Raw genomic sequence first — 217,969 nt, forward strand, 5'->3', positions numbered from 1 at the left:
GAGGAGCCCCTTCCTCCGTCAGGGCTGGGTCTGGCGTGGGAGCGCTCCCCCCTTCTGGGCCACGGGCAGTTGCCCCAGGGGGGTCCCTCCCTCTGGCCATTTTTTCCCTGACAGGGTGGCCGGGTCCCTCTTCACCACCGGCCGGAGGTTTTTGGGGTGGGGCCTGAGGAGGGCGGGGTTTGGGGAGGGGAGGGACTTCAATGCCTTGGAGTCCAGTTGCCAAAGCGGCCTTTTCTCCAGGGCAGTGGTTCCCAACCTTTTTTTGACCAGGGACCACTAGTACTTTTTTGTTCGGTGCAGGGACCCCAAGGTTCAAAATAAAAATTCCGAGAATTTGAAAATAAACTTTAATCATAACTGAAGAAGTGAGCTGTGGCTCACGAAAGCTCATACCCTACCAGAAAATATTTTTGTTAGTCTTTAAGGTGCTACTGGACTCTTGCCCTTTTTGACTACTTTAATCATAACTGTTAAACAATAAACAGAATAATATTTGAATATCTATTTTTATAATAGAGAACTTTTAATTGAAAATATTAATTTATTATGGGTTTATGTTTCGCGGACCTTAATTTAGTTCTCGCGGACCCCTGGGGGTCCATGGACCCCCAGTTGGGAACCAGTGCTCCAGGGGAACGGATCTCTATCGGCTGGAGATCAGTTGTAATAGCGGGAGATCTCCGGCTAGTACTTGGAGGTTGGGAACTCTAGGGTGGGTCCTCGAGGTGCCACTATTCTCCACCCCACCATCACTGTATGTCCCCCTTATGCTAAGGTGGCACCCGTAACTCTCCTCTTGGCCCTTCAAAGCTTGTGTGACAAGCCACACCCTTTCCACCCAGCCACAAGGACCAGTCTGGGCAAAGTACTGAGATGTACATGTATTTTTTTGGGGGGGGGGGTGTTTTTTGCTGTCAAGTCGCAGCTGATTTATGGCAACCCCCCTAGGGTTTTCAAGGCAAGAGATGTTCAGAGGTGCTTTACGGTTGCCTGCCTCCACATCACAACCCTGGTATTCCTTGGAGGTCTCCCATCCAAATAGTAGCCAGGGCTGCCCCTGCTTCGCTTCTGAGATCTGATGAGATCAGGCTAGCCTGGGGCGATCCAGGTCAGGGCTACATGCTGTAGGGGTGACCAGTCTTTTAAAATTAATCTCAGATTTGGAAGGTACCACCAAGGTCATCTAGCCCAGCCCCCCCCCCCAAAAAAAAACACAGGAACTACACCTATATTATCCCAAACAAATAGATATCTAATCAATACTTTAAAACCTCAAAAAATAAAGAATCCACCACCTCATGAAGGGGACTGTTCCAATACTGAAGACACTTCACCGCCAGGAAGTTCTTACTCAAATTTAGATGAAACCTCCTTTGCTGTAGTTTATATCAATTAGTCTGAGCCCTGTCACCCAACATGATTGAATTGAAAACATATCTGCCTCATCCTCCACATGGCATCTCTTTGGGTATCAGAAGGTGGTAATCATGTCACCTCACAAGTGTCTTTTGTCCAACATAGAGATTCCCAACCCCTTCTTCTATACCATGTTCTCCAAACCCCTCACCAGCTTCATTGCCCTACACTGGATTCCTTCCATCTTAATGACATATTTTCTAAACTGTGATGCTCAAAACTGAACAGAGTACTTCAGGTGAGGTCTAACCAAGACAGTGTAAAGCAGCACCAATATATCTCATGGCCAAGCAGAAGGAGTCTCTGGAGAAGTGGGCTGTAAACCATGAAAGTTATGCTGGAATAAAGTGGTAGTCTTTGAAGTGCCACAAGACTCTTGTTTATTTTTGCCACAACAGAGTAACACAACTAACCCTCTGAAACTATTACTGTGGTGTAAAAGTATTGTGAGAGCCAAACTGATTGGGATGGGAAGTGAAAGTGAGGGAAAGGGAAGAATCTTTCTACTAAACTGCAAAAAAGCATAAATACACACCACACATTCCATCACCACTGAATGTCTATGGATTCCTTTGCCTTGACTGCAAAGTGATCCCTTCTTCTTTCACTGAATTTCTGAACTGGGCTAAGGGTGAGTACATCCATCATAAGTAGGGGGAAATGATGCACATTTTCACCAGAGATATTAAAAGGACCTTTTCAGCATCTCACATGATACCCACATGCACATATGAATGTTTTCGCATGACAGCAAATGAGAAGAAGGCCAACCTTAAATCAAGTGCCTTTTCTAGCCTTTTCCAGAGTAACAGTCATGTATCTTGCAGTAAAACCAACAACCAAGTCTTGAGCTCCTCAAATGCTAACAAATGTCTTGTGGACTGGAACCTACATCATCAGATGCATACAGATGTGGGGACTGCAAAAAAATAAAGTATTAATATGTTAATATATTAATTTGTGGGATCATTACTCTTCGGATGCATCCTCACTCTAACACAATTCAGGTGGGGAAAAACAGATGCACTTGAAGTAGGATAGCTCACTAGGTAATAGCTCACATGAGCCAGTCATGGTTTCTCAGGGTTGTTAGGAGGAGCCCTGGCTCGGTGATAGATAATCTGCTTGGCCAACATAAGGTCCCAGATTCAATCCCACCATCTCCAGTTAAAAAGACCAGGTAGTAGGTGATGTGAAAGCCCTTATCCTTAGCCTGGAGATCCACTGCCAGTCTGCATAGACACTACTGACCTTGATGGATCAATCACGGTCTGATTCAGTTTAAATAAGTTTCATATGTGAATAAAATGGGAGAGCAGGACCATCAAATCAATTCCTTGGAGGGAGGGAGGAATGATAAAATGCAATAAATAATAAATGTTTATAAGCTCATCATAAAAAGAACTCTCCACACATAGAAAAGTAGTATGTCAGGAATGGCCCTAGGCTTAAAGCACTTCTCACTTACCTCCTAGTTTCTAATTGCAGGACAATAAATGCCCCCAAGGGATGTGGAATGGCATAGTTTAGGCCGATCTCAAAAGCTAAGCTGGGTCGGTACTTGGAAGGGAAACCTCCAAGGAAGACTGCAGAGGAAGGCACTGGCAAACCACCTCTGCTTAATCACTTGCTTTGGAAACCCCACCAGGGGTAGGCTATCAGTCAGCTGCAACTTGACAACACTTTACACAGACACATATGCCCCCAAACAGGTGCATATAGCCTACAATGCATAAAGATGTAGGCTTGGTCTTCAAGTTTCCCTCACCTGAAATTTGAAGTCATACATGCCAGCAAGAATTGTGCCAAATGATCATTAATAACTGATGGCAGAACTTGCCTCTAAAAAAGATAATTGAGAATCATTTAGTCTTCTCAGTGGTCTTACCATTTCAAGCCCAGAGACAGTTTGCGTAGGGTGCTGCAGTAAAGCAAGTATAATTTGCAGAACAGACAAGGAACCCAAGATATAACAGAATCCTTCACAGAAACTTGCCTAGCCAACTTAGCCAAGGCAATCAGTTAAACCTGTGCTGGAGCTGCTCCAGACTTTGGTGCCCTGGAACATAAAACATGAAACAGACTTCTGAATATTACAGTTCTCACCCCTTTTTGTCTGCTATAGTCCCAAACTAGGAGTGCAAGGAAGCTAGATGTGCTATAAGTGCATGACAGATCACAAATGACTGGGAGACCTATTCTTGATCAATGTGCATGCAATTATGGTTTATCTGTGAGGGTGGTTTTAATCCCATTAAGCAACACTTTCAAGCCACTTAAATTGCCCTTTAAGGAACTTGACTAGTAAACATGCTCTAGATGCACAACAGACCCCCATCATGTACCATGTAGTCAGTTTCCTTATGCTTCTACTGAGGCTGCACCTCTCGGATCTCTTGAGTTTGTTGGGATCAATTCTTAAGAGATCTCTTAAGCACATTACATTTCCCAACAAGATTGACTTAGTGGTGGAGAAAGTACGTATAAATAAGTGCATCTAGGCCTCCATCTTCCAGTAAAATAGCCTAAACGTTTTCCATTTGTGTCACTGCTTTGGAGTAAATTGTTTTAGGAATGTAGCCATAATTTGGATGTAGGCTTTGGCTTCTGTACTACTCACTGTTGAAAGCATCTGCACAGCTCCATAATTTGTAGTAGAGCCTCTAGCTAGAAAGGGCACCACTACATATTTATATGACCTTATTCCCTTCCGTTAGAGCCTGGAAAATTTCATACATAAAACACCATTCTTCTTTTCTTTTTTCCTTTCCCCTCTGAAAAGTTTGTTACCAATGGCCCTGTATAAACACTGCCTGTTCCTCCCATGAGAGTAAAATGATTCTTTTCTTACAGCTCCTTTTTACAGTTATATGGAAAAAGTAGCATGAAGCAGTCCTCAGTCCAGGAGATCCTGGTAAGACATAATAACTATCACAGCCTCACTGTTTAAACAGGCTACATAAGCAATAAAGATGGTGTTCATGTTTCCGAGAAGGACCAACCTAAGCTGTCACATGCATTCAAGGAAACACATATAAAGATTAGGCTTAAGGAACCATATGGTTAAGGAAACATTTTTGGCAAGCGAGAAATACCACCTCAAGTGAACAACACTAAGAACATTAGATAAATGCAGGATCCGTCAATATTTAAACATTATCTTTATGCCATGTTCAGCCACAAAAATATTAATGCTAGATAGAAGGTGTGTTTGCTATTTACATATTAATATACTAGGTGTAGAAGCAATCCTTAAGTTTCTACAGCACATTATACTGTACATTCTTTTTTTTAAGTCATTTTAATCACAACCACAATGTTGCTGGAAATGTTTATCAGAAGTGAAAAATTGTGGCTTGCCTGTCTATGGTGAGCCCTTGGCTCTATATACCAGATAATATAATTTTCAAGTCATTAACAGCCTGGGAGGGCACAAGGTCTTAGGAAGTGTGGAAGGGCCCACACCGGTGTCTGCGCCACTTGCACCGGCACCTGGGTCATTTGCGCCGCCATGACCGACATGGATGCTGGCATTGGGGCGCGGTCACCAGCCTCCCAGAGCTGCCGTGGCAGCATGGCCCCTGGATGCCAGCACAGCCTTGTGCTGGTGTTCTGATGGTGCACTTCTGTGTGGCGTACCCAGGTCATTCCATGGGAGGAGCCACCTTTAGGTGGGCTCCTAAGCCCTGTCAGGCTGAGAACACCCCCTCCCTTAACTCGAGATACACCATCCTTTTAGGTGGCGTATCCCCGTGGAACCTAATGGAGCGGTTCCATGGGCCTCCAAGGTAAGGGCAGGATTTTGGCTTCATTTGGGGGGGGGAGCTGAATCCTCCTTTGGAGGCAGCGTGGTGGCACTGCCTCCAGCCACCAGTGCAGCCCCTTCCCTCAAGAACGGGCTGCTCTTCTCTCTGTGTTACAAAACGGAAAAAAACGTTATTGTGGCAATATTGGCTTCAAAGCTGGCTGTACCTGATCTTTGTTTGTTTGTTTCAGTTTGGCTAAAAAGTAGGCAATAGCAGGAAATGTTTATCTTCATTTAACTAGTAAGTGAAACAGAACCTGTATTACCTAGAGCTTCAATGGAGTAGAGTAGAGGAAGAAGGAGGACATAGGGCTGTTGGAAAAAAAAATTCGGTATGGTTCAGATTCAGCTGAATTCGGCCCGTCTGGATTCGGGATATGCCGAAGTCTGAACTCCCCCGCTTCGGGTCCGTGCAATTCGGCGCGAATTCAAAGTTCGGGGAAAAAATTCAGCCAAATAAAGCCATTAAAAACACAACCGCGCCTTTCCGCGGCTCCAGGGGGGGCATTTTTGGAGATAGAGGTCCCAAACTTTCAGCGAAGCTTCAAAGGATCCTTCTTGCAAGACCCCCCCCCCCAAGTTTTGTAAAGATTGGGTCAGGGGGGGCTGAGATATGGGCCCCGAAAGGGGTCCCCCACCCTTAATGTTCATCTCTGAGCAGAGCTTTCCGCCCACGCACAAAGCTCCCAGCCCTGACAAACAGCTGAGAGCAAGGGCGGGGCAGGTGCTAAGAAGTTTGCAAAGCAACAGAACTGCAAAGCAACACTGCAAAGCAACTCAACTGCAAAGCAACACCCACAACTGCAAAGCAACACCTTTGCAATCATGCAAAGCAACACCTGACACCTGGGAGTTTGCAAACCATGGAAAGAGACAGAGGCAGCTAGCTATGCATAATGAGCAGGAGGGGGTGGAATTTCCCCTTTTGCATTGGACCCGGGACCAGGAAAATGCATTCTTTAAGTCACCATTTGAAAACCAGTTTTGAGCAAGCATCAAAATAGACCTAACCGATCTTATGAATGAGGGAAAACCTGAGGACACACAACTGAAGCCCCCCCTCAAACCAGGGAGAGAGAGACTCAAGGGGGCACACACACACCAGGCAGAACAGGCGAAAGCCCCCTTTGGCTTCCCCCCACCCACCCACAGAAACTGCTCCCTCCCCACACACACACAGACTCTACTTCCCCCCCACTCACACACAGGAGAAAAATTATAGATTAAAGCCCCCAAAGGGGTCTTACTGTGGCTGTCTTCTGTTCCATCAGGAGGGGCTGGGAGGACTGGGTAATCCAATATGATTCCATTTAAGCACAGAAGGTTTTGCTGCTCTGGAGATGCATACAGTATCGGGTGATCCATTCATCCCAATAGGGAAAAGGGGAAAGCCATATCTCGGGACCCCCTGACCCAATGTTTACAAAACTTGGGGGGTCTCTTACGAAGGCTCATCTGAAGCTATGCTGAATGTTTGGGGGCTGCACCCCCAAAAATGCACCCCCTGCAGCCACGGAAAGGAGCGAATGTGCACAAGCACCCCCCCATGAGGATTTCTCTCACTCTCTCTCTCTCCCCGGCCCAGCCGTGCAGCAGCTGATTCCTCCCATACTCAATCCTGATTGATTGGCCAGAAGAAGACCCTGCTTGGCCACCAATTGGCCGGGGGAGGAGAATGCTGCTTACTGACGGTTATGTTGCTTACTGACGCCCTGAATTTGCTGAATTTATTCATGAACTCCTGAACTCGCTGAATTCGGCTCCCCCGGTTTCCCGCCATTTTTGAGTTCGGTTCGTCCCGAACTAAAAACTGCCGAATCAGGGGAAATTTGGCTGTTTTTCAGTTTGGGCCGAACCGAATCGACAGCCCTAGGAGGACACAAGTTTTATGTTCCACATTGTTCCTTTAGCAGCTTATTATGACTTCTAACCTTCGAGTTCAAATAGTAAGGCGTAGGTAGTTGTTCTGCAGCCACATCCACTAGTAAAAATTGTGTTGACTCATCTGACAATGGTGACAGCATAACAACTTGACAACATTTGTTTAAATGTTTGTACTCCGCAATGAGTCTCTGAGAGAAAGGCTGACTACAAATTAACTAAACACTAAATGAACAAAAGACATGTTTTAGAAGATTTGAGTAGCTCAGTAGTTATTCTGTATCCTACTTATGACTGATTGCTTGATTAAATTTATATCCCATTCCGCCACAGGATTGTCAAGAGTGGCTTACAGTATAAAAATAGAAAATAATATTAAAACAATAAGATTAGACAACCAACAATATTATTAATAAAAGTACCAAGTAAAGCAGCAGAAAAAGAAACAACAACCAGAAACTTTAAAACCCAGCAGAACCTTAAAGCAACAGCAACAATAATAATACCCTTCTGTTCTTAAAGATTTAAATACAAATAGAAACCAGAAACCACCTTCCCCTGGAAAATAATAGTATTTGCAGATCTCTGGAAGTTCATCAGTGAGGGGGCCAGTTCAGGTTTTGCGGGCAAGGGAGTCCCAGAGCTAGGGGACTACTGTGGAGAGTGCCTTCTCCCACATCCTCACCAACCTTATTATATTGGCACACAAGCGAAGACTGGCCAGAAAAGATCTGAGGACACAGGCAAGGAAGCATGGTGTCCTTGTGATAACCGCTCATTCTTCTCATTGTTTATACAAACGATGGTTGGAGTGTTTATTTCAGCTATTTTCAGGATAACTATTCTGCCATTTTGCATGTTCCTTTAACTGTGATTTAATTTAGAATGAAGCTAAAATAGATTGGTGGGCATCTAGATGTCTGAAAGATGACTTTTAATCTATCTTCAGAATATGAAACAGCTGCAATGAAAAGTGTGAAGTAATTTAGGTATCATCATGCCCATGGTAAACAGGTGTGGTGGCATATTACCCATTCTTTGGGCCAAACGGATGCTGCATCTGTACTTCTGAAACACTTCTGAAATATTTCTGTGAGGCACAAAAAGATGAGTCATACCAAAGCAGTTAATGCCTAGTTAAGGGATGACCATCAACAGACTGGAAGAAAGCAGGCTTTAACTTCTACATTAGGACAATGCTTATTCATAGGGCACAGCTATGAACAAACTATCAAAACTGGTCAGAGACCGTTAGGGGAACATCATTTTCACTTTTAAAATATTAAATGTTGTGGTTTTATCCATTAAAATGTGTGGTTTATGTATTAAAAGAATGTCACACATAGTAGTTTAGCTGTAACTTTTGAGCCAACCATAAAATGACTTGTCCTTTGCTACATAAGACCTTGGATATGTTCAGTTGAAAATAATAGTGTGCTAAAGAATGTGCAGGTTATTGGCATAGACTGAAGCCTTGCTAAACTTGCTATTGCTAGATTAAGTTTGTCTGTCAATGTCGGGTGCCATGCCGCCAAACCACGAACTTGGATCAGAAGCTCTAGGACCTTGTTCAGTTAACTGAAAGAATAGCCTTCATAAAGAGAGAGCTGCAGGTCCAATATCTTCCACTCCAATGCCCCATCCTCAACATGGCCAGCAGAAGAACTGTGTGCTGACTGGAGGTCCCAATGAGATCTGCCCTGGAAGTATAAAGCTGTTACCTCCAGGCTTGACCCTTCTATCTGATAAACTTGTTGGTAGTGTGAGGACAGTGCTATCTCTGATAGACTGTAGTATTTGACTGCAGCCTATGTTCAACTTTGGCTTTACCCTTACCTTGGACTCCCCCATGAATTTTTACTACTTGCTCAACCAAGACAACTCTTCTGTTACATCTTGGAGTACCTCTTACAGATCCTGGTCCTGATGTTGAATCTGCTGAATCCTGCTGACCAGTTTTCTGTCTCTGATCTTCTGTCTACCTGACCTTTTCCTTGACGTGGACTGCTCTATTCTGTCTGACCAACCATGCACTTCAGCACCTGATGATCAGTAGTTACATGTCTAGATTAGCATTTATCTAGTAATAGTTCTTTTTTATGGTTGTTATTTTAAAATGTATTCATCAATAAATCTTAATATTTTAGTTCATTTCATTTGTAATCAGTCGTTGCAAGGGGTGAACTATTGTAATATGCCATTTTAGAAACAATAAAGTGTTGCATGCTTTCTTCTTTGAGAGGGCTGCAGGAATAACAGACATCTTGTGACATGGGGGCACACTTAGAATTTAGAGGATGAGTATTCAGTTATAGTTCATGGGCACATTACTTCTGACACTATTCAGTGAAGTTAAAGGTAACTTTTCTTTTTTAAAAAAAGGTAAAGGTCCCCTGTGCAAGCACCAGGTCATTCCTGACCCATGGGGTGATGTCACATCCCAACATTTACTAGGCAGACTTTGTTTTTATGGGGTGGTTTGCCAGTGCCTTTCCCAGTCATCTTCCCTTTGGAAAACTGGAATAGGAAAAACAATAGGGAAAACCCAGCAAGCTGGGTACTCATTTTACTGACCTCGGAAGGATGGAAGGCTGAGTCAACCTTGAGCCGGCTACCTGAAACCAACTTCCTTTGGGATCAAACTCAGGTCGTGAGCAGAGCTTGGACTGCAGTACTGCAGCTTACCACTCTGCACCATGGGGCGCCTAAAGGTAACTTTAGTCACAGTAAAATAGCAATATTCACATATAACTGCACTTAATTACAGATATCTGGGTCTGCTTGGCAATGGATCACAGCAAGAATACTCTATGCCCCAGATCAGCAAAATTGCTCACGACTGAAAAAATGTTCCATATAAAAGGTAATTTCTAGTTTATTTCTAACAGTATTTACAGTTGAGACACTGGATACCACTGATGATTTCTCATCTGACACTTTGCCCAACATGCCAGTCTCTTAAGAGACAAACAACATCTTCTTGATGTCTGAAAAATTGCCATGCTCTGTTTTCTTTGTGTCTCTTCCACAAAGACTAACCCTCTACTTTTTAAACTCTCACTATGTGTGATTATTTTGCCCTCCAGTTTGGAGGTGACTTCTGAATATTAAATAGTCCAGCTTTGTCTGGGTTTCATCAGAGCATAGGAGTTAAGCAGCCTCAGCCATGGTCAGTACTTAAAAGGGAGAGCGCCAAGGAAAATGGGGTTGCTTTGTGTAGGAGCCAATGGCAAACCATCTTCTTTACTCCTGTGAGGAACAGCCCATGGATGGGAATGCCATGAGTCAACTGCAACTTGATAGCACTTCTTCTTTGAATAGTTTGAAGTATGAGCGGTACATTGGTCCTGAACTTTATTAAGCAAACAACTGCAATCATTGACAAAACATACCACAGACAAACATAGACAGGATCAAGTTAGAGCTGAAGTTACAATTGTTTTTTTCCTATTCCAGTTTTCCAAACAAACTCTCTGCTACCGATGTCACTAGTGCATAACATGGGGAAAATGAAGAGGCAAACATAACTGTGGTAGTATACTACCAAGAATCACAGGTTCTTCTGTTCTTGTAGGTTATCCGGGCTGTGTGACCGTGGTCTTGGTGTTTTCTTTCCTGACATTTCGCCAGAAGCTGTGGCAGGCATCTTCAGAGGAGTAACACTGAAGGATAGTGTCTCTCAGTGTCAAAGTGTCTCTCAGTGTCTCTCAGTGTTCTTCCAACACACATGAAGTCAATGGGTGTAAGTGTTCTTAAGACTGCACTGTTAGACTTTTTCAGTCTGATTTTATCACACAGCACCATAGCACTGAAACTCTACCGCACTTGCTATCAAAACCCCCTAAAAGTCTCATTTTGAAATCCAGAGTCAACGATGTGTCTGCACAAAAGATCAGCATCTGTTCCATTGGGCCTGACCATCGCAAGGAGTGATTGGACTAAAACACCTTGTTCATGTACCTCTGTTCATTCAGAGCTTAGGATCCCTTGCTGTGGTAAACCCAACTCTGTGGTGTGTAGCTCTTACTCACAACCTGAGAATCATTACTAATACCAGGAGCTAAGCCGTACTGGGGACTGGCTGAACTGGCATCTCTCCATGATGTTGATTCTATGAGTCAGTGGTTAAAACTTTGTCTGTGACCCTGCTACTAAGCCAACCTGATGAGAAATCAAAGGAAGAATTTGGGTTGCAATTAATAAACTATTGTAATATTCTGAGGTTGAGGTGAGAGAGATGGAGGCAATGTGGGTTTAGGAGCCAGTGTGGAACGAGCTGAACTAACAATCCTAAGCAAGTCTTATCAGTATCTTATTCTGTTTAATGGGTCCCCACTCCTATACATGAAGCCTGCTGAGTGACCTTGGGCTTGTAACAGTTTTGTCAGAACTGTCTCAGCCCCACCTACTCACAATATGTTTGTTGTTAGGAGGGGAAGGGAAGGTGATTGTAAGCTGCTTTGAGACTCATTAAAGGTAGAGAAAAGCAGGGTATAAAAACCCCCAATTCTTCTTTTTTTTCTGGCCTGGGGCCACTGATTGTGGGGGCAATATCTGGGTCCCTACTGGTCACCTGTAATATTTAGGATCAGCCATGAAGCCAGAAAACAGCATGTGTATCAGTGTTTCTCTGCAGTCAATAAATGTTGTAGTGATATCAATAGCCTGGCTCTCCAATTTTCTGTCAGATTTCATTCTTATGAGAAACAGTCATAAACAGAGGTGTTTACAGTAGCAATCGGTGTTGAAAGGGGGGGGGGAATCCTAAGTAATCTTCTATGAACAAATGTCAAAAATGTTTACACTTTTACCTAGTCATGAAATTTTCCTGTGGATAAATATTGCTTGGATGCAAAAGAAAAAGTCATAGGTGTCATTAAATAAAATCTCAATCAAAGTAATTATCACACCCACTTGTATATCTTGATCACAGCATGGTAAATTGTCTGCTAAGCAGCTATGCAATGGTTCTTTCACACAGCACCAATTTATAAGCCAAACATTTTCACATGTGCTCATCTATTTTCATACTAATCAGTTGTCACTCTTAATTGGACTGTAATTTTTTTCCCAGCTCTCATAATTGTCTGATTTATTCATGTCCAGTGAGTGGGAAGTTGTTTTAGAATTCAAAGAGTATTTGTTGTCATCATTAATATTGCCAAGGCATATTTTTCTTTACTTGTTTGCAAGACTGCTTAGAGGCATCCTATTTGCCAGCATCATGTTTCTAGCTCTAAGAGCATTTGTCTGGATGAATTGTTTACAGGTATTCACAGACTGATAATAAGTTCTTTAGTTTACTGAATTTACTTGAACTGATTCTGGATTAGTTGGAAACAAGTAGGAGACCTGCAAGGACTTGAAGGGGGCATCTCCCCCTTTCCATTTCATCTTCCACTTTTCTGACCTGGCCCCAGCCTGGTGGAACTCACCTTCTAATGAGACCAGGGCCCTGCGGGATCTTAAAGAATTGTGCAGGCCCTGTAAGATGGAGATATTCTGCCAGGTATTTTATATTTTATGCTGGCCTTTGGTTGTAATAAGGATGATAATGATATTCTGCCCGGGCCTATAGTTGAGGGCAGCAAGGGTGTAGCATCAGAGCTGACCTCCCTACCACTCCCTTCCTCCATGCTGCTTACATTTGTGGGCCTTGACTGCTTCATCAGGCCGCCATAGCCCTATGCTCCCACAAGGAGAGCCACCTGTTTTAATTATTCAATTGAGTAGAATTTGGAATTGGTTTTAATGTTTTTAAGTAAAATATGGTTTTATTATATTGTATTTATTCATGTTGTTAGCTGACCTGTTCGTAGACTTGGCCAGGGATTGAGGGTGGGGTGTAAATTGAAATATAAATACATAAATAATCTGCCTTGAGTTCCTGTGAGAAAGGTGGACTATTATCACAATCTGTGCGTACCGAGTGAGAGAGAGACTGCTTTCCAAAATGTTTGATTGGAATTTTAATTTTTCTCCTTAGTCCCTTTACTTATTTTGCCTCAGTAGAAATGAGACACCAGAGGCTTTTTCAAGTTAACAACCAAGTAACTAAGATTTATTAAACACTGTAGAAGGGATGGACTTGGAGGGAAAATTGTATGTAGGGAAGGCATAGAACCAGAGCTAGTTTATAAGTTTTACTACAGAAAAGGCATAGATCTTAGATGGCTTAGTTAGTACAGAATTACAATTCTTAAATTAAGTTCCCAAATTCAGTTCACAGAACTTCCTATAGATGCTCCTATTCAGACTCTGTTGCCTAGCTAACAGGAAAGTATAGAGATTATACAATCTCTCTCCCCCAGAAAACAAAGAAGTATGGAGATTGTTCCTCAAATCTCTCTTCCAGTTCTCTCTATAGATCTACCCCACTTTTGTGGCAGTAATCCCTTAACAAAACCACGTATCTGGAATATCTCCTTCCCAGAGCCTATTCCCTTTCAGTGACCTGAGAAAGAGACCCTTTCCTCCCTATCTCTGCCTGTCACTCCAGAGGAGTTGTTTCACAGCCATTTAGGCAAATCTGAACCCTCAGGTTTCCAGAGTCAAAAACAGCTACTGAACACACAGGTTACCAAAAACAGACTCCCCCTTTTTTTCAGCTCCACCCCCTGCCAGTTTTTTCCTCTCTGAGCTTCTCTTAAAGATTAACTCTTTATTTGTCACAACTATAAAAAATGTAAGTTAAATAAACAAACAAATAAATAAATACTATTTCTGGGATCAAACAGGATTTTTTAGAGTTTCCCAACTTTCTGTTGGGGAACTTTTTTTTTTTTTTTTTTTTTTTGCAATGTTTTGCAGTGTCACAAGAAAGGCAGTGTTCAGATTAAATAGGCCTGGTCTTTGACCAGTTAGGCCATAACTATTTGTGGCAGGAATAGTACAGGTTGCTTGTGATAGGTAGGGATGAGGTATTGGGCATGATGGAGGGTATGTCTGGAACAGCCCATCAGAGTCTGGGTTTGGGAAGGAGCACCCTTGTTGCTGAGCAATGTCTTTGAAAAACTGGTAGAGCATTACTCGAACATGATCAATATCTCCATTTGTCTGTTGGTTTGTCTATTTGTCTCTGAATAAGTTTGAGTATAGTTGACTAGAAGGACCATAAAGTAGATTATATGGAAACTTGGATTTTTATTTTTTATTTTTTGTTATGTAATTCAACAAGAAAATAGCAAAAATAGAGACAACACAGATATTATGAAACAGATATCAAGGAAAAGGTAAAATACCCAGAGCTATTTCGATTAAGTTTCAAGAGATAAGGGTCTGAAGAAATTGATTTTTTACTGTCTGGAAAAAAATCTGGAATAGTGATAAATAATTCACAAATTATGGTATACTTCTTAGAAGAAACTTTAAGAATTCAACTAAAAAGTTTTAATACCAATTTTACTGCAGGAGAAAATTAGATTCTATATGTATTTATCTTTAAATTGATAAATATATTTTGGATCAATCCAACAAATAAAATACTATGAAGAACATTGGAACCACAACAGTTACCTGTTTGACAGGGAAGATAAAGATATCATTCAGCCCTGACTTCCTCCCTAAACTGAACAGCTGATTCTTTCAACTCCTGTCTGTCTAGTGCAGAGTATTTCACTGCAGGACCCACTTAAAACCACCCGTGGTAGCAGCATGGGACTCAATGAATTTTAAATATGTGAAGAAAGTAAAGTGATATTAATTACATGACAGGAAGAGTCCTACCGTTCCTAAAAAGGAATCCTTTCCCACAGCCTCATTTCACTATGGGCAGGAAGCATGGTGTCCTTGTTTTCTACGGATGCACACAAGCTGCAAATCTTTCTAAAAAGCAATTACCAAATGCAGTGACTTGGGGGGGGGGGTATTCTGCAACAAACTTGTGGGTCCTGACAAACAGGATGAACAGCACTGATCTAGCCCATTTTCATCACACCTTCCTTCCAAGGAACTCAACGTGGAGTACATTGTTCTCCCTTTCCCCATTTTATCTTGACAAATCACTTCAAGAAGGTAGCCATGTTGGTCTGCAGTAGAACAGCTAGATTCGAGTCCAGTAGCACCTTGGATACCACAAGATTTTCGGGGTATAAGCTGTTGAGAGTCAAAGCTCCCTTTGTCAGATTCCAAAGATCCCTCTGACTCTCAAAAGCTTATACCCCCAAATCTTGTTGGTCTCTAAGGTGCTCTGTGAGGTCAGTTTGGCTTAAAGAAAGTGATGGGCCCATGGTCACCCTGTGCGCTTCATGGTAGATAAAATATTTTAACTTGAATTTCCCTGATCCTAGGTTTTTCAAAGCAAATTTTCTCTAACAGCTCTCTTACCATGCACTCATTGTGATAGACAAAATATAGACTATCCTCAGTGGCTGGACCATAATGCATGAACAAGTTCAGTAAGATAAAAGGTGAAGTCCTGCCAAAGTTGCACTCTAGGGATTTTTAAAAAGTCAGAAACCCTTTTTCTTAAACTCTGTTACCCCTGTCAATTTCTCCTTCAGGGATATTATCATGTAAAAATTGCAGATACTGATTGAACATTGACACTTATGCACAATGAAGATGTCTTGATTAAAGCCTATCAGCAGGCAAACACCACAAAGCGTACTTGTTGCACTTTGATAAAAACCCAACTCAAATTTTTTAATGGCTGGTTAAACTTCAGTTATGTTGAGCAGTATTATCCTAAACAGAGCTATTCAGAATTCTACTCTGGTTTATTCAGTGGGCCATACTTCTAGCTAGGGCTGTTGAATTAAACAAAATTCGGTATAGTTCGGATTCGGCTGAATTCGGCCTGTTTAGATTCGGGATATGCCGAAGTCCGAACTCCCTCACCTCGGGTCCATGCAATTCGGCGGGAATTCAAAGTTCGGGGGAAAAATTCGGCCGAATAAAGCCTTTAAAAACACAACAGCGCCTTTCCGTGGCTCTGGGGGGGGGCATTTTTAGGGGTAGAGGTCCCAAACTTTCAGCAGAGCTTCAAAGGACGTTTCTTGAAAGACCCCCCAAGTTTTGTAAAGATTTGGACGGGGGGGCTGAGATATGGGCCCCGAAAGGGGTCCCCCCACCCTTAATGAGCATGTCTGAGCAGAGCTTGCCGCCCACGCACAAAGCTCCCAGCCCCGACAAACAGCTGAGAGTTTTGCAAAGCATTGCAACAGTAATGCAAAGCAACTCGACTGCACAGCAACACAACCTTGTAAGCAACACCTTTGCAACTGTGCAAAGCAACACCTGATACCTGGGAGTTTGTAAACCATGGAAAAGGACAGAGGCAGCTAGCTATGCATAATGAGCAGGAGGGGTGGAATTTCCCCTTTTGCATCGGACCGGGGACCAGGCAAATGCATTCTTTAAGTCACCATTTGAAAACCAGTTTTGAGCAAGCATCCAAATAGACCTAACCGCTCTTATGAATGAGGGAAAACCTGAAGACACACAACTGAAACCCCCCCTCAAACCAGGGAGAGAGAGACTCGAGGGGGAACACACACCCCAGGCAGAACCGGCAAAAGCCCCCTTTGGCTTCCACCCACCCACCCACAGAAACTGCTCCCTCCCCCCACACACACAGACTCTGCTTCCCCCCCACACACACACACAGGAGAAAAAGTATAGATTAAAGCCCCCAAAGGGGTCTTACTGTGGCTGTCTTCTGTTCCATCAGGAGGAGTGGGAGGAGGACTGGGTAATCCAAGAAGATTCCATTTAAGCAAGGGACGTTTTGCTCTGGAGATGCATATAAGATCAGCTGATCCATTCATCCCAATAGGGGAAAGGGGAAAGCCCATATCTCGGGACCCCCTGACCCAATGTTTACAAAACTTGGGTGGTCTCTTAAGAAGGCTTGTCTGAAGCTCCGCTCAAAGTTTGGGATCTGCACCCCCAAAATGCGCCCCCTGCAGCCACGGAAAGAGAAAAGGGGGGAGCCGATATTTCTGCCCCCACTGAACCCATCTTTACAAAACTTGGGTGGTATCTTAAGAAGGATTGTCTGAAGCTATGCTGAAAGTTTGGGGGCTGTATCCCCAAAAAAGCGCCCCCTGCAGCCATGTAAATGGAAAAAGGGGGGAGGGAAAAGGGGTGGAGCCCATATCTTGAGACCCCCTGACCCAATGTTTAAAAAACTTGGGGGGTATCTTAAGAAGGTTCATCTGAAGTTCCACTGAAAGTTTGGGGTCTGTACCCCCAAAAATGGCCTCCTGCAGCCATGGAAAGAAAAAAGGGGGGAGCCCATATCTCGGGACCCCCTGACCCAATGTTTACAAAACTTGGGTGGTCTCTTACGAAGGTTTGTCTGAATCTCTGCTGAAAATTTTGTGTCCCTACCCCAAAAAATACGCCCCCTGCAGCCACAGAAAGGAGCAAATGTGCACAAGCACCCACACACACACACACACGAGGATTTCCCTCTCTCTCTCTCTCTCTCTCGGGCCGGGCCGCACATCAGCTGATTCCTCCAGTACTCAATCCTGACTGATTGGCCAGAAGAAGACCCAGCTTGGCCACCGATTGGCCGGGGGAGGAGAATGCTGGTTACTGACGGTTATGCTGCTTACTGACGGCCCCGAATTGGCCGGATTTATTCGTGAACTCCCGAACTCGCTGAATTCGGCTCCCCGGTTTCCTGCCATTTTTGAGTTCGGTTCGTCCCGAACTAAAAACCACCGAATCAGGGGGAATTCGGCTGTTTTTCAGTTTGGGCCGAACCGAATCAATAGCCCTACTTTTAGCAAAGTGTTCTTAGGATTGCATGGTAAATTATCTTAGAGAAATTAATGGCTGTGATTCGATCTATACTTCAAGACAGAAGACAGAAATAAATCAAATACAGAATGATGCCAGTATAAATTATCATGTACTGACTTCTTTTATCAAATATTTCTAGCATCCTTCACTGTACAACATAAAAATTATCTTAGATTTTAAACTAACAACTGTTCTGTGCAGAGTTACATCCTTCTAAGCCTACTAAATTTAAAGGGTGTAACTCTGCTTAGGAGAGAGGGTGGCATGGTATAGCCCGATCTCGTCAGATCTTGGAAACGAAGATGGGTCAGTACTTGGATGGGAGACCACCAAGGAAGACTCTGCAAAGGAAGGCAATGGCAAACAACCTCTGCTTCTCACTTGCCTTGAAAGCCCCTTGCTGAGGTCGCCATAAGTTGGCTGTGACTTGACAGCACTTCCCACACACACACACACACAACTCTGCTTAGGATGGCACTTGTAAGGCAAAGAAATATTTTATGTTTTGATGAAAGCTACTGAAATTTTGAGATGACAGAATATATTTTTTTAAAAGATAGGACATTCCTGTGTGAATTGGGTTAAATAGATGGTATAATACACTATGAGTATATAAAAATATCTTATGCATGAGAAAAACATCCCATCTGAAGAGCAACTAGTTTGACAATGAAGGAAAGGTAAACATGGTCACCTTGATCCATCTAAACATTAAGTGTTCTAGGGGGGCAATGGGACAACTGGAGTTTCTAATTGAAAATCAGTACAATGAGTTAGTTGCAATTAACTTGCACTTCATTAAAGTCAATGAGTGTGACTAATTTTAGTTGGATTAGTCCATTGTCTGCAAAAGAAAATTTGAACTGGTAGACATATTTGTTGTAAATGCTCAATGAAAAAGAAAAAAATTAATTACATAAATTTAGTATATTATTACTCAAAATGGTTTTGGCGGACTAAACTACCTCACTGAAGACATCATTTGTAGGTTGGCCCAAGGAAATGGCAAACATGCATGGGTTTGGGCAGTAACGGCCTAAGTAGAGGTCTTGTAGGTCCATTGACTTCAAAGGGTGCAACAATGTTTGGATGGCACTATAATTTTCTTCAATCTTGAAGAGTTACTACAAAAGCAGATTATATATAAGTATATCATATCTTAGATTGCAAACTATTTGAACACGTTAAAGACTGCATATTAACATAAGGATTGTTGATCTTTCATACATTCCCCTTCCACCCACAGTCTTTTCTGACCCCAGGAAAGTTTATCCCCAGGGTTGTGAAACCTATGTGGACTAATATCCATGTAGGTCAGGAGGCTACCATGTGAAGGGAGAAAGAGGTGAAATTGCCCTTTCCTCCATATTCTGTCAGTGAAGCTGCACTGACAGACAAGGCAAAAAGGATTATTTGCTTCCCTTCTCCTTACCCTACCCACTACAGCCTCCAGACCTATATGGTTATTAACCCCTTCAGGTCCTGTGACCCCAGAAATAAACTTTCCTGGGATTAGAAACTACTGCCCTGGGGAAAGGAGAGTGGGGAAGATCCACACCTTCTGTGGGATCTAACCTATGCATTCTCAGTTTGGGCTAAATTAAAAACTGTTTTTAAATACAGACACAGAAGTAGTTATAAATTTACTAACAGTCACGTTATGCCCATCCTGAAACAGCTTCACTGGTTGCACAGTTTCTCTCACGTCCCTTTAAGGTGCTGGTATTGACCTTGAAAGGTTTATATGACTTGGGACCTGTTTATATGACTTTGAAGACTGCCTGTCCCAAAATGAACGTGGGCCTCTACTTTGGCTCAATTCTGCATGTAGTGTAAGGCTACTCTTTTTGGGTGAGCCTTTTGTGAGCATGTCAGGCTTCAGCAACACGTTGCGTTCCTGGTAAGGGACTTTACTCCAGATGATGCAGTGAGTTAAAAGTTTTATTCAGAAAGTCAGCGAGTTCAGCAAGTCAGAAACTTAAGGCTAGAATACAGGCATGGGGAAATATCGGTACATGTATAGGGTAAATACAATGGGGTTGATTAGGTTTTAGAAACAAAGAAACATTACAGAAGTTAACTACCGGTAAAGACTTAAGACAAAGCATCCAGGAAATAAACGCATGCATTAACTGGCTGATCTTCCCGAGCTCCCGGCTTTGTTTTGCGGGACCTGGTATCAGATCAGCGATTACTTGGGCGGGTCTCCATTGAGGTGCAGATCTCGGACAGGAGACCTGGTGCAAACGGGGGGGGGGAGACGGAGTGCACAAAAACTCCATTTTGTCCGTGGGGGAAACCATCTTGTTTGTATCTGGGGTCGACAGAGAGCCTAGCTGACCGAGCATTTGGTTGGGATTATCTGAGGATGTGGGAGGTGGATATTGACGTTAATTTTAAAACTTTTGATTTTAATGCCCTATTAGCTTTGTAAGCTACCTCGAGGTCCCATCGATCGAATGAATAGCAGGACAAATTGTTTTAATCAACAACACACTCTTGGTTCATGGTTCATTGCATTATTTTCAATGGGACTTGGTTTCATATGTCTTCTGCTGGGTAATGTTTTGTTTCCCTGTTGTATTAAAATAAAATATGTTTGAGTTTGAAAAGATATACTTAATTGTTCTCACTACTAAGTTACTTTTTGAGAGTTCAGAAGAGTTAGCCATGACCCTTTTTTATACCACTGTCCTTAAGAGAGGAGTGTGAATTAATGGATCTTGCCTTTATTATGGATTAGTTGTATGGCAGAAAAATCTCATTACTGATTTGAATTAATATTATCTCCTTGAAAGAAAGCTAATGGTGTATGGGCTTGATCCCAAAAAAGTATTGCTAATGTTCTTTTGTAATCAACGTTTGTGTTTCTTCTTTCAGTGTTTCTTTGACGTGGCCTGAGTTTAGAGCATAAGGCTGACAGCCAAGATACTAACAATTTCCTTCCATTCTGCTCTCACTTTTTACAGTGCCTCTTAAAAGTCTGGTAGAAGAGCTGTATATTTTCACGTATATACTTTGATACAGTATTTTTTGTTGTCATTAAAGCACTACATTAAGGCTTTCTTTCGATGCTAAGTTTTGTTATTGTGAGGACAAGAGAAAGGAAGCTGTAAGTCTAGATTTTTTTAGAGAGTTATATGTGGATTGACTGATTTCATGGACAAATCTGCACTCCTGCTGTTTGATTGCACAAGATCATCAGCTCCTGCCATGCAAGACCAAAAGAGAAATTTTACTTGATGCAGTTTCATTTGTGCAAAACATTGCACAAGAGCTACTATAAGATAAAGTGCTTTTAAAATTCCCCATCAGTGTTGCTGAGTACAAAAATCTAAAGGTTAATTGATGGCATCATTACAGTTCAGATTGGAAGTATGATATGATTTGACTGAAGAAGGTCATTGTCAGGGGGATTTACCTTCCATTCTGTCTTGTTAAAGGGAAATGCAAGATGGAACACAGTCAAGTTGACTTAACACAAGGGCGGCTTGTGAGACTTCCTTGTATTTCAACTTCTGCAAGAGCCCTTGCACAAGTTGTAGTGCTCCATGGAACCCACCTATTGTCTGTACGTATGGCAGATTAAACATGCATATGATATATTATGGGGTCAGTTCAGGCTACCCAAACTGAACATCTGATGGGGGTTACTATTTAGTGTCCCAGATTATTTCTGTATATCAGACTTCTGGTAAGAATAAAGGAGGAAGTTAGGCCAAGTTTCTTCTGGCTAGTTGGGTAACAACATGTCTATCATCATAACACTGTTCCAGTCAATAAGCATACCGGGAAAAGATAGGATTTTCTCCCATCCCTTTAACCCAAAATCCATATTAATATTGTGTCTATAGATATTTTGCCTGTCACTCTGCAAATCGTTGTGTATAATAGAAGAAGAAGAAGAGTTGGTTTATATGCCGGTTTTCTCTACCTTTTAAACAGATTCAAACCGACTTACAATCTCCTTCCCTTCTTCTCCCCACAACAGACACCTTGTGAAATAGGTGAGGCTGAGAGAGCTCTAAGAGAGCTGTGACTAGCTCAAGGTCACCCAGCTGGCTTCATGTGCAGGAGTGGGGAAACCAACCCAGTTCACCAGATGAGAGCCCGCCGCTCATGTGGAGGAGTGGGGAATCAAACCCAATTCTCCAGATTAGAGTCCACCACTCCTAACCACTACACCACTACAACTAGATTCGAGTCCAGTAGCACCTTAGAGACCAACAAGATTTTAGGATATAAGCTTTCAAGAATCAAAGCTCCCTTTGTCAGACTCTTGAAAGCTTATGCCCCCAAAATTCTTGTTGGTCTCTAAAGTGCTACTGGACTTGAATCTAGCTGGTCTACTGCAGACCCACATGGCTACCCTCTGAAACTACTTTACGCCTAAAACCCTCAGGGACAATAAAGAATTGTTGTCTGATAATTCTTGCTATTTATGTTTTCCTAAATGCTTTAATGGGATCTTCACAGCTTAACAGACAGCTTTTTAAAGGAAGCCTGAGGCTAAGCATTTATACCACATTCATGGAAAATTGATACATAATCTATATCTGAGCAGTGTGAGAGAGGCATGATGATTATTGTTCAGAAAGGTTTTAAAAGATCAACTTGGATGACATAGAATATGTGCACTCTTCATAGCCATTGATCTTTTGGCTAACCTTTCAGAAGTTCCATGAAATTGTGCATTAGTATGTAATATATAATTGAATTTGAGCACTGAAGTTGAATTTGTGTAATTTTAAAACCAATGCAGTGGGTTTGTATATGTGAAATGGTTATGTGGCATATTTTAATTATTATAAATGTGTGTCTCAACTGTTTATTAAAATGGCCAAAGCAAATACAACAATTATTACATTCTATAAACGCTTATGTGGAGCATCAGCAACCATGTCAAAAATAAAATCTAATTAAAGCATAATTAAAACAGTACCAACACTAAAAGATGACAATAAAACACAGCAAACATAATAAAAGACAATTACCACTGATGTCTATGTACATAACTGGTTTACATTCAACTGTTTGGTTTAATTTGGCTAGAGACAGAGATGTTCCATTCCTTCATCTTGTATACCAGACTGTTATACATTTACTGTATTATCAGTGCTTTGTCAGCCAATGTGTTTGGTCTTGGCATGACTACACGAAAACATTAGTTTAGACTCCATGTGATATTGGCACAGCTGCAGGCTGTGATGTTGAGTTGTCATATCAACTAGTTGCTTACAGTACAATCCTAAACAGAGTTACACTTTTCAAAGCCTGCTAAAGTCAGAAGGGTGCAACTCTGCTTAGGACTGCAGTTTCAACAGCATAACCATCTGATGGAATGGCAGTAACTTAGATTTCCTGTGTAGTTATAAGTTGGGTTGAATTGTGTCCTCCTCTGTATATAAATAACAAAATGTCAACTGCAAGGCAATCTACTAGGTGCCCAATCATGAATAATTCATTCATTAGTGAATGAAAAAATAATTTGCCCTTGCGAATTTTATTGTTGCCTAATCATATTTGAGTAGAAATTGCCTGAAGGTGGGCATAAACTAAATCGGAAAGCTATAGCTCAAGTCAAACCATGGTTTGTCAATCAGGAATGTTCCCACACATAATCATCCTCCTCTCTGTGTAACCCTGAGTTCCCTCTTCCTCCTCTTTGTTTTTTCATAATCACCATTTTCTCTGGCTTCTGGATTTTCAAGCTGAGAATAGTATCTTGCTGCCACACCTTAACCTGAAACCACTGTTTGGTTTGCCAGCCATGTTCTGAAGTTAGCACTAACCATAGTTTGGCATGTCCAACTATAAGTGCACAGATCTGAATTGTAAAGAGAAGGTTATTGGCATTTCCCTTTTTATCAGAGAGAGTCACCGTGGTTTAGTGGTTAAGAGCTGTGGTTTGGAGTAGTGGACTCTAATCTGAAGAACCGGGTTTGATTCCCCACTCCACCACATGAGCGGCAGTCTCTAATCTGGTGAACTGGATTGATTTCCCCTCTCCTACACATGAAGCCAGCTGGGTGACCTTGGGCTAGTCACAGATCTCTCAGAGCTCTCTCAGCCCCACCTACCTCACAGGGTGTCTGTTGTGGGAAGGGAAGGAGATTGTAAGTCGGTTTGAATCTTTTTAAAAGGTAGAGAAAACCGGCATATAAACCAACTCTTCTTCTTCTTCTATTATACACAAAGATTTGCAGAGTGACAGGCAAAATATCTATAGACACAATATTAATATGGATCTTGGGTTAAAGGGATGGGAGAAAATCCTATCTTTTCCCAGTATGCTTATTGACTGGAACAGTGTTATGATGATAGACATGTTGTTACCCAACTAGCCAGAAGAAACTTGGCCTAGCTTCCTCCTTTATTCTTACCAGAAGTCTGATATACAGAAATAATCTGGGACACTAAATAGTAACCCCCGTCAGATGTTCAGTATGGGGCCTGAACAGACCCCATAATATATCATATGCATGTTCAATCTGCCATACGTACAGACAATAGGTGGGTTCCATGGAGCACTACAACTTGTGCAAGGGCTCTTGCAGAAGTTGAAATACAAGCCGCCCTTGTGTTAAGTCAACTTGACTGTGTTCCATCTTGCATTTCCCTTTAACTAATATCATGGCAAAGAGTATTGGGTACGTACAATGGACCTAGAGGTAAAAGACCATGTTGGAACAAGACCACATATGTAAAGTGGGTGAATTTGCTGAAAGGGAGTCTGTTTCTTCCAGTGCCTCTTTTCCTTCCAGACAACTACAAATGGGATCTATAAATGCAAACCCCCACCCAGCTTCATTTGAGATCTGGCTCAACTCTAGGACCTCTAGAATACTCAAGCTCAGTATTTTGCACACTAGATAAAAACTGAGCAAGTGGGAATGGTAGTGTCTCCCATGTATCTTCACACTATTGTTTCTCCTTTGGAAATACCCATGAATTAATACAAACTGACAGGGTTCTATAACTTTTTTTGGCTGACATTCTCCCTAATGAAATTACCAACATTATTTTCTTTGCATATAAAGAGACAAATTGACAGGGTTCTGCAACTTGCAGAAAATTCATGCTAACCTACTTCAAACATGGTAATTAAAAGGATGAATCAATTTCATCTACATAAGATCAAAGAAAGTTCCCATCAGCTGAGTTGTTAAAATTATTCCGGGTGGGGGGAGCCATTTAATCTATATTGATAAGTAGTCTCTTGATTTCTACAATGTTAGACATATTTTTAACTTGTGTGCCAAAAATCTCTATTTCCCCTATTGAAATAGTTGATCTGTAAGTTATGTGTGAAACATCATATTTTAGATATGAATGTGAGAATGGCGACTCAAGTGATTCCTTGATATGATCAGTGTGGAAATAGATCATATAAAATTGGCTGCCTAGATAAAATGTCAATTGCATTACTTGTCATGTAATGAGTACATGTAACTCTGAAATGTGGATCTATCATACACTTCAGTACTTCGAACAGTTTATTGCTTTAAATTGACATGCATACTTAATGCATAAATATTAAATTCAGAATGTTGAAAATGGTGAATTAGCATACACTATCAGTGGCATCACTAAACATCCATCTCACAACTGCACATACATAAAGAATCACATCTAGCAGTAGTATTCCAAGCATATCCACCACAGTCTCGAAAAGGAACAAATAAACTCTTGGTTCTTCATGAGTCATCCATTTTCAATCCCAGGATCTTTGCGCTGCTCTTTACCTGGTGACGTGTCAGTAACTGCACCTTGTCTCAAATCCTGGTAACCAGTTTCATAGGCAGTACTAAGGAACTTGGGAAGGCCAAACTGTTGTGTATATATTTTGTATCTTATTCAGTGCACTTTTCATACATCCACAAAGTTTATTTTGCTGGTGGTGGTTTTTGAACTTTGGAGTTGGCATAATTTACCAGACCCCAATGAAAAATGGTCTCTAATGCTGTGAACTTTTAACAGTTTGCAGGTCAAACCACAAATTTTCCCCACCACTACTCATAAACAGGCATAGAGCCATACTGATTTTGTGGGAGAGGAAAAAATTGTATTAGCATTACATTATCAGAACCTTAACAGACCACCTGTTACAGCATGATATTAAAGAATTTGTGTTTTATGAGCTTGTAAGAATTTTTATTTATAAAGATATACTAAATATATAAATATTTATACAGCAAGTTTCACCTCCATCTCATCATCAATTTTCTGTAAGTAAGAAAACTTCATTGGTTATAACTGCAGAGCACCAGAGATCACCTAATAAAAACACTGGCAGCCCCGTTCCAGAGCCTTTGGCGGACGGGGGATGGCGTGGCAAAGGCGCAACCGCAGCACCTCCAAAGCCATTCCCAAGCCACCAAAAGATTTTAAAAAGCCTTTTAAAAGGTTTTTATTTTTTAAATGGGGCATTTTGCCCCATTGAAAACAGCAAGGCTGTGCCAGCAAAAAGCTGGTGCAGCAACACTGTTGTTGCTGTTGGTGTTCCAGGGTGAAAGGGAACAGGAAGCTGCCTACTGACAGCTCTGCCCCCTGACACACTCCAGGTACACCTCCAGGATGCCAGTGCGGGGCTTTGCGCCAGTGGGACACCGGTGGAAGGCCCAGCTGGCATCCCTGGGTGGCGTCCAGGTCCTGCCCGCTGGTGTCCATGCCACCCTGAACAGCGTAAGTGGCATGAATGCCGGTGTAGCCCCTTCCTGGAGACTCAGGAATGGGTTGTTAGTATCAAACATGGTAGGTTAAGATTGTACTATAGCATTAAGTAAAGGGAAAACACTTCTACAAACTTCCTATGATAGCTGAATAGTATCTTTTCAGCATGGAACCATCCATACTCTGACATGCATTAAGTAGGAAGTAGTGGAAAGCAAATTTGTGACGAAGGAAGAACTGAGTGTTAGTAAAAATGGAGCAAAGTGGAACAAACTTTATGGAAAGTCTTTAAGAACTGTCTATTTTCTGCCCAACTTATGCCACAAATTAGATAGTTCATTTATTGGTTCATTTAAAATAATTATATCCTACCTTTTCAGATAGCACTCTTAAGATGGCTTGTAAATAAGCTGATAAAACACTAAACTATCAGTAAATAAAAACTATTATTAAACACCCATATAAAACTCAATGAATTTTGATAGAAGCTGAAATAAGATAAAACAATCTTAATTTTCATTAAAAGCACAAGAGAACAACTTTGCCTGACATCTAAATGTTAATAATGTTGGTGCTAGGAAACCTTGCCCTGACCTGGATGGCCCAGGATAGCCTGATCTTGTCAGATCTCAGAAGCTAAGCAGGGTCAGCCCTGGTTAGTATTTGGATGGGAGACCACCAAGGAATACCAGGGTTGCTGTGCAGAGGAAGGCACTTTACCTCTGTTAGTCTCTTGCCATGAAAACCCCAAAAGGGGTTGCCATAAGTCGGCTGTGACTTGATGGCCCTTTACACACACACCGGGAACCTTGCCTAGGGAGAGAATTCCAGAGCATGGGTGACTGGAAGATAAAAAGGCTTTCTTTTTGTAGATACCTGCTTTATGTCAAAGTACATAGAGGTCTCAGATGAATATCTTCAGTGACTGATGGGCAGGTTCAATCCTTCAAATACCTAGGTTCCAGGCCACTCATGGTTTGGATTGATAAAACCAGTATTTTGTATTTATCCCAGAAATAACAAGGAAGGTTTTTAAACATTAGAGTAATGTATTGTGACTGGCCAGGTACATAGTTTTTCAACCTGACAAGTGTTTTGAACTTAGCTCTGGATTAATAAAGGTTGTTACAAATGAAAAAAAACCTTGACATTAATAAGTAGTGCATAAAAATAGGGATAATCTTACCCATGAACATAACGGACCCTTTTGTTGAATTGTATATATGAATTAGTTAATTGAAGACATGATGGTGAAGAGTTTCTAAAGTGTACTAATGGTACTTATAAGAACTATCTAACTGTAATCTTGTCAGGGCAAAAGGCATGATATTTTGCGTAATCCATCCTTTTGCATCTGAATTTTAAATGCTGCAGAGCTTGCAGAGTTAAGGGAAGACAGTTGTACAGGCAATAGTAGAAAGAAATACCAAATAAATTCTCTTCTCAGTTGCCATCTGTTGCTGTAACAGCCATTTATTGCAATGACATTGCAACAATGTAGTGGGTTTGCTCCATTAACTTTTGTGATTTAACCTTCATAATTCTGCTTTGGTTTAGTAGCTGATAATAAGAGACAAAATTAAGTTGTCTGGTAAGGAATTCTAGGAAAAACCAGGCTGATACAGCAAATACATTAAATGTCTTTGCCTTGCAAAGACATAAATCAATTAGCTTATTTACAGGCTAGCAACTTCCTATCCCATGAATAACAAATACTAACAGGACATACAAGATTATTAAATTATAAAGCAATTCATCAAGACAAATAATTTGCTAGAGAGCCAATTTGCTAAACTGTTCAATATATTATATTTTAATACCTGTATATTTTTATATTATAGTAATTATCTGAAAAACTCAGAAACACCAGTGAACGTTGACAGACACCCAGATCTGATTATCAGCATTTACTTGTATATATCTGAAAAGTGAAAATATGCATGTCTGTTTCCAGACATTCACTAAAGGCATTTCGGTAGGATTATTAGTTTTACACAAGAGTGTCAACATTCACCTTTTGCATGTTTTCTTTATGTATACATTGTTAGGTATGACAGCTCTGTGTATGAGTTGGAAAGAAAGCTCAGGTAAGCCCTAAGGCCTGTGCATCTACCAGGTCTTCTGAGTCACCTGGCTGTGGCTTTATGGTGTGAAGGAAATTCTTGTAGTTTTATTGCTTTGGCTAGGCACACCCTCATTGCATATAATATTATCATAACGATTTCTGGGTCTCATCTCTGGATATATACTGTCCAAAGTCTACTGACTGTATAGTGACCTAATGACCTCAGTGGAGCAACCTTAAAGGGATTTAGCTTCGAGTAATCCACTTATCCTATGTAACAGACAGCCAATGTTTGATGTAAAGATGCTGACTCTAAGGGCGAAAACGCACGGTCGCTTTATCCTCCTTTAATCCCTGTTTTAGCCAGGCTCAAACGCACATTAGGCGAAAAGCATGCGCTCGATCCTGGCTGAAACAGGGATTAAAGGAGGACAAAGCGACCGTGCGTTTTCGCCCTAAGATAGAATGTGCATTGTCTTTTCCATTCCTTGATCTTGTTAATTATTAATCGTGGTATGCATTGCCTAAAGTCCATTGTCTAAAAGTATTGATCAACCTCGCTATTCATTATGTGTTTTCCTTAATAAAACCCTGGGAGCTCCACTCAGATGGTAGAGCTGGTTCTCTCACGGATCAAGATACATTTGTGTGTGTTTTCCCTTCAATGGTGGCTGAAACAATAAAAGATAACAAGACCACTCCTCCTGTCTTTTCATCTGGTAGTATAAATTGCTACCCTTCAGTACTACCTATATGCTGGTGAGATTCCAAAATTCTGCATTTTGAGCTTTTGGTTTTAAGTTTCTGCTCAGATTTTGATTCACCATCTAAAGTTCAACCTGATTACTGAGGAATTCCTCAGTAGTTGTACTGAGGTTTAGATGGTGATTAAATACTTAAAGGTTGATGATGCAAAAATTGAAATTGTTAAAGATTTTCTATTCCTTGGTTTAGGGTTGCCAACCTCCAGGTACTAGCTGGAGATCTCCTGCTATTACAACTAATCTCTAGCCATTAGAGATCAGTTCACCTGGAGATAATGGCCACTTTGGCCATTGGACTCTATGGCATTGAAGACCACCAAAAAGACAAATAAGTAGGTTCTAGATCAAATCAAGCCTGAACTCTCCCTAAAAGCTAAAATGACTTAATTGAGGCTATCCTACTTTGGTCACATTATAAAAAGACAAGAGTCACTGGAAAAGACAATAATGCAAGGAAAAGTTGAAGGCAGCAGGAAAAGAGGAAGACCCAGTTTAAGATGGATTGACTCAATAAAGGAAGCCGTGGCTCTCAGGTTGCAAGACCTGAAAAAGGCTGTTGACAATAGGACATTTTGGAAATCATTAATTCATAGTTGGAAGCAACTTGTCAGCACTTGACATACAAATCTCAACATCTTCAAAACTGAATTACTCATCTTTACACCAAAGCCCTTTCCATATTGTTATCCAAAATGTTAAAAAGGCACACAGCTCACAGATTAGATTCCCTTCTCTTTCATCTTTCCTGTTTCCCATTTCAGTGCATTTCCATGTCATGTTGTTTCTCTCTTTATAATATAGCAACTCTTCCACTCTGCTTTTTCAGATAAAACTCTGGTCATTTCTCACCTTGACTATCATAACCCTTTCCTCTCTCGTCTTCCATTGTAGCACTGCGGCTCATACAGAACTCTGCTGACAAAATCATTCTTCTCCCATCACTCTAACTACATGATTACCCTCCTAAAATTCATACAATGGCTTCCTGCTCAATCTTAACTTTAAATTTCTCTATATAACTGTTTCCACTGTCAAATCCCAAGACCTGACCTCTGACCTTCATTCTCAGCCATGGATCTTAGGTCCTTCAAGCAACCCCATCCTTTTTCCTTTCTTCCCTGTTATAACTGAAACTCCCAGAACACCTGCATGGTTCCACCTTCCTCACATCCTTCAAATTCCCCCTCAAATCCCATTTTTTGCATGAAGCCTTTGGCAAATTCCCGAGTTCATATTCTGTACTGAAGTTAAGCCTGTTAACTAATGCACATTCTTCCCAAACTTTGTCCCACCTCCGTCTCACTCCCCTCCCTCTGTTGCCTTCCTGGTGTCAAATGTTTAGATTGCAAGATCCTTGAGCCAGAGACCCCGAGTGTATTGTAAAGCACCCTGCACACCAATGACATCAGCAGCATCCTTTTATTTCATCACCCAACAGCTTGTATGCAAAAATACAGATACAAGGATTTGTTGCAAGTTAATTATTTGCTGCACAGAATTACATCATTGGAATTAGTGCTGCATATCCAGATTGTTATGCCAGGAGCACATTAACTTACCTTGGGCTGTTTTGTGATTTTAACACCCATACCTCCAGTATGGCAATGGCAAGGGGTGGCCCAAGGATGTGGATAGTTTAAGCTTTCCATTAAGCTGAAATTGCCGGACACTGCTTCTTTTTATAAGTAACAAACGGCAACGTTTGTGTTCAAACATACCATGCAGCGCGCATAGTTTATCAAGGCTCTTTGCAAAATGTAAGATTTGTTTGCTTGCTTGCTTTTCACACTGTGATACATACTCATAGGTGAAAATAGAACAAGAAGACCTGATTTCTCTTGCAAGCCTATGAGAATTAAGGGCCCGGTTGTTTATCCAACTGTCAAACTGTTTTGCCCCATCCACTGTGAAGAGTTTTATACCATTGAAAGTCATTAAATATCAGACTGTAACTGACCTTTCTGCCTTGGGAAATCTTCCCAGTTGTGTTCAAAAACAGCATTAACACTGAACAGATAGAGTTTTCCAATTGGGAAAAAATGAAGGTGACAGATACTTAGGACAACTGTGTAATCTAATCTAATGGTTAGAACCTGGCTGCATGGAATGAAGAATGGGAATATGAATTAGGAAGAACAAGTGAGGGCCCATGAAACTCATGGGGGGGAATCCCTTTCCCCCAGTCCTGATCTCAGCTGGTAGCCCACAACCCTGCCTCATTGGCAGTTGCCAATGGTAGGTGTGTTCTTTGTGCATATGCAGAGAACTCTTTCTTTAGTTTTGGGCGAATTTAAACCTCCTGGTTTTTTTTAAGTTTCAGATTTTTCTGTTGGGGTCAGTCTGCCTCCTATCTGTGGATTTAAGTATCCACAGGCAGGGGGCAGACTTGGGAATTAGATATCTCTAGATAATGCTTCTGTGATGACCTATGCCTTTTCTTAAAACTATGGTATTCTGTGTTGCCTGATTTTCTTCAATTGTTTTGATTCAGCTGTTTCTCTCATTGCACAATTTCCCTTGTTGTCCATAGTTATGTTTTCACATCTTCTTTAAAATGGGCATGTTAGGTAGAAATATTGTGGTAGGCAACAATTACATGAGGAATAAGATCATTAATGTGTCCTACTTCAAAATTTCAAGAATGCGTTTCCATAATATAAACAAAAACTGAACATTCTTCTTTCTCTCTCCATTCCTCTTTTGTACTTACCCTATCTCTTGATGCATATGAAAATGCACATTGTCATTTTTAGTCTGGCTTTCCCCCATATGTTAACAGTTTTGCGCAACGTCTTGAGATGGTCTGTTGATGTGGACCCATATTTTTGCTAATTCTTTATATAATATATTTATGGCTAAATGTGTTGACAACTATTAATTTGCAAGCAATGAGGTAACAATCTAGAAGCAAAGGGTATATTAATATGAAGCCATCAGATCACTAATAAAGCTTTTATTTGTTCATCCTCAGGTATGGTTCAAGATGTATGATATGGTAACCTTGATGGAGCTAAACAAGTCTGGGTCTGCTCAGTTCCTGGGACCTGCTGAACTTCACCTTGAAGTACATGATGGCCAGGAGTGCCTTCCACCAGATTCAGCTGGTGAGCCTGCTGAGGACTTCTCTGAGTAAAAAAAAAAAAAAATCTGGCCACTGTAATGGATGCCCTGGTGACATCTAGAATAGAATACTGCAATGTGCTTACATGGGGCTGTCTCTGAAGAGTGTCTAGATACTATAATTGGTACAGAATGATGCAGCCAGAACATTGACTGAAGCGGACCATGGGGACCATTTCACTCTAGGCTTGTTCCATCTGCCAAGGCTCCTAATTTTGGGCCAAATTTGAATTGCTGGAATTAACTTTTAAAGCCCGGTACAGCTTGGGACCTGCATATCTGTGTATTCCCATATGAAACTGCCCAACTATAACGGTCATCTCTGAGTGCCCTGCTTTAGGTGCCCCCATCTTCTGAGACAAGACTAGTGGCAACCCAAGAAATTACCTTTTTAGTCACGGTTCCAAAAATGTGGAATTTTCTCCCTAGGGCGATTTATCCCCCTGATCTGTGCATGCAAGTGGGTGAAGACGTTTTTCTTTAGTCTGGCATTCCCTTACTGACCTTCCTTCCTGTTTATGTTTTGATTGCTGTTTTATATGTACATGTTTTTAAAGTTGATTTCTAATGTATTTTTATTTGTATGATGCCTTCAGGACCCAAATTGGGTGGAAAGGTGGGATAAAAAAATGTTTTACATGAATAAATAATAAATTAAAATGGGATTTAAGGTAAAGGATTCAATAACGCAGGATAATATAAAGAAACATAGATTTAGGAATGATTCATTGTGTTAATAAGAAATAGAGTCCAGGACTTCCGGTGGTGCCGCTGGGGTGAGTGCCACGTTTCCCCAGGCTGTCCTGGGGGAAATCCATGTTTGCGTTAATCCTGGGATGCTATATGCACCCCAACCCGATCCTTGCAAGTGGGTCGGATAGCAGGAACTCCCTGCAGCCCGCAAAAGCAGTTTGACCTCCCAAATACTCCGAGGGAGCTTCCATAAGTCCCTCGGAGTTTTGGACGCCGGTCCTGCGAGGGCACCAAGGGAAAGGAATCGCCAAAACGCAACTTCGGCATAAGGCTCTACCCTCCACCACCTTATAACCACCATAAGGACTACTTTAAGATAAGAACCTCACCTCTAGACGCTCAAGTGAGTACACAAGATCCCTTCGTCTTTTACTGATGTTACCGAATAACCGGGGGGTAGATGAAGACATTCCCAGCATCCTTGTTCCTCTTTTAATTGAATTGGATAAGTTTGACCTATAAAATCCATCAGGATTAGAGGCAGGAGCCTTATCAAGTTGATCAGCTTAAACTAAAACAAAGAGCTAGAAAGACGCTTACAAGATGGACTAAAATCTCCACCAATGAGAAGTATTCTTGAGGGAAGGGGAGGGTGAATTTCTTTCTTCCGGTGCAAAGAAGAAAAGGAAAAAAGGGGGTCCTCCAGCCACGTTTGCAGCAAGGAACTCCTTACTCCGGAAGACCCTCTATACCACCCTCTCTATCATCTGGCTTACAACAACAGGAAGCAAGTCGTAGGACCGGATACACGTCGCACTCGAGCAACATAGAAATAGTTCCTGAAGGAAACAACCATCGAGAAGAGGCGGTAGAAGGTCCACGGCAAAATCAACTTCCGGAATACTTCCTGATTGACCCGACCTAGAGCGGCCGGCAAAACTCGCTGGTATTTCAAAACTTTAAAAAGTTGTTTTAAAGTGAAATAGGGATCTTTTCAAAGCGGAAAAATTATTAAGCTGATCATTGAAACACTTTCTATCAACAACTAACCAGAGGGTCCTGATTGAGGACATGTATTTTACCAGCCTTACTTCAATGTAAATGTCTGCATCCCAACCCCGTTCTGGCTCATTACATAGCCCTGCCTATACAAAACTGAAAGAAGCGACACAAACCTTAACCATGGAAAAGAAATTGCAAGACATGTTAGCCAAGCAGACAGAGGCAACAACTAAACAGTTTGAACAGATGTCTACACAGATGACACAGCTGACTGCTATGATGACAAATCTTAGCCAAGCATCTCATGCTATTAACCAAAAACTAGATGTGGTTACAGAAGACCTTAAAGATGTAAAGACCCAAATGAATACTATGAAGACGGACATGCAAGCAATGGATTCATCAGTTAAGAAAGTGATGGAAGAACACAAGGATACAAAGAAAAAATTAGCAAGCCAAGAAAAACAGATTGAAACAATACAAACTAACCAGACAGCTGTTAAAGATCAGATAGCAATGATGGAGATGAGAGTTAGAGAAACCAATCTTCGTCTGCGCAATTTTCCAGATATGATGGGAGATAACAAAGAAACTGTAGTCCCTAATCTGGCTTATTTATTTCAAATAGAGGAACAAGACTTAAACCAAGCCATCAACAGAGTTTATAGAATACCATTACCTGCTAGAATGAAAAGAACTAAACCAAGAGATCTCATGATTGTTTTTTATGACACTAGGATCAAGGACAGGATTATGAAGATTCACTATGATAACCCGGTTTCAGCAGGAGATATTCCTCTAATATTATTAAAGGACATACCAAGACATCTACTTACACAGAGGAATAATTACAAAGAATTTGTGTCTGTTCTGAAAGCTAATGGTATCAAATATCGTTGGATCATGCCACAAGGCTTGGCTTTTACCTACAAAGAAATGAAAACGACAATCTTATCTCCATCAGATGTGGGAAAATTTTTGAGGAAATATAAAAAAGAACTTAAAGGACTAACCCTGGAACAAAAGGAAGAGGAAGAAGAAGAAGAACCACAGGGAGCAGAAGGAGGCACTGCATTATAGACTGAATATTTTGATTCAATAATCACCACATTATGGCAAAAGTAATTTCTTGGAACGTGAACGGTTTGAATGAAAAAACCAAACGGGCTAGAATTTTCAAATATCTGCAGAAATATAAATACTCCCTAATATGCTTACAAGAGACTCATATAGCAACAAAACACAAAAAATATCTAGATAGACAAATGCTTGGACAAGCATTTGTTGCATCGGCTAAAACAAAAACAAAGGGAGTAGTGATATATGCTCACTCTAGCCTTAGTCCTGAACTACTGTACAAAGATAATGAAGGGAGAATTGTAATTATCAAGACTAAAATATTGGGGCAAAAGACAATTGTAGTAGGAATATATGCACCTAACGAAGGAAAAGCTAAATTCTATGGACAACTACATGAACTGATTTCTCAGTATGCAAATGACCAGATTCTTTTGATGGGTGACTTTAATGGTGTTATTCTCCCAATTTTGGATAAAAAATCAAACACAAAAGACGAAAATGAAGGATGTTTACCTAAAACCTTCTTCACCATGGCTTCAGAATTGGAAATACAAGACATCTGGAGAACAATGAATACAATGGCTAAAGAATATACTTTTTATTCAGCGAGACACGACTCACACTCCAGAATAGATATGATATGGGCTAGTAAATCTATTTTTACGCAACTACGTAAAATTCAAATCATACCAAGAACTTTTTCTGACCATAACCCTGTTACATTTGAATGGAACAATAAACAAGCATTCAGATGGCGGTTAAATGATAAACTTTTAAAGGATAATAAGATTCAAAAAGAACTACAGGATTTAATTAAAGATTTTTTTGAAATTAATCTTAATGGGGAAACTTCGTTGAACATAGTTTGGGATGCATTTAAAGCTGTTCTAAGAGGATTTATGATACAGAAACATACGGCCTGGAAGAAAACCCAACTACAACTTACCAATAATATACTTTGGGATCTACAAAATTTGGAACAAAAACTTGTTACGGCATCACAGGAAGCAGAGAAAAATGAAATACAAATGAAGATTTCTGTATCCAAACACCAACTAAATTTGGTAATAATGGAGGAAATGAATAAAAACTTAAAATTTGCCAAACAAAAATACTTTGAACATGCTAATAAACCTGGAAATTTTTTAGCAACACAATTGAAAGATTCATTTCAAAAGAAGATTATAACAAAAATAACAAAAATCCAGTCTGCCAAAGGACCAGTCTATTCAACTTTGGAAATACAAAAGGAATTTGTTTCTATACTAAACTATATCAGAAAGAAAATACTTCAAAACAGAAAATGGACAGCTTTTTAAATTCAATACAGATGAACATCCTTTCAACAACCCAATGAGAATGGATAGATGCTCCAATTACAAGGGAAGAATTACAAGAAGCAATAACGAAACAAAAACCGGATAAGACACCTGGACCAGATGGAATTACTGCACTATTTTATAGAACATTTAGTGATAATTTAGTAGACTTTTTTGTATTACTTTGTAACACAATTTTGGATAAGGGAGTATCCCCAGAGACTTGGTCACATGCATTTATATCGTTGATACCTAAGGAAGGAAGAGATCCAGAAAAAACATCAAACTATAGACCTATTTCGCTGTTAAATGTGGACTATAAGATTTATGCTTCGGTCTTATCGAATAGGATGAAACACTTTATTAAGAACCTTGTACACGAAGACCAAGCAGGCTTTGTTCCAGGAAGGCAAATTAAAGACAATATAAGAATTTTATTAGATTCAATGGAATATTATGACCAGAATATCCAACAAACGGCGGCCTTTGTATTCTTGGACGCAGAGAAAGCTTTTGATATGGTCTCCTGGGATTTTATGAAAAAGATACTGGAAAAATTAAATTTTGGAGACCGTTTTTTGAGAGGTATATCGGCCATATACACATCCCAACAGGCAAAAATTTTGGTGAATGAATCAATGTCAGATAATTGCTCAATCAAGAAAGGAACTAGACAAGGTTGCCCTCTATCTCCGTTATTATTTTTGTTGGTGTTGGAATCACTATGTTGTAAGCTAAGGAGTATGGAGGACATTCGCGGACTAAAAATTAAAAAACATGAATTTAAATTGAGAGCATTCGCGGATGACCTCTTGTTAATTTTAGAAAACCCAACACAATCAATGAAGATATTATTGGAGACTCTGGACGACTTTGGAAAAATATCGGGATTTAAAGTCAATCAAGAAAAGACGAAGACAATATTTAAGAATCTACCAGAAACACAGCAAAAGGAATTTACTTCATATACAGGTTGGGAGAAAGTTAACAAAGTCAAATACTTGGGTATCTGGATCTCTGTGAAGAATAAAGAATTGATAAACAACAACTATCTTAAACTATGGAGTAAAATAAAAACTGATATGATCATTTGGTCAAGTAAAAAGTTGTCATTACTGGGACGTATATCAACAGTCCAAATGAACATTTTACCAAGGATACTCTTCTTATTCCAAAATTTATCTATAATATCACATGTTAAATACTTTGATACCTGGAGAAAAGACATATTAAATTACATCTGGCAAGGGAAAAAAACGAGGATTGCTTATAAATATTTGGTGGATCTTAAAGTTAGAGGAGGTTTAGCACTACCTAATTTTCAACTCTACGCTGAAGCGGCAGCTTTAACATGGCTAAAAGACTGGATGGACTTATCTAACGTGCGTTTGTTAGATCTTGAAGGTTTCAACAACATAAGTGGATGGCATGGCTATTTATGGTACGATAAAATCAAGATACATGCATCATTTCGTAACCATATAATCAGATCCGCCTTACTTCGCACTTGGATGAGATATAAACATATTTTTGAACCAGCAACACCGATGTGGATATCACCCCAAGAAATGTTGACATTACGCCCACTTAGACCGGACAAATTTATTACTTACCAGGAATTAATTAACTGGGAAGGGAAAAAATGTTCACTAAAAGACTTTCAGTTACTTAAAGATGATTTACAATGGCTTCAATACTGTCAGATTAAATCAGTCTTTGCACAAGATATGAAAAATGGATTTTCTAAAGAAAAATTGCTCTTTCATAAGATGTTACTAGATAACGACACTCAACTGATTTCTAAAATGTATAATCTTCTTTTAACAATATATTGTGAACAGGAGACAATTAAACCAACAATGATTGATTGGGCTCAAAATGTGGGGCATGATATTGTTTTAAACAAATGGGAACAATTATGGTCGAAAGACCTGAAAGGAATAAATGCGCAGTCAGTTCGAGAAAATATTTATAAAATGATGTATCGATGGCATTTAACACCTAAGAAGATTGCAAGGATTTACAAAATGACGTCCCCTAAATGTTGGAAATGTAACAAGGAAGTTGGTTCCTTTTACCATATGTGGTGGTCCTGTGACAAAGCCAAGGATTTTTGGGATATGATTTATAACGAATTAAGATTGATACTACAAAAAAATATACCCAAAATACCAGAAATGATGCTACTAAGTATGATACCTGATGACTTGTCAACACAAAGAAACTTTTTAATTTACCCTACAACAGCTGCAAGATTGCTCTATGCAGCAAAATGGAAAGGGGCAGATACTCCTGGGAAAAAAGACTGGATTATGAAAATGTTTGACCTGGTGGAAATGGCAAAACTTACAGCTACTATAAATCAAAAAGACAATGTTCGATTTATGGGGGAATGGGAGGCTTTGATGAAATATTGTGAATATGAATTAAAACTGGGAAAAATGCAAGAATACCTTTTAATCTGATCTAAATGACACTATTAATATTAAGAATTATAATCATTTATATCAATAGAGTATGTTATATGAAATTTACATGAAATTTAAATGAATTTAAGAATAATCAAGATCAGACTATATCACGTTGGGATAAAATACTTTATTAAGAGGCGGACAGAGGTGATGGGGAAGTCAAAGAAATTTCCTTTATCTTTTCTCTTTTTCTGTAATGTTTATATGTTCTTAGTTATTATGGAAAATTTCTATTATAAAAATCAATAAAAAAAAATTTTTTTTTAAAGAAAAGAAATAGAGTCCAGTGTACCCATAACTATAATATTCTTCATTACAAAAAAAAAAAAAAAATACACTGCAACGAAAATTCACTTTTCTCGGGTCACATTCCATGATTTCTCTTTTCAGTTATATGAATGCAGCTATTTGTAAGAGATGTGACCTTTCTTTTTGGTCCTTTCAATTATCTAACTCTACATTTTTAGACAATGATACATTCCTGGTTTGTAATTCAATGAAAATGAGACAAAGCAACAAAACAACAGGCATTTCTCAACTGTAGAAAGGGCAAAGAGGCTGGAGACTCCAAATCAGGGTTATTATAACTCTAAATTTTTACATGAACAGTTCACTAAACAAGTTTTCATATTGGAAAATAATTTTTCTTAGTTTGTTGAGTAAGATTATAATTTGCTGTTGATTAGATGTTCTACTTTTGGTCAAAGGACCATAAAATAAAGATTGAATTGAACTGAATTGAGTAAGATTATAATAGTAAACAGGCTGCCACTTCTCTATCTGTGTTGTGCCATCAAGTCGCTTCCAACATGGCGACGCAATGAATCAATGACCTCCAAGAAGTCCTATTGTTAACAGCCTTGCTCAGGTCTTGAAAACTGAGGGCCTTGGTTTCCTTTATGGAGTCAATTCATCTCATGTTGGGTCTTCCTCTTTTCCTACTGCCTTCAGATTTTCCTAGCATTATTATCTTTTCCAGTGACTCTCGTCTTCTCATAATATGACCAAAGTACAATAGCCTCACTTTAGTCATGTTAGCTTGTAGGGAGAGTTCAGGCTTGATTTTATCTAGAACCCACTTATTTGTCTTTTTGGCAGGCCACAGTATCTGCAACAAGGCTCAGTAAAATGAGGCAACAGAAACTCATATTTTCTGCAGGGCCTGCAAGACTGAGATATTCCTCCAGGCATATGGTTGAGGACAGTGACAATTTTCCATCTTGCTGGCCTCCCTTCCTCTTCCCTTCCTGTTCCCTTCTCCATGTTGGAAATTATTCTGTTTATTATATGGTCCCTCCCTCTGTGTGGTTTTTCCTAATATCATTTTATGCTGCTTATAGTTAGGGGTACCTGGTTTTAAATTTATTATACCAGTTTTAATTCTGTAAATTATGGATTTTAAATTTGTGTTGAAATGGTTGTGAGCCGCTCAGATCCTGACCTGTCAGGAATGAGTGGCATAGAATTCTAACAAATAAAATAAAATAAAATTTAAAAATGAGCTGCAAATATTAGTACAGTGAATTTGGGGGGAATTTAAAGAGATACTGAATCTTCACCTGGTCCTGAACAAACAACCTATACATATACATATTCAATTTTATCTTTTTCCCTAACAGTTTTTTTTTTAAAATACAGAATAATTAAACTGAAAATTGTGGGGAAGACATTAGGAATATTCCCATGACTTTCTCCTTCCCAGTCATAAAGTGGGCTTATGTCACCAAGTATATTTTTGGATACATCCCATCACGATTCCATTTTACCAAATCTCCAAAAACCTGAAATCTGTCTAGCTGAAGGATAATTCACAACTCCCTCTATTGATTTGAACAAATGGATCAAAATGATTCTTATGGAAACCAGGGAAACAGCAAAGCTGTCATCTGATTACATCACCACCCCTGTTCAACTCCACTTGGACTTACGAGATGGCAGGTGGCAGCGATCTGAATGCCCCAGCATGGACTTCCGAGGTGGCAGGCAGCGGCAATCTGATTGCTGGGATCTGTGGAGCCCAGCATTCAGCTCAGTGTCACATATTTTTCGGGGTTGGGTTAATAAACCCGAAAATTTTCAATATTTTGAAAAAGCCGAATCTTTTATATTTGGCTTTTTCTAAAAATTTCCAAGTATATTAAACCCAAAACCAAAAAATACCCCCCCAAATGGTGTACAGCCTGAGTGTCCACATCAAGGCTAACCACGGTGGCATACCAAAGCACTCAGGCAGCCTCTTCACTGCTAACTAGAAGCAAATATCTTAGGGCCTTGCACATGCCTTTATCAGGAGTTGCTAGAGTCACTCGGAGCTGCAAATTGAAAGTTTCCCAAGACTGTAATATTTTCCCAGGTTCCAGCATGATTTCACCCACCAAGGCAGACCATCGATTTCCCTTGGCCCAGTAAGGCTATAAAAGCTTCCAGACCAAGCTGGAATTTTGCTGGCAGTATTTGGCTCCTGTTCCAGTTTGCTGGATTCCCCTCACATTCTGATCCCAGCAACACTTTCTTTCTGTTCTATATTCACAGGCTCTTCAGGCTCTCTGACCAAAAGGTATTTTATAACAGATATTGTTTGAGATCCTTTAAACTCAGGGATGCCAGTGATTTAGCATGGGGCCTTATATATGCAAAGCACATGCACAACCACTTGGTGTCCCATCCCAAAACATACAGACACTTGCAAGAGGCTGGCAAGTGGGAAGCCGTCTTAGAGGAAAATTCCAGCTATAAAACTCTCTCCCCCCCCCCCCCCAGACAGTTACTTGTCAAGGTCATTTCAAGAGCCTGTTAATTAGTTTGCACAGTTCAACTGTGAATCTGCCATGGGAGGGGGGAGCCCACTCTTACCCCAGACCATTCTATGGAGACAGCCCTGTGATTGGTTGGGAAGGTCAGAGGGTTTTAGCTGGCAACGTCCATATACTATAGACCATGATAGAGAGAACATTCCTTTTCTTATCCCCTTTCCTCCATCTACCCACCTTTGCTGCCTGAAGATACTCTTTGTATGCTCTGGAACATCATACTTCAGCTATAATAACCAGTACTGCTGATGCCAGGAATAAGTAAGTGGGACAGCCAGTTAGTTTTGTTACTTTATGTGCATTACAACTCCACTGAACTATATACCTTGCTTTTAATCATTTTTCTTGAATTTCTTCAATACAGCTTTTTTGCTTCATTTTGTGAGAGTTACTGGGGAGTGAACTGAACCTACCCAGGCCCAAGTTTGGTAATGCTACTGCACCAAAGCAGGGTCAGCCTTGACAAAGGCCCCCAGTAAGAAGTCACACAAACTAGAAGACCACTGTCAATCCTAAGGAGCCAATTATGTTTGTTTTAACCTAAGTTAATTAGATCTCATTTTTAAAAAGAGCTTTGGACTGAGGTTAGTTCACACAATTTCTGGCTGAAAATTCTGTGTGCTCAGAGTTTGAGACACTAATAGGTTCATCCATGACTGCCCCTTAGCATAGATTTTTTAATTGAGGGCTATGGGTTGGGAAATATCTGGAGATTTTGTGGGTGGAGCCTGGGGAGGGAAAGGGTTTGGGAGGGAAGGAGCCTCAGTAGGGTATAATGCCATAGACTCCATCCTCCAAAGCACCCATTTTCTCCATGGGAACTGATCTTGGTCGTCTAGAGATCAATTGCGGGAGATCTTCAGGTGCCACCAGGAGGTTAGCAACCCTAGAGGGCTCCCATGACTACTTTTTTTAAAGTTTTTTTTTACTTAAAAAAAAACTGTTCCAAAAATTTCATTGGAGAAGTTATCATGGATCCTCTGGTATCTTGTCTACCTTGGTCTTCTGTTTGTGCATGCATGTATGCTTGCTTCTTGATACTCCATTGTACATTCTAAATTGCAAACTGAGCATTATTTCAATTGATCCTACATTATTCGAAGGATCATTTCTCATTAAGATCCTAAAAGAGAGGTCTAACAATCTAATGATTAACTTCTGTTTTCTCCTTGGGCACCTAGGAATACATGAAATGGTTTCAATCATCTGTCACAAGGCCTCCTCCAGGGAATCCTGTTTTTTATTTCGCACTATATTTTCAGAGACATGTGGTCATTTCGTTCTGTAAGGAAACTGGTGGTGATATGAGGAATGAATAACACTAGCTGTCAAAAAGGCTCTGTTAAACATAGGCTAAATAAGATTTAGCAAGATTTAGAACTGTTGCTTCCAACAATAAGTGCTTTAGGTAAAAAAAAAGAACCAACATGCCCGCCTCATTTTGGACTGCAGATTCTGAGGAAGATGGGACTTCAAGCATAGTGTTAACACAGAGAAATCTAGAAGGGGGAAGGAAGAGTGCTATATTTCCCAAGGAAGTGTGTTTACATGTGAATTCACTGTAAAAAAAAAGATGCATTACTGTGTTTCTGCCCTTCTTCGTGTTCCCCTAAGGATAGGCATTACTGAGTTATATTATTGTACACAGCCTTATGTCCTTCCTGAGCCAGATGAACATCAATATTGTATATTTCAAAAAAGATAACTCAGCGCCCTCAGCAAGCTACAATTCCCTGGCCTTCTCTTGGGGAGAATTCTTGGTAGTTAAAGTGTTGTAAAATCCAGTGTCCAGAAAGGTCAATGTTGTTACCTCCCAGTTCATCATTCACAGGGAAATGAAAGAATGCTGGCATTGGACAAAAGCAGTCCCAGATTCCCTCACCAAAGGGAACAACTGAACCACTCCCTAGGGGGCTGCTAGTGGCCAAGAGAAAACAGAGCCAAGCCCCAACCGCTCTGGAAACACCTCTGGAACCACTTTGCTCAGAGCCTTCATTAGCAATGCCCTATGGTGCCAGCTCACTCAATTATCTCCTCTCGCACTGCTACCAGTTTGGGGGAGGATGCAGTTGGTGAGCTAATGCCCACTGTCAGCCCTACTGAGCTGAGTGGACCTGAAATGGTAGCTTGTAGCACCACAGAGGCTACTCAGGTTGTCTTGCTCCAGGGCCATTTTCACATCTCAGTCCACTCCTACCAAAGGACCAAGGCAACATATTACATTTTTTTTTTAACATACAGTTCCAAAGTTAAGCAAAGAACTCTCCATCAGGGCTATTTCAGTATCGGAAAATGAGTACTACAATTATGAAGTCCCTCCTCCACCTACTCCACAGTCACAAGCTGAATCAGCCCCCCTGTAGCTGGTGTGGCTAGGTGGCACCTGGAGATCTCCCGCTATTAGTTGATTTCCAGCCAACCAAGATCAGTTATTTCCCCGGGAGAAAATGGCTGCTTTGGTGGATGGACTCTATGGCATTATACCCTGCTAAGGTCCCTGTCCTCCCCAAACCCTGCCCTCCCCAGGCTCCAACCCCAAAATTTCCAGGTATTTCCCAAGTTGGAGTTGGCAACCCTAGGTGTGGCTGGTCAAGTCCAGGGAACCTGGACCCAACTCATTAAAAACATAACCTGTAATTTGGCCCAAAGTAATCGGTTTATAATCGTTTTTCAAAAAACAAGTAATTTAAACACAGCAGGTTTTTTACATTTTCCCTTCCTTCCCATCTCCATACTGTCTGTATTCAGCCCACTCTGAGGCAGGCCAGTGGATACATTTCTCTCTCTGGTTCTCTGGCCATTTTAATGGCAGATTGATCCATGTCTGCCCTGGGAAGGAAAAGTAAGAAGGCCCAAAGACCATCATGCTGGTGTGTTTGCAAATATCCCTCCTTCCCTCCCCCATTCTCAACTCAGGTCAGAAGCTTCCACTTCCGATCACACAGTAAATGAGGCAACTCAGTTCACTTTTCACAATGGTCCCCTTGATGAAAACTGAAGAGCTGGAGAAAGGCTCCCCAACTCTCCCCCTTGCCCCATAGCCTTTCCCTGAAGCTACTGCCACCTCTCAGAGATGCAGCCTTTCATAAGCCTGCCTCTGCCTTCATACCCTGGTAGCTCTGGTAGCCCATACCCTACCAGAAAATATTTTTGTTAGTCTTTAAGGTGCTACTGGACTCTTGCCCTTTTCTACTTCTGCCTTCATGTATAGAAGTCAGTAGCTGCTTCAGTTAAAGACGTTAGAATAGGAAGCTGACCCTCCTTTTCTACCTCATAATTGGGGATTCCAGCATCCAGGTGGGACCAGGGGATCCCCCGCAAATTACAGCTCATCTCCATACTACAGAGACCAGTTCCCCTGGAGAAAATAGATCCTTCGGAGGATAGACTCTATGGCATTGTATTCCCCTGAGGTCCCTGTCCTTCCCAGGCTCTATCCCCAAATCTCCAGGAGTTTCCCAACCTGAATCTGGCAACCCTACCACCCATCCTCCACCGGTGGCCAGGAAGGACCTGGCAACCCTACTCATAAGCCTCAAACACTCTGCCATTGTGCAGAAAAGATTTTAGACTACTTCACACAGTACATCAATAACATACATTTTCCTTGAAAAATTCCAGAACAGTGATTTTCATATAATAGTAGTTCAAATACTTTATGTACTAGATATTCTGTTTAAATACACTATGCTTCTAAGAATGGGTCAGGTTTATGTTTATCAGGTATCAGTTAGGTAGCATTTGCCAAATAATCAAGGAATACATGTTTCTTGTAGTGAAAAGATGCCAGAAGGGAACTTTGCTTTCCTATTGCTCTGTACATATCCATATTATGTTTTAATATTTAACTCTGTATTTTAGGAATCATATAACTGGCTATAAGGATGATTTGGTTTTCATCTTTTCAATCAGACACTCATATGAAGCAACTGACTTTCAGTTACTTCTGACCTGCTCCACTGTATGCCATAACTTCAACCACATGTTATATACAAACAAACAAAACCCCCTGATAAATATAATATATAAGGAAAATGCTTGTATGACCTGGCCTTTGCAAACTGATATAATAGACACAAAATTCATTTATATAATCATTTTTCTGACAGAAAAGCTGAAGGATCACCAGTTCTGCAATTCTGCACATATTTAGACTTCTCAAATCCCATTGGGATCTAAATAACCTATATGCATAAGGCTGATACCTGAATAATGAATTACCCATTAGTTTATAACTAATTAATTATTGAAATATTGAATTCTATACATCATGCTCTGAAAATCGACAAATTCATTTCCCACACATTTAATACATTGTGGCGTTTAGCATCATTTTAATGTAGCATTTTGCATTCAAAAACACAATAGAAATGTTAAAAAAGTAAAATAGTTGGTTAAGGATTGACTCTCAACATTCTACAGCTCCAGAATAATTTTTTTTCTCATTTCAAATCTGAGCTCTGGAGTCCAAGTATGTTGAATCAGTAGCATGCTACAATGGGCTTTGATAATCATATTTTGATTTGCAGAAGGATACTTACAATGGAAGTGATACCGGGCTTGTAGGTTCATCATTTGGTGATATAATTAGAAATCAGCATTTTTCTTCCTTCCTTGGATATAGTGTTTCTTTCCCACTCCTCCTAAAAGTGATTCACTTTGCACCATTTCATCCAAACAGCATATTTCATTCTCAACTGCATCACAATTTTTTGTACTTGTATTTCCGTCCTCAACAATCAAGCAATAGCACACAAGTCAATAAGTCCTCTGTGGCACTAAATCTATCACATTTGCATGATAATTTACATCTCCAATGTATTCTACAAGTGATGGCTGATTCCACTGCAAAATATTCTTCACCTAGGAGCCTGTTTCAAGTATCCCTTATAAGATTTTTTTAAAAAAAAACTTGTAAGAAGTAGTCCAGAGATGAAAAGACAAAAACTTGAATGAATCAATCAGAATAAATAATCTTATTTATTTCGTCTTCTTACCCAACCATTATTCATGCATAATGTGTGCCTTTCCTGAATGCAATGCCATCTCCACTGTAACAGTATCCCAAGAATTTTTAGAGACTCAGCAGGGTTTGAAGTAGATAATATTTTCCATTCTTTAAAGGACAAAGAGATCCACAGAGCCAAAGTTTATTTTTAAGGCCCCATGGTCACTAAATAGAATCATGATACGGTTTTTGTTAATGTGTCTCTCCGTGTGTGGGGGGAGAGGGGGTGCTAAACAGCTGTTCATATATTATATTATTTCAGATAAAGAAAGGCTTTCAATGTGTCAAAATATTTTTTTAATATGAATTCCTTGCTAAATTTAAATCAATAACAAAATGTCTAATTTTACATGTTTTAACTAATTGTTAAGAAAACTCTGGATTTTCGCATAATAGAACATCAATTTGACACAAGTAGAATAAATGAATGATATTTTGCAATTATTTTTAACGTAGAAAATGTTTAACATTATACCACAAATGACCAAATACTTTTTGCTGTATATAACTGAGTTTATTTTTCAATACTGAATTGTTTTTATAAACATAACGTTTTACCCTTCCCTTTTTTCTTTCCTGTACCCTTCCAACTTTATAAATAAAAATCTTAAAAATAATAATAATAATAATGTGTTGCAAACACCTATAAATCATCGAAAGGGTAGCATTTCTCTCATGATTTTCACTTATCAGGCACTGATGTGAAAAATGTTTTGCAAAAGATTGATAAACTTTTTTTTATTATTTTTAGTTTACTCAGAGGACCTCCACATAAGGAATATAAAAAGAACAGGCCTGCAAAAGGTGCATCTAATACAGCATCCTGTTTCCTAGAGTAGCCAGTTATGTGCTTCAGGGAAGCCTCCAAGCAGTATATGAATGTAATAGTATTTCCATGTTGTTTGTTAAGATCTGGTATTCTGAGGTATACTGGCTCATGAATAATGGCTATTGATAAACCTATCTCTGAGGGGGTGCCGCTTCAGTCTACCCCTCTGCTGTCCTTCCAGCCCAGTGCCCTCATTGGCGGGGCCAGGAGCAGCATCCTCCTTGGCTCTTCTTTGGCAGCTTTGAGAGATGCCAGAAGACCCCTTATCAGCCCACTCTTGGGCCCTATTAAAGACTGCATGCTGCCAAGTTCCCACAAGGGCTGCTGTCTTCATGAGAGAGGAGCTACTCTGGCCATCTTGGTTACTCCAGCCCTGCCTGCCCGAGAGTTAGGATTGCCTTTGGAAAGTAAACCCCCACTCTCAGACCTAATCCCGTCTTTTAACAAATTGAGAAGCAGGAGAGAAAAACAGCCAGAAAATGGTCTCTATAGTGATGCCCTAGGAACTTCAACATGTTTCTATGTACTTTACCACAGAGATCAGGGGAAAGTCCTAGACAAGAGCATCACCTGAAAATGATATCACATCCTCCCCAAATTCCACCTTGAAAAAATCAGTTTTCAGGTGCCACTATGCCTCCAGTCTCTGAGTTCATGGCCTGGAACATATACCCCACATTGAAATTTTTAATTTTGCTAAATTAGAATAGGGATGCTCGAACACCTTCCAGCTGGTTGCAAACAAGGAGCCTATTTTTTTGTTGAGCACTTCAGCTGTTTGCCCTGTTCACACATTCAAACAGTACAATAGGCAGTGTTTCACACATGCTCATTCTCCACCCAATGGGATTCCTACTTGTCCCCTCCCCCGCAGACCCGTTATCCCTGCCCACTGCTCAGCAGCCAGTCATGTAAACAAACAGTGAGCAATCAATCTGTCAGTGATTATAAAAGAAGCGTGATTTTAAGCCCTACTGTTTGCTTTCGTTTAAATCCATTCTATCAATGTTATTTTTTTTGCAAGCTCATTTTTGCACAGTCTTATGGGAGGCAGAGTTAAGCCCTCCAATCGTTTAATTGCCTGACCTGTCCATCCATGGCCTTGGGAAGAATCATTTCTCCTACTGCACAGATGCAAAAGCTCCTGGCAGCAAGGACCATCACTACAAGGAAATGAAACTCTTTCGGTATAGCTATTGCTAGAGTTGCCAGCTCTGCCTTGGGAAATTCCTGGAGGTTTAGAGGTGGTGCCTGGGGAGGGTGGAGTCTGGGGAGGGAAACTAGCTCAGCAGGGATGTGGTGTGACTGTGCTGCCCCCAGGCAGAGTTAGATTGACTCGAGTACATGCTTGAATTAGGGTTGCCAAGCTCCAGGTACTAGCTGGGATCTCTTGCTATTACAACTGCTCTCCAGCTGACAGAGATCAGTTCCCCTGGAGAAAATGGCTGCTTTGGCAATTGGACTCTATGGCATTGAAGTCCCTCCCCTCCCCAAACCCCGCCCTCCTCAGGATCCACCCCCAAAATCTCCAGGTATTTTCCAACCTGAAGCTGGCAACCCTATATATTCAACAGCTACAATCACCTATGATCTGACCATCCAGTCTGCTCACCTATTCACCCTCTACCTCAAACAGATATCAAACAGCTTTGTAGCTGAACATTATGTAGGGTCCTGGAGTTCTCCCAGAATTAAAGATGATATCCAGACCACAGAGATCCAGTCCGTTGAATGAAATGGCAGTTCTAGAGTCATATCACAACATAATAACTGCTTAAAACATCTGTTCATATGTTCATTGATTTGGATAAACTTGAAGATGGCAAGCACTAAAGATAGCAAGTTTAACACAGTTAATGTAAGATAATACCCCTGCCAGGAAAGGGCATGGTATAAATCAAATTGCTCAATGATAGAGAGAGAGAGAGAGAGAGAGAGAGAGAGAGACAGACAGACAGACAGACAGACAGACAGAGACAGACAGGCAGGCAGGCAGGCAGGCAGGCAGGCAGACAAGGTGCTTAGTAGAAAAGACATTAGCTGCCAAGCCCAACCTCAACTTGTGGATCCTGGCCAAACCAATATGGTATTGCACTGTCACATTGATTTATAGTGTACTTGGGGCATACCATTGCTCCAAGTGGATGGGATAGTAGGCAGCACTGGCAGCCTGCCTGCCCTACCAGCAGGCCTTCTCTACTCATTCTGTCTACTCATTCATGGAGGAGAGGGGTATTCATGGCTGTTAGTTAGAATGATACTAGTCATGCTGCATAACTATTCTCTCTAGTATCAGAGGAGCATGCCTATTATTTTGGGTGCGGTGGAACACAGGCAGGATGGTGCTGCTGCACTCGTCTTGTTAGTGGCTTCCTAGAGGCACCTGGTTGGCCACTGCGTGAACAGACTGCTGGGCTTGATGGGCCTTGGTCTGATCCAGCAGGGCCTTTCTTATGTTATGTTCTTATGTCAACACCCAGTGTCAAGGCCCATCACGAAAAGGGAAGAAACAGCCTCCCACCAGAAGCAACTCAGGAGAGGCCCAAGGAGGAGAGTGACTGTATGTATGAATGCCTGCATGGCTTTGAGTTCTCTATGCTATGCATTCTTTTGCCTATTGCTTTGGCTGCCTTTCTTGAACAATCAGTTGTTTTGCATGGGTTTTAAATACCGTAGTTGTTGTTCAGCATATCTCACTTTTTTGAGAGATCTGCTATACCTGAATGTTGGGTTCTCTATGATGGATTCACTGATGATCTTTTGAACTAGAGATTCTCAGCCTTATCATTTCTGTTCTTTAGAAAAGATGACCATATTTCCAGAACATGCTCTAAATGCTTAATGCTAAATATTTAACTCTTTAATAACATGCTGCATATATGTGTGTTATAGATGTAAGTATAGATGTGTTTATTATGCTCTCACCTGTTTGAGTTATATACCACTTTAGTTCTTGCTTTTTGCCTATGGCAGAATAGGAATCTGGACTGCAGTGGGATTATCTGTGTTGGCCAGTTATCATGTCTTAGTGTATTGCTTGGTGTGACTTACAAACATGTGGAATAGCTATGCGGTTTATATGAACATTGTTTTCTGTTGGCACTAAGCTTTTATCCCACAACTCTGGCCCTCTACCACTTGACTCCACTTCCACCCCCTAACTCTGGGTAGGGAAATTCCTGGAGATTTAGGGGCGGAGCCTGAGAGCGCAGCATTTGGGGAGGGTAAGGAGCTCAGTAGGGTTGTGATGCCATAGAATCCACACACACACCAAAAAAGCTGCAATTTTCTCTAGGGGAACTGATCTTTGTAGACTGGAGATCAGTTGTAATTCCAGATGAACTCCAGGCCCCACCTGGTTCTGGCCCTGTGTAGTCTCCACCACTTGCAAAATTTGTGTCTTCTGAGAGCTGGCAATCCTGGTCTCTGACAAAGTTGAGCAACTTGGAAGTCTTGAACTTGACACAAGTGATAATAACATCTGCACTTTCTTTGCTCAGTCTCTTTTATCGCTGAGTATTTTCCTCAGTTCAAGCTTCCTTTGTTTCCTTTCAGAACCCTCCTTCCAGTCTGATCTCTTTTTCATCATAACTTTGGATGTCCTCCTTAATCTTCTACCCAGAACAAATAAAGTAAAAAACAAACTATAGTACCACTATGGTGAAAGGTCTCTCATCACTCCTATAATGAAACAAAATCCTACAACGTGAGGTAATGAAGTACAGAATTCCATATGTAACAGTCATGTAAAGGTAAAGGTTTACTGACCCATGGGGTGATGTCACATTCCGACGTTGACTAGGCAGACTATGTTTACGGGGTGGTTTGCCATTGCCTTCCCCAGTCATCTACACTTTACCCCCAGCAAGCTGGTTACTCATTGTACCGACCTCAGAAGGATGGAAGGCTGAGTCAACCTTGATCCGGCTACCTGAAACCGACTTCCATCAGGATCAAACTCAGGTTGTGAGCAGAGCTTTTGACTGCAGTACTGCAGATTACCACTCTGTGACATGGGGCTCCTTAACAGTCATGTAGGCTAGAAGAATTGTGGGCATGATTTCATGAGGAGGATTAAGAGTGTGACACTCTAAATAACTACAGTATTCACAGTATTTACCACACTTCTGACCTTTGCTTTTTCCACTGCAATGAACTTCCATGGTGATAGAAGGAAAATTATGATAAAATCTAATAGTTCCCTATGTTTACTGTACTTTACCAGGTATTTTTTTTGCTGCATTAAATGTTTAGACTAGTCCTCTGTGGTTTTCACTCATACTCTGTGCAAACTGAACTGATGCTTGTATGTTCTCCACATTTTGGAGACACTTGCTTGTGTTTGGTTCGTCAATAATTCCAAATCCCTGTACAGTCTATAAATTATACACATCTTTTCCAGCTTACTAATAAAAATACCTTACAAATAGTTTTCCACCTTGAATTTTTGCTTCAGCCAGCCTCCGAAGAACTATATTGGTTTCAGCTGTTGACTTCAGTGAAACAAAAATCTATTTATGCAGCTGGATCCATTTGTTTTCACTAAAAGAACCGGAAAAAAGAACCACAGGAATTGAGAAGCGTATTTTAGATGGGGAGGGGGAGACCTTATGGTATTGACCGGAAACTCTAATTAAGAGAAGCTGAAGAATATATATAACATTTCAACTCTACTAAAGTCAAAAAGGAAATAAAGTATTAAGGATTTCATTGGATTTAAGACTTGGACCACTGGGAATGTATACTCCTATGTAAGGTAGACACACAAACGTTGTTAAAAAAAAAGTCAGGTTGATATTCCCAAGTATGCATACACAAATAATAATGCTGGCACAGTTACTGGATATTTCATTTCTTAAGGAAGGATTTCTGTGGGGTTATGAGCCCTGGTGGGGGGGGATCATAAATAAGCCTCACCTCTTCCAATTTTGAAGCTCGTCAGCATTCAAGACTATTCCCATTATTCCAGCTGTCCCTGGCACTTTTCAGACATTTAAAAATGCACAGGCAGCGTGGCAGAGGAATGTCCTCTGTCCTTGCCTTCAGCTTCCACATTAGGGTTGCCAGGTCCCTCTTCGCCACTGGTGGGAGGTTTGGGGGGGCGGAGCCTGAAAAGAGAGAGGTTTGGGCAGGGGAGGGACTTCAATGCCATCGAGTCCTGTTGCCAAAGTGGCCATTTTCTCCAGGTGAACTGATCTCTATCATCTGGAGATCAGTTATAATAGCAGGAGTTCACCAGCTAGTACCTGGTGATTGGCAACCCTATTCCACATGGTGATAGAACACTCACAAGTAGGATTACTCCTGTGATCAGGGGTGGTATATGTTTAGACTTCGTGATGTGTGGAGGGTAGGTGGAGCAGGCTAGTGCCTGCTACAAGTAGAAACCTTCTACTTAGTCATGCAGGAGACCTCTAGACCGCCTTTGGCCTGAAATGGAAGATTCCCATCACATGGTATTGCTAGATGTACGTTTCAGCTCATAAGGAGCCCACATCTTGTCCTGATCATATTATGCTTTGTTTTCTGCTGATAGTTTACAACTGCAATCATGCTGAGAAAGTACTAAAAGATTGATGTATTGCTTGGAACTCTAGCAAGTGGAAAATCAAACAAATGAACTTCTCTCCTGGCAGAGATCATTATGATACTAGTCATGAGCAATAAAAGCTAGTGCAGGTCATTACCAATGAAGCTGAGAATGATCGCAGTTTGTAGTCTGTGGCTGCAGGGCTTTGGACAGAATTTCAAGCTGCAACTTGAAGTACTCTGACTTTGTAAAAGTAACTGCATTTTTGAGACCTGAACTACCCCCTAACTTGACATTTATAGGGGTTAAACCAGTGGTTGCAAAACCCAGGCACTCAATCTTACATGCTTCTAACCAGCTTAAGGCTTTCTACCAGTATACTAATAAAGGTAACAGACAGGTAAATCCAAATTCAGTGACACGGGGCAGTTAATTGCATTTTTCAGACACAGGGAATTCCAGGTACAGAGCTTCTGGGAATTCCAGATACAAAGTTCCCAAGCATTTTCCCCATAGTAAATATAACCACGCAGGAGCCCATTGTGGACTGGGGCAGCAGAGACAGTTTTAAGCTTTTCCCCTTGTTCAATTTTTCTGTCCTGAAATGCCTGCTAAGAGATGTCATTTGCACTATTGATGCATATAGACATGCTGAATTAGGGTTGCCACTTGCCAGGTCCCCTTGGACATTAGCGGGGAGAATGGGGGGTAGGGTTGCCAGTTCCTGTTTGGGAAACTCCTGGAGATGTGGGGATAGAGCCTGGGGAGGACAGGGACCGTATTGGGCCACAATGCCATAGACTCTGCCCTCCAAAGCATCCATTTTCTGCAGGGGAAACATTTACCCTTCACTCACCATGGGCCTGCAGTTGAAGAGAGGGCATTGGAGGAGTCCATGGTCAACCCACCCCAGATAATCCTTTATTAGGCCAGCCCAAAGAAGGCCGAATAGGGTTGCCAGGTCTCTTTGCGCCACCAGTGGGAGGTTTTTTGGGGCGGAGCCTGAGGAGAGCAGGATTTGGGGAGGGGAGGGACTTCAATGCTATAGAGTCCAATTGCCAAAGTGGCCATTTTCTCCAGGTGATCTGATCTCTATCGGCTGGAGATCAGTTGTAATAGCAGGAGATCTCCAGCTAGTACCTGGAAGTTGGCAACCATACGGACTGCCTTAATGCCAAAGAGAGAGGGTTCAGGATGCAGCTGAACCCCCCTACTCTCCCTAAACTGAGCCCCAACCCTTGGACACATTAATGAAAGGACTCTGGCCAGCAGGAGGTAGAGTCAGACATTTCACTAAAGGCTTCTTTAGAATTTAGCTTATTGGTGTGTGTGGTTATTTGGTTTTGGATTTTATTGCAAATTTCCAATGGTAGTTAACGCAGAAGAATTTACTCCCATTTCTGTGCACTTGGTTTCCCAGATGGACTTCCTCTGTGGTTTCAAGAAAGAACTCAGTGATTTATATGATAAATGAGATTGATGCTGACTTAGATCCATCTGCTGAACTTAGATCCATAAGACATTCTTAAAATGGCTGCTTGGAATCAATGTGCTGAGAGGGTAATTTGACAGAGGGCAGGTGAGAAATTACCTTTCAATTTGCCTTTCCTCATACCAGCAGTTTCAAAACTGCAGGGTATTCAGGCAAAAGAAACTAACATCTAGGTAATATTGACCGTAGACACACACCTAGTATATTCATATCCTTCCCTCATGCTTACAATGTATAAAAAGAGAGTGGATTTTTAAACACCTTAACTTCTAAATAATTGCATATGCTGCAAATACAGTGCTGTGGTTCTGAACTTAAAGCTCCTGATGATGTGAACAGATTTTGCATGAGTTCAGTTCCTTGCTAAATTCAGATATTGACTAGAAAATGGTATTTCCCTCTGGAAATCAAGGGCAGCAAGAACCAAACATCCATTAAACTCACAGTCTTATACAAAGGGAGGGAAAATAGGGTTGCCAGGTCCCCCCTCTCCTCTGGCAGGAGGTTTTTGGGGCAGAGCTGGGGTGGGGATTGCACTAGGCTGCACCAACGCAATTATGTCACTTCCGGTTTACACCCAGATGTGCCGCATCACGGCTGGCTGCTTTACCACTCAAACCCGGGAGTTTGAGCGGTAAAGCAGACCGTCTCGATGCAGAGCTTCCAGGTGTAAACCAAAAGTGATGTAATTGCATTGGTGCGGCCGAGCACGATCCCCACCCCAGCTCTGCCCCAAAACCTCCTGCCAGAGGAGAGGGGGGGCCTGGCAACCCTATGGCCACATCTTTTCTGCCCAGGAATTGCTGCAACTGGCTAACCAGTGAAAGTTAATAAAAGGCACTCCTGGCCCAGCTGACACGTGTTTGTCCAGCAGTAAGCCTGGATCTGAGAGCATGTCCTGATCCAACAGTTGATAGGCCAATAGCCAAAGATGTGCACGCATCAGAGCATTAGTGATTCTGTTAATCCTTTTTGTGTGGCTAACTGAATCCAGTCCCCTACTTCTCTGTGCTAATGAGACAAATGGCAGTATGATTATTGATCTCATCAGGACTACTTACACACCAGGCCCAGATGTAGGATCAGGCCAAGAATCTCACAGGTAAGTTCCTTATCCTTATCATACAATAGCCTGATTCTGGGTATTTATGCCCTATCTGGATCAGACTATGTATAGTTTAATTATATTACCTATTTCCTGGTTTGGTCTATATAGGTTTGGTAAAATTAGATTTTTAAACATTTATTTTCTGTCATATTATTTTGTCCTTAATAAATATTATTATCTTTTGGATGTACATAAACGTTATAAAAAGTGTGCTCACAATTAAGAATGTTTACTTTAAAGGCTTACTTTACAGTATGGTAAAAATGATATGACCTGCACAGCTATTTAAAACAAAGTAATCCTATATGTGCAAACATTTTAAAAGTTATAGTTATGACACTAATAACTCAAACTGACAACCTAGAATGCAAACCAGTGAATCTCGTGCTGGGTTGGAAAGAGCTTGTTAATTGTGGGTGACTCTCCTTACATTAAACCCTGGGTTTGATAAAGATTGGGTCAGAGGGTCCAATTTTATTTGCCCCCATTTTTTCCTCCATTTGGGGGCCAATAAAATTGGACCCACTGACCCAATCATGACCAAACTTGGGGGTTCTTGTACGGAACATCATCAGCAGCTGTGCTGCAAATTTGGTGCCTTTATCTTTATAAAAAAAAAACAGTCCCCCAGAGGCCTGCAAATATTCCCCATAGGCATTTTGCCTCCATTGAAGACTATGGGGAATCCCAAAAAGACCAAAAAAGTCCCCAAAAAAGCCCCCAAAATCCATTTTTTCAGATTCGGCTTTTTCGGCTCTAGTCAAATTGCACCTTTTTTCAGTTTGGCATATCTGAATGTGCACCCCTACAACAAATGACATAGATCAGATTTCCTGGAGAAAATGACTGCTTTGGAGGGTAAACTGTATGGAATCACATCTCTGCTGAACTCCATCCCCTCCCCAAACCTTGCCCTACCCATTCTCCACCCCCAAATCTCCAGGAATTTCCCAACTAGGAGCTAGCAAACCTAGTGGAGACATTCAACTACAAGTAAAACCTCAGAATTGTTTCAAATTATGGTCTGCTATTAGTCCTAGAAAACAGAGTTGACTTCAAAACACTACATCTGACAGGACCACATCAGGGCTATGCCGAACAACTGACAAGAAACTAGACATCAGAGATCTAGGAATCGAGAAAAACCACCAGGCTTCCAGGGGAACAGTAAGTCCAAGGTTTGTACAGAAAATACAAACTTTGATCAGGAAAGTTTCAAGTAGACCAGTCATTTGAATGTATATGGATTTTGCTAGTCTTAAACAACTTTTGCTTCCCTCAGAATTTGTGGGATGCTTCCGTCAAGGAGGAACCATTGCATTCACAAAACCAAATGGCACCGCTAGGCCTAAATTGCTTACCCATGAAGAATTTCTCCAATAGGTCATCCATGCAGGTAAAAAGGAGAAACCATCTTCAGTGTAGATTGACCTATATTAATATTTTTATGGTTCACTTGTAGGGAGGCCCCAGGAAAATATTTCTAGCCATAATAAAAGTCTTTGCTTCCCTCAAAATTCCTAAGATATTTCAGTAGGAACCTCTGAGCCTTAAAATGTTGCTTTAGGTGAAATTCAGTGACAGCTCCAATTATTCTTATTTGGGTACATGACTTGTTTATTTGTATTCACCATTTAAAAAATGTATATAGTCTGCCTTTCCTCAACAGAGGCCAAGGCAGCTAACAGAGACTCTTTAAAATCAACAAAACCAATCAAACAACAGCTCAGCATTTTATTTATTTATAAGGTCCACTGACTTTTGTCAGTACAAGGAGAAGTTCCATGGGAAACATCCTAAAACATATCAAAACAGCTGAGGAAGTCTGGCCCTGGTATTCCATATCTGGTTTTGTTACACGGAAGTTACTGCTTCATGAAAGAGGTGCTAATTTTCCCAAAATGATCCTTATAATGCTTGGACAAATATCATAAAGACATTATCCTTTTTTGTTGTGCTGCTTGAAATGTTAATGTGCATTTATGGGAGTAGGTTTATTTGTAAGCACGCTCTCCATGCTGCCTTTGCAAAGATCAACTAGATTCTAGAACACCTGCATATGAATTAACTTATTTGTAGGAAGGTGACTTCGGCTAGTCTTGCCAGCTGTTCCTTATTTCAAATAACTGTTCCTTATTTAGTAATAAACTATAATGTTTTCATAGATGAGATGAACTGCAAATCTCATCTCTGCAAATAGCGACTTTAATTGAATCCATGTATTCAAGGAAGGTATGTTCTCATAAAGTGCTAGTCATTTTCTGGCACACAAGACACGGTTTTCTTATGGTCTCATAATGCATTTCTTCCCTTGGCTCTCTTTGAGTGACACAATAAAAAAATGAAATAAAAATTAATGTGGTAAGGAATGCTAAGGTGGGAACACCCTTAGTGATGTTCCAAATAGCTCACCTAGCACTGATGATGGCTGGAGATAATCCCAGCAGAGTTTGCTTCCTTCTGCTCATCCCAGCCAGGAGGTATGTGTAACCAAGTAATGTACTACATATTACACACACACACACCCTATTAGTTTAATACTGCATTACATACCCTACTCCATGAAGTTCATCTTACCTTAAAAAAGCTGTGCAATGAAACAAAACAATGGCCCACAGATTGAAAACGATCCATTTACATTCCAGTTCCCAAGAAAGGAGACATCAAAGATTGTAGCAACTATTGGACCATCGCATTAATTTCTCATGAAAGTAAAGTGATGCTCAAAATCTCACAGCAAAGGCTGTTACCATATATGGAACGAGATATGCCTGATGTTCAAGCTGGTTTCAGAAAAGGAAGAGGCACTAGAGATCATATTGCAAATATACGCTGGTTACTGGAGCATACGAGAGAATTTCATAAGAAATTCAGCTTGTGTTTCATAGATTACAGCAAAGCTTTTGACTGTGTGGATCACGAAAAGCTATGGCTGGTTTTAAAGGAAATGGGTGTGCCACTACATCTGATGGTTTTGATGCGCAACCTGTACTCTGGACAAGAGGCCACAGTTAGAACAGAATATGGAGAAACGGAATGGTTTCCAATTGGCAAAGGTGTCAGACAAGGATGTATTTTATCTCCCTATCTCTTCAATCTATATGCAGAACATATAATTAGGAAAGATGGATTAGATTTAGATGATAGTAGAGTGAAAATTGGAGGGAGGAACATTAATAATTTGCGATATGCTGATGACACTACATTATTGGCAGAAAATAGTGAAGATTTGAAACGACTATTGCTGAAAGTTAAAAGAGAAAGTGCCAAAGCAGGACTACAGCTGAAAATCAAGAAAACAAAAGTAATGACTACAGGAGAATTACACAACTTTAAGGTTGACAATGAGGAAATTGAAATTGTTCAAGACTTTCTATTCCTTGGCTCCACCATCAACCAAAAGAGAGACTGCAGCCAAGAAATCAGAAGGCGATTGAGACTGGGAAGGGCAGCCATGAAGGAGCTAGAAAATATTTTGAAGTGTAAGGATGTGTCACTGGCCACCAAGACTAGATTAATTCATGCCATCGTATTCCCTGTTACTATGTATGGGTGTGAAAGCTGGACAGTGAAGAAAACTGATAGGAATAAAATAGATTCCTTTGAAATGTGGTGTTGGAGGAGAGTGTTACGGATTCCATGGACTGCCAAAAAAACAAATCAGTGGGTTATAGATCAAATCAAGCCTGAACTGACCCTAGAAGCTAAAATGACTAAACTGAGGCTATTGTATTTTGGTCACATCATGAGATGACAAGAGTCACTGGAAAAGACAGTCATGCTAGGAAAAGTTGAGGGCAGCAGGAAAAGAGGAAGACCCAACAAGAGATGGATTGACTCAATAAAGGAAGCCACAGCCTTCAATTTGCAAGATCTGAGCAAGGCTGTCAAAGACAGGACATTTTGGAGGACTTTCATTCATAGGATCGCCATGAGTCGGAAGCGACTTGACGGCACTTAACACACACAATGAAGTCTTTAATTCATATCCAAGAACATTATATACCACATTGACAATGACCGAATGCTAACTATGAATAATTTCATGTACAAGTGGAGGCATAACCTTAACAATAAGATCTGCTTGCAGTTCTCAAGATATTGATGGGTGCATTTTAGAACTATCCTATCTGCTTTATTGGTCGGTATTAAAAGTCAAATGGCTGACATTATACTTTTCTATATCCCTGGCATTTAAGCTGCTGCAGTGTAGTTTGAGTATGGGAATGTGGCATTAACTAAGAAAGGGTAATTAGCTCATTTACTATGTGCAAGCTGCCATCAGTATAGCAGCGACCTACAAGATTAGAATAGAATATTTTACTTAATTCTCCCCCCACCTGACAGTGTTGTTAAAGTATTTAAGGCCTGTTTCTCTCTGAGACAGTAAACCTGGGCTGTGCTGTTTCAAAAAAACAGGTAAAGGCACAAAGTGATTAAATACTTCTCTAAACAAATGAATTCCCTCAAGAAGTCAAGAAAAAGGCTAGGCTAGAAGACCCACATCTCATTTTCTGTGCAGGAAAGCTCTGGATTGAGAAAGGTTCATACCTATGAACTTCTCTGATCTGTAGTCTGATATTGGTTCATGAACATTAAGAATCAGGCTAAAATATGCATGGTAACCAATTAGGAAGAAATTATACCAACTAAATATACAATATTGGACAGCTGGGCAGTTGTACTGTACTAATATGCTTTACCTGGAATAGCTGTGGTCCCTATAGATGTAGCTTGGAATGGACAATTCTTTACTGCCCTTCTGACAAAGAAAAAAATAACCTAGGATAGTTCTCTAAAAATTTCCTCTAGATAGGAAAATTTGGCACTGGACAATGCCCTTTCTCTCAAGCCACTCTTTGTTGCTTCTTTAAACAATTGTCTCCTTTGTTGCCTTTACAGTCTCTACTTAAGTATCTAACTGCTGTATTCTAAAGTGCTTCATGCCCTTTCATCGATTTTTATGAGCTTCAAATGAGGCTCAAAATAGAATTCTTGCGCCAATAACACGTACATTTTACTGTCGTAGGATGGAAACAAGAATTAGCCTGCTAAAATTGATATCAGGTTATTAGTCTCAGATGCCTGTCTTCCAAAGATGCTGTCAGGCTATGGCCACACTAGCAGTAGCAAGCAGAAGAATAAAGTGTTGAATAAAGGTGTTGAATAAATTCTTTATTGTTATTTCCTGATCCCGACGCGTTTTGCCTGAGGCTTCGTCAGGGAATCTATTGTAATCAGGGAAAATACACTCATAGAATAAAAACAGGTCATAAAATTTATATATAATATATTCCCAAATACAGTTCATTTAGAATAATGTTTTTTTAAAAAATTAAGTTAAAAATCTGACAGTGCATTCCTGACCTTTGTTGCTCAAGGGGACATTCCTGGGCTGAAAAGGGTTAGGAAGCTGCATTTTTTGTCATGAAATTGCCACTAGTAGAATTTCCAAGGCAAGAGACGTTGAGAAGTGGTTTGCCATTACCTGGCTTTACGTAGCGACCCTGGTATTCCCATCAAAATACTAGCTAGGGCCAACCCTGCTTAGCAGCTGAGATCTGAAGAGTCCAGGCCAGCCTAGGCAATCCAGGTCAGATCAAATGCATTATGTGGACATAATATGGATTGAAGTACAGTGGGAAATAGCCAAATTATACAAGTTAAAAGGAAAAGGTAAGTGAAATGCAAGCAACATTTCCTGCTACCTTAGGTGCTTAATATGAATACAATGTATATAATCTATACATTGGAGGTATCAAAATACTCAATAACTTCTGAATCGCAAAACATGAATATAATATATGAACAGGAGGCTATAAGAAGTAGCATTTGACTGTAAACCAACTAATTAAAGTTCTTTTTCTACATATAACGTTCCTTAATCCAAACCTCAGATTCCCTGTATGTCTTACACATCATTACACATAATTTAAATGCAAACCATACTAAGGAAATGTAGCTATGAGCTGTCATCTAGCTGTGCAATCTTAGGCAGAGTTATACCTTCCAAGTTCACTGAAGTCAATAGGTTTCAAAGGGTATAGCTCTGTGTAGGACTGCGCTATAAATGGACAATTATGATTAGTTAGCAAACCAGAATAAAGAACCATGGCTTTATGTGGTTTTGCAAGCCATAATTTGTGCTAACTCTGGTTTGGCATGTTGCTTCATTAGACAAACCATAAACAGTACTTATACCTGCTCTTCCAGAGACCCCCGAACCATAGAAAAGGGAATATTGAATTGATGAGAAATGGTAGTTCTAAAGTATAAATCTGGATTGCTTTTGCTTTCCATTTGGAGGTTCAGACTGTTGTTTGGGTTCTAAACTGTTTTTAGTGCAAACCATTGTTTGGAGTAATATTGTAACTGAAACACTGAAACAAATTGGGTGTTATTAGCTCCCCTTTGATTTGAAAATGCCAACTATCCCTCAGAGCACTGAAATAAATAGGTTCCCGTATAAATGAGGGCAGGGAAGGAAGCATGGTATAGCCCAATCTCATCAGATTTTGGAAGCTAAGCAGGGTCGGTACATGGAAGGGAGACCTCCAAAGAAGACTCTGCAAAGGAAGGCAATGACAAACCACCTCTGCCTAATCACTTGCCTTGAAAACCTCACCAGGGGTCGCTCTAAGTTGGGTGCAACTTGATGGCACTTTACACACACACATAAATGAGGATCTAACATTTAATTATGAATTTATACTGCCTAGCTCCTGAAAGTAACCAAGCTGTGGCATTCTTTACCAACTGGAGTTTCTAAATTTACTTCAAGAGCAGACCCGTATATACTCGCGTATAAGCCGTTTTTTTCAGCCCAAAAAAGGGCTGAAAAAGCCGAACTCAGCTTATATGCGGGTCAATACAGTAGAGGGGGGAGGGAGGAGGGAGGGAGGAGGGAGGGAGGAGAGAGGGGGGAACTTGCCGCCGCCGCCGGGCCTGCGCCACTTCCTGCCGCCGAGAGCAACCTGGGGCGGCCTCCTGCAGCTGCAGGGAGGCTGCCCTGGCCCCCGCCGCGCTGCCGCTTCCCGCCACCGGGAGAGGCCTGGGGCGGCCTCCTGCAGCTGCAGGGAGGCTGCCCCGGCCCCTGCCGTGCCGTGCCGCCGCCAGGCCCGCGCCACTTGCTGCCGGGAGCCCTGTCAGGTAAGCCTGTGGGGGGGAGGGGTTATAAGCCGACCCTCGGCTTATACGCAGGTGCCTAGTTTTTCCCCATTTTTGGGGAGAAATTAGGCACCTCGGCTTATACGCGGGTCGGCTTATACACGGGTATATACGGTATATAGAGTGCATTACAATAATCTAGTCTCAGGTCATTTTTTCACGGTTTGCAGCGGTTTCACTTTTGTTTTGCCACGCTGCTAATTTTTGATTTTTCATGACTGCTTCAAATTTGAGGAAAAATCCCACTTCATCCCTACGTCAAGTCAAACCTGTTTTGGTCTGTTCTTTGCTGCGTGGTTTTTGACGCAGATCTCCATGAAAAACTCCCTGTAGTCGGATCTATTCTCCCCGCCCATGCAGGCAAATTTCTCTTCCCTCCCCGTGACTTGCCATGCACGCGAACGGTGATTGGACAAGGGGAGTTTTGTGCTCCGACAAGTATTGCAGGCCGCCATTCCACCTTCGCAGAAGTCTTCCGGCCGGAGATGTGTGCGTTTTCTCTTCATAGGAGTGCCAGGTGGCACATAGCTGCTGCAGATCGTGCTCTTTGTTTTCAGGCAGCGAGTGCAGCGGCTTTGCTAACCTAAGCGAGCCCAGTCATTCATTCTTTCGGGGGGGGGGTCAGAGTCTGTTTAGGGGATCGCGCCTGGGGGACACCCTCCCTCCAAGGCAGGATGGAACGGCATGCTGCGAAGGGAAGGGAGAGTGTTTGGCCATTTATGCCTGGTAGGTTTTGCCTTGGGTTTGCCACTCTTTAGATATATATTTCCCCATTCAAATTCTCGAAACTCTGCTTTGGGGGCTTATTGTTGAGTTTTGAGAATTCGGATGGGGAAAATGTGCATCCTGAGAGTGGCAAATCCAAGGCAAAACTCCCTCCCATCACCCTTCTGAGGAGGGATGGCCAGTCTGCTCTGGGTCTCCCTCCTCTCCCCCCCCCACATGCATCCTGTGCATCCCCAACCTGGTAAAAGAACAGAACAAAGGAACTATGGAAATCTTGGGAAAGTGTGCGGATCGGCATGCTGCAAAGGGAAGGGAAGGGAGAGTGTGCATCCAGAGAGCATCCAGAGAGCGGCAAATCCAAGGCAAAACTCCCCATACGTTCGTTTGCATGAAAGTGGAGTCAAGCAGTTTGGTCTCCTGAGCGCTCGCCACCAAGGCTCACAACTAAGGCTGCCAGCCTTCTGGGATGGAAGTTCCTGGCACTGGACGGCCGGAGCTCTACTGGGGAGGGGGTGCACAACGATGACTGTCTGTCAAAGTCTGGGAAAGGGGGGGAGCATGGCCAAGTATGGGGGTGGGGGAAACGGGGAGCATGGTAAATAGAAAAATTATATAAGGAAACCAGAGGGACTGGTGCTTGTTTTTTTGCGCTGGGGCCGTGTCCACAGAGGTGAACCGCACAAGGTAATCCACTGGGCGGAGTTGGGGCAGGCATAAACAATGAGCTTATCAGAAGGGGAGGTCTCAGCAAAGGGGCAGACCAAACCGTTGTAGAATACTGCCTGCTTTGTTCCCATGAAAAACCAAAACTACTTCCGAATTGACGGGGATGCTCCGTGGCCATGAAAAAAAAATTTAAATCGCTTTTTTTTGTCTGCTCCACGGCAAGAGAGCAGCAAAATCGTCCGTGAAAAGTTGGCCTCAGAGTCACTGTGGCATGAATCTACAGGGCCAAGTCTAGATCAGCCAAGTCAAGATAGGGACCCATCTTCTGGGCTAAATTAAGGTGGAAGAAGGCATTTATTTTGCAGCTGCATTAACTTGCTTGCCATTTTATTCCTTCATCATCTTGCTTCTCAATTTTGGCTTTTCCCCTTGTTTTGTTCAAGATGCTGCAGATATACTACAAAAGTATGTAGTTGTAAATGTAATTTTTTCAAAAAACTGTTCCTGACATTTACTGTATGGTGGACATTGCCTTTCTCCACTAAGAGAGGGGAATAGTGAGCCTGCATTAAAGTTTGCCAGTTGCTTCTTTATAAAACGGACTTACATCTTGAAAGGTTATAGACAGCAGCTAATCCTCAACAGAGGAAAATTATGTAGTCCGTTAAGGAATTGGTGCTTTTAAATTCTGTATCCTGTGTATTGCAAGCTATGAAACAGGATTACAATAAACAGCTGACGTCTTCATTCACTTGCTTTTAAACACGATGAGGAAATTATACAGTCCTGCCACATATTTTGAAGTACACCTGTAAGACCCTAGAATATTAACTCAAAATTATCTAAAGGCAATAGTTCTCCCGTAATTAGACATAAGATAGCTCACAGGCCTTAGTATGCTTGGAATTTCCTCAGCCATCTGCCAGTGAAGAGAGGCCTGAGGAACAGCCTATTTATCTGATTCACAAGCTGTTTTCTTGTCAGGATCTTTCTAGACTCTCAAACATCAAACACCTTTCACTGTCAACCTCTAGCCCCGCCCTGCCCCCACATCTCACTAGTTCTGTCATTCTTCCCATCTCCCACAAGGAAAATTTAAACCAATCGTGGTAGTCACAATGACCTCACCTCTCTTTGCCTCTATTTCTGAGCATTTTTTCCCCCTTTATTTGCCTGGTTAGGTTTTTCTAAGAAGGAAATTATACTGATAATTATTTTCTCTAGAATCTCAGAGCATAATAATTGCATCAAATCATGTCATCTTTTTATGTATTTGTCATTTGCTCCCTGAGGCTATCAAATTCAATATCCTTGGTCTGTTAGTAACCTATAATAATGTACTTAAGTCAGGCATATTGTTTTATTTTTGTACCGAAGGGCTAAAAAAAAAGTAATAATAGGAAGAAATTCATGACAGCTCAATGCATCTTGATGGGGTTGTTTTTAAGTTATTAAGCAACAACTTTGTTATTGCTATATGTTCGATGGCTTAAGGGTGACTCAGAGAAGCAGGCTCAGGATGCAAAGCAATTTACTAATTTATGGTCTTGAGTACACGCCAAATACAGGATGACCAGATGCAAAGGAAGACAGGACGCAAGTCTAACAGCAAAGCAGCAAGACCTTTCAGTAGGTGCAGTGTTTCTTTCTGCCGCGCAACAACCTCCAACTTCCAAGTTTCCTGGGGAGGACAGGGACCTCACCAAGGTACAATGCTATACAGTTCACTCTCCAAAGCATCCATTTTCTCCTTGTGAACTGATCTCTTTAGTCTGGAGAGAAGCTGTAATTCCAGGAGTTCCCCAGGTCCCACTCGGGACCCACTCGGAGGCTGGCATCCCTCTAATCCCTATAATTACTCCAGACAGTTGCTGTCAGGTTGAAAGAAGTTTGCTGACAGGTTGAAAGAGGTTTGGTGAACAGCTACAAGTATCTCAAAGAGCACAGAAGGCAACTAATAGATGAGTAGGCTGAAGAATCAGGAAGCTATAGTCTGCTAGGTGTATGCCCCACTGGGTAGCTGCTGAGGCCCCATGGCCGGAGGTGGGTCTACAGCAGTGCCGCAGCCTCTGGTGGCTGTGGTAGCACGGGGCCATCCTGTCCATCCCTTCTCTCCCCACCCACCCTGGCATGGGTGCCACCACCACAGATCGAGACGATTGCTGTGTTTCTGCTTCTTGATGGTCAGAGGGTAGGCAGCAGTAGCAGCTGCATGCCACTGTTAACTGTTCATTCACCTGCTTGAATGAGAAGTGATGCCTGCTAAAGTAAGCAAGAACTACCACCAATCAGAGTGGAAAGACTGGTGAGTGAGGGTCAGTTGCTTCGCATTTCCTTGGGGGGGGGGATTATAAGCCATGGTAACCAGGAACAGTAGCTGAACTTCTGAACCTGAAAACTGATGGACAGCTCAGCTTGCAAATGCCTGGAGGATGGGGGTGACCCCTTTGCAGGCCCATAAAATTGCCCCTGTCCCAACGTTGACCAAACTTGGGTTTCCATCTAAAGATTCCTTGCAGCTATGCTGCAAATTTGGTGACTCTACCTCCAAAAATGCCCCCACAGGAGCTTTGAAAAAAATCCCCATAGACTATAATGGACCCAATTGTTTTTTTTGTAAACCTGGAAATAAAACCTAAATACCCCTTTACTGTTATTGGTATTTGACTTATTCCAGTTTTACTGAAAAAATCAGGCCCAATAAACCCAAACCTGAAATTAACCGAATTTTTTTTTTTTGCACGACCCTAGTTACAATATAAGGTTATTTTCATTTCTTACAGTGTGAGAAGTAACCACAATCCTTGTTTAGCTCTTGATTGATATGGTCAAATTTGTGAATTCGTTCCCATTTGTCCATATTCCATTCTATATATCTTTGCAAATATAAGATGGCTACTCTGGGGTCTTTCATGGAATGACCAAGCAGGTTTGGTTACAAGCTGAATCCTTCTAATTTTATTTATTTGGTTAATCTAGGTAGAAGATTTGTATCCTACCTTTCTCACATAGAAATGGATTACAAGGCAGTTCACAACACCAAATGAAAACATTATAAATTTATAAAACAATTTTTTAAAAACCCTAAAAGATCCAATAGATCTTTTAGACAGCAATAGAATAAAAGCAATGATAAAAACAGCAATAATAATAATAATAAAACATCAGGTTAAAAAAGATCATACAGGCCATCATTCATAAAATCAGTGGTTGGCAACAGAATTTAAACTTTCAAGTTATAAAAACCTCATCTGGCCTCGACAATAAAATTGTTTCCAAGTTTCTAGAAAATCAAATGGTATGAACCTGACCAACCTCCTGTGGCAAAGGATTCCACTGTCTGGGGGCCACAGCTGAAAAGGTCCTGTCCTGCATACCCATGAATGTCATCTCTGTTAATGCAAACATGTAGAGCAGGGCACTAATAGCTGATCTTGGATCAAAGGCAGGCTCATCTCATACACCCACATACAATGCCAAGTGGTACAGTTGTCCATTCATAAGAGTAACTCTAGAGAGAAAGATTATAACAGAAACAGAAGGAGAAAGGTAGAGAAAGACAAAAATCATGGGAACAACACAGATACATTTGTAACAGCTGAAGCATTTGTCCACAGTTTGAATCACAGTTTGGTCCACTCACTGTGACCTCACCTTTTAGTTGGCAGCTTTATAGACTGGAAGGATTTCATTATGTACATGTCCAAGTTCTTCTATTATTATTATTACTTCACAGAACTGGCCAGTTGGGGATTACAGGAATGAGACCATAATTCTCTTCCTGCAAGGAAGTCAGGCAAAAAACGCAACAACAACAAAACCTGCTTTGAAAAATCACGACACTCGCTGAGCAAACCCTCATATTTCCCATAAAGCTCTTTTGGGTTCTTCAAGGCAGCCAGTTTCATGCTGTTGATTTGATATGTGCTTGCTTTGATCATGCTCACATGCTGGAGAGCCCCTGGCTGTGAGAGCCAGTGCAGCAAAGGAAATGCAGAAAGAGGGAAGATGGACACACTGAACCGAGGCAAGAGCTGGCTGGAGCCAATCAGATTCTAGCTGTTCAGATAAAATGTTTATATCAGGCCCTGCCTTTTAACCAGAGTGTAAGTACCTCTGAACAGAGCGGCTGCACTGGTATGTTACCCAATTTAGATTGTCTTCCCTTTTGGTTGGGGGAATGAGCTGGGAAGACTATATATTTTGCAAGAGGCAGGGGAAACCAGGACCTTTTAGCTTTGTATACAGAGTTCATATCCCAGTGGAAAAATCTTAATAAAGAGGAGATTTGTTTTAACAATTAATTGTTTTTTATTGTAAAAATAACTTTTTAAATGCACACACACAGCAAAACACACATAAAACCTGATACACTCAAGAGCTAGGGAAATAAAAGATAGGCAGGGGTGGACATAAGGATATGAGGTTCCCAAGGGAAGTGTATTTACCTAATCCAGGAGCGAGGTCCAAAATGGCAGCTGCAGGAAGGGAAAAAGAAGAGGACCCGCAAGCAAGCAAGTGGGGGTGCGGGCAGGGTTGAGCAGACACATTGCCATTGTGAGAGTGCAGGTATTTATACCCAAGAGAGGAGTTAGTGGTATGGTCTCACTATGCCTGGCAATGTTTGATAATGGCTTGTCACTGCCAGTGACAAAGGCTTGATCACTCTAGATTGGATGAGGAATAGGAAGGAGAGTAGACCTTGTAGGTGAGGCAGATCAGAAACAATATCTAGGTACTTATGGCTAAATGTCTGAACATTGGTAATTAGAATTGGAAATGAAGGGAGAACTGGAAATGAAGGGAGAATTGGAAATGAATGAATTGGAATTGGAAATTAAGGGAAAAGAAGAAGAGTTGGTTTTTATATGCCAACTTTCTCTGGCACTTAAGGGAGACTCAAACTGGCTTACAATCACCTTCCCTTCCCCTCCCTATAGCAGACACCCTGTGAGGTAGGTGGGGCTGAGAGAGCTCTTAATAGAACTGTAACTTGCCCAAGGTCACCCAGCTGGCTTTGTGTGTAGGAGTGGAGAAACAAAGCCAGTTCACCAGATTAGCCTCTGCTGCTCATGTGGAGGAGTGGGGAGTCAACCCCGGTTCTCCAGATCAGAGTCCGCTGCTCTAAACCACCACTCTTAACCACTATACCACGCTGGCTCTGGAGGTCTGGAAAGATTCTAGCAGATCTGGAAAGGTTCTAGCAGGGTCAGTCAGATGGCTTGGCTAGCAACTTGATGAGATTACTGCCTCCATCTGAATGAAATTGACCTTGTCTCTTTGTCTTCCAAGGAACACCAGGAGTCCTCCCAAGGGAAAATGTGGTAAACCGCATGACCTCTGCCCAGTGGGCTTCTGCAGCATGGCACAAACAAGATGGATGCCAGGAGACCCCTGTTTCTCTCTGGCTATACAGCAGTATTCCATCCTTGCACACTAGCTCCAGTCCTGAACACCTTGCTGGGTGTACCAGGGAAGCCTAGGGCTATTAGCATACCACAACAGGTACTCATGTCAAATAAAAATAAATTAAATATTTCTCATAAGTGTTTTGTGCAATATTAGTTGACTGCTGCTATTGTACATTCTGTTACCCAGTAACTTTTACCAAGAAGAAGGAGATCTCAAAGATTTTGAATCATGTCAGTACATTGGGTTGTTCATTATTTGACTCAGTATGGTGCAGTAGTTAAAGAATGTGTGCTGCAACCATGAGTTGGATGAACCACCTTAGGAAAATCATTGTCTTCTCATTTGCAGCTTTCATGGGGTTGTGAGTCTAAGATTAAGAAAACAAAGTGATAAATTCTAAATAGTAATAGTTACATTTTGTCTAGTGTTAGCTCGTAAGTATCATGTAGTAATATAAAGGGTGTTATCTCCAGAAATTATTGTGGGCACCATCATTGCTCTTCAGAACAAGAACACTTGGAACCCTTGAAACACTCTCTTGGGTAACCTGTTTTATACAGGACAGCCCTATTTTATGTTGGTGTGTCCTACAGCCAATAATAATACAGCACTAGATACCATAATTCTGGCTATATGGGCAGGCAGCAAGCACAAACACAAAGCTTGACCCAACAGATCAAGATGCTGAACTAGGGAGTCAGGAGGGTCAGTGACATGGGGAGTGGCTATCAAGCTGACAGCATAGTATCACTTCCAGGGAAAACCTGGAAATAACGCCACACCTCTTTAGCAATTGCCAAAAACTCTATGATAAAGCCACTGAGTTTGCAGCAATTCCTAGAGAGGAGTGATGTGACTTCTGGGTTTTACCTGGAAGTGACATCACACTATTGGCCCAACAGCCATTTCTTTTAAACCCCAGTTCATCCTTTAATGAGCTGACAATGCTGACACATTGCCTTGATCTTAACATCCTGGTGTCAGTGTTGGCATTTGCTGCTCGGTCTGCATGAAACCAAATCTGTGTCCTGTCCTCTCACTTGGCCCCTAAAATGCAAAGAGGAAATGTGGTCTGTTGGGCATTCTGCTGGAGAATGCCATCTTCTTTCTCAGGTAATTTTTCTACTCCTTCTAGAGTTCAAAGCAATTTAAAAAGATGTTTGACATGATTGATTATTAGAAGTACTTCCTCCCATTCAGCTTTACAAACTCTCTGGCACATCCCAGTTTATTATTACCCCTTCCCTAGCAGCCCCTCATTTACCTTCTCCATTTAATATTCTCATGTGGTCCAGCTCTATCCCTTCAAAGGCTCACTCCCCCCCTTCTTTTTTGCTTTCCCCATGTACATTTGCCCCTTTAACCTCTGGTCATCAAAGTTTCCCCAACAAGCTTTGTCCAGTACTGCCTAAATAGCTTCCTTACCCCATAGACTCCCCCCCCCACACACACACACCTATTAGTTCCATGTCTGAACTCAACGGAGGTGAGAGACAACAAGCATAGGCCAAACACACTCTGGGGGTCAAAGCACAGGTATTCAGAAGTCAAGTGTAAAAAAAAAAAAAAAAAAGGTAGGGAAAATCCAAAGAGCACAAGCCAGGTCATGGCCCAGAAGGTCAAACACACTAAGATCTAGAGCAAGAGAAAGGACCAATGGCAGGCACACAAGGGTTGTGGACAAGTTGCTTCCATGCTAGTTTGCCCTTTCCTGGCTGCTTTTATTAGGAAAACCCTGTGGAATCATTGAGGAACAGGTGCAACTCATCAATGGCTGGACAGCCAATGTTGCTGTCAGTCAGGCTCACAGGCAGAGGTTGATGGGTGCTGAGCTGCCAGCCAAGTCCTGTGCCTCTCTCCAGGCCTGCCTTCTCCAGCATTCCAAGGACTCTGGTGACCTTGAGGGTGAGTCGGGTGGCTGTGGGGCTGCTGTATCTGCTTCACGTCCCAGGCTGCGGGACTTGGGGCCTGGTGTACTGGCCTCTCCCTCTCTACCTGACAAAGTCTCCTCCTTGTCCAGCGGGACTTCTTGCAGCATCTGAAGGCTGGGGCTGGATTCTTCCATCTCCTCATCCGAGGTGGCATTGGCAGGCAGACCCATGACAACTACCAAGAAAACCCCTCCCATTACCACGTCTGCATGCTTTCTGCATAGCCGGACCTGTACTCTTGAGTCTGTTAGTGGCACTCTACTAGTTACATTTTTTCCTCCTTTGACTCATTAAACTGATAATCTGAGTGGGGAAAAAATCATTCTCACCTTTTCAATGCATGTCTATAATTTAAGTGTGGATAATTCACTTCATTTGTTATGATTATAGAACCAAGGATATGAGTTCTTCCTGTTAAGTACTGTGGATTAGGGTGTGCATTCGGCTAAAACTGAACCGAACCCCCACCCAAAAAATACTTTGTCGATATTTTTCAGGGGGGGGTTACTAGTAAAAAAAAATGTTGGCAAATAAAGGAAGCCGAAAAAGCGGATCCCAAGTAATACAATTTTTTTTCAGCATTATTCAGGGCTGCTTTGGCCCCTCCACCATTTTGCCCCTCCCTCCCTCTCCCCCTTGCTTACTTGCTGGCTGAGTCCTCGCCGCTGCCACCTCTGAAGTGTACGTGGACTTTGGAGGCAATGGCAGCAAACTGAATGCCAGGCTTGCCCAGCGTTCAGCTCACGCCACCATCTCCGAAGCCCTGGACTTTGGCAGTGGCGAACTGAATGCTGGGTTTGGCTGAGCCCGGTGCTCAGTTCTGTGCCACCTGCTGCTTCTGAAGTGCACGTGGACTTTAGAAGCAGTAGGCGATGCACAACTAAACGATGGGCTTGGCCGACCTCAGCATTCAGTTCTGCTCCACCTATTTTTCAGGTTTGAATTTAATTAACCCGAAAATATTTGAATATTTAAAAAAGCCGATATAAAGATTTTAATTTTTTAAAAAATTTGCAGGTTTATTAAACCTGAAGCTGAAAAATACCAGAGGTGAAAAGGTGCACAGCCCTACTGTGGATACAAACATATGATCTTGCCTGTATGGTGTACATGGGCTGCCCACTGAGGTGGGTAACAAGTTACAAGTGATGGCTTAAATTGTATGAGAAAAGCATTTCCTTGCAAGGTATTTTCACAAGTGATATGAAAGATCACCTTTTACTCCGGAATGCATCCAATCACAATTAAATTAATCCATGAATGTTGTTAATGTGAGATCAAAAGTGGAAGGTCGCCATTTTTAAATTCAATCCATATTCAAGACAATATAGGTTTTACAGATGATCTGCAGCAACAGTAAATGCAATAACTAATTTAAGTGCCTCTTGCCTCAGCCTCTATTATGCTAGATCTTCCTAATTTAAAACAGCATGAGAATGAAGGTTGTTAGAAACTCTGGAAAATATACACACAGGTGGGGGCTCACAGGGGAGAAATCCTATCCTTTTCTACACCCTGCAATCTTTTGAGGGGCCACCCACTTGACAGGCAGCCAAGCTGCCATTCAGCAGTGTCTCCACTTGCCTGGCTCAAGTGATGTAAAAGCCACCAGGAGCCCTGCAATGAGGGGGTACAATGAAGTTCTAGGAGAAGGGGGTTCCATCATTTAGAGGTGGCTCCGTGAAACCCTTCATATGAGTGCAGGTTCCTGTAGATCCACACACACACACACACACACTGCCATCAGATCATAGATGGGTGGACATATGGAGATGGGTGGACATATGGGTGGAGAAGGCCTTTCCTAACTCCACCTGTCAAAATCTCCCTTTTTAATAGGGTTGCCAGCTCTGGGTTCAGAATAGGTTCCCAGTTCTGGGCTCAGAAATTCCTGGAGAGGGGGCGGACTCTGAAGAGGGCAGAGTTTGGAGAGGGGAGGGACTTCAGTGGGGTCAAATGCTATAGAGCTCACCTTCCAAAGCGGCCACTTTCTCTAGGGGAATTAATCTCTGTCACCTGGAGAACAGTTGAAATCCCAGGAGATCTCCCACCACCACCTGGAGGTTGGCAACCCTAGTTCAGAAATACCTGGAGATTTGAGGGTGGAGCTTGGAAGGTGGGGTTTAAGGAGGGGAGGGACCTTGGTAGAGCATAATGCCATACAGTCCACCTTCCAAAGCAGCCATTTTCTCCAGAAGCGGAATAAGTGTTTTAAATAAATAAATATGTGTAATATGGAGATCAGTAGTAATTCTGGGAGATCTCCAACCCTACTTTTTAATCATACAAACACATCAGTAGCTTCTTCTCACAATCTCTATCACTTGACCTATTATTCTTTCTCTAGGGCAACTGGAGCTGGTCTGCTGAAAAAAGTACATTTATATCCTTGCTCTTCATGAGTTAATGTGGCAATGAGAAGAGCAGCCATAATCTGTGTAAACGATGCTCTGTATGAGGAGTTCATGTCTCTGGAGTCTATTTCACTCAACTCAGAAAGTGAAATATAAAGACACGGTATATGTTTCTCTAAACATCAACTTTATTTTTGGACCATATACATAACTCAGCTGCACTGAGACTGCACTGCAGCTACCATAAATACATTTTAGTGACAAATTCCAGTGGAGTTAGCAGGTCTGTAGCAACAAGAACATTCAAAGAATGTGTTAGTACATATAGGAACCTGAGTATATGCAGGGCTCCTGAGGATTCCCATGATTCCCTTTTAGAAGGGAGCGGCATATGCAGAGAACAGAAAGCATCTGCACCCATGGAGACATTGCAGAGACTCTTTTCCAGTTTTTTACAGTGGTTTATTTAGCTTCATGAGCAGATCATAATCGCTTTCGCAAGGCATTATTTACAAACTCAGAAAATCTAATATAGATAACCATTTGCCTCATGCAGTCTCGTTTTGTTCAAATTTGTTGTAGCTTGCTCTAATGAAGGGAATTAACATACATTAATGGCTGAGGTTTTAGAAAGCAGGGCATGGAGGGATGGCAACCTATTTCAGTTAGGCCTGTAAGACAGCACAATGGCTGGTCATCCTGATGGACTGTCTGCACTGGTCTTCTGACAAGCAGAGTGTCCCTGTTGGTTCTCCTGGACCTCTTAGTGCCGAGTTGGCGAACGTATGGCACGCGTGCCGGAGCTGGCACACCAAGCCCTCTCTGTGGGCACGCGCAGAGCCGTCGTGTCTGCCTAGGGCTGTGCTCTCCGGCTCTGCCCTGCGCTCTCTACCTGGGACAGGGGGAAGGCTGTGGCCGAGCGCCTTGCGGGGGCAGCTCAGCTGTTTGTCAGGGCGCTCGCCTCTCCGGCTCTGCCCTGCACGTCTCTACCTGGGACGGGGGGGGGAGGCTGTGGCCGAGCGCCTTGCCACGCCCCTCCCTCTCTCTCAGCTGAGCTGCGGGGGCAGCTCAGCTGTTTGTCAGGGCGCTCGCCTCTCCTGCCCTGAGCATCTCTACCTGGGACGGGGGGAGGCTGTGGTCAACAGTTTCAAGCACTTCTTGAGGAGGTTCAGGCACAGTATAAGTGTTTACTTATGTACAATAATGTCTGGTGGCTGAGCAGAGGACAAGTCCTGGAGAGATGCATGCTAAATGCAAACCTTTACCTTTCAATAAAAAGTTGTTTGTATCATTGAAAGCTCTATATTGGGTTTTTCTTTTAAGGCAAAACATGTGAATGTATGAGTTGTTTTTTGTAAACTAAAACCTCAGTATTCAGGTTAAATTGCTGTGTTGGCACTTGGCGGTAAATAAGTGGGTTTTGGGTTGCAGTTTGGGCACTCGGTCTCTAAAAGGTTTGCCATCACTGTCTTAGTCCCTTTCGACACCATTAACTACAGTATACTTCTGACTGGGAGACTTCTTCTTTGCTGTTTGGACAATGGCCTGCAGGGTTCTTGAAAGTTCTGTCTTGTCTCCCTTGTTCTTTAACAGTGCATTTATGGAGCTCTGGTTCCATTTGTGTGTGTGTGTGTGTGTGTGTGTGTGTGTGTGTGTGTGTGTGTGTGTGTGTTAAGTGCCATCAAGTCGCCTCCGACTCATGGCGACCCTATGAATGAAAGTCCTCCAAAATGTCCTATCTTCGACAGCCTTGCTCAGATCTTGCAAATTGAAGGCTGTGGCTTCCTTTATTGAGTCAATCCATCTCTTGTTGGGTCTTCCTTTTTTCCATTTATACCCCATTACATTCTATCCTGCTGTCTTTATGTAGAGCCTAGAATCAAATTTCTCCCAGTGATTTTGAGGAGCTTTAACTCTTCCTTGGAAGGAGAGAAGCTTTCTTCTCTTGGATGCTGACTCACTTATATCATAAAGAGTGTTGTTGTTTCCACTGGCAGCTAAGAAAATATGAGCGAAAGCTGTATCTGAAGGGTGAATTGTTTTAATGAGTGTTTTTAGATTCAGTTGTTTTAGTGTTGTTACTTATGACTTATGTTTTATGCTCTATGTAGGGTTGCCAACCTCCAGGTACTAGCTGGCGATCTCCTGCTATTACAACTGATCTCCAGCCGATAGAGAGCAGTTCACCTGGAAAAAATGGCTGCTTTGGCAATTGGACGCTATGGCATTGAAGTCCCTCCCCTCCCAAACCCTGCCCTCTTCAGGCTCCACCCAAAAACCTCCAACCAGTGGTGAAGAGGGACCTGGCAACTCTAGAGAATACTCATATCACATGAACCAGGATTCATCTGCAATTAGAAGAGCTAAATTCATCAGATATCAAAGCTGTGATAAAGAGAACTTTGACGCTCAAAAGCTTATACCCTGAAAAATTTGTTAATCTCTAAGGTGCTACTGGACTCAAATCTAGCTCTTCTACTGCAGACCAACACGGCTACCCTCCTGAAACTAGCTGCAATCAAGAGACTGTGTTAAAAGCGCTCTCCTCTTACCAAAACCTATTTTGAGCTGACATACAACAGGGATGGAAATCTGACCCACACTAAGGGCCAGTTTAAAATCAAATCATGAATGGGAGTGTATGTTTATGATTCAGCTAGGCTGTGTAGTTTAGCTGGATATGATATATGCTGTAGTAATGTATGCTGAATATCCCGTTCATGACCCTGACAGATTCCATAACTATTATATAAATATATATATTTGTAAATTGGAATACTCAAACATGGAATTGATTATCAAGCTATGTAACATATATAGATTCACAAATCATGACAGTTGAAAATTATTGATTTACTCAACTCATTTATAGGCCTCCCTTCTCATTGAAACTCAAGTTGGATTACAGATTTAGAGAGAAATCCTAAACAGGTCTATTCTAACTTAGGTCTGTTTAGTAGAGCTCACACTAGGACTGCTAGATCTCCCACTATGGTGGAGGACCTCCCTCCAGTAGCTGTTGTTGCCTGCTGTAGTTTCAAGTGGTGGTGGGAGAAACATTTTTAAAAGTCAGAAACATCTGCACTGCAACATCAGTTACGTTGGATAGTTCTAGGAATAACCAGAAACTCTGTGGTTTTACCATAGAGTTTCCAATGATTCCTAGAGCTACCTGGTGTGATTTCTGGGTTTTCCCAGAATTGTTATCATGATGCAGATGCTACCACACACACCCATGCCCCTCAAAGCTCCCAGTGGTTGCCAGGCAGAGCCTAGGAACCCTAGCTCACTCATTAAAGTGCTCTTCATATTGCAGAAGAATACAATCTAATAAAACCAGTATGCATATAACAAACAACACTAGGGTTCTTTTCATTTGCCTGATTTCCTTTCATCCTGGCTGATTTGCAGCTTCAGCCTCAGGGTTTGTGGATGAAACTAATGAGATATTGTAGAGCTGTTAACTATTTCCCCACATTCATTATATTCCCTGGTTAAAAGACATGGAAACCAGTGGCACTGGATGCACTGGAAGCCTTATCCTCTTTACCCAATCTGTTGTGACATCCTGACAGCCCTAGGCTACCCTAGTACACCAGGCAAGGTGTTCAGGACTGGAGCAAGTGTGCAGGGATGGAACACAGCTGTATAGCCAGAGACAAAAGGGATCTCCTGGCATCCATCTTGTGTGCCAAGCTAGAGCCAGCTGGGCAAGTTCAGAGTTGTTTGCCTGTTTCCCTTGGGAGGAAATCTGGTGTAACATGGAAACAAAAGGACAAAAGACAAACTTCTTCAGCATTTGTTTAGCTCTCTCTTGCAGCAGATAAGGCACACCTCACTAATCTCATCAGAGACAGAACTCCATTCAGAGAATCGGGATGAACACAAGTAAACTCATCAAGTTGCTAGCAAAGCCCTCTGACTCACTCTGGCACATAGTTTCTCAGACCTCACCTTCACCTAAAACTTTATAGCCAATGCTCAGGAGTACTTAGCCCAAAGTACCTGGGCATTGTTTCTGATCTACCTCACCTCCTATTCTCCCTCCTACTCCTAAACTCATCAAGAGCAATCAGACCTTTTGTCTACTGGCAATGACAGGCTATTACCAGACATTGCCAGGTACAGTGAAACCATACTTCCAACTCCTCTTGAAGGTATAAATATCTCGCCATTCGCTATAGCAAATTGCTAGCGTTTTTCCTTGGATTCAAAAATGTGAACCCTGCGTGTGTATGTGTTAAGTGCCGTCAAGTCGCCTCCGACTCATGGCGACCCTATGAATGAAAGTCCTCCAAAATGTCCTATCCTTGACAGCCTTGCTCAGATCTTGCAAACTGAAGGTTGTGGCTTCCTTTATTGAGTCAATCCATCTCCTGTTGGGTCTTCCCCTAGCAACCCTGTACTTGCGTGTATAGTTCTCCTTTCCTTGAGAGAAGCGCTGGTCGTTACTCGCTGCACGCAGCTTCCTCTATCTGGACCTTACTCCCCAGATTGGTAAATATACTTTCCCCTGGGAACCTCTAATCCTTGTGTCAACCCCCTCCTACCTTTATTTTCCTAGCTCTGAATATATTGGGATTTGTGTGTTCTCCTATAAATGTGTATACAAATTTGACCATTTTCAATAAAACCCTTAAAAATTATAAAAGCTTCTTTATTGGAACCTTTTCCACTGATTGGCATAACAAGTCCACTTTATCAATGGACCATTCTCCCATAGCGCATTGTCCCAGTAGAACTCACGGATTACAGAACCTTCTGCCGTGCATCATTTTTCTACTTATGGCACACTACGATATGACTTTAATAGAATGTAATTTTGGGTCTGGATGTGCTGCTGGAAGGTCCTGCTGCCCACCAAAATACTGGATTACACAGTTTTCCAGCTAGAGACATTAAACCTTCTTGTATTGCCACAGGAAAACAACTATAGTATCTGTGCTGTCTTCCCTGGCATTGTCTGGCTGCAATGCTTATAGTTCAGGGGTTAACATCTCATTTCCATGGAGGAAGGTAGCAAATGGAGCTGTGAAAATGAAGCCAGGAACTATCCCAAGGGATACAGGATCTCACAGTCCAGGACAAACTGTACAATTTCCTGATGGACCTTGTAGCTGAAATTTGCATTAAAAATGCACTCTGACAACAAGTTATTTAAGGCTTTTCTTGTTGTCCACTTCCTTCCTGCTGGTCCAGGCTTCTGGGTCATTACCTTAAATTGGTGATTTAAAATATTAATAAATTAGGTTTCCTGGCTAAAGGGACTCATTTTTAACAATTCATTGCATGAAGGAATTAAAGGATTTCAAGAACCATGTGGTGCTGTTTATGTTTGCTACATCACGGATAGAAGGACAAATGTTTCTGATCAAATGCCAATCAAACTAGTGGCTTTTATTTCCTTCCAAACAGCTGATGTGCCTGAGACAACTAAATAAATGACAGTAAAGTGTGTGGAGCTGGCTAGTCACTCATTTATGGAAGTGGAAATATTCCGTAGTGCTGTAGTGTGGAGATGTGGCTGTCGAAATGCACAGCCACACTGAATGCTATGGCATGTATGTGTCATGGGCCCTGCCTTCGGAGCTGAGGACCCAGAGGACTCTGAAGCTGAAGTGGAGGAACAGGTTGCCTCTGGGCCTTCAGTACCTCCATTGCAGTCAGTAGTACAGGAGCCTGAAACAACTCAGCAGGAACCACAGCTAGGCAGGGAGATGGAACAACGGCAGACAGAAGCTACTCATCCCCCAACTCCTGCAGTGGAAGCTGAGAATGGCAGCCCTCCAAGCTCACCTGAACCTGATAGGCATATCAGGACTCGCCAGCGTATAGTTTTGCAGGGTAGGCGAAGGAGTGCTCGCCTGGAAAGCCTAAGCAGACAGAGAACTGGTGCTGAGTCGTTGCAGGATGAAGCCTAGCTTGGAAGTGCACTGACTGATAAAGGCAGTGCAGGCACACTTTCACTTTGCGGAAGCAACCGTGCAATTTCCCTGTCTTCTTGCTACTGTTATGATTGATCTTTCCGGCCGTTGACTCCTGACTGTTTTGACGACGCCTCTGAATACTAACCTTGAGAGATAACAGAATCTTTGTTGCCTGCTCCGAAAGGGGCTAGATACCCCCCCGCACGTCTGAGGACTGCGGGCACCGCCCAGCCCTTGGCCTACGCCGGCACAGTATGTTAGCCTCAACAGTCTAGAGATTTTAGTCTCAGTAGCCTGAGGATAGTGTACAAGTGCTAGCCTTGTGCATTGTGTGGGTGGGGAATGCGGGGGGCGGATATGGGCCTCAATTTTTTTCCCCTGCAAGTCTGGGATACCCTTGTTATAGTTCACTGAATTATCTGTGCGCATTGGAATGGATTTCGTTTTCACTAATCTGATCAGCCTCTGAAATTAACGGTACGATGTAGCAAACATAATTTGCTTTTATTTAAAACATATTTCCATACTATTTGTATTTTTAATGAAGGGGACAAACAAAAGAGTTGGGGAAAGCATTGCCCACTTCTTGTGAGAATTCTCCTGAATGTGCCATGTCCTCATCGCACAAGATAACAAACACACACACACAAAAACAAAGCTCATGGGTGTAAGCTTCGTTCAAAGCTCTGGCTTGCTGTTCTTCTCAAAAACATTCCTCAGTGTTGATCCAGCGTGTGCTTTTAAAATTAGTGGAAAACAAGGACGAAAACTGATTCATGTTTACTTTGGGGGTTGTTTTTATTTGTGAGTCAACCTGTGAAGAATTCGCACTCGCCAGTGTCCCGCAGTTCAGCCATGTTTGTAGGGTCCTGGCGCTTAGCAGGACGTGCCACAAAGAAGAATTTTTGTGGGGGGCGTTTGATGAAATGCTTAATTCTTAACAGCTGATTTAGAGTCCTCTCTTGTCCGCCGGCTGAAATGGCAAGGGGAATATTCCCTGGGTTAATGGACATGGCTGAATCGTTTGCTGAGAGGTTGGGGTAGGCAGTTGCCTAGGAGTCAGGCCTGTGGGGAGCCTAAAGCAAGGCACTTGCTGGGTCCTTCTGTTGCAGCCCCATGTCTCTCCGTTACTTCCAGGTGAGAGAGTGGGAACAGGTAATCACAGGGTATGCATTTGGGCTGCACCCCTGAATCACTGCTTGGGGAGAGAGCAGGGACTACATGTCCCTGCAGCCAAAGTTCGTTCCTTGGCAATGGTTACAAAACAAGAAGAGCTTAAAGGCTTTTTCCTGACTGAGCTGTACTAGAATGAAGAGTAATATATAATGCCGAATTGCCATTATAATTAGTTAGAAGATCAATGTTTTTATTTATATACTCTTAAAATATTCTCTTTTAAAGAATTGTATATACTCTTTAAAATCAGTTTTTAGAAATATAAAGCGAAAGTCTAATTGATAGGGTTGCCAACTTGGCGTTGGGAAATTCCTGGAGATTTGGGGGCTGGAGTTTGAGGTGAAGAGATACTTCAGTGGGGTATAAAGCCATAGAGCCCACCCTCTATAGCTGCCATTTTCTCCAAGAGAAGTGATCTCCACAGTCTCTAGTTGTAATTTCAGGAGATCTCCAGGCCCCACCTGGATGTAACAGAGCCCTCAAGAGCTAGTGTCTGTTTCCCCACTCAGGTCCTGTAAGGGAGGGGCCTCTCTTAGGTAGGGTTGCCAACCTCCAGGTGGCTAGGAAATGAAAGAACCTATGCTGAAAATAGTGAAAGCTAGATAAGAAAGCAGCACGTGGCTCAATACTCAATTCAAAACAAAACCAAGGGTTAATTTATTCAAAATAAAATCATTCAAAAATTTTTGAAAGGTTGATTTTTGAATAATTTTATTTTGAATAAATTAACCCTTGGTTTTGTTTTGAATTGAGTATTGAGCCACGTGCTGCTTTCTTATCTAACCTCCAGGTGGCAGCTGGTGATCTCCTGCTATTACAACTGATCTCCAGCCGATAGAGATCCGTTCACCTGGAGAAAATGGCGGCTTTGGCAATTGGACTCTATGGCATTAAAGTCCCTCCCCTCTACAAACCCCACTCTCCTCAGTCTCTACCCCCAAAATCTCCGGGGATTTCCCATCCCGGAGCTGGAAACCCTACACTTGGTCTTGTTCTTTGTATGTTGTTTGCAGTTCTCCGTTGTGTGGCTTAGTATTCTCCATCTCTAAGCGTTCTCTCCCAGATGGAAGCAATAGAGACCTGTTATTGAAACCACCAGAGTCTCCTGTGTGCAGGGTGTGGAGAAGTAGTGAAAAGATAGGTAAGCTTACCCGTATCTACCATTCCTTGGGTTGCCAATTCTGGTTTGGGAAATTCCTGGAGATTCAGGAGTGGTGCCTGGGCAAGGCAGAAACCTCAGCGGTGTATACCACCATATAGTCAACCCTCCAAAGCTACCATTTTTCCCAGGAGAACTGATTGCTGTCCTCAGGATATCAGTTGTAATTCTGGGACCACTGGAGGTTGGCAACTTTCATCATGCCTCAGAGAATTCTACAGTTCCAACCTAGAAATGAAATGCAAAGGAACTACAAGAATAATGATGGGATCATTGCAAATAAAGGGAACTTCTCCATTTTATTTTAATTAATTAATTTTTTAGATCCAGTAGTAGTAGTCTCTAGTGCTTTACTCTATTATCACCTCATTTCCAAAAAACAATTCACTTTTTCTCACTGGCTTTTGCACAGGTTCACCTTCTAATAAATCTCAAATTACCTTTATCTCTGGAATTATGGAGGTTGCCAACTGTGTAAGAGTTGTCAATGTGGGATGCATGCTGCTGATAATGAAGGGAACTTGAATGCTTTTCTGGCACCAGTAAGTCTTGGTGGATGGGTTCTGCTTGAGGTTGTCAACCTCTTTAGTAGGGCCTCGAGTTCTCCTGGAATTACATCTACAGATTACAAAGATAAATTCCCTGAGAAGAAATGGCAACTTTAGAGGGTGAACTCTGTCATCAATCCCCTCTGAGCTCCCTCCCTCCCTCAAATTCCACCCCTCCCCCCGGGCAAAACCCCAGCATCTCCAGGAATTTCACAAAAGGAGTTGGCAACTGATAAGAATGATCAGGAGCCTGGAGACCAAGCCCTATGAGAAAAGACAGAGGGACTTGGAGATGTTCAGTCTGGAGAAGAGGAGGTTGAGGGGGGACATGATAGCTCCCTTTAAGTATTTGAAAGGCTGTCACTTAGAGGAGGGCAGGGAGGTAGCTGTCCTGTTGGCAAAAAGAGGACAGGACTTGCAGTAATGGGTATAGATTAAGGGCAGAAAGGTACTGGCTGGATATTAGAGGGGGGAATTAGAGTAAGAGGAGTTCAGCACTGGGATCAGCTGCCAAGGGTGGTGAGCTCCCCCTCACTGGCAGTCTTCAAGCAGCGGCTGGACAAACACTTGTCAGGGATGCTCTTAGGCTGATCCTGTATTGAGCAGGGGGTTGGCCTAGATGGCCTGTATGGCCCCTTCCAACTCTGATTCTAATCCTAGTGCTCAGGGTCCAAAACCTCAATTGTGCTTGTTGTGGAGAATGGTGAAAGCAGGGACATCTGATACACATTAAAAAAATAAGAGTTGGTTTTTATATGCCGACTTTCTCTACCACTTAAGGAAGAATCAAACCGGTGTACAATCACCTTCTCTTCCCCTCCCCACAACAAACACCCTGTGAGGTAGGTGGGGCTGAGAGAGCTCTAAGAGAGCTGTGACTAGCCCAAGGTCACCCAACTGGCTTTATGTGTAGGAGTGGGGAAACCAACCCAGTTCACCAGATTAGCATATGCTGCTCATGTGGAGGAGTGGGGAATCAAACCCACTTCTCCAGGTCAGAGTCCACCGCTCCAAACCACTGCTCTTAACCACTACACCATGCTGGCTGGGTACAGTGTCAGATTTACACACAAGCTAAGGAAACTACAATGTAGGACCTCATAATAAATACCAAAAAAACCCCTACTGATAATTCTAATACTGGTAACGCTATGGGGCATTTTAAACTTGACACAGTTTAGGGCCTCAGCATGTCTTAATCTGGCCATGGGTGGGTGTGGAAGCTGGCTGCAACCTTAGCAAGATAAACCATCAATTTACCAGGAACACTCTGGCAAGCAAGATGCAAGGACTCAAGCATATTAGTTCATATTTGGTAATCCCAGCCTGACAGCTAAAGGTAAAAATGGTGCCATGCCTACATTTCTGTGGTTTTAAAATACTCCCTAATCACAGGAATGTTGAAGGCCCTGCAATTTCCCAGGGCTTCGTAAAGGAGTCCTCTTTAAGGGATCCCATTTTACATGCTTTGGGTACCCTTTTGGGAGAAAAGCAGGGTATAAATAACTAAATATCTAAGCCTGAGTCTGTGCCTGATGTGACCAGTTTCGTCAAGAAAACCCCAGACACAAGTTTCACTGCTTATGAGGAAATCAAAAAAGCCTGTCCCCTCTGCCCACTTCGTTGTGGATTTTCATATTCTCTCCAGGCCTACCTAAGTGCTGACCAAGAAAAACAGCAGGTTGCACACAAAGCCACCAAAAAAACTTATAACCCAGGTTGAATGACTATGGGAGGCAATATGACCAGAAAGAGCAGCCATGTGTATGGCCCCTCCTAAACTCTAGTATTCAATGATTTAAGATTATTTTGAAGACGTGATCAGATTTCTTGCAATATGGTGAAATACAAACATGCTAATGTATTATTATGCATCTTAATGTCATCAATTTCATGGATTACTTGACAGAAAAAGAGAACTATTAAGACTGTATGGCTCCTAATCATGTCAGTTGTCTTCTCTTCCCTTTCTAAATATGTAATGCTCCATCTCGTACTTCCACTAATTTCTTGCACTGCCCTTAGTAATCATATTCTGACTGTGTTGTCTGAGGCAAATTGACGGTCTTGCCTGATGGTAGACCCCCAAAGCTTTCCATAGCATACTGGAACCAAACCAACTCCGTAGCCTGCCCCAAATCCCTCCTACAGATAGGGTTGCCAGCTCTAGGTTGGGAAATACTTGGAGATTTGGGAGAGGGGTAGCCTGAGGAGGATGGAGTTTGTGGAGGGGAGGGACTTCAATGGGGTATAATGCCATTGAGTCTACCCTCCAAAGCAGACATTTTCTCCAGCTGAACTGATCTCCGTCACCCAGAAATCAGCTGTAATCCCAGGAGATCACCAGCCACCACCTGCAGGTTGGTAACACTACCTATAGGCCTAGTAGATATATCTAGCTTCTTACCACATACTACCCATAATATCTGACAGAGACGTTCAGAAGGAGGGTGATTGGATAGGTGAAAGACAAGAGAAGAGGGAAATAATGTTTTCTCTTTCTCTACCCTATACCTTCTATTTAGTGTAAATTACCATCAGTTCTAAACTAGCATTGCCAGTTATGGGTTGGGAAATACCTGGAGATTTGGGAGGTGTGGGCTGAGAAACGTGGGATGTGGGGGAGGGGGGAACCTCAGTAGGGTATAATGCCATAAGTCTGCCTTTCAAAGCAGGAGAACTGATCTCTGTCATTTGAAGACCAGTTGTAATTCCAGATCTCCAGCCACCACCTGGAGATTGGCAAGCCTAGTTCTAATTTGTATTTTCTATTACATTTTAAAGTCCTCATAATGTAGAGTTTTATTCATGAGGAAAGGATATAGTGGCATGGTTTTTAAAAAAAAATCATGCAAGGTTTGCTAATCGCTTATTGAAAGTCCTTTGAGTTTTCTCTCAAATGTGAAGGGCTATATAAAGGAAGATTGATTTCTTCCTAACCTGCTGCAACTGGGCATACTTTCCTAGCCTTTGTTGTAGGAATCTGAGACTGACTAAAAATAAAAAAAAGAGTTTCTATAAATAGAGATAATTAAAGTAGCTTTTAAAACTCCCAGATAAACATGACTACTTTGAAATAAAAATGCATTATTTATGAGGGCCTCAGTAGGATTACAAAATCACTTAGGGAGAAGAAAATGTCTCCTAAACTAGAGCAGATATTGTACAGCTGGGCCTCCTGTAATACAGAAATGATGTCACAGAAGCGCCGCAGAAATTTTATTGACACAACTAACACACACAGCAAGCACTTTTCGGGGACGTTGCAGCACTGCTTTCTTGTCTGACAGCTGTGTTGCAATGAAACTTGTAAATGACAAATACAACTGCAATGGGAGACCTGAAAATAAGCAAGTGCAATTTCAAGCAGCTCTGAAAAAAAATGGAATCCTGGCCATGGATGTGCAGCATAACTCCATAGTGCAGGCATGTCAAATCTATATTTATAAAGTGTTGAGGGAAGGCATTATAAATGTACAAGGGCGGGGGCGCAAAGACTTGCAGGGGCATCTCATCTCCACTCCCCCCCCACACTATATTCTCTTTCCCTTCCCTGAAAGCCCCCATAGCCTTTTCCTGCTTCCTTTTCTTCTTCCCACTCAACAGCCCAACTACCTTTATCTGTTCCGTCTTTAGCTCCCCGCCCCGCCCTGTCTACCTAGGAAAACTATGGCCCAGATGTGTGGCATAGGGTTGCCAACCTGCAGAAAATGGCCGCTTTGGCAATTGGACTGTATGGCATTGAAGTCCCTCCCCTCCTCAGGCTCTGCCCCAAAAACCTCCCACCAGTGGCGAAGGACCTGGCAACCCTAGTGTGGTGCCAGCCACTTACGTGGTAAGGAATCCTCAAGGATCTGTGGGGAAAGGCATATTACTTTCCCATATCCCTCTCCCCACTTTATTTCCCCATTTCCCTCCTTCAGGCAACCGCCATACCCTCTCCCTTTTCCCTACATATTCTCTCCTTCTCAGCCATTCAGTGACCTATCTTTTATCTGCCTCTCATCTTCAGCTATATTCATGATTTATTGACTTCATTTATACCTCACCTTTCTCCACAGTGGGGACCAAAGCAGTTTACGTCATTCTCGTCTTCTCTGTTTTACTCTCACAACAACCCTCTGAGTAGAGTTGCCATCTCCGAGTTGGGAAATACCTGGAGATTTGGGGGGTGGAACCCAAGGAGAGTTTGGTTTAGGGAGGGGAGAGACTTCAGTGGGGTATAAATGCCATGGAGTCCACCTTCCAAACTGGCCATTTTTTCCAGGTGAACTGATCTCTGGAGATCACCTGGAGATCAGTTGTAATCCCAGCAGATCTCCAGCTACCACCTAAAGGTTGGCAACCCTACCTGTGAAGTAGGTTAGGCTGAAAGTGTGTGACATGCACAACATGACCTATTGAACTTCCATGGCAGACTGGTGATTTAAACCCAGGTGTCCCAGACCCTACTCTGAAGCTTTAACTGCTACACCACAGTAGCTTTCACAGCGTGGGTGCTTTTGAACAGTAGCCAGCAGCGAGGTCTAAGTTAGTCATGCAGTCAGGTGGTACCAAGTCACCCAGCAGTTGCTGCCAGGCCTAGGCCTGGCCCTGATGAGTCCTCCTTCAAAGGCCAAACAGCTCTGGGAGGGGCCCTGCCCCTCCCCCTGCCTTTTACTGAAAAAACCAAGTCCAGAATTTTGTGGTTGCCTAGCAACTGCCTGATCTTGTCAGATCTTGCAAGCTAAGCAGGGTCAGCCCTGGTTAGTATTTGGATGGGAGACCACCAAGGAATACCAGGGTTGCTGTGCAGAGGAAGGCACTGGCAAACCACCTCTGTTAGTCTCTTGCCATGAAAACCCCAAAAAGGGGTCGCCATAAGTCAGCTGTGACTTGAAGGCACTTTACACACACATAGCAACTGCCACTGAGGTAGGGTTGCCAGGTCCCTCTTTGCCACTGGCAGGAGGTTTTAGGGGTGGAGCCTGAGGAGGTCAGGGTTTGGGGAGAGGTGGGACCAATACCATACAGTCCAATTGCCAAAGCGGCCATTTTCTACAGGTGAACTGATCTCTGTTGGCTGGAGATCAGTTATAATAGCAGGAGATCTCCAGCTAGTACCTGGAGGTTGGCAACCCTAGCCTGTAGGCACTTTTGGAACTGGCGAGTGCCACCTCAAAATGGTTCACCAATTGAAGCTTATGAAAGGCATCGCTGGCCACTGATGCCACCTATTTATCCAACAGGAGGCCCGTTCCCAGAACACTCCCAAGCGATGAACCTGCTCCTTTATGGGGAGTGAAGCCCTATTGAGAACAGGAGATAACCCATTTACTGGGTCAGATCTTCACTTCTAGGGTTGCTAACCTCCAGGTACTAGCTGGAGATCTCGTGCTAGTACAACTGATCTCCAGTCAATAGAGATCAGTTCACCTGGAGAAAATAGCTGCTTTGGCAATTGGACTCTATGGCATTGAAGTCCTTCCCCTCTCCAAACTCCGCCCTCCTCAGGCTCCACCCCAAAAACCTCCCACCAGTTGTGAAGAGGGACCTGGCAACCCTATTCACTTCACCCTATTCACTTCACCGGTCTAATTTTCAGTTTGTTAGCCCTCATCCATTCCAAAACTGTCTCCAGACACCTGTTCACATTTTCCAGTCTCTCTGGGATCTGCTGGTAGTACAAGACAGAGCTGAGTGTCATCTGGATTTTCGTGGCAGCTCAACCTAAATTCCATTATCATGCTTTGACTATGCAATATCTCATTGTCCCGTTGCCCCTTCCAGAGGTCTACTAAGCCCATCACCCCACATCCTGAATGATATTCACATTGTCACATTGTGCTGTTACTCACAATTAGGGGTTTGGGCTGTCCCCACCCAATATGAGTAATTTTGCAAAATCTCCATTTCTCCCACAACCATGCCCCCCCTCTCCTAAGTCTTTAAAATAAAGCAATTTCACGTGCACTTTACAAAAAGAAAAAAAGATTCGGCTTGAAGTTGACTCCTGGAGGGAAAAGGCAGGGAACCTGGCCCAAGCTGACCCATGCGGTGCAGTTTCCAAGCAGGGTTCTGTTTGCCCTGAACTGTTCATTGCTCCCAGGGTGACAGGTTTGTGGTTCCTGTTGTTATGGGAATAATCACACAGCTCACTAACACCTTCCTATAGCCTTTGCAGACTTCCTGAGAAAACACTGAGAAACCAGCATCTCTTCCCTTGGGGTCTGAGACTGAACCACGTTAGTGATTTCAGCAGAGGCAGAGGGTAAGAAAGAATCTGGATGTGTTTCTCTTTCCTCTCTTGCCCCCTTCCCCAGAAGCCTGTTTGTTCAGGGAACAAGGAAGAAATCTTGTTTTAAGAACTCCGATGTGCCCTCCTCCTTCTCCTCCTCCTCCTCCTTCTTCTGGCTTGGCTTTTAGTCCTCAGCTTTAGCATTGCAGAGGGCTAGAGAGTGACCTAAGGACACAGGGCAACCAGGCAAACCTTTTCTTTATCTCATAAAATCAGAGATTTTACCCTGGTTTTATTTTCCCAGGAATTGCATTTTATTATTAACAGATGCTTTCCTCATATGCTCCAAGTGACCCTGTACTAGAAGCTAAATCTCAGAGGGTGTTAATTAACACATTTTTAAATCAACCGTGCACGCCTGTCAAGGCATGCACATGGGTCCAAATTGTGAGTTCACCTCTTATCTTCTGTTTCCCCCCACACACACACACACACACACTCAAACAGACAACACAACTATTTGGAGAGTCAATATTTCTAAATGAGTTGTGTTGTTCACTCGCAGCTGCAAGTACAGCTGGATGCAGATCAGATTAGATGTTCTATTAAACATTCCTAAATGTAAAAAGGTAAAAAAAAATATGCTACTTAACAGAACATCTTGCTTGTTAAGGCAACGCTGGGCAATCTATGGCAGAGTCAATAACAGCAGCATGCAAAGAGGAAGTTTCAGCAGTGTGTATAACAGGGAAACGGTTATACACTCATTGATAGAATATGGGCATTATACATATACAAGACTGTCCATATTTGAATCTGTAAATTGTCACAAGGATATGCTTACCCTGTAAAGCTCAGAAAATATAACATAATTTTCTCCACTCATTTATTCATTCAGGTATTTATTTCCTATTATTCTCCCCATTTGGGACCCAAAGCAAGTTACAGCATCATTCTCCCTTCTCCATTTTATTCTCATGGCAACAATTCTGTGAGGTAGGTTAGGCTGAGAGAAAGTGACTGGCCCAAGGTCACACAGAGACTTTCCATGTTAGAGTGGGGATTTGAACCTGGACGCTATAACCAGTCATGTCTTTTAAAAAACAACACCCTGTTTAGCCACACTTTGAGACAATAACTCATGTCAGGGTTTCTAACAAATGCCTATCCTATCCCTTACCTAATGGGAACAAGCTGAGCTAAATTTGAAATATACATACAGGAAAGATTGGAATTCTTCAGGAATAAGGGACCACCTGGTATGTTCCCCGTAGGGCTGTCGACTAATTTTTTCCCCCGGTATTGTTTGGGTTCGGGTTTATTGAACCTGAAAATTTTCGGGAAAATCCGAAAACGAGGATTTCCTGAAAATTTTCAGGTTAATAAACCCAAACAATACCGAAAAAATGTGGCACAGATCCACGCAGCCAAGCCTGGTCACGTGGATCTCAGTGAAGCCCCCCCAGGACTCCTGAGAAGGCAAGCGAGGGGGGCTTCAAATAGATCCACACTGCCAGGCTTGGCAGCGTACTTTTGTTCACTGGCAATGACTGTTATTGCCAGGTGAAGTAAACCATACCTCCAACTCCTCTTTGGGGTATAAATATCTCCCCTCTCACAATGGCAAACTGCCATTTCGGACATCGCACCTCTGATAGGTAAATATACTTTCCCCTGGGAACCTCATGTCCATTCCCTCTTACCTTGTATTTCCTAGTTCTTGAGTGTATCAGGTTTTGTGTGCTTTGCTGTGTGTGTGGTTAAAAGTTGTGTTTACAATTAAAAAACCAATTAATTGTTGAAACAAATCTCTTTAGCAAGAGTTTTTCACAGGGATTTGATCTCTTTATAAAAAAAGGAAAAGATTCTGGTTACCCCTGCCTCTTGCAAAATATAGTATCCTTGGTTAATTCCCCAAACAAAAGGGGAGACTATCTAATTTGGGTAACAGTGGTACCTTGTCTACTTATTGAATTATCATCACATGGATGTTATTTGTGTTCTACCTTGCAACTATGTCGTCAAAACTCCCATGTAAACTTCAGCTCCTTCACAATGAGTTCACTATTGCCTTTGTGAGATGTTGCATTCTGCTGCCTACAGTAGGTAGGCCTACCGTCTTAAAGCTCTGGGATTTAAGCATAAGTGGTTGTAGGTGGAGAAAGGAGAACTACAGCCAGTTGCCCCACACCTGCTATGCCAAAGCAAGAGCTATGGTTTAGAATCTTGTTGGTAGTCTGTTTGCATTGGACACTGGAATCCAGTCACTTTATTGAATGCCAGTCCATAGGGCCTTTCCTCGCTACTTAATAAAATGAGAGGTCTTAGTAACTCTTCAATAAACAGTGCTCATGCTGATGCTTATGTGCTCCGATCTCATTGATGCGCTATTGGAATGGCAGTACTGTGATTAAAATTCTCACCTTCATGTGTTTAAATTGAACAAAATAATTAGTGGAAGCCTTAAGTGTTAATAACAGAGCAAACAGTGAAGGGAATACTGCTGATCCACAAACCAAATCTTCACTTGTTTTCTTTTTTCTTTGAGCAGATGTCAGCAGCTAGCACCCCCAAACTCACTGACAGCTACCATCAGCCAATCCATTGCTCACCTGGCCTCTATTCTGAAATGGCTAAGACTACTGCACCCTCCAAAAAGAAGGGGAGCAGGTCCTCAATACAGGCTATATGAAAGAAAAAGGACCAAAGGAAAAATATAAACCTGTATTGCAAGTGACATACAATATCCACTGGGCAAGAACCTTGTACAAAAAATACAACATCTGGTCAAAGAGTATCAAAAAATCCTTGGGAAGAAAAGGTAGGGCCTATGATTAGAAAATTCTACTTGCTGAAAAGTAATGAGATGCAACATTTTGAGATTCTTCCTTTACCCCCCCCCCAGCACATAAAGGACAGCAAAAGGAACCATAAGCGTTACAAATTTGGGGGGGGACGACAGCTAGCAAGTATGTGAAACAGAAAGTTTAGGATATATTATTTGGCTTTTTAGTGTTTTAAGTTGTCTTATCCTTTTGCCTTAACTCCACTGAATCTGTACACTGCTGATGGTAACAAGACAGCCACTTGGTGCTGATAAATTGTGGCTCTATTTTTAAACGGCAATCAAACCATTAATCGGTTAATCACCTCAATTAACCAATAAGTGCTTGTAGCTTTTAAAACAGCAAATACATCTAAGAACCAGTAAGCCTGGAATCACAACATGAGATCTAATTGAGAATATATGGAGACACTGTTTAGGAAAGGAAATAGATAACTGAAAGGAAACAGCTGTGTACAGTAGCAACCACTGCCTGCTACTTTCTAGAAAGGTCAAGTGACAGCAGTAGTATCTGGCAAGTAAAATTTAGAAGCACAAAAGATTTCCATAAAACTAATTGTGTTGGTGGATGGGCTTGCCAAAAAACAAATACTGAAAAGCATTGAAACTGTTGACATTTTGGACGAATTTTCAAAACTACTTCACAAAGCTGCTATTCTGGACAGCCATCTTGGTTCTTTAGGTTCTTCTATCAAATTATCTGTCAAAATTGTTGTGTTGCCACACTTGAGTATGACAAAGAAACTGAACTCTCCAGAAGGGGATATGCAGATGAAAATGCTGCTTCCCGATGGCCACCATGAAGATAGTTTCAGAGGGGTAGCCATGTTGGTCTGCAGTAGAACAGCTAGATTTGAGTCCAGTAGCACCAACAAGATTTTCGGGGAATAAGGTTTCAGGAGTCAAAACTCCATTCTTCAGATATGGCTGAATATGGCAAGTATCTCACTTCTTCAGCTGTATCTGAAGAAGGGAGCTTTAACTCTCAAATGCTTATACCTTGAAAATCTTGTTGGTCTCTAAGGTGCTACTGGACTCGAATCTAGCTGGGTCAATGGCTACTGTCAAATGTACAAGGTGCAAGATTAACCCTTGTCCTTGAGTTACCTTTTGCAATCTCCCATATTCTTTAATCTCTTTATCAAGGTCTTGCTATCTTGTCTTTCTGCTAAAAAATAGTACCCAAGATGGCTTACAAACTAAAAACAGCAGCGTATCCGATCAGCTGCCAAAGGAAGGCATGGTGCTTTCCTTCCCTACACACACATTCCCTTTTGAGCACCAGAAAGATGCTGGGCTCGTGGCAATCGATGAAGGACTGTGCAGGTCAGGAGGGCTGCAGTGAGGAAAGAGAAAGGATGAATTCGCTCTGCCTCCAGCTTCCATCAGCAGAGTTGTACTACTGAAGCAGGAAGGACAATGTCTCCTCCTTCCCCCTCCTTTAAAAAAGTAATGACCTTCAAATTAGATGTTATTGTCTGGCGTGCCTTAAGGGATAGTGAAGTGGACACCCAGTGAATCTGACTAGGGAGGGATTCCATACCTGGGCTTCTATTGAGTCCTATGGAGAAAAGTAAAACATCGTACTGGAAATAGGATTGCATTAAAGATAAAAACTGCCTTCTGCAACAATGTAGATCAATCTGACCTTTCATAATAGGAACAGTAAATATCTCTACTGCTAATACCTCTCTCTTCATCAGGGCCGGATCTAGGGGAGCCAAAGGGGGGCACCTGCCCCAGGCAGCACGCAGAGGGTGAAGTGGCAGCAGAAGATTATATAAAGGAAAAATATATATAATATATGAGGGTCAATTCGTACTCTTGCCCCCTTCCAAAAAAATGTAGATCTGGTCCAAGTCTGCACAAACACTCTTATCATACTAATGGGAATTTTGCTAGTTATAGGCTGCAGTCCTAAGAGCACTTACTTTGGAGTAAGCACCATTGAATAAAATTAGACTTATTTCTGAGTAAACATGGATAGGAGTCTACATTTTTGGTAATATTTAGGATGTCACTGCAAAGTTGTACCCACATGCAATGTTTTAACTTTTCCCAGAGAAACTGAACGGTGGCCATAGGTCATGCTAGCTCATACTGTCTTTCTCCTTGTTCTCATTTGCACTAGCGGCAAGGGTTATTTTTTTTCCTAATAAAAAATACTATCTGAAGTGTTTCGCTTGAACAACGCTCTGCCTTCTTTTCAGGTCTAAAAACTTACTTTTGCCATCATTGAAATAGGTGTTTAATTCTACTTTTCTGCACAGTCAATAATGAGGCCACAGCAGGAATGCTTGCTGGAGAGGTGCTTTGACAATGACAGAAAGCAATCAGTTTCTCTGGTCATGCCGCCATGTGGAGGTCAAACACTGATGAATGGACTCCCTAGTGTGTACAGCTTTGCCTAAGTCTTATGCGCTGCGGGCGGAGATGTTAAGAGTCTATATTTTAACATGCCAAAAGTGGTATAATACATAATCATTACTCAGGCAGACAGAGCGAAGAGAGGGCAAGATAAAGATTACGAAGCACTTCGCAGATTTAGAAAGAGCATGACCAAGCCCTTAAGCCTGAGAGTTGAAAGAATGGCTCGTGGTAGGGTTCCATAGAGGAGGCCTGCTGCTCTGATGCGAGCTCTTGCTCTTACTAGGTTTATGTCAGGACACAAGAAAGTGTGGCTACTTAATAGATATCCTGAAGGATTTGGGGTCGAAATTCAGATGGTGTGCCACAACTTAGCTCTGGCCAAACGCAGAAATTTGCATCAGCCATAGTGGTGCTATAAGCCAGAACTGGTCAGGTGATATTCCTTGACTCTTCATGGCCAAGCAAGTTAGTATACTTTTGACATTAATCAGAATTATAAAACTATAGCCATTGAAAATGGAAATGTGGTATAAACTTACACCAGAGGAGGTGGACACTTTTCGTGTCCACATCCATCACAATATATGCCAAAATTATTTCAAGGGCAGCTGACCTTTTCTCCTGTCACAATTCAAGTAGAGATAGTGCCATTCTTTTGGATGTTAACTGACATATGCCGCTCTCCTGTGTCCTGGTATGGCTTTTTTCTAACTTTTTGAACCAAGGGTAAGCAATAGTCCTGCACAGGAGAAACAGGAAGAAGTCTCTGTGCTGTAGCCAAGGCTGCAGATTCTCCAGAGGTTTGATTCAGTACAGAGTAGCTTCATGTGCATTCAGGATTGCCAACTCTGGCTTGAGAAATTCCTGGAGATTTGGGTGAAGTGGCAAGAAAGGGCAGCATTTGGGAAGGAGAGGGAAGTCAGTGTGTGTATGTATGTGCGGGGAAGGTGATATCACTCTAGGGTTTCCATTTCTCCTGGACTCTTTATTTTTTGCCATCAAGTCACAGCTGACTTATGGCAACCCCCTAGGGTTTTCAAGGCAAGAGACTTTCAGAGGTGGTATGCCATTGCCGAGACCAGGGCTGAGAGTGTGTGACTGGCCCAAGGTCATATAGCCGTGTTGGTGAACCTATGGCACACGTGCCGACTTCGGCACGCGTAGCCCTCTCTGTGGGCATGTGTGGGTAAGTGGCTTGCTGCATTGCGTGAGAGGGCCAGGCGCACGGCAGCAGCGCCTCCCCCTCCAGAGCCTCAGCGCCTGATGCGGTTGGCCAATGGCGCTGGGCCGCATCCCCTTGCCGGGCCCGGATCTCCCGCGGCACGAAGAGCCGCCGCCGCCCTTCTGCCTGCTGGTGGGCGAATCCCAGCCCGGGTCAGCTGCCGGAGGCTCCCGGCAACATCAGGCCTCACCCTGCCCCCGCTGCCGCTGCCCTGCGCCCAGGAGGAGGAAGAGGAAGGAAGGCCCGGGCGTGTCTGCCAGCCCTCCACTGGAGGCCGGGGCTGCCAGGGGCGGCCGGGGCGGCAGAGGAGTAGGAGGGGGGCTCCCAAGTCCTGGAGCCCCTGCTTCCACTGCCGCGGAGGAGGAGCAACAGGTAGCAGGTGGGAGTCCCCCACCACCACACACACACACACTGTCCAGGATGCTGGTGGGTCCAGGGGCAGCTGCGCAGCCGCTGTGTGAGAAGGCTGGGCAGGCAGGCCCCACTGCTCTGGGCCGGGCCTCCCTTGTGCGAGCTGGGCTCTGGCGCGCCCCGGCTGGCCTGAGCCGGCAGGCGGGGCGGGGCACCGCCTCCCCCCTCTCCTCCTCTCCTGTGGGGTGGGGGGGTGTCCCGCTCTCTCTCTCTCTCTCTCTCTCGCCTGCGCCTGACCGCCCGGGTGCTCTGAGAGACTCTGCTGAGCAGCATGCCTCCCCTTGCCAGCCCGTGCTCTGGCGCTTCTTCACCCGGGCTCAAGTGTTTGTTGACCCGGCTCCTCCATGCTCCTTGGGCGTGTTCGTTGCAGGAGAGCGAGAGTGGCGGCGACCTCTGGCCTCTCCCACCATCCATCAAAGGACCCCCCATGGGTCAAGGCGGCACCCAGAGAGCGGGGGCCCTCCTCACCCGTGACGCTCGGCCTCTCTCATGTCAGCTCCCGCTTTCCGCCTCCCCTTCTGTCGTTTTCGATGAAAAGGAGGGAAAGGCTTTTCCTTCCCCTTGTATCTGAAGAAGTGAGCTCTGATTCGCCAGTAGCCATGCTTGAATAACGGTTGTTAGCATTTATGGGGAGGGGCAAAAGATGTGAATGAGTTGTTTTTTCTAAACTAAAACCTCAATATTCAGGTTGTATTGCCGCATTGGCACTTGGCGATAAATAAGTGGGTTTTGGGTTGCAGATTGGGCACTCGGTCTCTAAAAGGTTCGCCATTACTGTCATATAGCGAGCTTCCATGGCATGAGTGGGGATTCGAAACTGGGTTTCCCAGGTCTTAGTCCAACACCTTAACTACTACACCACACTGGCAGGCCCATTGCAAGTATTCATGGGAAACTGAGTATTCCCATGAATCTTTGGTGAGGAAGCGGCCTTTACAGATTATGAAAAGTAAGTACTCTTAAAATTCTCCCGGGGGGCATTTTTTTGAGGTAGAGTCACCAAATTCACAGCATAGCTGCAAGGCACTCTCCTTGCATGAACCCCAAAGTTTGGTAAAGTTTGGGTCAGGGAGTCCAATTTTATGGGGTCCCAAAGGGGCTGACCGCCTCCTCCATAGAAAAGCATTGTAAACTTTACAATTCTTTTCTATGGAGGAGGGGGCAACCCCTTTGGGACACCATAAAATTGGACCCCCTGACTCAATCTTCACCAAACTTTGAGGTTCATGCGAGGAGAGTACCTTGAAGCTAACCTGAAAGTTTGGGAACTCTACCTCCAAAAATGCCTCCCTCAGAGCTAATTAAAAATTCCCATAGGGAAAAGCCTGGGGAAAGCCAAAAAAAAGCTGGAAAAAAGCCAAATATGTATTCGGCTGATTTGGCAATCATCTATCCAGCTTTGGCTTTATTCCCAGTTTTAATATTCAGATTAAATTAAAGCTGAAAGAAACCAAACAGGCCTTTTTTAGGTTTCTTTTCGGTTCGGGTTTATCGATATGCACAGCTCTGGTTGTCATGAATTTTATCTGTTGTTTCAACAAAACGATCAAAATGTTATTTTTCATATTTCCTGTTCATTGGTCATCTTTTTTTTTTTTTTTTGTTTCTAGGGTACCGGCAAGCCATGATCCCCAGGCATTCATTCATGGGGCCTTTCAGAGGACACATGAGTACCAAAAGCAGCCGTAAGTATTAAAACATTCAGTGGAAGAAGCACTATGCATTCTATTTAAAGTTAAAAGCATACAGGTCGAATGTGTACAAATGCTACAGAAATGGCATTACCATTTGCCCAGCATACCTGGGATGTTTATCATGGCTGTGGATAATTATGATCTTTAGCACCAAAGATCTTATCAACTGGCAATATCTCAACTTAAGTACTTTTGCTTGAAGCAGCTTTAAAACAGTTTTCTAGCTAAGATTTGGTTTGTAATTGCCACAGCCTTTCAAAGGTGGTGTTATTTATTACATAACTGAAAGCTTGGTGATAGCGCGAGAATGGGCAAGGCGAGCTTAGGGAAGCTTTAAAATGGGACTTGGAGTATATAGAGGGCATGCTGAGATTACTAGTGCAGAGCAATTGCTTCATTAAAAATCTGCACTTGAGGAGTGATTACCTCATCTTTCAGTGTAATGTATACAATGTATTTATTATGGTTTTTGAAAATGTAACTTTGAAAGAATGTAAGCGCCAGAATAGGATCTGTGAGGTTCAAATCCCCACTTTGCCATGACGCTCACTGGGTGACCTGGGGCAAGTCAGCCTTTCTCATCCCAGCTTACCTCAGATGGTTGTTTTGACTTATGCCAGGAAAGGGCGGGGTAAAAATCAACTAAACAAACAAACAAACAAAGGATGAAATGGAAGAACAGAGAACAGTTTGGTAAGCCGGTTTGGGTCTCCACTGGGGAGAAAAGCAGGGTATGGAAATCTAAATAAATAAAGAATACTATCAGGACAGCAAATGACAAGCTGATATGACAAATTTTCTGAAAGGCAATCAACAGGGATCTAGATGGCGCAAAGATTCTGCGCTGGCTCCCTGTGGCCTATGCGATCAATTCAAGAAGGCCATAACGACTCTAAGCCCTCTCTTGATTTACCACAGTCTGGGGTTATTTTCATCTGCAGTTTTTTTCTCCCAGCCTCTATTTAACATAGAGGTAAGGAAGCAGCCCCAAAAGCCCAGCTTAGCCTGGGCTCATGAAAACATGGGAGCTAAACAAGACTGGCCATGGGAGACCACCCAGGAAGTCTAGGGTTGCTATGCAAAGGAAGGCGATGGCAACCCACCTCTGAATTTCTATTGCCTGGAATGCCCCGTGGATGGGGTCGCCATGAGTTGTTTGCAACTCAATGGCACATTCTTCTTCTTCAGGAAGCTGTGGTGAAAACGTTTGATCATGCACAGGAAGCTTCATTTTGCATGTTACTGCAAATAATTGTTGAAGTCCTTTCAGTGACATTCTAAATTACCCCCTGGTCAACTGGTGGAACCATAAGATGACTATTTCATCACCACTAGATTCGATTCAAGCTTACCCAAGGCTTTGCATATAACTCCCCCTCCCAAAAGATGCTGTTTTTCTTTTTTCCATAGTAGCCCCCTTCTCCTGGCAAGTGGTCAGAAAACATACATTTGATTTGTCCAGTGATGGTAACCACTCACCTTGGTTGAGACAAGCCGTACACAACTGGCTGCAGCCTGGCTAGGCTGGAATATGCTCCGAACAGGCATTGCAGGGCTGCAGGCTCTGGGTTCAGGAGCAGAGTTTGGAGGCCAGTCACATAATCCAGCCCTGCCTGGGAGAAGGGAGCAACCAAGGCTTCAGGACACTTCTGGTTGAGTAAAGGGGTAGAGGGGAGGAGCAGGCCAGGGGAGGGTGGCCTATTTAAGGATAGGGTTGCCAACCTCCGGCTACTAGTTGGAGATCTCCTGCTATTACAACTGATCTCCAGCTGATAGAGATCCGGTCACCTGGAGAAAATGGCGGCTTTGGTAATTGGACTCTATGCCATTGAAGTCCCTCCCCTCCTCAAATCCCACCCTCCTCAGGCTCCACCCCAAAAATCCCCAGGTATTTCCCAACCAGGAGCTGGCAACCCTATTTAACGAGGATCTGCAGCAGGCCAGGAAGGAAGAAGTATCCCTGCCCAGGTAGTATGTAGGAGCAGAGGAGATGGAAAGGAGCAGGAATTAGATGGTACCTTGGCCCTCCTCGCTTCAGTCTGAGGCCTTGCAGGTCCTCCACTGCAGGGAAGGTCATGGCAGAGCACAGCTAGTATTGCCTTGACTAGAGGGAGCATCACATGATGTTTTTCCCAACAAGTGTGAGCTAGGAAAGCTTACTTATGTGATCTACCATCCATAATGATATCTTGTCTGGGGTCATGCTGGGAGCAATGGGGTGGTAAGCTGACAGTAATATTTCTAAGGTAAGAAATGTGCAGCATAGAGTAGACTTACTTATTACAATTGTTTTTAAAAAATTGTACCCTCCTGCCTTACAGTAGATCAGGGGTAGGCAAACTGCGGCTCAAGAGCCGCATGCGGCTCTTTGGCCCCTTGAGTGCGGCTCTGGGCTGCAGGATCGCGGCCGCCCACCAGAGAGAAGCCACCTTCCCCGGGCGCGAAGGGTGTGGGGGGGGGCTGGCTTCTTTTGGCGGAGAATCGGGGCTGCACGTCGCGGCGGAGGAGAGCCTGGCGTCCCTTCCCTGCCCCGGCCGGGCTCTGCGCGCACGCAGAAGACCCGCAAAAGTTCTCCACCTTTCCGCCAGCCCAGAGCCGCCGCCACCGTGCCTGGGGGGGGCGTATCTTTGCAACGTGCTGGCCCGAGCACCAGGGAGAGGGAGGGAGGCCCCGATCCAGCGCACACACACCCTCCCCCGCCTTCCTCACCTGCAAGCTCCAGCGCGTTGCCCTCGTGGCCTGCCCTTCCCTTCTGCCGCTGGAGAACACCAGCGAGAGGGGAGGGGGGAGGACACCCTTCCGCGTTCCTCCTTCTCTTTTTCCTCCTCCTCCTCCACCTCGGAGGTCGAGGCGCTGAGGAGGGGCAGACGGGCAGGCGGCCGGGCAGACGACAGGACGGCCGGGGAGGGAAGGAAGGAAAGAGCCCAGGCGGCGGCGAGGAGGAGGAGGCCGAGAGGTGAGTGTGGGAGGCCGAGGTGGCCAGGATGCACCAGGGCGGCCGCTGAGAGGTCAGTGGGGATTGGGGAGATGCAAGGCCATTGTTCACATTAAGTGTTTGTCAGTCATTGTCATGATTTAATTTTATGGATACCTTACTTACAATTTAATTTTTATCAATAAATAAGATCATTATTAAGTATGATATCAAGTTTTATTCAGTGTACCTATAGTTTAATTAAGACTTAAAACTTTAATTAAAGTTTATTAAGTTAATAAACAGTGTACCTACCTATATAGTTTAAGTTTAAGAAATTTGGCTCTCAAAAGAAATCTCAATCGTTGTACTGTTGATATTTGGCTCTGTTGACTAATGAGCTTGCCGACCACTGTTCCATGGCATTGAAGTGCCTCCCCTCCCCAAACCCCACCCTCCTCAGGCTCCACCCCAAAAACCTCTCACCAGTGGCGAAGAGGGACCTGGCAACCCCAGCCCCAGGCCATGCAGGCCTCTGGCAGGCCAGGTACTGCCTCTCTACCTGGACCCTTCTCACCACTAGGCTGGCCTTGCCAAGGTGTTTGAGGGAGGCCATTAGCCTGCCTGGAGAAGTCCAGGTGGCCACAACAGCCAATGTAGCCCTGAGCAGGACCTAGGGATGCCAGCCTCCAGCTGCAACCTGGGGATCCTCTAGGATTACAGCTCATCTCCAGACTACAGAGATCAGTTCCCCTGGAGAAAAAGGATGTTTTGGAGGGTGGACTTTATAGCACTGTACCCCACTGAGGTCCATGTCTTCCCCAGGCTCCATCCCCAAATCTGCAGGAGTTTCCCAACCTGGATCTGGCAACCCTACCCCTCATGGAGGACAAAGGAAAAGCCATGAAAATAGCCAGAAAATGCAACCTGAGATCCTTCATGCTCTATTTAGCCATGGTCCCTTCTGTACCTGTTTCCTGATAACATCAATTAGTATTCACTTTCATCACCAGATTCTACCCCTCTTCAGTAAACAAACAAACACGGACTGAACATTTAAAAGCAGCTTTAGAGAGTGCAGAGAATGATAAATTGGCAGCAGTAAAAAGTATCAATAGTCATCTCTGCAAGGATACTTTTCATATTCCCAAACTAATATATTGTGCTGTTAGAGCTCTAGTTTTATAATTACTAATTTACCCGGTATCTGCAAAGCAAACTGGAATAAATTCCTTTGGCATGTTATGCCTTGAATAAATCACATCTGAAGCGATCAATTTCCTGTCATAAATCTGAAAGAAGCAATAATGTCGTTTGATGAATGGACAAGGACTGCAGTAAAGCATGCTTCTTCTGTTCGGCTGATGAGCCAAAATGTACGAGTTGAAAAGCAGCAAACAGCGAGCATCCTTTGCTGCCATTAGCTACAAGCGCACAGCTATTACTCAGCTTAAATAGGTTGCTTGCAATGCTCACGCGTGAAGTTACCAGATGGACTCCATTTCACACAACCTGATCAGAAAGTAACATTCTGTTTGTGATTTAGCTCTATGATCCATTGGTACCACCCCAGAACAGTGCAAAAGCACAAAGGTACAATGGTTCCTTAAGGACCTGTCTGTATGGCAGAAGTGCAAAAAAATGTAATTAGAAAAATCTTTTAGGGCCACCTGGATTGCACCCATTTTATCAAGACATCATCTTCCTGCTGACTCTTGGGTTGTCCCATTTCTGTTGGGTGATGTTGACCCAGAAATAACCAAATGTGTTACGGAATATCTGGTAAAAGTAGTTTCCATAACGGCACGACAAGGTTAAACTATTGTTAACTAGCGATATTATTATTATTGTAGTTACTGTTATGCTTGTAAAGCAACTCACTTTTTTGGTTATTGTGATTTTAATGTTAATGTCTTTCAAGCATTTTAAGAATTTAAAGTCACTTCTGTTGTACATTTTAATAATTTATAATGTTAAAAGTATTTTATCCCATGCACGTTGTGCTCAAGACCTCTGGTCAGATGAGCCTGAAATAAAAGGGGGGGGGGAATGAAAGGAAAGGAAAAAACTTTTCTGAGTAAATTGCACCCACACGATTCTACAATTAGGGTTGCCAATGAGCCCTCCTGGTCCACACAGTAACATTGAGTTCTTATGGGTACTGGAGTGTAAAAAACCAGTACCATCCAGAACCTACCAAATTCTGCCTAAATCATGCCAGGTTTTGTCTTTTCATCCCTGATTTAGAAGGAAGCTGAGATTGCTCCTTCTCTATTATCATTCCAGACAGCTTGCAAGACAGCTTTGTTTCAGATGGCATTTGACTTAATGTTGATTAGATAATTGGTTGTTCTTGTTTTGGTCTAATTTTATGGTATTTTAAAAATTTCTTTACTGTAATATTAACTTTGATCTAGTTCAGGGTTTGGCAAACTCATTAGTCAAAAGAGCCAAATATCAACAGTACAACGATTGAGATTTCTTTTGAGAGCCAAATTTCTTAAACTGAAACTATATAGGTAGGTACACTGTTTATTAACTTAATAAACTTTAATTAAAGTTTTAAGTCTTAATTAAACTATAGGTACACTGAATAAAACTTGATATCATACTTAATAGTGATCTTATTTATTGATAAAAATTAAATTGTAAGTCCCTGTCAGGCCTGTATCTCAGTTGATGTTTACTTTCGCTTTCCTGCTGACCAGACTCAAGGACTGTTATGCCTACTGAACACTGTTTGAAGCTCTGGGAACACAGCTTTGTTTTTGATATGTAATCTCTCGCCTTTTCAGTGCTTTTATATTACCAAGTTCAAGCCAGCCAGCCTCATAGCTGTCACCCTTTTCTTTATGCTCTGTTAACCTATTTTGACCAAGTAAAACCAGCTTCTTTGGACCTGACTGTCTCTGATGTGGTTTTTGGTTCAAGTGGGCCAAGGGCTGACATTGTGACAGCTATCCCTTCTTTCCTCTGTCAGGCTGGAGCCCAGGAGGGTTCGCCTGCCACTCGGATGGGAGCGAGGAGAGCGCTCTCTGAGTGATTCAACAGGGGTTCGCCCCAGACCTGCCGGTTGTGATCCCCGGGTTGCGGGTTCCTGGAAGAACCCTGGAAGATGATCCCAATCTCGTACGGGACATTGCAGCTGAACTGAGAAGGACTAGCACGGAAGTTAGTCGCCTAAATGGATTAATATAGACCCAGTGGTGTTCTCTAGTGACTTCTCCTTGGATGTCTGATGTTGAGGATGCCAACACCTGTTTAGACCTCCAAGCCCTTGATCGGTTGGTGGATGATGCCCAACTGGCGGTGGAGGATTTACAAATACTAACCGGTTTGTTAGATAAACTTATTGCTCGTGAGACTCACTCAACAGGAGCCATGGCAGGAGCCACGCCGGCAAGTTTTTCTTTGGTGCCGAATGCAGCTGACTGTCAAGCAGAGGTGAAACAGATCGCTATCCAAACAGCGCTCCTATTTGTGGAACTAACTAAGGATACCACGGTAGCCACTCTATCACAATTGTTGTCCCCAAATGTCTGGGCTGATGCACCTGCTCTAGCAGGTTCAACCGCTATTGGGCGAGGAGTCCGAACCGCTCCTCGCCCTCTTGGTAAAGGAACTTCTACCGCTTGTAACCGCAGCTGCTGCCCTGAAACTCGAGGCCGCCCAAGCTCTCGCGGATAGAGAAGCAGCTGTGGTGGCAGAGGCGGCGGCCAAAGCTCAGGCCGCACGGGAAAAGGACCAACAGTTGGCTGCGGAACGGGCACGGGCGGGTGTGCGCCCCAAAGACCCCGGTCGAACCGGCCCTTCGTGGGGGCCGTTTTCCCCGGCTTTTGCTCCGTCCCGCACTGCCCAATGAGCGCGGCGCCTCGCAGAACGGCTTCGGGGATCCGACGATTCTGACGAGGAGGATTTGTATGGGGACGGCTCCCAATGGGCCACAGGCTTCCGGGCCAGCCGAGCACATCGTACAGGTGGACCTGAGGAAGAGGTGCACTTATTGCGGGCTCAAAACCAGGAGTTATACGATCGTGTAGACCGTCTCCAGGATCAAATGGAACGTTTGTTCCAGGAAAACGAGCGCTTACAGCGGGCGCTGACGACTCCGGCGCAGCCCATTCTTCCTGGGCCTGCCGCACCGGTTCACGCACCAGGTCAGCCGGTTGTGCCAGCTCACCCAGCTCAACCACCAGCTAATCTCCCCGTTCAGCCACTAGTCCGCAGAGCGCCAGTTGCACCAGCTCCCGGGGCACCCGTACAGCCAGGACAACCCATACCCGGTCCATGGAAGCAAACCCGGTTGAAAACGACCTATGATGGCTCGCTCGAGACTCTACCCTGTTTCCTACATCAAGTGGACAGTTACATGCGGGAACAAGGACAATTCTTTCCCACAGAGGATAGCCTGGTTCGTTTCGTAACTTCTCTATTGACGGGGAAAGCAGCTGACTGGGTGGTCCTCCAATTTGACACTCGGTCCCGTTCTATCCTCTCCCCCAACAATTTTATGACTGCCTTGCGGAGACGGTTTGAGGACCCCTTTATGGGAGAACGAGCCAAAGCAGAACTTCTACAACTCAGGCAGGGCTCTTCTCCAGTCCGAGAGTTTGCAGATGAATTCCAGAGACTAGCCAGTAGAATAGTGGACTGGCCGGAGGCAAGCACCGCTCCCCAGCCTGCGGAAACCAACGCGACTGCCTCAGGATCACGAAACAAGGTTCCAGAGGGGGGCTTGCCTTGTTTGCGGGGAATTGGGCCACTTTGCAGTGGCTTGCCCTCAACACCCGGAGACCACTCGCCCCAGCATGCCACCCCGAGCTCGAGGGAGACCTCAACGCAGAGGCACCGCTGCTACCCGCAGTGCAGCGCCGGGACGACCCACACCCTCTGCACTTCACGTTGAGGAATCGGCTAACCTTTCTGCACCAAGTGACCCCGCAGGGTCCCGGATTACAAGTGCCCCGATGGGGGACAACTCTCCTTCTTCTGACGAGGATAACCAATGGAATGCTCCAGCTCTAAACCTGGAAACCCCTCTCAATCTGTCAAAAACGAATACGGTCTGTGGTGAGTGGAGCGTCTCCACAGACCCCTGCAGAATCTTCTGCTAAAACCAAAGCTCCCGTCAAGGTGAGTGAAGTAGAAACCACTGTTTATGTGGACGCAGTGTTGCAACACTATAAAGGGGGTCCCCAACTGTCTGTCAAGGCGCTTATTGACTCTGGCTGCGGCCACACTTTAATCAGTGAAGCCACATTTGCAGCCCTCAAAGTCAAGTCCGAGGCTTTACCAGCTCCTGTCCAATTTGCCCAAATGGATGGGAGCCACTTCAAGGGGGGACCAGTCGATCACCGCACATGGGGAGTAGCGATGGTATTGGTTCTCATTGGGAACAAATAGACTTTACCATAGCCCCCATCCAATTCGAAGTTGTCCTAGGGATTAATTGGCTTAAAGGACATAGTCCCTGCATAGACTGGGAAACTGACACTATTACCTTTGCCAATCCCAAATGCGAACAGCACCGACAGGGAGTCGCGGTGGTGCCTCCACCCGCTCCGGCTTTAACCTCCGATGCCGCATCGCCACCGCCTTTGCCCGAAGCATACAGAGACTTTGCAGAGGTCTTTAATATTAAAGAATGTGATGCCTTGCCCCCCCACCGTACCACTGACTGTGCAATTGAGGTGGTAAAAGATTGCACACTGACTAAGAGCAAGATTTACCCCATGAGCGTTTCCGAACGTGCTGTGTTACGTGACTTTTTGGATAAAAATCTTGCTCGAGGATTCATTCGGCAATCGAACGCTCCCAACTCAGCCCCAGCGTTCTTTGTCCGGAAAAAGGAGGGCGACCTGCGTTTATGCATTGACTTCCGAAAGCTTAATGCAGTTACCCAAGCCAACGCCTACCCCATACCGTTGATTTCAGATATTATGGGGCAATTACAGGAGGGTCGCGTGTTCTCCAAATTGGATTTAGTGGAAGCTTGTTATCGCGTCCGTATCCGCGAGGGAGACGAACCCCTCACCGCCTTCTCTAGCTGTTTTGGAATGTATGAATTTCTTGTGATGCCTTTCGGATTAAAAGGAAATCCTCCATGATTTGCTATACCGCGGCGTGGTAGTTTATTTGGATGATATTCTTATTTATTCAAAAACCATGGAGGAACATGTTGCTCTGGTCAGAGAAGTTTTACAACGACTGCGTAACCACCAGCTCTATGCAAAACTGTCTAAATGCGAATTTCACCAAGAGCAGATAACTTTCTTGGGGTACATAATCTCTTATCGTGGCCTTAGCATGGACCCCGCTAAAGTCCAATCGGTACTTGACTGGACTCCACCCTCCACCCGCAAGCAAGTACAGCAATTTCTGGGCTTTGCTATTTTCTACCGCGGTTTCATTCCCAACTTCGCTCAAGTGGCGCTGCCAATCACTGACCTCCTGAAAACGAAGGGTAAAGGGGTTTCTGCAACATTGCCCTCTGCCAAAATACTGTGGACTGATCAATGCCAATCCGCCTTTGTAGCCCTCAAACGGCTTTTCACTTCTGAACCGGTGCTGCAGCACCCAGATCCGAACCAAATGTTTATTGTACAGGTCGATGCATCCGACGTAGCCATGGGGGGGGGCCTTCTCCAGAGAGGACCGGACGGTCTCCTTCACCCCTGTGCCTACTTCTCGAAGAAGTTTGCGCATTCCCAATTAAACTGGCCCATTTGGGAAAAGGAGGCATCAGCTGTCCACCATGCCCTTACTCTGTGGAGGCAGCTTCTGGAGGGATCCGGGGTCCCCTTCAAGGTCTGGACCCATCACAAAAATCTAGCTGCCCTCACGGGGACCCATAAATTGTCCGCAAAACAACAGCGTTGGGCGGACTTCTTTGCTCAATTCCGTTTTGTTCTTAAACATGTGCCCGGGAAACAGAACGTGCTTGCAGATGCCCTATCCCGGTTGCCTCAATACCCCGTAAAACGTGATCAGCCGACAGACTCTTTATTCACCCCGGCACAAAGAGAAGCCCTGCCCCTGCTGGCCGTGCAGACCCGGTCCCAAACCCGACTCCAGCAGGGGAATCACGCAGTGGCCGACAAGGTATCCAGCCCTAACCAACAGGCTTCCTCGCCAGCCCCACTTGCGCCACCTGTATCCGGCGCCCCGCAGCAACCAGTTTCTCCCCCCCTCCAACACCATCAGCTCCTGATTCACCCTCTCCCGTGAAAGGAGGGGGGGTGATCATCTCCAATTCCTTCTTGGACTCCCTTCGGACTCAGTGCTTAACCGAACGCACTGCCCAAACCCTGCCCCAAGGTGTACTTGAGCAAGGTGGTTGTTGGTACAAAGACTCAAAACTATACATGCCTAGGATACTTCGAAGAGAAGTTCTGCAATTGGCCCATGGATCTAAAACTGCGGGACACTTTGGGTTCCTGAAAACCCTTCACTTGTTGAGCAGACAGTTTTGGTGGGGGGGAATGCGTTCTGATGTGGATTCCTTCATTCGCAGCTGCCCTATCTGTGCCACAGTCAAACGATCTCAAGGCAAACCCCCAGGACTACTGCAACCGCTGGAAATTCCCAGCAAGCCCTCGGAAGTGATTGCCATGGATTTCATGACGGATCTCCCCCTTAGCGGGGGCACAACTGTACTATGGGTTGTTACTGACTTATTTTCCAAACAGGTACATTTGGTGCCATGTGCGGGTATTCCCTCCGCCCCCAAGTTGGCCCGCCTCTTCGTGTCACATGTTTTCCGTTTGCATTCGTTCCTGCGCAAGATAATCTGCGACCGCGGAAGTTGTTTCGTGGCTAAATTCTGGAAGGCGTTCCTTAAGTTGGTGGGGGTGGAGCAAGGGTTGTCAAGTGCTTACCATCCCCAGACGGATGGCCAAACTGAAAGTGTCAATGCTGTATTAGAATGTTATTTACGTTGTTATGTCAATTACCACCAGGATGACTGGGTAGAACTATTGCCTTTTGCAGAATATGTGTACAATAATGCTGTCCATCAATTTACAGGGTTCAGCCCTTTTTATGCTGTGTATGGTCAGGACTTCAGTCCTATTACCCCTACGGAGGTCCAGAGGGGGAGGGGGATCCCGATGTAGCCTCTTGGGCACATGCTCTCCGCACCACGTGGCCCTGGCTAGTGAGCAACCTAGATAGAGCCAAACACAAATATAAGTTGCAGGCCCGCTGGCCAGCATACCTTCCTCCTTCCTCGTGGGCTTCTTCGCTTGCAGCCTGGTGGCCGGGCTGCTCCTCGTCAAGAGTAGCAGCAGCGGCGAGGAGGAGGTGTGGGCGCTGCGGGTGCTGGTGCTGCTGCCCAAGGACAACGCCAGCAGCAGCGGCAGGAGGAGGCAGAAGTGCGCCACGGCCAGGAGTCCCCGGAGGTGGCGAAGGAGTGGAAACCCCCTGGCCAGGTGATTGCCCAGTTCCACCTGAGGGAAGCCAGACCTTCTGGGGAAAGTGCCGGGATGAGCCAGGCTCGCTTGGGACCTTTCCCTCTCCCCCCCCCTCACAGTCTGCGGGAGAGAGACTCGTCCTGACGCGGCGGGGCTGAGCGGCGAGGTCTCTATAGTAATGCCACAGCTGAGGGCTCGCGGAGCAGGGGGGGGAGGTCCGCAGCTCCTGGCCGCTGGCCCCTCTTGTGGCTCGCAGCACGGCTCCCTCTCGCGCTTCCTCCCCTTTTTTTCCCTTTCCTGCCCGTCCTTCTCTCCTGTTCGGGCTCTGCCTTCTGTTTTGGGAAGCGGTTTCCTGCCAACAAGGAGGCGGTGGATAGAACTGGATACCCGACAGGGGGCCGACACCACGCACGCCAGGAAGAGCTGCACTCAAGGGGCCAAAGAGCCGCATGCGGCTCGGGAGCCGCGGTTTGCTGACTCCTGCAGTAGAGTATTCCAGAAGCAGAAGGATTTCTACCTGCAAAGCATTACTTTAAATTCCTCTCTCCCACTACAGCTCCAAATCTGCCTCCCCCCCCCCCCCGGTTGCTCCCCAGGGACAGCATCTCAGGGGGCATTTGTGTGTGTGTGGGGGGGGAGAGAATAAGGTCATGTTCTGCAACAGAAATCCCCCTGCCTATGGAAATGCTCTGCTGGATCTAAGCCACATTCTCAAAGGTGACCCATATTATCTTTGTTTGGATTTGTACAATAAAAGCTATACTGATTGTACTTATGAAAGCTTTCAGCAATTGCTTTAAATGGCCTGTTGTTTAAAGCGGAGGGTTTCCCCGGCTCCTCCATTGAAAAATACGAGCAGCATTCACAATAGCAATTCTGACTGCAGCACTTTAGTATTGCTTAACTTTTCTATGGAGGAGAATCAGATGGGGGTGACCCCTTCCAGACCCCATAAATTCGGACCCCCTGACCCAATCTTCACCAAACTTGGGGGTTCTTGCAAGGAGAGTCCCTTGCAGCCACGCTGCAAATTTGAGGGCTCTTTCTGTAAAAATGCCTCCCAGGAGCCATGGAAAGCCCCATAGGCTTTATTGGACTCGAATTTTTTCGGGAAACCCGGAAAAAGCTGCATTCCCATATTTACTGGTATGGGAATTCAACATTTCAGGTTTACTGGGAAAAAATCGGGTCCAATAAACCCAAACCCAAAATTTACTGAATTTTTTTTAATTATTTTTTGCACAGCTCTACTCCAGGGTACCAGAAATGTCACTCGTATCCCAGTTCCCTGAATGCATTATTTGTACCTTCTGATCAACAAGGCTAAATTGCTGTGGACCTAGACTACTGCTGGTGCATGGAATGAGTGGAGAATGCATTCAGGAAAACCACTTGAAGTATCCTGTTGTCACTTTTGCTTCAAGTTGTGGCACAGGTCATTTTGACCCACAATGCCCATCAGGAATGAAAGCTGACTAAGACTGAAGTTACTCTTGCCTTGCTACTACTTGTAAGTGCTGGAGACCAACGCGATAATTAAAAATGCCTCTCGGGAACACAGAGAATTAAACAGTCAATCACTTCTCTAGCTTCCATTACAAACCCAAACTTGAACTGACCTAGGAAAGTGTTCTTTCTTTCTTTCTTTCTTTCTTTCTTTCTTTCTTTCTTTCTTTCTTTCTTTCTTTCTTTCTTTCTTTCTTTCTTTCACTAAAGTCAGGGGAGAGGGCAAAGTCAGATTTTAAATCTATGTTTAAAAATTGTTAACATTATCATGCCAGAGTTATCCAGCCACAAAACCTCTGTGTCATGCTTGGAAGAAGAATCCTCAAGTGGAAAATTGCTCATATAGGAGAGCTGAAAATATGTGAAGAAAGATATATTTTTAAAAAGGATGGTTGCCTGTTTAATTTCCTCGATAAAATCCTGCCCGCCCCTGCTTAAAACAACTAAATCACTTGTATATCGGTTCTTAAGTTAAAGAAGAATCTGGGGGCAAATTAACAGGAGCTGTATCAGGATCTGTGGGGGGACCTGTGTGGTTGTCCAATGCAGCAAATTGCAGTCTTGCAGGATTGTTTGGAGGTCAGGAAAATTGTAATGGGGGGAAAGGCTTCAACTTCTACCCCCCCGCCCCCGATACACACCACAATCCTGGTCTGAGTAGGTTATAGAAAGAAGAGTAGGTTATTTAGAAAGAAATGTTGGGAGCTCTACACAGAACTCCTAATGTCTAGTTTTGCCTAATGATATAATGTTTAGAATTTTCCATAGGTTTTAAAATAAGATCTCAATTTGAAAAAAAATGAACCATTGCTTGATACAAAAATTAGTAGCCATCACATAAACACATGAAGTTAGCTTCTACTATCAGACCTTTGGTTCACTCAGAGAAGCAGTGGCTTTCTTGGATCTCAAGTAGAGGTCTTTCACGTTACCTGAGCCTACCCAATCCTTTTAATGGAGATGGCATAGAATCTGGGACTGTCTGAATAGAAAGCAGATGAGGTACAACTGAGGTACAGCCCCATTCCCATCTGGACATAAAGTGACTGAATTCCCCAATAAGCAAAAGCTGGTGATGGCATCTAGTTTCTGCCTGCTGAATCCCTGAGTAGTACTCAACTGTCAGCAGCTCTCTAGGGCCTCAGGATATGATCTTTCATATCACATACTACCTAATCCTTTTAAGTACAGAAGCCAAGGATTGAACCTGGGATGTTCCGCATGCAAAGCAGAGGTTCATCTTTAATCCTGTGGCCCCTCCCCTGTGAAAGTATCAGCTGGTATCTGGAAAAACAAGGCAGGGGAATGAAGATGGATTCCAGCTGAAGGAAGAGAGAGAAGCTGCTGGCAATTAAGTGAGGGTGCTGTCACTCTTTGCCTCCTAGTCACAGACAGAGCCTGTATTCTTGTAAGGTGTACAACTGGGGGGGCGGGGAAGCAACAGCCGAGTTGTAAACAAACAAGCAAACCCTGGCCTTGCACCTTGCTTTTCTGGCAACTGGTCCAAAGCCCTTTTTCCAAAAGTTTCCCCCTACCCACAATGTTCTGTACTCAGCAACGTTTTTGTTTTGTTGTATGATGTCTCAGTACCTGGAAGAGCAAAGGTAAGATCAGAAAGCATTCCAGATTTCAGATCTTTTCATCTGTCCTTGCCTATACTTCTGTGTGTAAAGTACCAGCATGGTGTAGTGGTTAAGAGCGGTGGTTTGGAGCGGTGGACTCTGATCTGGAGAACCGGGTTTGATTCCCCAAACCTCCACATGAGTGGTGGATGCTAATCTGGTGAACTGGATTTGTTTCCCCATTCCTACACATGAAGCCAACTGGGTGACCTTGGGCTAGTCACAGCTCTCTCAGCCCCACCTACCTCACAAGGTGTCTGTTGTGGGGAAGGGAAGGTGATTGTCAGCTGGTTTGATTCTTCCTTAAGTGGTAGAGAAAGTCAGCATATAAAAACCAACTCTTCTTCTTCTGCCATCAAGTCACAGGTGATAGTTTTCAAGACAAGAGACTAACAGAAGTGATTTGCCATTGCTTTCCTCTGCATAGCAACCCTGCATAGCAATTTTTTGGTGGTCTCCCATCCCAATACAAACCAGGGCCGGTCCTGCTTAGCTTCTGAGTGTAATGTTTTCTGTATTCCAAAACAGAGACCAGAAGAATAAAAAGTAGTTGAACAAGTTTTTAATCTAAGGGGCAACCACTCTTAACTAGCTGATCTGTCTACTTGAACATGTGACTTTAGAGAAGGTTTTCAAATTAGGGTTGCCATGTACTCCCTGACAACCAGTGAGGCAGGGGAGAAGGGAGTCTTACCAGGCACAAAATAAGACCTAGGCATTGACATCTCCGGCGCAATGGCATTATTTGCACAAGTGATGTCATCACAACCCCAATGACTGTAGAAGCTGGTTTTATCATAAAGTTTTGCCCAAATACCAGAGTGTCTCCTTTGTCACCAGCAACGTGATGATGTCACTTCTGGAAGTGACATCATCGCACTGGTGACATTGAGGCCCAGGCCTCCTTTTATGCCTGGTAAGAGCCCTGTGGCGCAGAGTGGTAAGCTGCAGTACTGCAGTACAAGCTCTGCTCACAACCTGAGTTCGATCCCAACGGAAGTCGGTTTCAGGTAGCCGGCTCAAGGTTGACTCAGCCTTCCATCCTTCCAGGGTTGGTGAAATTAGTACCCAGCTTGCTGGGGGTAAAGGGAAGATGACTGGGGAAGGCACTGGCAAACCACCCTGTAAACAAAGTCTGCCTCGTAAACATCGGCATGTGGCGTCACCCCATGGGTCAGGAATGACCCGGTGCGGTGCTTGCACAGGGGACCTTTACTTTTTACTTAAGACCCTTCAATGCAAGATCTATGGTGCCAGGGACTCAAAGCAGGGGGTCCCTGCCCCCGACAGGGGTCTGGCAACCTTACTTCAAATTAACACACTAGACTAATATAAGAGAATATCTTGAAATTATAAATTCTATTACTACACCAAGAACTGACAAGATTGGGCTAGCCTGAGCCATCCAGGTCAGGGCTTGCCTATGTACTCTTAATTCAGTAACATTTCTGAAAAACAATGAAAACAAAAGTCATGTGCATGTGATATGTGCTAGTCTCTGCTGCTTAGTTTTCTGGTTGCATACAGTGTGTATATGTGTAGGCTGTGTGCTGGCAATGTGGCAAATGTATATAGCTCACGCCAGTATGGGACAAGCAAGTGATCCCATTGATCTATTTATTCATGTTGCCTGTAAACACTTGTGTTTGCTGGTTGGTAGAGCTGTAGCCAAGAGTAGTATTTGTATATACAGTGAAACAGGTCTATGCAGATTTCTTTCTGCTTTTTTACCTTGGTTCACTAATTCAAATATTTCCAATAGAAGATTAAATGTAATATTCTCCCAAGAGAACGTAATGGCACAGAATACATAAGGAAATTGTGATTTACTAAGAATAAACAGGCAGCACTCATACATTATTTATTGCAAACAATAATGACAAAGTAATCAAAGAGAAAGAAGCCACCTTAAATTATCATTTGTATTTTATTTTGCTGCTGATTTCTAATACAGAAAATGCAAGAAAAGGGCCTTAACATGCAAGATATTTTTGAAACCCTGTTGGCTAAAATACATGCTTTCCCTTTAGCCTTCTCTCCAAGTTCTTCCTGCAAGCTGTCAAGTCAGTACATCATCGAAGATCATATGGCAACACATTACAGAAAATTGCTATCTGCCAAAGGTATTTGAAAAGGTCTTGCTTGATTGGAGGTTGGGTGGTTTGTTAGTTGACATTTGTAGACTAGCTTAGCCATTATTTTTGAAGCCCCCAAACCAAATGCATTGTTGAATTATTTTGCAGTGGAGTGTTATGTTTACAATTTAAATGTAGTTCTAAATTGGGGATTGGATCGAGGGATGTGTGAATGGGCACACAAGCTCACTTGTGTGAGTTTCGCTAGTGCAAGCAATAGCACTATAGATATACTGCAAGATAGACCAATAACCAGTAATTACTTGCACAGTGTCTTGTACACGTGGAAGTGCAATTGGATACAGTAAGTTTAGCTTAGGCGCAGGCTGCCAGTGCATTTTTTTTTTTTAGAACATTTCTGATTGCATAAAGGCTCTACAATGCACAGAAATTTGCTGCTGGATCCAGTGTCTGGAAAGCCAAACTGCCATTAGAATACTGTAAGAAACGCTGGGCATAATAATCCACTGGAAGATGTTCCTGTGAAAGCCCCACTGAAATGAATTAGAGCTACACAAAAACATTGCAAAGGAAAGGTGGGGTCGCCTGTGCCAAATGTGGCTACTGTTAGCCTGGACATAACCTAGTCTTGTGCCTTATTGCTGCTTCCTTAAGATAAGTCCAACTGCGTTGCCCGCCTAGCTCCGAATAGGCCACAGCGCATGGCCCTCTTATGCAGGAGATGTGCCATGCTTTCTCCTGGTGTCTCTCCCATAGGCTGCAGCACAGTGGATCTTTCTGCTAGAACCAAAAGGCCACAATAAAGACCAATTCTTTTTTTAAAAGAAGAACAGAGTAAAGCGAAGCTGGAGTGTACCTGGTGGTCCTTTGGTCTACCTCTTTCTTTCTTTCTTTCTTTCTTTCTTTCTTTCTTTCTTTCTTTCTTTCTCTCTCTCTCTCTCTCTCTCTCTCTCCTTTTTTTGTACATTCCATAATTCAAAGGTTTGCCTGCCCCTTTTCTGACTGCTGTTTGAGATGACCTCTGCCCACCTTTGGCCTAATGCATTTAAATCACATAGGAAAGAAACGGCTAGGATTACAGAAGAAGCTAAAGAAATCAATCTCACCCAAGTGGGAATGTTACGCTCATAAATGTGCAGCAGCATCTGGACTACCTGAGGGTAATGAGGACAGAGGCATCCATAATTCACACCTGTTAAGTCTCTGCTAAGGTCTGTCTCTCCCTCTCTGCTCTGTCTGGCCATGTCTTGAAAAAAGAGCCTAACTAAACATGAAGAAACTAATTCAAGGACATTATGTGACCTTTAGGGGATTCTTTTAGACGACTGCATTCCTTTGAGCCAAAGCCCAAATTTAAAGGGACAAATTCTTGCCATGCTAGGCGCCCAAGCATGAGATCTCATTTGTTCAAACCCAGTTTTCAGTTTCCTTTCACTCATTCAATGATACTGATCACTGTAGCAAATCCAGTGAGTTCCTGCTTAACTACAACCATGGCTGCATCTGAGAAATCAATTCAGATGTTTGATCCAAGCTCAGTGGAGAAAATATTTCTCAACATTCATTTTTCAGTCGTTTAAACTCTGTGCAGACAGAAACAGGTTTAAAAACCTAGATGCAATATTAATACACGTGAAGTGCTTCTTTCAGTTGTTACGTTTTACACATGTGGGAACATGCTGCATGCAATCCTCCTCATACACTTACCATTTTGTCTGAAAAGGCTGATGTGTATATTTTCAGCCTCGGTACATGTGTACTAAAGCCCTGATTGTTTAACTTCCGCACATCTCTGAGATGCAGCTAGGAAGCTTCCTTTCTGCTGGGGAGGTGTCAGAATGCTGCCTGTCAGCTGAGAGAACACCTGAGAAGTGGCATTATGACCCCTTCTCACAGCTGGAGAAACTTCTTCACTACATCCAAGAGGCCTGTGGCTGTAACACAAGCCTCTCCGATTCAGGCTGACGTTCCAGTGCCTCTTTCCCCCAGCCTCATGGGAGGGGGCAACATGGGCCATGGATCACACATCGAGCATAGTGTCATAAGACACACATCGAAGACCATGGATCACACATCAAGCATAGTGTCATAAGACACTCAGATCTGAGTGCAGAGTAATCTGAAGTGGAAAGGAGGGTGACACAGTCTTGAGGTCTGAAGATTTTGCACTGGTGTTGTGGTGTTAAGAGGGACTTCTTCATTTATAGAGACAGTAGTTCACATGTGCTTCCAATACAGGAATAAGAACCATCTTGATGAGGATCTATTTTTCCTGTGGATTTTCTAAGCAAAAATATACTCTTTTCAGAGAATGTTCCAATACTCTGTGTAGGAATGAGGCAGTACAACCCTGTGAACTGCATTTGGAACACCAAGGCCTTTCTTCTCTTCCTTTCCTCCTTGGCCCTGAAAACAGCCAGCCATGCTGGTTGAGTCACCCAATGGTAGAAATGCAGGCTGAGCGTGGGCAAGAGAGGAGGATGCAAGGAGGAAAGGCCTTCAAGCCTCCTTACCATCTGCCCTGGGTTATCACAAATTCTGCTGAACCAGCCGCTTACTGTTTGTGCAGTTTCAAGAGACTCTTGATGAAAGAAGCATGAGATGCTTAGTCAAACATTTGATACACATGGGAGAGAAGTGCTATCCTCTGCCCACTGTTACAACTCTAACCAATATATCAGCATCTTTTACCGTGCAAGTAAAAGGGTAAGATGAATGGACATATAAGCAACAAATTTGAATGTAAATCCCATTGCAGCCTAAATCATCAATGGATCTTAACATAAGAACAAGGCCCTGCTGGATCAGACCAAGGCCCATCAAGTCCAGCAGTCTGTTCACACAGTGGCCAACCAGCTGCCTCTAGGAAGCCACAAACAAGACAAGTGCAGCAGCAGCATCCTGCCTGTGTTCCACCACACCCAAAATAATACGCATGCTCCTCTGATACTAGAGAGAATAGGTATGCAGCATGACTAGTATCCATTCTAACTAAAAGCCATTAATCTAATAATTATTTAATAATCAAATAACTAATAATCTTAACTGATAACTGCGGGTGTACTCACAAGTAAATCCTCTGAATTCAATGGGGCTTACTCCAAAGTAATTCAATGGGGCTTACTCCCAAGTAATTGGAGGTAGGATTTTACTGTTAGAATTTTACTGTTAGAATGCAATCTTAAACAGACCTACTCCTAAGTCCACTGGTTTCAATGGGTGCGACTCTGTTTAGGATTGCACATTCCTGTATGTAAACCCATTGAATAAACAGGAATAACTTCTGAGTAGACCTGCTTAGAATTGCTCCCATAGTGACTTGGCTGGGGCGATAAAACCCTGGCCAAAAGTCAGCAGACTAAGTTATCCGGGCTGTGTAACCGTGGTCTTGGTATTTTCTTTCCTGACGTTTCGCCAGCAGCTGTGGCAGGCATCTTCAGAGGAGTAACACTGAAGGACAGTGTCTCTCCTCTGAAGATGCCTGCCACAGCTGCTGGCAAAACGTCAGGAAAGAAAATACCAAGACCACGGTTACACAGCCCGGATAACCTACAAGAACCAATGAACTCTGACCGTGAAAGCCTTCAACAATATCCAGCAGACTAAGCTTTCAGATGTACCATTTCTGTTACTTGCTTATAGGTAGAAGTCAAAGCGTCTGAACTTCTGGCTCCCTCATTTGTGACAAACATGGGAGATATTCTGTTTGCTTTCAGTAAACTTTTTATTCTGAGATAAAAAAGGGATTTGACCCTTTGACCTTCTAATGTACTATATATTGTTCAATATATACTAGTCAGTTTACTGCTAAGATTATTAATTTGGGAGGGGTTTTTCCTGTGTTGACAACTGTATCTTGGGTTTGTTTACCTAGGTAGGAAACACCGCATCCTTGAACAAATATTACATTGGATCAATGGTGCATAGCACAGATTGTAGGCTCTCCAATTTACCAAGTCATTGTTTACAGTGTCAGTTACTAAGGGGATAATGGCCAAAAGATTATCTGGGGACTATCCCAATCACTCAGATTTCACTGACATGTCAGCTTTGTTGTACTGAAATACAACATTTAATCTGTTATTCAGGGAAATGGAAACCTGCTCAACAGCCTTAATGACTTGAACTGCACAACTCAGCATTGACTCAGAGAAGCAGTATATACAGTATCTTCAGCTGTATAAGTTAAATAGCATAGATCAATCAATGTGTTATAAGTAGGCTGCTTAATAGCCACTGTTTTACCTGAATCCAGAGTTTCAGCGGCGTCAATCCACTATCAGGTATGAGTGGGCTATTCATTGCTTTTTCTGTAACTTGAAAATGCAATATTGAGAAATACAGACCAATTTATTTTTATTCAGCTGCTGTTGATTCATCTGCTCCAAAGAGTTTGAACATGAGCATCAAATGTAAGTATGCTTTCAAAGAAATGTCTGGCTTCACTTTATCTGGTTTGTAAATATTTCCTTCAGATGATCTCTCTCTCTCTCTCTCTCTCTCTCTCTCTCTCTCTCTCTCTCTCTCTCTCTCTCTCTCTCTCTCCTTATTTTGGCAATACCTATACCATTCAGAAAAATATTTTCTGCACACCATACAATACTAAAAGGAAAAGCACCTGATCTGCGACTTCACAGCCATGTCTACTGAGTAAGCATGAAATTACTGATGTTAGGATTTTCACACCTGATTGGTAAAACTCTCTTAACACAAATTTGGGGCTGATCCCTACAATCTTGGCAGTAAGCATTAGCCCCAAAGCAAGCAACAGTATGCAGGCTGCCAAAGGACAAACACACAGCGACCTTCAGCTTGAGGCTACAGCCTATTGTAAGCCAAAAAGTGGAGTGTTACTTTGCATCCTGATGCCACCTATAGGCTGAAACTGATTTATTTTGATATGCTGACCTTTCTGTGCGGAAAATTGAGGATTACACAGAGGATAAGATTGATTTCACACATGCCTCTTAAAGCTGTTTTGAGCCTCTGCCCCACTATCAATGAACATGTGTGAAAGACAGTTTTAAAGTAGTTTTGAATGTATGTGTGCTTTTTTAATCAATTGATGATTGGGCAGGAAGTCGGATATACAATTTCTTCCTTCCTGTGATTTGGGTGTCCAACAATGAACTGAAGTGTTCTCTGCGAATCATTGCAGTCCTGCATCCATAGAATTAAGGAATGCTCCCCCTTCCTTTAATTCATCCTTGTATAAAAGTGCATTTTTGGTCACTATTAGCAGAAGGTTGAAGGGGGAAAAACACAAAGCAGAGGAAGGAAGAAGCCCTGATTTTGAACCCAACTCTTTTCAGCCTTCGATGAGAGAAAAAGGGGGGAAATAAATAAATCACTGTAGTTAGTCAAATAAAAGGAAATCACAGAAGCAGCACTGACTTTCTCTTTTCATATACATATGCTCACACTCAATCGCCCTAAAGAAACAAAATGAGAACATCTCTACTGGATTAGATCAAAGGTTTGTGAATCTTCTTGTAGGTTATCCGGGCTGTGTGACCGTGGTCTTGGTATTTTCTTTCCTGACATTTCATCAGCAGCTGTGGCTGGCATCGTCAGGAAAGAAAATACCAAGACCACTGTCACACAGCCCGGATAACCTACAAGAACCGATGAACTCTGACCGTGAAAGCTTTAGACAATATTTTGTTAATCTTGTTTTTAACAGCAGGGTCATGACTATAAGTTGGGTTGCCAGCCTCCAGGTGGTGGCTGGAGATCTCCCACTAGTACAACTAATCTGCAGGCGACAGAGATCAGTTCACCTGGAGAAAATGGCCACTTTGGCAATTGGACTCTATGGCATTAAAGTCCCGTCCCCCCTCCCTGCAAACCCTTCCCTCCTCAGGCTCCACCCCCAAAATCTTCAGGTATTTCCCAACCCGGAGCTGGCAACCCTAACTATAAGGAACCCATTCAGAGGGCAATAGTCCCCCGTCGTCTGTTGCCACCCAACTACTGGTCTTCAGTGTCACATTGCCTCTGAACATGGAAGATGCATTTAACTATTGTGGCAGGATATTTCTTAAATTAAATATGTGCTACATGAAAAGGTATTTTCATTTGTCTGTCCTGAATCCATTGTATTACAAAAGAGGGAGGAAAAATAAGTTCTTTATATCTATTTTCTCCACATCATATCATAAAAAGCCTAATTGGCACTTTGTTTCATTCCACGCCAGCAATCATCTAGCTGCAAATCTGCTCATTAACTGACTGACAGTCTGCCATCCTGGCTACTAGGGCTGTCAATTCGGTTCGGCCCGAACTGAAAATCAGCCGAATTTCCCTTGATTCGGCGGTTTTTAGTTCGGACGGATCCGAACTCAAAACTGGCGGGCAACCGGGGGGGCCGAATTCAACGAGTTCGGGAGTTCGGCGAATAAATTCGGCCAATTCGGCCGTCAGTAAGCAGCATAACCGTCAGTAAGCAGCATTCTCCTTCCCCGGCCAATCGGTGGCCAAGCTGGGTCTTCTTCTGGCCAATCAGTCAGGATTGAGTGCTGGAGGAATCAGCTGATGTGCGGCCGGCCGGGGAAAGAGAGAGAGAGAGGGAAATCCTCATGTGTGTGTGAGGGGGTGCTTGTGCACATTCGCTCCTTTCCGTGGCTGCAGGGGGCGCATTTTTTGGGGTACCGACCCCAAACTTTCAGGGGATATTCAGACAGGTTTTTTTAAGAGACCACCCAAGTTTTGTAAACATTGGGTCAGGGGGTCCCGAGATATGGGCTCCCCCCTTTTTTCTTTCCATGGCTGCAGAGGGCGCATTTTTGGGTGTGCCGACCCCAAACTTTCAGCGGAGCATCAGACTAGGCTTCTTAAGATACCCCCCAAGTTTTGTAAACATTGGGTCAGGGCCTCCCGAGATATGGGCTCCACCCCTTTTTCCTCTCCCCCCTTTTCCATTTTCGTGGCTGCAGTGGGCGCTTTTTTGGGGGTTCAGCCCCCAAACTTTTGTCATAGCTTCAGAGAATCCCTCTTAAGAGACCACCCAAGTTTTGTAAAGATGGGTTCAGTGGGGGCTGAAATATTGGCTCCCCCCCCTTTTCTCTTTCCATGGCTGCAGGGGGCGCATTTTTGGGTGTGCCGATCCCAGACTTTCGGCGGAGCTTCAGTCAAGGCTTTTTAAGAGACCACCCAAGTTTTGTAAACATTGGGTCAGGGCCCCCCGAGATATGGGCTTTCCCCTTTTCCCTATTGGGATGAATGGATCACCCTCGAGAGATGCATACATATGGATCTTATATTGGATACAAATGGGATCATATTGGATTACCCAGCCTCCCAGCCCCTCCTGCTGGAACAGAAGACAGCCACAGTAAGACCCCTTTGGGGGCTTTAATCTATATTTTTTCTTTTCTGTGTGTGTGTGGGGGGGAAAGCAGAGTCTGTGTGTGTGTGTGGGGAGGGAGCAGTTTCTGTGGGTGGGGGGGGAAGCCAAAGGGGGCTTTTGCCGGTTCTGCCTGGGGTGTGTGTTCCCCCTCCAGTCTCTCTCTCCCTGGTTTGAGGGGGGGGGCTTCATTTTTATTCTTCAGGTTTTTCCTCATTCATAAGATCAGTTAGGTTATTGATGCTTGCTCAAAACTGGTTTTCAAATGGTGACTTAAAGAATGCATCTGCCTGGTCCCAAGTCCAATGCAAAAGGAGACATTCCACCCCCTCCTGCTCATTATGCATAGCTAGCTGCCTCTGTCCCTTTCCATGGTATGCAAACTCCCAGGTGTCAGGTGTTGCTATGCACTGTTGCAAAGGTTTTGCATTGCGTGCTTGTGTTGCTTTGCAGTTGTATTGTTTTGCAAAATTCTTCACACCTGCCCCGCCCTTTGCATATTTGCAAAGGGGTTGCTCTGCAGTTGTGTTGCTTTGCAAAGTTCTTAGCACCTGCCCCGCCCTTGCTCTCATCAGCTGTTTGTCGGGCCGGGAGCTTTGTGCGTGGGCGGCAAGCTCTGCGGAGAGATCCACATTAAGGGTGGGGGGGACCCCTTTCAGGACCCATATCTCAGCCCCCCCTGACCCAATCTTTACAAAACTTGGGGAGTCTTTCAATATACGTCCTTTGAAGCTCTGCTGAAAGTTTGGGACCTCTAAGCCCAAAAATGCCCCCCCCAGAGCCGCGGAAAGGCGCGGTTGTGTTTTTAATGGCTTTATTCGGCCGAATTTTTTTCCCGAACTTTGAATTCCCGCCGAATTGAACGGATCCGAAGTGGGGGAGTTCGGACTTCGGCACGTACCGAACCCACAAGGGCCAAATTCGGCCGAATCCGAACTGTACCGAATTTTTTTTTTTTTGACAGCCCTACTGGCTACCTCCACAAACCAAGTACCAAACACTTAAAAAGTCTGTTTAAAAGGCCTCTCCTGGGCAGCCCTGCTGGAATACATTGTGGCAGGTCAAATCCCGCCCCCCTCCCAAAAAAGAAGCCCATAAAGCATTCTAGAGGTAAAATTGTCCCCAGTGGTGGCCTTGCGAGAAAGGTGAAATTGACAAGAATACTTGCCTGGTGTGAAGATCAATGCGGCAGAGAAGCAGGCGAGCAGTTGTCATATAGAGCTGTCATATAGAGGAAGGTGCCGAGTTGTTTTCTGTTGCTCAAGAAGGTCGGACCAGAACCAACGGGTTGAAATTAAATCAAAAGAGTTTCCGTCTAGACATTAGGAAGAATTTTCTAACCGTTAGAGTGGTTCCTCAGTGGAACAGGCTTTCTTGGGAGGTGGTAAGCTCTCTTTCCCTGGAGGTTTTTAAGAAGAGGTTAGATGGCCATCTGTCAGCAATGCTGATTCTGTGACCTTAGGCAGATGATGAGAGGGAGGGCATCTTGGCCATCTTCTGGTCACTAGGGGTGTGGAGGGGGTAGTTGTGAATTTCCTGCATTGTGCAGGGGGTTGGACCTAATGGCCCTGGTGGTCCCTTCCAACTCTATGATTCTATGATTCTATCTCTTGGCCTTGAAAACCCTACGAGGTCGCCGTAAGTCAGCTGTGACTTGACGGCACTTTCCTCCCCCACAGGATTGTGAATCGTGATAGCAGCTGAGTCTAGTGACAGGGCAATCGGGGGTAGCACCTCGGGTGGTGAGTGCAAGAATGCCTTATCCTACATAAGCTGGAAGGCATGCAGTGACATTTAAACAGAGAAAAAAAACATAACCTGTGAATGGAGGCATATTCACTGTAGCAGGGAAGATTCTTGCGTGATAATTAAAATCCTTTGAAATCCATGTATGATTCAGCCTCTGATTGGGCACGGTTTGTTCCAATTGTATTTTATCCTGGGGTGAAACTCCCACATCCCTTTTCAAGGCTAACAGCGCTCAGGGGCGCTGTTTGGGAAAGGTGGCTGGTGTGTGTGTGTATAACTCCTCCCCAGCCTCTTATTGCACACCGCAGGTGATCATTCTTATGGAACACCTGTACTTCTGCACCACACAGGTTCTATATAATGGGCAACCATTGCTCCAAACAAATAAATGGGCGTACATGCCAGGAACACATGGTGCTGAACTCTGTTCCCCAAAAATGTGTGACTAACCTGTGTTGATCACATGGCTATGGTTATTACATGTAAAAAAGGAAACTGCAATACCTCCTCTTCGAATGGGCTCCTTTATAGAAACTTAATCTTCAACATACCCAAGACCGGGCCTTTAAACCTTGCAGAGATTTATGCATCCCCCTACATGACCACTGAAATCGGAAGGGGAGTTCCTGACAGCATCCATACATCATTGATGCGAAGTGGGCCTTAGCAAAGTACTCGGAATACAAGTTTCAGAAGCTCGTAACATTCACCTTAGAGTCTCAATTCTTCTCTGGCATGGATTGTATTTCTGAGCCCAAAAGAACCTCCCCCCTCTCTTTCTCTACCTGCTCCTCTGCCTCCTCCCTGCTTACCTTGTAGGCCACTGATCAGAGCTGCTTTGACTGACATTTCACAGGATGCCCATGCCATACCTTTTATTTTTTTAAATATTTATACCCCACCTTTTCTTTTGGCTCAAGGCAGCTTAACTAAGGAGTTTTATCTTTTAAACATTCTATGGTCTGCTTCTGTGCTATCATTTGTTACATAGATCATTTTAGGCTATGTGGAATATATTTTATGCTGTTATTATGCCCTGGCTTGTACTAATGGCATTTGCTTGTTTTTAGTGACTTGTTTAACGGCTTTGTTTTAAATGGTTGTGTTTTACTACTTTTATTTTATTATCTTAGTTGTAAGCAGGGTCAACCCTGGTTAGTATTTGGATAGGAGACCACCAAGGAAGTCCAGGGTTGCTGTGCAGAGGAAGGCACTGGCAAACCACCTCTGTTAGTCGCCATACGTCGGCTGCGACTTGACCGCACTTTACACACACACACAAGCAGGTGTCTGGAGAGATGGAATATTAATTTCCTTAAAAAGGTAAAGGTCCCCTGTGCAAGCACCGGGTCATTCCTGACCCATGGGGTGATGTCACATCCTGACGTTTACTAGGCAGACTTTGGTCATTTATTCATGGCTGTTTGCTGCGATTTCCATGCTCCGGACTTTATTTTTTATTTTTCACAGCTGCTGCAAATTGGCCCATAAAATTTGCAGCATCCCAGCAGCAACTCAAACCTGTGTTGCTACGAACTTTCCCTTTGCCCCGCCCTTTCTGCTGGAGGGTCCCATGAAAAACTCCTTGGAGTCGGATTTCTTCTCCCCGCCCATCCTGGCAAATGTCTCCTCCCTCTCCTATGTCTCCCCACCCACAGGGGCGGCTATTGGCCAAGGGTTCCTTTTTTGTTCCGACCAGAAGCTCGCCCCTTTTTGTGCACTTTGTGTGGCCACTAGATCCGCGCTTGAGTGCCCTACCAAATCCAAATCTCTACAGCAAGATTATAAGAGATGTGTGGCCTCCCATGCATAATTGGCCCTGGGCACTTTGGCTGCTGCATTAAAGAAAGAAAAAATAAGGAGGAAACAAAGAGGGGGGGTGAAGAAAAAAAGGTGCGTGAGCGTAAATCATGAGGGGAGAAGTGAAAAGAACTATTCCAAAGGGGGATGAAGCAACAAGTCAGGACACACCATCAAAAGGGGGGGAACTAAAAGAGAAACAAGGAAAGCAGACAGAAGCAGAAAACAGAAGTCAACGGGGAAACGAATCCAAAGCTGAAAGGGAAGGGGGGGGGAACCGTGCCGAGTCAAAGCAGAAAGGGAGACAAGGGCTGTTTACGCAGGGGAGGTTTTGCCTTGGATTTGCTGCTCTCTCTAGATGCACATTTTCCCCATCCAAATTCTCAAAACTCTGCATTGGGGGCTTATTGCTGAGTTTTGAGAATTTGGATGGGGAAAATGTGCATCCAGAGAGCGGCAAATCCAAGGCAGAACTCCACATGCATTTGGTTGCATGACAGTGGAGTCGAGCAGTGTGGAGCCCGATAGGACTTCACCTTCCCCCTCTCCTTCAAATGCCTCCCCTCTATGGAGCTGCGATGGGCGGAGTTGTGACGGAGGTGGGGGCAGGCATCAACAGTGAGCTTGTCAGCAGGAGGAGGGCTGAAAGGTCAGGGGCAGACACAACCATGGTCAAATGCTGCGGCCTTTTTCTCATGAGTAATCCAAGCTACATTGGGCTTTATGAATTAGATTCGATTCCATGAATTACCTTTTAAGTTTGGGGGTTTTTTTGCTCCGCCTCAAGAGAGCAGCATTTTTTTGAGTGAATAATTGACCTTTGTTTTATGGGGTGGTTCGCCGTTGCCTTCCCCAGTCATCTTCCCTTTACCCCCAGCAAGCTGGGTCCTCATTTTACCGACCTCAGAAGGATGGAAGGCTGAGTCAACCTTGAGCCGGCTACCTGAAACCAACTTCCGCTGGGATCAAACTCAGGTCGTGAGCAGAGCTTGGACTGCAGTACTGCAGCTTACCCTTCTGCACCACTGGGCTCCTTTATTAATTTCCTTAGTGAATAAATAAAACCTCACATACTGCTGAAACAGCATCTGAGGTGCTGGAGGAAGCAGAAGGGAGGCTAATAGGGGTAGAGAAAGACTGTTTTCCTACCAACCATTAGTTGTTTGGAATGCCATTGGTTGTTTGGAATGCCATTTGGCCACCATCTAGGGTTGCCAGGTCCCTCTTTACAACTGGTGCGAGGTTTTGGGGGTGGAGCCTGAGGAGGGCGGGGTTTGGGGAAGGGAGGAACTCCAGTGCCATTGAGTCCAATTGCCAAAGTGGCCATTTTCTCCAGGGGAACTGATCTCCATTGGCTGGAGATCAATTATAATAGCAGGAGATCTCTAGCTAGTACCTGGAGGTTGGCCACCGCCATCTAACTGGGAGACTCAGGTTTGAATGAGTTTTTACCCAAATACCTAAGCATCCCCTATGTTGCTAGCACCACTTTGCTAGCATCATGATGATGCCACTTCCTGTCCATGCTGGAATTGACATTGCCGGGTGGCTGACAGCAGAGTCCTAGGCCTCAGTTTGCTGCAGGTAAGTTTCACCCCTCCCCCTCCAGTTGCCAGTTGGCAACCCTACTTCTGATGCTTAATTTTTTTAAAGTATGCATCAGACAAGTTCACCTCAGAGCCAACAGTGAGAAATTAATTTTGGAATACCTTGTGAAACAAACATTCATTTGTTTACCCTTTTAAAGATTTCAATGGGGCATTAGCTCAGTGGAGTTGTAATAACAGTTAATGTGTGTAATGTGCAAACAATTATTTGGATATGAAATCGTAAGTGCCAAAAAAAGGTTCCTTCTTAGCGCTTGTATTTTGAAAGTACATAAGCAAGTATATTTTGCCAGGCACAGTGGTCTGGAGACAGAGCATCTTTTTTCTTTCCCTAGATTTAACAGCCATTGGCTATTTCATCTACCATTTCACACTTTAAAAAGGGAGAAATGGAAATTAATTTTTTCATGACACTTTAAAGAGAAAAGTTGCCACATCTCTCACGCAATTGACTGCTCTTCTTGACAGCAGATAATGTAGTTTCTGCTTCTCAGAAAGTGTTGTTAGCTGTTTTATCCAGGGAGTGATGCATTTATTTTATGCAGTATTGTTCTGAGAATATGTTAAAACAATATGGGCTAGGGAGTCTCCTTAATCTGGACAAAATGGGCATTTGCAGTATTCTGTGATAATTATTTTATATCTACCTTGCGTCTCAGCTGAATCTAAGGCTGTTACCGCACTAGGTATTCCCAGCGATGTATTAAGAGTTTGAAAATGTTATAAAAAACATCGCTTTAAAAGGGTTTTTGGATGCCACGGCTAAATAATGGTTGGAAGACGTCTTCACAGCTAAAGGGGCCAAACAAAGTGTGAACAGTATTTTTTATAACGTTTTCAAACTCTTAATACATCGGTGGGAATACCTAGTGCGGTAACAGCCAATGGCATTACAGCTTGCCAATAAGAAAGTTCAATTAAATTTATGGATTTCTAGCCAGTGGAAACAGTCTGGCAAGGAAAAGTTTCTGTTAAAGGGTATGTTATGTATGCATGGGTGTGTGTGATTGAATCAAGGGAATAACGATCCTTGTTGTTATGTATGTGTTCCCCCACGCAGACTTAACAGGGTATCTGGAAGAAACGAGGTGAACATTTGCAATTTGCTTCCTTAAACACTAAGGATTTAAGATCTAATTTTAAGACCTCATTTAAGATCTAATTTTGTAATTGTTTGCAGCTTGTTTTCCAAATACTGTTCCTTGCATCTTTCAGTCGTTGTACTGGAAGGGAAAATCTTTTGTCCAACCTACTAGTCCAGGTGGATACAGAAATGTCCAAGATTAACAATCAGGAGCTGTTGATGGTTCAAATAGGGAATACTGAAATTTAATGACTGATTGATATATAATAGATGATAGATTTTGGAGCCCCAGTTCTAACGATAGAGTGAAGGAGGAGACAGCAGATTTCTAAAAAAAAAATTACATGAAGGCTATCAAGATGTTCTATATGGCCAGTATACCAAATTGGAGCAGAAGGCTTCTTTTATGTCTTTGCAGCATTTTCTTCTGTTCATTTTAAAGACAGTAAGGGAGAAGATCTCTCATTAATGATGTTACTGCAGAATAAATATAGATCTGTTTTTAAAATCTTTGCAGGTTATAAAGATCAGCAGGCAATGTAATAAATATATGCCATAATATGACAACCCATCATGTAGCATAAGAACAGATTTGTATCCTTAATCCAAAGGTACTCATAAAAACGGTCCTGCTCTTTGAAAACATCGCTTGTGTTAAATCTCACAGACACACACAAAAACATAGTTTCCTTAAAAGTACAAATATATGTCTCTGCTGTCTCAGGTTCTCAGGCTCAAATATGATTAATCATGGCTTCCTTAAAAACTGGTACCTTTGAGTTATTGGTACTACACACATCTTCAAAATATGTTTGCTCAGAAATCATAATAGGGTGTTTAAAAATAAATATGTGGACAGGCTGCACATTATCATGAAAGTTTTTTTTGTGGGGGGGGGAAATACCAGTATAACAAAATGTTAGGGTACTTCCTAAATAAATAGGAAGCAAAGCAAGGTTGGATCTGTGATGAAGAGTATACAAAGGGAGTATAGAAAAGGATTATACAATTAACCAGGAGCTTATTTGTGAAGGAGAGGCCATCCGCTTCCTGGGAGGAGCAACCAGGAGTAGCTGAACAGCTAGAAGTCAAGTCAAGTTTATTTAAAACAGTCATAGACCAGAATATAAATAAGAACACAATTATTCCATAAGTAAAATAGCTTACATACTACTAATATATATCTTGTTAAAATACAGATTTACGTAAGGCATCTTTATACGCCACTCCGCCCTTTCTTAATTTTAAGAACCAGCCAACCAAATTTGGCAACTTTACAGATAATCTCCTGCTGCATATCCGATAGCAGGATTGAAAGAAGAGACCTTCTATTTTTACGAGGGTAACATGCAATTATAGGCACAATCAGGGATTCTCTAATCTGCCTATATATTCTACACTCGAAAAGAATATGTTCTAAAGTCTCTACAGAGCCATCACCGCACTCACATAAACAACTTCCATATGGCACACCTCTATATCTTCCCTCAAGAACAGCTGTGGGTAACATGTTATATCTTAACAAGGTAAAAATCCTCCTATATTCCTGGTTATCCAATAGCTTAATATATGGCATCATGACCACCCTATTCAACCCACTTATATCATAAAGAGGGCTCCTTAGTCTATTCATATCGTGCTGTCTTTCGACATCCAATATACGGAGTTTAACAATTTCTCTTGCCTGAGCATAGTCATTTGTTTTATAAAGTTGTTTCGACAGGCCATAGTAGCTCAGTGTTTGCTCAATCATCTTACTCCAAGAGGAGACAAAGGTATTTGCCAGAGTGAGTGAAACAAGGTGCCCAGGGAAGTAAATCAGTTTAAGCCAGTAAAAAATGGCAGCAATCCAAACTGTAGCCTCGACCGTAACCGTTCCAACCTCCAGTCGAATGGCAGCATTTGACACTCCAGTAGATACTTGAAGGATATTTCTTAAAAAATTAGATTGAGTTTTTTCAAGCAACATCTTATTTGGCATTATACAGAGTGGGGCTCCATATAATAATTGAGCCAAGGGTTTCATATTAAAAAGCTTAATAGCGGCCGCCACATTCCTACCCCCCTTAGACCAATAAAATATTTGAATAGCCCCTGCACTCATCTGAGCATTCAGTGAGACATGGGCTAAGTGGGCATTCTTCGAACCAGACTCTTGTAAAGTTACACCTAGATATTTATAGGTATGTACCTGTTCTACATTCAAGTCCAACAGCTACATTCAAGTCCAGCAGCACCTTAGAGACCTGAATTCTATGACCCTTGGGTTATTAGCAACAGACTCTCAGCTGTGGAAAACACCAGAGCACTGTTACAGATAATGAAACATAAAGTGCTGTGTCTTTTTATAGCAGCAAAAAAAGGGTCATTGGCCAAAGAAAATGTATAATTATATTACAACAAATTAATAAGATTTTAACACACTTTAGACCAGCATGGTGTAGTGGTTAAGAGCGGTGGTTTGGAGCAGTGGACTCTGATCTGGAGGACCGGGTTTGATTCCCTCCTCCTCCATATGAGCAGTGAACTGGATTTGTTTCCCCACTCCTACACATGAAGCCAACTGGGTGACCTTGGGCTAGTTGCACTCTCTCAGTCCCACCTAACCGGTTGTCTGTTGTGGGGAGGGGAGGGGAAGGTGTTTGTAAGCCAATCTGATTCTTCCTTAAGTGGTAGAGAAAGTCGGCATATAAAAACCAACTCTTCTTCTTATATTGTTGTTATAAGAAAGGAAGTCAACCAAAAGGGAAAGGATGGTTACTGCATACCTTGCTTTGTAGGATGATTCTTACTGTGATGCTTTTGAATCCAGTTGCATTTATTCTCATCACGGCATTTTATGTGCTGGTCAAGAACAAGCCAAGTGTTCACTCCATGGAACAAGACAACAAACATATAGTTGGACCCTTTATCATTTTCTAGCACTAGCTGTGAGGGTGTCAAATGGCCATGTTTCCCCCCTGGGGATTTCCAATGATCGCATGATGACATCATTTTAAAACTGGGTTTGGGGAGGAATCTAACTATAGTTACCAACCTCCAAGTGGGGTCTGGATATCTCCCAGAATTATAACTGATCTCTAGACTACAAAGATAAGTTCCCCTGAAGGAAATGGCAGGTTTGGAGAGTAAACTCTATGACATCACATCAACACTGAGTTCCCTCCCGTACTGGGGTTGCCAACCTCCGGGTACTAGCTGGAAATCTCCTGCTATTACAACTGATCTCCAGCCGATAGAGATCAGTTCACCTGGAGAAAAGGGCCGCTTTGGCAATTGGACTCTATGGCATTGAAGTCCCTTCCCTCCCAAACCCCGCCCTCCTCAGGCTCTTCCCACAAACCTCCTGCCGGTGGCAAAGATGGACCTGGCAATCCTATCCCCTACCCAGACTGCCTTACAGACTGCCACCACCAATCTCTTGAAATTTCCCAAGCTGGAGTTGGTAACCATAAATTTAACATGTGTCAGATCCCAGTCTACCACATATTCTGCTGTTTACAAAGCTCGGATTCACTAAACACATGATTATACACATGATTGTAAACTTGGGCAGATCATGAGAAGGAGGGCAGGAAAGATTGTGTCAGTGCTTGGCTCTTGTGGCCCTTTCTTACATGCCCAGGAAAATGCCAGTCTCCACTTTGGGGTCAGGAAGCAATTTTCCTCCAGGCCAGATTGGTCAGGGATCCTGGAGGGTTTTTTTGTTTTTTGTTTTTTTTGCCGTCTTCTGGGCATGGGTCACTGGGGGTGAGGTAGTTGTGAATTTCCTGCATTGTGCAGGTGGTTGGACTAGATGACCCTGGAGGTCCCTTCCAACTCTACGTTTCTATGGTTCTGTGATTATTGCCTTGCCACTGCTGTCAATATCTCCAAGGCTTCAATAGAGGACCTCAGTGTTTGAAGCTGAGATCTAGCCAAATCAGTTGCCATGAACCTGGTGTGTTCAGATCTTCCTCCAGGGTGCAGAATTTAATGAATCTGTAAAGCAGCATCTTCTAACTGAACTGAGCAGTTGAACTTAGGAGCTTGGCCTTTTGCTGATGCCCACTCAGAAGAGCAATATTCTCTGTTTGCTGCACTTCAGACTTAAGCCACTCACCTTAGGAATTCAAAACAAAAAAATCTCTCTCCAAGTTTAGATGTGCCTAAGACAGTCATGCTAGGAAAAGTTGAGGGCAGCAGGAAAAGAGGAAGACCCAACAAGAGATGGACTGACTCAAGAAAGGAAGCCACAGCCCTCAATTTGCAAGATCTGAGCAAGGCTGTCGAAGATAGGACATTTTGGAGGACTTTCATTCATAGGGTTGCCATGAGTCGGAAGCGACTTGAAGGCACTTAACACACACACAAGGCATGACACCTACCCCTGACACACTGTATGGTGACTGGAAATTATCACTTTGTGGGGCAAGAGAAACCCTAATTGCATTTGGAAGCTGATATACAGAAGTGGCGGAAATGCCAGGTATTAAGAACCTATTTCAAGATGCCCATAAACCAAGAACATGGACCAAATCAAATCACACAATATTTTTACTCTCTCAAATCAAATCTCTATAGCATTTTTATTCTTTCACAGATCCTATTATTTTGTCTTTGGCCTTGCTTTTTGATCCAAGTAGCAGTGTAAACCTGGAATTGCTTTTTTACGGGTTCTATCCAAGTTGGTGCAAGTTAATAGGAGTTAATAAATGACTGTGTATTTCTTTTCTTTCTCCCCCATGTTCATATATAAAGAGAAAAACATACATTTATGCCAGTCTATGCAGCCCTGTGTACTCAGATGTAAGACTAAGCAAAAGAGCTGGTCATCTTCTTTAAACAAGTACAAAACAAAACAAAAGGCTTCCATCCCCTATATAAGTTTGCTGCTACTTATTGCAAGAGAAAAAGTGAAAGATGAACTCTATTAACAATTCTGGAGTCAAGAGTCCTATTTTAGTAATGTGGTGGCATTTGCCTCTCTCCCTCATACCGTACAATTTTGGAGGTGAATATATATCTATTTATTATGTGATATAAAAGAGCAGCCACAATGAAGTCTCTTCTATTGTTTGTTTTCATTTAATCTCAAATATATTTCAAGGAGGACATTGAATCTTTTCTTTGAATCAGTTCTCTCCTTCCTTCTCCATTGAAACTGCAATCATCCCCTTTTCTGGGGATTGTCTGGGAAAGCTATAAGCATCCAGCTTCTTCTAACTCATCTATTTGGAAAATGTGTTCTATGCCATGTGCCATTATAGAATATAGGAATATCACCACTGAGAATTCTTACTATTTTTAGTACAAACTTCCCACAGAAGAAAGCCACTTTATATTAAAGTTGCCTAGAAGCTCCCATGCTTCATCTCGATAGGAACCAGGCCTTCAGGCTTTGAAAAATAAATTCATTGCTCTTTGTTGACTGCAACAGGTCAATCCTCAAAATGTGCCCCTAGCATGATTCCTGAGATATTTACAAATATGGCAGGCATACTGCTTTTCAGATAAGGAATGTGCAGAATTATTTAACTTCAGATTTAATTATTTATCACTTGGGGACTAAATCTTGCTTACCTTGTTCCCTAGAGAATGCTAACTATGTTCAAAGCTACTTAAAATGCTTTCAGTTGTGCAGTTGAGTAGGAATTGGCTTGGGGTGGAAAATTAGATGTGGTAAGCAGCAAAACACCGCTAAGCAAAAATAAGTAGTTATTGCCACGTAGAGGAAAGCATAGACTCTGGTTGTTTAAGCATGCCCAGTATGTCATTGGTTTGTCCCTCTCATTTCTCGTGTTTTTCTATCCCGAGATCCAAAAATGGAATCATGGTGAACTCTGCCTTGCATCAATCCTGTAAAAGATCAGGGAGGAATGTTACCATGTGCAGCACTGCCGGATAGTAGGGGAGTGGTCATCATTTTCGTCACCACTTTGGGATTGGCTGATGCCCGGTTAAGGGTTGACCTAATGCTGAGGTGTGTGTGTTTTTTTTTAATACCGGCATGCCAGCATACCAGCATTAAATCCCCCCCTTTTTTTAGCAAGCATGGTTTTAGACCTCCACCCTCCTCTCAGATCTGTCTTTCTCTGCCTTTTCAAAATAAAAACAGAAAGGCGGGAATGCGGGTGCTAGTTCCCCTGGGCAGTGAAAGAGCTCTGATGGCGAGGGGGGAGGCTTCCCACAGACCTTGGAGGAGGGTTGCCTCTTTGTTCCTGGTGGGAGGGAGCCCTACTCTCATTCCTTCCCACATCACGTGACCCTTTGCGGCAGCAGCTGCTGCAACAGAGGGGTGTGTGAGAGAGAGTGTATAGGGAGCAATGGCAAAGCTCCCTGCCATACCCTGCTCCATTTCCATGTTTCTTGTTACTGCTGTTTTATCAAAAACTGAAGCACCACCTGCCAATCCAATTTGCTGGAATATCGACATACCATCCAAAAAATTATTTGAAAAAAATTAAGAACGAAGGAGCACTCTAGAGATGTACAGACATTCCGGGCAAAAGTGGACATGTTCCAGAGTTCCCCTGAGAGGGAAATGGGAGGAGGAGTGGGAGGAGGAAAATGCAATAGGGGGATGCTGGAAGGAAGGGGAATCGACCCGTGCGCTGAAACACGCACCAGCAAGCACTCGGAATTGCCGCGATTCTATATTTACTTTCGGAACGAAACTGGGATTGGAAAACCAGGGGAAGTTTTGCTATGGAAGTAGGTTGGATCTGCAGGAGGGAGACGATCATGCATTATGACAACAGAGATTTGCTACATTCGCAGGAGAATCGCAAGACAAAACAGCCATGTGTTATCGCCCAAGCTAAACGTTATCCTACATCTACTTTGGTCAAACAGTTTCGATTAATAAGGAGCCAGGCTGCAAACAACTACTGTTTGCCTAAGTTCCAGACACCCCAAAAATCCCAGATATGGACTGCCCTATTTACTGTATCCTTACATCCGCAGTCAGTTAACAAATCAGCCCATATGTGCATTCCTCTGGTAGAACAAACATTCTGTACAGGGAGAAGTAATCTATGTTGTTCAGTAATAATGGGCTACTTTTAACCTACATTTTCCTATAAGAATACAAACCTAGGCTGTTGCAGGTTGTCTGTGGTCATGGATTGAGAACAAGCTATGCTCATGCATTTCATGTTGTGCCTCCTTGCTGATGCGGCAGAGAGGGGGCTGAATTTCTAATCCCATTGACTGCTTCTTGTTTCGCATCTTCTATAACCAAGTAAGCTATAAAAGCTTCCTATGTCATCTAGGGCATTTGTTGTTTTCTTTATGCCTCTGGGTTAAATACCTAACCCCTTGGTTAAGAAAACCTGTGTGTTCCGACAGGGGAGATTCTGATTCTTATTTCACCTCACATTGTCTTTGTCCTTTCAGCTGAGGTATTATATGCAATGATCCCCACTTGATGTTCCAATAAGTAACAGCACGAGAAGCCTCTGAAGCATCAACATGATTGTTCAATGTAGCAGCAAGGTCCTTCAAATCCTTTAGTGAATCTTTTACCTCCTTTCCTTTCTCCCAGAATCCTAGGGATAATCCTTCCTTGGGAAATTGTACGCTTGGAGATTGTAAACTGACAATGATATAACATGATATTGCGTTTAGATCTTTATTTTTATTTTTTAAGGGTACTATTAGTAACTAGGAATACCTACAGTTTAATGGTCCTGCAGGTTGTGGCAGATTACCACAGTATTCTTTGTTTCAGCACAGATTCAGCCCTAACTAGACTCCATCCCCAATCCAATTTTATCAAGCAGCCCCCGTCTCCTAAAGACTCCAAGGACATCATAGCTATATTTAACAATCACGTTGATACATCTCCTCATTGATCTCATGCCCATTATGCTGTCACATACAGAAGCACATTATCAAATGGGGATCATCACAGGTTCTGCAGACTAACGTAGCTGAATATCTTCCTGAGTCTCCAGCTTCACATTCCCACAATGTTTACATTACACCGTCAGCAGGAGATCTGTTACAGTGATGCCTAATGTGACTGAAGAGTATGTGCTTTGAGAGGCCGCACAGAAAATGCTGTATTACAATTTATTTTAAGGTCCCCCCCCCTCTTAAAATGTATGTTGGAGTCAAGCAACTGTTCAGACTTCAGCTGTAGAATGGTCTCCTGAGCAAGCACACCTGCAGTTTCAATAATATAGAGGATCTCACATGACGATGTAAAACGGGTGCAAGAATGGAACGGATGTTTGAATGTTAAAAGGAGAAATATAGCATAAAAGAAGCTATCAAGTTTTATTTGGTATTAAATTATTCTAGGTACTTATTGAGTCACCCTGTATTTTGCAACTTCCTTCCCCCTCCCTAAAATGGGCAAGAAGATCAAGCTAACCACACATGTGCATATTCGATTTCACTGTGATAGCTCAATGTTCAAGGGCAATGTCACATTACAATGTGTTTTGAACTGTCGGTGGTGGTGGTGGTAGAAAGTGCCCTCAAATCACAGCTGATTTATGGCAACCCTATAGGGTTTTCAAGGCAAGAGACATTCAGTGGTGGTTTGATATTGCCTGCCTCAGTATAATGACCCCAGACTTCCTTGGTGGTCATTCATCCAAATACTAACCAAGATCAACCCTGCCTAGCTTCCAAGATCTAATGAGATCAGGCTAGCCTGGGCCATCCAAATCAGGACAATTGTCTATAGCCCTTTCAAAGGTGTGTGTGTGGCGGAGAAGGGTAGTTCTAGTATTTGTACTGGAAATGTAGAATGTGTCTTCAATGTGCTTGTGTGTGTTAAGTGCCATCAAGTTGCTTCTGACCTATTGTGACCCTGTGAATCAATTACCTCCAAAATGTCCTGTTGTTAACAGCCTTGCTCAGGTCAAGCATACCTAGCTTCATTTCAATCTTTCTTAGTATTCAAGGGGAATATTATGGGATGAGCAGTGAATGTTGAATGGCAGGTCAATCTGGAGGATTCACTCTTGTCAGCCAAAGAGATTTAGGAATGGGGAGGGTCACAAAAATCTTCATAATTGTTGAAATACCCCTAGCTTTTTGACTTGTAGTTGGCAGTAAAATGGCTGGGAAAGTGTTCAAGTACTTCTTGATTGACTAAAATCTCCCAATTGACTAGTATAGGAAGTAGGTCTTTGCAGAGGTGGCATATAAATGTCCTAAATAAATAAACAAACAACAAACCATAAATAAACTATAAACTATAAGAAGCTATTTGGAAGGCTCTTGGATTGTAGCTTTTTAAGTATTTTGCTGCTTCTCAAAGCTTTTTAAAACATAGTGCTAAGGATTTGGTGGACCTGAACTGGGTGGCTCAGGCTAGCCCAATCTCGTCAGATCTCAGAAGTTAAGCAGGATGTATACATGAAGCTGCCTTATACTGAATCAGGCCCATCAAAGTAAGGATTGTCTACTCAGACTCTCCAGGGTCTCAAGCAGAGGTCTTTCACATCACCTACTTGCCTAGTCCCTTTAACTGGAGATGCCGGGGATTGAACCTGGGACCTTCTGCATGCCAAGCAAATGCTCTACCACTGAGCCACAGCCCTTCCCTAGTCCTGGTTAATACTTGGATGGCAGACCACCAAGGAATTCCAGGGTCACTATCCAGAGGAAAGCAATGGCGAACCACCTCTATTAGTCTTTTGCCTTGAAAACCATATGGGGTCACCATAAGTCAGCTGTGACTTGACAACATTTTACACATACACACAAAGATTTGGGGAAAGTTCTAGCTCTCAAGATGAGCTGCAATAAATTTGTTCCCTAGGTTAAGTGATCAGAATCACAAGCTTGTACAAGTGAGGGGGTGGTTGTGACATGCACCCAACAGCAGCAGCATGTAACATCAGTAAGTAAATGTTACTCAGGTAGCAAACATATTATATAACCAATTGGGGAAAGCAATCCTTTAGTTTCCCCAATAGCAAACTTTTACAGTTTAATAACTTGCCTGCTTTCATGTGTTGCAACAGCTTTTGGCTAAACTGAGAGTGCTCTTCTTAAACAGGAGGAATGATACTGCAAAATCTGTTTCATTTAATTTCCTTAAGGACCATAGAATCATAAAGTTGGGAGGGGGCCATATAGACCATCTGTTCCAACCACCTACTCAATGCAGGATCAACCTAAAGAATCCCTGACAAGTTTTCGTCCAGCCACTGCTTGGAGACTGCCAGTGAGGGGGAGCTCACCACCTCCCTAGGCATCTGATTCCACTGCTGAACTATTCTTACTGTAAAAAAGGCCTAATATCCAGCCAGTACCTTTCCACCTATAATTTATACCCATCCTATCCTCTGCAGTCAACAGGAACAGCTCCCTGCCCTCCCCTAAGTGACAGCCTTTCTAACATTTAAAGAGAGCAATCATATTCCCCCTCAACCTTCTCTTCTCCAGACTGGTCTCCACGTCCCTGATCATCTTTGTCACTTTCCTCTGCTCCTGCTCCATTCTGTCCACATCCTTTTTGAAGCAAGGCCTCCAGAACTGCACATAGTACTCCAGGTGCAGCCTGACCAATGCAGTATACAGTGGTGGTACTATGACATCTTGTGATTTGGATGTTATGCCTCTGTTGATACACCCCAAGACCACATTAACCTGTATTGCCACTGCATCATACTGTCTGCTCATATTTAGCTTACAATCCACCCATACCCCAAGATCTTGTTCAAACACAGTTATCCAGAAATTTATTCCCCATCCATTATGCATGCTTCTCATTTTTGTTACCCAAATGTAGAACTCTGCATTTATCCTTGTTGAATTGCATCTTTTTCACATCCTCCCACTTTTCCATTGTGTTCAGATCTCATTGAATTCTATCTCTATTTTCCAGGGTGTTTGCTACTTCACCCAATTTGGTGTCATCTGCAAATTTAATGTGCAGTCCCTCTATCCCCTCATCCAGATCATTTATAAAAATATTGAAAAGTACTGGGCCCAGAACCAAACCCTGTGACACCCCACTGGTCACCTCCCTCCATTCATATGAAATGCCATTGACAACTACTCTTCAGGTGCCGTTCTCCAACCAGTCCCTTATATACCTAACTATCCTACAGTCCCATCCGCAGTATTCCAGTTTACCCATCAGAACATCATGGGAGCCCTGTCAAAAGCTTTACTGAAATCCAGGTAAACAACATAGACAGCATTCCCACAATCCTGTAAGCTCATCACTCAATCGAAGATGGAAGCGAGGTTGATGTGGCAGGACCTGTTGGGGACAAATCCATGCTGTCTTCCCCGGATCAGCTGCTAAAATCCCATGTTCATTGGTTTTAACATGTTTAAGAGAAGAAGAATAGAACAGAAGAATAATGCAAGGAGGAACATGCAGAAAGGATGACTGAAACAGAAAGAAGAGAGAGGCAGAGAAGAAAGACAGACACATGGCCTTTTCTTTCCAGTCAGAACCATATATGGTATCATAATGGAGAGTGGGTCTTATATTGTAAATTGGGGTTGAATTGGCCCAGAAAGAAGGCTGAAGACAGGGTTTAATGTGTCCAGACCTTCTCCAGAGCCATCTGAGGGAAATGCTCTTGCATAGTCAGATTCACAGTCAGCATAAAAACACTATTCTGCAATTACTGCATGCAACATCCACCTGCTTCCACACCAAGTGAAGCTGAAACAGTATTATCCTGTATTACTTGTAGTATGACCTGCTATGTTTTGAGTATTAAGGAAATGCTATGTACTGTAACCGGGGGGGGGGTGTTGGTGTTAAAATGCAAATTTCATTTTATTGTTTCATTTTATCTCACTTATACCCTGCTTTTCTCTCCAACGGGGACCCAGAGTGGCTGACAACATTCTCCCTTCTCCATTTTATTCTTCCCTTTTCATTAGATGAGAAGGTGCTCTGTCTCACACACATACTCTTTGCAGTCATAAAACTCTTGCTTTAGCATTATTGCCGTTAGCATTTTGTTCCGGGCATGGTCATCAGTGGTGTACATTAGCATTTGGCATCCACACCTATCAGGACAAGTTGTGTCTGGCAACACTGTTTAAATGCATATGATTGCCCAACTTCATCACCCTGTCTTCCTTTTTCCTGCTGGCAAGGGCATAAGTGACAGCTGTCTTCTCCATTACCATTACCCTTCAGGGAACATATCCGGAGCAGCCTGCAACCATTTTGTCAAACTGAGCACAAACAATATGATAAAACAATTTTGTCTGTGCCCTAAAACTACAGAAGCAAAAAATTAACACACAGTCCATAGAGACATGCTAGCTCACTTCTGTGGTTCAACATTAATTCTGGCTTGTGCTTTGGGAGCTAAAGGGCAGCATTTATTTTGCAAGTGGGGCATAGATGTCTCTCTCTTCCTTGTTCCCCTTACTACTTAGGAACACAGTATTGTTCCCTATGGGCCATTCATCAGCCCAATACCGCCATCCTAAGCAGTTACACCCTTCTAAACCCAATGGCTTCAGTGGATTTAGAAGGGTGTAAATCTGCCCTGACCTGGATGGCCCAGGCTAGCATGATCTCATCAGATCTCAGAAGCTAAGCAGGGTCAGCCCTGGTTAGTATTTGGATGGGAGACCACCAAGGAATACCAGGCTTGCTGTGCAGAGGAAGGCACTGGCAAACCACCTCTGTTAGTCTATTGCTGTGAAAACCCCAAAAAGGGGTCGCCATAAGTCGGCTGCGACTTGAAGGCACTTTACACACACACAAATCTGCTAAGGACTGAGCTGCAAGAGAAAGGAACAGTATTGCATTCCAATGGCACAGTTGCCAAGTAGTTAGGCAAACACGTAGTTACTAACATTCAGTGACAGTTCTGTCACACTAGAGCGTGATAAAGAAGCAAATTCCAAATATGCAAATAGGAAGCAACTTGATTCTCAATGGCTAGCATCACTACAGTGCTTGATTCCCACAATCCATATATCTTGAAAAATACTGCTATCTACAACATTTCTATCTGGCCTTTTCTGCCTGGTCAGTCAGAACCATATATAGTTGACAACAGTGCAATGCTATCATGGCTTTGAGGCCCATATGTACAAGTTGGTTATGCTGAATGCAGGATTGCTCCTTGGCCAATATTGTCCCATACTTTTCACCATTAGAGTTCCCACAAACACAGTCAGCTACAGTGGACAAGCCTACAACATGGTTGCTAAAGAAACATTTAACCAGTAAGTCAGTGTACAGGATCCATGTTGTGTAGTGGATAGAGTGTATGACTGTGCTGAATGAGACCTGGGCTCAAGTTCCCACTCATCTATGAAACCCACTAGGTGACCTCAGACCAGTCATTCCAGGGTTGTTGTAAGGATAAAAAGAAGGATGGGATAATCTTCTATGCTCTCTAGAGCTCTTTGGAGGAGAAGGCTGACATTCTTTCTTGTATTTGCTTTCCCAAAAACCGTTTTGGCCAGTTTACTATAAGTCATGTTTTAATAATGGAGAATTGTTGCAACGGGAGAGCAGAGAGTTGAACTGAGTGATACCCAAATCACTGTCACTGGTTCTGTTACTGCAACCAAGACGCTGTTTCAAACTCCCCACTTTGCCAAGTGGGAGAAAGTTCCACAGGAAGCCATTAAAATGAGACAGTGGTGGAGACTTGTGCAGTATTATATCATATATTTACAAGTGTATAAGTTGATAAGATGAGGAAGAGGCAAGAATCCAAACAGACAGTATTAATATTTAAAGCAGCAGCAGCACCAAGTGAAAAGCAAACAGCATGCCTTTAGAACCCGTCACCCTCCTAGCCTATATACAATACAATTCAAACTTTTTCTCCTTTCCAATTCCAACTTGTTTCTTTTTTGTCCCTACACAAGCAGTAGCTACTAGCTGTCCCCTCTTGATAGCCATAACAGTGTGTACATTGTGAAGAATAATACCTCCCCAGATCCGTTTAAAGAAATCGTATGCTGTTATTTATTTCATAAATTATAGTATAAATTACAGATGGGGGGAATGAAATACAGTTTCTCATGCTAGAAATTAATTAATGCTGAGCAGTCTTGAAGCAAAACGCGGGCCCAGCTCAAGCACTTGCTTTGTAGTACTTCCCCTGCTGTGGCATCTGTCACATTAGTAAGCAATGTCTGAAATTCTGCATCATGTCATCAAATGGATCATGCAGCTACTTCCATTGTTAGTCTCATTGGCCCCAGTGGAAAGGAGATGTTGATGTGGAAAGTACCCACGTCATGATCAGTTCTCAAGACAGAGAGCCTCACAAGTCTCAAGTATCAGATAAAATTAGTATCATCTTAGGCATGTTTACTCAGAAGCGAGTTTCATTGAATTTGCCTTTCAGTAAAAATGCAAAGATTGGGCTGTAAGAGTTTGAAACCTAAGGGTTAGATCCAGACTAACATTTCCACAGGCACCAGGGTTATTGCCTATGGAAGAGCACAATTTTTCCATGTTTCCCCCAATGTGGAAGCTTGAAGTGTCCCCTGAAATCCTGCCTGGGGGAAAGGCAATCTTTGGGAAATGGATTGGGGTGCATTTCAGGCTGCCCTGGGAGACAGAAGGCAGGAAAATCGCATTCTGCAGGTGGCAATGCTTGCACTTGCCAAAATGTCTCGTCTGGCTCCAAGCCTAACAGTCCCATCCTTAGCAGAGTTGCATCCTCCTAAGTGCATTGAAGTAAAATGTGCTTAAAAGAGTGAAACTCAACTTAGGATTATACTGGTAAGGTTTTAGCTGACAATATTAGGGGGTTTCTTCCTTCAGCTTTTCCAACACCACCATTTTAATGTTTAATGTGAAAAGGGTGAAACTTCACTTTGGAATACACTGGTAAGATTTTAGATGAGTTTATTAGGGGGTTCTTTCCTTCAGCTTTTCCGGCCCCACCGCTCTAATGATTCTGCTCTGCACTATAGAAAATGCTGAGGAGTCACTGGGTTGCTGCTTGCTCTTCTTCACAAACCTTTTCATATCCCCTTGTATACAGACAGAGACCAACAGAAAAGAGAGGCCCTTATCAAAGCAGTTGAGAAATACAAGAAAGAAGTGGCACGTGTTCTTTCAGCCCCTCCAATTCATTCCAGGAGCATTTCCAGCAATCATCATAAAGTAAGTAGACATTTACTGCATGATCTATATACCTTTTGAGGGCAATGAAGAAAAGTTAGTCTTCGGCTAGTTCTTAGCTGACCACATTGCTAGCTCGTTCAACCTGTGGCTGATACCTATTAAGAATGCAGAAAATGTCTGCTTTCAGTTTTTTGTTTTTTAAAGAAAAAAGTCTCTAGCTTGCTAGGCTATGCAGAAATGCTTGGAAATACTGGCTACCTATGGGAAAGACTTAGAAAAAGAACTCCGGTTCCTATTGTTTTAACATTCATGAGTCTCTCAAGGCAGAGTCACATAAATATCTGGTACAATAAAGGTCATGGGAGGGAAAGTAGTGCATGGTAACCCCTAGCCGAGAATGTGCAGGTCATGTGCAGCTTCCCATATATTGGATAGTGCCACTTTTAAATACTGGGCATAAATCCTACACATGAAAACATGACAAAACATGACTGGTTTGCCATGAGTGGGGGGGTGGGAGCCATCTCATGCAAGTTTTCCAGTTCCAGTGGTTGTCACATACTTATAATGGTTATGTGATTAAACCCTCAAGCTGATGATATCTTGTTTCATTATTTAGCATTCTAGATTCAGAGGGTAATTGTGTTGGTCTGCAGTAGAGGAGCTAGACTCAAGTCAAGTAGCACCTCAGAGACCAACAAGATTTTAAGGTATACATTTTCGAGAGTCAAAGCTCCCTTTGTCGGGTATCCTAAAATACCCTTAAAAGCTTATTCCTTAAAATCGTGTTACTCTCTAAGGGGTTATTGGACTTGAATCTAGCTGTGACAACACTGAGGGTCAACCACCCTCCACAAACTCTCTCTCAAAGGTTCAGGGTTACAGGTGGGTCAGGTAGTAAGTAACATGTCACTACCCGTCTTGCCTCTTTTAAAATATGTAGAGAGCCATGACCATTTCACATACCAGGTCTTCGACACCAAGAGACAGAGTAGCCTAGCCCCCTTTAGGAATTGCCTGTCACTCAGACACTGCACAGAGCTATTGGAGTTGGGGACTCAAACACTGTTTCATTCACATGCTGCCGCCTTTTATTCATGTCCTAAAATGTATATACTGAGCCCCGTGGCGCAGAGTGGTAAGCTGCAGTACTGCAGTCCAAGCTCTGCTCACAACCTGAGTTCGATCCCGACGGAAGTTGGTTTCAGGTAGCCGGCTCAAGGTTGACTCAGCCTTCCATCCTTCCGAGGTCGGTAAAATGAGTACCCAGCTTGCTGGGGGTAAAGGGAAGATGGCTGGGGAAGGCACTGCCAAACCACCCTGTAAACAAAGTCTGCCTAGTAAACGTCGGGATGTGACGTCACTCCATGGGTCAGGAATGACCAAGTGCTTGCACAGGGGACCTTTACCTTTTTAAAATGTATATAGACCGACATCTTACTTTGTGTGTGTGTGCGCGTGCACGCTTCTTTCCCTGAGACAACCATCCCACAGCATTAAACAATGAATTATCTTTTATTTCTGGTTTCTCCTAGAGAAACAGATAAGGGAAAATAACTTTCAAGGGGAAAAGAATGGGCAGGGAAAGATTTCAGCAACCTACTTACAGTTGCCAATGTTGTGTTTTAAATTTGTTTCCCAGCCCTACACACCATGGGAAATGATCATAATCCACAATCTGAAACATGGGCCATGTTACTGTCGTGTGAAGTCCTCAGGGAGTCAAGTTCTGTCTAGCTGAACTTGACTCCCTGAGGACTTCACACGACAGTAACATGGCCCATGTTACAGATTGTAACATGGTAATAGCTTCCTGAATGTGATTTGCTAGTGTTTGATGAAATAAAGCATTAAAATGTGTGATTTTCCACCTGTGTTACCAAGTAGCACAACCCTGTGAGGATTGTAGGAAGTACTTCTTAAAAAAACATTTGATCTGACTTGTAGTAATAGCAGTATCCTAAATGTTTCAGTTTTGAAGCATTCTTTTCATCAGGTATACTTCCATGGGAACCACTTCACAAGAAAAACATTGGGTTGTATCCTCCATTTTGCTCTGTCAGTGTGCATTCTTTTGGTGCAAGGCATTTTCCATTGGTGAAAGCTATAGCTTGGTAAAAGGTACCTTGCACCAGAGAAATTCATGTGCTCCAGCAAAATGATAATATACAACTCTTTATGTTGCCCTGTGTGATTATTATATAATGCAGAAATGGAATTTGGTTTACAGACTCATTCTGTTTTCCAAGGTGGACCTCTGTGCTAAACAAGCTGTCCTCCTCGGGGATATGCCTGTTCAACAAGAGCAATCATTCCTCTCACACCCACTGTTGTGCTTTTCCACACCACAACTGGGCTTGTTTTTGTTTTAATCAAAATTCTCATTACTATTACATGAGCATTAAGTCATGGAATACATGACCAGGATTTAATTTAAATTGTTTTCCACAACACCATTTGCTTCGCCCACTCTGCGACTGCAATTAATCTGCACAGATCCCATGTGATCATCTGAAATGCTCCCTTGAGTTGGAGTTTTTTGACATGAATATTGGTATGATGACTTTATTGAGCGCAATGTTACCTTCTGCTCACACTTTCTGCATCCCACCCACTCACTTCATCTTGTTATCCTTGCCTAACCTGTAAGCTCAGTGTTGAGCCTTTTGTGACAAACATGCTCTCCATTTCAAGACTTTTTTGCAAACTCTTGTACAGTTTTGCACCCATCCTGCTTAATTAAGTGCAGCTTCAAGTTGAACAGTGTGTTTAGCCAAATAGTGGATAAGACTACATCTCAATTCACAGAGAATACTCTCTTCAGTTTTAGCAAAAAGCCCTACATGCATAAAATTAGCACATCAGGGGGAAAACTGCTGGCCTAGCTTTGTACTTAAATGTTACCTTGATGTGGGCAAGCATTTTCACATGAGAAGACATTGTAAATGTTACCAGCACTTTGAAGTAGTTCAGAAGAGACTTTATTTTTAGATGTTGCTGAACCCTAACTTGCACATGTAGCAAATTATCTTTAAATATATTTCAAACCTATCTTCAAACTGCTTTTTTAACTCAAGGAATTGGAGGAACCTGATCAGCAGTGATGGGGTGGAGGAATAACCGAACATTAAGATGCAATCATAAATGTTCTGCATATATATCTATCACATTTTTACCTCATTCTGCCTCCGAGGAGCTGAGGGAAGCTTACATGGCTTTCATGTAATCCTCACAACAACTCTGCGAAGTGGGTTAGGCTGAGAGAGTGACTGATCCAAGGTCACCCAGTGAGCTATGTGAATATGTAACAATGTTGTCTGTGTTGTTTGTTTATGCCAATACCCAACTAGACCTTATTTGTGGAAACCTTCTGACATTATACAAGGCTACAAAAAGGAAATCTAGAATAAGATGAATTCACTGACCACAGCCTTCATGGAAGATGAATCAGGAATGTATCTATGAATTATTGTTGAAGGCTTTCACGGTCAGAGTTCATTGGTTCTTGTAGGTTATCCGGGCTGTGTAACCGTGGTCTTGGAATTTTCTTTCCTGACGTTTCGCCAGCAACTGTGGCAGGCATCTTCAGAGTAGTAACACTGAAGGACAGTGTCTCTCAGTGTCAAGGGTGTAGGAAGAGTAATATATAGTCAGAAAGGGGTTGGGTTTGAGCTGAGTATTGTCCTGCAAAAGTATTGTCCTGTAAGTATCAAGATAATGTGCTAATGAGGGTATGGTATGTTAATATGGAACCATTGTATCCTGAAGTGATCTGTTAATGTGTGTAATCCAAAGCTAATCTGTATGGCTATTGTTGAATGTTGTCTTTGTCTGGAGGTTTTTCAGGGCAGGAAGCCAAGCCTTATTCATTCTTAAACTCTCCTCTTTTCTGTTAAAGTTGTGCTGATGTTTATGAATTTCAATGGCTTCTCTGTGCAATCTGACAAAATAGTTGGTAGAATTGTCCAGTCTTTCAGTGTCTTGGAATAAGACCCTGTGTCCTGTTTGTGTCAGTCCATGTTCAGCCACTGCTGATTTCTCAGGTTGGCCAAGTCTGCAGTATCTTTCATGTTCTTTTATCCTTGTTTGTATGCTGCGTTTTGTGGTCCCGATGTAAACTTCTCCACAGCTGCAAGGTATACGATATACTCCTGCAGAGGTGAGGGGGTCTCTTTTGTCTTTTGCTGATCGTAGCATTTGTTGTATTTTCTTGGTGGGTTTAAACACTGTTTGTAGGTTATGTTTTTTCAAAAGTTTCTCCATCCTATCAGTGACTCCTTTAATAAATGGCAAGAATATCTTTCCTATGGGAGACTGTTTTTCTTGAGTTTTCTGATTTTTGTTTGGTTTAATGGCCCTTCTGATTTCATTCTTGGAGTAGCCGTTTGCTAGCAGTGCGTGATTTAGATGATTAGTTTCTTCCTTGAGAAACTGTGGTTCACAGATCCGTCTTGCACGGTCCATTAATGTTTTGATTATTCCTTTTTTCTGTCGGGGGTGGTGGTTGGAGTTTTTGTGTAAGTAGCGATCTGTGTGAGTTGGTTTCCGGTAGACCTTGTGACCTAACTGAAGGTTTGATTTACGGATGACAAGGGTATCAAGAAATGGGAGTTTACCCTCAATTTCCTTTTCCATGGTAAACTGAATGTTTGGATGGATATTATTAAGATGGTTTAGAAAGTCCATTAATTTTTCTTCACCATGGCTCCAAATGGTAAATGTATCATCTACGAACCTGAACCAGACTGTAGGTTTGTAAGGTGCTGATTCTAATGCTGTCTTTTCAAAATATTCCATGTAAAAGTTTGCTATTACTGGACTGAGTGGACTTCCCATAGCTACTCCATCAATCTGTTCATAAAATTCTTGATCCCATAGGAAATAACTTGTTGTCAAACAATGGCGAAATAAGGCTGTTATATCTTCTGGAAAAATCTGGTTAATCAATGAGATTGTGTCTTTTACTGGAACCTTGGTAAAGAGGGATACAACATCAAAACTGATTAATATATCCTTTGGATTGAGTCTTAACGGACTGATTTTGTTGATGAAGTGAGTTGAATCTTTGATGTAAGAAGTGGTTTTTCCAATGTGGTCCTGTAGGAGGGTGGTCAAATATTTAGCTAATTCATATGTTGGGGAACCAATGGCACTCACGATGGGTCGGAGTGGAACGGAATCCTTATGAATTTTAGGTAGTCCATATAATCGTGGTGGTTGTGCTTCAGTCTTGCATAGTTTTCTGTGTGTGTCGGGATGAAGAGTGGAATTCTTGATCAGAATGCTAGTTTTCCTGGTAATTTTGCAAGTTGGATCTCGTTTTAGTTTTTTGTATGTGGCAGGGTCCAGAAGTTCCTCAATCTTCTTTTTGTATTCTTCTGTTTTCATGATCACTGTGGCATTGCCTTTGTCAGCTGGTAGAATAATGATTTCTGGATCTGCATTGAGGGTCTTGATGGCGTTTCTCTCCTTGCGTGTTATATTGCTAGCAGGGGGCTTTGCTTTTCGTAGAATTCTTGCTGTCTCTCCTCTTATTTCCTCAGCATCTTCTTCAGGTAGATTACGAAGGGCAGATTCTACATTTGCAATGATGTCTTCCACTGGAATTTGGGTGGGAGTGACTGCAAAGTTTCCTCCCTTAGCTAAGATGGAAGTTTCTTCAGGTGAGAGTTGTCGGTCTGTCAGATTGAAGATAATCCGTTTGTTGTCAAGTTTTGGACTGTTCTGTCTTCTTTCCTGTAATTTGTTAAACTTTTGCTTCTGTCTGGAAGTATGGCTGGTTAACCCCTGTTCCATTTTTCTGTAGGTGAGATTATCAATCTTGTCCCAATCATGGCTTCTCATTTTGTGGCTAGTATTGATATGTAAGGAAAACAACTCCTTGTCTGTGGCAGCAAGTTCTCTGCGGGTAGTGTGAATTCTCTCTCGTAAGAGAGCCCGTTCTGATGGTCATTGCCAGCTGACAAAGGCAATGCCACAGTGATCATGAAAACAGAAGAATACAAAAAGAAGATTGAGGAACTTCTGGACCCTGCCACATACAAAAAACTAAAACGAGATCCAACTTACAAAATTACCAGGAAAACTAGCATTCTGATCAAGAATTCCACTCTTCATCCCGACACACACAGAAAACTATGCAAGACTGAAGCACAACCACCACGATTATATGGACTACCTAAAATTCATAAGGATTCCGTTCCACTCCGACCCATCGTGAGTGCCATTGGTTCCCCAACATATGAATTAGCTAAATATTTGACCACCCTCCTACAGGACCACATTGGAAAAACCACTTCTTACATCAAAGATTCAACTCACTTCATCAACAAAATCAGTCCGTTAAGACTCAATCCAAAGGATATATTAATCAGTTTTGATGTTGTATCCCTCTTTACCAAGGTTCCAGTAAAAGACACAATCTCATTGATTAACCAGATTTTTCCAGAAGATATAACAGCCTTATTTCGCCATTGTTTGACAACAAGTTATTTCCTATGGGATCAAGAATTTTATGAACAGATTGATGGAGTAGCTATGGGAAGTCCACTCAGTCCAGTAATAGCAAACTTTTACATGGAATATTTTGAAAAGACAGCATTAGAATCAGCACCTTACAAACCTACAGTCTGGTTCAGGTTCGTAGATGATACATTTACCATTTGGAGCCATGGTGAAGAAAAATTAATGGACTTTCTAAACCATCTTAATAATATCCATCCAAACATTCAGTTTACCATGGAAAAGGAAATTGAGGGTAAACTCCCATTTCTTGATACCCTTGTCATCCGTAAATCAAACCTTCAGTTAGGTCACAAGGTCTACCGGAAACCAACTCACACAGATCGCTACTTACACAAAAACTCCAACCACCACCCCCGACAGAAAAGAGGAATAATCAAAACATTAATGGACCGTGCAAGACGGATCTGTGAACCACAGTTTCTCAAGGAAGAAACTAATCATCTAAATCACGCACTGCTAGCAAACGGCTACTCCAAGAATGAAATCAGAAGGGCCATTAAACCAAACAAAAATCAGAAAACTCAAGAAAAACAGTCTCCCATAGGAAAGATATTCTTGCCATTTATTAAAGGAGTCACTGATAGGATGGAGAAACTTTTGAAAAAACATAACCTACAAACAGTGTTTAAACCCACCAAGAAAATACAACAAATGCTACGATCAGCAAAAGACAAAAGAGACCCCCTCACCTCTGCAGGAGTATATCGTATACCTTGCAGCTGTGGAGAAGTTTACATCGGGACCACAAAACGCAGCATACAAACAAGGATAAAAGAACATGAAAGATACTGCAGACTTGGCCAACCTGAGAAATCAGCAGTGGCTGAACATGGACTGACACAAACAGGACACAGGGTCTTATTCCAAGACACTGAAAGACTGGACAATTCTACCAACTATTTTGTCAGATTGCACAGAGAAGCCATTGAAATTCATAAACATCAGCACAACTTTAACAGAAAAGAGGAGAGTTTAAGAATGAATAAGGCTTGGCTTCCTGCCCTGAAAAACCTCCAGACAAAGACAACATTCAACAATAGCCATACAGATTAGCTTTGGATTACACACATTAACAGATCACTTCAGGATACAATGGTTCCATATTAACATACCATACCCTCATTAGCACATTATCTTGATACTTACAGGACAATACTTTTGCAGGACAATACTCAGCTCAAACCCAACCCCTTTCTGACTATATATTACTCTTCCTACACCCTTGACACTGAGAGACACTGTCCTTCAGTGTTACTACTCTGAAGATGCCTGCCACAGTTGCTGGCGAAACTTCAGGAAAGAAAATTCCAAGACCACGGTTACACAGCCCGGATATCTATGAATTATACAGCAGTAACTCATCCCCTTCCAAATTAATGCCCTATGGATAAATAATGTTTATGTATTTTCCCATATAAGTACTGCCTAAATAAAGACAATGCAATTCCCTTAATTGAAAAAAATCTGCTGCTTTTTCTAATCCACCCCCCCCCCCCACAACTTGCATTTAGTTACAGAACTGTCTGGATTTGGCTACAAACAGAAGAATGCCATCCTTGAAACAAAGAGATGAGTACTTCCCCAAGCATTTCAAGAAGCCACGTTCAAGAACTCGGTCCCATGTTTTAAGCTCAGAGGAGACTATCCAAGATATTGTCTGGCAGTCTTTATCTCAGGCTCTTTACAATGGCAAGAAGATAATTCACCAACATCCTCTACCACTCAGCCAGTCTCACAGACTGAGCCCTTCTCTGAGCCACAGCAGAAAGAAGACCTTTCAACCCCTTCATAAGCAAACGTTTAATGGAGACCTATTGGACATTCATAGACAATGGTTTACAGAAACAAAGAAGCCCTTTATACCAAGAGTTTTAAAAACATCAAATAAATCATTCCTTTCAAAATACAGGTATTATAATTCTCCACACAGAACGAAGACCTTCGCATCTGATAAACCGTCGTACAAAAACCCAGGAAAGTTTTATAGGTAAAATGCTCAACAACTTAGTTTGCATATGAATAGCTAAATTTAAAAAAAATGAAAGATGCAGTGTCCTCTTCAAGCAAATAATTTTAACCTGCTGTCAATGTTATTCAAAATTTCCTTTTTCAACTTTCAGGGTTCTGGAAGATGAATGTCTAAGATCTTATGCAGATTACTTCACGCGGCATCCACTCAAGGTTGTTGTGCCCTGTTTGGTATTGAATGAAATAATATGGGCAATAATATTAATAAATATAAGCCATTCTGGATCTGAGCACAAGGCAATTTTAGACAAAAGCTATTTCTTCCATAACAAAACTGCATCAGGCACAGCCGAAAGAAATTTTTAAAACTACAATGACTATTGTTGGTGGTGATTAACTCAAACTAGTTATTCAAGCAATTGAAAAGTGCACATTTGGGAAATTGTAGTGTTTAAAGGTGGGTAATGGCAATGGGTGATTACAAGAGAAAGATCTAAAATAACAGAGCTCTCTTGAAAACATAAACAGTGTTTTTAAATGTACAAAAGTAATAGCTGAACCATCTTAGGGTTCTCTTTCCAAGAAGAGACTCAACGCAGCAGTTTTGTTTTTAACTAAACTAGTGTAGCGAGCTGTCTTGTGGGAACGACACAAAACCATCTACTTATCTTTAACTATCAACTTTGAATACTTTTCTTTAACCGTAACAAGTAAGCACTGTCTCTGAACAAAACTCTCCCCTTTTACTTTTCTTTTTTTAGTGCTATTGTTTAGAGAAACTGAAAAGGGTCTGTAATAGATAGCAGAAGTATACTAGCAATGTACAGTCAAATGTGTGTTCCTGCACTTCAAGAAACAAAACTTATGTGATGGTTGGAGATCTGTGATCATATCTTCCCAGCACTGTTGGCTTGTTCTTGTTTGCTCGTGGGTAGAAATACCCAACTACATGCTGTTTGTTGGCATATCAATGCATTTTTGGGTCTGCTTTACTTTAAACTACACAAGCATGTCAGGGGGCTCAAGTAATATGTAATACACAGTATGTATCTTTGTACTCAGGTACTCATACAAAAAAAACATAGAGAAAAGGGGTGACATGATAGAGGTCTATAAAATTGTGCATGGTATGGAGAGTGGACAGGGAGACGCTTTTCTCAGTCTCTCATAATACTAGAACGCGGGGTCATCTGCTGAAGCTGGAGGGTGAGCGATTCAAAACAGATAAAGGACGTATTTCTTCACACAATGCAGAGTTAAATTGTGGAAATCCCTGCCCCACAACGTGATGATGGGTGCCGACTTGGAAGGCTTTAAGAGGGGAGTGGACCTGTTCATGGAGTAGATGGCTCTTCATGGCTACTAGTAAAAATGGATACTAGTCATGATGCATACATATTCTCTCCAGGATCAGAGGAGCAGGCCTATTATATTAGGTGCTTTCGAACACAGGCAGGACAATGCTGCTGCAGTTGTCTTGCTTGTGGGCTTCCTAGCGGCACCTGGTTGGCCACTGTGTGAGCAGACTGCTGGACTTGATGGACCTTGATCTGATCCAGCAGGGCCTTTCTTATGTTCTTATGTTCTTCACTTATGAAATATCTCCTAAGGACCAAGCCTGTGCCAATTCTCAAGTGACTTTCTTCATACTAATAGTGAAATCCCTGCAAAGTGTGCGCCATAAGACCCACTGGTAGTTTTCATAATGGGGCCACTGGGACACTAGCTGTTACAACACAAGGATACGGGCCCTTTCAAGAATATAAAGCAATTGCTTCATTTCTTTTTTTCTGCTTTTAAACATTACAGAAACACAAGCAGACTTCTATTTCCCTGCAAGCTCTGCTTCAGGCAAAGTAAGTGAATTGTTAATCTGTTATGTTGGTCTGTGTTATGTTAGTCTCTTGTAAAAAAAAAAAAAAAAAAGGTAAAGGTCCCCTGTGCAAGCACCAGGTCATTCCTGACCCATGGGGTGACGCCACATCCCAACGTTTCCTAGGCAGACTTTGTTTTACGGGGTGGTTTGCCAGTGCCTTCCCCAGCCATCTTCCCTTTACCCCCAGCAAGCTGGGTACTCATTTTACTGACCTCAGAAGGATGGAAGGCTGAGTCAACCTCGAGCCTGCTACCTGAAACCTACTTCCGTCGGGATCGAACTCAGGTCGTGAGCAGAGACTTGACTGCAGTACTACAGCTTAGCACTCTGCGCCACAGGGCTCCCTAGTCTCTCGTAACAATGATCAAAAAAGAATGCTGGACACCTTAAAGACTGGCATTGTCAGCGTAGTATAAGTTTTTATGGGCTTCAGCAAATACATCAGATGCATGAAGTGAATTCTCAGCCAGCAAGGAAGGGGGGGAAATGAACAAAGGGTTAAATGGCCTAGCTTGTGATATTTCTATGTAAAAGCGTATTGAAAAGTACAGTGATTATTCCCAACAGCTGTAATTGGTGATAACAAGGACACTAAATTTTGTTAAGAAATCCAGAGTCTGAGAAAATTGTCAGACCTGTTTTGCTCCTGGCTAATACTGTCAAACCTATTGGTGAACTAATATAGCCATTTCCTGTCGCAGTCTCCCTTGGAAATTCCTTTGTTGGAGAAAGCTGACTTTGAGGCCAGCAACAGAGTATACTGGAAGACTGAAAAGTCCTTCAATGTGTTTTTGAATGTTGCCACTGAGTTAGATCCCATGGAAAATTTGCCATTTACAGACATGGGGCAATTTCCACCAATAGCACACTTCAGCTTCCCCTTCATTTTGTTCTTGGGCAACCCTTGTCCCTCAGAAACAATATTTTTGGATTTTTCCTATTTATTGTTGGCAAATAATGGAGGGGTCCAGGCCCCTCCCTTCCAGTGGCCTACTTCCCAAGTTCACCTGTGGAGATCACCCAATGGCCTCAGAATTAGGAGAGTAAGGGGTTTCTAAGACTTGGCTCCTCCTCCTCCTCCTGCTTCCCTGTCTAGCAGCCTAGCTGGGGCAGCTGGGTACTGTCCTCATAATAACCTGCTTTTAAAGGAGGACTGACAGGCAGTGCATGCCCTCTGGTATCCCCTGTACTATGGCAACAATTGCTCTCCCTGCAAGAGGTATGGAGTCCCACCTCCACCCAAGCCACTAAGGATCAGCTGTTGTGGTGGTCATGACAACACAGGGACAATTTAGAAGAAGAAGAGTTGGTTTTTATATGCCGACTTTCTCTACCACTTAAGGCAGAATCAAACCAGCTTACAATCACCTTCCCTTCCCCTCCCCACAACAGACACCCTGTGAGGTAGGTGGGGCTGAGAGAGCATGACTTGCCCAAGGTCACCCAGCTGGCTCTGTGTGTAGGAGTGGGGAAACCAATCCAGTTCACCAGATTAGCCTCTGCCGCTCATGTAGAGGAGTGGGGAATCAAACCCAGCTCACCAGATTAGACTCCACCGCTCCAAACCACTGCTCTTAACCACTACACCATGCTGGTGTAGACAAGCTCTTGAAGTGAACCTTGATGTATGTATCTAGGGTTGCCAACCTCCAGGTACTAGCTGGTGGTCTCCTGTGTCAGTCTAGAGGGAAAAACAAGGGTAGCTTCATATGTACAAGTCAAACAGGTAAATTCTATTGATTTTAATGGGAGAAAGTCATACATTTTTTTAATTTCCCACTGAAATCAGTGGCACTTAAAAATAAATCTGAAGCATGCCCATCGGATATTTTCATAGAAATAGGCAGCCTCTCACCTAAGCAACTGAAAGTGGCCAGAATGTTAGTATTTGGGATAGAGGGCAAAAGCCCAAGGAACAATCTTTCCTTAACAGGTTTGTCCTAATGATCTGTTTCATGTTGACCAAGAGAGGAAGAATTGAAGTACCTTCAATTTCTTAAGGAGGTTACAAATGACATTTTGATTAGAAGCTGTTACCAGAACAAGTGAGTGCTCAAACTTTCTTCCTTTTTTTATTCTTATAAAGGAAATAATTATGGGATGCAGAATGCACTTGTGTACTCCTGAGTGTAATGTCTTTCATGTTAAGGTCTCTTCACATACTGCAGCTTACAAGTGTATACAAAAGGAGGGACTATGCATGGAATGCTGAAATGTTGTTAACCTCAATCAGTATTCACACTAATAATGTATTTTAAATGAAGGTCTTGAGTATTCATTTTAGCGCCATTTCACACACCAACGTAGACCTTAGTTTACTACTGAGCAGACACTTGACAGGGAACTGCAGGCAATCCTTGCTTTCCCCTGAGTGTAGCTGGATATTATACCCATGTCTGGATGCGTTGCGTTCACATTCATTCTTAGATGTACACCCAGAAACATGAGTGAACTGGCCCTCCAAGCTGTTATAGTGGAGATCCATTCTTGGTGCAGTCGCTAGAGCATTGGGTTAGGATCTGGGAGACCTGGATTCAGATTCCTAACTCTGCTCTAGAGTCACTGGAGGTAGTTGTTAATTTCCTGCATTGTGTAGGGGGTTGACTAGATGACCCTGGTGGTCCCTTCCAACTCTATGATTCTATGATTTCAAGCTAGTCATTCTCTGTGGGTTGCTGTAGGGCTCAAATAGGGAGAAACCATCATGTATACTGCCCAGAGCTCCTTAGAGAAGAAGAGGGGGATAAAAATAGATAGCATTGTTTCTTATCGAAGCAGTAATTACTTCATACGAGTGAAGGAAATCCAAGGGTGAATATCCAGGACCTATCTTTACTGCTTTGAAAAATAGTATCTATTTTCCTTGTTGCTATTTTTATTTTGGTTCTCTCTTTGAGTCTCTGCTGATGTATATTTCCCCCCTTCTTTCTAAGGGCGCTTGGTGATGTGTTTCAGATACATGTTAGAAACGGAAGGTGTGACCTTGATGAGGTGAGCAAAAATGTCTTTTATTAAAGGCACTGTTGCAAGCAGTGGAATAGTCCTACATCTGTCTAGAACAGCTTGGGCTGCTACACTTCTTAATTAAAAGGGGAATAAAAACAGATACCTGCATGAAGTAAAAGCCACAGGGTGGGTTATAGTGGGAACAGGCAAAAAAAAGTGATTCTCCCCATACACCCATAGCAATGCTTAAGTAAAAAATAAAAATAGCCTTTGATGAAGTACTTAGCCTGCATTCAGCTTTAGATGAAGGGAGACCCGTCTTGTGAAAAATGTTTGCTGCTTCTTCCTTTCTGCCGCTTTTACTATTTGGAGCAGCAAGTAATGCCAGGCAGGATTTGTAGTCCTCTGCTTTTAGAAATGGGTCAATGGATATGTGTGATAAAGTACAAAGCCATGCGACCCACTGTGAAGTCCTCTACGGTTCAAAAGCCCTTGTTTGGAACCTGTTTTGATGGTGTAAAGTGCATGTGGATCAGAGCCAGGCAAGTGCAGGTCAGCTTGGTGTGTGGCCTTTGACTCAAATAAAAATACCGATATTGAGGATGTTGGGTGGGCATCTGATGATCACTCAGACATCTTGGAAGTTATTTAGCTAGACAGAGAAGGGCAATATTTCTGGAGTACTTCAGATAGTATTCACTGGTGTTGTTATCTGGGGGGGGGGGTGAATGTGCTTATTAATAGTAACATGCACTGCTGGAGTTCCAGATCTTTATTCTTTAGATGTATTATATATGCTTTGACAATGACCTTGCTACAGAGGGAAAAAATGCAAGAAACAGAAAATGTGGTATGATAAAATAGGCTTTTTAATTGCATGTGAGATGTTTGCTAGTGTAATGCCTACCTTGCATTAATGAGCTGAATTTATAATAGTTGGTGGTTTAAATATGATGATAGGTATCACCTGTTTTCTCTGTTACTGAGATAAAAGGTCACATATGCTAAAGCCTCAGAATCGCTTCATCTTGTTACAAGGTAGTGTTTCTTGACTGCGTTCTCTGAAACAAGAGGTTTTGTGGGAGTTAGCCATATTCACTATAAAAGGAAGATTAAGAGGTAATCTGGATAATTACGAAGTAATGGCTTCATAGAATGGCTTTGTGTCATTCTGACTGACACGATTGTGATATAACAGGTAGTTTGGGTAACTTTAGCGTTTCAGGCATTAGTATGGGTAAGATTCATTACACTGTATAAGAACAATCAGAGCTGAATTGTAGGTTGTTGTTTTTAGAAAGTGGCATTTTGAAAAAATGATTCATTTCAGTGAACGGATATATAATGTGCTCCTGGCAAGTCGGTTCAGAATCCATCTCTTTTAAGGTCCTGTCCTACAAGATACAGATATTTTAATATCAGATGATAATGTGTTGGGGTCTGATATTTATGCTAGCAGTCCCTCGATATTCTTTTAGTCAGCCTTCAAAGTTTTTGCTGGTCTTGAAATAAAATTCTTGGTGAAAGTCTAATGGCGGATGTCTAGAAGTCACCATGACTCAAAACAGTTTATTATTATTTCTTATTACTGTTTGCATCCTTCATTGGGTACCTGGGTTTTCACCATTTTATTTGGATAATAACCCTCTGAGGTAGATGAAGCTCCCTGACAAAGTCACCCAGTGACTGAATGGGAATTTCAATTAACTGTTCCTAATCCGGATCAAATATTCTGTTCACTAAATCACACCAGCCTTGTGTTTTTTTAAAAAGAAAAAGGATGAAATCCAATAGTGTGTCCTCAGAAATCAAGGTTCTGAGAGGTCCCAAAAGAATGCCACGATGGGCCTTCTCTCCCAGCTTTCTTCATCTGGTGTGCTCTGTGGTGTATTAGAGTGTTGGACAAGGACATGAGTTCGAATTCCTGCTATACCATGGAAGCTTGCCAGGCAACTTTGGGCCCATCACATTCTCTAACCTACCTCACAGGCTTGCTGTGAGGATAAAGTGGAGTAGGGGAAAACAATGTAATAAGCTGTTTTAGGTCCCTATAGGGAAGAAGTCGGATATAAATAAAGTATCATATAAATAAAAAATTTTCTTCCAATTGTGTTGTAACTCTAGTCAATGACTTTTTAAAAAAAATCAAAATTCATTCCAGTGTCCAAACAGATTTTTCTAAGATACATTGGTTGGTAGCTTTTTTGTTATTGTTTTGGCTTAGAATACTGAATATTTTATACTGAGGCTTACTTTACCCATAAGCAGTCACTTCAGTGATAGAATGAAGAGCCATGAATGTACATTTGTGATCTGTAGCTTCAGAATCTGTTCCTTGGGCCATCTTCAAATGTATATGCTTTACTATCCTTGACAAATGTGTCCCCAAACCCCTTCTGTTCTTTAGCAAAGCCTACCTTGGTGAGTGATGTCAAAAATCCAGGTGAGCAGAAAGTATATTTTTCAAAACTAGCCACCGAGATGCATTTCTAAGTATATCCTATTTTGGGTAATGGATGGCAAGCACAGTAGCTGCAATCCAATAACTGGTTTGTTTTCTGCCGAGTATCTCTTTCTAAATAAACTCTTTCTGAGAAAGCTGTGGAGCTAAATAAGAGGGTGTCATTGTATTGCTGCCATTTGGGTAACAGCTTTAACTATACGGCATCTTACAAATGCTTTCTCACCCGACAGTTTGCGGAAATTACATCTTATACAACTGGGTGGAAAACATGTTAGCTGCTCTACAGTACTGTTGATAGCCTGTTCCCAGAGCTCTGCATTTATTCCCAAAGAAAAAAAGGATTGGGATGAGGACACTCCTGTGGTTGAGATAGCTCGACTACGATTGGTGTTGGACACTGCCGGTAGAACCTTGTCAGCAACAATTACAATTCATTCGCTCAGCTGTGCTGACAGGAATGTCTTGCCCTTGATGCAGCGCATGCAAGGGCACATGTAAGGCTGGGGTGGGAGCGGAAGAAAAAAAAGGCAAGGCCCCCAGCCAGGCCCATTTTCTAGTCAGTCAAGTCTTTATTGCATTAGCAAAAAAAAAAAAAAAAAGCCATAGAAATAATACAGAATAAGGTGGAAATTCCGCCAAAATAAAATCAATAACATTAAAATAGTAACATAATTTTAAAAATTAAACATTTCCCATAAAATATTAAAATGCAAATACAAATTCATCATTAAAATAGATATTAAATAATAGGAAGGAGAGATCATATAACCCAGAGACAAACAAAAGATGACAAGTGACCCAGAGTAGAGCAATTATGGGTCAAAGATATTATGGTCACCACGCCCCCATCATCTTTTTATGCTTCTTGATGGTGGCAGCAAATCTTGCCATTTGGAAAGTAGTGAATTTGTCCCTGTCTTTCAATAATATGACTAATGTCCCCTGATCTGACCTTCCTGGGAAACAGGATAATCTGGTCTGCAAAAATCAGTTACGCTCATCCTCATATCTTGGACACTGGAATGTGATGTGGGATAGATCCTCAATAGACCTTTGATCACAGGAGCATACTGTTTTCATTTCCTAGAAACCCCTTGATTGCTTTTGTACAGCCAGCCGGGTGCAGTATTATGTTTGATCTGCTTACCATGCATAAGGTGATATTTTATCTTCCACAGTGCTAGACATCAAGTTGCATACAGCATTACTCCTCTGTGTTTTACACCATGTATGATTATTGTTCAGACGCATCTATTTTTCTAGCCATCTTGCTGGGTCTACATACTGGCCGAAAACGCATGGGTACTTACTCTGGTTTCTTCCCAGTGTCCTCCCCGTTCCAGCCAGGATCAGTTCAAACCGGGCGGGGGGACAATCTGTGCGCAGAACCTCTCTTGATCCGTGGCGAGTCAGCGTGCTGATCTGCCCGTCAAAACAGAAAACGCTGGAGACAAGCACTTCCTGGCCGTTCAGCAAAGCACGCTCCCAGTGGTGATTGGCTGACTCACTGACTCACTGACCAATGATAGCCCTGCGCTCCCACTTTTCAAAAAATTTGGAAACAAAAGGGGGTGAGGTTGCGCAGGGAGGGGTTTGGAGGCGTGCGGGACGTTGTGACGCCGGAAGAATAGGCTCCTGTTCATCTGAAGCGAGCCAGGGGTAACAGTTTGGGTCCTCAATCGCTAAGACGGGTTTGTTTTAGGTCAACACAACGCTCGGCCAGCAGCATCCGAGGTCTCGTCCATTTGCGAGAATTTGGTCTGGCTTGAAAATGGAAAAAAGCAGGGAGGAGACTGGGTGGAGACAGGAGTAAGTGCCCGCGCGTTTTCGGCCACTGAGAGACAACCAGCTGATAAACTAGGTACATGTGCCAAAGACACAAAATGCTTTGGAAAAGGTGACTATATGCATGGCGCAGACAACATTACTTCTTAACCAACATTTTTTTAAAAAAAATAATATTGACTATACTGAAGATCAGGCCTTCAAATTATACTGAAAATTTTGCTTTTGCTCCCAAAACCTCTCTCCTCCCCCACTAAAATATGAACGCAGCATTCCTGTTTTCAAATAGCTACAAGCCAGGGATGTAGACTACAGATGCTGTGAATAGTGCAGCAAATGTCTTTGGCAGTTAAGCATACCCGGTTTGATACTGACAATCAGAGTGTGAGCCGGTCAAGGATATGTTCAGCTTGTATTACGCAATTCAAACAGCAGCCAAACGTCTACAGCTGCCTGTTAGTCAGAAGCTGAAACACAGCCGATCACAGGGGATCAGCTGGGAATCAGAGTCTGATCTCCCAGCACTTCACTGTAATCCTAACCTTGTTGGGTTAGGCACAGTAAAGCTTTGAGGAGTATAAGAAGCCACCTCACAGCTAGTGGTGGATCAGCTGGGAATGGGCATCTGACCCCCCCCCCCAAACCGCTACACAGTAAAGTTGGAGATCAGACACAATCAGCTTCTGAGTTCTCTACCACAAAAGAAAAAGGAGAAGAAGAAGAAGAAAAAGAATTGGTTTTTATATGCCGACTTTCTCTACCACTTAAGGCAGAATCAACCTGCTTCACCTTTCCCTTCCCCACAACAGACACCCTGTGAGGTGGGTGAGGCTGAGAGAACATGACTTACCCAAGGTCACCCAGCTGGCTTCTTGTGTAGGAGTGGAGAAACAAATCCAGTTCACCAAATTAGCCTACACCACTCATGTGGAGGAGTGGGGAATCAAACCCGGTTCTCCAGATCAGACTCCACCGCTCCAAACCACTGCTCTTAACCACTACGCCATGCTGGTTCATTTATCTTTCCTCCCCTCAAAGCTGGGGTGGGGAGGTACAGAAGAAGATTTGCTGGAAGTCAGCTTCTGTTCGCCCACCCCCACCCCAAAGAACATTTTTCTTGGTGCAGAGCAAAACGTCCCCAGTAGGAGATCAGAAGCCAGGATCAGATGAGAGATCTCTCATCAGCTGGGAGGCAGCTTCAGAATGGCTGCAAGTAGCCTGTTCCTGAGACTAGATATTAACACACTGTGAATAACTGAGCTGCCCATTGATTAATTGGCAGCCTGATTGGCACTGGTGAACAGGATGTAAGCCAAAATGGCAATTGTTCAAACATCCCCACTGTATGCTGGGGAATCTCAGATTCAAATCTCTATGCAGCCGCTGGGTGACATTGGACGTTGCCTCTTAGCCTATGCGCAGGTTTGCTGGGGTAAGACAGATACCAATGTGATAAATTGAAATAAAAATGTGGTAGATGTGCAGTTTTCTGTGTCTTTATATAAACGATGTGGCTGTGGTACTATGCCTTTGTGGCCACCTATAGAGTTCTCACACATGTATTTTATCTAATCCTTTTTCTGATACACTAGTTACATCAGTGTCCATCGCAACACTCCGAACATCCTCAGATAAATTATGGATTATGTGAAGGAGAACTCAGAGCAGCAAGGTGGAAGGGTCTTTTTATGTCCCAAACAGAATCAGAAGTTTCTATAGCAACTAGATCAAAGGGCCCATTTAAATCCCAAGATGAACCCATTGTTTTCCCACTGGACAATTTAGACTTATAAAAGTAGTCAAAATTTATATTAGAAAAAGAATAACATTTCCACAGTGATAAGAAGCGAGGTCTACTTTTTCACCATGTATTTTCTCATATTATTATTATTACTACTACTATTTTTTTAAAGATTAGCTCAGCTGGAGACAGTGTAACTTCTGAGTCAATAATGATAGTTGCAGCTGAGGCTGTCAGTTTTATGTAATGATTATTTGTAAAACATTGCAAATATCTGACAACACACAGAGGCATAATATAGCATCCTTTGTCTGGACAGGAAGCAATGAAGTAGAACTTAGTGAAGTGTAAAACTAGGCCAATGAATAGCACAGAATTATTATGCATAGTATTGAGAGTCAGAAATGTAAGGCATTTCTGGTCTGAGAACAGCACCAGTGCTGTTCTCAGAACAAGGCTATTTGGATGTCTCCTGACATCTCTGTCTTAAATAGCTCTATTCCATGGCCAGTAATCACAAGAATAATGGTTTTGATCTCGACACTTCCCAAACATACTAAATGTGAAAGGTACCTAATGTGTAAATTGAATACTTGTTTCAAATGCTGTGGCTTGGATCAAGTATTGTCTGAAACCATGGATTTATGAAACTAACTGTGGTTAGTGCAATTGTCCTGCGTTCAGGCTGTTCCACTAAATATGGTTAGATAGGGCCCATCAAAACAAGAACTGACGCCAAGTTGTGAAGTCTTGATGATGGCTTTGCATGGTGTTACGTATTCTATGGCAACACAGGCTACAAAGAAAGCAATGAAACTCTGATTTGTCAAGGCAAACCAGGGTTTAACTGATTGTCTGAGAGCTGAATCCTGGTTTCACAAACTAACCATAGTTATCATAAACCCTGGTTTTGTGTTATTTCTAAACTGAGCCTATGCCTGAGTTATAGGCTCTCTTCACTCATAACATGAAACCATGTATGTTTTTTTTTTAACCATAGTTAGTTTGTGAAACCATGATTCAGCTCATAGATAGTCACTTCAATCCTGGTTTGCCTTGACAGATGTTAGTTTAATTCCTTTACTCTGGTCAACTGTTTCTGTGATTGGGGAGCATGTGAGGGTGTTGCTAAGGCACAAGGTACTATAAAGCCAGGACGTCCATGTCTGTACATCTCACAAAACCTTAGTTAAGACTAAGGCCATTTATGCATGGATACTTGGACTCACGTTCACCCCCTGTCTGACTCGGTTGTCCCTTGGAGTTCTGCATGAGTTTTCCGTCCATTAGAAACAACCTCGCTGTCAGCCCTTGCAATGTCTGGATCTTCCCATTCCTCTGTTATCCTGACTCTTCCCTCTCCCCTGAGCTCAGCCCGGCTGAAATCTCTGTGCAGAAGGCTAAGCACTGGACACAGAAGATTGCTTTCTCTTACAGCCAATCACAAAGTGTGTAAAGAGGCGGGGATTCAAATACTTCCTGCTTCCCGCTTCCTCGGAGCTCTTTCTGAGCACAAGAAAGGTGTTTTAAAACCAAGGCTTGGATTTCTCCCCCCCCCTTCTTTCAGATTACTATGTTTTTTGTTCTTAAAATGCTTTTTTATGTGGCAATTGGGTTTTGGGGTGGGGAATCTTCTCTCACAGTGAGCACTGCGAAGTAAGCCAATTACAAAGCAGCATTTAAAGGGGCGGGGACGTGATTTGAGCTTGGAGGCTGCTGGTGCAAAGATTCCCAACTGGAAAGTGTGGGTCCAGCCAGCAATGAACCTCAGGTAACACTCCCATGCATAAATGACCTACCTGTGGTAAATAAACCAGCTTCAAACTTGTTTCAAAACCAAATTTGACAGACTGTAACTAACTATAATTAATGGAATGGGCTGAATTCAGTTAATATGCTAGCCATTGTCAGTTTAATTAAACCATGGTATCACATTATGCTGTAGATGGACTTTATAATGGGCAGCTTGTTTGAATGCTAATATAGCCTTCTGGTGCATGGTCTAGTATATGGAGAACAGATTGTCCAGAATACAGGACACCTTTGATTAATTGATTTGGGTAATATTCTATGAAAGAAGAGAAAAGAAGATTTGCAGTTCCTCTATTTCCCACACAAAATAACAACATGATCTAGAAATAGGTCAGACTCAAATGAAGCGGAAAATAATAAAGGAACCACTGTTCTGGTGTTCTTCACCATCATTCTCTTACAGCCCGTTCCTGAAGGGGAGTAGAGAGTTGATGTCTGGGGACGGCACAGCCGTGTCACCCCCTGAGAAGCGTCCTGACCAGAAAAAAAATAATTAAAAATGAATTTTCTCAAAAACCCAGTGAAACTCTCCCATTGACTTTCACAGGGCTATACTGCACCATTCAGGGTCATTCCTGGGCGGAAAGGGGTTTGGGATCTGATTAACCAGCGCCAGCATGGGCACTCACTTCCCGGATTTCACTGCCAGCGTGGCAGCACTAGCGGCCAAGGCATGTGCTGCTGTGTCGCTCCCTGCTGCTGGCTTGTGCCCCTGCACTAGTGTCCATGCCACTTTATCACGATACAAAGTGACACAGATGCCAGCGCAAGGTCATGCCAGCTCCTATGGCCCTTCACACTCCCCTCTCAGGATTGCATGGTTAGCCTACAACAGGCATTGAATTATCACATTTTTAATAACTAACCTGTTGTTCAGAGCTTTGATTTGAAATAATAAGTATTATTATATTTAGCATGAATAATACTTTTTAATGGCTCCTTGTGTGGCTGGTATTGTTACTCAAGATGACTGGCTTCTTGCATGAAAGTCACTACAATATATGGAATAGCATGGATCCTTCAGGTAATTCACTGTTTTCTTGCAATCATCACAAATGAATCTATGTGGGAAATTCAGTGTCACCTTGAGGTGAAGAAAGCCACTAAATCATTCATTTTTGAACAGTTGTTGCTATGGCACTAATACATTTCAGGTCTCTGCAAGTGCATAATGAAAAACCCTACAAATGAGGAAATAGCCCCAATTGTGACACATGATGGATTTCTTGCTTTTTATTTCTTCCTCATAAACTTTTATTTTAAAAAAATTCCTTCTACTAAAATTTAGATTGCCCTGTGTGGCATTCTCGAGATTAAAGTGCCAAGGCTGAAAATAAAGGGCAAGGGAGGACACAAATTTGCATTCTAATTCTTGAACAGTACGATGAGCAGGCTATTAAATAACAAGAAAGTAATATATAAGTGGTAAGGGAAAGAAAAATGGTATAGAGGTATACTGGCCCAGCTTAAGCAATGAGAAAGTGCTTTGAACAGGGAGAACATAGCAGTTGCATTTGGGTAGTAATAAATCGTGACTGCTGGCAAATCTCTGTGGACTTCCAATTGGAGTGTTTTATTTTTAGGACAGTAAGGTGAAAGATTTATCAAGGAGTTGAGGTTCCTGGCACAGTGGATGACATTGCTTCCATCATACCTGGTATTTAACACTTCCGTTGTGATCCAGCCAAGTCCAGTTGGTTTCACATGCTCATCTCTCCCATTGGACTCAATACAATATGTAATCCAATCCTATCCCTGTTTACAATGAAATAAATGCCAGATGGTTAGGCTTACTTCCACAGAAGTATTCTTAGGATTACAATTTAGGTTTGGCTAGACTGAACCCCGAAGGACCATATCCTCTCATACTATCTAGCCCACTAGCTAAGATCTGCCTCTCAAGCCCTGCTCTCTGTGCCCCCCCCTGGCCTTCAAAGGTGAAGAGATGGAGACTATAGACAGGACATTTTCTGTGGTAACACCTCACCCTTGGAAAGCCCTCCTCTTTGAGGCTCACCTGGTGCCTACTTTTGAGAGCCATTGTGGTATAGTGGTTAAGAGTGGTGGTTTGGAGTGGTGGACTCTAATCTGGAGAAGCGGGTTTGATTCCCCACTCCTCAACATCAGCGGCGGATGCTAATCTGGTGAACCGGGTTGGTTTCCCCACTCCTACACATGAAGCCAGCTGGGTGACCTTGGGCTAGTCTCAGCTCTCTTAGAGCTCTCTCAGCCCCACCTACCTCATGAGTTGTCTGATGTGGAGGGGGGAAGGGAAGGTGATTGTAAACTGATTTGATTCTTCCTTAAATGGTAGAGAAAGTCAGCATATAAAAACCAACCATTCTTCTTCTTCTCCGCACCAAGCCAAAACACATCTTTTTAACCAGCCTTTAAATTAGGGGTTTTATCTTTATAGCTTTGTTGGATCTGCTTTATCAGGTCTGCTTTTATTTTATGGGTAGTTTTATGCTGCTTATGTCAAATGACTTGTTTTTTTAATAGCTTGCTTTTTATATTGTGGTCAGGAGAACCCTGGTGTTCTTTACAAGCCTATCAGAGTCTTTTCGATGAAAACGTGGCAGCCAAGTTTCCCTGAAAGAAGACATCCCCTCCATTACTGATCTTTCCCTGCAATATTCAGCTTCAGGAGAGTGTTAGGTGTGCTGCAGGATGCCAGGCCAGCAATTCCATATGAACTGAAAGGGTTCGATAGAACTGCCTCCCCCCCACACACACACACACACAATGATGTGCTGCAACACTCAGAAGTTCCTCAGCGGAGAAGCTGATGAGGAAAAAGTGCTCTGAACGTTTGAAAAGCACCACTGCAAAGGGAAGAGTGAACACCAGGCACCCTGTACAATTCACATGCTTGATGCTTTTATCCATATAGCCCATCAGATGTTCCAGACTGCCTCTGGATGGACAGAAAGGGAGCAAGAGACAGAAAGCAAAGCTGGACATCTGCAAGTTCTAAAAAAGCAGGGAGCAATGTGTCAAGACGCACATAGGCATACCCATTCCTTTAAAGGCCTACATAGCTTGGGACCGGGGCATCTGAAGGACCATCTTCTCCCATATATTCCTGCTTGGGAATTAAGATAACAGGGAGAGACTCTCCTGACTGTCCCACCAATTAAAGATGCTCATTTGGTGGGTACACGATAGAGGGCCTTTATTGTGACAGTTATGGAACAGTCTCCTCAGGGAGGTGCACCTGGCCTTTTCATTGTCAATCTTCAGGAGGCAGTTGAAGACATTTTGATTGGCAGTCCTAACTGGGGTTTTTAAACTGTGACTTCTATGGGTCTTATCATTGTTTTTATTGCGGTTTTTATGTTTTATTCATATTGTAAGCCGCCTTGAGTCCCACAAGGGAGAAAGGCGTCTTTTTAAATAAATAAAATTCCTAAACTATCTGGGATATCATTTGAATTGTGAAAACTTTATACAATTCAATGAGACTCCTGCAGGAGATATTCCTAGTGGATTGTACCCAAAAACCTCTGTTGCCCAATGTAATCCCAGAAATACATACATAGCCACAAACTCCTCTCTTTCTCTCTCTCTCTCTCCCCCCCCCCATTTTTAATTAGGTAAAAATGCAAAGAATTTTTCATGCCCTGAAGGAAGATTTGAACTACTGCACTGATCTGCCAGATCCTTCTATCAGTTACTCTGGCTTGGAACACAGGAGTGGTCGCCTCATTGCGCCAAATATGTAGCTATTGTCTTTCCAGTCTTTGTGGTGTACTGTAGTATCTGAGTGAAACAACTAGAATTTTCAGGTATAGAAAGAAATTTTCCAAACAGGTAGGAGACAAAGCAAGGTAGGCCTGGACTGTAGAATAAACCTTATTTACCATACCTGACATTCTAATTTGCCATGGGTTGGAAAAAGCTGATGTAAACAATGAGGTGAAGATGGATACGATTTCATCTTATGCCCCCCTTTCACTGCAGAACCCTATAATGTAGTACATTCTTTCTTTGTGACAGGATCATGCATATATTTTTTAAAAAGCACAAAAAGAGGAACATAGGGGGATGGGTGTGTCATTCATCATAGTGATATCACATACAGTTGATCCAATAGTGCTCACAATATCCCATGGTATTGCAATAGAAGAAATACCTGGAGTGTAGAGATGATGAAGAATCATGTACTCAACTAAGCAATAAGATAATGTAATTTAAGTGATGGGAAAATGGGATGTCCCTGCAAGAGAAGTTAGTAATACTTTCCAAAAACATGTTTAGATCTTGTATGGCAACTGTATGTTTATTTTGTGAATAAAATAAAGCTGCAAAAACTTTCAGTCCTTGACATGAAACAAAGAAATAGCTTTAGAACTTATGGTCCAGTCTAAGACATCATGCAGGATTAATTAGGGTTGCCAATTCTGGGTTGGGAAAGTCCTGGAGATTTGGGGGTAGAGCCTGGGGAGGGGAGGGACCTCAACAGGGTAGAATGTCATCGGGTTCACTGTCCAAAGCTACTGTTTGCTGCAGGGGGAATTGATCTCTGTAGTCTGGAGATCAGTTGTAATTCCAGGAGATATCCAGCTACCACCTGGAGGCTGGCAGCTCTAGATTAATTTTGCCTATGGCACACAGTGTCAAAGGATCTTTAAAAAGGTCCCTGATGTAGCAGCTATGGGATAATTTCTGGTATCTCCCAAGGCTGGAAAGCACCAAATTCATATTGTCCTTGGATATGGATGCATTGGCTCTTTCGTGATATTCCTTCCACAGGACAAATCAAAACTGCCCAATGGGGGCAAAAGGCTGGAAAATTGGAAGTTCTCAACCCCTACAAATATATAATTTTTATCCAAATGCCAATAAAATGTTTACATTGATACTAAAGCCAAAGCTAATTTACCATTCATTCTTATTGTACATTGACTACAGTGACAAAGACAAGTACTTATAATTTGCTCTTGGTACTTAAGGCTTAAAGAACCAAAAATGCTTGAATGTTTATTGCAGGAGTCGGAAGATTTACCCCAATTCTTTGCACATTTCCTGAATTAATGAGCCTTTGGCTTCAAGGCCCACAATGAGAATCAGACAAACAATTTCATGTTTACCATTAAGCTCATCTCTCTGCTGTTCTTCTCTTTATATTCATGATCCAATACTCAACATTTTTAGAATCAGTATAAATAGGATGCTACACATGCAAAACAGTTTGAGGTAAATGCATAGTGTGAATTTCTTGTACCTTTCCCCATTTAGATATTAGTTATCTACTATTATCTGCTCAGACATGCACACATACACACAGCTGTTGCCTCATTTGATTTATGAAAAGTATCCATCTGGCTTATCTGTAAAGCTTGTGTAGATGTTTATGAGTTCTGGTGCTGACTGAAAGATGAGATTCCCCCCCCCCCTTCACATTGGGCAGGGATATTGGTTTGCTGGTTGCTAGAAGGATATTGGCAAATCCCTTGCCCCCAAAATAAATATTTGTGGAAATCATGGCATGTCCATGTATGTTGACTTGGCTTATCTGATATTTATCCTTTCCAAGAGGACAGTAAGTAGAGTATATGTTAAAAGGCGTAAAAATGTTATTTTAGGAAATGTTTGCATTTCCCAAAATAAGAGCACAAATAAATAATAGCTCTGTGTCACTAACTAAAAAAAGGTGTGTTTGTGAAAACAAAGGTTCTGCTGGAAGTTGTTCCATTTCTCTTCTATTTATTCCTTTTTTTAGGGATAAATAAATACATTTTATTTCTGGCTAGTATGCCAGATAAAACAGAAGCTGACCAAACAGGGTACATATTTACAACCAAGGCCAACAAAATTAGGAATCACCCAATTTTACATTTCTACAGATTAAGGAAGTACATTAAGGCGATGTAGCTTCATTGCTACTGCACAGTATTTTGCAACCTGGGTGGTAATTAGTGAGCTATCTCCCAGCAGAAACCTTTTGGTCCATTCACCCTCATCACCAGAGCCCATTTCCCTAATCAAAGGGTCAATAATATTGAAGCGGGCTGATTTATAGAGGGGACATCTAAAAAATACATGCTCAATGGTTTCCAGCTCCCCTGTGTTACACAAGCAAAGTCTCTCCACCCTGGGGATCTTCTTAAAGCTCCCTTCTAATATAGCAGCTACCCAGTTTTCTGTGGACCCAGTTTCCACTGAAGACAAGGGGAAATTCCAGCTGTCCAGATATTTATGCTAAATTGAGCCAACCGCCGTTCTAAGAAAGACATGTGGATTTCTCCAATGCCGTGGAAATCCCCATCTCTAATGTCAGAGGCTACTTTTACCAATTAGAGCCATAAACCATATATTCCCCCCTCTATAAAGCACCTGGCAATGGCTCTGAACTTCCATGACAAATAGATGGTCTGGTTCAAACCAGATAATCCTTTGTCCAAAAGGGATTAAGTCTGCCGGGATGGTCCGATGTGGAATGGAAGTAAATAGCTCATTCTCTAAGAGTCAAAGATCCCAGATGCTCTAGGTGTCACTCTTGAGCCTTAGTAAGTCCTAAGATTTCTGTCACTAGCGATTTCTCCATCATGTCACAAACAATAATTAGGGAGCTAAGCAGATTAGCATGGAGATACTAAACATGTTAAAGGATATATCTCCATTTATAATATCGAAGCGTACATAGATTTTGTACTGGTAGAGCTGCACTGAATGGCCCCAATTCAACTTTAGACATATGCAAATGAGTTGGTGATGTGTAACTATTTGTATGAGAACATAGTTAAGGATGCGCTAACAAAATGTGTATCTTATCATGGTCTGCAGCATCACCTGGGTGCACAATACATATACAGTTTGTGCTCTATGGTCTCCAATCCAGTAAGTGGCATGCACAGGTTAGCCTTTGATATTTCTTATATCCACTGTTGTGACTTAAGGTGGAAGAACTTTTTGGTGGCCTTCACATGTGGGAGTGGTAAAATTTCAACCTGCTTTACTTGGGCCAACCCACAATTATACAGTGATAGTTGACGTTTTAACAAAAACAGAAAGCATATTTTAAAGAAACAATAGAAGTAATGCTTAGGAAATGCAATCGTAACAATATTTACTTGAAAGAAAATGCTGTTGAAATCTTCCAAAAAAATCTAATTAGATGCAGTGATTAAGTGACAGAAAAACATTTTAAGCTAGAAAGGGAACTATTTTTTGGCAATAGTGCCAAAGGGAAAAGATTAGTTGTTCAAATAATAAATTAAAATTGTCCTGGACATGGCAGCACTGTTAAACATTATATATATTTTTCATTCTTGTAACTTAGGCATTCTAATAAAGCAGCTGTGTAATGCCTTTTCAGCTAGGTGTTGATTAAGCCTGAAAACACCACTGAGAGGTAAGTAAACTAGGAAGCCATGCCCATGTTACTGTTGTAGCTGCCAATGTGAAGTAGCGACTGAAATGCATGCATTTTACCACAAAATGGCAGGACTCATTAAACCAGATGCAGCCCAAGAGTCAAGTATCATTGTTGCCAGGTTGTTGCCCTCCCCCACATTATGAGTTCAAGATAGGTGGTATAACCAAGAGGTTTATTGAGCCCCTGGAGGATCACAGCTTGTGGGCTATGAAGGGGAGGCTTATATATCTCTTCTACAAGGACAGTTGCCTGCTCTTGATGATGATATCATCCATGTATCCCACTAGTAGGAAAATGTGAACACTTTGTTTGATAACTGGAAGTGGAATGCCAGTGTGTACATTTCTGATCGATCACACTATAGAGGCCATTGGAAGACCCATGAACTGGCTATGCAAAACTGAATTATTCAAGAGGACTTTTCTACACAGGCAATAGGGTAGCACTGTTCAAAATGATTCATAAAGTTACTTGGATGAATTATTAGGGAATGTGGTCTATACTATTGTACATAGTTTGCTGTAAGTTGGATCCTACTGTGTCATTTTGCATCATTTAATGTGCCATGTTAACACGTGCTTTGCTTCTGTTCTGTTTGTTAGATTTCTGGTTGGCTCTACAACCCTAATCCGATTGCATTGTTTGTTGAAGATCCCATCCTGTTGATTGTACTGAAATCAGCCTTGAGTCCCAGAGAGAAAGGCAGACTATAAATAATGTAAATAAGGTCAATAAATAACTTTGCTTAGTAATCTAGCAGCCACCTTGAAAGAGCGCAAGATCTGAGCCCAGTTCTAAACTGAAAAGGTGAAGAATCAAGGAATATGAGCAACATGCCGTTTGTTGGAGAGGAGTCTTGACTAGCATAAAGGATGGAAGGTGAGGATGGGAACTACTACTAACCAACATTGTGCATGCCCGTATCTATCTTATAGATTCACACATGGAAGGCAGAGGAATTGGGGTAGCAGTTAATTGCCACTGAGACTGCAGCTTAGAATTTACTGGATCCCCATCTACCATAAACACAGAGTGGCAATGGCAGTCTCAGATATAAAAAGTGAGCCTTAAACATTTTCAAATGATTATATGCATGGCTGCTTGAAAAGCAACTTTTAAAAGTTTTTTTTTTTAAATAAACTGGAATTTAATTAATAAGAAGTGTCACATAGGCACTTGTATTTCAACTTAGTTCAGGGGGTATTCATTACCTATTCAGGAAAGGCAGAAGAGGAATAAGCTAATCTTGAATCTATTTTTAAAGGGCTATAAATTTATTTAAATCTCAGAGCGCTGTTGCCTAATTGCAACAATAACTCAGCACAGTTCTATTAAATGAAATGAAATTGTTCTGATTAAAACACCAAACTAGCTCTAAAGCATAGACTATTCTTGGCCTTGAACAACGTACCGGGTAGTTCCTTGATTTCAAGCAGCTCAAGAAGGAGCTACATTTGCCTAACAAGAGCATTCCTCTTGGAACTGCGTTCTTATTCTGCTTTTAAACAGCACCATTTAAACAACCATTCACTTGGCATAATCTCTTTTCCATTTACACAGACCAAACATTTATCTTCAGAGCCTATGTGTCCATACTGATGCTATATTGAATTTAACAAGATAATAAATATCCTCCCTCTTCCATAACCTCCTCCTTTAATTTGCCTGTAAATTTCTAGGCAAGACAGGTAGGTAATAACACAATGCTTCCACAAAGTAGCAATTGCAGGATATTGAAAAAGGCACATTAAAAAAGGCAATCATGCAAATTTACCCCAAAACATTTGAATGGGGGAGGGGTAGATGATTAAATAATCTGATAAGATCCCAAGAGGCCACATTGGCTGCATCTGGGCTAAATGAAGATGAAAGAAAGCGTTTTTTGCAGCTGCAGCGATAATGCTGGATCCAATATAACAGAATGTTTGCATGTCTTTAACCATAGTTTTGCTAAAAAAAATCTAGGAAGTGGAGCACAAACAGTTTATGGGATGAGGTGTAGACAGCAACCAGAAGGTTGCATAAAACTTTAAGATGCTGCCACATTTCACGGCTCCACCATTTCAGCTTGAAAATCCCTGTTTCAAATCTTACTTTTCCCTTGTGCAAATTGAACCCAACAGTTTCTTTTTTAATTTTCAAATGGTTTCCTCATGCCAATTTCTGTTCTGCAGTTTTAAGCACTGTCTTTGCTTCAGTGGCATACAAATGGTGCTAAAATTACATATAATGTATACACAGCGGAGCTTGGTGCAAGAACGGTGTGAAAGATCAGAAGTTAGGGTTGCCAGGTCACCAGTGGGAGGTTTTTGGGGTGTAGCCTTAGAAGGGCGGGGTTTTGAGAGGGGAGGGATTTCAGTGCTATAGAGTCCAAAGCGGCAATTTTCTCCAGGTGAACTGCTCTCTACTGGTTGGAGATCAGTTGTAATAGCAGGAGATTGCCAGCTATTACCTGGAGGTTGGCAACCCTAACAGAAGTGGAAATGTCATCAGTGAAAAATGAATGAAACAAAACACTCACAATGTGGGTGGGGGAGAAAGTAAAAAGGACACATTGACATAGCCCTAATGAAACTCAAGTTGCAAGCTTTGCAGTTTTCTAGACCAGCTTCTATATTTTCAAGGTCAGAAACTACCACCAGATGTCATTGTTGCTCTATGTAATCTTATTGGAGCTGCCCCCCCCCCCTTAGCCAAGATTTTCCTATCTTACATTAGGATATTTGTTTATTCAGAAACATTTTCTTTTGCCTCTCCAGGAACGGCCCAAGGCGGTTTACAAAATAAAAATAATAAAAGTATAACATTAAAAGATATTAATCCATCATTAAAAACCCAACCTATCATTATTTATTTATTTATTTATTTATTTTTGTACTTGTCAAGAAGCTGAGGTCCCTCAGTTTCTTGGGGTTCATGGTTTCCTTGGTTCAGGCCTGGAGGCCTATGATTTTGTGATACTGTGAACAGAAAAATAGTTTCCTTTTGAAAACTGCTTTTGTGGAGGCAGTAAGGTAAGCCCCAGCTGGTGCTTGTTAAAGCCTTCCCTCCCCTTTCTGGAATGCAAGGCCGTACATTGCCATAGTAACAAATCGGTCAGCCATCATGACAGTGTCCAGGTGCAGGTAGTTCTGTAAGCTTCCTCACCTGAACACACCTCTTAGTGAGTCAGCATTTCTGACCAAGCAATTAATTAACAGCTAATTGCTTTCATTTTCTCAATTGGCTTCTATGAGCTCATCCTTTTGAGAAAACGGATATAAGGACAAACCAGCCCTAAGCAAACTATGCACGCTTTGGGGTACAGCAGGACAGCTGTGCTGGCTGCATCACAACCCATTTGATTTTGGCCCTTGAGGGGGAATCTCTGGTCAAACTGACCTGCTTGGAGAAAACTTTGGACAACCTTTTGAAACTTTTGAATGCTGGAAGCATCTTTGGAACTTGGTAACTATAAATCTGATGCAAGAAACCTTTGCCAATCCTTTTGAACCAAAAAGGCTTTTGAATGTACTAGTTAGCTATGCTAAATAGTTTATTATTTTTTTGCTTGAAACTTCATGAACCTTTTCTTTCCTGTAAACCAGCCTGAATCTTATAATAAATTGTTAGCCTTTAAATAGATTGTGTCTTTTGATTTTGGGATTCCAAGCCTAAATTCTAAGTGCCTTATTTGAGTGTAAAAACCACCTACCAAAAGAACCCAAGACATTTTGGGAGTGTAATCTTTCCCTGGCAGGCCTCTACCTTGCAGGGTAAGCGTTGCACTTAACTTTTGAAGCTGGGCAGGGGTTACTCTGGACCCCGTGCCTGGAAGCTTAACTTTTGGGTCCAGAGTTGGTGGCAGCTACTCCTTGGACTCGGGGCGAAAGCCTGGAGTTCAAGGTTTTGTCCCTTTTGGGAAACTTTTGACTAAACCAAAGCAGCTCCAGCTGGTGGAGGCTGGTTGGAGCTCTTTGACACTTCTAACCCGCCCTTCCTGGCCAAGACCGGGATCAGGGCGGGTAACAACATCAGGAATTACAAATATAACGATCAAACAGTTAAAATCACAAAAACCACTCCTTATTCAAAAGATGGTCACCATATAATATAATGCCCACTGCAGCAAGAGATGCCCGAGACCAAGACAAGCCAGATCGAACCGGGTCGGCTATCCATCCCCCTGTAACGTCAGTTGTAGGAATAAAGGGGGAGGGAGTAGGGAGGCCAGCATTGATATCACCTGCGGCTGCCCTCAGTTATAGGCCCGGTGGAACTCTTTCAGGTCCCTGAAGTTACTAGGCAAAGCATTCCACCAAGCCGCACACTAATTCATAGACCATGAAAACAGACCACCGTTTTTAGCATCTCACAAGGCCAGTGTGCCAATTCCTCTTTGAGAAGGGCAATTAAATACAGGGCAGCCCGTTTAAAATGCCTGCCTACAGCTGCAACCTACAACACTCCTATTTTGACATATACTTACAGGCTCACAGCCAGGGACAGACTGAAATTTAAAAGGCTGAGGAAGAAGCTAGCCTGAATGGCCCCTGTAGTGAGGCCCTGCTGTGGAGGCCCCTCGGCTCCGATCTGGCTACCACCGCCAACAGTGGGTGTTAACTCACCTGTTACCTGCCCTGTGTTGCCACCAGCTGGTTCTCATGGAATGGCTTGATTTTTCTCAAACGTGTAGGTTGTACTCTGCGCCTCAGATCTGAGGCTTAGTGAGTGAAGCAACTAGGATTACTACGATATTGCTTTGGATGACTTATGACAAAGCCACTCAGCTATACTAAAACAAAAAAAAATCATAATGAAACCTGCTAACAAATCACCTCTGTAAGTCTCTTGCCCTGAAAACCCTATGGGGTCAGCTGTGACTTGACAGCCCTTTATACATATGTGCACTTCAAGCAAAAGAATTTGAGGCAGCAAATGATAATTCTCATAGCAGTCTTCTATCACAACCATTCATAATGTTAAGAGTTGATGTACTTTTTACAGTTACATTTCCAAATCACAGTGTAGCAGTAACCACACCATTTCCTGTCTCGCCTAAGAGAGAACTTGATTGTCTTGAGTGAGGACTAGAATTGAACACTTCAAGTAAAGAATGAAAGCAAAGGCATCCTTTAGTCATCCCCGAAAGCACTTGCAAAGGATCTTTTCTCTCCAAAAGCAAACTCTGCTGCTCTAGACTATCAGACAGTATTCTGCAAGTTTCAACTGAAACAATGTCTGGCATTATTTGAACTTTATAGTGTTATGGAGTCCATCACTTGGAGTCAATGAAAAACAATTATAAAAGGGACCTTTGGAAAATCCAAAATCTTACTCATTGGGTTGGTGTAAGGTGCTACCTTGTTAAAGAGCTCATCATCGTATCCTGTGCCACAGGATACATTAGCTGTTAGATAAGTATAATAAACTCAAACATTCGATTAATAACACAGTTTTAAAAAGGAGGCATGGATTCTAGAATACCCTTTGCCATAAGGCATATCCAGTTGCGGATGATGAGCATGTGTTTTCTATTGCTCTATTCTCGTACATAATGGTTTGGTTCAGATGTCACATGATACCATTGTTTAATTATACTGTCGGATGGATCAAGACTAAAATTTCCAATAGCGGGCCAGAAATTTCCTGCCTGCCCCTCCCAGTGATCTCTATAAAATGCTTCATGTGGGGGACCCCGAAGAATGACATGAAGGGGGTCCGCAGTGGGATGGGGGAATCAGTGGAAACTGCTTAATCTGGATCCCACCCCCTGGATAACACAATGGTCCAAGTGAAGGGCAGGCCTACTCAACTATGTTTGAGTAGGGTATGTCAAACCCAGATTTGAAACCATGGTTTAAAATTGGTTTAACATAGTGTTAACTATAGTTTCATGGGATGTACAATACAGATATTCTGGCTTGTTCCCTGCTGCCACCACAGATCAGAAGAATAAGCAGGTCTCCGCAAGGAAATTGGAGGGAAAGGTGAAGGTGATAAAAGGATTTGGTGAGAAAATCCAAGATTTGATCATATGCAGTACAAATCCTTATTTCATCACCTAGCCATATTTAAAATAAACCAAAGTATAGCATTATGTCAAAACTGAGCCATGGAGATCTATGGCAGGAGTGTTGAACTCAATTGTTATGAGGGCCGGATATAACATGTCACTTGATCGGGCCAGAACTCGCCAGCCCAGATCAAGACTGGGAGGTGGTGGCTGCCTTGGCTGGCTCGTGGACCAGATGAGCTCTCAAGGGGCTGGATCTGGCCTGCGGGCCTTACGTTTGACACCCCTGGTCTACAGAGCTAGCTGATGTTTTGAGGGTATCTCCTATGACATATGAATATGAGAGCCTCCAAATTCTGAACAAAACACACACAGTATCTAAGTACACCTGGATAAGGATGCAAAAAAAAAAAAGTAAAGGTCCCCTGTACAAGTACCGGGTCATTCCTGACCCATGGGGTGACGTCACATCCCGACGTTTACTAGGCAGACTTTGTTTTACGGGGTGGTTTGCCAGTGCCTTCCTCAGTCATTTTCCCTTTACCCCCAGCAAGCCGGGTCCTCATTTTACCGACCTCAGAAGGATGGAAGGCTGAGTCGACCTTGAGCCGGCAACCTGAAACCAACTTCTGTTGGGATCGAACTCAGGTGGTGAGCAGAGCTTGGACTGCAGTACTGCAGCTTACCACTCTGTGCCACGGGGCTCCTGGATAAGGATGCACAGACAGCCAATTCAATGGGGCTCTGATCAACACTATAAAGCAGATTCATGTCTGAAATAGGCCATGTGATGGAAGCGGTACTTCCACATGCACATCCCCATGGCTCTGACTGAAGTGAAAGGCTTTTTGTGCATTCTTCCCATTTGGCCTCACTGAAATGAACTGACCTGGGTGTAAAAATCGCTCACCCCATAAATAAATCATTTATTATTCCCCACAAAGTCTAGCTACCATTAATAGTACCAATTTTTATTAGACAAATATATGTTTTAAAAGCCTTGAAAAATAAACTGAACATCGTTCCTTAGTTACAGTGGTACTGAGGAACAATAGCTACCTCACTTTCGTTCTTTATATTTCCTTGTTTCAAGGCAAATTGTTCTATTGAATATGCAGACTCAGAATTCACTACAAGTTTAGAAAGAAATGTATCAGACAGACATCATAGGTAGGAGTGTGATTATGGCTTGGTTAAAGAAAATTCAAGGTTTACAGATTGAAGTCACTGTTATCTGTAGCACAATACAAAAGTTCAACATCTACGTTAGAAACAGGATTATGTACACAATATCTTACATAGTATATACCCTTTTTCTGGTTAGTGTCATAAAATGGCACAGTGGGCATCTCTTATGTGAGGTAAAACAAATTTGAGTAATTTGTGTTGAATCCTGCCAAAAAGATCTGCACCCTCAAGAGGTGAGACAATTCCTGCTCCTTATTTCCCCCTCCCCCAAGTTGCTCCTGGGGGGGGGGTCCCCTATCCCTCAAGAACAGTATTTCAGGGAGCGTTTGAGGCTGCTTCAAGAGGAGGAAGGCAGGAAAGTTGTGCTTCTGTGAATGAATTTAAACAGAATTCAACCCTTCCTGACATTTTATCCAAGTCAAACATTCTCAACAATTCATTACTTTAAATTGCTTTTAGAGCTCCTCTCCATTCCAAAAGTGGTTTGCCATGTATGACTGGGAAGATGGGTGTGTGTGTGTGCGGGGGGGGGGGGGGTCTGTGTGTGTTTTAAACAGCCAGTGAGTGCAGAATTATTTTCAGTTCTTTGGATCTTCATGTTCATCCTCTTCAATGGCTCCCCAGAACTGATACTGAAAGTGCTCAAGAGCCAAGTCCTGCTTGTTACTGCTTCTTATTAAATGAGACACTAACTCCAGAAAAGATACATAGCAGGACTGGACAGGCAGTAAGTTATTTTTGTTCCCTGAAGTGCCTGCATCCCTGAGGTGCTCGGTGACCTTGACTACAGCTCGAGTACCCTTGAGACGTTTCCCCAGCTTGAAAATGTTCGTGTCTGAAAATATGCCAATACACTTATTACATGCAATAATGTTATCATTGGGGAGGTGCACACACCCTCCACAAGATAACTACTTCAGAATTCTATTGGTCAGCATCCAAGCATGCATCATAAGAAAAATGAAAATAGCATCTTCTCCTGACTAAAGCTGCCAGAAAATCCTAGATAAGGCAGAGTTTCTTTTGAGGAGCATTCAGTTAAAGGCAGATCACGCTTCTTTCTTGGACCAGATGAACAATTTCTCCTCCAGTTCTGGAGAAGGGAACCTACACACCTGTTTACGCATTAGAGTACACTATGTCATACACATGCAGTACCTGATTAGAATCAGGACCATGGTCATTTCAGCCTCCCCTCCCACATCATTTTCTGACTCTGACACAGTCCCAAGGAGCTGCTGTGAGGGGAAACCCCATGCGTTCTGAGATTCTTGTGGGTGCCACTCCAGACTGTTGGAGGCTGGGAACAAAGCATGGGGGCCCAGGAGGCTGAAGATCCTTCTGCATATGCATGGTGGTACTGGTCGTAAGCGGACACTACATGCAGAGGGACTGAGGAGAACCCACAACTCGCATGTGATTGAGTTACATCTAGAGCTGGGTAAGGTACAGACCCAACCTGTGTACTCCACATTGTATCAAAGGCCTTAGTAAACTTTCCCTCTAACCTGTGATATGTAAAGAAAGATCATCTGGTTCAGGGGGCCCTATGAAAAACAGCCAAAGGTATGTGCAGTTCTAGAGTCCTAACACTGTTGAGCAATACACTTGTTCTTTTACTATCAAGGGCACCATAGAGATGCAGTCTTCCTCTTGGGTGTGCCTGCTGTGATAAGCACACCGTGTAAGATGTGAAACGGCCTTTGGTGTATGCATGAAGTCATCTTGGTCCAGATCTACTGTACATGACAGCCTTCATTCAACTCATTTTCTACAGTAGTCTTTGAAAGTCTGGTTTGGATTTTATCAGCACTGCCAGCAGATCTGTCGGCGGTTGGCAGGATCAATTGATTACAGGCAGAAAGGGGAGACCTGGGAGTAAAGCCCAGGGGCGACCCAGTAGCTCGTATTTCTTGCAGCTGAGCATCGTCCACCTGCAACACACAAAAGAAAAACCAAAATTAATTTTACCTAACAAGGAGATGTTAACACATGCCATAAAGAGGAGTGTTTGCACAAATTGCTGAGCAAAGCAGCACACCAGCTATATGCAAGCTAGTTTGTTCCACTGAAACCCCTCTTTGAGGGCCAGAGTGGTGTAGTGGTTAAGAGCGGTGGTTTGGAGCAGTGGACTCCGATCTGGAGAACCGGGTTTGATTCCCCACTCCTCCACATGAAGCCAGCTGTGTGACCTTGGGCTAGTCACACTCTCTCAGCCCCACCTACCTCACAGGGTGTCTGTTGTGGGGAGGGGAAGGTGATTGTAAGCCTGTTTGATTCTTCCTTAAGTGGTAGAGAAAGTCTGCATATAAAAACTAACTCTTCTTCTTCTACCCTGGCACAACTGTTTATAATTTGACAGAATGGAAACTCCTGGTTAGCAACCTGGATGCCGTGTTCTGCACCAAGTTGTGAATACTATAGTTTCCAGAGGCAGCCCCATGTAAAACACTAGCTATCAAAAATAATGGTGTTGTACATGATTTTTAGACACTTTCACCAGGCAAGTCTGCAGACAAAATAGACGTTTCTACTATTACAAAACCAGACATACAAAACCACTATGAAAATTTTTTTAGTGTTCACTCCACATAACTCGATTCAGCAATTTACAGAAACAAAACTGCAGGAATATCCCCTATAAGCAGTTGGAAAGGCGCCACAGTTCCATTTTAAGCTTCCTCTTTTGTGACTCCCATGGGGACAGCCTCTAAAATTCCATCCTCAAAACAACTCAGTATTCGCTATTAAGCCAAGAACTTTGCTACCGATAACACAGGCATTTCTTTTTATATTCATGCTATGTTTACAATCAAGAGGAACAGTATGACACATGCTCATAACCACATGGACACATAAGTTTACGATGTGAGGGTTTTTTGGGGGGGGTTGTAATTTCAGATGTTGAATAATATCAGTTACCTTTTGTGGTTTGCTGCCCTCTGCTGTTGCTTTTGTATTCTCTGGAAAATAATCCATCTCAAGGATCTGCATGGTATCAAAAGAGGGTGGTATCCCCAGCTTTGGACTGAGAAGATAAGGACTCATTCTTGGACTTACATCTGTTCTATGGGAATCGTGAGGGCTGCTGTTTCCTGGAGTAACATCAACAAATCCTATGGAAGAAAGTTTTTTGTAATCATTGATAATTCAACTACACTGCTTTTAGAACACTGAAAATAAATTCATTTGAATCATTCTGAGGCAGGCGTTGCAACGTCTGCAGATCGTGTGAGCCTTGTAAAATTTCGCTTGGCAAACTGCATTTTCAAATCTGTTTGGATTTGGAGCAGTTCTCAGCAATGCAGGTGAAGGAGTACAATACACCCATTGTTTTAGTTCAGAGAGACTCCCCCCCCCCCGCAAAAGAAGCATTCCCTCGATCTCTCAGATAGGCGCTACTGACTTGAAAAATAATTACTTCCTTCTTGCACATACTGTTATTCTGCATAATGTCAAGTTGTAGCACGCAGCCTCTCTAGACCATTACAAGAATAGAAGGGTTCAGCAAGTGTCGAACTAAGCACCTATATTTTAATCTGGAAGGGATCCCAGTGTGCTCCAAGAAACATCAGCAGAGTAAGTGGTTTGTGAGTTACAGCCACAATAATCACAAGGCTCCCTCTTGCCCTCCATAGATTGTACCCAGTATAGTACACCTTGCCCTCCCTACCTCAAATTGCCAGTGCTTATTTAACACTAAAACCAACTGAGTTTTTATGGAGAACACAGATTGCAAGAGCAATTTTTTTTATGAGAGACAGATTACAAATGGTTTTAATTACATTTAAAAAAAATGTATGTAGATTGCAGAACCCAAGGCCAGGGGAAACATGTTTGTTTATATTATAGCCTCTTGAAATGCAAGACATTTGGGACAACAATATGCTAATCCTAGCAGACACTCCTTGTTCATTGTGCTTACACATTTTATTAAGTACTTATCCATTATTGCTACTCTAAATGCTACTTCACTGGCCACACAGGGCTGGATCAGACAATAAGCAAGAGAGCGCACCATATTTCTGCACACTCCTTGTATGCCTGCCCCACCTCTGACTCCATCTACCATCCATACAAGCAGCTCAAGTTCCAACAGGACCAAACTCTATATATAAAGGCTCAGCTCATGCAGTATCCACTATAAAAACGGGGGGAAAAACAATCGGGATTTGGCCCTATTTGAACATTATACTCCTGTATGAATGGCTGTTGGTGTGTGCTTAGAGGAAATGTGTGGTTTTATGCTCACCATGCAAGCTTCATGTCATTACTTCCAGACCATTAAGAGAATCAAGTGGTGCACCCCAAAATTGATATAAACAATTTATAATGAAAGGTGAACATGCCTGAGCATAATCTGAAACTTATACGCATTTTGCAGGCTGCAAAACTCTAAAAAAATGCTAATTCAGAGGTGATGTTCACAAAATGCACACCTACGGGCAAACCCACATGCCTAGTCTCTCCCTGAAACCTTCCTTCCCAAGCCTGACCTTCCTTTATGACGTGGGGGGTAGGGGGGTAGGGTAACCTGCCACAGGAGATGGTTCTTTTTAAACACAAGGTAGGGTCTGACTGGAGTCTCTCTGACAAACTTCTCTTCCCACACTTTCAGAACATGCCTTCCTGCCAAAGTTTATAAGAATATTGTTTTTGTGGCTGCTTAAGTTGAATCGAAAGCCAATAATCATCAAGGTATCTAATTCTCAACTAGGCCCCACCTGTGCATACTTAAATCCAGAGAATGGAGCCAAAATCCTACAAACCCAAGAAAAGTCCCAGGTTTGCAGAAAAACCTGAAACTGAAACAAACAAATGAAAACATTGGGTGTTAAACCCTCACAAAATAATGGCTACCAGACAACCTGATGCCACACAACTCGCCTGGGCCTAGCAGCAGCCTCCATACAACTGCACAATTTGGCCAGGCCTGGCAGTGGCCACCTCACAGTAGTCACCTGCACAACTTGCTACTGCATGATTTTTGCAGCTTGGCCAGATTTTCCCCAGAGAGAGGATCCTAGCAGGAATGAAGGGGGAAAAAGGTGGGAGCCAGTGTAGTATAGTGATGAGAGCACCAGACTACAATCTGGAAGACCCAAGTTCGAATCCCCACTCTGCCACGGAAGCTTGCTGGCTTACCTTAGTCCAGTTCCTCTCTCTCAGCCTATATCTACCTTACTGAATTGTTGCGAGGATAAGATGGAGGAGAGAAGAATGATGCAAGCTTCTTTGGAGTCTACCGGGGAGAAAGGTGAGGTATAGATGATATAGATAATAAATAGGGGTAAAGATTGGTGGGTAGGGCAGGTAGAAGTTTGGTCGGTGAACGGGAAGGAGAGAAGAAAGCAGGGAAAGGGGAGAAGGGCTGCCAGGAGGACAGAGGAAATAATGTGGGGAAGGGGATGCAGGGGAAAATGAAGTTACCCCTCACAAGTTCTTGTGGAAATCCCCACTTGTAAAAATACCCATCAGTCTTGGCAGGAAGTTTTACTGGAGGTACGTAGGAAAAGTAAAGTGCGGGTAAGAAAGCCCTATTTGGGACCTATCTGCTTTAAAGAGCCATCTCTGGTAGCGGGTTATCCCTTCTTCTGAAAGGCAATCTTTGTGGCTTGGAGGACACCTGGGTAGCAGCAGACATTTTGTCCTTGTTCAAAATCCATCGGCATCACTGTCAACTGCCATTGCTATTACAGTAGAAGCTTTGTTATCCAGCACTTGATTATCCTGAACACTCGGTTAACTGACTTCACCTTGAGGGCAAGTTCCTCCTCCTCAGCCACAATATCCCCCGATCTTTGGGCACACGTGCGCCCCAGTCCCACCTCTCCAGCCAGCCAGTTTAATGCAGCCTTGCCATTGAAGGGCTTTAAAAGATAGTGCTATCAGATGACTTAATTCTTGGTTGCCTCCTTCCTCGTCAGCCTGCCGGGAGCTGGCTCAGTTATCTGCCTACTGTGTAGAATGGCTCAAGGGAAGAAAGGGCCGTCACCATGGCGTTCCCAGTAGGGTGGGATTTGGTTGCAGTGGATTTCTCGGGTTGGGGGCGCAAGGCAAAGAAATATATTTGTAACCAGCACAATTAATTAACTGGCAATCCCCATTCCCCACAAGTGTCAGATAATAAAGCTTTTACTGTACTTATTTGAATTAATCCATAAAGAACATATTAAAACCATAATCTTATACAAACTTACTTGAAAGTAAGTGCCATTGAACTTAACATGTATACTCTTTCCTAGTTAATTAGGAAAAAACCTTTCCCCTCCAATTTATTGTGTGTTTTTAGAAAAAAAAACTTTACACTGACCTTTTATACTTACAAAAGGCTGAAAATATTAAATGTTCAACCTTGAAGACTGCTAGGCCTTCCGTGGCACAAAGAATTTACCTCAGGTTAACATTTTCAAACTGAAAGCCCTGCAAACATCTGTGCATGCTTTTTGCCTCAAGCCACATTGATATTTCTATATTAAAATATTTATACCCTGCTTCTCCTCTTCGCTCAAGGCCACCAGCACACAAAAGCCAAGATTGCTTTTTGGAAGTGATTGCCTACCTTCATTCATCTCTGGGAATCCATCTGACTCACACTTAGAGGCGTCTTGGGCCCGTGTTGTGCTCTGCTGTGGAAACGTGGCTCTCTTTTTAAAGCATCTAGAAAGAGTTTCTCTCAAAGGTGACCTTGTCTCTTTGTCTCTCCCTCTGTTTTCTAGACACCTCTGTACCATAGCAACATTTTCAGACATTGCCTTTTCTATAAGCAGCCCACCGCTAGGGTTTTTTGGGTTTCCAGGACTTTGCCAAAGGCAACTAGTAGCAGCACTGGATGATGACTGCTCGAGATGAATGTTCAGGAGAGAGATTTGTGTCTTTAGCATCTCATTTTCTTCTTCTAATTTATGGTGATCAATGATCAGAGTACAATACTTCTCCAAACTCTCCTCTGCCTCTCTGGTTTTCTCTTCAATGGATCCCCTCAGTCCTTCCAGCTCAAGCATTATTTCTTCTGAAGTAGCATCCTTATGAGAACCTATCCAAAACAAGAAGACTTTTGTGGTTAATAATCACGCAATTAATAATAATCCATAATGATCTACATGTTTTCCTTGTAAAGCACATTGGAACAAAGATCTGATCCAATACCCTGACAGAATATTAACCTAACTGAAAAAGCTGCTTTTGGATAGCAAGCACAATGCCTTTTCTCATAACTTTATTCTTCTTTTTAAAAATAACAACAACAATTAGGGAATGGGACTTAGTATGCAACTGTCAGAGAAAGTATATAACATTTGTACATTACGGTGTGTGTTCTTGCCCTAGCTCTAATGATGTCATCATAGGGCAACTGGGTCCCTCCCCAATTACTTCCGCTTTTCTCTGTAAACCACCAATGGCAGAAGGAATACTGGGAGGAGAGCTGGCAGTTAGAGCCAATTAGTCAGTAGAGTGAGCGAGAGCTGCGTAGAAGGGAGGTGAGTCAGAAAAATGTAATCTGAAGCTGGCTGAAAGGAAGATAACGTAACAAATAAACTTGGGAGAGTGAATCAAGTTAGGGACCAAAACTTCAAGTGTTAAGAGACATTAAATCTATTTACCTGAATCACTCCAATGCTGTTTTAAGCCTTCAATAAAAATGAATTATTTTCTGGTTACCCTGCTGACAGAATGTGTACTGTCTCAGGGAAAGAAACACACACACACATGAACCTGTCAGGCCTTGGGCTGTCTCTATACATACACATATGACTTCATGGTGGCAGCATGAGATTGAAGAAGTGTTTGGGTCACAATCCCAATAGCTGTGTGAAACCTCAATAGCTGTGTGAAGTGTCTGAGTGAGGAGTGGTTGATAAGAGGACTGCCCTGCCCTGACTGGTAGTGTCTCTGGGTATTAGAGGAGACCTGGTGTGTAAAAGGGTCAGGGCTTTCTGTATATTAAAGAGAGAAATGACACATGTTGAACTGTGACTGCCTACCTGTATCCCTGAACCCATGTGACAAAGCTTGTGGTGGGTGATAGTTTCTGTGAAATGGCATCACAACCACCTACAAAGAGTCCCTTCACCTTCTCAGTTGTGCTGTTTTGGTCAACCACTCTTCGGCACCACATAGCTATTTCTTACAAAAACAGTGGATAAGCTAGCAAACAAAAAGGTGGATGGTGGGATTGACTAAACAGAGTTCTCCACAGAGAACTCTTCTAGCTCAGGTTACACCCAATGTGGAGTCTTTGGTTTGAATTCCACCTAGAATTTATGCAGGCACTGGGAAGGGTGAAACAGGTGAAAACTGCCCTCCCCCAGCTATTTCTGTGGGTCCCCCATTAAAATAGGTTTGCCAAGGTTTAGGCAAATATGGCAAATTTATACTGTAATGTTCTGATGACTAATACCAATAAGTGGCCAGAAATTAAGTTTTCCAATATTCAAAAGGAGCTATAAATGTTACATTGTAAAATTTTAACACATCGTCTATATGCTATGGGCAGAAAAAATCTTAAAAGAAGCAAATACACGGGCACAAAATTGTGAATATTTCAATAATCACAACAATAAATTTAGCAGTGGAGAGAACCCTACTTTTTGTATATACCAGACGAAATGAAAGCCTTATTGTATTACAGATCAAAGAGCCAACATTCACTTATGGCAAGGTGCAGAAGCAGCCATATACAGACTCTCCATTGGGGCAAGATTTATGCATGGGGTGGGAGGGTGAAGAGTCAGGACTGCGCAAAGCTAAATAGATACAGGCTCTACTCCCCCAGTATTCTAGACTGGCTCAGGTTGTGCATTCTGAGCCTCTATGCCTACGTGGATCAAACACACGCAAGCTTCCCCCCTCCACCTGTAGATCTCAGACTGCCTGAACATCTGCAAGGGGCAGTTGTTTCCTTTCAAAACAAAACAAAAGCGGTACCTACTTGGATCTGGCCTGTTCAGTTGAATCTCAAGTTCATGGATTTGCTTCCCCATTTGCTCTCTTTCCTGCTTTAACACTCTAAAGGATGTCATCCATCGCTGGAAATTAGGACAGAGAGCTTTTTCTCCACTTTTGAACTGCTCTAAGAGCCTGTGACAGCCTGCCTGCAAAAAATAAGAAGCACTTACGTTATCACTGCAGCGAGAAAACTTCTCGCACAATCAAACGGAAAATGAGACAGCTCGTATAATTACTGATTTGTGAACGGCCCTCTGCACACATAAGCTTACACAGCAGAGAAACTGGCAGGGACAAGTAGAACAGGATTGAAGGGCCGGACCCTCTTAACTTCTGATTGTTGAGTTGTAGGGTCCTTGCTGTAGCGCAGACGAAGTGTCTTTTTTTTTATCAGCTCTTCTGAAGTCGCAGGTTTGGAAAGCACTGTAGTAATATAATGAAAAGCATCTGCTGGAAGGGCACCTTTGTAAAGTTTTCCCGATACCTATTCTGACCTTGTCTAAGTAACTGCACACTGAGGTACTTAAAAAAACACCCCAAAGAGGTTTGCTCACTTATAAGACTGGTTCTGTGCAGAGGAGTCACTTTGTCTCAATCACCGGGCCCGCCTCTGCCTGCAGCGTTACCAAAGAACTGACAGGAAGAGGTGTGGACCTCAGCCTGAAATGCTGTCAGGAGCAATTTCTGCGGGGCTGAAGGGTGAGCAATCAAGAGGAGCGCTGGCGGCTGCAGTACATAGTACTACAGCAATTGAGTGAAAGCAGCAATTGAGTGAAGAATTCATTCTTGACCATGTCACTTCAAAAGCGTTTAGAAATCGTCATCCAAGGAGCCTCACAGAAGACATATAGAGAAACCTCAAACGGTACCTTGCTTTTTAGAAGGTTCTGTTCTTACAGTGCCATCTTCTCCTGCAATAACTCTCAGAAATAAGAACGTCTAAATATTCTGAGCAACACAATATTCTCTGGGAGAATCCGTCGATAATACAACTTGAAATATTAAGACTTCTGTAACTGAAATATCTAACTTCTCCTTATTGCACCTGTTTTTGTCTCTAAGATTTGGTAGAGGGTGAGGTATAAAACATTATAAATGAAACTAACTTGATGACAGAAGTCTGCTTCTTCAACCTGCCATTCTACATGCTGATTTTTTACACCACTCTTCCTCCAGGTAGCTCAAGGTAGCATATGTGGTTCTTCCTCAATATCATAATCACAACATTGACCTGGATCCAGATAAGACAGTTCCAGGGACACAAGGAGTTCAACCCATTGAGCACAATTTTCCTGCCTCCCCCTCCTGTGGAACCCCAAAAAACAGGATTTTGGGGGAAGAATTTCAGACTGCCATGGGGGGGGGGGGATCATGCTCTGCAGGCAGAAATCCTTGTCCCCATGGAAACATTATTCTGGAGCCAATCCTCCATGAGGTAAGCAACACTGAGAGAAAGTGGTAGGGTGAAAGTCACCATGTGAACTCCATGGCTAAGTAGAGACTCTAGTCCTAGTGTGACACCACACTGGTTCTATTGTTCTTTTTAATTATCATCAATATATCTAATTCTTAACATAGTGAAATCTGTGGATAATTAAATCCAGTGCTTGGAGCAATGATAGATCTTTCTACAAACCTGAAAAATGCCCCAGTTTGCAGAAAAATCTGAACCTTAAAAAAATACATGGGGAGGGTTAACCTCTCCCCAAAATAACAGAAGCAGGGCCTATACCTTTAAAAAGCAGATGCCTTTAGTGGTTGTTGCTAGGTTATCACACAGCCTTCAAGCTTTAGTTTCTATCAGTAAAAGGCATGGGGAAGGAATGGGGTGCTTTGGCACCACCTCCCATGTGTGGACCTCGGGTGGGCAGAGAAAGGGGAAATAGTGGGGAAGAGGAAAATAAGGTACCCCTGCAAGTCCTTGCAGGTTTCCCCACTTGTTTTCTATTTTCTACAGATCTTTCTAATCACTATCTCCATTCTTTATTGATTTCATTTTTACCGTTATAGGTAGATCTTACTGATTTTATAGGAAAAGTTGTTTAGTCCTAGAAACTGTATATTCATCAATGGAAATATTTAAGAAAACGTGTATTAAAAATGGACATGAAAACAGTAAAAAAAATTACAAAATAAACAAATGTTTAGTCAGTGAAAACACTGTTAAAGGCCATAATCTGAGGAAAAAATACCCAACCTAAAACTTGCATGTAGTAGCACTAGCAGCCACCTTATGAAAGCCAGTGTGGTGTAGCGGTTAGAGCTTCAAAATAGGATCTGAGAGATCCAGGTTCAAATTCCCATCTTGCTGTGGAAGCTCACTGGGTGACTTTAGGTTAGTCACATACTTTCAGCCTAACCTTCACAGGGTTGCTGTGAGGATTAAAAAGGAGGAGAGGAGAATAATGTAAGCTGCTTTGGTCCCCATTGTGGAGGAAAGTGGGGTATAAATGAAGTAAATCAATAATAAATATATCAGATGATGTGAGGCAGATAAAAGGTAGGTTGGTGAATGGCTGAGGAGAGAATGAAGCAAGGAAAGGAGAGAGGATATAGGGGTTGCCAGGAACAGGGAAAGAGGAAATAGTGTGGGCAGCGGGATACAGGGGAAGTCCTTGAGGGTTCTCTACCATGTAAGTGGGCCTGGCCCAGTGACCACCACCACACAACTGGGCCATATTTTTCCTAGGTAGAGGTTGCTGGGGGGGAGAAGGAAATCTGAAGACAGAGGGGCAGATAAATGTAGGTTGGTTGTTGGATGGGAAGGAGAGAAGGAAGCAGAAAAAGGGGAGAGAAAAGAAAAAGATAAAATAGTGGGGAAGGGGGAAATGAGATGCATCCCACAAGTCCTTGCAGGTTCCCACTTGATTATTCTAATGATTACTAAATTTCTCTCAGAACTACCCCAAGCCTGTCAATTTCATACAGAGCTGTTAGCCTCTAAGATATTCTACCCATTTTGCACAATATTACCTTTTCAATGCTGACCGCTTTTTCAGATGCTGTGCCTCCCAGTTCCTTCTCAGGATCTTCAAGGGGAAGTTGCAAAGCTTCATTTCTGGGCAATTGCTCAAGAAAGTAATCATTTTCATCCAATTGTAGTTTGATATCTTGGAGTTCTTGAATAAACTGAATAATCAATTTCTCTGATTCAGAATGTTTGTATTTTGCTTGCTGCAGGTGATAAGCCAACTGTGTGTTCTCATGTTTGAAGGAAGTTACTTCATTTATCAGATCCTGTTCTTTTGCCTTATACATTTCTTGCTTACTCTCGGAAACTTTAATTTCTTCTCTGGCCTGCTTGAGATCAGACTGTATTGACATCAGCGCATTTTCATATTCACTTTTAACTTGTACTTCTTTTTCTTCCAATTGTTTTACAAACATAGAGTTACTACGTTCTAAATTAGATGCCCTTTCCTGCTCTTCTTCCAGCTCTCTCTCAAGCCGTTCTTTCTCAGACTTTAAGGAATTCATTTCAGCTTTCAGCTCCTCCAGATCCACATGCATCTTTTCCAGCTCTGTGTTTGCGATTTCCTTCTCTTCCTTGGCTGCCTCTGCCTGAACAATTGCATCTTCCAAATTCTCTTCTGACAGCTGCAATTCTCTTTCAAGAGATTCAATTTTGTCTACAAGAGAATCGGCTTTCCTTGCATTCTCTTTCAGTTTTTCAGCAAAGCGACATCTTTTCTTTTCATCGGATTCTATTTTGACTTTTAGCTTCTCAATGCCGTGTCGCAGCTGATCCACTTCTTCTTGTGCAGAATTGAGTCGAGCTGCCAGTTCGCCTTTTTCTATGAGTGACCCTTCCAAAGACTTGGAGATTTTGGAGATTTCTGTTTGAGAGTAATTCAACTGGGTTTGCAAAGTTTCATATTCCCTAAGGACTGCTTCTTTTTCTTCACTCAGGTGCTCTATCTGGCTTTGTGCATTCTCTGTTTCTGACACGAGATCGCTCGCAACCTTTTCCAAATTCTGTACCTGCAGCATTAGGCAATCCTTTTCTGTTGATAACTGAGCAATATAATCTTTTGCAGCCTGAAGCAATTTTGTCTGGCTCTTCGCTTCACTTTCCAATACTCTGATAAATTCAGTAGAATCCATTTGACTTGACTCAAGATCCTTTATTCTCTCCTGCAACTTCTGGCACACGTGGTTCAATTCTTCTTTATCCTTCGACAAAGCACTCACATCTTGACTAAATTGGTTTCTTTCAACTGTGAGTATATGAAGCTGTTCCTGAAGGCCAAAAATGTTTTTCAGTTTATTTTCATTTTCTTTTTCTAACTGCTCTTTCTTTGACTGAAGCTCTTCAATATCTGCCTCCATAGATAGGGCATGACTCTCAATATTCTCTCTCTCTGCTTTTATCCTCCTCAGATCATTTTCGGCTTCAAGAAGCTTCTCGTGCCAGTCTGATTTGGTCATTTCTAAGTCTTCTAGAGTCTCTCTCGTATCAGACAGCCTAACCTTGTGCATTTCCAGATCAGTTTTTACCTTGTTAAGTTCTATTTCCAGACACAAAAAGTTGTAAGATAACTGTTGATTATCAAAAGTAACAGATTTAAGGGTCTCGCTTAAGTCCTGTTTTTCTTTCTCAAGCTCTGCCACTGCTCTCTCCAACTCCTCACAAGCAGCCCTCTTCACAGCCAGCTCTTCATCCTGCACATCCATCCTTGAGTTTAAATGCTGGACTTCCATTACCACAGCATCAAAGGCCTTATTGCTTTCAGCCATACCATGGGACAGCTTAGAATTCAGAGTACATGTCTCATTTATGGGTAGTGGAGACATTTCACTCGTCTTGCGATTTTCAAGGATCTTTGCAGGAACTGTATTTGTGTTGTTACAATTAGGAAGTATCACAGGACTGTGTGAAGGGCTGATGGATTTATCTGACACCATTCTGGATTCTGCCACTGAGGCCTCAAAGCATCCTTCTATAGATCTGACACCTATGACTATTTCACAATCAGGCCTCTTGCCTTCTGTGCTGTTTGCTTTGTACTTTCTTTCCTTTGCTATACCACGCACAGCTTCAAATGGCACACTTGCACGGGGCAAATCACATGTTTCCAGATGAGAAAAGAGATTGTTTGTTTGTTCCGCAGGTACTTCCACTTGCTAAAAAATCAATTAAAATATGATTTATTTTAATGAAGTTATTTAAACATTAGAAATGGATAGACCTTACAGTAGAAACTTATAATTGGAAAATTTAATACGTTCTATCTAGAAAATATGTGATACTGTTATTGTTGTGTTAGATTAGCTACCATAGGCGGGTAAAATGGAAAGAGTTACCAGTTTTTTTAAAAAAAAAAGTAGTCAAAAATTTCAACCATTTAATCCAGTCTGCTCTACCTAATAAACCAGTTATCAAAGTTATCATATTTTATGAGACTACGAGTATAATCCTGTGCTGAGTTACTCTTGTCTAAGTGCATTTATTTCAAAGGGTTTAGAGTGGAGCAACTCTTTACATGATTGTACAGTCAGAATATAATATTCTATTATGTTTCTTCCCAATGATTGCCTGAATAATATTCTCCTTAAAGGCATCAGTCAAAATGGATAATATTCTCTGCAGGGTGTGCTGGGAATGCAAATATCTGCATTCTTAAAACATTTCTGCTGCATCTCCTGTGTTAACAGCTCACTCAAGTAGACCACTTGGGTAAACTGTTACTTACACAAATTCGAAACATTCTGTAATGTATGAATCAGTCCATAGCAGCTATCCATATGCAACTTTTAAAAACGGCTTTTGGTAGATTTAATACATGGAAGAACCTAGAACTCCAATGCTAGTATTTATTAATCTTTGCATAATTCACACAAAGAATGACAAGATTACTCTTTTGCTGTCAAAAGTGGCTCCTTTTGTGTCTGATCAAACAATATACATTTTGGCTGGAGCCAGAGAAGGATTGAATTTAATTAAAGGCCATAAGCTCAGATTTTAAAATACAAACCTTACATTTTTTAGCTTAAGCTAATGAGTAATTGTAGATGTTCATTCAGATACAAAAACTAATCTGTGCCTTAATTCCAACAAGGCATACGCAATAATCTTTTCCAAAAATTAGTATTTCTTATTATCCCTTAGCTAACGTTTTATTAAACAGAGGATAATCTTTCAGTCCTGTCAAACTAGTTTCAAGCTAAAGCATGAATGAAGTACCATTGTAAAATCACATGGCCCCATTCCAAAGGACCACACGGAGATCTTGGTGAATTTAAGGGAGCTTCTTTCTAACAAACAGCATTTTCTGCCACCAGATAAACTGCTTCTGTTACCCCACCCCTACAAGAGTAAAGCTCCGGTATGCACAGGAAGCTCTCCTTGCACCTAAAGAGGCTCTTTCAACCATAAGTTTACACACTATGAAGTTAACTGGCATACTTACGTGTTCGGTGCCAACACAAAGCAGTGGCTGAGAACTTGAATTCAGGTCTTGAGACTGGAGCCTTGGTTCTTCCAATACCCAAGACAAGAGGTCAGTATCATTCTTCTCAGCTGGCAGTTTAGACACCACCTCCAGGATCACATGATGCAGTTTTTGCTGCCACTGCTCATATTCCAATACATTTTGCTGTCTGAGGCAATCCACTTCCTTCCTTGCTGACAGGAGCAGCTGCTGAATCTTCTGTATCTCTTCATCTTCTAGACTTTGATGGGCCTCAAAGGATTCTTCAAGCCTCTTGAATGACTTGTCATAGGCCTCATATAACATGAGACGTTCAGCTTTATTTTTCAGACTGTACTTTTTAGTCATGGCATGCCCCTGCCTGATGCCACCATCACACAGCTCTGTAATGGAACGGAGCGGGTCAGGGGTACTTTCTAGTTTACTTTGTTTGTTACTGCTTTCGTTCTTGGTTGTCAAAGGATCACTGTCAAAATTAGATTCTGTGAGACATGCCATGTTACTATGACATGAAAAACATAGGCAAAGTGTCCCATCTAATAGAAACTCTTTATCAATATGGCTAGGAGTCATCTGTGTTATGAATGAAATGGTATCAGCTTGGTTGAGACTTGTTGATAGTGCAGTATTTTCTTTCTTGAGCATTTCAATACTGCATTGCAACTCTGATAATTTGGAAGCCACACTCATATTCTGCTCATGCAAGCATTCGTACTGATTTTTCAATGACAAGATTTTTTCCTTTACTCCATCAAAGTGTGCTTTAATTTCTTCATTAGTTAATTTTAAATCTTCATAGTTGAGTCCAGTGCTGCTTTCCAGATCCACAAAGATCGCTTTCTCAAAATCAAACTGTGCTTCTGTTTCGCTCTGGCCCAATCCATCAGAGAAAGCAGCATGCTCTTCTGTTACCATATTAATTTTGTTCCTGAGTTCTTCAGCCACAGTGTCTGTGCCTATGACGCATTCCAATTGTGAGTCTTTCAGCTGTGATGCTAATGTTGACTTTTCAATTTGCAGGTGTTCACACATTTTCTCCAACTCATTTAGCTTGCTCATTGTCATGTGAAGGGAGGATACTAATTGGACATAATCATTTTGGCTGGGCATCATATCATGAGGAACTGATGAACACTTGGCATCTATTTGCTGGTTAAAGTCGTCCTTGGTAACGGCATTGAAAACAGCTGGTGATTGGCCATCCCCATCCCCCTCTGCAATCTCTGAAGTAAAAAATCCCAATTCTTTTAGAGCTTGGATTTCTTGCTTTAGCCCCTCTTTTTCCCTTTTGCTTTCCTCAATTTTTCTTTCCATTTTTCTCAATGCAGTCTCTAGCTGTGTTACTTGATCAGCATAGTTTTCTACAGAGACTTCTTTATCCTCAAGGTCCATCTGAAGCAGCTCAAGCTTCACTCGATATTTATCTAGTTCATCCTCTTTTTCTTCCACAGACATTCTCAGCTGATCCAATGAAGCCTTATGTAAAGAAGGGCCACCTTTTGCATGTTTGTTCCTTACTTTTATCTCCTCGATCCATTGCTTATTCTCCCGCAGCAAGGGATCATAATGTTGCTGTATCGCATTTTGTTTTAACCTATTTGGTTCTAAACTATCAAGCTTGGATGATAGAAAATTTCGGACAGGAACAACCTCAGCTTCTTCAAGAACTACCTGCATTTTTTCAAGCTGCCTCGGCAAAATGTCGTTTTTCTTCTCCAAGGACAAGAGCTGACATTGAACTTCCTCATGATCGTTCATGAGCTGTTTCTCTCGGTATTCAAATTCAGCCTTTTCTACTTCAAAGGGACAAGCTTGTGCCCTTAAAAAGCATTTTGAGTCGCTGTTGTTCGCTTCCAGCAATGTGCATTTCCTTTCCAATCCCTCTTTGGCTTGTAAAAATAATGTGCTCTTCTCACTATGCCTTTCTGACAACCCTGAGAGGTTCTCATCATGGTTAGAATTATTGGAAAGGTACCGATTTGTTTCTGTTAAGGATACATGTTTTTGTTCTGAAGTATCCATAGCACTCTGAAGGAGGATGTTTTTGTTTTTGTTTTTAAGACCTTCCATTTCTTTTTCACTAAATGATGCTGCAGCAGATAAATCTGGTTCCTGGTACCTTGCTGTTTGAGGCATAACTTTTAGCTGCTGTACTGAATCCTCAAGCATTTCATTGCTGATCTTTAAATCTTGAATCTCCGTTTCTTGTCTTTTAGACTCTTTGATCAAAAGTTGCAACTGTTTGTCTTTCTCCTCAAGAGCAGCTGAAGCTTTGGTGACCAGGCCCTCTTTTTCAGAGAGAGCAGCTCGTAACTTACTGATATGCTCTTCAGATTCCTTCACAAAACCTTCATGCTTCAGCTCTGCTTCAGCCAATTTTCTTTCCATTTCATCTCGGACTTGTATCAATTCTTCAACTTGCTTTTGAAAGGAAGCGTTTAACTCCGAGTGGGAAGCCAATGAGGTTTCAAGTGAGGAAATACATTTTTTCTTTTCTAATGCTTCATTTGCTGCTGACTGTAGCATTTGTTGCAAGATATTCACTTGTTTGGTTAACTCATCTAGTTTCAGGGAACTGTTTTCTCTCTCTTTCTGATATTTTTCCTCAGAAGTGACTGTTTTTTGCTGAAGCTCACTGTAAGCTATTCTTTGTGCCTCTAGCTCAGTGCTTTTTTCTTCAACCACACATCTGAGGTTTTTAATCTCCATGCTTAGGTGTTCATTTTCAGCTTTTACAACAGTTACTCTGTCATTACTTTTAATCTGTTCCATCATTAAAGCATTTTCTAAGCTGTACATTTTGCTCATCAGCCCTTCTTTTTCTGAATGAAACTGGCCTAGGAGTTGTTCATTTTCTGTTTTCCTTTGGGAAAGAATCTCAACCTCTTTTTTAAGACTTTCACATTCAGCAAGAATGTTCTGCAAACTTTCCAGATCCTCCAGTTTTATGCTGAGTTTTTCAATGGTGTTTTCTTTATGTTTCAGAAGCTGTTGGAGAGAATCACGTTGTTTTTCCAGGTCAGAATTAGCAAGCTGCATCTTCTCTAGAGACTCATCTTGCTCGTTCACTTTGTCTTTAAGAATTTTCAACTCTCTGTCCAGAGACCAATTTTTACCTAAGTGATTAAAAGGGAACCAAATATTTAACAACATTAATAACTGTAGCTGGATATTACAGAGGAACATGGCTAGGCTAGCTTATTTTCTAAGTACTCTAGAAAATAACCACCTTAACTACTCTAGAAAACAACCACATTGACATCTCAAAAATAATGTCAGTGTCTCAGGATATTCCAATACCACCCATACTTTCAGTTAGGTAGGTAAAGGTAGTCCCCTGTGCAAGCACCGGGTCATTTCTGACCCATGGGGTGATGTCACATCCCAATGTTTACTAGGCAGACTATGTTTTACGGGGTGGTTTGCCAGTGCCTTTTCCAGTTGTCTCCACTTTACCCCCAGCAAGCCGGGTACTCATTTTACCGACCTCGGAAGGATGGAAGGCTGAGTCAACCTTGAGCCGGCTACCTGAAACCAACTTCCATTGGGATCGAACTCAGGTCTTGAGCAGAGCTTTTGACTGGAGTACTGCAGCTTATCACTCTGCGCCACGGGGCTCCTGACAGTTTCATTTAGGAGGGAGTGTCAAAGCAGCAGATCAAACAATAACATTGCTGGTTCCAGTATATCTACCCCACATATACAATGTACAGGATACATTCAACTTCTTAAAAAACAAGCTCTACAAAAATGAACTTAGAAGAAGCAAGGCAGAATTTAAAGTTTAAATAGATGTCGAACAGAAATAAATAGTTCTTAGTGAATGGGCTGGATCCACAGGAAGACTTCATAAAAGATGCTGGCACAACAGATGTTTTCCAGTCTTCCTATTTCCCAAACAGCCTGCAGTTGGTCCTGAAACTCTTCTCTGAGGTTTGAGAGAGCTTTGTAAACAAAAAAAATCTCTGCCCAGGGCAGAGATCGCAGCAACAGTGAGGATAAAGTAAAAATGCCCCTCTTCCATTTGTGGTTTATATCCGTTATTTGAAACACAGGTGGTTTACAATAATCAAGTTAGAGCAGGGGTGTCGAACTCAATTGTTATGAGGGCCGGATATGACACAAACGTCATTAAGTTGGGCTGGGCCATGCCTCGCCAACCCAGATCGGGGGGGGGGGGGATGGTGACTGCCTCAGCTGGCTCCCAGGCCTGATAAGAGCTTTCAAGGGGCTGGATCCGGCCCGCAGGCCTTATGTTTGACACCCCTGAGTTGTAGATAAATTATATGTGTCTACTTGGATACCTGACACTGAAATGAGATATCAAATGGCAATGAAAATACACTCACTTTTCATTTCTTCAGCAAGACCTTGACTCTGTTGCAGAAGCTGTTTGGCCATACAAAGGTCTTCTTTCAGCTTGCAAATTTCTTGTGACTGTTGACCAGATTGACTGCTGAGGAGGCCATTTTGCTTCTTTACTTCCTAAGGCACCAAAAATTCACCAACAGTTAAGGAAATGGCTACCAACGAACCATCATTTGCTTATGAGATTTATATCTCACCAACCAAACTTAAGAGAGCCCTCTAGGCAGCTATCAATTTAAAATCAACCACACATAACATCATTTCTGTGAAGTACAACTGAATGAATCACCGTAAGACATAATAAAATGCAATTAAAATATAGGCAGTGATATAAAAAATACCATTAAATTTTGGATCCTGAATAAATCTTATACTATGTGCAACTAGCAAAAGAAAATCATGCCATCAGGTACATAACAGCTTGGCAGTAGATCAGGGGTCCCCAACTTGGTGACCTTGGGCATCATGAAACACATTGACACCTGTCCTGGCACCCACCGAGTGTTTTCAGAAAGTTGGTGGGGCTTTTGCCTAGCAATACTTCCGATTGGCTAGGCAGATTTTTTAAAATGTCACTTTGGCAGCAGCTGCCAGCACAGCACAAGGATCTTCACTGTGTGACTACAAGGTAAGCCACGACGGCCATTTTGCAGCTGGCTCCGCCTCCTGCGGCAGCCATTTTGTGGCTGCGCCCACCACACTATCTCAGAATTCTAAAAGTGCCCCTAGGTTTAAAAAGGTTGGGGTCCTTGCAGTAGATAGATAGATAATTTATTTACGTCCCTTGGCCAGATAAAACAGAAAACATGGACTAATAAATTCTTACAAGCAAAGAATTATAGTTCGAGTCTTACAACACTTAAAAAGAAAATTACAGCTGGGAAACATCTGTCAATTGTGCTAAGAGGCTGTTCTATGGCATCGAATTTTCATTGCTGCCATGCAAAATTTCGCAACCTGAAGAGTGATTGAAGGATTATCCCCTTGTAGAAGCATCTCAATCCTTTCTCCTGCCCTGTCAGGTCCCATTCTCGATAAGAGGGGCTCAATAAACTTCAAACGGGGTAATGTATAAAAATTGCAGTTCAGGAGGGCATGCTCAACAGTTTCTAAGTCCCCTGATTTGCAAGGGCAGAATCTCTCCTCCCAGGGTGTCTTCTTAAATTTCCCCTCTAGCATAGCAGAAGGTAAGGCTGCACATCTGGCCAGAGTAAAGGCCCTTCTATAATTATTTATCTCTAAAAGTGGAGATAGGCTGCTGGTGCAAGGATGTATTTAGAATGGAGGGGTGCCTCCTTGCAGTAGATTTTTCCGGGCCAGGGGGGAAGAAGAGTGTATATGGAAAGCCTGCTCCTCTCTAGCAGGAAGTAGCCACTGAAAGCCAACAGGCCACAGCTGGTCTGCAAGTTATCCATCTGGTCCACAGAGCTCCATGCTGCCCCCCCCCCATGTGGCCACTTGTCATCCAACGCAACAGTCTTCATATTAAAAGGCGTGAAAAAGTCTCAGAACAAATAATCAAACAGTCAGCGCTTGAGCATTTAGAAAGGATGGCTGTGATTATTAAGAGCCAGCACGGGTTTCTCAAGAACAAGTCACGTCAGCCTAACCTCATCTTTTTCGAGAAAGCTGCTACCTTGCTGGATCAGGGGAATGCTGTGGATAGTTTACCTTGATTTCAGTTAAGCTTTTGATAAGGTTCCAGTGTTTGGCTCTTGTGGCCCTCTCTTACATGCCCATGGAAATGCCAATCGCCACTTTGGGGTCAGGAAGCAATTTTCCTCCAGGCCAGATTAGCCAGGGATCCTGGAAGATTTTTTGGGGGGCCATCTTCTAGGCATGGAGTAGGGGTCACTGGGGGTGTGGGGGGAGGTAGTTGTGAATTTCCTGCATTGTGCAGGGGGTTGGACTAGATGACCCTGGTGGTCCCTTCCACCTCTATGATTCTAGATGGTCCACATGCCTTCCAACATATAAATCTGGTCTATAAATAAATACATGCACATGCACAATTGGAAGCCTTTTGCCTTTAAAAAATGTATAGCCTTCAAGGTGGTGTACAAGAAGCTCACATAGTATTAAAGCTGTATAACTTTGGGAGAACACTGTTAAAAAGATTCAAGTTATCAGTCACAAAGGCCTATATCTAACTAGGCTGTTCCAAGGACTTAAGGGCAGTTGCATCTTCTTAAGAAAAGGCTCTGTGGTCAGCGTACCCTCAGAACTGCACAGTGGAGGTTGGCTGCCTGTGTGTTGGTGGGGGGGGGGTGTAAATGGGCAGAAATCACATAAGAAAAGCCATCCCGGATCAGACCAAGGCCCATCAAGTCCAGCAGTCTGTTCACACAGTGGCCAACCAGGTGCCTCTAGGAAGCCCACAAACAAGACAACTGCAGCAGCACCATCCTGCCTGTGTTCCACAGCGCCTAATATATTCAGCATGCTCCTCTCATCCTGGAGAGAATAGGCGTGCATCATGACTAGTATCCATTTTGACTAGTAGCCATGAATACCCCTCTCCTCCATGAACATGTCCACTCCTCTTAAAGCCTTCCAAACTGGTAGCCATCACCACATCCTGGGGCAGGGAGTTCCACAATTTAACTATGTGTTGTGTGAAGAAATACTTCCTTTTATCAGTTTTGATCTCTCACCGTCCCCTCTTAAGAAAGCTTGTCCTAATTTTTTTAAGACTGTGGGTGGGTACAGACCAGGGATTTAAGGGTCCTTCTAGCAATAATTAGAAGCCCGCTAAGCAGCACAGAGGGCAGGAGTTCCCACATTTTTCAGAAAGCTATGTTCCGCTATCCCCATTAAATTGAGCCTTTAAAAAAAAGTGCTTGGACGTACACGTAGATAACAAACGGTACCACACTTTCTTATGGACTAGGGAGGACTATTAGAGGACAGCATCAGAATATCATCATGCTGGCAAATGTACAGCTGATAGGCAGTGAGCTCGGAACAGCTGCTGAGCAGCATATGCTAAGTAGGGAAACCTCTAACCCATAAAGAATTATGCCCAGGAAGAGGCTTTTGCAGGGCAAAAACATTAGAGAACCACCAACCGTTGCAGGGCCCTTTCAGCGCTTAGAGGAAGTGAGAAACCAAGAGAAGTCACCACAGGTCTCCGAGCAGAACCACTGTCTGAGTCAAGGTTAGAACCCAGGACAAGCTTTTTTGCACAGAGAGCAGGAATTCCGAGGAAATCGTCCTAGACGCTGAAAGAACAGCACTCGGGCATCTACATTTTTATCAACATAGTTTTGCATGAATGTCAAAATGTATTTTTAAGAATTGGCCCACTCATTTTAAATTCTCTCTTGGGAAGGATTTTTTTTTTTAATGGCACGTGCGTGCACGCACCACCCACTCCTGAGCCACTAAGATAACAGATGGCATTGGCAGGGCTCTGTTGGTCTTGAGCCCTCAATCATCCATCTAGTTACTACTAGCAGATGGGCACCGGCGTGCCAAAGCCAAATTTAAGAGAAGGGACAACCAGGATGGGAAGCATAAGCTGAGAATTTGCTGGCAAGGCAGGTTTGTATTTCCAGCTATTTAAGCAAATCAGCCTGAGAGCAAGATTAAACTTGTTGTTGCTTCTGTTCATCTCTCTCCCTCCCCCTAGCCCTTCCTTCCATACATTGTACGAGAGACAAAACAGGGAGTAGTGAGGAGTAAGAGGCAAACTGTTGTGTCCGTAATCCCCACAAGTGCCCAAATTAATAAGATCATGTTTTTCTGGAAAGTTGGGGATATGTGACGTATGAGCATCCTGAGGTTAAAGACACCCTGACATGATCTGAAGCACAAGCATAAGGGTCATTAGCTGATGATTTTTTTAAAAAAAGTATGTGTGTGTCTTATCAAGTCACAGTTGACTTATGGCGACCCAGTTGGGTTTTCAAGGCAAGAGACGTTTCAAGGTGATTTGCCATTGCCTTTCTCTGCCTGGGCTGAGAGAGTTCTGAGAGAACTGTCCTCAGCCCAAGGTCACCCAGCAGGCTTCATGTGGAGGAGCGGTGAATCGAGCCTGGTTCTCCAGATTCGAGTCCGCCGCTCTTAACCACCACACCACGCTGGCTCTCTCTAAAAAAAAGAAAAGGTACTGCTAGAATACCATCCTGGTCAAGTGGCTTAAGCGGGTGGAGAACGCAACGAGGCTCGCAGTATATGTGATTATCGTTAGGGGAATCCAGTACAGAAGCTGGACCAGTAGGCTCACAGGACTCTCACAGAAGCGTAGCAGCGGCCCTTCGTCTGCAGCCTATATGCAAGGAAGCAATGAGGCACTCCTCTTGCCTTGCTTGCATTCCCTGGATGCCTCCCTTTCTCTCCCAGCAGCAGCAGCGTTGGGCTATGCAAGCACATATGCCATTGAACACATGAAGCTGCCTTATACTGAATCAGACCCCTGGTCCATCAAAGTCAGTACTGTCTACTCAGATAGGCAGAGTATCTCCAGGGTCTCAGGCAGCGGTCCTTCACATCACCTACTTGCCTAGTCCCTTTAACTGGAGATGCCGGGGAATGAACCTGGGACCTTCTGTATGCCAAGCAGATGCTCTACCACTGAGCCACGGCCCCATACCAATTTGAGACGTCAGACATCAACAGCTTGAGAGCATACGTTCCTAAAGATGTCATCCCTCCCTGTCCCCACAGCAGCAGTTTAGGAATCTGGCCTCTGGAAAATGTCAACATAGCTGGGAAAGGGGACACTTCCATGACAAGTGACTGTCCAGGAATAACTGAGCTGCTGCAAGGGATGAGAGTGATCGCAGCTGATGGCTGGCAGTCAGCAATTCTTGACTGGACGCAGAGCTGACTTCTCCAACCAGAGCAATGCAGCTGTACAGTTGATGTATGGGTACATAAGATGGAGAGAAAGATCATGTCAACGTGTCATACTGTGCAAGCAGACAGTCCTCTGAATTTTAATTTACCTCCAAGTTTCTTCTCAGCTCATTTTCCTTCAACTGCATTGTTTCCATCGTCTGGTTCACCACATTCCATTTCAGTGTAAAGTCACTGGCGTTTTTTTCCAGTCGCTCTTTCTCCAATCGTATCTGTAACGGAAAGGCAGCAGGTTTCAATTGGGGGTCACAAGTAATAAGAAATAACGAGCCAGTATTCTTGCTATACCTGGATATTCACAGAATAGAACAACTTCATGTTTTAATTATGCACAACTATTAAAAAAAAAACATTCATCACTCTTGATTTAAGCAATAGCCTGGAGAATAATCAAGATGGGAAAGTACATCTCCAGATAAATTTCCAGAGATAAAATGTGCATACACTATTTCCTAAAGATTCACAAATCAGATCTGAGAACCACAGAACCAAAGTCATATAGCAGCCCACATGTTCTCTCTTTGTTCAATACTTTTACCACCGACCCATGCACATTTTACAGAAACAAATCCTTTCTACATACAGTGCAAAAGTTAGATAGCTCTGGCCCATCCCATCTGTTGTTTGCTCACTAACTATCACATTAATTTGCCCATTAATGTCTCACAGGCCCAGGAGAATGCACAAGGCATGGTATACAGGAGCTACAATCTAACATAATTCTAGAGACAAGTAAGCTTGCCAGTGATTTGTAAACCATTGACTTGTAAATGCTACTACTAGCACTCCTGACCATATTTATCCATGCTACTGACCATAAGCTGGCAGCCTTTTGCTGGTTCTTAGTATTGTACAATGACCATTAGTTGGTTCTGTCAATTTCTCGCCACTTCATGTACACCTTTGATCCAGGGAGTCCTGGTACATGTGGAACTTCTGATGAGCAGATGCAGTTCCTGCCTGATCAAAACCTCCTCTAACAACTCCCACTAAAATGATATGTCTCTGTGTGTGCTATCTGTAGCTTTTCCCCCAACACTGAAGAGATAGGAGCCCTGTTTACAGCCAGTTAAAGAATGCTGAATGTTTCCAGTATTCTGTGCAATTAAACACACAATGCTTGAGACTCTTTCCTCGCCAGCTGTTTGAGTATTTCATGTGCAAAATGCCTACTTTCTCAAGGTCCATTTGAAGAAGACTATAGTTGTTCTTGGCTTGATGAAGTTCCTCTTGTAGCTTAGTTTTCACTCGATCCAGCTGGCGAGACAGTTCCTAGTACAATGATGGTGCAAAGGGAGGGGGGAGATTATAACCCAGAAGTAGATGTTAAACTATCATAAAATCAGAGTCCGGTTTTAGTAACCTGGGTGGGGGAATGAAAGAACTTTACCAGTTATTTACTCTGAAGACCTGTGTACCGTGGTGACAATCTACATTTTTGGCAAGAGGAAAAAAATAATACCATATACAATGTACTCAATAAGGCCTATGGCCAAAGAACCATGAAGCTAGCTCAGAAGGCAAATGGTTTAACTTTGAACAGTTCTTCCAGGGTAAGTGGCCACTTACCTTTGGAAACCTGCAGAAATATCAAAGTTTTTGGTATAGTTTGGAGACCAGTTGAATAAAAATTGTATTTTGCTAGTCTAGGCCCTTTAGCTTCTTGTGGGGCTTTAATATGTTTCCTTGTGGAGATTTAATAGGTCTTTTAGACCAGGTCCATGTATACAAGTTAATGGGGGACAGTATAAACAATAGATGGATTATCTCTTAAGCACGGGTGAACATCTAGTGACTGAGGACTTGGAAAAAACCAGAAATGTTAGGAAGATAGCAAATGGGGAGAAAATCCTCAGAAACAAATATGTACATTTAGAAATTTCTATTCCTCTTAAAACCTTTATGGTCTAACTGCGGTATAATTCTATAGGAAAAACTACTGTAATGTTAGTTGCTACAGTTGAGACAAACTCTAAAAAGAGGTGAAACACTTGCTTCTGTTTGCGCATACCAATACACGTGCAGCATGCGATGATCTCTGCATTCAGGTCTCATTTCTTCTTAAGGGTAACCCCACTCAGAGTGTGTTGCAGTAACCTAATATAGATGTAACTAGGATATGCACCACTGCAGCCAGATCTTTTCTGCCCAGGAAAGGTCACAGCTAGATATCCAGCCGAAGCCGTTAAAAGGAACGCCTGAACACCTTCACCAACTGCTTATCCATCCATAGACCTGAGTCCACCACCACCATCAAGCTATGGGTGTGCTCCTTCAAATCCCAGGTCAGTCCTTCCGCTCACTAGTAGCGCTTCTGTATTTTTCGGTATTAAACTTCACTTTATTAGCCCACATCTATCAAAAAACGTCCTCCAGGCAATGGTTCAGGGTTTCTAGCCTTTCTCAATCAGCTGGAAGCATAAGATGTATCAGAGTATTGGCACACATCTTTAGATGACCTCATCCAGTGGATTCATATAGATGTTAAAGAGCATGGGCGGTGAGATAGAATGTGGAACCCCATAGGCCTCACATTGAAGCTCTGGTCTCAAATAATTAAATCATACTAACTTTGCCCATAAGAAGCAACAAAGGTCCAGTATAGATGCAACAGGGCCAAGTGTTTGCACCCCTCTACCCCCATGAATCCCCTCCACTTTTCTTAGTAGCATTAACCTTTGCGCTGTGCCTTACTTCTTGATATTCTTTTTCCTTTTCTTTTAGTTTCTGCTCTGAAGAGCGCCGGACACTTTCAGAATTTTGTCGCTGACAGTTCAGCTCCTCTGAAAGCCTCTTGATCTTTTCCTCAGTTGCAACAAACTGCAAAAAGCGTATTTAAAAATCACATGGGTTAGATATGTGAAACCTATTTGTGAATAAGTTTAGACCTGAGGAAGATGGTTAACACTTAAGCGTTCACCTTCTCCACTGAGGACAGAAGCAGAATGTTAGATGGATGAGGCAGGATGTTTAAGCTACACATTCCGAAGGGAAAAAAATGCTCTAAGCAATAGAACACCAGCTTTGCACTGGAACAAGATACTTGGGATAGGTTCTGCAACTTTATTTCAGGGCTATGTTGAAACATCACTGAATGGCCAATATATTCTTGCTGCATAGGGCATCCCACCTTTGAGAAGAGGAGCAAATTGGGTGATCTTTCTAGCTGTAAATTTTTCAAAGACTAAGGGCCTATTCACACATCAGTGGCCCTCGCTGAAGAATCCATCATTTGACAACACCTGGCATGTCTCCTTGGAACACAGGCCTTTTACAAATGGGTAGTTTGCATCGCAATCACCACCACACTACTTCGGTGCTTCACTGGAATTATGCATGATTTTTCATTCTCCCCCACGTTTTCAGGGTGCTGTTTTATCAATAATTTAAAGCCTGCCTCAATCCCAAATCAAAAGCCAGTCCTGCGCATAGTTTTGCTTCGGGTTTGTCTCCCCACACCCATGCTCTGATTTCCTGCCCTCCCCTAATATGCCTCCTCTGGTCAGTTTCACAGTGAGTGCTTTCAGACCTCTGGGGTGGAACAGAACCAGGCTGATCCCCCCCACCCAGTCAGTTTCACAGGGAGTGTTTTCAGACCTCAGGGATGAAACAGAGCCAGGCTAATTTCCCACCCTCCCCTTATACACATCCTCCTATAGGCATGAAAGTATTTTTTTTAACCCGTTTGTGAGTACGATTTCCAATGGAACGATGAAATGGAAATGACTGCGTGAGTGTTTTTATGTTATGATCCATTCATTGGGATAGCCAGAAAATTAGATTGGGAGGGGGTGTTTGTCCAGACCCTTTTCTGCTTTGGCTGTAAAATGGCCACTCAGTTCAGTTAAAATGAAAGAATCCTGCTGCGGGGCTGGTGACGTATTTTTTAAAAAATACACTACAGCCAATTACAAAGCAGTGTTTACGGGGGGAGGGACTCAGAAGCTTCACATTTTTCACTGGGGATGCATAACTGATCACAGGGTACTCGTGGAATTTCTTTTGGGGAAAAGCCCCTGTGCATAGTATTTTGAGAATTCGACAGCAAATAATGTACCATGAGACAGCAGCAGATCCAGCGGAAACAGACCATGCATAAAAGGCCATACTGTATCTGAGTTGATATTTTATTGTATGAAAGTCAAGCCTGTGATACCCAATTTGCCATCACTTCATGCAATTGTCAACATGTGGTGGACATGCATGTCTGAAACTGATTTGTAAGTGCAACTACATGACAGTCGAGATAGCACTTTACCTGAGCAGTAGTTTGGTCAAGATGTGCTCTAATTCTGGTTATTTCATTGTTACTCTTGTTCAGAGCTTGGCCTTTTTCTGTCAATTCCCTTTTCAGATTTTCTACTTGCAGCTGAGTTTCTTGAAGTTTTGTTACATGGAATTTCATATCTCTTGTCTGAATCTGCAGATTATGCTCCAGTTCTTGAACTCTGGATCTTAACTCTGTGCATTAAAAGAATATGGTTAATATAACAGCGCTTGCGCATACCTGAGACTTTTTCAGGATCAGGGGTGGGGTTTTTTGTATAATAATAATCTCAGCACAAGAGTTTTCAAAGTGAATGTTTTGCTTTGTAGAACACATCTGTTGTGAAATTACTAATTGATAAGCTTCCCTATTTCCTGGATCAAGATGATTTTTAAAAATCAATCATACCGATTCTGAGACTTATTGCAGCAGCATTAAGTATTTGGGATTGGCTACGAGTACCGACCCGCCATTCTTGTGTTAGCATTGCAAAGATATGTTATTCTGTTATAGCAAAAAAATTACTAAGGTGCAAAATGTAGGAACAGGGCTGAGGACACCTCGCAAACTACCTTGGTTCTGTATTTTCATCTCATCGATGAGTGCTGAGTCCTTGCTGTTGTCCAAGATGCTGTTGGCAAAGTCTTTCTTTGCTGATTTTCGATCCTGATGGCTAGGAGTTGACCCAAGTTCCCAAGGAAAATGCGACCCACTGCTGACAGGAGCTTCTTGAGCACTGGATGGAGGGTGGCTTGGCGTTTGCTCTTGTTGCCACGAGAACACAGATGATGAAGCTTGTTGCCGAGCAATTTCTCTGCGACTCACGGTGCTTTGAAGAAGCAAGGGATTGGGTTTCTTTTAAAAAACAGAGAGAAATTGCTCAGTATCTTGTTTCAAACAGTGGCCAACAGATGCTCCCAGAAGGCCTACAAACAGAAAGCAGAGGCTGAAGCTTCCCCCCTGTTGCCCCAACCACTGTTAAGAGCTTTTAAGTATGGAGGCTCCGTTCAGTCATCATGGCTAACAGTGGCCAATAGACCTATGATCTGTGAATTTGTCTAATCCCCTTTTAAAGCCAACTCAGGTACCGGCCATCACTGTAAGCTGGGTACCCAAAGGTTGGGTGGATAAGAACTCAATTGTATATAGAAATGTATTTATTTTAAGGAGCTAGTGCAGGGATGGGGAACGTCAGGCCCGCCCCCAAGGCCATTTTCAGTGGCCCTCGGGAGCTCCAGGGCCCTGCCACAGAAACACAGCTCAGCACGGCCCTCCCTGAAGCCGCAGCGTGCAGGAACACTGTGGCCCCTTTAAACCCCCTCTCGCCAACTGTCAGCTGTTAATCGGGGAGAGGAGGGGGGAGAAAGACGCTTCCCCCAAGGGAAGGTTAAGCGTTCCTGCATGCCACAGCACAACAGTTTAAACCTCTCTCGCAGCTGAGGGAGGGGGAAAGAAGAGGAAAAAGCTAGCCGCTCCCGGCGGCGAGCATGCACGTGGGAGCCGATCAGGTGGAGGACTTTTGTGGACGGGGTGGGGGAGGTGGGAAGGCTGAAGTCCGGTCGCATGGAGCCGGCTGTGTGTGTGAAGGCTTTTCTCTCTTTTCTTCCTTTTTCTGTCACTCTTCTATTCTTTCTTTCCTCTTTTTCTGACTCTTTCTTTCTCCCCACCTCTTTCTCTGTTTTTCTTTTTCTCTCCTTCCCTTTTCTTTCTTTCCTTCTTTCTTTCCCTGCTTCCTTCCTTCTTTCTGTCCTTCTTTCCTTCATTCATTCATTCTTTCCTTCCTTGCTTCTTTCTTCCCTTCCTTTCCTTGCTTCTTTCTTCCCTTCCTTCCCTGCAGATCGACCGCAGGCTGCAAGCTGCACCCCCCTGGCACCTCGGTTGCCTGGGCCCACTGCTGGCTGCCCTCCAACCTGGGAAGAGGGGGAAGATCTGGGAGAGCAGAGGCACCCTCCAAGCCTTCTCTGCATAGCCTCCCCTAGGGTTGCCAACTTCCAGGTGGTGGCTGGAGATCTCCTGCTATTACAACTGATCTCCAGCCAATAGAGATCAGTTCCCCTGGAGAAAATGGCCCCTTTGGCCATTGGGCTCCGTGGCTATGCAGTCTTCCTCCCCAAACCCCGCCCTCCTCAGGCTCCACCTCCAAAACCTCCCGCCAGTGGTGAAGAGGACCTGGCAACCCTAGCTTCTCCCCCCACCCCACCAGGAGATCTACACCCGGTATGGCCCCCGAACGATGTTATAAATATGCAAATGGCCCTTGGCAGAAAAAAGGTTCCCCACCCCTGCGCTAGTGCCACTATTATTGTGGTTTCAATATATCAATCTGTATTAGTTGCCATTTGTGCTTTCTTTTAATGTAATTTTTTTATGTTTTACTTATTTTGTGATTTATAGCCCACCCTCCCCGGCCGAAGCATTAGTGCCTTAAAATAAACACATTTCTATATACAACTGAATTCTTTCCCACCCAACCTTTGGGTACCCAGCTTTGTTTATAGGTTGGGTTCCCCCCCCCTTTTTTTTTTTGTTTCCATCGCTGCAAGCTGACAAAAGTCAATATGGAAGATTTTTCAGAGAAAAAGAATTCAGTAGAAGCCCTGGGAGCACAATCCTTCTGCACATTCAGTCAATGTGCAGAAAGGGAGAGTGGGCACAGATGCACCGGGGCTGCCACCCCGCACTTGTCAGCGCTGTGCCTACGTGTGGAGGAAGTGTGCATGTGTCCACTCCCTCTTATGTAGGCACATTGCGGACAAGCTGCCGACTGCACAATCATTCTCTGTGCACTGGCTGAATGATCAGAGTTCTGGGCTCAGGACTACAGTGAGCTGGACCAAACCGGACAGGTCGTTCTCTTAAGTTGCAGCTTTTGAGGAGAGTCAGAAATATGCACCACCTGCCAAAACAAGGAATTTACAATATTATATAACGGGTCTGCCAGTCAAGGCTATGCCCCAGGATTTGTCAGATTTTGTTTAGCTGTTTTTTGAAAAACTGCACTTTGCCCTGTTTCTCATTCTAAACTAAGTATTGGGTACGAGTCTTTTAGGCAGAGCCGTACAATGTTAGCTTACATGAGATTTCACACTCTTCAGTTCTGCCTCCAGTTTTTTCTTTTCCTCAACTTCTTTCTCATATTTTGCTTGCAGTTCTTCAAACCTGGCATCTGTGAAGGCAAAACTGAAACATCTTAACCGACTGACAGGGCAGGCCATTTACATGTATTATTCTAAATAACGTTGCCACTTACATATATTATTCTAAATAATGAAGTCTATAAAATCATAGCCCTCTGAATTACAAAATGCCCTTTACAATACAGAATGTGCAGTTTTAATCAGGATGGAAATGGAACTCAATAAATAACACAGGTGACCTTTGGCCATAAGAGCAAAATTCCATTAATTGTTGATTGAAAACAAAAAAATCCACCTGCTATTCTTACAGTTATTAGATAAACAATTTTACCACTGTGACATGGAGTAGAAGGAACAGTGAAGTTCTTCTGTGGTGTGCTACTGACAGATGAATCCCCTGCAACAAGGGTTTGCTGACTTCTTTCTAGTTCCGATTTGTATCTATTAAAAATAAAATAAAAACAGAAGGACAAAAAAGTCACTTGACAATAACGAATATGGACCTAAAGTTCTTAAGAAATGTTTGATCCTTGCAGTAGCTGTACCATGTTGACGTCCCCACCGGCAGAATCTTTGGGTGGTTGCTACAGAACCTCTGAAAACATGTGCTCAGGAAAAGCTGGATTCTGTGGAGTACTAGCCAGACCTGTTTGGGTCTCAGCAGCGCAACAGAAAACACTCCCTTGAAGCCATGCACTCCAAAAGGGGATAAGCAGCGGTGACAAAGTTGTCCTTCAGGGAAGCCTTTACTGATCTCCTCCTATTACACCACTTATTAGATGTCCCTTCTTATTGATTACATTGACTTACACTATGTAATCTGCCCTGAGTCTCAATGAGAAAGGTGGACTACAAACAACGTAAATCACTAAACACAGTTTGAATACCTGGAGGCTCACGCCAACAAAGCCATGTTCTAAAAGGAGAGCAGCTCTTGCTCAGGGAAGAGTGTCTCACCTTTTCAGTTCCTGCTCTAGCCTTTCAGCCTGTTTCTTGCTTGAAAGGAGCTGCCCTTCTTGAAAGCTCACTTGTGATTCTTTCACCTGAAGTTCATGAGAAAGCTTCTGCCTGGTTTTTTCAAGGTTGTCACACAGCTCAATCAAGCTCTGGTTTTCTCTTTTCAGTGTTGCCCCTTCCGTTTTTTCATTTTCAACCTAATCAGAATAAGCAACAACATTCAATATCAGAATGTTTGGGAGAGGGGTGATCCCCCCCCCCCAACACACACACTTTTTTGGAGTAAATTTTGCTTACACGAGGGATTTTTGTTTACATTTAGGAGGGATGTTTTCAAGAATTGTCTCAATACCTTTTGCTGTAACAAACAACTCCTCGGTTATGCTGAACGACATTAATTGTTGACCCGGGACAATGTGCCTAGCGATCACCAGCAGTCCTTCTGACTCAACAAGGACTTTTAATTCAGGGAGTTAAAAGATATTTTCTATACATTTGCTGAACAGCAGTTACAGGAAGACCGCAATAATGGTTCCTCTATTATTGCTCCTACCAGCAGCCAGACACAGATGTTTTAATAGTGCAAGAGACTGATGGAGAACTCAGCGCCCCCACTTAATTATTTTAACTTTTTTTTTTTACATAGCTGCTTTAAGCCTCTTTTGGGAAAGGTAGAATATTAAGAAATAAATCACTTCCCAGTCGCATTTATAAAAGCTCTGGCCACTGTAGCCTTCTATGTTCAAGTATGAGCCATCAAATTGTCTAGCAAGAAACAATTGCTAGAAGGAACCATTTTGAGCATATCTATTTTAACCTCTCATTATAACATGATACCAGTCATATTTAAAATCAGCTCATCTTCATAGTTATACTACCTTCTGCTTCTGTTTTTGCAAAGCTGCCTCCAGAGATTCAAGCTGAAACTGTCTTTGCTGTCGCTCCTTTTTGAGCTTCTCGTGTTGACTTTCAAGTTCTTGAATCTTGTGCAGGACCCTTGTGGAGAGGCCTTCTTTCCATTCTTCCACAGCCCAGCTCATTTCTCAACCAAGTTTCCCCCTTTAATATCTAAACATACAAAAAAAAATATTAAAAAGACAACTATTTAGACTTGTTAAGTTTATTTCATGGCACTAAAAGGTGATATGTGTTTTAGAACTATTGCTTAGCTATATAATAACTAAACGGCTATGAAACTATTCGGTTTGTCCATTCAGAACAATGGTGCATGAAGTGGTCATGCAGCTGGAGGGAAAATAATATTACCTGATGCCAAAGAAATGTCATCAGGATGTTCTCAGCAGCCATTCTTATTGTTATTCGTTCCAAAATATATTGCTAGTGAATTGAAATATGTCCTGGTCTGCTCTGAGTTTTTTAAGATGAGAATTCATAACTCCCCAAAACAGATACCAACATTGGTTGTGTAAAGGGCTATCAAGTTGCAGCCCACTTATGATGACCCCATGTTATTTTCAAGGTAAGAGACGAACAGAGGTTGCCATTGTCTGCCTCTGATTGCAACCCTGGTCTCCCATCTAAGTACTAACCAGGGCTGACCCTACTTAGCTTACAAGATCTGGGAGAGGCAAGCCTGAACCATCCAGGAGGGTGGTAGAGTCCCTGTCTTTGGAGGTCTCTAAGCAGAGGCTGGATGGCCATCTGTCGGGAGTGCTTTGATTGTGGGATCCTGCATGGTGGGGAGAGGGTTGGGGTCACTGGGGATGTGGGCGGGGGAGGTAGTTGTTAATTTCCTGCATTGGGCAGGGGGTTGGACTAGATGACCCTGGTGGTCCCTTCCCACTCTATGATTCTCGGAAAGGTGGATGCCAATATTACCACACCATTTAGTACAGTCACTGCTTTGCATTGTGGTCATTGTTCCACACTTCTCTTATTTATCTTCTTTAAAAATCTGCTTATACCGGTTAGCATTTCTTCTCTAAGTACATCTGATTTTTTCACATGCCACATCATTTTTGTTATCCTATGGCTAAATCATGCAACTACAGATTCATAATTACCATGTGGTCGCTGCTTGTAGTCACCTCAGACCACAGGGTAACGTCACTGCAGCATCCAGTCATGTTGAAGGTAACAACACTAAGCCCCCACAACTGATCAAGAATGTGAGGTTAAAGGGGCATGGTATAGATTTGCCTCACCATGATGCTGGATGATAAAAAATGACCAGCCTTACAGGGTTGTTTGCTTCCCATTATGAATTTACATGTAGATGCCACCTAAAAAATGGTCATTACATTCAGCCACCTAGCCTTCCAAAGTTTTCTCTCTCTTGCTCATTTTTTTAATTAAAAAGATCACTATTAGGCTTCTCCAGATCTGAAAAACAGCTTGGTGTAGTGGTTAAGAGCAGCAGACTCTCATCTGGTGAACCGGGTTGGTTTTCCTCACTCCTCCACATGTAGCCAGCGGGGTAACTTTGGGCTAGTTACAGTTCTCTCAGAACTTTCTCAGCCTCACCTACCTCACAAGGTGTCTGTTGTGGGGAGGGGAAGGGAAGATGATTGTTAGCTGCCTTGAGACTCCTTAAAGATAGAGGAAAGAAGGGTATAAAAACCAACTCTTCTTATTAAAATTTGACAATCCAGCAACTGAATACAATAATTATGTCATTTAACTGAAGAACTTTTTTAGTATTATTATTGAACTTTTTAAATTATATTGCTTTTTAAATTATATTGCTCTTTAAACTATTTTAAAGGTTTCTAATTATTTTATTATTGTGACCATAGAACAACTCTGGCTTTATGTTATGAAGATCACAAGGCTGCCATTAGAAGCAGTACTCTTGCATTTCTTCCTTCTCTCTCTCTCCCCCATAACATCTGATAAACCAAAACACTGGGGTAATGTTGGCCACTATTTGTAGTTTTGGCAGCATAACGTCTAATTTCAGCCCAGGTTGTGAAAGATCTTTAATGCAAATAAGATGCATACCAATGTCCCCTAAAGTCTTGCCCTCTAGACACAGAAATTATACCTTCAGGTCTAATAACAGGTTAAATTTTCTTTATACTGCTATTTTACAGCATCTGGAAAGCAAAACAACTGAGTTTCTGGTCATATTATGGTCTCCAGGGGACAAGTAATAAAATGTAAACATATATTTAAGTGTTGCACATATTTTCCACACCTGCTGGTTCAATGCAGAAGAGAAAGTTTTCATATCCCGTGTTTCTCTACATTAAGGAGTCTTAAAGCAGCTTACAATCACATTCCCTTCCTCTCCCCACAACAGGCATCTTGTGAGGTAGGTGGGGCCGAGAGAGTTCCGAAAGAACTGTGATTGGCCCAAGGTCACCCAGCAGGCTTCATGTGGAGGAGTGGGGAATCAAACCCAGTTCTCCAGATTAGAGTCCACCACTCGTAACCACTACACCACGCCGGCCCTCAGGGTTTCTCAAACTCTTTGAGCCCCCCCCCCCTCCGCTTTATTCAACCATCTGGGAACATAACATAGCGCCAACCATCTGCGCTGAGATCTTTGCATGCAGCACATGTAGAAAACTACATGTAGAAAACTAGCATGCCATGGAAAAGACTAAGCGAGTGTTGTTCTCCCTGACAGCTAGTTTTCTATGTGCAGAAGATTCTTTCGTTTCTTTCTGAATATGGAAGAGCAGTCCTTAATCCGAAAGTGACGGGAGTCTAGACCCTGGTTTACTGCATCTAGATTCGCCAGCTCTGAGTGGTGAAATACCTGGAGATCTGGGGTGAGGTAGAGCCTGGGGAGGGCAAGATTTGGGAAGGGAAGGGGCTTCAGAAAGGTACAATGCCTTAAAGTCCACCCTCCAAAGCAGCCATTTTATCCAGGGGAACTGATCTCTATTGCCTGGAGATTTATTATAATAGCAGGAGATCTCCAGGCCCCTCCTGAAGGTTGGCAACCCTAACTGCATCTGTGACAAATAGGTCAAAGAGTCCTGTGGCATCTGAAAGCCTAACAAATGTACTTATCTCTTAAAATGAAAATGAGATAGAGGCTATCCAGAACTTTAAGTTGCATTCACTTTGACTCATTCATCATCTTGGGTCAGTATTCAGGGATCATCCCTTGCTTTCTCAGGACTACGCGCTTATAGCTGCTCTCCTGATCTGTGATGGCCTTTTCCTCCTATCATAGAATCACAGAGTTGGAAGGGGCCATACAGGCCATCTAGTCCAACCCCCTGCTTAGATTAACCTAGTGTCTTATTGACAGTATGTGCAAAAACAACCTCCTTCCTTCCTCAACCAGTTCGATTTTCTGCCTGTCCAAGCAGAACCCCCTTCTCTTCCTGTCCCCACAAAGGTGTGTCTCAGGTCTGTGCACTGTATAGCCTCTGTGTCTGCACAGAGTGTCCACCCAGCAATTACCCAATGGGACAGTAAATTTTGGCACTAAACTGCTGGGGTGAAAGGCATTTCACCACACTCCTAACAACTAAAGCTGCCAACAACCTGGAGCAAAAATGCCCTTCCCCTATAACAGAGGCTTCATGGGATGTTATTTACCAAGGGATGTTGTTTACTGCCATGCCATGAAAAACAAAACCTGCCCATTTCCACACATTAAGCCTCTATTAAAAGGGCAAGACTTTTCCCCCTCCAGGTTGCTGGTAACTCTACTCACAACAGCCCTTTGTGGTAAGTTAGGGCACTGAGGAAGATGCATGCTGGTACTGTGTCTATGCACAAAATTAAACCCACCCCATGCCTGCAGGTTCACAATTCAGTAAACTTGGTAGAATTAAGTGATAAACAAATATTCTTCAGAAAGAGAGAGAGAGAGGCAAACCTTTTTGCATGCTTTTGGCTTCTAGTGAACCAGACACATTTAGCCCCCTTTGCAGAGTGGTAGCTGTGTTAATGTGAAGTAGCAAAATTACACAAGAATCCAGGAGTGCCTTGCAGACTAAAATACATTTTGTTAGCCTTTTAAGGGGCTACTGGACACCCTTGATGTCTTCTCAGACACTTCCTTCATCTCCCATCTTCATGCAAGTGGATGTATTTTTAACCCAAGGCTGTACACTGTTTGACCACTAAAATACTGAATTATATTTATAAATTTCTAAATAAAAAACGTCTAACATTTCTACCTGCATGATTATGTTTAGCATAATATAAAGTGTATAATTCTATGCAATTGCTGCAGTCTAAGCCCATTGAAATCAAAGAAATCAGACTGGAGCCATTCTGCATGGACTTACACAGATAGTCTAGCACGTTATATTTTAAACAGCATAAAGGGACATAATATGAAACATAATCAATTCAAAGATAAACATTTAAAAAATCCCCCTCAAAGGAAAATACCATATGCTTGACCTTCCCACTAAGATCATTAGGAGAACTGTCACAGCATCCTAACCATGCTTACTCAAAAGTAAATTGAGCTCAGTAGCACTCACATGCTGGCAAGCGCACATCGTCTTGCAGCCTTAAAGTACTTAACCGTGGCCTGTATCCACTGTAAACAATACTAATGTGTGACATTGCATGCGCTCAACACAGAAAACCATAGCCTTAGTTATAGATAGGTAAGAGGCAGTACTGAAAACTATTAATAGTTAACAAGGATTGTCTTTTAATCACTGAATACAGTGTTTGAATGATCTGTGCCAATAAAGGTTTGATTTGGTTTTATTAATAGTTACCGCATCTACAGTCACTAGGGCTGCAACGCAAAGATCCTTTTCACATACCTCTCTCCGAGGGACTCGCTTTCTTTTCCCCCCAAGATCTTTTTTGTTCTCTCCCAACTTTTCTTTGGAACATTCAAACCTGCCACCACCTTCTCCCCCTGCCCCGTCGGTTAGCCAGAGACGACAGGGGATGGTGATTGGCGGGCCTCGGAAGTCTCCGGCGTTCCAGCTTTCTTCGGTTGAGCCAATCGGATTCCTCCCGGCGCGTTCTGCCCGGCCGCTGAATGGTGGGTTCGGCGGCTTTCAAACCTCGCCGGCTGCCATTGAGAAAAAAAGCGGGCGGGGCGGAGCTGCTTTGTCAAGGCGCGGGAGAAGAGAGAGGCCTCGGGGGTGAATAGAACTCACTCCCGGGTGTGCAGCTGGATCCGCTCTCCTGTGCAAGTCGGCCACTTATGCACGGGAGGTTTTGCCTCGGATTTGCTCTTCTCTGGATGCACGTTTTCCTCATCTGAATTTTCAAAACTCTGCTTATTGTTGAGATTTGAGAAGTCGGATTGGAAAAAATGTGCATCTAGAGCAGTGGTTCCCAACCTTTTTTTGACCAGGGACCACTAGGACTTTTTGGTTCGGTGCAGGGACCCCAAGGTTCAAAATAAAAATTCCGGGAATTTGAAAATAAACTTTAATCATAACTGTTAGTTAAACATTAAACTTAGAATTATATTTGAATATATATATTTTTATAATAGAGAACTTTTAATTGAAAATATTAATTTATTATGGGTTTATAACTTTGTTTCGCGGACCTTAATTTAGTTCTTGCGGACCCCTGGGGGTCCACGGACCCCCGGTTGGGAACCAGTGAT

The 217,969-nt window shown here is 42.7% G+C and overlaps 2 protein-coding genes across 2 annotated transcripts; one reads left to right on the forward strand and one right to left on the reverse strand.

Moving 5' to 3' along the window:
* The first annotated feature begins 97,564 nt into the window (after positions 1–97,564).
* Positions 97,565–167,644, forward strand: LOC130480751 (spermatogenesis-associated protein 7 homolog). The gene is made up of 10 exons (XM_056853373.1): positions 97,565–97,634; positions 114,127–114,219; positions 118,557–118,604; positions 142,720–142,841; positions 150,839–151,314; positions 151,448–151,508; positions 153,105–153,151; positions 155,139–155,216; positions 156,105–156,162; positions 167,516–167,644. Exons 1-10 carry the CDS (start codon positions 97,574–97,576, stop codon positions 167,642–167,644), a joined length of 1,173 nt encoding a protein of 390 aa, XP_056709351.1. The 5' UTR covers positions 97,565–97,573.
* Positions 167,645–180,219: 12,575 nt separating this feature from the next.
* Positions 180,220–217,185, reverse strand: CENPF (centromere protein F). The gene is made up of 17 exons (XM_056853070.1): positions 217,125–217,185; positions 212,331–212,511; positions 211,453–211,649; positions 210,827–210,936; positions 210,433–210,524; positions 207,931–208,213; positions 207,350–207,552; positions 205,786–205,911; positions 204,265–204,363; positions 203,181–203,303; positions 198,213–198,348; positions 193,843–196,979; positions 190,421–192,556; positions 187,416–187,578; positions 185,046–185,519; positions 181,406–181,599; positions 180,220–180,417 (listed from the first exon to the last, which is right to left on the reverse strand). The coding sequence occupies exons 2-17, from the start codon at positions 212,490–212,492 to the stop codon at positions 180,220–180,222; spliced, it is 7,833 nt and encodes a 2,610-aa protein (XP_056709048.1). The 5' UTR covers positions 212,493–212,511; positions 217,125–217,185.
* Positions 217,186–217,969: the final 784 nt, after the last annotated feature.

Source organism: Euleptes europaea, chromosome 7 (genome assembly GCF_029931775.1).
Source record: "Euleptes europaea isolate rEulEur1 chromosome 7, rEulEur1.hap1, whole genome shotgun sequence".
Classification (NCBI taxonomy): Eukaryota; Metazoa; Chordata; class Lepidosauria; order Squamata; family Sphaerodactylidae; genus Euleptes; species Euleptes europaea.

Coding starts and splice junctions, on each gene's coding strand:
- LOC130480751 (XM_056853373.1), top strand. CDS start 97,574: ATGATCCCCAGGCATTCATTCATGGGGCCTTTCAGAGGACACATGAGT. Junction 118,605..142,719: donor TTTGAACATGAGCATCAAAT/GTAAGTATGCTT, acceptor CCTTGTATACAG/ACAGAGACCAACAGAAAAGA. Junction 142,842..150,838: donor TTTCCAGCAATCATCATAAA/GTAAGTAGACAT, acceptor ACTTGCATTTAG/TTACAGAACTGTCTGGATTT.
- CENPF (XM_056853070.1), bottom strand. CDS start 212,492: ATGAGCTGGGCTGTGGAAGAATGGAAAGAAGGCCTCTCCACAAGGGTC. Junction 208,214..210,432: donor TGAAGAGTGTGAAATCTCAT/GTAAGCTAACAT, acceptor GTTTTTTAAAAG/AAACCCAATCCCTTGCTTCT. Junction 198,349..203,180: donor AGCTGAGAAGAAACTTGGAG/GTAAATTAAAAT, acceptor TTGGTGCCTTAG/GAAGTAAAGAAGCAAAATGG.